At 41.5% G+C, this 288358-nt stretch overlaps 1 protein-coding gene across 1 annotated transcript; it reads right to left on the reverse strand.

The window, feature by feature from the left end:
• Window positions 1-55358: 55358 nt before the first annotated feature.
• On the reverse strand, window positions 55359-212597 carry LOC139329156 (cadherin-22). Its single transcript, XM_070959325.1, has 14 exons — window positions 212352-212597; window positions 168977-169100; window positions 129279-130399; window positions 119530-119824; window positions 104559-104678; window positions 101008-101175; window positions 98931-99112; window positions 97619-97875; window positions 92514-92650; window positions 82182-82303; window positions 67386-67503; window positions 62943-63092; window positions 62502-62603; window positions 55359-57152 (listed from the first exon to the last, which is right to left on the reverse strand). The coding sequence occupies exons 3-14, from the start codon at window positions 129507-129509 to the stop codon at window positions 56623-56625; spliced, it is 2412 nt and encodes an 803-aa protein (XP_070815426.1). The 5' UTR covers window positions 129510-130399; window positions 168977-169100; window positions 212352-212597; the 3' UTR covers window positions 55359-56622.
• Between the last annotated feature and the right edge of the window lie 75761 nt (window positions 212598-288358).

Below are 288358 nucleotides of genomic sequence, written 5' to 3' on the forward strand. Positions count from 1 at the left end.
CAGCCTTTGTGCCAGACAAAATCTCATTATTCTACGAGTTAAAAAAAAATCTTTGGAAAGTTGTTATTCGGTGTTGGCTGCATTCCTCTGTATTTGCCTTTTCTTGAATAATATAACTTATCATGGGAATGCAGATCTGGACCAATTTTTCAGCCCAAGCAGCCTGTAATTTTGCTAAACTCTGTGCTGTGAACCCGCTCTTCATATAAAGAGAGCCCCATATAAAAACTGTCATCAGTTTTATGGTCGTAACTGTCCCACAATAGCTATGCAATGTGTGCACTTTTCTGTAGAAGTCATTTCACTGGAGGAGCATGGCTGGAAATTTTACACGACAAAATGAACAAACTGGAAAACGCCGCAGCTTTCAGAGAACACAATATAATTAGATGTCAATGATGTCACCTTCAGAAGGCAGGAACGAACGGGAAGCAGCTGCTTTCGCTCCCACCTGGTTTTTACTCGCCCCCAAACACATACTGCACTTCCTCGTGTGGTTGTGAAATTCAGATTGATGCTCTTTTTGTGTTATTGAAATATAATGTCGGCCTCAGCAGCATGAGGACCCATAAGGGAAGCAGAATGGAAGACATTTACCCTCAACTCACTCAAGACCTCAGTTTTTAGCATACACACTGAATGTCTTTATATTACACACGCCTCTGAATGATGATCAGAAAAGTATAGTAGATATTGATTTTTTTCCTTTTATCCTCTCTTCACTGGCTACCAGACAGTTTTAGAATTGATTTTAAGATTTTCCTGATCACCTTTAAAGCACTTTGTGGTTTAGCTTCCAGCTACGTTTCTGAGTTGCTGCTCCTCTGTGAGTCAGGTCGCAGCCTCAGATCCTTTGCCAGACCTCTGCTGGCTGTTCCAGAGTCACCGGGGGTGACCGGGCTTTTGCAGTCAAGGCAACTCAGATCTGGAAAGCCCTGCTCGAGGATCTGAGGCTACAAAATGAATCGCTTCCCGAATCTCTTCAGATACCCTTATTAATTCCAGCACACCGTCTTATCTTGAAAGAAAGAAAGAAAGAAAGAAAGAAAGAAAGAAAGAAAGAGGGGAAATGGCACACGCCATGCGTATGTGAAATATTTTCTCTGCCTTTAACCCATCCTGGTAAGTCCTTCCTCCGCGGCAGACCAGGAGCGGTGGGCTGCCAGCCGACTGACGCTTTTGTCGTCACCATTGGTCAGGTGGTGATCTTCTTGCATGTTTTTAGGGGGGTATTTTATGGAGGATACCCCAGGTGAACACGGAGAGAACATGCAATCTCCACACAGAAAGGCCCTTTTTCCTCGAGCAGCAGGCACTGAAGGCATGGTGGAGGACACGCCACCAGTGCCCACAGCGGGATTCGAACCGGAACCTTCTAGCTGTGAGGCGACAGTGTTACCACCTGTTCCACTGTGCCGCCCTGTTTTATTGTATTGTATTGTATCTGTTTTATTATTAGTATTTATCTGTATGGCTGTTTATTTGCCTTAGTTGTGATATGTCTCAATTCAATTTTGTAAAGCACTTTGTAACTCTATTTTTAAAATATTCAAAAAAAAAATTATCATTATCATTATTGAAGAATTCAAGGGAAATTTGAAAGGTAATTTCTTATTCTCATTTTATTCATTCTTCTTTTATTGTTCTCAGTTATGTCAATCCCAAAAAAAGATTCATGGAGTTGTGAATTAGGAGGAGCCGTTTCAAACACCCCTGGCTCCGGATGTAATAGTCTTAGTAATTTTTCCCATAGACAACGTTTCCTGACTTACAGTTGGAGTTCTTCTACAGCTTGGATCGGTATGAGACTCTCACCGTTAAACCATCACCCCAAAAGATTAACAACTGTGCAAAATATCTGCCTCTCTGATTAAAAAGTCTATGTTCAAAACCCGTGCACATAAAACATTCGAGGGAGAAGTTAACTACAACTCCCAAGGTGCATTATGACAAGAAATATCAAATCACAGAGCTTGAAATTACGCACACACTTCTAACTGTGGGTAGAAGCTGAAGATGAAGCTGTTGAGAAAACAGAAGACGTGAAATTCACTTGAATTCTGGCTGAGTTTTGGATCATTTTAGCGACTGACAGTGTTTTGTTCACAAATTCAACAATGAAGCAGTTGGACCACTGCACCTCTCACTGGCCATTGTCTTCTCCATAGCAACTGTGGCTGAGGCTTATGGGTACTGTATTATTTAGAGCCGTCTGCCACAGCAAACTGGCAGAGAAAGCCTGATTTCTCATGAATGAGGTGAAGGTCACACTGTATATTAAGATCTACATATTCACCATTAACTAGTCACTTATTAGCATACATGGGAGTAACATATTGGCAGCTTATTAGTCATTATAAATAGTATTAAGGCCTTATAGAATATGGTCTTGCAGAATAAGACATTAAGTGTTTTATAATGACTAATCAAGAGCCAATACATTACTAACATGCATGCTAATGAGCAAATAGTTAATACTGAATATGTGTACCTTAATTTAAAGTGTTGGCAAAGTTAAAATAATGCTGTTATCAGGAATTTGACCAACACTTCCCACCAGTGAGGGTTTCTGGGCCCCCGCAGCTGACATGAAGGAGACAGTTACCAGATAACTGCGAAAGTGAAAAAGGTGAGCAATTCTCAATGTTAAAGGACAGATCTAATCTACAGGCAGAGTTTATAACCTCTGCTTTAATGATCCTGTCAAGGTCATTCAAATTAGAGACCCGCAGGAAAGTAAATGAGAATGAATCGAGATATAATCCAAAAACACTGCAGACTTCATCAGCAGGACGCCAGCGATATATCTCTTTTAAAGGTTCTTTATGTGGGAAGGAGGAAGGTCTCCAATGACAAACCTATTATCTGTCACTATTCAAGGTTAAAGCCAGCAGATCCATAGAAATCAGAATTGGAAAAGAGGGCATTTCTACATGAGCTTGGGTTTTTATCATATCTGAAACCGTTATAGATGATCAGTGTCATTATGAATGATGAGGTCCCACTCTCGTTATTCAAAAGGCTAGTAAGAGGTGAGAATGACTTTCATTTCTTCTCCAGATAACATCTTTTCAGTAGCTTGCACATGTAGATGAGTTGGACAGAGACTCTAAAATAATAGGTGATCTGCAGCCAAGTTCAACATTTTCAGCTGCACTGTTTGAAATAAAGGCTAAAATAACCCACACAGTGGCTGGACAGTTTTGGTGCTTGGCATCAAAGACTCACTATTGTTATGCCTCTGATGACCCAGTATTTGCAGTACAGTGCTTTTATTACACTTGTATCAGGCTAAACATCTCCTTCAAAATTTAAACAAATCTCTCAGATGAGCTAATGTGTCATACATCGAGTTTTAGAGCGTCAGATGATTGTATTTTCTTACGACTCAAGGGGAAGAGGAAGCAACATCAAGCCAGATGGATTTGGCAAAATAAAGTTATTTATTTTCAAGGAAATTAGATAACTGACATGCAAAAAAGGCAAACAAAGGAAGAAAATCCTGTGGGTGCTGTTCGAATGAATATAACAAAAAGAGGACTCTTAGAGTAAGAGCTACAAGTAACATTACCTAAAAAAAACAAAATAAAAACACACCTGCTGAAAAATCAAGAAAAGTAAAAACAGCACTCCTGCTCCTGGTGTTTCTAAACGAGGCAATTCTGAGCTATGTGCAGTCAGTAATCAAAACTATACCTGGCACAGTCTCCAGGTTAACGAGTGCCTCGGTTTTCTAATTTACTAAACCCTGAAGAAGGTTTAACATCTATCAGGCTGAAACACAAGAGACACAGCAGCAAGCTCTTCACTTGATATCCCAGCTGCCGACTGACAAGCTGGCCACGGATTTTACAGGCGTCCCCAGAATTGCGTTTCCAATCGGGGAGCCAGCGCCGATCCATTCAGGATCTTCAGCTCACCAGGCAGGAAGTGGGATGTGCAGCGCCTCAGCAGCAGGAACCAATCTCATACAGGGGACCGCACACCCTACTTTGCATACATATCAGAACACACAGGCAGGGCGCTGCTGCACCTGTAGCACTATACTCATGACTGGCTCGGGGTTATATTTGATGTAATATGATCATTGTGCAGCCGAAACAAGAAGTCATTCAAAATAGACTCTAAATTATTTCCTCATATTTTTATTAGGGCAGCTGTGGCACAGGAGGTAGAGCGGGTTATCCACTCGTCAGAAGGTTGAGGGTTTGATCCCTGTCTCCTCCGGTCTGCATGTCGAAGCGTCCTTACTGACCCCCAAATTGTTCCCAATACTGTGTCATTGGTGTGTGACTGAGTGTGTGTGAATAGGTGAGTGTGGCTTGTGTTGTAAAGTGCCTGGAGTGGTCAAAGTAGAATAGAAAAGCACTATATGTGCTATATAGAAGAAGACCAGCCAGCCGACAGCGGCGCCCAGGGACCCAGCTCCTTCCCGTCACCATTGGTCAGGTGGTGATCTTCTTCCTTGTTTTTGGTGGAGGTTTTTTATGGAGGATACCCCAGGTGAATACGGGGAGAGAGGCCCCTTTTCCTCGAGCAGCAGGCACTGAAGGCATGGTGGGGGGCACGCCCCGGCGCCCACAGCGGGAATCGAACCCGGGACCTTCTAGCTGTGAGGCAACAGTGTTACCACCTGTCCCACCGTGCCACCAAATACTATACTATACTATACTATACTATACTATACTATACTATACTATACTATACTATACTATACTATACTATACCATTTTGCAACGAGCAATGAGAAAAATATTGTGTCTCAAAAAGCATCTGAAATAATCTGTAATACTGTCTACAAAAAGTCTACATATTGTACGAGCATTCAGAATATTCTCATCATCATCCTATGTCTTCACAGTTACAAATTTACATCATTGAAAAATGGTGTGATTTTACCCTTTTAATTTTAATTATCGTATAAAAAGTAAGCAAATAGAGTAATGCTGGCAAATACAAAACAATCATGAACACTGGAGGGATAAACCTGTCATTAAAAAAATTACTTCATTTGGCTGCTTCGTGTTGTCAGAAGCTGACATACAGATGTTCTAACAGCTTTCAGGAGTGTTGAAGTGATTGGTAATTATGTCTCACTGGCAGTCATCTGGACGATGTTGTTGAAGTAAGAAGACATGCTTGTAAAAATGTTAAATTGGCTGAGCGATCTGCATGTCCATAGCACTGTTAACATGGTTGTTCTGAGAAATGAGCATGTGATTTTACTTTTGGTCTATACGCTGGTATGGCAGAATGCATATTAATCGAGTTTCTAACTTACTTTGATTGCAAGGTTTAAACTGATACAGTGTATTTCAAAATATTTCCCCACTCAGTGCTTTCTGCACTCAGCTGTGATTTTCCCAAATTTATTTTCAGCTGTGGCTGACTAAGCAATGCAGCAGAAGCACAGTTTTACTAATAGATTCTGTCAACAGAGAACAGTTAGTTCTATTTAATATGCTATACCATAGATTAGTCTTTTATTTAGCATGCAAATCTACAAGTGTAGTTTATGATACTTGAATCCTACAGACATTGCACTTATTAGTCCCTGCCCCAGTCCAAAATCACAATATTCACTTGTATTTCAAGAGGAGATTTTCTCTGCAGTGAGTTTGCAGCAGGCATACTGTATACCATATGGACAATGTGGCATACACATTGGGTATGCAGATTGTAAATACTGTACCAGATAAATGTTAAGGGATCAGCAAAACCATATATGAGGGAAATGGTGTGTATTGCTCGATGCATGACGAGGACCCCTAACTTGAACCAATTAGATTACAGACCCCATTTGATGAGATTTGACCCCGGATTCACAGTCTGATAGATTTTGATCTTAAATGATTTATTGCAGAAAGTGAATGACACTCGTGACAATAGTAATCATAGTCATAGTCACTTAATCCTCTTACTGGGGTCCCCTGGAACCTCCTTTAGGACTGCTAGGGGTCCCCAGACCCTACATAGAGAATCACAGGGCAACATTGCCCTGTTTTCAGTGTATAGCTTTATGCCAGCAATGGCTAATGGTCTACCTAATGACTTTGACCTTAGCCATAGAATACATGAATGACATGCATAGAGATTAGGTTTGGGGTAAACGTTTACATTTCATAAACGCCAAAACCACTGACCACTAGTTGTGGGCAATTGCTGACTGTTAAAGTCTTAGAGATCTTTGAGCTTTGTGATTACAGTGGCATCACGTAGGAGGTATGAACAGAGGATGAACAACGGACCCTTTGTTGAAGGGAAGCTGTGGATAGACCTTGCATGGCAGCAGAGGTTACAGCACCTATTCTAAATGAACAACCTGAGTAATGTTTTGGGGAAACGAATCTCAGAAGAGTCTTCTCTAAACGATATCTAAACAAAAATTTGGCCAAAGGATTAATATTTGTGGTAAGAAAGAGTGAGGCACCAGGGTCAGAGAGGCAGAATTGAGAAACAACACAAGCAATTATTATCGTGAAGTACCTCCAGCTTCAGAGTGTTTAAGGAAAAGACTAAAGAACCTTGGGTGAAAAGTGAAATCTGCAAAGGTAACATCATTAGCTGGATCAAATACATTTGAAAAAGTGGTCATTTCACCACTCCTTAAAAACCCACAAAAAGCTAATAGAAAAGAACAATCCTGGAAAGAGTCAACACAGGGAGAAAAAACAACCAATTCTCAAGACTAATAGCATTTTATGCAAGATAGAAAGAGTAATAGGGAGACTATTATCAATGTTAGAGTGGGAAACTTTTGAAATACCTTTAAATAACAGTTTAATGGACTAAATAAATAGGCTGGGGAAAGGTGGATCAAAACATCTAGCACTGAACTGAATACCAGCAACCAGACCTTTTATATAGCTTAGCTTGAAGCGATGAACATCAATTCATGACAAATAAATGGCCAAATACTGATTGAATGCCTCAGAACTCCAGGGTAGTCGCTAGTCCAATAGTTTATTCGTCAGAGAGAGAACACCCTAATGATCGAACAGGTGTTTCAATTTGGACGAGACGAACCACATTTGTCATGCGGGGGTCAATCAGCAGTCAAAAGGTGAATAAGAGAAGGAACAGTGTTTCACTGTTTAAAAAAATCCAGCAAAGGGAAATTGATTTAATTTAGAAGAACTGCTTTTACCGCCAAACATAAGGCACACTGCAAAATTCAGTTTGTTTTTCATTTGAGAACTAAAAAGATGCCACTGCAAAGAATGCATTGGGCTTACTTTGAAAGCATATGGGCTTTGTAAAAGCCATATGACCTGATCAGCAAGCTTAATGAGCTTGATGGTGTTCTCAGCGGTGGAATAATGAAGAGAAAAAGCTTTGGTGGAATAAGATCGTTAACATGAGGGTTTGACCCAGAGTGATGACCAGAAATATAAGTCTTTTCTTTTGGAATATTTTCTTGTTGCTCCTATAGAACCAGTGCGAAACATAGGGAATTGCAAAGACTTGAAAGGGCCAATTAAATAACCTTTATCAAGCTCCTTTTTAAGTAGCTGCAATGCTATGCCTGGCTCAGTGATGAGACTACAGCGACCCAAAACCCTCGGGAGAGCCCAGTGTGCAAATGCTCAACGAATACAGAATCAGGATGAGAGGACAGCTCTGATGTTCAGGTGTGTTTATTGGAATAGACGGGTGGGTTTTCAATAAGTCTTTGCACCAGAACAATTTTGCTGAGGGTGAAACCCGTGTGGGCACGTTGACCTCAGGTGAGCGTCTTTGCAGTTGCTGCAGATGTGAAGGAAAATGCAGTTGGGGTAAGTGCACACGTTTTCATTGAAATTATCATACATGGGCCGACTTTTGCGGCACGGTGCCGTGCACGTGCCTCACAGCAAGAAGGTCGGTGGTTCGATCCCCGGGCGGGGCCTTTCTGTGTGAAGTTTGCATGTTCTTCCCGTGCATGCGTGGGTTCTCTCCGGGCACTCCGGCTTCCTCCCACAGACCAAAAACATGCTCATTAGGTTAATTGGTGACTCTAAATTGCCCCTAGGTGTGAGTGTGAATGGTTGTTTGTCTTGTGTGTTGCCCTGCGATCGACTGGCGACCGGTCCAGGGTGTACCCCACCTCTCGCCCGTTGACAGCTGGGATAGGCCCCAGCCCCCCCGCAACCCCGAAAGGGATAGACGGTATAGGAAATGGATGGATGGATGGGCCAACTGTTGAAGATATGCACCTTGCACATGTGAGTTTTCTCTCTCACAGAAGGAGATGGATTATTTATGAATTTAGGAAGGGCCCCGTCCTCATGGGGAAAAATTCGTAACATATGGCACAAAGATGCTGAATGACCCATGTTTCCACAAGTAGTACATGAGGCAGCTCCCGAACCTTCTACCAGCATGACCAACAGTTCGGTGTCCAAGTGTCCGGCTCAGTTCAAGCAGATGTTAGACTGAGAGAGACAAAGGGTTGCTTTGCATCTTTCAAGAGAAATGAGTGTGGTAAATGAGACAGCAGTAGACAGAGCATATAAGCAACTACAAATTCACCAAATGACATATCGCTTGGCAATCTGGTGTCAGCAGATTTGATAGTGGTTGTGAAATTTCCCCCGGTGGCAACTTTGTTTTCACACTTTGGAGAAGAGAGAATCAGATTGATAAGGTTAATGTCTTTACAAAGCAAAAAATCTTACCTCAAGCAAGCTGTGAGGCTCGTTGTGAGGGTGTTGTTTGATGGATAAAGGGCAGCATTTGGTTGGTCATGATGGGCGCTGCTGGCAGAGGCATTCTTACGCTTGGAAATGTTTTGCACAACCAGAAAATGGAGGTGCTCATCCTGGACTGGTGTTCAGCAAACCACCTCGTTAGCCAAGGCCTGAAGCAATGAGAGCTCCACACCTGGAGCAAGAGTAACGCCCTGAGCATTTAACATGTCCAGAATCTCTGAACCAGCTTCTTCTGGATGAGCAGCAATCCAAGAACTGCACTGAGCAGCCGGTGGGGTAAAAGTCGGGTTTGACATCACGAGATGTTAGCTTGAGAATTAGCAGCAAAACAAAATGTAAACTCTCCATAAACAGCCTACACATAACAGCAGCATGAACGAACTAAGGCAAAGAGAGAGGATCGCGTTTAAAAAGATAGCAGCAACATGATAGGCGAACAATTAATGTGGCTGTTATGCTATTGGATGGTTGTGACCAGCTGATAAGAACAGCTGTTATCTCAACTGACAGTCCAAGATAATGGCAAGAAATCTGTGTGAGCATGCATGTGGAGTGATTGCAGGGTGGTCTGAGAAACAAACTACCATGCAAAAGGCTAGTCTTCCTGACTGAACTTTCACTGGAGCTTCATTAATTCCTAGAATTTCACTCAAGACTCAGAATTTCTAGCTTTAAAATTATGCTTCCTAACAATTAGCCTATGTTTTTCCAGTCAACCTGTTTTCTTATCACTAACAGTCTACTCCAGTTCAGAGAGTAGGAAGCATGGCTGTCACCTAATTGGATGCCTTCTGTGAGTGGGCACAGAGAGAGAAAATTAAATCAAGACTAATGAGCACTGAACAACAACAAAAAAAGGGAAGATAAATGGTTTGATGGCAGCAAGACAGGCAAGGTTGAGGAACTCAAATAACTTTCTGCCTTCCTTATTTTCCCTATTCAGCCAAGCACCCACACATAGAGGGGGGAGCAGATTTGAACGTCATCTCTTTTTTTCCCTTTATTCTGCTTTAGAGATATAATAGCACCTCATGAGATCAGGGAAAATGAAAGAGAGACATTGTGAGACTTCAGTTTGATGGACATTTTTCAAATGTGTGTCAATCATCATTGTGACATTTAAGAAGGCTTTCATGTTTGTTGATTACTAGTAATTATTCAAACAAACGATTTTTTTGTGAAATGCAGAATCTAATTGTGAAGTAATGATTAATGCAATCTAACTTTTATGAATGAAAGATGTTGAGCAATCGGGCCTTCAATCCTACATGACATGATGACTTTCTTCATACAGTGACCAACACTAACACAATATAACATAATATTTAATATAATGCATTCTAGGTATTCTAGGTCTCTGTGTGATATATTTCCTCACAAGATCATCAAATTACATCTTTAGCTTTCTTGGGGGGAAGACGGTTTTAAAATAATGTGACATGTGTCATTACATTGCTCAAGGTAAGATTGCTTAAACATATTCATGCAGCAACTTTCATAGACGTTCTACCGTAATACTAACTACAACAAACACATTCAGGATATAGACTTTCTTAGTGACTGAGGACAGATCAGATGGGTGTTTGTCACTGTTGTGTTTCACAGTGTCTTGTTTGTTCTGACAGCAAATGAATCATACACTAAAACAATAGGCTGTGTTACATGTCGGTGAATGGTAATTGTCAATTATGCCAATCAAAATCCAATTGTCCGAGTGCAAATCTTGCATTATTGAATTTACATCTAATGTTCTCACCCAAGCTTGCAGGCCTATTATCAGATCACATTATCCTCTGTCGCTACACTTCTTAACCCCTGTGAAAGCGGGAAATGACAATTACATAATTAAGCCGGTTTGAATAATTAGATGAAAGGAAAAAGCTGATTGAGAGTTAACAGTCTTAGATGTGACACAGGTGATCTTGTCCGATCAGCCAGCGTTTTCACAGAGGTCAGCCCGAGCGGCTCAGTAAACAGTTTTTAGGGATGCATGGCCATGCTTGTGTGCATTCTGTCCCAATGAAAACATTTTTTTTTCCAGTTGGTACAGGCTCGCCAAAAGGAATGACTTTGGTGTCAGCGGCAATGTCAAAAGCTGGGATGAAATGATACCCACAAACATCTCTATTTATAAACAAGACATTCAGCACTCAGAAGCTGACAAGACACTGGGGCCAGCAGGCTGTGGCCTAATCAGCCAAGCAGAAAAGTCATTCTTCTCCATTGCCTGGAGATTAAGCTTCCACCCAGGAGTCATGTTTAAAGATTTATCCAACTGCATGGAAAGTGCCACTAGGTTTATAACTATAGACTTCACATCATAACCCTGGCTCTACCACCATACGTGAAGCCCTCCAGTGGGCTCTATAGGCTGCCATCACTACTCTACAGTAGCATAATGCTATTTACAAATGTACTTGTCAGCTATTTGGAATGTGCTACCAACATTCAAGACTATTAGGCCATCAAAACTCACCAGTGCATCCATCAATCTTCACTGACACTATATTGTCCAATTGACGGCCCTGCAAGAAAAATGACAGCTTCAGTCATTTCAGCAAGTGCACCAACATGACACATGTTTAGATGACTGCAAAGATTTTCAGACATCCAGGTCGTGGTTATCCAAGGAGGGTTGAACCAAAGGCAGCTGGACTTGGTTGTGGAAAATGTTTCACCTCTCATCCAAGGGGCTTCTTTAGTTCTACCTGACTGGTGAGGAGTCACATTTTTTTTAAGCTCTGAGAGTTCATTATCAAGGTCATGTGGGAATAGAATCGCTAGCTATCATTTTAGGTCTATGTAAGATGTTAAACAGATGTGAAGGAAAATCACAAGATGGGGGAGCCTATATGTCCTTCAGGTGTATGTCCCTGTGTGGAGGAATATGAGACAGTGGGATCACTGCATGTTCAGGACATGACTTTGTGGCAAATGGCCAGATTTTGAAGTGCAGTTATTAATTAGTCAATAAAGGTAAGGTCAGTGCATGTGCACCTCATGGCTTCGTTGCAATCGGTCAAATGCTGGGTAACTTTGAAATGTTCGCAAATCAGGATGTTCTTTGTCTAGAAGAAGACTGCAAAATTGTATTTTGTGGGAAACATTTTGAGAGCTGCCTGTGACTGACTTTTCCTGACCTTAGTTTTCATTAAGGTGCGTCTCCTTATTGTTGCTACAATAATAATATCTTTTTAACTTTATTTAAAATAATGTGCCAATAATGTGGAAACACATTATTTAATGTGTTTCCACAACAGGCACTGATGCCACTTGAGTTGTAGGGGCTTCTGGCTGTGTAACCGCAGTCATTACAGTCAGTGGAGTCATGTTACTGTCCAGCAATACCTTAGAAAAGCAATCTAGAGTATGCAGTCCAGCGCAGTGAGGAATGCACAGCGCTGGACTGAGAAAATAAACAACCATTAAACAAACACATGGTTCAACACAGAAGGGCCAACTCCTCAGGTCAAGAGTCAGCAGTTTACCTACTCCTGTAAGACAAGGAACACTCATTTGAGGACCACAGCATACATATATTGCACAGGGAAGACAGATTGTTAGAAAAAGCAGAGAAAGGGGCTATTTATGTAAAAAGAAAGAGACCATCTCTCAACAGAGGAGGAGGTCTATGACACCGTTTATCCCCCACCTACAGTGTTGTCCTTTTATCCCTTCCCAGGAGATTTAACAACTATTCACAGTTGGCCTCAGGTGGCAACTCCAACAACTGTCATTTACACTTGGCCTCAAGTGACTCCAACGACTCTAACGACTGCCATTACAGAGCCAAGTGGCATCAATGACCTTAATAATGAACCCACAGAGGTTAAAAACCAGGGATTGCCCAAGTCCAGTCGCCCTTGATTCAACCCTCCGCTGAACTGTACCTTTAAAGCCCCCTAGTGGTCATAGGAGTAATGACCCATGTCCATTGGGAGCAAAGGAGGAAATCATGTGATGTTGTTGTAGATCCACAGTCTGCAGAGGGTGGATGATAAGGTGGCTGGATGGTTCAACAAATGTCTCACTTGGCTTACTCTTCATCAGTGTTGTGCTAATTACTGAAAAAAAGTTATTGGTTACAGTTACTAGTTAGCTCATTAAACACAACAAAATTATTTTACTCTAATACATTGCTGTATTAAGTAACCTTTCTACTATGAAATGCTGCCATTGGTAATACAGCTGTGTGTTATTGGATATAGGATAAATAGAGGACACTTTTCAGCTATAGCTGCAAACAGTCTGGGGTTTGTTTTGAGCACTCATCTCTATTTTTGAGGCTCTCATCCATAGACTCTCTGCACTGTTTGATTCTTGCGTAGGTGTAAAAGAGGCTAGTGGTGTGTCAGCCTGTTGTGGGGAACATAAGTTTAAAAGAATGGTTTTCTGGTCGGTGTCTGACACTTCATACCTAAACCACCATGTGACAAAAGCTGCCCCTCTTTTGAGAACAAGTTCCTTGTTTTTTTTTTCTGGCTGGTAAGAGTCCCTCTGTAGGAAATCAGCCTGTTCTGTATCACATTCACCCTCCTCCATGTTTGTATCTTTCTTGCTTGCTTTCATGCTGTGTGGAAGAACGCAAAGCATCATTCAAATGCAAAACATTCCCATCACGCATGTTGAGTGCTGGACTGATGTTACAGATGTTACTTTTTCTTAGCGTTTGTGAGTAATGCTTAACTCTCAACACTGCCGTTTCATACCGACAATCACTGCTGGGTTTTTACCATTGCTACAATTGTTCTGTAATCTTAACTAAGTAGTTATTTAAACCCAAATGACAATCTTTCCCAATCCTAATCATTTTTGTGCTTCAACCTTGCCAAACCTTTAAAATACTGGTGTCGGGTCAGAGAGCAGTTTCATTTTTGCAACGCTCATTTGTAAATGTTTTTCAAAAGCACTGGCAAATTGTTCCATCCCATCACATGCTTGCATGTTTTGTTGGGGGGAAGTTACAGATGATGTATTTTGCTGTTAATTTGGAGGATTTGTTGTATTGGCAGGATAGTGTGCTTACAAAACTGCACTACTGTGTATTGAACTAGAGTTACAATCCATATTCTTTACTTCATTTCACACAGGCTGCCCCCTCTAACAGGTTCTATAGGTGGTTGGTGGTACAGCAGGTGTTGCTGTACCTGCTGCTGTGACACTGAGAAACTGTCAATTTGCTTACAATGAGAACTACATTCTGCAATTAAAACAAGATGTTCTGTCAATTTTTCATGGGCAAATTTAAGCTCTTTGAGGATCATTCTTTACTTTCTAAAGGGAATGGAAAAGATCTGAACCAGCTGCTTGCACGGATGTAAACCACTGACAGTCACAACAGCGCCTTAACCACCTCAAAGGCATACTACACAGAAAGCTCCTGTGTTGTTTGAATTTCTGATGTGGCCATTTCCTCTCTGCCTATGGTTTCCAACAGCTCCGGCACCCCTGAAGGTCTGAATCATTAAATGACTACTGTCTTAGACTTACTTCAAAGATACCCTCCATTATCGCAGCTAGACTTCTACTTTCGACTATCAATTCAAGATCAGCTCATCAGGGAATAAACACTGCCAGTCTCATTTATATTCCCTTGTGACTCTCAGCATTTAAAACAGATTAACAACCTAACGGAGCTCATTATGGCACCTTTAAATGTAATGTCTTTGTCAAGCAAATTGTTTCTTCCAAATGATAATGTTTCAGATTGAAGAACAAAAAGCAGAGCCATGTGTTTTTAATTGAGACATGGCCAGGCAGTATTTAAAAATGCTTCACCACTTCATTTTAACTTTTCACTCTCATGCAGAGAGGACATGGATCTGCAACATTACAAAGCACAAAGCATTACAATTGCTGGCTTTCTTTTTAGGTTTGGTCACAAATGACAAAACAAACTCCACTTATTGCTACTCCTTTGTCTATCGCAGCCTTCTCTTGTCATGCCAGTGCACTGCCTTTTGCAGATGTTTTCAGAGACATGACAACTAACATCAAGTTGAGAGATAGATCTTCAGTTTCTTGTCTGATGAGCTACAGCACACTATGATTGCTTCAGTGAAGACTCTTTTCCCTCAGCTTTGTCTTGACCCCTTAAAAACATGGCAGTAACATAAGTTACTCCTCTTGTCAGTACAAGGGCAAAAGAAATGCCAATCAGGATTGCTCCAGCACTGGTGCTCCACAGTGGCGAAAGTGATAAAACTGCATGAGCTGTGAGACACGCTTACTAACGAGGAGGATAGCCAAACAGCAGTAACACAATAGTGATAGTGCGACACATATTCCAGCTGGCCAAGAGGAGAGTGAAGGACTGAATGAAATCGACACTCACCAGCAAGACAGGAACAAAGAGGAAAGATGCTGTGGTTGGAACACATGCTTCAGCTAATCATCCTTAGCCACCTGCACACATCGGCATGTGAAAAATCTAGGGCATAGAGTGTAAGGAGGTGAGGATATAGTGGATCTGTGGTCGTCAGCTGTCCTCGTATGTGGAAAAACTCTGCAGTTTTCTGATAAAGGGGTCAGACTTGTTGAGCAGTGATAACGACTTAATAGCATCGATATTCCCACAAAGACCAGAGCAAAGTGTCTCAGATAGCCTGCCACTCCGGCTATTCTCAGAAACCAAAATTGGGGTGTACTTCAAGGGCTCTAACAACTCTTCTAACAAGTCTCATCAATACTGCTAGTCTGTAACATACAGTAGTGGGTTAAGGAGTAGGTAGAGAGCCAGGCTGGCCAATATGGCACTGTCAGACCAAGGGCCAGTCTTTCCACAGAGAGGCTGGATGAGTAAGATTGGAGTGTTGCACTCTTCTCATCTCTATGTTTATGTTGTTATGTGAAGGCTGGAGAAGCTACAGGAGAGGATCCCACCCCCAGTGATGAGATGGAGTGTACTAGATCACACAAGGCCAGCATTGGTGAGACAGTGGAGCTGGTTTAAAGTACTTTCATATAGCCAGTACTACTAGGATTTGGTGGGTCCAACATGATTAATTGTATCCTGGATCAGACTTCTGAGCTAATTTCCATTTTCTTCAGTGATCAAACATCTGGAGTTGTGCCCATTGACAGCTACATATTTCTCTGAAAACATTAACCATTGTTAGCATCTGCTAATGCAGGTCAGTGGAAACTAAAAATGGCATTGACGGATATGTCACTTGCTCCTGATTGGTTAGGACAAACCGCTACACACAGATTTCAATGCATTGCTGCACAGCTCAGTGAGCAAGACTATAGGGTCTGTGTCAGAGAAGCCTGTGTGACGAAGGAGCCTCACAGTGAAATAAGTAAACACTTAAAAAAGCCGATCTGTTCTTAGCTGTATACCCGTACAGTTCAACACACATAACCCCCTCTCTGATTACCTCCCCTCAGTTTCCAGTTGGTTATTCCTGGCGTGTCAATATAAGGTAATTGGATAAAGTGGACTGACATTAATTCACTTCAAAACAACAATCTGAAGGCATGCAGGTGCCTTCCTTCAGGATTAATAGTGTTATTACAGTTAAGACACCACACAATCAACACCTACAAAATAACTCACCTTTTCACTCAGCTCGCAATATCACAGCTGATATTTCCAAAGCATCACACTTTAGTGGAAACATACAAGTAAATGTATTTCCCCCTTTGTTTACTTCATGTGTTGGGAGCTGTTATGCACAGCTGTGGACAGATGAAGTTGTTTTGAATTTTGAATTGAGGCATTTTTATCTTGAGAGGATTGACGCTCTTGTGTTGGTGTGGAACATGCTGGAGGGAAACCTTCACTGTGACATAACAGAAGACTCTTCAAGACAGTTTTCTACCATTTGTTTTCACTTTTATGATGCTGATATTTTTGAATCTAAAGGCAAATTTCTAACTGTTGACACTGGCTTCTGTTCTGGTCTATTCCAGATACATGCTCACCAAAAACTACAGTAACGTTTTAAGTGCTCTCTGCGAATGATGTGGGGGTTATTGCGTAACAGGTGATAAATGACACACACTGGGATTTGGTTACAGTAGCTTTGGCCCCCACAGATCATTCATCTTTCAGACTCTAAACAAACTTTTAGTACATCCCAAATTGTCTTTCACTTTAAAAATGCTGAGAACACCATGTACCATGTATGATATTCCATGTTGGAGGGGTAAAAGAATGATTGTATGCAGGCCACTATGGATAAAAAGCAGCAGCACAGCTCACCTTGCTGTCGCTGTGGCCAGGCATCATCACCACCAGCTGGTATCATGAAGACTGGGATGCTGAGAGCCAGTGGCAACGTTTGTGCTCCAGTTTCCCACCTGCACCCATTTCACTGACAACTTGGTTTTTGTTGCATTTTCCAAGTGCCAGCACAGAGGGAGTATGTGACAAGCCAGTAATCATCTTCAAAAATAAACAAAACAGTGCCTTTCCACCACGACAGGAGCTCGCACTGTGATCAGGTTTTGTTTGTGTATCATCACGTAATCAGTAATATATAATTTGCTGTAGATAATTAACTGGATATGTGACCATTTTAACCACCAAAAGTAGTCTGTGATTTGATTGCAGCAACCTACATGATACTATAGGCCACTTGTTCCTGACAGACTACAATCCTTCTTTTCATGGTCGCTAGAGGTTGGAAAAATGTAGGTCGCTTTAAATGTTTGAACAAACAATCAGTGCTGTCATTTTCTGTGAAGACGGGCTTTTAGAAAAGACACTACGGGAGCTTAAACTTACATGCGCCATCCCTAAGCTGAACTGATGTTGTGGCTTCACTGTTTATACCCTCAAATGCACTCTCTGTAAATATGAATGTTGGTTACAGCTGACAGTATCCACATAATCAGCTGTGAATTTGCCTTAAATGTCTGCCTGTTTAATTGGGTCTTGAAACCATGTGATGTACATACAGCAGCAACAAATCATTTATACATCTTGCTTTGGCTTGAAAATGTTTGATACTGTAAGATGCTCCAGTAAAGTATGTGGCAGCGTAGTGTTTCAGGCAGATGCACTTTGTATCTCCAGTCTGTGAACATCTTGAGCTAACATCCAACTGCAGCCATTGCATCCACCACAGCTGGAGAGGAGGAGTACATTATAATTTGCCATTTAAATACAGTGGGGAGAGGGAGGAAGTCCTAATTGCTTTGTGAGATTACCCCTCTGAAGCACATAGGGAGAAGACAGATCACTGGGCTGATAGGGACCAAAGGTGTAATGACAGGTGCTGTTGACTGAGCTAGGCAAGTCCCCCATCCCGTTCACATTATCAGCCTATCAAGATAGGAAAGCAATTTCCCAGCCCTTCATTTCATAAGCTATGCATATCAATGCTCCATTAATCAAATGATAAAGTTCCCCAAAACCTTCCCTGAAACACATCCTTCTGCTGCCCTTTCAGGTACTCTGTACTATCAGGGTTATCTTAAGGAACTCACCATGACTGGGCTAAACCAATGATGCATATGTAACATAAGTTACCTTAACTGATACAGCCAGATAGAGAGCTTCCCCTTTTTTCTGAATCTATACAAAATGAGTACATGACGGTGTGATGAGAGGAACTCTTGACATCTTTCATTGAGTGCAAACTTAGTTGAATCTGCATATGTTTTTAGCTGAAGGAGATTATTCAGTAATTTTCAATTCACAGTGAATGATCAATTGAGGGTGAACAGTGAAAAAGCACAAGATGAAGATTGACAGATTATAAAATCACCACATTATGAAAAATCCTCACATTTTCTCTTCTTCACTGACTGTAAAAAATGGTTGAGGCAGGGGAAAAATGCTTTGGTTTGAAAGAAAAGATGGAATAGTGTCCCCTCATCTATTTCACGGCTGGATAGAGTGACAGGTAGCTAGTGAATGGTATGATTGATTGCCACTTTGTTAAACAAAGCAATTAAGTGGGAGAGTAGAGAAGTTGTTGCTGTGGAACGCAGAATGGTTTAAATAACAGCAACCACTGGAAAGACCTGAAACAGGCACTAATTAAAATAGATGATAGAAGAATGTGTCGCAAAGATTTTGACATTGTATAGTACGCGTATGCAAATCACACGAAAAAAAAAAAAAAGAATGATAAAATCATGCAGTGTTTGTGGTCATGTGTGTGCTTTAGCATTTGTACCTCACTGAAATCTGTTTTAAGCATCTAAATTGTAATGTAGCAGAAACATAACCTAAAGAATACAAGAATCTAAGTTTAGCTTTGAGTCTCAGTGCGTCCTAAGCTTCACAACAGTCCATTAAATCTTTTCTCACAAGTGTTTTTGATTGAGTTTTGTAATTTTCTCTCCTTCCACGCTAAACTGTAAGGAAGTGGAATGAAATCATGTACGAGGGCCAGACAGAAAAGAAATCAAGAGGTTATACCAGATCCTCTCTGAAGTCGACAAACACCCCTTTTCCACTCTTATCAACAATGACATGAACACAACCTACGGCAATTACAGAACACACGCAATCACCAAACCCTTCAATCAGGACATGCTAACCATGCTTACAAGCGTTCGATTCGTCAGCAAACTGGCTCGCACACTGATAGAATCACCAAGGTCAGTCACTGAATCAAGACCTCTGATGTGAGTCTGTCAGCGTGATGACAAAGGACAATTTGACCTGATGGAAACGTGCCTCCTGTTTACCTTGTGCTGGGTTTATTCTTGTCTTCATAGACAAAGACGATATAAAGCCTGTTTACTCGAAAGCACCAAAATCTACTGTAAAGTGTCAAATTACAAACAAGTGTGCTCCACTGAGACTGTCTTTGGGAGTTCGTTTTTTTCACGTTGCATAGTGCAAAGAAAGATCTTGCAATAAAGGTACGGACACGCTGGATCTGTAGGCGGAAGTCGACGGATCTTATTGATTTTCTACGGAGAGCAGGAGGTCCGTCTGCGTGGTGCATGATGGTTAAGGCTGACGGGTCAATCGGCATATCGGAATTTGCATAATATCAAGATTCGGGATCGCTAAAATCCAACCAAACTGATTAAATATAAATCAAAATTCAGTTACTGCACTGCCCTTTTCTCACTAAATGTCTTCAAAAACATATATAAGAAAGTTTATAACTCGGCCACCATGTTGAAAAGGGACTAGCCAAAGCCAAATCCACCTCCAGCAAGAGCTTTCAGGGGTCCGGTGCGTTCAAATGCCTCGCCGGACTCTCTACCTTCAGTACCATGTGATGTTTATTGTGTCTATTTAACACAGTTTCTTCAATACCTGAAGCCGCTGAATCAGCTCTTATCTCTTTACTTAATGTAGGATCCTTCACTAATAAGCGTTTCATCTGCCAGGATTTTATCAAGACCAACAATATTGACTTTTTGATAGTCACCGAGTCTTGGACTAATCCTGATGAATGTGGCCCTCTCACTGACTCATCACCCCCAGATTATTTAATTTCCCACTGACAGGCCGAGGGCGTGGCCTTGCAGTAATACACAGAAATAATGTCAGCTGTTCTTCAGTCTCTCTTGTCTGTTTTTTCCCACCGTTGAGATTCATAGTTTTATTTTAAAGAACAAATTGCTCATTTTATGTGTCTTACTCAACAGACTTTCTGTTTTTATTCAGGAATTTTCAGACTTTTTACCAGTCATTATGTTACTGTCTGACATATTTCTTATTCTTGGTGACTTATTATCCAGGTTTGCTGCCCTTCTTCCTCCTCATTCGCTTCTGATTTCATCAAACACTTATTCTTTTGATCTAACATGTTAAGCATCCCGGCCTTTACAAAGTATATACATTTGACCTGCCGTTTTCTATATGTCAGTGTCGTGAATTTGATTGATTTTGCCATCTTTGATCATGAGGCAGCGCTTTCTCCTCTCTTGACCCCGAGCCCACCACACTGATTGACTCCTGCCCTCTAAATCTGTTGTCTGTTTCTTGTTTCTCTCAAGCTTTTAGTGCCTCAAACACATTTTTTTATCAATACAAATGAAGACCAAGGCCTCAGGGTTGATAGTTCCTGCACAAATATTTTACTCTTTGTTGCTCCAGTGAGATATAAAAAGCCGAAATGTTCTTCTCTACCATGGTTGAATGAAGAAATCAGGAATTTAAAAAGACAATCCAGAAAGGCAGAGCGGAAATGAAAGAAGGATGAGCACAGCTTCTCTCAAAGACCTGATGTCCTCTTACCAGTCTGCAATCAAAGAAGCAAAGGAGTTGTATTTATATAGAGCAGACCACTGAACAGGGTCCCAACCCCAGAATCCTTTTTAAAACCATAAACTCTGATTGGTCCCCCGTCTAGCCAGCCAGCCAAATCCCCATCAGAGAGACATGAAGAATTTTTTAATTACTTGGATAATAAAATAGTGTTGATTCGAGTGCTCTGTTGCACTTTCAAAACCATCCACCTGCCTTTCAGACTGCATTCATGCTCCAGATTTTTTAACCATCATTAATTTCTCTCTGTAACTTGAATTTTCCTCCCAGTTTTAAACCCACCGCTGTTTCCCTCCTCTTGAGGAAGCCCCTCTGGATCTCTCCGTTTTAAGTAACTATAGACCGATCTCTAAACTGCCATTTTATCAAAGATTTTAGAAAAAGGGTTGGCCGCTCAAATGATTTCTTTCATGAAGAACCATCATATTTCTGAAAGTCTCAGCTGTCTGAAAAACTGTGCTGGCATTCGTGATGTGGCACTAGAATGGTTCATTTCCTGTCTGTCCTTCTCTGTTATGCTTGGAGAGGCCTCATCCTCTCATGCTCCTCTTTTTTATGGGTCCCCCCCAAGAATTTATTCTGTGTCCCCTCTTATTTACCATGTACATGCTACCCCTGGTGAAAATCATGTGTATCACCACAATATTGACTTTCACTGCTACACTGATGACACACTGCGGTATGTCCCCTTAAAGCCTTTCCCGTATTTTCCCGTATTATGTCCTGCCTTGCTGAGATCAAGGAGTGGATGTCCAAAGATTTCCTGTAGTTGAATGACTTGTCAAATAATGTTAAAAAGAGGCTTATAACCCAGGAGTTGTCATTGGATGCACCGGTGACCAAAGCGATGCAGTCCTGCTTTGGCCATCTGAGACATTTAACCCAGATTAGGCCATTCCTTTCAGGTGTAGACGTAGATAAGGTCAACCATGCTTTTATCTGTCCAGACTTGACTACTGCAGCGCACTTAATTCAGATTTTAGCAGGCGAAACACGCAAAGATGGCAAATTATATAAAACAGCGCTACCGGGCTTTTAACACGTTCTTAAAGAAGCGAGCGCATCACACCAATCCTGGCTGCTCTTCACTGGTTACCTGCAAGTTTTAGAATTGATTTTAAGGTTACTGCTTGTTTTTAAAGCCTGTATGGTGACACTCCCGTCTGTGTTTCTGATCTGCAAACTCCCCATGAGCCTGATCACAGCTTGAGATCCTCTGGCAGGGCCCAACTAATGGTTCCACAATCCCGACTTGTCACTTCAGGCGACCGGGGTTTTGCTGTCCGGGTCCCTCAGCTGTGGAAGTCCCTGCTTGGGGATCTCAGGCTGGAAAACTCCAGTGTCCTCTCTTCAACTTCAACTTCAACTTTATTTATATAGCACTTTAACAGCCACAGTTGAAACAAAGTGCTGTACATACAGTATATAGACAAAACAATATAAAACGAATAAAATAAAATAAAATAAAATAAAATAAAAGAGGAATAAACACTAAAATAATAGTTTTATTGTTTTTAAAAACAATTAAAAACAATAAAACAACAAGTAAAAGCAAACCATAAGACACTAAAACAAGAGCGGAGTCTCATGTGGGGTTGAAAGCCAAGGAATGAAAGTGGGTTTTAACAGTTTAAAGTTTTAAAAATGGACAATTGACAATTTTAAACTGCCTCTGATATGGCTTTTTCTGAACTGATAGTATCTGTTGCAAGTATTTAAATTATTAAATTATTATGTCATTTTCTAACTTGTGTTTCTGATCTTTTATTATTTGTTTTTATTATAACTTTGTTTTGAAAAGTCTAATAATAGTAATAATAATAATTTAAACACTGAATTTAGAACCTTTGTAACAGAACAAGTGAATGTGAGTTGTGAGTTTAGGTGGCACGGTGGAAACACTGTTGCCTCACAACTAGAAGGTCCCGGTTCGATTCCCGCTGTGGGCGCTGGGGGAGTGTCCACGCCTTCGGTGCCCGCTGCTTGAGGAAAAGGGGCCTTTCTGTGTGGAGTTTGCATGTTGTCCCTGTGTTCACCTGGGGTTTCCTCCTTAAAATATCCCCCCACTAAAAACATGCAAGAAGATCACCACCTGACCAATGGTGACGACAAAGGAACTGGTCCCCGGGCGCCACTGTCAGCTGGCAGCCCACCTCTCCTGGTCTGCCGCGGAGGAAGGACGGACAATGGATGGGTCAAAGGCGGAGAAATAATTTCATGAAGCATGTCTGTGCATGTAATGTGTGTGATTAATAAAGTACGTTTCTTTCTTTCTGAAAGTCTAATATTAGTAATAATAATAATTTTAACACTAAATTTAGAACCCTTTCAACAGAACAAGTGAATGTGAGTTGCAAGGAAGTTGCCTAGGCTGCATTGGTGGCCTCTTTTTCTTCAGAAAGTTCAGATCAAGTCACCACCTCACACTCCAGCACACACACACACGTGTGAAGAGGTGGGGTTGGAGGTGTGGGCGTGGATACTGCTTCACTAGACATATGATAAGCTAACTGTGAGAATCGGCACATTTGTCTCCTGACATTACTTAGAAGCAGAGCACAACACTAGATAGACCTTGTTAGCTCTTGCCTGAAGGTATTGATTTGGTTTTACCTCTGGGGGTCCTCCCCTCCTCTGCACACAGCTCATGTATAGAGCAACCAGCTAGCCAAGTGCTGAAGGAGCTCTTGTAGTAAGTGATGTAGAAATTGCATAATGGAGGGAGTTTAATGAAGGCGCCCAGTTGGGTTTTGAGGCTAACATTACTTAATTAAACAGACAGGATAGAGTGCCCACAGAGACAAAGGAAATACAGGCTGATAAATGACAAACTGTAAGAGGATCATGGGGAGATGGTCAGATCTTACTGCAACAGGTTCAGGAAAGATGAGTATTAATGCTGCTATTATGACTACGTATTTGAAGATAAGAATGTGCCAAAGTGCCTGCTATACTGGTGAGTGAACACACAACATGAACAAAGCATAACTTGTGATCTTAATGCCTCCACACAGTGCGGAAATATTTGGACATCTTAGTTGACAGATTTGTGAACATTCTTGGAAATCCATTTCCTTCCCATTCACACTTACCTGTTTTTTATTTATAGTATCTACAAGACAGGAAATGTGCAGTATTTATACTGGTAATTGGTCTTTCATATTGACTTTTGTCAAGTTGTGGGAGGCAGAGATTACAGGCTTAGCAAGGTCTCAAACCTTTCCAGGAGCAGGGATTATGAAGCAAAGATTCCGTCTTGTCTGAAATAAAAAATCACCTCCCTATTTCTTCCTATTTTTACATCTGCAGGGTAAAATTGGCTGACTTTTCAGTACAGCTTTGCTGGGTTTAATGAATGACATGCACCACAGAGTGGATGAAATGTGAAAATGCCTCTTGCAAACCTCAACCAAGTGTTGAAATAATTTTGCCTCAGGAGTATGCCTGTATCAGCTCAAGCCAAACTGCTGATAAACTGTCAAATAGTTCAAGTCAATGGCTAATTTTTGTCTTCTGTTTCCTGTGATATTATGCTTTTCCAGTCTCAAGTCACTGCATTTGAGAAACCAATGGATATTGTATAGAGAGAGCCCTCAATTTAATAAAATATGCTCCTGTTTTACAAAGAACATGTCCTCCAGCAATGTGGGGACAAGAAAAATACACCAAGGATCCCTGGGAATAAAAAGTTAGGTTTGACCCTGATGAAAACACTTGCTATAGATTTTAAGGCATTCAGTTCAATGTAATGTAAAACAGTACTTGCTTCAGGTCAGCATTCATTAAATGGCTCAGATTTTATCAGGAATAAGTGTTAATGTAACTGTGCTGCATTTTCAACACCGAATGAATATGATAGTAGTGATACAGCTAATTTGTACAATGTTTCTCAGTTACACCCAAATTATGTGTTTGAAACTTTTTTGCTTACTTTGAAACTTGAAATAAAATGTAAGGAAGGTTTTGCTTGATTGGAGAGATGATTGAACGTTCCTCTGAACCTCAACACAGTGTGAATCTGGAATTAAGAGTTGGCAAAAAATAGCGTTTTGTCCCAGTAACATCTAAAACCCTTTCAAATGAAATTATATTCATTACACAGCCAATAAACAAACCTACAAACACACATGAAAGTGTCATTCTGTGGACTTTGACCAAACTTATTCTCATGTAAGGTTTTTTTTTTTTTTTTTTTAGCCAAATCATTAAATTTGAATTGAGTGCACAAGATGATGCACTGTGCCGACACACAGGACCATAAAGCTGCAGAAAGCAGGTCATGTACTGCTGTAGAACATGAGCAGGATGAGTAGAAGTGTTGTGCTCTTCAGGCAGCTCGGTTTGATCACTTGAAATCAGAGAGCAGTGTAGAGGTGCTGCCTTCAGTTTCACTTCAGGGGCAAACAAAGCACCAGCCCTGTTAGGTATTGATATAGTTTACAGTGTTTTAAAGCCATTTTTCAGGAAAATGGGGTGTCATGGGATTAATAAATGGAGTCTTAATCTATTTAATTATACCACCTCTGTGCCTCTACAGAGGTCAAACATTCATGCCTCAGTGACTGCATCTGAGGAACACAACTCTGCACAACGATCAGTGTTGCACGGTTCAGCGGACAAACTGATCAGTACACAAACCACCCCAAACAATACTCATCAGAAAATTACTGCTCCAAGAAATTCAGTCATTTTAAATGAAAAGCTCATTAAATATGGTTCTTGATGTATTTGCGGTGCCGCGTGAGGGGCACAAACGTCATGAAGGGACTCATGTGAAGAGGAATCTTTTTTGTATTGTAAAGCCTCCGACATGGTAACCTTCTGCAGCTCACCACCCACAGCCTGAAGCCCAAAGCCAGTGATTCAGACTTGGCTGTTTCATCAGTCACCATGTCCAAAAGCTACATTGTAAGGGGGCTCACACTGTCACAGGAAATATTGTGTGAAAGGAGAAGAGAGGGAGAGGGCAGGAATACCATTGTGCCCTTAATGCGTTTCTTTGATAAGACAAGGAAAAAAAAAAGAGATAAAGGGAAGAAGAAAAACTCCACAAAAGCATCCACGTCCCCGTAGGAACTGCTTAAAATACAAAACAAGAGGAGGAAAATAAGTTGAAAAGGGGTGACGAGGAAGAAAATGCATTACCCAGGGTCAGAGGCAGAAGACAGAGGTTTGTCCTCAAAGTCATTAATTGCCTGTGTGGATTGCTGCTGCCTTCAAACACACACCTCCCCTTCTCGTCCCTCTCGTCCCTCTCGTCCCTCTCGTTCTCACCCCTCCTTCTCTGAACGCAGTTAGCCAAAGGTTTAGCTGGAATCTAAAACTATTACAGCTGCGCAACCTCAGCGAGTAGCCAGACTAAAGAGAAGTGACAACACTGTCTCGGGGGAAGGTTGACAACAGAGGACAAAGGGAGTTAGAGAGAGAGGGTAATAGAGAAGGAGAGAGAGAGGAGAGCAAGAAAGCAGATGGAATATGGCAAAAGGACGAGGGGATAAAAGTAACATGAGATAAGAAGATTGTAGGAGATGAGTACAGCCAAAAAACATGGATGCAAGGGAGGGAGAATCGGCAAGACACAGACCTTGAGCTGATGAGGACAATGCCAAAGGGACGATCTCTTTCTTGTATTCCTGCCCTGTGGTTGTACAAGATATTTAGGATACTTAACCACTTCCCGGGCAGTGTTTCAGGCAAGCAGTTTATGACCCACACTACTTACTGAGGTTAATAACCTAAACCCAAATGCCACAATGACGGTGAGCCCTGCCTCAGGCACATCATCGTTAAGACTGATCATACTTAAAGTTCTCCTTATTAAAGACAAAATGCGTCATTTGTCCATGCCCTCTAGAACAGCACATGTGAGAGTCTTCTAATCTGATGCCCTTATTGGCATTAAGACAACCGTACCTTTCAAAACAGCTAAAAATCACTATTGAAAAATGTTATTTAGCTGTGTTTAAGATTTAGCCAAAAAAAACAAGTTAATGAGAAATTGTAGAGGTACGCTTTGTTAAAATCAGGGACGCATCGTGTACCGTCGAGGTCAGGGGAACTGCTTTTTTCATTTTTATTGCAAGACAAAAAACAAAACACTGACAAAATAAGAAGACAGTGAATACAAGCCTGTAACAGAATTTCACAAGGAATAGCAGAGCAGGGTTATGTTGTTGTGGTTTGATGTTGATGTGTGTGTGTGTGTGTGTGTGTGTGTGTGTGTGTGTGTGTGTGTGTGTGTGTGTGTGTGTGTGTGTGTGTGTGTGTGTGTGTGTGTGTGTGTGTGTGTGTGTGTGTGTGTGTGTGTGTGTCAGTGTGCAGGGTGGATGGATGAAAGAAGGAAAAATAAGGTTTATAAAGGAAGACAAAAAGATATTAACTTGAAAAATAATAAAAATAAAAAATGTACACTAATACTGATACAAATCATACTTTTGTTCTGCCACCAATACTACTACTACTACTACTACTACTACTACTACTACTACTACTACTACCAGTAATAATAACAATAATAAGCAATTTGCATAAGGATACAGGAGGAAAAATAAGGAAATTGACCCAGCTCGGTGGCAGTTGCCAGCTGGGTGGAAGAAAAGGAGGCACCACCTGTCTTTTGACCATGATGTGATGATGATGAAGCAAAACTCAGATGAAGAGGCAGCTCCTAGCGACAGTCCTTGGCCACATCTGTCCACACTTTTTATACAAAAATCTATAAAAAGACAGCAGTTATGTGGGAGTAATGAAGAGCTTGGTGTGCTTCCTGAAAGAGATCTCCACTTTTAAAACCTCCTCCTCTCACCTCCACCACCACACTGACGTTAGCCGCACACGCTGTAGGTGAGAGTGTACTTGCGAACACTAGCCGTGCTGATTTTCATGTGTGGCGTTAATCTTTGATGTTCGTGACATTAGCTTATCTTGTAGGAAGAGGTCTAATGGGAGTTAAAATTAGTTTGCTTTAGAAAGCAGTAAAAATAATGCAACTTTACTGATAACATTACTTTCATAAGTTTCAGGAGTTTTAGTGCTGTTTCTTCATTTTTTAAAAAATCAACTTTTACTGATTTATAATAATAATATGTACTAATGGGTATTGATATACATATTAACAGAGCACTGTGAATAAGTGTCATGTAGTCATTACAATTATTGCTATTGATTTTCTGGTAATTGGTCGTCAGTCGTACAGTACTGAAAATGTTGTTAGGGTGATGGTTTTAAAGAGGAAAACCTTGTTGTCTGTTGGAAATGAGCAGCGGTCTCCTGCGTTAAGGCACAGTGTTTTGTTGATGCATCCACCCACCCCGCTCTCCTCCATGTGCAGACTTTATCTCTATTATAACTTCTCTTGTTTTCCTTGTTTGTTCCAATTATAATTGCTGCAGCTGCCACAGGGCTTTGTCACTTGAACAAATGTCAGCAGGGGCACTTGCTGAAATGACCATTGCTGACCTTCTTCTTGGGAGGACAGTCTCAGTTGAGAAAGAACTCGGTTGTTCACTGGTCATATTCAGAATTCCCTGATCTGTCTCAGACTTGCAGTTTGTGTGTGTACAGTACAGTACTGTATTTAACACACTGGTAAACTTAAGCAGATCTACTCCTCCAAATTCTGCTTCATTGTGCTTCTATCTCACTGCTGACTTCACCAGCAAAACATTTCATTTCAAAGGATGAAACTGAATGAACAATTTGACATTTCCCCCGTCTCACGTATTATAATAAAAGGTTTTCTTTGAGCTGAGGTTCCTCTATACTTTGCAACTGATAATTGGTTTTGAGAGATGTACAGTATAACATTGTCTGTGTCTAAAATCTCTCCCTATTCGGCAGAGTCTCCAAATTCTCAATGGGAAATTTACATACTTATGGTGCCTTTAAAAATTCCCGCTGTGCTTCTGATAGATGTCTGAAATCTCAATGTACTGCTCATCACACAGTATACTATTGAGTGTTTATTATGTAGGGAATATTGAACGAGTGAATGCAGGAGAGGTCTTGGAGATGTGCTCAAAAATAGCCCGTAAGAAACAAGCAGCACCAACAGAGCTGAAAGACGTAACCATTGATGGGTTTTTGTGCAGTGACACTACATACAATGTTCATTTTTCTAACACAATGAGGAGCATCAGAATACAGCTATTACAATACAACTGAATAGGAATGATTGAAACACACTTGTGTGTAAGCACAGCACATACAAATTTATTGTTCTACACCACTCTAATAATGCATATTAAACTATTATACTGAGTACCTGTGTGCATTTCAGCAACACTCGCGCCACACATACACTCTCTCACAATTAACTAGCCCTGCACAGTAGCAGAGGGCTGATTATCACTGTCACAGGACTGCAGACTCAACACTTTGTCACTTCCACCGTTAGTGCAGCTCTGTTGGGCATTATAGATAGTGTTCATACTGAACTCTTCCTGCCTGCCATAATTATAGAAACCAAGACCGGATGTCATACTGAAAGGAACTAAAAACTATGTTCAGCCACGTCACATAATTGTTTTCCCGAGGCATGCGCATTTAGACAAATGCATGCATGTGCAGATACATTCATGCACACACAGGACAAAACACACCAGCACCACATACACCTGCACCTGTTAACAGACTAACACTAGAACAATTATTTAGACTATGACTTAATGGAGTTTTGACATGATGTAGTTTGAGTGTTTACACGCATGTCTGATTACATTTACATGACCTTGCCGCGTATGTTTGCAGCAAAGATTAATGTAACCCACAAAAGACATACATAGTCCCAGGATGGATGGCTTGAGTCCTATCAATCACTCTTGAAAGCTGTGTGAAGGAGGAAGGGGTGTGAGATTGGCAGACAGTTAACCATGAAATTCACTTTCACTCACGTTTAGAGGGTTGCAATTTTCCAGAGGGATTGAGTTGAAACCTTTATACTCTCATGTCACACACAGTATGCATGTGCAGAGAGGGATGATAGGGCACGGCCAGCGTTTTCTTCTGGAATCCCAGTTTATACGTATTAATCTGGCATAACGTCAGCTTGGCCCGGTGAACAAATTTTAACAAAACACATTTTCCCGCCATACATATTCGACTGTCTAGTAGATGAACACATAACACGTGCTGTTTCATATTTACAGTTGACCAGTTTAGTGGTTTGTGAAGCGGAAAAAAATGCAGATTCTTCCTAAAGCATATTATACCTCTGCACTGTTTGACTTGGCAAATAGAAACATACTGTACTACTTAAACCACTAATGAGTAAAATTGCCCCTATGGCTCATGGCAAAGTTCAAGGCAGTAGATACACATTACACTGTGGCGATAATAAGCCTTACAAAAGTCCATATCAGTATTCCTTTTTTCTTTTATTCCCAATTAGGATATGTTTCCCATTGCTTGTTAATGGCTTTTGACAACCGCTGCTTGAATCTGGAGGCCGTTCTCCTCTGTCAAGATGCTGGGCCATTTGCTGGTGCAGTGTATGGACATGCTCAGGAAATTATATAGATTTTCGTGGATGTTGACTGTGAGGGCTCAAGGGGGGTTCTGGTTCATCAGGCTGGGCAGTGGTCAGGGAGAGAGGGGGAGTGGGTCGGGTCAGTGGCAGCTAGCAAGTAAACAGGGAATGTGTCAGACAGGGAGAATGAACACAAACTAGCATGATAGGAGTGCATGCAGTCAGTTACGGGGTTGGAGAGAGATGAGGAGTTGAAGAAAGAGAGCGACTGGGAGAGAGATGATGGTAATACTACTGCTCTCTCACCCAATTCTGGATTCCCTGCAGCATGAATTAACATTTTATATTCAGAGCAGAATGTGAGTCTCTCCGGCTCTGCTGAGAGCTCAGTGAACTCTCATAAACTTGGCAAGCTCTGTAGGCCTCTACGCTGGCATTTATAATTAGCCATCCACATCTACATACTGCCTGCGGGAGACAGACTATGTATTTTATTATTATTAATATTATTATTACCAAGACAATAGAATCTATCACTGTCCGAACATTGTGCAATTTGTATGTTTCAAAGGAGGAAATGGCTGTGATGTCGGTACGTGTATATGAAAAAGGGACGTCAATCAGGAATGGTGCGGTAGCCTGTGCTCTGTCAAACCACGCAAGGTAATTGTTCATAAAGCTTTCACAGTACCACTCAAATTACCATGAACTTCTTCTGTGCTCACAGCCAAACAACTCAGTAACGAGCCACATCATATCAGACTTCATCACCTGAAATTACTGTGCAAGGGGTGAATATATTTATAGAACCATTTAGCCCTGATTTTGCTTTAATGGAATATACCTTCCATTTCCCACACAGCTCTTTGCAAATGTATGTGGAAAACAACGCATTCATTTCACATCTTTATTTATTTAATTCCTCATTTGGTAGGCAATCAGATTCATATAGAAACCGCCCTTCAAACCCCGTCCTGATGCATCTGTAGAATATCACGTCTGAGTCTTCGTTCTCTGACTGTGAGTTAATTGGCACAGGATGTACTTGATAGCAGCATGCATGTGGACATGTGTGTAGGCATGCTTATATGTGAGTGTGTGTAGGACACGCAGGCTCCTCCGCTTGTTGAAGTGACTAAGTATGCGCTTGCAGCGGCTTTGTTCTGCTGAACCCTCTGTATAGAGCAGGAGGGTACAGAAGTGATGAAAGGGCGATAACCCCGATAGCATCCTTGCAGGGAAGGACTTAATGACATGCTCAATATCACAAACAATGTCACTCAGGACAAACAAGTCCTGCCTCCTCCATCACTGATGGGGAAGATAATTGATGCTCAATTTGCATAAGAAATGTTGTCCAACCGATTGGGGTCTTGAGCAAATAAGCATGTACATAATACCACTGATGCGTAATTAAAGGTGAAGAGTTGCTGATAATTAACCAATGACCTTCGTAAATGTCGATCAAAATGTTATCTTCTGATCAGAGGGCAAAGGTAACGGAAGCGAGTGGAGCAGCAATGAGAGAAACAGCAGACAAGATGCTTTGACTGTACTTTGTTTGACAGTTCTATATTTAATGCTTCATAATATCATGAGAAAGTGAATATATCGGGGTCTCCTCTGGGTTCAACGACTTTCACTAACGGGCTGGAAATTCATAAGGAGCCGGAATAGTAACCTCTGGAATGCATATTTTTGTGTCACCACAAAGTAATGCAATTGCAATCCATTATTGCCCATTAGGTCTTGGGGTCTGAGGGTGAACACAGGTTTGATCAAATTACCTGTAAAAAAAAGACAACCCCCCCAGGTTTTAACTCTGTTCAATTTCATGAACTCACCTTAATTGATTCAGGACTGCCTCTCTTCAGCTGGCGTCAATCCATCACCAGTGCTGCCCGTGTGGAATGTAATACAGCCACCAGTTAGGCAGGCTGCATACCTGCTTCTGCTTGCTCTCCTCCGCCCCCCTCCCCATGTCATTCCCTGTTTGAAAGACAGATTATATTGGCCTCCTCTCAACACACGAAACCCACACCGCTCAGCCGTATCATAACAAGCTGTAAATGAACTCAAATGCTGCCGTCAACTGAAGAGCAAACTGGCAATGGACATGAGCGTGTTTCCTTTCTCTTCTCTCTTTTTTTATCCTTCCTATTTTTCAACCATGGGCGAGTCGTTGGATTTACTGTTTTAATAAAACTACCATATTTCTTCGTCCTCTATATCCACCAACCACATATTTATGGTACCATGAATTATTCCACCAAATGGTGAGGCCAGAGTTATGGGAACATCATCGCCCATCATCACAGATGTATCAGCGTGATGAAAAATGACCACAGACGTTGCTGTACAGCTCTGCCACTTGGATAAACTGTCAAAGGGCTTACAGTACAGAGCAGAGAGAGCAGGGAGCTTTATTTTTTTGCTTATTGCTGCACATACTACAGTAGACTCACATCAGTCGTTGACGCTGTATTTCCCTCTGTAGCCTCCCAGAGACGACAACAGGTTCTCAGTCACGATAAATGCCTTTAGCAGGTGACTCATTTCAAAAGTCAGCTATTTTCCCCTTTTTACCTACCCAAACAAACCCTTTAAATCAAAGTCAAGCAGAATAGCATTGTTTCTGATTAAGTTACTGTCAAAAACCTAGACATTAGGACTCCAAAGTTAGTCTTTTATAGAGGAATTTCAAAGCAGCGTGTGTTACAGTGAAATCCCAGAGGCTGGAAGCTCTCCATAGATCCTCTCTGATGTCAGCGTTTTTGACATGCAGAATACCGTAAAAATGAGAGCTATCTGTTTAAATTGCATCTCACAGCAAAGCCTGCCCCGATGCCTCCAGAAAACTGTTTAACTAATACGTTTTTCTGACAGCGAATCAGCTGCTGTAGCCTTTCTAACGAGTATTGTCAATAATGTATAGAAGGAAGATAATTTCATTTGTTGAAACTACCGATGAGGGACGCCCACAGCCGTTTTAGAGCCTGCAGCAGAATTTGATTTTCCTCACCCGTTTTGAAATGAAGAACTGAATAGCTGCCATACGGTGCGCTTGAAAACAAGTGATTCCTCTTTCATGCAGGAGACAGGTATGTAACAAGAAATGTCAGCATGACATAAATACTTTGTCTAAAGTGGGACCAACAGAAGCACGTACTGCAGTGTCTGTTCTGCAAAATTTCAACCTTTTAGTTTTACTTAAATTTCCAGCATTTTTTTTTCCTGGGTCCTGGAGACCCCTTTTCCCGTTTCCTCTCATTCATCTTTTTCTTGCTCGTTTTTCTACTCAGGTAGTTGGGTCAATGATGTCTTAATAGCAATGACAAATAGCAAAATTCCCATTCTTTACAGAAAGATACTGTGATGCTTCCTTTTAAATTAACTCATTTTTAAATCAGACTTGGGGATTTTTAAGTGAGTGTGGAGCTGGATTCACTTCATTTTTGCACTGTATTTTCAGTAAAACAGACTCAAGCTTTATGAATCACAAGGATTCTTTAACTCTTTTGTGCCTCACAAATAAAGCTTATTGAGTGACATATTAATCTAGTTTTTTGAAGAGAGAAATTCTTCTCATATTGTAGCTACATGGCCGACAGAATGACCAGACAGCTGAAGAATAACTGTTCCCCCTGTGAACCATTTCCGCCTCATCTTTCCTGGCTGTGGCATTTCTCCCAGCTTTTGCTCCTAACTCACTCCATCATAATGTTAGACATGTCAATCAGAGCTCTGAGACAGAACACTCATCTCCCAAGGAGATTATATGTCATCAGGGGATGGAGGAACTTGTAAATCCCCCTTTCCTTTCACTGCCCCTGTTGAGAACTCGAGGAGTAGCCTGTCTCCTCCTCGGTGATTAAAATGGGAGATTGAGTGTGTTTGCGCAGCACACAGAGAGGCTCATTACAATGCACTAGCATGTTGTTGGATACAGCCCTGGCCAGGAGCTGTAATCCAGAATGTGCTTAATGAGAGGCCACCCAGCCTCTTCATGGGCCCAAGGAGTCAGTCAGACCTGGAGGGGAGAAAAAGAGGAGGGAGAGAGAGAGAAAAACAGCTTTCTCCAGCAACAGATCAATCTTCACAGTGATTGAAAAATTATAATGATAGAGCTCACCGCTGATATTTTGGCCTCTCTGTCCTGCACTGCCTTGGCTTTAATGAGATTCATGTCAGATGGCTGTTCAAGGGAGAAAATCAGAAAGTATGGGGAGTGTTACAGCGTGTGCCAGCAACTTCTAAACAAAGATGATGCAGGAGGAGGCCAGATGAGATGTTATGGTGATTAAGTGAATATTGAAGAGGCGATTGGAATAATTAGGTCCGTGTCAAGCACTACAGACGGGGCGACTTGTTTATCCGAGCTACAAGCACTGAAAAACATGTCTATAAAAGTCCACTTTTCTTTCAGGATAATAATAAAAAATGATTATAAAAGGTGATGCTCTTTTGCAACGCTAGAATCCACTGCCATGCACTCATGGCTGCAAACCAAACTCTATCTATCCATCAACACAGTGGCAGTAAAAGTAATGCAAAACTTCCAAACAAATAACAGCTGATAAGGATTGACGTCTACAGTTTTACCTGCGAGGTTCAAGAAAAATTCATGATCTCAATTGGAGGAAGCAGCCATCGTAAAGCACTAGACTTCTTTTAGTACATTACATGTCTATTTACCTTGAGGCAGAAAGTGTTTTCAGTCCGACTGTCTTTACCTTGAATTAGTCCATTTTTAACACGCTCCCTTCATACTGCAGCTAACATAATCGCCTCTATTTTTGTGATTATTTTTGAATTTCACTTTCACCTTTACAGCAGCTGTTTCCTTTTTCTACGGCAGCTGAACTTCTAAATGGCAGGTACAATCTAAGTCACTGAACTGGCCCACTGGACATTCGCCCAGAGTCAATGCTCAGCATACTACAAATCATTCTCTTAATTATTGATAAGCCAATCCAAAGTAAATTGGGAACTGAGGCATGCAGAGAGACAGAGCCTGACACAACAAATACATCTTTCTCTCATTTCTCTGTCATATATGAAGTGGCCGTCTTTTATAGCTTAACACTGTTTGAAATAATGGAAATGGTAAATATAATGGACAAGTGTGTTGTGCATTTGTTTTACCTGTATGCAGCGTTACAGGTTGCTGAGTGTGCAAAACCGGTAGCATAATTTGATTTTTTTGTTGTTTTTCCCAGTCAAAATCAATAGAATCCAGTCAAGTGGAATGACATATTTCACATCACATAACAACTTGTATGCAACGTTATATTGTGTTATAGTTTTTGTTGCAGTATAGCTGTAAAAGATAAGCAGAATAATATTGTCAGGAATAAAAAAAAGCTTAATTTGAAGAGATTCCACGTACCAGTGAGTCCCAAGCGTTCAATGGTCTATGAAACTGTGCATGGAACAATAGCCTGATTCATAATTGAGAGAAAATTAGTTTCTCTCCCTTGTTTTCTTGATGCATCTCCCCACAGGGGGGTCTGCATACATATCTCCCAATCCCTTGTTTTTTGAGGGGTCTTTTCAATTAATTTACTCAATATGTTTTCATCCCCTGGCTTCTATCAAGTCAAACAGGATCTGCCTCCTTGTTGCTGGGAGACCAGTTGTATTATCACAGTCATTCATCCTTGCTGCGCTCTCTTGGGTCAGTATGTGACTGGAGTACTGTGCACGTAGCTTGTTGTGTAGTGACATACAGCTTGTCTTTTCAAGTCCCAAATTAGCCAAACAATTACTCACACAACAATTAGGGTTTGGAACTAAACAGAAAAAAGTCAGGGTGTGAAGACTGTTGCAGCTTCGTTCTGAAAAACTGATTTTATATACCAAAGGTGCCGCGTGCTCTTTTGACATCAGTAAGTCATCATCACAGTAATTTTCAAAACAATCTAGTACCATAAAGAACGAACATCAATTTTGTTGGATTTTGGTCCGAGTCCTTTTTTTCTGCCATAAAAGATGGTGAGGAGCGTTGCCTGCATCTCCTCTTCTTCCTGTTCTTTCAGAGCTTTCACATTTTCTTTCAATGGCAGATGGCGTAATCAGTAAAAAGCCTTTGAGAAAATCACTTCCAACGTGTGTAATCCTCCCTGTTAAACAAGGGAGAAAACTGTCGCACCTACAGCCATATGTGGGAGGAAGTGATCATAAGGGCTGGAAAACACCTTCCCCATCTACGCGCACACGCATTTGCATTTGACATTATACTTGAATGTAAAGCTCTTCACTTTTCCTTTGAACAATGCTGATGAAATGCTGGTAGTAACAGAAAATAGAGAGTGGGTGTGTTTATTGAAAGTCATTAAATTTATATCTACATACGTACATTCGGTAAAATAGTGTCACATGGGAATTTGTAGTATGCTGAAAGCCCCAACCAACCAATTATGTTTGATACAGATAATAAACATTGTGAAATCCTTTGCATTCCTGTTGGTTTTCCAGTGGTATTCTCCATGGCTGCTGTGGCTTGTAGGAGCATGCATTGGGTTCAGCCCAAATCAGTCGGCACATCCTCAAACAGCAATGTTTCAGATTTTGAGAGACGCTCACCCAGCCTGCACACATGGTGTAATTACGCCACTACGAAAGTGTGAGATGCCGTATCTCGTGCCAACAGCTGCGAGAGGCATGTAGGGGCCTTAAGCCACACGGCTTTTCGGACATATGGTCTTATTTTTGACACAGACTCCGGCATAAGGTGCAATTTTTGTGTTCTGTTTACACCAGCAATGGGCTGCAAAGGTATCACAAGGAATTTCAAAGTCCTGCTTTTTGAAAATGCTCTTCAGATCGCTGGCTTGGGGTCCTTGGGGACTTGTGACTCTTTTCACATATCCTGACTCCAGTAAAAATCATGATTAATGTGATAATATGTGGGATAGGTGAGTTTCCTCTATATGTGTTCCTGTATTTTTTTATTTGTAATTTTTCACATTACAAATGACATCTTGTCAATTGATTGGTGGTGAGAGGACTTAGCAAAGCAATTTTCCAGTTTTAATGTAAAGACGAGTCACCAAACTGGGCAGCATCTTTTCTGAAGCTGTTTACACCAAAATGTTCGCAAATCTGTCGATAACTGTGATTGACCCAAAGTCAGAAATATTTTCTTTCTTCTTTCTACCTGTTTTTATATGAGACACACCTGTGCAATGTCATGCAATCCCATACAACACAGTAATGCAAAGCTTCATTCATGTTACGGTAGCTCTGTTCATTTTCTAGCTGTGGTCAGTTGAAAAGTTGTACTTGACTGCCTAATATTCAAAGTTTCATATTTTTTCCACTTCATTTACATACATGTGACAGAATATTTGCAACAAAGCTCCTTATGATTACAAAACACTGTATGTGTGTAGATTTCTCTTTATTCCAAGCATGCTGAATGGTTAACACTGTTTTATACTGGTGCGAGTTTGTAGCGCCCCCTAGTGACGGCGGTCCACCGTGTATTGTTTCAGTTGGTGGTTACAGTAGTATTATAACTTGTTGTGCCACGTTTTGACCGGTGAAGCCGAGCTGGTGAGTTCATATGTATAATAATGTTTGTGTATCATGATTACCTAATGGGTAATGTATCTGTGGCATTAATGTAGCGATTTTGTTTACATTTGCGTTTTTTTGATTACCTGCTTCTGTAGCCTACTACTGCTACCGACGGCACGTTCAATGTTTATAGTAGTTCATAGCATGTGTGGAGTTGCTAATGAAGAAAATAAACACCTGGAAAAGGACAGAGATTGTGTCGGAGCTGAGTATGACACTGTTTCACCAGTCAAGATACACCCCGTGCGGTGGGAGTTATTAGATTAACCAAGTTAGTTTAATAAAACCGTACAGTATGACTGTATATTAGAAGATGATTTTACTTGATATTATCTCTTACTTGATAATTTATTTATAAATTACTGTACTGGTGCTTGTGGGAAGCAGCAGAATGTGACATCTTCTTCTTTGACTTCTACGAATTCAAAGGTTAGAATATTTGTTGCCAAACAGTAAATCTCAAAAAATGCTGCAACATAGAATAACATCCCATCAACCAAAAAACTTCCTCCCTTATGACCTCTTTGGAGACCCATTTCACAGTATAAACACAGAGTGCTTTTCAGAAATTGACTGAAATTAGCTCTGCGCCACAGAACCATAAAAACAGCAAGGAGGGAGGGAGGCAGCCAGAGATGGAGTGGCTGGTGGCTGGAAGCCAGGTGAGGCTCTCCTGAGAGGACCATGGGCACAGTGGCAGAGAGATCCAGCCAAAGTAGCTTTGTTGTGATAAATCAGATTCACAACCCTATTTTTACTCATCTATAAATCTCACTGGAAAAAAGAAAAAGCCACGGAGGCTGCGCATAAGCAGGAAATGAGGAAATGAGCACGTTACTTCCCGGTGCTGCGTTGGTTGAACACGCTCTAATGGCCATTATTTATTTCTGCTGTCGTCCTGGTCCCAGATCCTAATCTGCTACAGATCTGTCTACCAAAATGAGAGGATCATTAGGGAAGGGAGAGCGAGAGAGGAAGAAAAACAGAGAGAGAGGGAGAGAGTGAAGAGGGCAATTACCATGCTTTGTTAATTGCACTTATTTGCACTTATCATGGCAAGTGCAGGCCCAGCAGAGGCCAAATACAGCAATGATCATACTGATGCTGGAGGTAAATTTCTGGGCTGCGCTCGTGGTAAAAGATGGATTTGGCAGTATTTCATATACCAGCAGTTGTAATGCAATTATTCAAAGGACTAATCCTGGCCATACCTTGGATGTCATACTGGAATGAATTCCTGCTCTGCAGCAGATGATCCATCAGCACATCATAAAGAAACCCATTTACATTATAAAGCAACAGCTTCTCTCACAGTTTATGAGAACAGTAGTAAACCACTGATGTATTGTCATTGTATATGCGGTCGTTCACCTACACACACTATAATTAGAAGCAATATTTGCAGAACTCAAAGCTTTGACTGGAAATCAGAGACCACAGCTAGCAGAGTTTATAATATTCAGACAGTTGATTATGGTGGTACATCTCTCAGGCAAGATGTATGAGCCTCACCAGGCTAGATACATGCATTAATAGGGATCTTTTAAGCTAATGAAACGATGTGGAGGATACCGGCTAATGAACCACACAGTTTATGGTAATGATTGGTGCTCGTCCATAATTTAACCAACCCTTCCGCTTTGACACGCATATCATTGATTGGCTGTGCTGAATCTAAGAGGTCCACTCTGTCTGAGTCAGGGTCTGTTTCCTGACATCATGTCTCAAACCACAGTTATTCAGAGGACATCTTTACATCACAGAATATTGATCAGAGTTCATTATCTCATTCTTACCTTTTTGCAAGCATCTACTTTTGTTCCGCTCAGGACGTGGATAAGCCTAATGATCTGTTTATCTGTTTTATTAGCGCGTGCTCACACTTGCAGCTGGCTTTAATAAAAATTAATGATGTACAAACACTGATAATTAATTGCGTGGCATATCTGCTTTCCCGCACTACCGGCTTACTCAGCAAAGGGCAAATACGGTTGTGCTGGTCGTGTGTGTAATGAAAATGCCTTGTTGAATTTACACTGGATTGAAGAGTTGAAGTTCCATCAGCGAGGGTGATTTTGATCCAGCACAAAGACAGAGAAGGTTACCAAAGTGGTTTAACTTATTATAAACTGAAATCCCTTCCTAATGACTCACACACTCACACAAACTTTGAATTTTATGATGGGATAGTTCGTACATTTTCTTAGTTGTGTCCACCGGAGAGGAAAGATTCCACCTCAATTCAGCAAGTTAAGCAATATTATGATTTTTTCTTTTTACTTTAAATGCATACATACATACATACATACATACATACATACATACATACATACATACATACATAAAAACAAACAAAACAGAAACGACTCTATTGTTGTATAAGGTAAATGAAGCTTAAGGAATCAACTTTCCTTCAGTGTCTACATGACAAATAAGTCAAGATCTTCGTCTTTCTATGTCAGTGTCTTTCTAGAAACACTGGAATAACTGGAACTCTGTATCTCTGAAGCTTCTTACATCTGTGGTGCAAAAGTCATCACAGTGAGTCACAGCAGCTACAGGATACCATTCAGTATGGATTGAATATCAATACACGCGATGGCGCCTGCCTTTGACGCTCGAAGACTGAGTGACACTGCTTGGTTGAGTTGAGAAGTTTAAACTTAGTGCAAATGCCCTCCGACATTGATGTTAATGATGTTCATTTTGATTGCCATTGGACACGAAAGCAGAGCTTTAAAGCAACAGTTCAGCATTTTGGGAAATTCACTAGATGTGAGTTTTCTGTCTAAGGCCACAGCCAGCAGCAGGCTAGCTTAGCACACAGACTGCAAACAGCTAGCCTGGGTTTCTGCAAAAATAACACAGTCCACCTACCAGCACCTCCCAGACCTCACTAATTAACATGTTATATCATGTTTGTTCTGTACAAAAATGTGTCTGTATCAGACTGCTTCTTGGCTGAGAGCAGTTGCCGGGCAACCGGCACATACTCCAGGAAGTTACTGTCACTGGTCAAGAAAGAGTCTGGCACATAAACTCCTACGAAACAGTGAATTTGGATCATTTATTTAGAAATAAGGTACAAAAAAAAAAAAAAAAAAAAAGCCCAATCAAAGCTGACCTTGTCGATTAAACGTTCAGTGCTAAACATGGCAGAAAGCAGCTTTGGTGCTGTCATTACCCCAACTCAGACATGCAGACCAGACACCAATCAGACGTTGTCGCATCGTGAGGCATGACAGATAAAAAAACACAATCCCTCGCATACATACCCTCCTCGCACCACAGAACATTATGAGTTGTTGGTTAAATGCATCTCTCAAGTGCTGAACGCAGGGAGCTCTACAGGCTCCATCACTGCTGCTGTCTGGCCGAGGAGGAGGGCAAAGCATCATTTTGTTCAAGAGCTGTGGGGGGGAAACACCGCTGCCATTTCCAGACAGCCAACATCCGATTGGGCATTTACCCTTTCACTGAAATACCATTTTCATGGTGCTGCCAGTCCTGTCATCTCCATGAACGGCGGGCAGCGTCACTCAGGGCTCTTCAGGCACATCCAGGCTTGAGTCCTGAGTGCAGACTGCTGTCCTGGAAATGCTGGAAAAAGGACAAGTCTCACTGGTGGCAACATTTTTTTAATCGGCCTCGTGAAGCTCTGCTATCAGTGTCTTTTTTTTTTTTTTAAAAGATGTCATGTCTATTCAGAGCTGTTGTCCACTGATCAGATGATCAGTGGTTTGATCCTGGACCCTTGCGGTCTACACGTAGAAGTGTGCTTGAGCAAGATATCGAACCCCAAATCAGTCCCAACGCTGCGCTATCAGTGTGTGAGTGTGTGTGATTGGTTATGGCTCCTGATGAGCAGGTGGCACCTCGTATCATAGTCTCTGTCACCAGTTTACAAACTAGAAAAGTGCTTTAGAAATGCAGTCCGTTTACCATAAACTGATGATCACAGCGACGCTAATGGTCTCATCTGGACTTTATTTTCTATGCTGGAGCTGATTCAAAAAGCAGATTTTGCATCAGCAGTCGGAGGTTAAAATCCTGTCAGCATCTTTGGGACATTTATCAGGACATATTTAAAATGATGAGATTTGATTTTGCTTTGATATTTTTTTCCTCTCCAAAAATGAGCAAATTGGAATAGCAGCCACCATCCCCCTTTCTCAATTCACTGCTCATATCAGAATTTCATGATAAGTGGCACTGGGGGTTATATATAGTATGTGGAGTGTGGTCTGAATATTAATCGAATTCCATTAACTGCTCTTGTGAAGGCTGTAATTGTAGTAGCAGTGAGCAGTTATAAGCAAAGTTGAAATGAATATTTCCGCCCTCGGCTCCACCTGTTGGATCGGCCGCAGCCAGCTGGAGGAGGGGAAGTAGGCTGTTGGAGCTGTCCTCGTTTTCACCTGAGTCTGCATCGTTTTGCTGACATCAGCATCGCGTTGAGGCATTGTGCAGATGTTCGCGAGGACTGGCGGTATAAAGCAGAGGCGGTAACATCATTCTCCACTGAAGAATCCTGAGTGGGCAACTTAGTTTGCCTTGATACAACGAGCCATTTGTTCATGATTAACTTAAAATAAAAAGCCCGCTGTCAATCTGGAGCTGCGATTTAAGAAAACATTATGTGAGAATTAAAATCTGATGAGTCGATTCAGTTGTCAATTTGTGTTAATTCAGAGGCGAAGGAGTCGAATTTAAGCGTTTTCCCTTGAGAGCTGTTGAGATAAACTTTTATAAAGAAATGAAAATTAATGCTGGGTTGCTATGGATGATGTCACGTTTCATGAACGTGCTTACTCAATATGTCCACAGTGATTGGTTAACTGGCACCAAACTGTGGGGGAATGTGAAATGGAGTTATCAGACATCAACAGATTGACACCTATGAGCAGACTTCTGGTTGACGAGCACATCTTTAATGGAAGTGGATGCTTTGATAGAAATGATACTGACACTTCATTGTGCATCAATAGATCCCACTACACAGACTAAATGAACATCAAACCAATCAATTATCTAAACATAATCAATAGCCAAACGATGTGTGCTCTGACAACACGTCCTCACACCTACATGACTGAATAGATCGATTGCCAATGACCACGAAATGACCATTGAAGAGTACCAGCAGTAAGCTTACTGTACATTTTAATCCCATGTACTTTCAAACCACTTATAAATTAAGAAATGCCATCATGTATTAAAGACATAATGTCATTGTGAATTAGTAAGATTTTTCTAAAAATGGAGTGTGTGTTTCTTTTGAATTATTATACATCTGATATATAATCCATAATAATTAACCACTGAACATGTCTGTAGGAAAGAGTAAAGCTTCTGTTCCTCTTAAGCAGCATTAATGCTTGTTAGCAGCGCTGCCACTGAGCAGGTGGCAGGTGTTTTTAATCTTTTTACAGTCTCCTGATAGAGACAAATGAGTAATTAAATATAGGCACAGCTAATACCTTATCTCAAGAGACTCCGAAAATGTACAATATTTGTTTAGAAGCGTTTTACAGACGACTTTAAAACGGGATCTCGGGTGGAATAAGTTTGCACAGATTTCTTTTTCAGCCCCCTGTACGACTGAGTAAGTGCTGCTTTCTCCTGTTTTTATCTTAGACTGCAGCTGACCTTGAAGCTCTGTCACCATAACGTCGAAACAAGATTTACAATACGCATTTGATCCATAGAATCCCTCACCTCTATCAGGAAGCACAACACTGTGCTTCTGAAAACATGACTTAAAATCCCTGAGCGGAGAGGCTTGTCAAGTGAAAGCCAAGAAACAGGGGTTGGCAGCGTTTGTTCTTGGCCACAAATGCCATAAACACACTTCATGTACAGTATGTCCCGGCGACAGACCGCTTGGCATTTTATAGGTCAAAATGGCATTTTTAATCAGCTTCAGGTGACTTTGGAAAGAATTAAATAGGTCAAAAGATACAGGGAGCAAACCTCAGACAATTTAACTTCATGCAGTCTTGTACAAACCTGATTCTAAAACATCTGAGACGCTGTGTACGACAAAAAGAAGACACAATGCGATTGGCTAATCTTTTTTGACAATTGAAAACGGTACAAAGAAAAATGATTGCTTTCTCGTGTACATTGTACACGGCGTCCCAACTTTTTTGAAGTCTAGTTGCACGGTGGCAGAAAAGGCAAAGACACTGAAAAAGTCCAAATCATTTCCGTTTGGAGGAACGCGCTTCAGCCTCAGCAATGATGCCAATTCAAAAACACATACATAAATGCAAAACGAACACAACAGAAATGTGCTGCAAATGAAAAAACGCGCTGCAGAAAGCCTAAATAAATACATTAAAATCAACCACGCTGCAAATACAGAAATGATGCAAAGTCTAAAACACGCAAACTCGGAGAGCAAATGCATGCTGGATTTCCAGACACGGCAGAAGTGCTCCAGGCCTCTAGAGGGAGCACGAAGTGGATCAGCTTGATTTTTCGACCCGGGAGAGACCAGACGAGAGTGTTTGTTTTTGATATGGGAAGAAAAGTGGAGACTAAGGTCAAATGTAAAATCGAATGTCTCGTCACGTCTTTACTCCACTTTTCTTCCCACATCAAAGACAGGCCTGGAGCGCTTCTGTCGTGTTGTCTGGAAATGCAGCGTATACATTTGCATGTGTGTGCTGTGTTTTTGAATTGGCATCAGCTCTGAAGCTACTGTACAGCACGTTTCTCCTAATGGAATATTTTGGACTTTTGCACCGTATTTGCCTTTATCAGCCACTGTACAGTTGCCTTTGCAAAGCACTTAGGAACTTTGTTAATCTCATTCCAACAAAATGTAATTTGTGCGGGCTGAATCAGTTCAGTCGTGATTTTGGGGCTGTTGTTGTGTTTGACAGGGGTGCCTGAGATGCAGACAAGTGAATGGGTGTGCGCTAAATGTCAGATTTAAGTGTGCACTTACCTTGTTTATGCACTAAAACACAAATCCTACCACACTCATGAAGATGACGTTTGACCTCTTTGATGTATCCGCAATGACGTCCTCATTATTTTTCATACAAACAGAGAACAGATCAAAAACCGGAGAAGAAAGGGGGGCCGTAAAAACACATGAGAGCGAGTAATAACCTTGCCAGTGGCATTCAGTTTGTGTGTGAGTCGGGGGAGGGGGGGGCAGCTGCTCGGTGGGTGTGGGCAGCGACTGGCCAGCTGAGACAGCTTGTACACACCCCAGCATCTGTCTGGCCCCATACAGACACACCTAAACACACACACACACATGCATCAAAGCATCCCACACTCATGGGATGCTTCCATGCGAAGAGGAGCAGTAACCTTCTCACTATGGGGTCTGGCCTGTTGCCTTCACATCTCTTGGCAAACTGCTTGATTGTGAACCGGTAATAGTAATTAATTTTGTCAAGGGTGTGGGAGGAAAACAGCAGCGATTTAGGGGAAATCCAGCGGCAAACATGCCAAACCGTGTGAGCGCGAGCGGCCGGCATAGAGTGAACATCAAAGCAAATTCAAAAAAATCTTCGATAAAAGATCCTCAATGTGCGAAATAAACTCACTTAAAATAAATCGTTGAATAAAAAAGCCCTGCTTCATTCTCGTGCTGCTGCATTAGCCTTTCCTGTCACGCAGCGGGCTCATTTGATACAGACCAATATTGAAAATGTAAGATAATAATTTGATTATTTCCACATCACAATTTCATAGACTCGGAGTAAGTAGAACTCACTGTATCGCTGTAAATATTACATGAGCCAGGTCATTGAGAAAGTAATTGGCTTTTAGCGTTGGCTGATACTGGTCCACTGTCTCCGCTGAGATTTATAATGTTGACTTACTGTACGAGACAGAGAGGGTAATCACTGAGACAGTTTTTCCTGAAGCTCCATCTGTCTCTCACCCTCCGACACTGGGCGAGGAGTGCAGTTGTTTTAGGGCAAAACAGGTGTCAGCCTAAATCAACGTGGAATGCCTCATGGATAAAAAGGCCGAACGAGGGGGAAAAATGGGAGGTTCAATCTATTGAAATTAGATCCAGGGAGAATCTAATGCTTCATTCCACATGCATTTTGTTGTATTTCCTTTTCATCTTTTTCTAATTCATCTTCGTCTCTCGCCAAGTCTCCCTCACTTGCTCTCTCCAGGTTTTAGCTGAAATTAAATTGATTTGCATAATGAAAGGAGATCAAATTTACTGTACAGAAGTAAAATAGAAATAAAAAGGACTTTCCTCGGAGGGCGGAAGGGGTATGAGCCACAGGAGGATGGGAGAGGTGAAAGAAAGAAACAATAAAATGCAATTATACAGCTTCAATAAACCCATAATTCCAGCACGTACAAAAATACCCAGATAGGCGCTTCACATTATTTCTTTCGACAAAGCTATAAAGACTCATTCAAAGCTGCAGCGAGCCTTGCAACACCACAAATTGGTTAATCGCTGGTGTTTAAAAAAAAAGGAAATTAGAATGTCGCTAACCCTGGTGACAGCCTCCACTTTCTAGGTGTTATTACTAATTACATTTGTATTATCATGGTAATGCTCGGCAACCTTCGACAAAGAATCTCATCCAATTATTCTGTAATTTCTTATATCTCTGTTCGGGGCACCATTCTGGGGCGTGGGATCGCTTTCGCTTCTGAGACATCTGGGATCTCCCAAATGTTGACATGAATGTGACAGGGGCGGGGGAAATGGGACGTGAATAAGTGCTCCTTTGTAAATTCAGCTAAATTAGTTTTGGTGTAAACTACATTTTTTAGGATTTGAGCAAATGCATTTTTGGATAATTACATATTTTGTTTGTGGAAGGTAGAAGCCACAAACAGATGTTCTATACTGGATGCTGTTTGCAGATGTGTTCTTTGGACATTTGATGGACTTGGCTCATGGATCACACACCACATGAACACATCAGACTTCCAGCCACTCCAAATCTGCTCAATGAGAAAAGACATGAAAGTGTCTCAGAGGAATGATATCTAGAGATTGCTGCAGTCTCCACTGCCATGCAGTTAATAATGTATGAAGGCTAAGTCTTCATGTCTGCTTCCTCTCTTCATTGCTGAAATGTCAGAGGTGAGTAGAAAGGAGGTCTGAAGAAAGAAAAATTCTTCACTGAATACCGCAGCAATTAAAGCAGCAACACACGCATTATTTCCATTATTTGTCAGGCACATTTCCTTGAAAACTTGCTCTTAAATATTTATGTTTCCAAGGAAATATTCATGAGCAAGAATCAAAGTTCAACAAATGATTAAGAGTTTGACACTCAGAAACTCAAATTAAGATGTCATCACCTTTTAATTGAAATGTTGCTGAATTCTGATTGGTCCACTGAAGTATGAGACTTCATCTTATTCCAACTGTGTCCCGCCCACCTCAAACAGTGAGAAGAGCATAAAGAGACAAAGAAATACAAAAACCTGATTTAAACTGACCAAAATGGCTCAAACTTTGCAGGAAAACACGTGTAGAGTTGTAGCTGATTTTCAAGGCCTTTAAAGTAAATAATGTCCACTGTGTTTGCATTTTTTCCTGAAGTGTGCAGGGTTTTCTTTATTAGGGTGACACTGACGTCATGTGCTCTGTATTTTCTGCTAATTTTAGCATTTTGATGAGAGTTTACGTTGCATGAGGTGGTGATTTTATAGAAAAAAGAGATTTAATGAAGTGAATTAGGTATTCAGTATTTCCCTTGAGAATTAAAGAGCGAGCAGCAAGGAGAAGGTGTTGAGACAGCATAATTGAACAATTAGCTGAACAAATAAAATGTGACACATCTGAACAATTTACACCTGAAGTTTGACATTTTGGGAGATTGACTTACCTGCTTTTTGGCTGAGCGATAGATGAGAAGATTGGTATTAAGATCACTCTCTGTAGATAAATATAGAGCCACAGTCAGAAGGCGGTTAGCTGGCACCAGTCCCTGAAATGTCACTTAAGCCACCATAAATCCACAACTAGTCATTTTCAGACTCTTTGTTTTTGTATGGGTTAAACAAATGAGATAAACATTGTTAATTTTTGAGCTTTAGAAGTGATGGAAGGTGAATTTTGTATTTGGACAAAGCCAGATTAGCTATTTCAGCCTTTTTCCAGTCAGTTACGCTAACTGGCTGTGGCTTCATATTTACCACATAGAGAGAGTGATGTTAATCTCATCTAACTCTTAGCAAATACAGTGAGCATGTTTCCCAAAATGCGAAGCCTTTAAACCTTTCAGAGACTTTATTCTGAGGGGTTGGGGGCTGCGTGTTTGGAGGACATGGACTCGCGACCCCAGCCATAAATTTCTGTACTCTGAATTCCTCTAAACCTCGCACTGAGCAGTGTAGACAGGTCACCAGCAAATCACAGTGCCAACACATTAAGAGTAGACAGACAACCACTTTCACACTCGCTCTCACGCCCACAGCCAGCACCGAGTTTCCAATTTACCAAACCTGCATGTCTTTGGACAGTGTGATGAAACCCACACTGACCGCGGAGAAAATGTAAATTCCACACAGAAATGCCCCCGCTGCTCAGCCGTGAGGCGACATTTCCGGCCACTGAGCCGCCTTTAGCACAATGCTATTTATTTCATTAAAAGGGATCTCTTCCTTTTCTAATTAAGAAGATCTTGGTCATTGTTCAGCCACTGGAAAGACCATACCTGCAATCGGGGTTTCTCTTATTAATGCAGGCGCATGTGATTTCTAATCAAAGAGTGGGGCTAAGGCGGGCCGCAGTCCATTGTTGAAGTAGCCTCTTCAGCGGCTCAATCCCCCTTTTTTTTTTTTTTTTTTTTGAGATGACCTTATAACATCTCCTGCTCATGAATAGCAATGAATTATAACAGCATTGATGAAGTTTCTATTTACAAAGCTGCAGCAAATTTTTGACAACACAGTGCTCGTTCATGTGAGACACAAAAGTGAGTCGCTTTCCCTGTGCATTACTTTTCCTTTATCTCCACAGCATCTGTTGTGCCAAATGCTGTTTTATGGCCAATTTTAGCACAAGTGCGAAAACAAAGTGCTGGCGAGCATATCAGTCTGGCAGTACAAGCCTGTTTATCACTTTTCATTTACCTTTTACTGGAGTTTATCTAGCATTGTTATTGTATACTGAATGTCTGCTCAAGTGATTGGCCATTGTTGTTTGGTGGCTCATGTCTGTAGGGCCACTATAAACATTTGAATAGTCAATCAAGAGGGAGAGAGAGCGTCAAAAAAAACCCATTTTGTACATAATTTAGAACGTAATTTTAGGCACTTGAAAATAAATCAAGCCCCAGAAATTGAGTCAAAAACAAGATGATTTAAAGAGCGGCTTCACAACAGGCACAGGCATCGAAGACAAATTTTAAGAAACACAATAAGACAGCTCTGCCCTTGCCCTTGTCAAGTTCGGTGCTTTGTCAACCCCGAGCTGAGTTACGTTCTCCATTTTAGAGGACGATTGATCCAACCGGGGGTAGAAATTGTGGAGGATAGAGGGAGAACACCTCTGCATGAGGTGATATATGCTCTGTCGGTGTCTTCCTGCTATTACATAGAGGCTACTACAGTCTGGCTTGAGGCATGAGAGACTCAGTCTGCCTCCCTGAGGGAAAAGAGGCCTCTGCTTGAAATCTCTCCCAGTAGAGATATCAGCTTCCCGGACACCCATTAATTCATCTATAAATCTTAAATGTGAACAGCGCTGATGAAGTGCTGCATGTTCAGTAAGACAACTTTTGACATGTAGGTATGGGCCTATATGTCTTCTTGGATAAGCCTTTGCGAGCTGCTGGTTAAATGTCTGGATTAAATCAGATTAGTATGCATCCTGTGTTGCAGGCACTGGATCAGAGTCTGCAGACTCGTTCCTGGAGCACGGGGCTTGAAGGGCAAACAGAAGTAGCCTTTTGTTGGGGGGCTTATGATGGCATCAAACATGATTGTCCTCAACTTTTTTAATGTGGCTTTTCATTTCATTTTATTTTTCAAAGGTTGATGCCCCCAAGGGGTCTCCTGTTAAGTGACGAGAGATTTTTTTGTGAAAACATTCGGTATAGACGCGATGAGGGTTGATGTTTTTAGTGAGGGAGACATCATCTCCTAGTTCTAACAGCTTTAGAGAGCGCAAGGCCACAGAAATGGGGTCTCAAGGGCATCTACAAAGAGATATGAGAGTGGATCAAGCCACCTCTCAACTGTGTAAACTCGGCTGTTAGATTGGCGGGTTTTCTCCTCACAAAGCGGAGGATTTCACTGGTTCACCAGAAATAAGACAGAAAAGGGTTTGAAGAAAGACAACGGTTTGTTGCATGCTAAAATTTCAATATTAATAGGGAGGATTTATTATTCTGTGACCAGGACATCCATTTTAAGATCTACCGTCAAAGTCAATGATATTCAGCATGCAATATAATACATTCTTGTTAGCGCCTCATCACTGTGTGGAATCTGAAAAAAGGAAGAAAATTCTCCCATTTAATTCCCTGCAAGCCAATATTATATTATCAGTTTTATACCACCATACATAAACAATGACACACAACACTTAACGCGTATTTTCAAATTATTTATTTTTTTCGATGATGCAGGTTGTTTGTGTCTACCTGTGTTGGTGCTGCACATGGAAAGCAGCTTGTAACCAAATATAGCACAAAACATTTCTTCTTCCTTGAGGCTACCCTTATCTTTTATTCATAGTCCCCATTAATAGGAAAGTAAAAATAATACAAATAGCAGAAAATGTGGCTTAAAGGTAAGAGTAGTGTTCATAAATGTTGTCCATTTTTATAATAGTTTGTTTCCTCATCATACTGCCAGGAGGAGCACTGGGAGCGACACTGCAGTCGTCCTCTGCCTCATATTTTTTGCTGTTAGCAATATGTAAAAATCATTAAAAACCATCTTTTCCCTCGCGCAGCTGAAGCTGTGAAATAACGCTCTGCACACTGTACAGCGCAGTGGGGCCTCAGTGAGATGCTCAACTTTATTTAAAGTGACAGAGATGCTGTCGCAGACTCAAATGTAGCAACACAGAGACAGCGTCAATTCAGTTGTCTCCTACTCTGCCACGTAACTCAGAGGAGTCACCACTGACCTCTAAATCTGCTCGACACATTTTCATTTCACTGGTAAGAGAAGGTCGAGCTTTTAGCACGATGTTCGTCTTTGGTTATTAAAATGATTTCAGGGAGGAATGTTTGTTGTTTATGCGACGGTCTAAAAGCTGGAGAGCCGCAGATATGACCCCTGTAACACCAAAAGTGAGGTGTTTCATTTAAAAACCATCTTTTTATTTTTTTCTCAAAGCTTTGTTAGGAATAGATTTTGAAATCCTTTGATTAGGTTAATGGCCCAACGGATCTGTGAGGCTCAGAGCACCAACAATAAGACCAGCCATCCAGAAACTTGGTACAGAGCTCTGGTTTCTCTCTCCGCTGTGTGACTGTTTGAATAAAGAAAGCTGAATGATAGAGAGAGGTTCCCTGAGGCAACAGACGAAAACCTCGATGAAGGAAAGAGCAGCTTTAAATGCTCCATGGCCAAATCCACGTAGACATCAGCAAGAGTCAGACAAAACGAACAACTCAAGCAGCTGACAACATGCAATTTGGCATTTACGTTTTCACCGCACAATTACTCTGCAACATTTCATTCAGATGCTAGAGCGCTTCATAAGCACCTGTAAATAAGAGGCCACGTCCAACCAGGAAAACAAAGAAATGAACAAAAGTGCGTCAAGAATTTAAGCTACGTACCTTTAACACGAGCAAAAGTCAGATGAGGTGAAGTGAGTGGAGTGATTGCGGCTCCCTCACACTCTCCTTCCTCAATTTTTGATTAAACAGCAACAACAAATAAACTTTTAGTGACCTAGGAGAGTGGCTGCGGGGAAAGAGGGTTACAGAGGCTTTGCATGATCGTAAACCTGTGTAATCGCCTTTCATTTCAGCGACACGTAGAAATGAAACTTGCTACAGCTCCCTAAATATCAACTATTCAAAGAGGCTAAATGTACCATACACACATACTCGCACCAGTCCACCTCACTGACTTGCAAAGCAATTTTCATCGACAGCGGCCTTGCTCTAAGTGCTGTAGATAATACATGTCCAGTGACGGGTCTGTTGACAGCGGCAAGAAGCTCTCTTGAACCGGACATCAAGGACGGTTACGAAACAGGAAGGTTGGACATTTGTGCACAAAGTCCTCATATTATTCATCAATGTGGTGCTGTTACATAGTGATGGTTGTAGATGTAGGTCTTTGGGCACACTTGTCAGTCAAACTGTGCTGCTTCATCACTTTATCATAGAAAGAAGCGTGCATTTATCATAATTCAGAATCCAACTTTTTCAAGATCTGTGACCATGAGGAGGAAAAAGCAGCAAGTTGTCAAGACCATATCATCTTTTTGAGTTTTGCTTAGAAAGTTTGCAACAGTTGCTACACAGGTACCAGACTTACACGTCCAGAAGAGACAGGTATATTCCACTGGAGTCCAGACTCGAGGAAAATATCTGGCTTTCTTTGACTTTCTACTTCACCTGGTCGTTGCTTACCTTGGCGCGCTGCCATTTTTGAGACGTTTTGTACTGAAAGTGACTGAAGGGTGCAGCTTTGTGTGGGGGAGTTGTGATAGCCAGAGGGACTCATCGCCACAGACCAAGAAACCAAAAGAAGAAAATAGAAAGCAGATGAAACCTGCATGAAGCCGTTGATTCCCTGTGGGACGAGCAGCACTTGCAGCGTTTGCATGGTGGAGTTTGAAGACATTTTTATCCTTGTTTAAACAAACTTTATATAAATGGAAAGTATCCTCAGTGTCACCAGCCTGCAAAAAAACAGCCGCTCTAATGTAAAGTTACCTGATCACCTTTAAAGTGGTGGCTCCTGGCTACGCTGCACACATTTCATCCCTCTATGAGCCAGTGCACAGCCCCTCTGGCTGGTTCAACATTTAGAATTAAAAGGAGGGCTAACCAGGCTTTTTCCAGGGCCTCTGTTATTTGGAACAGCCTGCCTGAGGAGCAGTAACACAATCAATATCATTTTAATGGCTTAAAACCTACTTTTGTGGATGTTTTTTATTTGATGGGGGCACCGGTGCCTTGAAGCGAAAAGCACTTTCCTCTGCGGAGTTTGCATGTTGTCTATGTTCAGTCCAGCCGAGCCGATTAGGTGAAGAGGTAATTCTAAATTTCCTGTGGGTCTGTCTGCATGCGTTACCTGTCCAGAGTGCAGCCCGATGCTGGACAGCAGCCCTAAACGAGCTAAGTGGTTCTGAAAAGGGATGCATGTTGTTATTTGATGCCCTTTATTCATTTTTTTCTACCTTCATCTTGTCTTACTTTGTCTCCTACTTTGTTTTTTTGTTGTTTTATCTCACAAGGTTGTTTAATCTGATTTTCAAGCACTTCAAGTCCTGATAAATGGTACTATTGTGTTTGATTTGGTAAAATAAAATGAATCATCTTAACAGGCCTGAGTAATGTACCGCCACAACACAACAACTGCAAGAAAGTCATCGTCATTATCCGAGCTTTGAATTAAGTGCTTGTCTGGACGTGGTAAAGCTGTCATTTTGAACATAAAACACACGCTCCTTTAATTCTCTACCTGAGTGCAGTTTCTGGAGAGTCAGTGGCATCTAACTACTGTGTAATAGTCAGTTTATTAACTCAGCTTGTCAGGGCTGCATTTGCATCTGTTGCGCTAGAGTCATGTTTGCTTGTGCAGGGTATTCTCACTAAATGTATTTGTTGTTAGCACGGTGAAAGTGAAAGCTTTGTTTTGAGTGTGTCTGAAAAGTAAATAACTAATACTATTCAGCTATTAGGCGATATGTGATTGATGTTTTCTGCAGTGCACATTCATATCTACTTCCAATGTTCAATCAATTGTCATTACGCAGCCAAGAACTGAGAGAAGAGAGGAGGATATATTATGTGCACACAGCTGTCCCCGCAGAGAACTGTCAATCACCAAACATCTATCTGCATAACTAATGACGGGCCTCATATTGCCCTTGGAGTTGGGGGGAAATGATCTGATTTATGTTACCGCATTCTTACATTCACACGTGCAGGCCATCACCGAGGAATGACATTTTCTCTGACAATGATTGAAGATGAATGAGGAGCTCGTTTGCAGGGAAAATAGGATAGAAGTGACCGGGGAAGCCGCCGTCGTCTAGCATTTACAGCATTAGTCACATGACCGATGGCTATCCAAATGGCGGCTGTACAGAGTTTCTTTAAAGGCTCACATGTATTCACCGTCCCATGTGTTACTGTGCAGCTCGTGCTGACCTACATTTGTGTATATCCATCCAGACCATGACATTTGCTTGTCAGTTAACAAATGCTGTTGGGCTAAAGGCTATGATTAATAATAGATGGCTAAATCGCTCCCTGGCAAAGATACACAAATAAATATGTACACTGCAGCAGTATAGGTCAATACAGTATAATAGAGCATGCTGCATATTGATAAACCCAGTGGTGTAAAATGTGATACAAACTGTGAAATCAATCTAAGTTTGAAATTAAACCCAACTTAATTACTTCACACCTTTATCCAGACTATTTATCCATGTCCTTGGTGAATTATGCACTTAAGTTGGTCATTCAGATGATCGATAATTATTAGTAAAACCACAAAATGCCAATTTGTTATCACACTGTGCTGTCAACACTGTTGTAAAATGAGCAAAACTTGAATTTGTGTACTGAGGCAGAGCTTCTACACTTGTACAGACAAAAAGGAGTGTGACAGTTGCAAATACTTTTCCCTTTTTCTAAGTTGCTGCCACTTTTGCTCCATTACAGAGCGCTGGAAGTCTGGAGAAAGCTTCTCCTTGTTGTAGAGTGATGGATAATTTATGTTTGAAACACAGTCCAATGTCATCTCTCAGCAATCAGTGGATACAGCGGACCTACTAATGACCGGGAAAAAAAGCTGACAATTTCTTTGAAACACAGTTATGAAAGCAACTGAAAGTGAATCTCTGCCACTGTCTGACTGGCCATTTGAGCAGCAGATCATAGAGATGAAACCAACTTCTTGCGCCTCAGCATCCTCTGGTGACTATGACAATTACAGTAGTTTGGCAGAAGGCAGCCAGGAGGGAGCCACGCTGAGAGGAGAGTCTTTGTTTGGCTGTGGCCTGTCATATGGTCTGTTTGTTTCCATCTAGGACTATTCTCTGAGCGCACCCCTGGTGTAAACACAAGCTAGCTCCACAATTATTCATAATTCATGAAACATCTTCAGCAAACAAGTGGCAAACAATAATTAGTAGCAGGATGCTCTATTTACTTTATCGCTGTGATCTCACTTACTGAGGAATTTAGTTTATTGCACACAGCCAGATGTAGATTTTTACCAAAAAAATTAAATATTTATTTGTTTTCATCTTTTTTTTTTTTTTAATTTTCCATACATTTGCAAGTTAAGGTCAACATTGAATAGGTTGTGGATATCAAGTGGATGTGACCAGTCCATTCATCATGTGTTACCCTTGACCTCGTCCCTCTTAATTAGACAAAACCGTCCTGTAGTCACCCCCCCCCCCCACCCTCTCCCTCCCCTGAAAGGAAATAAAATATCAAAGGCAAAATCAAATGTCTCAGGATATAAAATGAATTGAACATATTGTACACATTCACACACAAATCCGGAATGAAAATTGTCTCCCTGTGGGACGAAGCTGGCCGCCAGCCAATTCCACAAAACTGTCATTTTGTTTCGTCTTAAATCAGTGTTGTGGTTTGTGCCTTATTGCCTTACAATTGGCTGTGGAGAGGATAAGAAAAGAAATTGTTAACACACAGTTGTCCTCAGCTTGTGACCTCCAAAACCCTTTTTATAAATCACTAAAATACAGCAAAAGTATGTCAGTCTCAACTGCTCGGACCGACCTGGCAGCTCTGTCGTTCTGCAGTTCTTTCACTCCTCTTTCTATTTGCTTTGCTTTTCACCTTTCCTTCTTAACGTTGGTTATTTTACAAAAGCGGTCATAGAAAATAAATACAAATATTTTCCAGAATGTACTTTTATATGACCCAGATGTCACCTCTGCGTCAGTATTCTGTAGAGTCCTCTGCCGCTGCAGTCCTTTCTTTCCGTCTCTCTTCCACATTGTCTCTCGTTCCTTTCGTAATGTCCCCCTCCTCCTCCCTTACTTTTGCTTTCACACTTCAGCAGAGTTCACTGTTGCCATAGGGATCATGGTGTAAATAAATAAATAAATACATAAAAACCAATAAATACATAAATATTTCCTCCTTAAATAAATACCTTGGCATGGTCAAACCCTACCTATGCAATGCTGATACTCTGAAAACAGTCTCATAGCTTAAAATAAAGGTTTCATTTATGATTTGAGACAGAGAAAATCCTCCCCTCAGAAAAAAATGGCCATTTTAGTGACTGGATATCTCTACACTCTTTCTCAAATCCCAAGAGCCCCATGCTGACGTCCGAAAACTCTCACAAAGACCAAAGAGTGTAAAAAAACTTGAGTTCAAAGATCGACACTATGATTTTTCTTTCAAAGAGGTGGTGCTCTGTCTTTAAGCAGTACACAGTGCTGGCTCTGATGATCTCAGTAGAGTGCCACGGGGCGAGAAGAGGAGGCAGAGAAGAAGGAGGAGGAAGAAGTGGGAGTTTAAACGTCTCTCTGCAGTGGAGAAGCTGTGCTAGGACCCTTCCTCCTCAGGGTTTCCTGGAGCGTAGTAGCCCGCCAGTTGCCTGAAACGTGGTCCCCAGTCGCTGAGGTAGGAGAAATCCTGCTCTGAGGTGGTGGACAGCGTGTGGATGGAGCTGAGTGAGAGCGCTGGTGAACTGGTGCCCTCAAAGGCGTACGTCTGGAAGGAGTCATACGGCGGCACCGACAGGTCAGCATCAGCCTGCTCCACCTTTTTTCGGATGTAGCCTTTGAAGAGGGAGAAGTCTGCCGCCGCGGCTGCCGGTCCCTCCGCGCCACCACCCACCCGGTTAGCCTGTATCCACTGCGGCAGCGAGCGGATGTCCGGGCCAGAGTCGCAGCTCTTGGCCTCTGGGAAGTCGTAGAGGTTCCTCAGGGCGCTCATGTCGTACGCTTGAGTGTCCTGCTCCCCTCCGCCCTCGTCATTGTACTTGATGACGTTATCCCTCATGTCCTCCTCATCCTCCGCCATCCTCTGGCCCTTCCTGTGACGTTTCAGTGTCAGGATCAGCAAGACGAGGACTGATGGAGAAGAGGACAGAACAGGAGACAGAGAAAGAGAGAAAGATGATCGTAATCCCACACTAATGGTCAAATAAATGAGCTTACCTTGAAATTCTTCAGCGTTTGGCACATGTCGTACCCTCATGTTTTAGCACGACAGAAAGGTTGAATATAAATTTGTCAGATCAGCCTGAACAGCAGGGCGAGATAAAAGCCAGGAGAAGGACGTGTTCCTATTTAAGGGATTTTATAAACTGTCATTACTGCAAGTGTTTTGAAATCTGTGGCTTTAAATCTCCTGCTGCACAGCAGACATGGATTATGAGTTGTCAGGCAGACTTTAAAGAGCTCGAATACAAGAAATGGAATTCTTCCTCATCTTGCTGAGAATAATGACATACAAACCCAGATTCAGGACATCCACTTCTAAAGAAAACAAGCGTACTAAAGAAAATAATTGCACTAAATGTGTACATATGGTGTAGTGCTGCACATTAAACATGCACTTTTCCATGAGGGATTTGCAAGTACTTTCCATGGGAAAGTTTCAAACTACTTCCATTGCAACTTTAATTTCACCTCTCAGGACAAAGGCGCAGCAGGGGAACATAATATATTATCAAGTTTTACATTTCAAATGCATGAGCATTGATTTTTCACGATCCGGATTGCCTTGCCCAGAAATATGATTCAAAAAAACTTAATGGAGACCAATCTGTATATCAATACTCATCCAAGTTGAGTGAAACCAAGACTTTGTGATTCCATCACTACTCAAAACCAGAGGCAACCACCTTCAAAGAGAGAGAAATGCCTCGGAAAATTAAGTCTGGATTAAAAAGGGGAAAAGAATTGAGATGAATCACGTTAACTAATGAAACGAGAGGAAAACAAAGGCTGTATGCACAGATTAATCAATGGGGCTTTAATTTCTGCTTAGTTATTTTAATTACTGCCTACATTTGTGATTAGACAAGTCTCACTTAGCTCAGACACCCACCCCCTGACTCCATCATCCCGTCTCGGGGCTGCACCCTTCCCTCTGAAACCTCCACCATTGTCTCAGACTTGCAGCAACATCAAATGTGATTTTCGGTGATGATAAAAACATATTAGAGGCAGTTATGAATGAATTATGCACGGTGGGGAATATGAGAAAGATAATGAACGACTCCATTTACAAAAGCCTCAACAGCAATCGAGGCTCTTTTTGATCAGCAAATTCATAAGTAAAGAAGAACGTGGACAGGGATTAACGTACAGCACGCGGTAAATACTTTCACATGCAAACATCAAACAAAAATGAAAAACCGCTGACCTAATCATAATATCTGTGTCAGTACAATTACGCATAAATCAATTTATTAAATCAAAAAGACAACAAGGGGGGTTCAGGCAATGTAAATACTGCAGACAGCTCTACCTGAAGGTGAGCCTGCACAGCTGCAGTGCAGAAGCATGATATTAAATTTACTCTGAATGCCTTCATTCTTCTCTACTGCATGAATTCACAGTAGCCAGTAGAGGATCAGCTCATTTGTTTCCTCCTCTATAATGGATGACTGATCAAAATAAATGTGATTCTTTCCAAAAGATGTTTATTCCTGCTCTCCCACTTCACAATATCATCTAAATTAGTAACGAGCTAGTTGGCATCCGTTATGAGTGGTCTTTTTGTAATTGTCATACGTGTTGAGAAATAATTAATACTGGTGATAAAATTCAGGCATGAATATCTGTGACACAAAAGTAGATGGCAGAGGATGAGGAGATGAAATTGGTTGTCATTAGCTGAGTTTTGATTGTCGGGATGCGTTTCCTGTGGCCCGTCAGCTTTGGACTGTGTTACTGTGGACCAGTGGAAACCCTTTTTCTTCCTCTTAGCATGCAGGGACAATGAGCGACTACTCTAAAGGGATGCCGGTGAAGGGACATTTAGATAGATCGTTAACCAGTAGGTACCATGCATCTTCTGAAACAGATAGCCTGTTGCCTAAAACAAATGCCTACAAGCTCGCGGAGATAAAAAGACGATCTGTTATAATGGGGCCTGTGCTGTCTGGGACGACACAGATTGTTTGATGCTCTGAATCCAGCAGAACACCCATCCATACATTGTGAAAATGAGAAATGGCCGCATTGTTTCACGGTCAAACTAGATCAATGTCAAGACATTATGTGCTGTGTACAGGAAATGCACACATGCTCAAGCACATATATTGGTGTGCATGCGAAACGCCCGTGGAGAATTAGACTCTTTCAAATAACCTTGCAGTCAGGGAACACCATGTTTCATCTTTGCTTTCATCTCCCTCTGCTACTCTTTTCTTTCTCGGTTTCAAACACTGGCTTCAAGTATATAATCTTCACAAATTACTTGTTGCTGCTGCTGGTGATTGTCTTCATTTGGTGTAAATGGCCTAAAAAAGAACTTGCGGGGTGAAAACGCCCCATGTGTTCGCTGCCTAAAGAGCTGTGCCAGCCTAAGAGCCTTGCTGATCTTGAATGGGGATTTTATGCAGTATCTTTGACTGATAATGTACATTAGTTCTCCTCTTACATTGTTTCTGGGCTCCATTGGGAAACCGGTGCCTGTATCCATTGTGTTTATTCTTCTCCTCCATGAATGGGGTGAATTAATTGCCACAGGGTTGAGGAAACAGTCATGGTTTGTGGTAAATTGCGGCTCACGCTGCCATGCATACTAAACAAGAGCGGAGACAATTATTCTAAATTCCCACTAATGAGGAGAGTAATAGGAGGTAGGAAACTTAGTGTTACGAACTCCCTCATATATGCAGATCAGCTGGTTCTCCTGTAAATGGTACTGAAGGAGTATGTGGTAGCTCGGTCCAAAGCAGAGACGATCAGATAACCTCACTTCAGACAAGCCCTCACTGATAACATGTGAGCATCACTCTGCATTAGGAACACTGATGGTTGAACTGCAAGCTGTTGAAAACCTATTTAACTTCACACCTCAGGCAATTTTAATACACCATGTACAGAAATTACCTCCGCTGGAAGCATATGTACCTGTGTACAGCTGCGTCTTATACATACAAAGCTGGTCCCGGCGTGTGCAGATGTTGCGATAAGCCTTCCTGACGGTGCATTTACCCTTGGGCTGCACTGGTTACCCCCACCCAGGAGTTCATCACGAGCAGATGGGAGGTAATTGGAATGGATGCATGCAGATGCTGTGATGTAGTGGAATGGATTCATCACATCAGGCCTATAAACGAACTGATGGAGGGACTGTTTGTTTGTAAGGTAATTATGCAGAAATTTGTTTTCATTTTGCTCATCATCCAATAATTGATGTAATAGAGGTGGTTCAGCCTCTGGAGAGAGGGAGTGCTGGCTGAATAGGTAGACACTGTGTGTGTGTGTGCGTGTCTGTGTGTGGTCCTGGCTTTGCATACTTTCTGGGAGACATTTGAGACCAAAGACAAGCTAATTGGGGACAAAATCCATGTAACCAATAAGGGAAAAGCTGATTTTTGAGGTTATAGTTAAGATTAGGGTAAGTCTCCAGAAACGTAATGTAAGTCTATGTAATGTTCCCAAAAGTGATCTTTGTCTATGTGTGTGTGTGTGTATTACTGCACTGCAGTTAGGAGGTGAGGAGTGACTTGACTAAGCCCCTGGATGCCAACCACACACACTAAATCTGTGTGTGTGAGGTAAGTAAAGCAGGAACAGCGTTGGGGAATGTGCAGTCGATAAGATTGCTGCCACATGCCTTGCTCCTGCCTGCTATTCATGCCACACAACAGTTGTGAAAACACTGCTCATCCCCCTGATCCGAGACCCTGCAGAGATTTCAGCGGGCACATGAAGACTGGCAGAAGGCAGGCGCTCAGACTAAGGCTGTCCTTCAGTGCTTTGTTGATGCCTGTCCAGTCCTTTTTTCTACCAATCAGTGTCAGTCACTCAAGTGGCGTGGACTTAAAGATTAGAGTCACTGACACTATTCAAATCAACACTGCATCATTTCATGACTGGAATTCCAATGGCTCAAAATAATACAGAAATAGTAAAAGCATCAAAGTCTTGCATATGCATTTTAGTCTGCATTTTCTTCAAAATCACGAAGTAAAATCTCTGTGCAAAGTAACTATTTTTCTGCGTGGTGTCTAGCTTTCCACAAGTTTAAAGGCCAGAGAGATGCTTGCAGCACAGGCCTTTGAGGGGATGTCATCTAGCCCAGAACACCAAAACCACGATCAACAAGCACACGCAGTTTTTTTTATAGGCTGCAGAGGTTGCCTCAGATTTGTACATAACATTTTTGTTGAGGCTTTTAAAACCGTGATGAATAAATGATGCCCTGCTTTTGAAGTACACTCCACTAGATGGTTTGGTTAATGGAGGCAGAGTTTTAACAACTCTCATTAGAAAAGCTCTTAAAAGAAATAGATAGCAATGTTAGTTAGAGTTAGAGCTGCCTGGTGTCATGATCATCCATCATTCGCTGCCTGCACGATGTAAACGTGTATAGGCGTGAGCGGGGGAGACAAAACACTGTGACAGCACTGTCGTTCCTTTCTGTCACTGAGAAGTGGAATGCTAAGACGAACAGTGGGGGGAGAGCGAGAAGCTAACTCATAAAATTTTCAGATATGACAATACTAACCCTCTTCAGTTGCTGAGAGGCTGAGCGTGTGCATGCATGTGTATGTTGGCGTGTGCATGTGCATACGCGTATAAAAATCAGAGAAAGTCTGGAAAGCCTTGTCTATTTAAAGCCTGCTGTTCCACAGGCATACAAGTGCTGAGGCAGCTCTTTTCCCTGTTTGCTCCCTCTAACCCCCCTCCACTTCACTCCCATTCATTTCTATCCCCGTCTCTTTTTCCAAGGATCAAAGTGGCTTGATATCATTCATAAACCCAGGCATCATCTGTGCTCCTGTTTAAACAAAAGCTTTCTGCTCATAAAAGCAGCAACAAAATGTCCAACAGGACAGAAAAGCTGCTGAATGAAAGAAAGATGAAAAATTGATCTCATTTTTCATGCCGCCCGTCGTAGTTTTTTTTTTGCCGCTGCATGTGCAAGTTCTTTCGTGAAATATACATAACCTCTAAAAGTGGTCAATCCATTAAAAGACACATGCTTGGTTGCATGATTTCATGAGCAGAGGACATGGAGTCGTGTCTTGAGGTGCAGCCCCCAGCCTTCCCTTTTGACTAGTACGCTCCTGGTGGTCCTGCCAGAGGAGCTGAACTTAGCACTGACCCCAGAAAAGTAACAATAATGAATTGTGCTTATCCATCCGTCGAGCAATCCATCATCCATCCATCCATTTATCTCCTCATACATGCATACATATATACATACATACATGAGTGCATCCATCTGCTTACCTATGAGGATGAGCATGCAGACCAGTAGTGCTATAAGTGCCCCAGGACTGAGAGCAGCACTCATGACATAGGCTGTGGCATTGCAGGACTGGATGGCTCCCTCTGTGTTGCAAAAGAAACATTAACATTTACTGTACAGATTCAACACCAGTTATGCGTCAGTTCAGCGGACAAGGATTAAGCACTGTCTCATCAAAAGAAAAAAAAAAAGTGCTTTTATCATGCATATGTTACATTTGCACCCAGCTGAAATCACTGTCGAGGGTCATTTGTCAGCAGATTTCTGGCCTTGTGTTATTTTGTTTTCCACAAATATAAGCCGATAAGAACGGTTTGCTCACCAAAACAACGGCGTGTAGATGACCCCTGTAGCGCTGCTGATGCAGAAGGTGACAGTGATGATAATGTTAGTAATGGTGCAGCTCCTGCAATAGCTCTCACCTGTGTCACAGCCGCAGACATGAATGGTCAGGGTGCCTGTGGAGCTGAGGGAGGGCGGTCCGCTGTCAACCACCATGATGGGCAGGAAGTACACATTCTGCTCATGGCGGTTAAAGCCTGACCGCTGGGTCCGGATGCCAGCTGTCTTGTCTGGGTGGGCGGGGTGAGTTTGTGGTGGGGGTGGGGGTCAGAGAAACAAGGTAAGGCAGAGAATCACACATGAGCGCTTAATATCTGAGGGTTTTTTTTTTAGCAGTATATTGAAGAAACTTCATCCATTGTGCACTTTTATTGGCATTCTTGTTTTTCCTCCTTTTCACCGAAGACTGCACTAATGGAAGAAGCACAAAAAGTGGTAGCGTTGATCATGCAGGTCTATTTGACATTCCTAAAATGTCAAGACAAATCATAGCCTTCGTGACTTAACAATGTAAGGTGCCATCTGATTCAAAAAAGAACAATGAAAACTTCTTCAGGAAATGGTCAAGTGCTGAACTGAGAAAGACAAAGACAGAAAAGTGCCATCCTTGTTATGCACAGTCTGAATAAATCATTTGGCATGCAATAATGCACGGTTCAAGGACCCCAGTTGAAGGGTGCCAAGATTGTCACGCTTAACTTCGGGTTGAATGATTCCTCCGGGGAAGTGAGCTGCTTTTGTGCTGTTAACATTTATCATGTGTTTTTTTTTTTTAAAGGCAAACAAAAACGGGAGAAAATGTGCGAGAGAGCCACTGTTTGAAATTAAACTTCACCGCTGTATATATATGAGCGCTCTCCTGGAGACATAGATAAATGTAACACAGAATACAGAAGGAGGCTTTGACAAATAGAGTCAGAGGAGCTTTGTGGGTAGACTTGTGCAGAGGATACCAAGCAATCCATCTCCCGGAACATATATCACCCTTATCCATGTCGCCCTAGAGCTTCTCTGGCACATGTAGAACAATCTTCATATTACTGTTTATGTACGGGAACGTTACGCCCCTGAGTTCGTCCTTTTGACTTTTACACAGCATTTCCTTCCACCGCTGTCTGCTGCAGAACATGACTCCCTCCAACACATGTGAAAGCAGACAGACAGGCATCTTTATCAAAATCAATACAATTAAAAAGCTGGCAGTGCAGAACAACCTTCCTCAAACACCTTTATCTCAAGTCCCAAGTCCTCCAAACTACACACATACTTTTTTTCATCCAGAAAGACACATGGGACCACATCTGATGACCCTTTTGGGAGTCTGGTGTGGTTTGACATGATCAAAGCTAAAACAAGGCCGAGGGGCGAAGTCACAAAGATGGATTGCAGCCACTTGCGACCGCTATCTGCCCCGTGTCAAGGTCCCATTCAAGAAAGATACTGTGCTAATGATGCTGCACTGCGAACGCTCACTTCAAGTTTTGCATCTGATTGCAATTATCCATGTGGCAAAGTATAACACACGCTGAAATGACAGCTGACAGCAACAGAGAGGAGAGCGGCGAAGATAAGACTGGCTGACAGAGATTGTGACAGAAGAGTAAAAGCCCCAAATCAGTTGATACGAGGAAGCGGGAGAAGAGAGGGAGAGGAATGAGAGTGAAGGAGTAGCGTGAGGATAGTCTCCTGATTGAACTTACGATAAGCTTCACTTCAATCGAGAGAGACTTCATAAGCCTGTACCATTATTTTATTGATGTGCACAATAAGGATGATAAATGTGAAAAGTCATTGGCGATTAAACCCAATCGTGACACCCTCTTACAAATGTGCTTCAGCTACCACCAACTCTCTGAGGAGGCTAATAATTTTCGCTCTAACTGCCAGTGGCTATTCATGCTGGTGTTTGTGAACTGAACTTTTTAGCCTAGAAAGGTGCTAACTATGCCAAATGTATGCATATTACCTAACTTAAGTAAGTGCAAATAGCACCGGAGATGTTTGCTTGGCAACACAGTTAGGAGAACATTTGACCCTTTGAGAATCACAGTTTCTTTTTGCCTTATTCTTTCAGGGTTAACAGCAAAAGCAACACAACCCTTTTGTGAATTTGACCCTGAGAGCCTACACTCTACAGGCTGATGGTCAAGTCATTAGTTTTCTTTTGGTATTTGGTCATAAACCAATTTATTGGATCATGTGAAATTTTGAGCTGCTGGTGACAATACATGAAAAGTCAGGGGATCACCAAAGCAATCAGCATCCATCCTCAGTGGACCATAGATGTACAAAATGTCATGACAATCCATCCAATAACTTCTGGGGTATTTCAGTCTCAACCAAAAGGGTGGGCTGACCAACAGTGTGAGGCTGCCATCTCCAGAGCCGCACGCTGGCATGACTACTAAGAACTACTTGTTCAAGGTTAGAGAAAGATCCCGGTCATGGTTAAGAGAAAGCGATGTTGACTGCAGGGAGGAACATAGGTCATTTAAGCCATTTGAAAAACAAATGTTCTTGTTTTTCTTTTGTGGACATTCTTGACCTCCTAAATAAGTGATTTTATTCCTTCTATTAATTCACAGGCCCAAAGGCATAGAGCACAAATCGCCAAAGAAAAAACTGTGGTACACTCGCCTTGAGACTTATACAGTATGATTCCTCCTGGATGTTGTATCACGTTGGCTTTACCATTCATGCTTTATAAACGATTCCTGCGGTGACACATGTGCACTGAGGTTTTTGAAGCGTTTGTCACTGACTGAACAGACCACAGAAAAATAAGAAACACAACTTTCACGGATGTGTTGAATGAAATAAGCAAAAATAATTCACTAAAATGTGAATTTCTGTTTTCTTTTTCTTCACCTCCGTATCACATGAAATTTCTTGATGATGTGGGACATTTTCTAGGCAAAAATGATGCCAGTTTGTCATGTAACAATAAAGTTTATGTGGTAAATATGAGGTTTTGCTCTACAGACTGCCAGCAACAACTTAAAAGAGTTTAGCACCATGGGGGAAAAAAAGCCTTTTCATCATTGTGTGTCAAGGCTTGGAGACACAACACAATGTGAGGCCATGATGGGGAAAAGGAGAAGTGACAAATTGAAAGTGACAGGTTGACAAATGTGTCCATGAGAAGAGACACCAGAGTGGGAAAAAAAAGGGGTGGGAGGATAAAAAGTCTGTGTGGGGTTTTGTTTGGCTTTCACCAAACTATATACAGGGTCTGCAGAAGCGTTTGTGTTTGTGAATACATGAAATGTACCGGGGTGGGTGGTGTAACGTTTCCATCTGTGCACAAAGGTGCTTATTAATCATTCTCCCTATTCAAGAGTGTACACACCACTTTAATATTTCACCTACATGCACATCTGCACGCACAGTAGCAAAGGTTATGTGTGCATCCATTGCTACATGTGAGCGTGTGAACGGGACGGCAGCAGACCTCGCTGCCTTCACACGGTGACATTTCCCTAGCTCCGGCTGCTCCCCTGACATTTTCCCTGGTGTCAGATCAATCTTGATTTAGCCAGATGTCACATTCACTTAGGTACACATCTCTAAACGAGGGATCTGCAAGCGCGCTTGCAAAAACACAGACATGCATGAAAAAACTTATCTTCCCGACAAAGCGAAGCCATCACTGGGGGGGCACAGTCAATTTTAATTTCCTCATGCAGAGTCACACAAATGCTGTGTTTTCACGATGACACTTGGGAAAATTAGGTAAACTGGTGACGTTCTATTTAAGAAGAATCAAAACAAGATTCTGTGTTAAACAGCGTTCAGAAGTCATATGTTTCATATAAAATGCCATCACTGTGGAAAACAACGCTCAGCTTCATCGTTTAAACAGTCGAGCAAACTTCTTCAGACAAACTGGAAAAATGGATTTTGTCCAGTTTGCACAGCGTGTCAGACATGCAGTGGTATGTAATACCTTCTAATAATATTACTCTGCTCAGAGGACTAGAACAGATGGTGTTTATCAAAAAATAATAATAAAAAAAAATCTACCTGATTATAGAGTGAATGCTAAATCACAGAAAAAACAGACTATTTTGAAAGAGTCTTCTGCAATTGTTAAAATCTTCTGGTAGTGTCATCCATAACAATGACAACCATCTGGCGCCTCAATGAGGTAACTAAGACACTGAAATTACTGGCAACTACTGTATTTTGACAAAGTTTTTTGAGTTGCACTATTTTAAACTAACTCAATGTTGCCTTAACGCCCTCAGCATTTCACCAAACTCTTCCATTGCCAATCACCCTGATCCATCTTTGCGGGCTTCATCGCAATGTTGAACGTTTGTCAGTCGAGCACAGTTTTGCTGCACCTGTGCACATTCACAATGCGCACACCCACTCAAAATACAACAGCCAGCCTTAAAGACTCCTGCTTGTTCCATTACATTATACGCTGAAAATCAAATTATGCTGCTAACGCCATCAGCACAGCCACTCAAATGTGCATCTTCACCCATAACCCCAATACAGAACCTTTGCCCTCTCACCTTTGACATCCCACAGGGTGAAGTGTCGATTGCTGGAGGCTTCTGGGGCCAGGGTGAAGTAAAAGCGATGTCCGGTTTGTGGCTCGTCTCTGTCCACCACACTGATGGTGTGAATTAGCTGAGGAAAGAGAAGCAAAGAAAGAAAAGCACAAAACGGAAAAGAAACAGGTTAGATTTTCTACTCAGATCCACTCAATAGGAACAAGAAAATGAATATGAAAAGCACTTTACACTTAACATTTCAAATGCTTCTTTCATGAGGGAGGGGGAGGGGTGGAGCGAGTATACTGGGATGCTACAGATGCAGAAGGCTTCCTATGAAAGTGCAGTTCAAAGGGGCGACAGTCACAAAGAGATAAAAAAAAAAAAAACTTCAGAAAGTTGACACAGCAATCTAAAAAAAAAAGTCTTAATGTTAGAAATGCAAAACTATTATAAAGTGCCTCACTAAAGAGCTTTTTTATGAACAGAAGAGAGATATTCTGCGCGGCTGCCATATTTGCTCTTGGATGGAGCAAAGTCAAAATGCAAATTTGCAGAGAAGCAGAAAGGAAGACACAGAGACTCGGCGAGGGTGTAGTCCTCCTATATAATGCAATAATAGTGATCCGCACTGAAAGATAAAACTCAACTGTGATCCAATTTTGAGAACTCTGTGTGGACACAATAAGGTGAGATAGGATTCACTGTGAGCTGAACAGACATCAAACAGCCCCTGGAGATCCTTTCACCTTAACGCAGGCCTCTCGGTGACAATTCGTCCTCCTCTCATCCCGTTAATCTGCAGCCAGCGCCAAACTGCAAGCTGATAAATTATATTTTCACATCACATCCGTCCGCTCTGTTTCCTCCTCCGTCGGCACACTACGTACAAATCCACATATTTCTTATTATTCTGATTTCCTTCACCTTTGTCTTCTGCACTTCTCGGAAAAACAGAAATCTACTCCTCAGTGCAGCTGAACAAAACAAAGCATTGAAGTTGCGGATAATACACAGTGCAGCACTAGAACAGAGATGGTTATTACGTGTTTTTAAAGTATTTTAAATGTCAAAATTCTCCACATGAATGGTGGGAAGGCAGAAGGCCAGCAGCAGAGAAGCAAGAGGAGCCAAGCTCTTTTGCCTAAAAAGTGTAAGCCTTCAGGCAGAATTGAAAACTTGAATCGCTTTATATTATATTATATTATATTATATTATATTATATTATATTATATTATATTATATTATATTATATTATATTATTATGGTATTATACTAGATTCTCAGTGCCTCTAAGTTCAATAACATGTTTCACTAGTAAGTCATATTCCTGAAAATGTGTTGTCTGATACTGCTTTGAATGATGCATGCTTGCCTTGAGCTAACAAGAGCTATTATACTTCTATTCTGCGTGTGAGCAAAGCATATTTACATTGTGCCTGAGAATATTTTACCAGAAGCTAAAAATGTTGCCTAAAAGATTTTTCCAGTTTAAATAATGAAGCTATCCTTTTACAGTCGGGAAATGATGTGATTATCCTGATTTTTTCCTGCGACTGCTGTTGCACGAGCTGATGCCGCACACCTAAAGCACCATGGTAACACTGTTTGTACTTGCGCGAGGAGCGTTTGTCGGTGTGAAATACGGGGCGTCGACGCTACAAAGGAAGTAAGTTGGTTTTCATCTTCCGGCTGACGCTCTTTATTTGTAAAATAAGTGGGTAAGGACAATTTTTTGGCAAGTACATGACACAGAGACGCAGAGAGAACGCTGACGAGCTGGTCTGTACTGTTTATTTTATGATTAATATCATTTTTAATTCTGTTTATTTTGTTAAAATTTACTGTCACGCAGATTGGGATCAAAGGTGGATTGCTATGTCTATGTTCCTGACATTGTTTTCCTGTTGTCTTTTTGATAAGAACAATATTCAAAAAAGAGAATAATTTAACCTAATCTCTGTAATAACTTCCTCAAAAACCTCTAAAACTCATTAATTAGCACGTTATAGTTGTTTGATTCATGTAAAAGCCAAAAATTGCTCTTGCACCTGAAGAGGCAGGCCAGGCAACCAGTGGCAATAAGCTTTTTTTTTTTTTTTTTTTTTTTAAACAAACTCAATGCTAACGCTTTAATTGGTAAGCTTTAGACGTTCTCGGAGGCTAGATCTGCAAGCTAGCTGTTTCCAGACTTACACTTATATGGATCCTCTCCTCTAACTCTTCACCAGAAAGCAAGAGAACAGATTTCCTGCCAAAGTCGAACTGTCCACTTAAAGTCAACTTTGAACTATGAAGAAAAGCTTTACGATGTAATGAATGTAATGGTGGCACGGTGGTTACACTGTCGCCTCACAACTAGGAGGTCCCGGGTTCGAATCTTGCTGTGGGCGCTGAGGGGCGTGTCCTCCACCATGCTCCGGTGCCTGCTACTCGAGGAGAGGGGTCTTTCACCACCTGACCAGTGGTGACGAACAGGAATTGGCAGCCCTCCTGGTCTGCCGCGGAGGAAGGACGACCAGGATGGGATAAATGCGGAGGACAAGCTTCACCAACTTGCATGTCGTGTGTGTGCATGTGCATGAAATTGTGTGACAAATAAAGGGGATTGTCCCTCTGATTCTTCTTCTTCACGAACGAACAGTAGCACGCAGGGTTAAAAGACATTTTAGAAATAAAAACACAGCAGACGTGAAGCACATATAGGGAACGTCATGTTGTCCGTAACACAATAATTGTGCTTGTCCTGGTTTACAGAACAAGTTGAAAGCTGCCACTGACTTTGTGGAAGCTCACATTTGTTTATCTGCTGTCTGTCTCAGCCACCGATAGCTTAAGCATTCATTTAGCAGCAGCTGATCCCACTCCTCAGCTGTTCTCACTTGCCTATTCGACACAAAGTGCTTTCTTGGCAAAACGTCTCAAATGCTAACAATGCTAAATTCCTTCATAATCAACTTAAATGGTCAACACTCTTCAGTCATCTGCATGAGGAAGAAGCAGAAGATTGGTTTAACCATCACACAATCTGCACATAATTACACTCAATATATGCAGTCGTGAATAGTTGGAAAAAGAGACTAAGAACCTTTTAAGCTTCCATGAAGACCCCCAAATTGATTTTGACAGAATATACCAATAAATGTTTTGAGTTTTTATGTAAGGAAGACATGCTTTATCTTGCAGTACGCCCCAGCCTCCACCTCTGCTTCACACTCAGGTGAATGCTCTGACAGCACTCTTAGAAATCAGCAGAGACACAAATGACAAACAACCCCCTGAGCTACTATTAGGTGAGGCATTTCTCAGGATGATTAAAGCAGGATGCTCGATGGCTGTAATTCCTTTGTCTGGTCTCACAAAAGCTTACCATATCAGATAAGATCGATGGAAATACATCAAACCATTACTCAGCTGTAACAGTAGCAGCCTCCTCTTTAAAGGGCCGGATACTTAGAAAATGTTGAACACGGCTTTGTTTACCCACTGAACTCTGTCCTTTCTCCTCCATTTCTCAGCCTGCTCTTTCTTTTTATCTCTCTGATTTCCCTTTCCTCAGATTCCTTGTCTGTCATTGATCATCCACCTGAGTATTGATTATCCAAACAATAATACTGCAGATACACTCAACACCTTTATCGCCCATAAAGACGTCCGCTTTAGTGTGATTTTTCAGCTCGTGTTGCCTGTCTGTGCAAGACACCCTCATTCATTTAGTGCTGCACATAAGTCTGAATTATGAGCCTGAGCGGCGGCTATGCATTACTGTGACTAAGCTACTGCCGAGCACACTTCCGGGCCACAATTGTACCTTCACAATAAACAGCTCCTCTGCATTGACGTTGCATCACAGACACAGAACAGGCTTAGTCATACCCACAGCTCAGGGAGGCTGCTTGGGATAATATGGCTTACTTTGTAATTACAAAATGCTACGCCATGATTTCAGGGTAAATCACACGCTCCTTCCTTAGCACGCTGCAGAATCTGCACTCGAGAAACACATTACCACTACACCTACAAAGGTGATTAAAAGAGAAAAACTATCATTACACGCCACCTCAAATCTTACCTATGGGCCTGATCACTGGTAGGGCTGATATCTGGCATTCTGAGATAATCTGCATGGGTTTGATGCCCGAGCTCTCAGGACCAATTAAACAAAAGTTCAGGTTTTTTTTTTTTCTTTTCAATAAGTTAAAACAAGTGCGCCTCAGACAGTGCAGATCTACTTAAGGAAACACAGAAAAAATGCAGACAATAACATTAGTGTTCAGCAATTATCATGATTGAGTTTTTGTCAGATGCTATGTGTGTGTGTGGTCCCATGGCCGCCCTGCTCTTCAAGCATCGGCATCTGTATCAGCCATTGAAAAACCCGTATCTGTCAACCACTTGTCTCGATTGTTGTACTTTCATAAGCTGTGATGGCTTTTATTGCTTTTGAGAGTGAGGCTCCGAGTCTTGGGAACTGGAATAGGATAGTTTAAAGATGTTGTGCCAAGATACAACCTTATGAATTATATTAGGTTGCAGCAGCAAAATAAGTCTTCTCAAATGTGTAATGTTGTCCAGATTTCATTTCTCTTCAACATATCAGACCTAATGTTCGCACTGTACATGCAAACGGCTGACTGTTAATATATTCCATTTGGATAATTTACAACATTCATGCTTGGAAACTAAAATATGATTTAGCTGCCATAAATCCAAACCACTTTGCTTTGGGTTGAGAGCAATGTGCACTGGCTGTGTATGATATGCACCAAAGCCCCGATGTGTTTTGGTTTCCCATCAGTTACTGGCACATCTGTATGGTGTGCCGGTGGGCTTTGGGTGTCAGAGGGCACAACCAGTGTGTTTTCTCCATCATGGTTAGGATTATATAAATGTCAAATGGCTTCTTGTTTTGGCCTTAAACATGATCAAAAAGCACAAGTTGCCAGTGCGCAGTAGCTGCATATGAATGACATCTGTAGGAGGCAGGAGAGTAAAATCTGCCACACTACTGCATGACAAACCCACATGACCTTCTGTTCCATGCAGTTTTAAGCTAAGTTTCCTTATTTATTTTCAATGCATGCACACTCCTTGTGGGTGTTTAAAACGTAATCTGACTTCTTTACATGTGTGTTTGTTCTCACACATAAACACAGAAACACTGAGCTGAAACGAAGGCCAGTCAATCCACAGTAATCTATGGAAAATACAACTGAGCCAGCCAAAACAGACCTGACCTTATCTTCTCATCATTCTTTGAAGCTCTTTCGGGTTGATTTCAGTCTGAAGGTAAACTAATAACAAGCAAAGAGGAGAAACTTAAAGCTTTATTATCAACCCAACGATGATTCTGCTGGTTTCTTTGAAGAAACGCGAACAGCAGTAAGGATGCACTAAGTGTATCCTGTCACTGTGCCCTCAGCAGGGGGACTCTCAGGCGGCATCTCGGGGTGAGTGCAAACTGCTGCGGGAGAGAGAGAGTGAAGCGAGAGAGGGAAATGAGAGAGGAGGAGAGTGAGTGTGTGGGAGTTTATTGAGCAGCTAGTGAAGCTCCCTCAAGCACAATCACCTAATTAGATTTCTATCTAGCAGTCCCCTTTCCTGACCCCCTTAAATCTCTTGTATCTCTGGAAAGCAAGAAGGGGAGACTTTCCCAAAAGTACATCCCATCTACACCAGGGGTGTCTGAGAGGTCAAGGTTGTGAGAGGGAGGCAGCTTGCTCATTCACAGCAGAAATCAACCACAATGGCAGTGGAGAGGAAGTGAATAAATAAATAAATAAAAACACATCTACTTAAAATAGGTTGACAGAGGTTCATCTCTGAAGCCTGGGATGCAGTATAGGCGGCAGAGCACACACATCCATTAGTTTCGGTGGTAAAAAGCATCCTCACAGCGTCTAGTGGGGCATTAACATGTCTCGATGCACTGAACTTGAATCAATATCAGGAAGGCAAAATGGCCATGTTTGCATTTTTGGGGCCCACAGTGTCAAAAGAGAAGAGCTAAAATAAGAGCAAAAAGCTACGATTTTCCAAGAAAGCACTATATTTTTGTATTCATGATAATCTAAATGGCTTTTATTATGGCAGCTACAATGCATACTTTGATGGATTTGTAATTAGCAATTGTATTAAACACGTCATGATTTCCATCATTAACATCTAGATAGACTCTCATGTTGCAGCTGGAATGGAGGTACTGTATATGCACCATGTTAAAGATTTACATTACAATATACTGCCTCAGTGTCTTCACCAGGAAAAAGGACTTTTTTTGGTTGTTTGCCAAAAACAACAACTCACGATAACATGTCCTGATCCTCACCTGGTCATATGATTAAATTCTGTGTCCCCCAGAAAAATGAGAGAATAAATATTTACAGTGAGTAACAAAGGCAGGAGGAGGATGGTGTTGCCACAGAAAGTAAGAAAATCTAAAAGTAAGACAGATCATTCCCTCACTTTTTGGATTGCACTGACAAACATCACTCGGGCTTGAGGAAACTCCACCTGCTGAGAGTCACCGAAACAGCAAATGGGCTGCAACAACATGTCACTACACCACATGTCAAAAGCTCCATCTAATGCACCTGCACTTTTTATGCTGCCAACTGACATGAACAGGGTAAATGCAAAAAATAAAAATAAAAAAAAAACGCTGGAAACAGTGAATATTCAGATCTCTCTCGTCTGCTGGTTTGTCTGATTCAACATTAACACTGGAGAGACAAAAGGAAGAGGCATTTGGCGAGTGGAAACAGATGACTCACTCTCCTCCTCTCCTACTCATGAAACACTGTCTGGCAAAGCTGTGAGTATGTCTGGGTTTTTCCCTCGTCCGTGTTGCTTTGTTTCTTCTTTTACTCACTTCTGTCGTATGTCTAATGCGCGCCCGTGTGTGTTTGTTTGAGTATCCTCTCTGTATGTGCATGAGGTGAGTAAGCGTTGCACTCACGTGGATCTGATGTGATGTGTTTTTCAGACAGGCTTAACATTTAGCTGTTTCAAACCGAATCTCTCAGGGGTTGGAGGTTGGCGGTGCCGCGGCCAAACTGAGGTGATCTGTCGCAGTGACCCACTCAGCCAGCTGTGAGACGACACGGCAGAGCTGACAGGCCTCCGTTTCCCCGGGCCATACTTAGTATTTGGCTTTCCACCCAGCCTTTTTTCTGCACACATGGCACTATATGATATCTGTCCCTCTGCATTCAGTCAGATAAATACCACGAGGTGGGCGAGGAATGGGCTGAGAGGCGAAGATTGTGTTCACGTGTCAGTCAGAGAGGTGCAGCAGATTGGGAAAACGGGCAAATCAGGGCAGGGATCCAGAACGGTAGAAATCAAGAAGGGATTTAAATCTTGTGAACTATAATTGCAATAGCATCACTAAAGTAAGATTTGTATTTTCCCACTTTATCCCATGTATTATTGTAGATTTGTATCATATTATTACCTGTTGCAATACATGGCTAAACAGTCACACTGTAGCTAAACTGCTTCTTCAAAACCTTTAAGGACCATTTAGAAACTTCTTTTTTTTTTTTAGCACAGAGATCTGTAGGACACTAAATTGCTCCACTGCTGGCTTTGTTATGCAGAGTAACTTGCAATAACTGAAACAGCAGGATATGATAACATTTCTCCTTTGAGATTGATGTAAGCTTTGACTCAAAGTGTATGACAGTTAAACAGAAAGGAAGGAACTATTGATTTGTTAGGGCTTATGTCCTCATCAAGGCGAGCAAATCTCACGTCACGAGTTTTTTAACTTGCAAGAATGTGCATTATGAATCATTACACTTCTTTTTATCTTCTTTAGTGTGAAGTCAGGACACACTTAGAAAATAACATGGTTGGTCTTCACTTTCTAAAAGGGCTGTTGCAGGATCAAGGCTTGGCCCTGGGGCCTGGGGTAGAATTATTTATCATAGCATGGTAAGGTGAGGGTAAGTTTTGGGTTCGTCGCGAGGGTTAAGGTTATACTGCATCAGGGAGGGTCCTCAAAAGCATAGGAGGTCAAGCATGTATGTATGTGTCTGTGTGTGTGCGTGTGCATGTGTGTGCATTTGTGGTGCAAACAGGGGCATTTTGAAAGAGCTTGAGGCCCAAGGCAAAAGCCAGTAGGATGCTTTCTTTGCCTTGCTCTTCGCAGACATTGCTAATGAGACATGAGCTTCCAGTCGAATCCTAAGTACATTCCAAAGACATGAAAAAATCTAAAAAGAGGTGGATGGAAATATATTTACTGTGTAGACGAACCTATAACTGATACTCTGGAAATGGATTACATGGATTATGCATTTATTTCTGGCGTGGCTGTGCATGTGTTCTACATGATAGTCGATAGAAGCGCAAATCAATCTGCATTTACTGTGTGGCTTCTCGCTCTCATTCTGTCTTGCTGCAGTAACTTACTCTACTTTTCTTTCCATCTTTGAACATCGCCCTGCTGAGACCCCTAGAAGGCCCCGCAAATAAAAGGTGAGATGCTATTTAACACCTTGTGTCACGGCCCTGTCTTGAACTGTGTCTCAAAGCAAAAGCTGCTTAGCCTGTGTCACCCATTTTTTTTTATTTACTTCTCAGCCAACCCTCCCCTCTCCCTCCACATGCATTCTCACAAACAAAATAGATTGTGTTGCCAACTCTCAAATGGGATCAAACCCAACCGCAGTTAAAAGGCTTAGGTTAATCTGATTTTCTCTGTGGTTCCACCGAAAGCTAGACCTGAGCCAGGGAGCTGACACTCCATGAACGAGACTGGGTGATAACACAGCACACAACAGGAGACAATGGAACGCTCCTCATTAGCTTAGTAAACCGGGGGTTGATCTGGCATATTAAAAGTGCGACAGTGGAAGCTGTTTGTATACAGCATATGTGTGGGTGTGTGCATGCATGTCTTTATTTCATTTTAGCATCTGTGCAGGGACAGGCATGTATGATTGTGTTTATCATATCATTTAGCGGTAAACGGAAAGAGCAAGCGGATTCAGCTGAGACAGACGGACAGATGATAGACATGGGTGAGATAGATGCATTAATGGTTATGTGGGGAGAAGTTATTTGTCTCTACATGGGGAAAGAAGTCCCCGCTTCACTGCAAAAATGTCATTTTGGTGCCAAACACCATCATACAGTATGGCACATGCCTTGTTGTTCCACTGACAGCTTGATTGAATTATTTAGGTATAAAACAAATGACTGTTTACTTATAATTAGTCATCAAGTCCTGCTATCGATCAAGCGATACTCATAATGCCTCTCGAGTGGATTTTAGCTGATTTGCAATGGTGACATGGAACGAAAAGACCACTGTTCACTGGAGGTTCTGACACTTGAGCCAAGCGATTGGACAGTTGATTCAACTGAAAAAATAACAGATGTCGTGTTGCTCTAATTAATTCTGCCAGTGCAGCAGACCAATGAAGAGGGTGAAACGGGCCTGACACTGAACAATAACCCTTTTCAACTTTGTATTTCAGATGAGGTGAGCAAAGTGCAAGCTCTCTGGGTCCGGAGGCATATGCATAAAGGAAAGGAGGGCAGCTCACTAGTGTTTGACATCTATTCCAGGTGAAAGAAAAATGGACTTAATTATTCCCATTTCCACGAGCTGTTCCCCTTTCCAAGTTTCAAAATTGATTAACAACATTCCGGGGAGCTGAGACAAAATTGAAGCTCATGTTACACACAAACATCTGTCGGCTGATGTTTATATCTCTGGGCTCCTCTGCTGGCAGCTTATTTTACTGAATAAATAAGTGCATCCTGGGAAGCTGTAGACATCAAAGTGCTCCAGTATATCAGACAACAGTTCTCTGCTTCAATAGGACCCTCCAATGTTGACGTCTGAATTGATATTGTGAGGTAAGAGAACACTAAAGAAAATCTTTCAACTGTGCAGAACCTTGTCCTAATGATGACTTTACACGCTATGGCAAGCTTCAACAGTATGTTTATTATTATGCCTGACTGTAAAGTTGTCAGTTCCAAGCAGAAACAGATCCAAAATCACACAATATTCACTTGTGGTCTTGTAGTATCATTAGTTTTATTCCAAGCAGACACCTGGTGAACATGGTTCTAGACAAGGCTGAAAACACTGACAATAAGCGGTTGGATCAATATTTGTGAAATGTTCGTTGCAATGTGCTTATCCTCTGTTTTACTTTGATCTGAGTTTGAACTGCACACTTTATTCTGTTTTACATGAGGCCTTTTTTTTAAGTCTCACGATTGCACACCTGTTTATGTGGGCTACTCCAACATGTTGTTGGTTATACTTAAAAACGTTGAGTTAAGAATGTGTCACTCTGTTGTATGAATTATTAAAGAGCACGCGTTACAACAGATATGAATTGGGCTACGTCAGCTCAGCTTTTACACATGTCGCCTCATGACAACTAAAAAACATGCAGCGATCTACCGAATCACTTCTACTGTATGTATCATGATTATTTGCATCATATTAATGTGATATTCATGAATGCGTATACGTGTGTGTATGTGCTTGCAGGTGCGTGTGAATTTGTGACAGAGAGCTACTTGGTGCTGCAGAAGCCGAACGCAGAGAGGATCAATGGCAGAAGTTCAGAAAAGGCTGTCGACATCGTGTTGTTTGCTCCAAATCCCAGGACCTACAGAGCATGTGTACGGCCTCCAACTCAAGCGCTCAAGTGCTAGCTTGAATAATGGATGTGGCCAAATTGTTCTGATCGGACAGTTGCCAAACAACTCAATTACCTCTCGAGAGACCAAGGGGTTTTAAACGAGGGCAGAGTGCCAGCACCTCTGATTTTTTTTTAGTATTGTGAATCAAAGTTTCACTTACTGATGGGGAGAAATTCAGCAGCATTAAACTTCTAGTTGCAAAGCTATTTTTTGGTTCAGCCTTGTTTATTCTGTCACTACCTAAACTTTTATTGGTCTCCCTTCAATGGAGAAGCGCAGTATATGTATGATATATGAGTAATTCATTAGTCAATTGATTTACTCATTCACTTCTCTCCAAGTTGGAGGGCCAACAATGGAAAGGCTCTGTCCTTGCCATTAATCAGAGAAGAAGAGGAAAAAAAAAGCTAGAAACACTAGCTTTCAGCACCAGCGTAGACACAGTAAATCCACAAGCCCAACACATTTTCTCCATACTAGTTACTTCATTTTTCAAAGGCAAAGACGCCTGACAATAACTACTGAAAACCTGTTTTTATATTATTCTGAAAATAACATAGAGGAGAAAATTGTTTCCCCCATGCCCCCCAGTGGTTACCCCTGAGGCTGAAAATGAGCGTTAGAAAGCCTTTGACCCAAGGCTAACACATTTTCATTCAATCTCGTCTGGCGATGCTGGGAGAGCTCCCCACAACAACATACGAAAAGACACTCTGTAGAGAGCTGACAATAACTGAGATAAAAAAAAATTTGAGAAGAAAGAAATGGAAATGAACAGATATTCCCAGACACTCCCGTCATTTGTCCGGCCTTTGTCGACAAACAGTCATATATACAGGAAAAAGATGGAGAGACAGCCTTATAGCTAGACAGATAGATGGAACGAATCCCTATTCTTTGGTGCGTAATTACGGAGTGAAATATTTCACTGCATTTCTCCCTAATTAGAGCAATAAAAAACTTTTCTTTCACAATGCTGGGAGCCAGCAATGATCTTTTTGCTGGAAGACTAATCATCTCTGTGTGATTAGGCGCTGAAGGTTAATGTGGGCTCACGCAGATGGGAGAGGGAGCGAGGTGGGAGTGAGGGAGATCAGACCAGACAATGTTCTAGAAAGGCGCAGGCGGGTGGCGTTGCAGAGGCACAGGGGGGCTATAAGTGGTTAAGAGTCTGTGGATCAAGGGGAGGAGAGGCCTGAGCCTCATTACACATGTAAATGCAGCTTCCAGCATGGAGGCCCCACTTTAAAGCCTTGGTTTTTTAATTATTCCTTTGCTCTGCACATGATAATTGGGTCTAACTCAGCCCAGGGCCTGTTGACTGTGTAACAAGAATAAAACACCCTAATGACTTTTGCCCATTTTTAATGGCGATCGGGGGAGAACCTGCCCTCCTGTCGGATTGGAAATAACTATAGTATTGCCTTTTGTCTTGGTTTTTCAAACAGAGTCCCACTGTTTGATTGGTGCTGGGTAATGAAGCACCCAAAAATCATTGTAGGGTTTAATTTTGTCACCTGTTTACTTGTTTGAAGTTTATGTTAATGTACACTAAACGCTGTATCATTTTTCTTGTAACATGTTTAAACAAAGCACAGGAGGAACTTCATTTCTCTCGCTGTAACTCTTGTAACGACTGCTGATGATTGATGTCCTTCATACAGAGCTTGTCAAATAGAGGAGCGTGTCTAGCATGTTCCCAGGGTCTCATATTCCCCAGATCCCCCATCAAACGGCATGCAGGAAGCATTTTGGCAGCCAGAACTGTGTATCCCTTCAAATGTGAATGCCCCAAATCTTTTCTATTTAGTTTAAACAACCACATTGCTGACATAGACAGAAATCCAATATCGAAATCTGTGAAATATTAATCCCACTGACTTTTAATGTGCATCCAGCATGAAAAAACAGAGAACATAAATACATTCTTTGGAAAACAGTTTGTTTCTGGCTCTCTTTCTGACAATCTTAGGAAAATTGTGTCATTGCCAAAAAGCTGAGTTCTAATTTTCCTTTCAGATGAGGTGTCAGATAAGTGTGCAATTGAAAATTATCCAAATCAGAATTATAGAAATAAAAAAGCCAGTTATAGGAAGGCTGGTGAGTATCGGTGGTACAAAAAAAAAAAAAGATACAGATGTGAATATTATGATAATATTGTTAGAAAATATTCCAATACCACTGTCAGTTTGCTTACTGGCTTTTTCTGGGACTTTTGACCATATCCTCGGGCAGGGGTGGGATTCACATATAGCAAAATTCTTTAACTGTCACGTCATTGTGACAGCTGCAATGACATGCATCATGAGGACTATTGAGAAAAGAAGATGCAGAGTAAATTTTCCAAGAGAAATGGATAAACCACTACTTTTTTTGGAAGGAACAGGCAAGCCAGCATGTGTCTTGTTTGCTTGTGGGGACGAGCTCGCCGTGAAGTCCAATCTGTGAGCGTCATTACATCTGGAGACATGCTGAAGTGGAGGAGTTGCAAAGACAAATGTACTTGAATAAAATTAACGCTCTTCGGCAGAGTCTGGGTGCTTCACAAGCAGCTCTGACGAGACCGCATTCTGACAGAGGCAAGATTTGTGCTGAGCGAGCAAATCACTAAGAAGCTGAAACCTCATTCAGAAGGAGACTTTGTGAAGAAGTGCCTCGTTGTTGCTGCAGAGCTGCTAGTAAAACTATTCCAAATTGTCACTCTATTTTGAAGAATTCATGAAGATGGAGGGAAAACGTGTGACTCCGTGATTTGGCCTTCATGATAGACATAACCAAGTACCTCTCAGAGCTGAACCTCAAGCACCAAGGTCCCAGCCAGCTTTTCAGCTCTCGGCTTTCAAATGTGAAATCATTTGAAGCAAAGCTGAAAACTGTGGCAGGGGCAGCTGGAAAGGGGTAACACGGTGCATTTCAGACTCTGCAAGAACAAAAGCCCGCTATGACATCTGAACACTCCTTCAGGCATTTGGCGAGAGGTTTCAGGACATGAAACGTAAACAAAAGGATCTGAACATATTTGCCACGCTGTTTAATGTGGAACCAGCTGACGTCTTCACATGCTATGTGTTGTTGTAGACGAGTCTCTAGCAGTATATCACATATCACAGAATGGCTGCATTGCTTTCGTTGCCCGTCATGATGCACATAACCCCTCAGAAACTTCATGCTGACATCTAAATTAAGAGAAATGCGGATGGAAGGAAGCCACACATTCTGCTTCATTCACTTTTTATAGTGCAGGCTATGTGTGAAAGAGAAAAAGCTAATTTAAAGACAAACCAGAGACCACGCTGCTATCCGTGACTCTCAAATTTAGCCTAAATCAAACGAGCTCACAGAACAAAGGATGCTGATTCTCAGTATCAGACACCTTCGCTGACGTTGATCCACACAGTTCTTCCGTCTAACAATATTTTCATAATCGAGGACTTTGTTTTTGCTTCTGTTTTTGCCTGCCTGAGTGAAGATAAACCAGCTTTAACAGCATGGCTTTTTGGTATCGAGACCACTAAAAATCCAAAGTTATTATGACAGTTTTTACAACTTTATTTATTCATTAATTTTTCTGTGTGTTTTTACTTTAATTATATCAAATTTAATTAGTTAATTGATTTGAATGCTTTGTTCTGAATGCTTTTGTGTTAATTGTTTAATGTCTAGATGTCGCTTGTTTCAATATATCTACTTCTTCCTGCAGTATTATTGTGATTAATGTCTACAATGCAAGAAAAAAAAAATCATTGATGTTCCAAAACACTTCCCACAGCTGAGTACACTTCAGTTCACTTCATATCAATAATTAGCTTTGAGTTTTGTACACTAATAAATGTGTTGTGCTCAGTGTTGTGTGGGCTGTGCACTGTTTTTGGTGCCCTTTTCAACTGAATTACCCACAGGTAATATGTTTCTTTGTGGCATTGTAACAAATCTTTTTTTCTGATGCTAATGTAGTGTGTTAGTGTGTCTGCACACTGTTTTCAAGTGCCCCAACGTCTGCCTTTATAGCATCAGCACTAATGAAACAGAGCATCAGGCTCCAGCAACTTGATCAACATCTTTAACTTGTTCCTCAGCGAACAGAAATCTATTGCTGGCCTCATTTTGACTTTACAAACGTACAGATTCAAAACTCACCTTGCCTGCTTCGGCATTTTCACATATAGAGGCTTCGTACGGTGTGGCCAGCTCAGGAGGATTGTCATTTACATCCAGAATGCGAATACTCACTGCTGAGTGGGACGCCATGGTGTGGTTATCTGCGGGAGAGACGGAAAGAAAAAATATGAACGACATCCGTCTCGACGCATAATTAGAAGTGTGAAGAGCTGTGGCAGATATGTGTCTGAACGACTTTTTAGCTGCATTTGCAATAAGACAATGCTGAGCGACTGACGGCGTGAAATAGATCACAATAAGGAAAGTGGCTGCATAAAGTCGGGGTAGGATCATCGTGCATATCACCAGTGCCTGGCAACAGCACGAATGAGGCTCTGATCCTGGTTGGAGTGTTTATCAAGTAACAGGCTGTCTGCACTGGAGGCATTTCACTCATACTTTTCAGTTGTCCATCTTGTGTGCATCCGACTACCCAGATATGTGTTTACTTATAATCAATAATGCTGTCTACACAGACTGCAAAACGACCTGCTTTTCACTTGAGCTTTCCTGCGACCCAAAGCATATTTTTGCATTTCAATTTTCTTCACTCGTGTGCATAACTGCAGGGACTGTGTATCGGGCTGTGCGCACTGACAAAATGCAACAAACCACGCAAAAGTCCTTTGGCTGAACATGTTCAGGGAAGAGACTGAGGCCTGCAGATGCTGCTGACATGCTCCTTTTGCCATGGCTGGTGTAGACAGTCACTACGTTTACATGCAGTCAATATTTGGGTTATGGTCAATATTTCGGTTTCTGAAACATTCGGAATAACCTGTTTACATGCGTGAGCAAACAGGGGTAATCATTTGGGATACCTCGTTCAAAACAGCAACGCACGGACAACGTGTCGACGCACGGAGAACATCATGACGCAATACACGTCATTTCAGCTTCTTCTTCCTGTATCCAAAAACAACAACAACTGCGGTGGCAGTCGCCTTCATTTGCACTTTGGTGCGTGTGCCGACCCACCACCACTATTCTGTCTCACTTTCTTCATTAATGGAAGGCGAGAACGTGAAGAAATGAAGCCGGAGCTGTGCCATCCATATCCATGCTACCTGCACTCAAAAGACCAAGATTCCTTGCGAAGAGAACATGCGCAGAACGCAAATTAATGTTCTGTTCGATGGGGATATTCCGATAGGCCAAATATAAACATGACCAAATATTCGGGTTAGAAAAGGAGAAACCCAGGGGTCATATTCCGGTTTTTTAAAGGGTTATTGGTGTTTACATGGCCGTGTGCAACCGGGTTATTGCTGATATTCCGGTTATGAAAGGGTTACTTGACTGCATGTAAACACAGTGATTGAGTCCATATGTAAGATTCTTAATGCTCTTCTTGTCTGTCTTCAGCATGAGTGAGACAAGACCCAGATGGACGCAGTTTTCGACAAAGAAGCAGACAGTTGGTTTGGCATTGTGGCTAAGTGCTGAAGGGTTTTAATCTAATGTCTCTGCAAATTGCACCCATTACCTGAATAACACTTTCTGGCACCAGTGACTGACATGAAAATGGTACCAAAGATTCCATTCTTGTCTCTAGGTCCTCACTATCTGATAATGACACCACAGTATTTAGCTGTTTAATAGTCTGAGTGCAAGAGCTACACCTTAGCACAATGGTAATGACAAATAAATGCTTTTGACAAAATTGCGAACACAGTGCTGTAATTTTATTTCTCATGCCATTTTCAAGTAGATAAAACACGAGGAATAACAGCACAATGCACTCTCAAGACATTTTTCTTAATGGGCCAGAATGCAAACGTGGGAGTGGAGAAGATTATGTAATTAGTACAATCAAAACCCACTTCAAATTAGCTTGACTTCTCCTTGAATCTTAATTCCCATTCTCAATCATAATATGATAATTTCTGATGGAGTTTCCATTTTACTCATAAAACACGATGCACAGCACAGAAGGGAGCCAGAGGCCCCTAATGCGTGCGTGTGTGTGTGTGTGTGTGTGTGTGTGTGTGTGTGTGTGTGTGTGTGTGACAGATGAGTGAGGGAAATAGAAAGAGAGCTGGAGAGAACATTATCTCTGAGAAATGAGTGATCTGGTTGTTTCAAGTGTTGGTCTGGATATCCTGGTTAATTAGAGTACATTGCTTATGAATAAATCAGTATACACAGCTGTCACCACCCAGTTCATGCACCCTACAGAAAATGTAACAACATTCAGCTACTGACAATAACCCAGTGGTGGAAAAACACAGAAATCCTTGCAGTGAAAAGAGCTCCAGTATATGAATTTAAATTGCTGTAATTATGTAAATATAGCAGAGAATTAAGCGCAATTAAGTAAACTCTCACACATTTTGAAATTACCGATGCATTTAAATGTAAAATCTAAATGAAGTGATCTTGGGTAGCGTTTGCAATTTTAATGGATAGTTTGTTATTAGCAGTAGTTATTAGTTGTAGTGATCTCTCGAAGCTGAGCTAAATGCCCAAACAGCTGGTTCATACAAGTCTTAATAGAAAAAAATGGCTGAGCAGTTTTTGATCTGCTGTTCAGGAAAATCCTTTAGTCAAAGTTATGGTTAATGAAAGATCACTGACTCTTGGTAGATCTCACAATACTTCTTTTTTTGGGGACTGTTAGAAAAAAAAAAAAGATAGTTTTAGCAATGATCAATGCTTTTGTTTCTGATGAAGGCCACTTGGACATCTAATGGCGCCAGAGACTGGACTGAGGTCCTGAGAAGAAGGACCCTCAACGTCTCTCAAAGTCAATGTCCTATTCACAAAGACTTGAGGTCTCAGTAGTCACCTCTCCTCTAAGCTGTGTCCTCACAGCCATTTTTGAAATTACTGTTCCATAAAGAAGACATTAAGGGTTACAGAGTGACATATTTGGAGGCGTGTTGCCTTTAAATGATGAATCCCAACTCAGCCGTGGTAATTGCTGCTTTCTTGCCTGACCTCAGCTCCACCCAGTTTCCTCTTTGTTGCCCATATTTGGACTTTCTGGCTGCAGCTCCTTGTCACTTGATGATGCAAAGGGTAAACTCCAGGCTCATGTGCAAAAAGAAAAACAAAAACCGATGATGGGTGAACTCAGAGGCGTTGCACCTCATACAAGCACTGAAGTATTTTCCATAAAAAGAGATGAAAGAAAGGTGAACCATAGGCCAGATAGAAGAAAAAGACAAACCAATAATCAACAGAGACTTGCAGGCAAATTCTCAAGCTCTCTATCTCACCACACAGTTCTGCCCAACAGTGGCACAGCTGCTAATGAGAATGCTGGTCTCAACTAATAGCATAATCCTCACATCAATGCAGGGTTTTAATTGACTGCTTTTTGCCAGAGCGGCAAGAACATAAATGCACAGAGAGCTCCACCAGCGCTAGATATCTCCTCTCTTCTTCTTCTTCGTCTAATTTCGTCTTCACATTATGCTGCCGTCCCCGCTGTGCCAAAATGAAAACCAGCAATCATCAGATGTTACACATTTTACATTTCAATTCCCAGAATTGAAAACAGATGAAACAATGTGAGAATTCCCCGCCTCTACCCACCCTGAACTCCCTCCATTGGGAAAAAGAGTTATTCAGTGAGACAGGTTCATTCATCTGGACCAAGTGGCGCTGTTCTAAATCTGTCTGCAGATAGGGAAGAAGAATAAAAGGATTTCAACAGATTATTGGCATGCTCTGCATCTGTGCGGCGCTCACCAGCTGTTGCGAATCTTTCAGAGCGACTGTATAGCTGATCTCTCAGGCACTGAATTACACTGACATAACTTCAGGGAAGACAGACAGAGGATGTGAGAGCCTGTGTGTGCGCAGGTCTTCACATACATGTGAGCGCCTGCATGCAGGTGCGTGTGTCACAAGGGTCGTGCCTCTTACGACCAAATGGTTCTTCTTCTTTGCTGGAGGAAGCAGCGTGGTTTAAAATGTCGCTTTTGTCAGGATTAAGAACTCAACAGTCTCTCTTAACTGAGCCAGAGGCCCGGCCATGAAGGCACAGACGCTGCGGAGAATTACGGCCATTTTTCTTCAGTTGCACTGTTCAAATATTACACAGTCACACCAGTGTTCAACCAAAATCTCCTTATTACAGCTCGAGTTATTATGTTTTTAAGAACAAACAGCTGTAAATGCCCCCCATGCAAACAGAACATTTCAAGGCCCTCCAAACAGCCTAAATCATTGAAAATATTCACTAAGACTGTTAAATTATACGCCACACGCCTGAAGGCTAAATAAATATTCCACAATTACCCCGAATCAAATACAAATGTTTTCACAAAAGCATACCTGTCCACATGGGGATTTGAAACTAAGGGAAATTTTCCATTGCCCCCGCTGTGGGCTGTCCCACCACCCTATCCACTATCCACAGATCCACATGTACACAAAGGTACACACTTGTAGTACAGCCACTTGCTTTAAAATATCACAGCAACAAGGACCGGGTTGAGGATTTCCCACATTAAGTAAGTTACCACAATCAGGTCGCCAGAATCAGAGTCCTGTTTGAAAGTGAAATGCTGTGAATTTTATTAAATGAAAACACAAAAGAGTATATCAATTCAGCACTTAGTTTACATATGTACTACTTGAAGGACACCGACACTTACACATTATGCTTCAGTGCTGATTTTGAGAGACACGACTGGCAAGTGAGATATTTGGTAGCAGAGGGTGATTATGAAAATGGATGGCAGAGATAGTATAAATACAGTCATTGATGGAGCATGTTTCGGCGCCTCTTGGGAGCACTTATGCTTGACAGATTTGTTGCTTTTCCCTCTGTGTGATACACTAAAATCCTTGCAGCATATTTTAGCATGACTTTGACCGACGTTGTACGGCTAAACCTCCTCCCATTTGGTGAGAGGCTTACACAAACTTTTAGCCTTTTTGGCAGCTACTCCACCCCCTCCACGTTCATCTATCTTCTTCTTTTGCTTCTTGTTTTATTGGTGGGTGCCGTAATGGATGTTACAGTTAATGTCCTGCATACTGCCACCTGCTGGTTATGCCTCCTGTCAACTTTTTGTGTTTTTTAGAGAGATTTACGAGAACACATTTAAACAGGAGGACAACAAAAGAAAAGGGTAAAATACAGGAGAATTATGGGAAAAGCTGGAAGGTTGATGGATCAGCAAAAGCTAACAGATTGAGGTGCTGATTCCCAAACTGCATATGCAGCAACTCACTCATTTCCATTACAATATTCAGCCAACAAATAAGGAAAATAATTTTCACCAATATCAGTATTGCAGGTTTAGCAACTGGGAACGCACACACCTGATACACCAAGGAGAATCAAAACATGCTTCGAAATGCATAGGTTTTCTGCACCGTGGTGGCTGCTTTTCATTCATTTGCATGACAAAAAAAACACCTTCTATGATAAAATGAATGCAAACAACAATCTCACTAAACCTATAGAAACAAACGAATGCACAGAGACTTTCCATCTAAACACGAACCGAGCACAAACTGCTTGGTTTCAATCGTACCCATGTTAACATCGAGAGACAGCTTGTGGCATAAGACGCTGATCAACCAAGCAACCAATGAGAGCAACGCACAGACACGCTCAGTGTAAACGCTGACATTAGTTCTTTATGAGGAAAACATCTGTTTCTTTCAAACATTGTTAGCAGATATCAAGACTCAAGTCACGATGTAATACAAGATTTGTCAATATCATTCTTACAGAATGGGGCAATATGCCTCTGCTGGTGACTGAAAACTGTGAATGGGCTCCATCATTTAATAAATGCACTTTTCCAGCGTTAGTAATGAGGTACAACCTGCATTTAGAAAACCCTTCAGTAGGCTTTCCTGTCGAGATATTTCACATCATCATGAAAAATTTCGTTCATTCTTCGACATTGCTGCTTTTTATCAGGTTACTAGGATGTTTGAATATAATTTGAATGAGGAATCTGTCCAATTTTAATGAAACCAGCTGAATATTTGTCCTGACTTTGGCATGCTAGCTAGATGCCAACAACTGCAAACTAGTCCAGCAACAGAATACACACACGACAGGTCAAATGCATTCCTTTATATTATCTACATTAATATACAAACCAAACTGATGTTTCTATGTCACTTCATTGGCCTCGTTAGCATCTTTATGATGGACAAAATCTTACATACAATTGTAAGACATTTTATTGTAACACCATGTTCTTGGTGTACATGAGTAAGTCAACGTGTCTCTTGACCAATCAATCAAAGTCTTCTACTGCGACACATTGGACAGATGTGCAATTTCCCCAAGTTTCATTAATGGTCAAATGATAAACGGTAATTACAGCAATAATGTGATTATAAACCAGCTGCTCTCCAAAGGTGGATGCATCAAGCCTCTGTGTTTCATCAACATTCACTGAGTGGGGTTTGAATCATCAAGGGACAGATGATGAGGCAGACAAACAAAAGGTCCACTTCATATTCATCCAAGTGAAGACTACTCATGTATAAAGCACATAAATACACCACAAACAACAGGCCTGATGACAGCGGTGCATCTGTAGCCATTCATCTTCAAAACATTCTGAGACTAAAACAATGCAATGAGAAACTCAGTGGCCTTGAGTACCAGACGTTTCCCAGAAGTACTCAACATACTATGCAGGACCACAGTTTGACAAAGTAATTACATCAACTTACTAAAAGCAGGTAAGCAAAAGATACTGTTTGAGTATTCAGGATCTGCCTCTTCCTCTGCAGCTACACTGGCAGTAAGAACATGTGAGTGATTTTATAACACAACAGCCCAGGAGTACACATTGGCCGGGTCACGACCTCTGGTCCCTGATTACACCTCATCTTTCATTTTGACTCCCTGCTTAATGCGAACCATGTATTGTACTCTGTAAGTAGGGCTGGCCTTTCTTTTCCTTTTCTGTTCTTTTCTTTTTTGGTTTGCTCCCCTTAGGTCCATTTTTCTTTTGCATTTCCCAACTTTGATTGAAAAGAGACACTTATCTCGCTTCACAATGTTGCAACAAGTGTGTGATTCATTTGGAGTCGGAGAGACTAATGTTCTGATGCTATTAAAATCAAACAGTGTGCATTTGTTTGCCAGACAGCAAGTGAGAAAAGTTATGCTGCAGAAATTGTCTCTTCACTGCAACAGTGCAAGAGATAAAGACTTTCCAGCTACTTTGCTATCTTTTTACCCTCAGGGTGATGCTCTTTTTTTCCACCTACCTGTCTGGGTAAAAAAGCAGTTCTGCAAGGTGATATCATACTTGCTATCAGTTCTCGAAAATTATATGTCACTCTAACTTACCCCGATATGTTTCTATGGAGAAGACTGTCAGGCAGTACGAGTACCCCAGCTAGTGACAGTGCAGTTAAATGCTCCTCTTGTACTCAGGGGGTTCTGTGTTCTCTGGAAGGGAGACAAGTACTATACAGATGAGAGGTTGTTTCCTCTTTCACAGTGACGATGTCTGCAGGAAGAGATGCCGGCGGTTGCTACTTTTAATTGGATAAATTTGAAGACATGTGGTGTGTGCATGTGTATGTGTTTGTGTTTTGTGGGGTGTCATCACAGTGCAGTCTACCCACAGCTGCCCTTGAACCGAAACATCTTTAGTTTACTCCACAGGCACATGTGTGGTAATTGACATTTAGTGTGTCTCTTGCAGTTTTGAAGCTGGGGTTAATCCTGGGGCACAGACTCTGAGCATGTCAGAAAGCTGTTGTCACTTGTCCAATACTGATATAGTGGCAATACAATAGTTCAAAGGTCAGTAATGGGCTAGGGGAATAATTAAAGGTTGTGCGGCAAAACAATGTCTTCAGACGGGTTGACCTTGTGGCTCGCCAGCCTTAATGAGCAGAGGGACCCAACCAAAAAAGAAGAAAATCAGTATGGAGAAAATGCAGCCCTTTAAAATACTCTAGCTGCTTCACAAGTCCCCTCAGCACCCCGTTCCCATCTCTCTTGTGGTGCTTTTACTTTCAGTGCCTCTCCTTTTTTTCTATGTCTCCTGTCTGCTCGTCTACAGCTCTCAGAACTCCCTGAGCTAACATGTGATAAAGAAACATTCTGGATGGGAATTCTGATGGCGCTGACCACTGACTCTGTCTGTCCGGATGTTTCCTTGGAAGGCAATGTGAGAGGCTTTATCTATCAAGTGCAGGCATGTGTTTATGTCTGATATTGGAGGGGTTAGGGCCGCTTTAAATGTTCAATTAACATTAAAATGTGCCTATGACATAATGCCAAGCACAAAGAGGCAGAGCACAAAAGCGCCCAAATTGCTCTGGGAATTACAGCTTGAAAAAAAAATAAATAAAAAATACTCCAGTCTAATTTTGTCTTAATGTTTGTGTTGGGTGAGACTGCTTACTATTCAGTTTAGGCTGTATTGATTATTGGAGTAATCACAGTCTGAGGCTATATGAGAGAGGAACAAATATTAAAATTAGCTTTGTTTATGTGCATTGTTTCCTTCTGCCTACTTGTGTGCAATGGTGGATACCAGTTAGATGCAGAATGCAATCTCCTCTGCTTTCACTGCAATCCCAAAATCACTTCATCTGTATGAGATTGAAAAAGTGGGGAAGGCCTCCTCCTTTCTCAAGTTTACTTCTAATGTTATCGTAATAACTTCCCAGTTCCCTCAAGTTATTACATTCTTCATTTTCTTTGCAATGACAAAAGAACCCAATGAGATGAAAAAAGTGGGAGCTCTTCCTTCATTTTCAGTGACGTGTTTGTCAGACGGGCAATAAAATGATGGCTGTGTCTTCATCCTGATGTCAGGAAGATGACAGTGCACTGATGGATACCACAGAGGACTATGATGTCCCTGATGGGTTGGCAGGACATATGAAAACCAGCTCAGTGCGGGTTTCCAGCTGACCAGCTGTTTTTCCACTGAAGCCGAACAGTATAAACTCAAGGTATTTGTGATTGGGCGCAGCAGGTAGTGCCTCAAAGCAAAAAGGTCGCGGGTTCGATCCCTGGGTCAGGCAGGGCCTTTCTGTGTGAAGTTTGCATGTTCTTTCCGTGCATGCGTGGGTTCTCTCTGGGCACTCCAGCTTCGTCCCACAGACCAAAAACATGCTCATTGGGTTAATTGGTGACTCTAAATTGTCCTTAGGTGTGAGTGTGAGACTGAATGGCTGTTTGTCTGTATATGTTGCCCTGCAATCGGCTGGCGACCGGTTCAGGGTGTACCCCGCCTCTCGCCCGTTGACAGCTGGGATAGGCTCTAGCCCCCCCGGCAACCCCGAAAAGGGATAGTCGGAAAATGAGAAAATGGATGGATGGATGGTATTTGTGATTCAGCTGTAAAGAAAACATTTGCATAACCCCCAAACTGACTGAGAGGTTTAACAAGTGCTGGGACAATAATTACATCTAAACTAGAAAACTTATTTTATGTATGTTTCATGATGATGTAAAAGTTTCTGACCAGTTAAGACAAGCATAAAATACTTATTTTTATCCACAAGTCAAACAGGAACCAGTGCACTACCTTTCATTTAACGCAGAATATTTTATCTAATTAGAGTAGTATTTTGACCTCAGATGATAAATTTTGTTTACAACAAACTCTTAGGTCCATTTAAGTGCTGTTCCACTACAGTGTATTATTTCCTTGTCTTTCTCCATGCTAAAAGCCACAACACTGTGCTGCTGAAAATGTGCCAAAAGCTTTGGTAGCTAATGAAGCACAGCGATGTGAGGTTGTCTGTCACTCCATATCACCCCTGGTGGGAGTCGGCAAATGTTGGACAGCTAATTCAACTTGTACAGTCTCCATCTCTGGCAGGCACTGGGTGTAGACAAAGCTTGCCAGTCATCAGAGCAATTTGAAATGTACTGTTTTAAAACTGGGCTGTAAATTGTTTCCAATAAATGCAAAAGTTCTCCTTCTGAGCAGTTTTAGTGGCCCCACAGCAACATTTTGTGATTGTTTGCTTAATTTTTCCAGCGATGTGAGAAGGAGAAATACGCGGCTGTGACATTAACTGTAATCATGAAAGATTACAGAGATTCATTTGAATAATTTGTTCATTTCATTTCTGTTCTGTGTTGGTGTGATCCTGACGTTTCTTCAAGGCTTTGTTTTGACATGTTAAGGTCCATGAGCGTCGCACGGAGTGGAAACGAGCTTTTAAAGCAATTCCCTTTGGTAATATACATACTTGCTGAAACGGATTTCACAGTCGTTTCAGCAACTTTCAGAAATTTTGGCAAGGTGAAAAAAGTCAACTGATAAAAAATAGTATCACTCTCTTCCAGAAGTATGAAATCCCACGAGCGATTCGCTCAATTTGAAGTGGAAAACAATGTACCTGCTTCCACAGCCTTCACGGTGATATTGTGCCAGCCTGCGGTCTCTCGGTCTAAAATCTTGCCCAGTGTGATGGCACCCGAATCGGGATCAATATGGAAGATCATCTCCTGGTCTGTGGTCCGATCGATAGAAAACCTGTAACAACAGACACAAAGAAATAGGATGTGAAGTAATTTAATTAAGGCATTTTTTTTTTTTTAATAACTTAACAAGGACATGGAGAGCTGACTTTTGGCAACACTGAATAATAACAAGGAATACAGCAGGGACCAGGGTTAAAGTAATTATATTTTAAAGGAATTTACTGGAGGCTTGTCACAGGTCCGGTGACCCTAATAGTGCTGTGTCCCTTTACTGCAAGCGGCAATATAGTCACTCTTTCTTTGCCTATTCAGAGTAAGAAAATAAACATTAAATTTTCATTGTGCACTCTAGAAAAACCACAAATGCATCTTTCCTTCTTTGGGATACTTGGTGCTCTGAAAGGATTGGTGAGTCAACAAAAATCTGCTGAAAGGTTTCTTTGTTCTTAGTCCCCCCCCCCCGCGCCTTCCAACACACACGCAAACACACAAACAGCTGGCTGGCTTACTCATGCCCACATAAACCATAATAAAGTACCGAGGGCATTACACAGTAAGCTCTTAAGGCCTCTCTGACAAACATACAAGCCAGCGTTCTCCCAGGTCTCATGATAATGATGCTCACATGTTGTAGATATAAAACATCATGTCAACAGACCCATATGCTACACTGATGCAGTACAGAGAGCAGCACATTGGAAACAGGTTTCTGATCACGCATTGATTTATTAAACAGTGTGGGCGTAGAAAGCATTCCTATTTAATTCATGTCACTGCAACTGATTCTGATAATTACCTCGAGGAGGACAAATATTTCTGCTGCTCCTTGTTAGTCGTGATGGAACTAGATTTAGATAGAATGACCTCAAGATAACCTTTGTTTGAAATGAGATTTTGCTGCCTCTTTCAAATCAAGTCTTGCATCTAAAATGACACCATGGCAGTGAAATGATCAGTGTTTAAGATACCGAACTGAGGTTGCACACTTCCACAGAGACACAGCCTACATGTGTGTGCAGTAGCTGTGCATGAGGGGCTGTGGCTCAGGAGGTAGATCGGATTGTCCATTTAGGCCTCGATCTCCGGCTCCTCCTGTCCATTCAACACAGGCTCCTTAAGCAAGAACCCCGAGCTGCTGCCTATGGGCGGGTCTTGCACATTGCAAGGCAGGTGTGGGAGTGGTTGAATGAGAGGCAATATTGTAAAGCACTTCTTTACAATACAACACAACTGTCTGTTGAGGTAGAAAAACGCTATATAAATGTAGTCTATTTGCCATGTGTATGTGCATTCATGTATCTGTCAGTGTTACATCTAACATTAACATGCCTCCCATTCAGAATGGTGATTAGATTTGGCTGGGTTACATTTGCACCTGCCGCTGACATTTGTCCCCACTCTAAAAATGAAAATTATAGATCTCTCTCCTGCACAATATCTCATTTTATTTTCCTTTTTTTCCCCAGAAATTTGGTTCAGATGACAGCTTTGACAGCATGAGAGTCCAAAAAAAAAGAAGAAATGAATAAATAAATGTCTTGTCTTGGTTCATACTTGCCTTCCCACACACCTACCATGATTATTCTTCAAAAGAAAACAAAACTGAACCTTTTGGTTTCCAGCGCATGTCAGTTTTTGTGAGATGCTAGTACATTCCCACCATGTTTTTAGCGTCACAACTGCAGAATTAAAAACATTTTCTTTCCAACAAAACACAAACTTGGCTCCTGCACACATGGTTCTCTACAACCCTGTGATATAGGCAAAGCAGTATTATGTCCTTTAAACTCCTCTCATGCTCGACTTTGTTTTAGTTGTTACACGAGCAGTGGTCTTACTGATCAAATCAACAGTGAATACATATTTTGCACTTATACATTACGTTACGGGATCAGGGGGGTCGCATTGAACTGGGTCAGAAGTTATTTGAAAAACAGGCAACGATTTGTGAAGATGGGAGAACATAAATCTGAATGTTTGGACATCGTGTGTGGAGTCCCGCAGGGGTCAGTGTTGGGACCAAAATTATTTATCATCTACATTAATGATATTTGTAATGTATCAAAATTATTAAGATTTGTTCTGTTTGCTGATGACACAAACATTTTGGGTTCTGGTGAGAATTTGCAGCAACTTTTGGACGTTATCAGTTCCGAATTCAGTAAAATCAAAGAATGGTTTGATAAAAACAAGTTATCATTAAATCTGAGCAAAACGAAATTCATGTTATTCGGAAACTGTAGGACAAATACTCAAGTGCAGATACAGATAGATGGTGTCAACACAGAAAGAGTGAATGAAATTAAATTTCTTGGTGTGATAATCGATAACACAATTTGCTGGAAATCTTACATAAAACACGAACCAACCAAACTGTCTACAAGCATTTCAGTCCTCGCTAAAGCAAAACACATTCTGGATCACAGTTCACTCCACATTCTCTACTGTAAACTGGGTTTACCATATTTAAATTACTGTTAAGAGGTTTGGGGAAACACTTACAAAAGCCCAATACTGCCATTAGTAATACTTCAGAAAATAGCCATGAGAATAATTCACAATGTTGGTTTTCGAGAACACACAAATTCATTATTCCTACAGTCGAAAACTTTCAAATTCTGTGACCTAGTAGAATTAAAACTGCTCAAATTTTATACAAAACAAGAAATAATCTATTAGCAGAGAATAACCAAAACTTGTTTTTTGATAGAGAGGGGGGTTATCATCCATCCATCCATCCATTATCTATACCGCCTATCCCTTTCGGGGTTGCGGGGGGCTGGAGCCTATCCCGGCTACAATGGGCGAGAGGCGGGGTACACCCTGAACTGGTCGCCAGCCGATTGCAGGGCGGGGGTTATCATTTGAGGGGAAATTTAAATTTAAAGATTTTAAGTGTCCGAACAATACTGAAAAGTTTTTGTATTTCAATCTGTGGAGTGAAACTGTGGAACAGAAACAATGTGCAAACATAATTTAGTCTAAAAACAGGTATAACGAAATGATCTTCACAAGGTACAGGAATGTAGAGGGACTTTGTTAATCACCAGGGGCTTTGTTTTGTTTTGTTTGTTTTGACACTAATTACAATTAAATTATTTGTGATTATGTAGATTTGGTTGTGTGATGATATATGGGTAATTAATTGTCTATTAGTGTATTTAAAGAAGACAAAATAGGTAGTGTATAAAGGGGTAGGATTAAATAAGTTTACACTTCTTCCTACTCCTTTTCCCGCATGTAAATTGAGAGGTTTAAGTGTTTGTCAGTGGAATTTCATTGTCTATTTTGCTGTTGTAATTAATCATGTTTTTTTTTTCTTTTTTTTAAACTACCTTCTGTTTCATGTTACATGTTCGAAATAAAGACATCAATAATAATAATAATAATAATACATCATCACTGCAGAGTTCAAAGAACGTGTGTTGCCTCACACTAGAGGCTGTTAGCTCACTGTTAGCCCTGTAGATGTTCCTGGCCATCCTCTCTCCATCCATTTGACTCGCTCACCCATTCATTTACTCAAACGCACAGCCACACCTACTCATATATGCTTGCACACGTATCACACACTTTCAGCTCCAGGATGCCAAGACACTGGTGAATGACAGTGCTGCCATTGTGTTGCACTTTATTACACCTGGAACTCTGAACCTCATGCATTTTTAATCGAGGTAATTTGCACAGGCACTGCGTGTGTCGGTGTATACTCTGTCAGTGAGACTGTCTTAGCCCTTATCTACATTCCCCTCTCACAAAGAGCAATTGCTCTTCTCAGGACATAAGCCCCAGACCTTAGTACAGAAGATTATCAGATGATATTGTTTTTATCACACACACCGATCGGAGAGACAAAAGACACATACAGGACGGCGTCATCCATTGTGCAAGTCTCGCTGTTCACTGTTTGCTTGGGCTTTTGCTCTGTCTTCAAAAAGAATTGTTAAAAAAAGACTTTTCTCTTAAGCTACCTATGGATCTACTTGCGGCTAGTGAGTTATAGTTCTTACAGCTTCATTTTTCATAGGAGAAATTCTGTTCTGATAAAAATACATACAGCAGAAGCATGATAGTGGGCTTTTGGACTGGCTGCCCATGTTGCAGTGCTGCAGTGTCCCGTCCAAGCCACATAAAAATGAAGTACTCATTGACATGCAAAACTTTGCTTTATAATGCTATTATTCATACTTAGCAGTAACCTTTCACAACCAATATTTCATTGCCTTTTCACAGGAATATTTTATTGCCAGTGTTTTGGTTGATATATTTCAGCAGTCTGTTGCAGAAAGCAGTTGTGTATCTGCAGTAACTAAAGTAGTGTTTTAATCTTATCTCTACATTTTCAACACAGCTGTAAGATTTTCATTTACACGAGATTTAACATCATCCATCCATCCATTTTCTATGCCGCTTATCCCTTTCGGGGTCACGGGGGGGCCTATCTCGGCTGTCAACGGGCAAGAGGCGGGGTACACCCTGGGCCGGTCGCCAGCTGATCGCAGGGCACATACACACACCATTCACGCTCACACTCACACCTAGGGGCAATTTAGAGTCACCAATCAACCTAATGAGCATGTTTTTGGTCTGTGGGAGGAAGCCGGAGTACCCGGAGAGAACCCACGCATGCACGGTAAGAACATGCAAACTTCACACAGAAAGGCCCGACCCGGGAATCGAACCTGCGACCTTCTTGCTGTGAGGCACGTGCACTACCTGCTGCGCCACCGTGCAGCGATTTAACATCATTAAAAATCAAATTACACATGCACACAAGTACAACCTCGGTACTGGTGGTTCAGAAACAATTATCTCCTTTAAAGCTCCAATCTGCTCCATAATTATATTTTAAGTAATAATACTTGTGGACTATGATTGTGTTAACACATGGTCACATTGCAGATGGTTTACACCAATCAGGGTTTAGGATTTGAAAAACCATTAGAGACCAAAGTAAACTTCATCACTGTGTGTAACTCATGGAAGTACGTGACGAGTAGCATTTGATCCCTTGCCGTACCTGACAGGTTTATTCTTCACATCTGGATCCCTGGCAGTGACGATGCCAACCAGCTCTCCTACTTTGGCATCCTCCTGCACTTCCATGATGGCGCCCTCAGCTGGTTGAAAAATGGGCGGCTCGTCTATGTTGGACACGCTGACACGGACAATGGTCTGGTCTCGGAAGGAACCCAGGTCCACGAAGCGAGGGTCAACATGCTTGTTTACTGCCTCCACCACGACATTGTGTGTGCGCTTGCTCTCAAAGTCCAGCGGCTGAAAGTAAAAAAAAAAAAAGGTTTTGTCTCATTGCACATGGAGCTATTCAAAGTGACACCATGCTCGGTGCTGACACTAAGGCTATATTGTAGCGATACTAATGAATTAGGATAGCCTGTTGCAGTCCAGCCATCATGGCAGCACAAATCCATTCTTTCTCGAGTTCATGGTTTCAAGTTATTGCTATCATCACCAGTGCCATTGTTGGCTGTAAAGTGAACCAAAATACCGCTGCTGGCTGAATGTCACATGTTCATTCGGCCATCAGGGCCCATTCACAACAGCAATGTGCCACTTAGGAGAAACACTTGAATGAATAGTCCTGCGATCAGTCTGCATTTGTTTTCCTCTTCTTTTGCCAAGCTGAAAATAAGTTGAAAAAAGTTCAACTTTTGAAGAGACACTGCACTGACAGCAGCTGTCAAACCCCTGGAGGGCCACTAATGATCATCAATCATCAAAGACCAATCATCTCTGTTTCTCCCGTGTCTTCAGCACACCTCGAATTCCTCTGAACATGGCCTAAGAGATGTTCAGCTTACTGACAAGAAAGACTTTGCTGCAAGGTGCCAACAGAACCAAAATAACTCTAAGTTGAATGCTAACAAGTAAAAGGCCTTGCCGCTTGATTGTTGATTTCTAACCAAAAGAATCCAAATTACGTTTCCTTGGATTCTGTCGGAGATGGCCAGGGACTGCTGCTGCTGCTGCTGTGTGACAGGGAAGCAGTATATGTGGCCACCAGACCTGTTAATGGTCACTGATTTTTTAGTCACACCATCCTTACATCTCTTGAATATTGTTTTTTATAAGGATGCATAAATATTGTGTTACAGAAGTAGGAAATAACTCATTCAGCTTGTTGATATCATGCTGTGGAGGAACAAAACAATGAATCACCAAACATTGTGTTTGCACTAAAAAATGGGGAATTTAAGACTTTCTTGATTAGAAGTTGGTGTGTTTGTGTGCATATCTGCCTCTATATTAGAAAAACTAAATATTGTCTGAGACAACAACAGCAGCGCAGCATTCTTTGAAGTTAATTGTACCTTCTTGACAGAGACAACAGCTTCTTGAGTCTCAACGTCAGTAGTGACCTTGAAGAGCTCTCCTCCCTCTTTGATCAGATAGCTCATATCTGTGTTCTCTCCCATGTCTGCATCCGTGGCAATGACCCGTCCAACTGGCGTCCCTACAGCCGCCCCCTCTGACACCGAAAACTGGTACATCTCTGGAATATGGAGTAGGTGGAAATCATACGGAGGGATAAAGCAAGGAGAGTTAGGTTAAACAAAGCAACAGAGGGCGGAAGTGACAAAAAAACAGTGTAGGTACAGAAAAGACCACAAAAGAAAGATGACGGAAGAGGAGGAAAGACAGATGGAAGGCCATAGGTGGAAAAAGAAGGGTGGGAAGTGAAGTGGGAAGAGATGGATAGGGAGCAGAGAGAGAAAAGTGGGAGGAGGAAGGGATGAGAGAGTAACAAAGATAAAGAGGGTAAAGAGTGAAAGAGATGCGTAATGGAAAAATGGAGTTGGGATGAGATTATAATGAAAGAACAGCAACAAACAGACTTCAGGCGGTTAATGTCAGTGTAAACATTGCATTCACATAGAATGGAGTGTATGAAATAATTTATCTTCTGTCCATACACAACAATTTCCCCCTTCTGAACAAATGATAATGCTCTGCACTACATTAACAGCTGACACTAGCTCTACTTTTATTTGACTACCTAGAAGAAATGCATTATAATTCAACAAATATTAATAAATGAACATGAAATTGTAACTGTGTTGAAATTGTAGTCATAAAAAATAATAATAAAACATCTATTACATCAAATAAGTGGTGTGCATGATCAAGTGTATGATAAGTTATGTTGAGACTAAGTTATCAATCTTAAATCTGAAGTCTTATTTCAGAAGACAGAACACACTGAAGAAAAAAGACCTGCCAGAGTTCATTAGAAGCAAGATGAAAAGAAAAAAGGAGATAAAACGTAATTGATCCCAAGAAGGAAATCATGTGAAAACATCAAAGCGCCGACATATACAGTAAGTCATCTTCCTTTGCATCTTATTTATGAAGCTGCTTTCCAAACTCTATTTATTCCCCATACCATGGAGAGGAGACACTGCAATCCTGCAGGGTTTATCCCTCTGACTGGGTAAATATGATTTGCTGAGATGAAAAAAGGATTTATACAGAAGTAAGAAAAGGTGTGTGGAGACATATCAAATACAATCAACCAGGCTGTCAGATGGTGTTCCTCCAGCTGTAACAAAAGTAATAGTGTTATGGTTTATCTCCAAAAAAAAGAGGATGAAATGAAAATCTGAAATGAAAGCAAGAGGGGGAAGTACTGTTGTATTCACAAAAATAATTACTATTCAGTACGGAGTAGCACGTTAGCATGCTAATATGTCTGTAAATGGGAAGAATGCGTTAAGTTCTATTGTGCAACATGTACTTCTGTTGATGCAGTGTGTCAAAAAATAAACCAGACTTTAGCAGTTTGCTTCAAAGAAAGCTACTGTATCTTTCAGCTGAAGAAGTGTGCATGTGGTGAGGTGAGACAGATTGCGTTTTTAGCTGAATGTTTTAACTCTACCTGTTGCTCACGTGTGCACTGAAAACCATTTAGCCCAAAAACCACCTCACCATCATAAATCCATAACATTACACTGAGGGAACAATCAGCCGCATCGATTCAGTCCTCTCTTGAGCCTCGCTTAAAAAGAATGATCAAACCTGCAGTGGAACGCATCAATTCTCCATATTTGATAGACTACTTTGTTATGGGCTGAAGGTTTGATAGGCCAATAAATTGAATTTAGGTGATTTTCTCAGACTACATGCAGGCCGTTCAGTATGGTTGCTGATGCTGCTATTGCTTATTGGTGTCAGCGGCCTGCAGGTTGCAAACTATGTTGTGTCTTTCATCATTGTCTCAGTGTTTCTGTGTCTTGGCTTTCGCTCTCCTCATTATTTCTCCTCCCTCTCTTAATTCTCACACTCTTGTTCATTTCTGTCTCCTCTCTCTCTGCCATGTCCTCCCTCTCCTCCCTCGTCTCACCATCTCTTTCTCTGTCTAGGGTAAGCCAATGCACGGGAGACGCTCACTCTGTGGGAAGCGTGGTGGGTTGTCATTAACGTCTGTGATCACTATGGTCACCGTGGTGGAGCCGGAGAGACCGCCCATTTGTCCTGCCATGTCTGTTGCCTTGACGACCAGCTCATAACGATCCTGTGTCTCACGGTCCAAATCTGCCACTGCTGTCATGATGATCCCTAATGATTGAGGGATGAGGGAGAGATTGAAGGAGAAGGACAGAGGGATGGAGAAAGAGACAGCGAGACAGTGAGAGGGGAAGAGTAAGAGTAATAAGTGAGGCCAACAGAAAGGTTACATTAGTGGCTAGCACTGATGCAATAACCAACTATATTTCCCTCTCAGTTTGAATATCAACTTCTGCTAAGCACTGTATCATGGAGACACAAGTGCAGCACATTACATTTCACCTCAGACTGGCTGGATGGAAGAGATTGTGTCATATGTGTGCCTCTGCGCACACACCATTTTATGGCTCAGCTGTATTAAAATGAATAATATATAGGGGTAGAATGAAGGCATGCCTCAGCCACCCTGAACAGTATTACAACTCCTCCATGGTGGGTAGGACTGCAATCAGACCTGAGAAGTGGATTTCCAAAGAGCAAGCGAGGGACATAGAGAAAGTGATATAATGCAGGGAGTGAGTTAGAAGCCACACAGAGAGCTTCAATGGCTTCATTTACTCCAAAGTGCACATTTTGTTGCATTTCAACAGAGTCAGCGGTCAGTTCACATACAGGCCGCTGAATGAGTTAAGCCAAGACTTCCAATTTGAAGAATTTTTAGTGCAACTCCCTAATTTCAACCGAAATTCTGCAGAAGAACAAAAAACTGACAAACCATCATTGTAACCACGACATTTGTGGAAACACACTTTGCTTACTATGGCCAGACCAGTTCTTGTTGAAAGTTATGTTCAATGTGATATCTGGACCATACTTTTTTGTAGGGTGAGAATATTTTTGTGAAGTTTACATGAGCCAATGCATGTGGTCCTTCATGGTTTGCACATCTCTTCCTTGTTGGCCCAGCAGCAGCAGCAGCATCAATAGCCGGCTGGTTTACTGTGCAGTAGTAATATAATTCCACTTTACCCCTTGGGATTTTCCACATCAGAATCTATTGATGCATTTCCTGGGCTTGGTGTGCTGTCTCACTCCCAAAGGTTTGCATTGTGTTGGGTACACAACTCACTGATTCCAGTCACATTTAGCCCTGGGCCATGTTCTGTGAGTAGCCAAAATACAGTACATGCAGCACTGGAGTTAAGGAGGGAGGCAGATGACATGCTCCTCTTTCATCCACCAAAGGCCAGAGGGGATGCATCTAAATCAGGGCTGTCAAAAGTAAAGCCCCAATCCACATCTCGTACACAGCACCACTGCTCCAAAATCACAGCACAGAGTATATGTAGATGACTCTGCATGGTCTGTTTTCATGACTGCAGTCCATCTATGTGGTCCATATTGCAATGCATATCACGTAGTTTTAACATTAACCAATTTAACCGAGTAATAGAGCCGTGTACACCAACTGTGAAATAGTGCCTCAGCATGGTAATACATTAATATAAAATAAATGATGCTGTTCCAATCTTCTTTTTTTTCACTCACATCAATTGCATTTCTGTTTTCATCTCACTAGGCAATGGAAATGTAATTCTACTGTGCGCGCTAGTGACGGAAACAGCTATCCTGCCATTTCGGCCTTCATAACTACCACGATAGCTGAGAAGAAGTAGTTCAGAAAGGCTCAGGTGTCAGCTTGCCTTTTGTGTCAGAGTGTCATTTTCTCAGCCACTGTGTGAGCACTGTCAGAAACTGAAGGTCTGCACCTATTGCTGCACTTGGGTTTTCCTGGGAGGTGCCATTGCAGGGTGCCTTCTGGACACATAGAACAGCTAGTGGTCACATGGACTAAAACAGGAAAAGTTACACACGTCTTCATCTACAAGTTCAACAAAGAAATCCACGGATGGAACAAGTGGCTTTTTTCACTTGCATCTTTGTTCTTCTTGCCTTGAAATACAGAAGCTTTCATCATTGCCAGCGTGCTTTTGAAGGAGGCAGATGAGGAAGTAATTCGCTCAGCGTTAGCACAGACCAAAGAGCCAATCATCGGCTAGGAACAATGTGCAGTCCACACAACCGCTGAGCAGAGCATTTTTCCATTTCGAGAATCACACAGCAGCCTCTTGTGGAAGCTGCAATAATATAATTGCGGAGTTCTGAGGAGTCGCATGCAAGAACACACACACCAGCACAAAAGGCATAAGGCAGACACAGCGGTACCCCTTGACACGAGACCCTACACTGCCTATTGTGAGCCACGGATGCCATTATCATCTCCACTGATTACCCTGAATTGCATTTCTTTCAGGTGATGATAGGCGCCACATAGCTCAGAGTTTTTATCTTAAGACAACACGCACCAAGTAGGATTTATTATGCAAACTTGTTTTAGTGGATATTGCTTTTGGAAATTATTATGTTTGTATTTCTATGCAACAGTGATGTGACGATGTACTTCAAAATGAAAAAAAAAAAGCAAATGTCCTTATGTACAGTGTATGGTTCAGCCCTTGTAAAATCCTCTCTTTGACTCAGATACTAAAAAACACCTACAGACAATTCCAGCATGGCCAAAGCGACAGAAAAAACACAGCGACTGGCTGTTCAGTTTGTTGTCAGAGTGAGTGAGAGTGATATTAATGAGGGAGATTTCACAGCTGTTCTATCTCCTCTTCATTTTGACCTTCTTGACTCGCACCTATTAGGCAGGCCCGTCTGCCTACAAAATGGGGAAAGGGGGTGGGTGGAATGGGCTTCGTGAGGCAGAAGCTGGAATGAACCATCCAGTCTCCCGGCTGGTCCTACCAAGGCAGAGCCATTTATCATCCACGCTCCCAGGCTGACCAAATCAAAGTGGTGGAGACCAAAAAAGAATCATTAAAACTTTAGTGCTTTTCCCTGGAGGGGCATTCAAAGGCAACACCAATGCTAAGCTGCTCCTGAAAGACTGTGGGTCAGGCAATATCACTCCTACAAGCTCCAGACCAGTCGGGGAATAGGGGACTTTCCATTATATAGCTCAGGGAGATTCTTCAGAGGGTACATCTGGATCTGGTGGAAATATATAAGCCAGGATTGGGATGTAATGTTGGGTGATTACCACAACAAATTTGCTGTTCTTTGACCCTTAGCACTAGCAGGACAAATACTTTTACTTTGCTATCTCTAATATGTTCTATATTTATGATGTCCTTTACTTATTACACAAATTAAGTTCTTCAAAGAAAGGCCTGAAGGTGCAACACTGTGTTGAGCAATTTATGCCACAGTACTGGCTAAAACAAACTGCTGTCAAACTTTATAAAACTGTGTGTTTTTGGCCAATTGATTTTATGTTTCTGGCCATAAATTTTGATTGATCTGGGAATAATGGTCTCTGATCTTTAAATTGCCAAAGGTACAGCAGAAAAAAAGCACATGACAATCTTATGAGAAGAAAAAATAGCAGGCGTCGGGAATGCTGAATGTGTGGTCTTGATCGGTCTTACCTGTGTGTCTGTCGACAGTGAAAAACTTTTCCCCATCCAGGACGCTGTACACGACTCTGGCACTGCTGCCGTATGTAGGGTCGTCAGCATCTGATGCAGTAACCTTCATGACAGACGTTCCTGTGGAGAATAGACAGCATCATGTCAAAAAACAGAGAATAGAAACTTCTGAGGCGGCAGGCCACTGGGAAAACTTTAGACAAGTGCTGGAATTTAGTTAAGTTACTGTATACTGTATGTGTGTGAGTCACACTGCGGGTGCAACACAAAAGACATCTCCATAATGTAAATCATTCAATTTCAGGGTGAGGACTAGGTTTAGTTTTAAAGTTTTAAAGTAGCGGCTATGTTAGGGAAAGTGTCCCAAAAAGTGTTGGAAATAGGACCGTGTGTGTGTGTGTGTGTGTGTGTGTGTGTGTGTGTGTGTGTGTGTGTGTGTGTGTGTGTGTGTGTGTGCGCGCGCGCTTCTATCTTTGTGAGAACCAATCTGTGTTTCAGACTTGTAGGACATAATGGCCTGTCCTCACTCACTGTTTTAGTTAGGGTTAGGTTAAAAGAGAGGCAGTGTACCTCCCGAGGATGTAGCTCACGGTACATGGGCACAGAGAAAATAGTATAAAAACCCCTATACAAAATGACTAAGCCTAAAATAAGATATATATATAAAAAAAGCTGGTTTGTCTTTAGGCGAATGAAGCAGTGATCTCAGTTTCTTTTCTTCAGTGTGTTACTTTGTATGGTCTCCCCTCCAGAGAAGGTTCACCCCTGCTTACATTTTTTAACAGCTGTACTGAACTAATGGTCCTACATAATGGGAAATCAGGTTTGGAATAGGCAGGGGGATCAGGCTGAGGTTGGGGTTTGGGTGGTGACTTTAGACTAGTTAGGAGTCTAAACATCAAGGGAAGCCCCTCAGGTCACCAGGTGCAGGTGTGCATCCCACTGGGTGAACATTCTTTACGTAAAAATACAATAATAAAAAAAACAAATAACAGGAAAACAATGAAGACAGAACAGAATTTTTCCATTAGGGTTCAGCACATAGTTGTGGTAGTTAAGATGAATGCTATGATAGATGATACATTACGTCAATACAGGGGACTCAAAAGTATAGTAAGAGTAATGCATTTGTGAGGTTGTGCACACACCTATGTGTGTTCATGCGTTCTTGTCTGTGATTATACTTGGGAGAGGGAGGTTAATGCGTTTGGATTCAACTGCACCAGGTAGCTATTTCATCTCTATGCACATAATTTTCCAAACAAATTTTTTGATGTTTCAAATTATCTTTTCACTACGCCAGTGCTCAGAGCTGTTTTGGCTCATCGGCGCAGAAGTTGTGCTCAGAGATGAAAAGAAGCATAGAGTCATAAAGTCAACATTATAGCTTCAAAGACTGTTAGAAGCTCAAGGAATCTAAAACAAACAATTACTCGTGATTACTGGCACTTATGCAGAGAATACAGTCATTTCCACTTGAAGACTACAAATTTGTATTTGTGGAGCAACAGTGTTTAAGTCATTATTTCCCACTCAGCGCAGTACATTTGTCAACAGTGTGCATACGCTAGCCTCTGGCAGCAAATACACCAGCGCATCTCTTCATTTAGTCACACATTTTACTTAAAGCTCAGCCTAAAGCCTACAAAACTTTAAGGCTCTTCATTTTCAGGTTAAAACACAAACATATACTAGCATTTTAGCTTGTGAGCACCTTTTCATCCCTTTCTATAAATAAATTTCACTTAGAGGAAAAGGAAAATAAAAAAGGGAGATGTTCCTGGCTGCCATAGGTCCTCAAGGACAAGGAGTCAGTCTTTGTCTCCAGCCCTCTGGCCAATGCTATGGGTAATTACTGACAGCTGGTGTTGTCCACCAAAGGTCATCGCTGTAGCCTTTCTCAGAGCCCTGTCATGCTACTGTCCAGCCACATAATGGCCGTATGCTAATGATGCTAATTAGGGAGAAGTGTCACAGCAGTGTTTGTTTCCTGTCATCCAAAGAAGCTCTTAAGGGAGAAAGAGGGAGGGAGAGGCTAGTGGATCATCATTAAAACCACCCGGTCATTAAATCCGACAGTTTAGATCACTATCCTGTTACTGTCACCTATAGCACTCCTTTGTCCTCCATGTATGCAAAGAGGAGCCACATGGTTTGCATGCTAACCTATAGCTAGCATATGATGCGGCACTCCTACACCTAGCTTAGGATACCGGTGAAACAAATGAGGGTTTGCTATGTTGCAGCTATTCTGAACAATGCGCCAAATTAGCTCAAAGGTAAAATATCCTCACACAGAACTGGTGTAAAAAGGGAGTGATGACACCCAAAAATGGATGGACTGATCAGCTCAGCGTTTCTCCACTATATGCAACACCAAAGGATTATGAATTCTGGTGCTATCAACAACCTTGTGGTTTGTCATATCTGGATATATTGCACCTCCCATTGGATTCAAAGCAGTGCATATCAACTAGGATGGAATAAGCTTTTAATTCATATTCTGAGCTGTATCATGCAGTCATTACCTCATCCAAATATGCAAAAGTACATACCAGCCTGATCCTTAGAAGATCATGATATGCTGCGTCCCAGTTGGAGGATGAGTGAGATATCATTATTATCATATTGAAAACATAAGGCTATATAGAGGTGAGGCATTTTCATTATTGGCAACAGGCAGGGGTCTGTTAATTCTGCCTACCTGGTTGGCCTTACTGCTGTTGGTCCAACAAAGTCATTTTCATCCATGGGATTACTCCGTTATCTTAATTTTCCCCAGGTAACAATCAGTTTGAAGCTCAGCTGTTTCTGGGTACTAGCTGGCAGCAACGTCAGATGGCTTGGAAGAACTATATAAATGCAAATGCTTCTTTATTGTGTTTATATTAAAAAGAGAAGTGAAGCAGTGAGTTTGGCACTTGGGTTCTTATTAAAGCTCTGGCGTGCATCTGTGTTTTCAGTGGGAGAAGTCATTACTTACAGTATCTGTTGGCATGGTTGGTGTCTCACTTAAGCAGATTCTACTGTTGATGGACTTGTGGGAATTCAATAAAAATTATTGACTGTCTCAGATTCGAATGTAATGCATATTGCAGAAATAGAAGAAGTATGTCTAATGGAGAGAAGCTCCAGATATTCATTAGCCAAAGAGTTGTTTTTCTCTCACCAACTTAAACCTCAATCACAAATTGCTCTCAGATGACACAGCATGCACTGTAGCAATAATAATTTTAATTACAAAAATATACAGGATTGTCTCTCTTTATTCCCCCACATGGGCACATTTGTTTGGGCTGAATTTGTTTGGTTTGGTTATACAACAAAACTTTCTCCATCATATTCCTCATGCATCCTTGCAACAACACCACTGATAAAACTAGATGGATACCTTGTGTTATTACTTGATTTTAATTTTATTTTTTCCATTAAACAACTTCGTAACACTTAAAAAGATATTATCATTGCCAACACCCAATGGTTGATGTTATTACCCTGTGAATTAGTGCAGAAGGGTACAGTCAGTAGTACAGCCTGGCATTACTGTTAGGTGTCCAGTAAAGCTGACACATTTCTGACCAAATCCAACCAGGTGAGGTCACTGAATCAAATCTTTAAACATACATGACCTCCTCAATTCTATCTGAAGTCTGAGCCATACTATGACACAATAAATATATAGTCACCTCACATACATGCCTTCAGTGCCTCTGTTTGCATTGTTGATCTCACCATCAAAACAATATCAAAAGAAAGGCACCATTGTGCTAATTACTGAATGCAACAACTGATTTTTTTCTGCAATAATGAGATGATGTGAAGGCAATCATTTCGCTGTTTGCCTGGCATTCACTGAAGCATTCATGAGAGCAACACTGTTTAGCAATGTTTCTCGCCGTGACTTGCCTTAGCATGGAGGACTACACATGGTTACAATATCTAATTGCCATGCAACTATAATGAGGAGAAGGCTTTGTTATTAATTTAATCCCCTAGGAGAGCAAAAAGCCTCGGACGTAATTAGGGTTGAATGGCAGCTATTTATTCGACATTATTTAGCACTACCTCTATTTACTATTTCTTTAATTCCATTACTATTTAATAGTTGATATATCTATAAATCTATTATTACAATATGATAAGGCACTAATAATTCCATCAGGTAGCTGAGCTTAACAGCTAATTAAGAGAAGTGAATTACCTCTAGTTACACTAATTATTGTTAACTTAGAAGTTGTTATGTTATACTTATGAGTCTATTTCTTACTGGTACATGCGATACCTCCGACAATGCCGTCATGATGGGAAGAAAATGAAGGAAGCAGCAGTCCAAAACAACAACATGGTGATAGAGTCTGTGTTGCAAATGATATTTAAGCAGTGCACAATACGCCTCGAGGGAGAATGTAAATAATATTCAGATGAAACCTAACCCTGGGACCATCTGTGGTGAAATGGAGTAAGGCGTAGGGTTGTTTTTGGGGCGTGGGGGATTCGGCGCAGGGTGGGTGACGATGGCTATATAGTTAGATTTATGCATGAGTTTGGTTTAATGGCATCAACACAGGCTGTCGGAATGGCTTCCCACACCATTTCAGCACTCTGGGAGAGACGGTTCAATTACTGTGAGGGGAGCTGGAGGAGTGCGCCACGTGTGAGACACTAGACTGACAGCTATTTAAGAGGCAGCCTCGTAAAAGAGATTTGTGCCCATCTCAGCTGGTGCCGTACGGGTGCGAGCTCCAGTGGAGGGGTCTAACGGCTGCAGCACTGAGCCTCTTTCTCGATCCGACCCGCCTTAATCTGCAGGACTGAGTGCTCCCCGCCCGCATTATGGATCATTTAGTAAAGCCATAAAAGCTGAGGTGTTTTCACATGAAAAGTTATTTCTTCACTACTTCTACTGTGATTCATTCCTCTCTCATCCACGTAAATGCCCCAGGAGAGAGAGGTGGGGAGAGAGAGAGGGACTGAATGGATGGCGAGAGAGAATGAAGTATAAAGAGAAGAAAAATCCGCCTTGTCATAAAAGCCAATGGCCTGCTTACATTGATCCTCTTTGAGATCTCTACAAGGATTTAGGAATATTTTTCATTTCTCCTGACAGAGAGTGTAAATCTAATCTTTGTTAGTCTTTGAACTTGTGTCTTTAAATAAATCGGATCATTATTTGTTTTGTAGATAATATTGTGGTCAACTTTAAATCTTAACCTCTCATCATTTTTAAGCCTTTGTCTCTCGACAAACAATAACAAGAAGTTGCTAACTCTTTTCTGTTCAGAAACCTCTCAACACTCGCAAAAAACAAATCAAATATACAGTAATACTTTACATTAAAGGACACATTTTCACCAATAACTACATGCTTATTTACATGCATATTAGCCACATATTGGCTCCTTATTAATCATTATAAAGCACATAGTACTGCCCACATTTTACCATTGAGTTTTCCCTCAATAATCTCCTCGTTGCTGCTTACTGAGAGTACAGAAAGCAGATGTTGTACATGAATTGCAATCTTAATAACCTAACCCTAACGCTTCATAACCCCAACCTGCAGAATAATGAATTAATGTGTGCTTTATTATGACTAATTAAGATCCAATATGCGTCTAATAAGCACGCTAATTACTGTATATATATTATTGGATTTGATAATCTCCTGTCTCTGTGTCAGGAATGCACAGAGTATTATTTGCACAACGTCAAAATATACAACGTGCAAGAAACTCAAGACAGTGCCCACGCTGCTCTGCTTGTTTGCATCTCTTCAATGATGAAAAAGTCAGAGCATTAATCAATTTCACAATTGTAAATCTATCATGCTGCTATTGTCAACCACATCTTTGATGCCTCCTCACACACTGAATCACACACTCTCTCTCTCCGTCCCCCGTCCCCCAACATACACACTGATTCATACACATGACCACGCACACACAGATCAGCCAAAATCAATTATGTCAAGCACTGCGGTTGAGCACATAATGTTGGATGTTACTGGTCATCTACATAAAGGTGGTTGGCAGAGATTATTGATTGCAAGTTGCTCCTGCCTTGTCGCATTGCTCTCTCCTGTGATCCTGCTGCTCCAAATGTCTCATCTTCTGTTAGCATGACAGGCCCCGGCTGTCCTAATGGTGACTGCAGCAATTTGCAGCCTCCTGGGCAACCTCTCTGGACCACAGCAAGAGGAAGGGTGATTATTACTTTAATCCCCTTGTGGAGTTCTCACATTACATACAAAAGGAGTGGGGAATTTATCCCTTATGCTGACTATGCTGAGGGTGAGAGCGAGAGGAGAGAGAGAGAGATAAAGGTCAAATGAAAGAAAATGGAAGGAAGTAAGACAAGTTGCTTGTTTTGACAGACTTGGCCACAAAGGATCCCTAAATGGCTTATTTTGTTGCATTATATCTTAATTAAACAAAAGATACACATAATTTTTGTTTAAGTCTGAATGTGATAGATAGATGACCTTCATGAAGACACCGAAAAGGTACATTTAACAAAGCTTCTCCTATGCTGCTCTGTGGGCTCTGTGTGTCGATCTCTGCACTTCACTTCAGGTATTTTATGAAGCACCTGTCTACTGTCTTTTGCAGTAGCAAATCTGATACTGGAGATACTGCGCTAGAGTCATGATATCCTCAAACAGATTCTGCTTGATACTTGAAATCAATACACTTTCGATCAAAATAAACATTTGGTCCAAAGACGAACTGCTACAACATTCTTAAATTTCAATGATCCCTAGAACTGCACAGGGTGTGGTGGCATTTACAGAGATAAGAGGCCTTGAGGTATGGAGAAATCCTCTGATGCTGACATTTGTTTAGTAGATAAACGTGCAGGATATTGTGTTAAAACGCATCTCGGCTGTTTAACGGCCTTTGTGGTTTGTAAATTTCTCCAACCTGGCTTTATATATTAAACTGTGTCTTTGATAGAGAACGGGATAAATGCCACTTCAAGGCTACCATGGTGCTGCTTTGAACTGTGCCTTGTTGTCGCTGTGTTTAGCAATTCTACACAGCATCAGCTTGTGTCATTAGTAGATAATATCTGACGGTAGTGGTCAGCTCAGTGTCAGTTACCAGACTGCTACTTGCCTGCCTGTTGTTCTTTGGACACTGTGCAATGACTTGTCAGTCAGCGTTACGTGAGGTTAGAGGCTACAGCACAGACGTCGTGCCATGCCACATCTCTGCCACTCAGAGGTCCTGAGGTCCTCTCTAATGGAACCGCATCAATCACAGGATTAGCTCCGTGGAAACTTTTCACCCTGTTGTGATTTCACCATCAAGCGCTGCCTTTCCCAGCCACATTTCCAACCGACTCCCTCCTTGTCATGCGGCCTTTGAGTGGTAGGGAAGGATGTCTGCTTCAGTGACTAAATGGTTTCAAACCAAACGCACTGTGCTACTTAGTCACTCAGCTGGCATACAGACTGGGAAAAAAAAAAAAAAACACAGATTGGTGGACGTCTTAGTATGCATGTTGTAACACGGTGTAATACTGATTTCAAATTGGAAAAGGCCTGTCTTTATTACTTCAATATTAGCTGGGCGTGTGGAGCATAAGCATTAGCTTGGGGTGCCACTGTGTCAGTTCCAATAAAGTCTCCGTAGTATGTGTGGTAGATATTGCGTCTAAAAGCTCAATCTATCCAGTTCTTTACTGCTGAAGATGCTGAACTAGACGACTATGTAGTCTTTTCGAGCAGCATAACAGTTTGACATCACTTTAGCCTCTGGGTTTTTAAAACTTTTGAGGCCTTGCTCAAAGCTACATAAATATTTAAACACTTACTATGGCTGGGGAAACCAAAGAGAGAAGAGATAGACTCAATTCAAATATTAATGGTAAGGCTTTAGAAAACATTACCCAGCATGACATCCTATAGACACCTGCTATTAACATATAAGCACCATAGGAAAGCTGTTGATCATATAGAAAGGTAAATTCAGAGCCCAAAATGTTTTGATCACATCTGTTAGTGCTATGAGATGCACACACTGATGTTTGGTGCCTCAGGCAACATAAAAATCTGAGAGAAATATTTTCCCGCTGCTGTTTAATTCTACAGTCACACTTATTTATCGCAGCCGCTCAATAAGGAAGTCGGTTACATTCCTTAATCTAAATATACGCACAACGTTCCTATCCATCTGTCTCGAATGTAACAAGACATTTCTAATACATATCATTATCATTATACAAACATTTTCTTATTTTCAGCGTAGTTTGTTTTGCAGTCTTAAAGACAAATCCCTCCTGTCGAGATCACCTCTTGAGCATCCGTAAGCATCGCTGCAAGCAAAAATTCAAGCCCAATATTACTTTGGGAAAAGCTACAAAGAGGAAAAATAATCCCATACTTGATAAACAAAGAGACACAAGGAATGGAAAGCTAATTTGGAATAGAAAACTAAATAATTAGAAAACATGAATGGAAGTAATGCAACAGAGAAAACCAAGAATGAACACGGAAACAAACAAACTTCAGACAAATTATATCATAGAAACGAAAACTCAATTCCTAACAGACCCAGAACTGATCATTTCAAGCAGTAACAAATCTGAAAAATATATAGAGAATCTAATTAAACGAGACAAGAAAAATATCAGTTATTACAGCAGGAGGAAGTAAAAAAACAGCAGAGAAGCCGCAGTCTCTTTAGGAGAACGCAACGATTTTCAAAGGTTCTAATCTACAAAGGTTCTCATCTACAGAAACACAGCTCAAATTAAGAAGGCACCAGCTCTAGTTATTTTCCGAATCTCACCAAAGAACAAATGAAAGGTTAATTTGCAAAAACACACACACATCCATTTTCATTTTGTTTCCTTGAACTCAAGGGAATATGAAACTGTTGTTTACGTATTCATTTTGATTGGCATTTCTGTTTTAGCAAATTAGCTCTTCAAATCAACAAATCACGAATACCGCCCCATTGATTGACATAAGATCATAAAACCTGGACCTTGTGGCTTCCGGCTTACCTCCACAAACATCTCTTGACTACTGTAGCTTTGGCTTTTGATAGATTAACTTTCAAAGTAACACAGAACCACGTACATTCCCTGACAATGTAAAAATAGCCACAATCATCTTCTCTTGAAGGAAGACACTGCCTTGTCATCTATTTATCATTCACACAGACACAGACACTGAAGTTGTCCACACCACCTAGCATGTAAAATCAGCCTTTATGCAGATGAAACATTGCTTTTTCCATAAAACCCATCCTTGTAATTAAAAGAAACCACCGGGCTGAGATCCATCAGGCCATACTTCACTTATCAAATGAACCATTCTCCACCTATACACAGGAAATGACTCATATACAATAAACCAACATGCCTACAGTACCCACAGTAACACTAACACATGCAAAATGAAACATACACACCCTCATTTATTATTTGGGGAGACTGAGAAGGAATGATCAATGCGACTCTCTGCAGGGAAAACAGTTAGGCTCTGTCCTCAGTTAAAAATGCATCCATCAGCACCTTTTAAAGCTCACTAATTAACACATTACATTTTGTTTATTTAGTCCATAAAAACCCGCAATGTGAAAATAATGATGTGGCTTCAAGGAAAGCTAAGTGCTGGAACTATTTATTAGTCAGCTCAGTGGTTTTCTGAAGCCTTCACAGGTTGCTTAGAAAGCTCACAGTGATGGGAAAGCCTCCAGGAAGTCACTGCAGAGGTTAAGAAATGGTTCAAGGCTAAGCTCTCTGTAAAACACACTGTTTTACTATCTATATACAGCTTAAAGAAACAGGATATAATGTGATATTTAGTGAGCTTTGAGATGCTAGTAGACAGATTTTATTTTAATCTTGGGACAGAACCAGGCTAACAGTCTCCCCCTTTTCCAGTCTTTACGCTAAACTTAGCTACTCGGCTGCTGTCTCTAAGCTTCATATTGTTCTAGCTCTATGGTGCGTGTGTGTATTGAACTACTATGCAAGATAGTAAATCTACAGGCTCCTAAAATGTCCCAAAAAACTATTCCCTTAACAGCATGTATGACTGTAACTGTCCATACACTCTTGTGTGCCTACTTCTATGTTGTCTTTTGTTATTTTATTGCAAAACATCAGCCAGAATCGAAGGTTATCGAACCCTTTGTATGTTAATACATTATGTCACTTTAAGTGGGCTCAGTTAATATTACTGAGACTTTTTGGATGACACAGGGCTTTTTGCTTAAGATAAATTTGAGGTCTTTTATAATGGGAGGATGGGAGTTTTTAATGGAGAGACCTGTACCCCTGACATTACTTTGCAAATGGACATGAGGCAACATTAGCTTTTAACATCACAGGTGATTAACATTAATGATGGGTCCATTTTTCATTCAGAAAATACAGGGGATGATGAGCCATAAAGATAAAGATGACCTGCTGGATTGTAAGTAAGCATCCATTAATCAAACAGACCTATAATACATGGTTTTTGATTTCAGAATACATATTTATCTCCTTTAAGCCTGAAAAGCATGTAACGAATTAAAACTACTAATGCAAAGCAGATAAAACAGCATTATTCTTAAATCAGACAAAACTTTTCTTCCCTTTTTTAGCGCATTAAAGGGTTTTACACTATGAGGAGTTTTCCTTGTATGAATCTACAGTCTGGGTGTTGTATGCTGTCCAGATTCTAAAACCCCTTAAGGTAAGTTGTAATGTTCAGTTCTATATAAATAAAACTGACTCCTGTTTTCTTTCCACATACAGTGGAAATGCGTACAACTCTTACAGTGCAGCTCACCTCGAGAATAGTTTGAAACAAAAGTTGGAGTCAGCTCAAGGGCATGCAGCCATACCAAAGCTCGCTGAATTTGAAAAGGTGAGATACTGAGCCATCTCAGAATGTCTGATCTGCTGCAGTGAAAAACATAATTATTTTCTTTAAATATACACAACAAAGGATATTATGCTCAAGGTGTGACGCTGTGGAGCATGCCTCCAGAATGAGGTTCAAAAGTCTGTGAAGGATAAGTTTACACTCGTGTCCCAGGCTAACAGTGGTGAGCATCTAGTGCTGTTTGACTTTGGTTTTAAAAGAGAACAGTTCAAGACTGCTGACCCCTGTGCATTCATCATGAAGAGATACAGGAGAAAACACGTAGAAACAATGAATTATCAATCACCAAAGGGTGGAAAGCAAACAAAAGGCAGATGGAGGATTTATTGCTCCAATATATTAGAGAATGTATGCAATGTATCTTCTCACATAGACACACTTGCTTCTTTGACCAGATAACAGCCACATCCATCCTTTTCCTCGACCTGCTGATCTTGTGTGCACTGGGAGTGAGGCAGGGGAAACACCACGAGCAGGTGGCCAGTCGATCACATATTTGCCAAAGGCCCCAGTTAGCCTTGCTCAATGAAATTTGAACCCAGAACCTTCTTGCTGTGGTGCCGTCCTGCTGGTTAGTGTACTCCTATCACTGAACACTGGACCAAGTAGCTTTGGTATGTACACAGCAAAACAACAGCTCTGATATCAAATAAATTAAATCATTGATCCAATTGTTCTTTAATTTACTCAGCAATAGGAGCTAAAAATAATGCCTCCTGTTAGTGGTGAAAAGTGAGACAGCATTTGTCAGTGGAGCTATCTACCTCTAGGCAACAGTTTGCTTCCACTAAACTATGTCTTACAGAGTTTGAACCTGCATAATATAGAAATTGAACAACTATTTATTTCAGGCTGTAATTAATACAAGTAATCCCTGAGCAACCTTGTCTAGTGAGTGTCTTTTTGGTTGTGTTCAGTCCAGGATGTCCTCTACCAAGACACTGCATTAAATCAATTTTTCACAGTCTTTATCATCACGAGTCAGAGAACACAGCTAGAGTTCTGCATAGCGACTCCATGTTCCCTCATCTGTCCCAACATAAAGACATGCACGGTTCTCAAAGCAACATTCAATCACCCATGCACTGCAAATTTGATTTAAGACTTCAATTTCATTAGCCGTGCATTTTCCAAAGGACAACACAGAGCACAGACCCTCACACTTCATCAGCATCTCTGCAGCTCCTCTTTTATTTGCCCTCTCTTCTGCTTTTTAGGGTTAACCAACCCTGAAAAACAAACAGGCTGTGTACACAAGTATTATTTTTGGTGGCAGATGCTGAGCAGGCAGACAGTCAGACAGACAGTCAGACAGACAGACAGACAGACAGACAGACAGACAGACAGACAGACAGACAGACAGACAGACAGACAGACAGACAGGAAGCCTCTGCAAAAATAGGGAGGGGTGGAGGCGGTAAAGCTGTGACAAAGACGTGCACTGGGAGACATGACAGGAGTGATAAGTAAAAATGAATATGCCTCAGGCAGCTGACGACTGATTACTTTCTTACTATTATGGCCTCACGTTTTCCAAGGCACTTTGGTGTGCGGTGCCGTAAAACAGCACAGCGAGCATATCACTGGTGTGGCTAATGCTTGCAACGTACTTCTATCACCACATAAGCACAACCCTGCTTCAGATGACAGAGAATACGGATTCTAACAAGGTTTTCAGTATACTGCGTATTCACACACAAGTGTACACTATGAAAGATGGCAGTATGCTTGTAAAATCTGCTTCATTTTAACGGATACGCACATCCAACAATGCAGTGCACAAAAGAAATAGAGTAGTCACTCACAGCTGGAACAAGCTCAAACAAACTGTGTAAGGCTTTGAGACATCTCACAGGACATATCGAAAAAGCAAACAGACAAAGCAACGATATAGGAAATCTTTGGAAAAACATTTTGTTTTAAACGACGAGGCTAGTGTTACTTCTATAGCTTCCTTAATAAATGCAATGAAAAAAAAAAAAACTAACAACAATTAGTTAGCATTTAGTCTGCCTCTCCTCCGATTTATCTTCTCTGTCTACAGCACTCAGCCTCAAGCCCAATCTGTAATGATGCAAATCTTTCAAAACAGGTTACAAAATTATGGCTAGATTTTCAAAGACAGCTGAGTAACAGCTGGGCACTGCAGTCTTTAACAAACAGGAATAAATAATATGTTTGTTGGGGATTACTTTTAGCTGTGGATTAATGCACCTTTGGCGCCGGAGTGTTTTAATAGATGCAGAGCAGAGAACGTGTAAGTAACCCAAAATAAACCACAATGCCCATAATCATCATGTTAAGGAAAATGTCACCCACTGTATGGACATGGCTCTTTCACATGTTTCTATTCATTTGTGGACAACATTAGAGGTTTACCGCAAAGAGGAAAAAGCTCAGTTCTTGTTGGTTTGGGATTTGTTGGTAATAAAAAAAAAACAATATGGCAAGCCGTGTCCTCAGATAATGAATGAATCTTGAACAGAAGTGAAAGCGGTATGCCACAAAAGTGACACGTGGCAGTCACGCTGGTCTGTCCGGCACCTTCTGTTTTTTTTTCCTTCTTTTGCCTCCCCTCTGTTGTTGTCATTGTGCTTGTGACCTTATTACTGACATGCCAAGAAAAACTACTTCGGGCCTTCGCTGATGTTCAACAGGAGCGCAGTGCAGAGAAAAGAAACAGGGATCGGGCGAGAGAATGCTTGACTAAGCAGTAGCTGTTACCTCATTAGGGCTAGTGCTCCACAATGATGTTTAAAACATGACCTGCTCACTCACTTAGCGCATAATTTGACTGAGGTGCGACAGGGTCAAACAAGGGAGAGCAGCCAAAGTGGAAAGGTCGTGAGCATTAAGATAACATTAAGCAACATTAACTAAGCACTGTCTCTCTCCAGGGCTCTCTTTCCTGAGTAGAGTGTGGCTCTCTGGCTTCCCAAGGTTCTGCATCTTTATCTCAAAATGCATTATTTCAATTCTCTTCATCTCTCTCTTGTGTTTTGCTCCCATTCAGTTCCCCTGTCCCTCACTCTCTCTCTCTCTCTTTCTCGCTCGCTCACTCACTCACACACACCATTCAGGTTTTAGAGTGCAGTGTAGGCTGACATGCCTATGGTTTGCATCATGCTGAGGAAGCAGGAATTAATTCCAATCAGGCTTGAGCAGGGAAGAGCCATTCCATTTTGCACCACTCCTGTAGTCACTGAAACAAGAAGCACCCCCAACCTCTACTGCATATGCATGAAAACACACACACACACACACAGTGTCACACACAACATTCTGCGTACATGTGCTATTGTGGTGTCGCTTGGCAGCCAAACAGAATTTTGTTTATTACACATCAGCTGTGTCGCTGACATTAATACCATGCTAATGAAGCCCCTGACGCCCTCGTTCACCTGTCTTTTCCATTTCGCTGAGAATTTCAAGCAGCCATGAGGTGCCGCTGCTATCGTTCGTCACAATAAAAACATGTTTGTCAAGATTAAAAGCATCGTGGTTTCAGTGTCAAAGGCTTCAATGAGAATATGCTGTACCCTAACCATTATCAGCTCTTCTGAAGCACCTCTCCTCGTTCCCCCGTAGACCCCCTTTCATCGTTTGCTTCATAGCAGTCTGTCTGAACACAGCCACAAAGCTCATCTGGGTGTAATGCAATTCATCTCCCCTTTCTTTATACGCCTGCACCGTCTGCTTCATTTTCCATCTCCTGCCTAACTGCAGGTCATAGCTCTGACACAGTCTGTGCAGGGATCCTCCTCACATGTCCATGTCACCATTCTACCTCTTTCTCATCCACAATGAATTCACTGACTCCACATCTATTTTCATCTAATCTCCTGTCTGCTTCTTCCTATTTCCATCTCCACAATGGGGGAGAATTTTAGCATATTGCTCCTCTTGGCACTTTCTAGCTCCCCCTGAGCCAGGACAAAGCATTATGTTACAGACCCTACTTATGCGTCATGAAAATAGCTGTAATATAACTGGTAATTCAGTACAGTATGTGCACCTTTGGGCCATCCTGAGCTCAAAGCTTGAAAAAGATATCCAGATGGTCTGTCTAACCGTTTCCCGCCTTACCAATGGGTGACAGCTCTGCCACGCTGCCGATGTAGGGCCCCTCCAAGAACTTTGGCTCACTGTCGTTGATGTCCTGGACCTTAATGACAAACTCTGACTCTGGTTCCAGAGGGTCGTTGGAGAGACGGTCCCGGGCCTGAGCCCGAAGCGTGTAAAAGGCCTTCTCCTCTCGGTCCAGTCTCTCTGTGGCATGGATGTCTCCTGTTAGCTCATCGATGATGAAGATGGTGCCCGCCCCTTCTCCAGAGATGGTGTACTTGATGTTGCCCTCACCCTCGTCAGAGTCTGTATGGATCTGTTGACACAAATAAACACAAAGACAGTGAGTTCATAGAAGGAGGCACCCATATATATAGTCAATCATGGCCCTGTGGCAACCCTCACTCCCCTTCATATGATGCTAATATGCAACAGCAAAGAGAATTTGTTAGAAATGTACACTGACAGAGCCTAGATTATATTGTTTATCAACATAACGAGGAAACATGTTGACAGACAAATGTGGAAACATGGAAAATGTTGATACTGTCAACTTTCCCTATAATATTCACTTTTCCACTACAACATCCGCTCATACTGACATAAGCATTGATTTTAATTTAGATGTTATGTTTAGGCTCTCACTGCAGTGAGGGAAAGTTTCAGTCTTAACCCTAAAATATGACCACTTGTTTTCACACGACTGACATTCCACCGCCATCACGTGCTGGCGCTTGAGCTCCGTTTGCTGATGACGGCTGTGACATGCAGTGGAAAGTTCAGAAAAACGAGCCGGTGGACCTCTGAGTTGAGATTATTATGTCACACATTTCGCAGGGAATTTTCTATTTAGTGTCAACCGCTGTGAATGCTGAGGGTTTGTGTAATTGATAGTTGTCAGAAAATGACATTTGGTCATCAGCCGTGACCAAAAGAAATTAGCACATTTCTTCCACCCATTCCCTTATCGTATTCCCCAATAGCAATTGCAGCTTAAGGCTTTCTCCGAGCTCCCTGTAGCCCAGCCATCATCGTTGTCGGGGGGGGGGGGGGGGGGCACCACAGTTCTCGTGATGATTTACACCTTTCTTGCACATTGTGCCCTTCACAGGATGTGACGCCTAAACTAGGAGATCAAAGTCATTTCAAAGATTGTTAAAGGTAGAGACATGGAGGTGCCGGGGCTGAAAAGTGAACTTAAAAGAGCCCTTATAAATCAGAGCTATAGTTCCCCCCTAATGTGATTAGAAGACATTCCAGAGGCAGCAATAGGAGCAGCATCGGTCCCCCATCCCAACCTCCCCTTTGGCTCTTTAGTGAGACCCGCTCTCTCTCTCTCCCCTTCCCTCCCTCTCTCTCTCTCTCTCACCCACTCGCTTCAATCTGAAATTATAATTCAGAGCTGTCCATGCAGTGTAACTGTGGTTCAATCTACCGAGGAGACCAGGGGAGAGGGGAAATCGCCCTGGTCTCCCTGGTTAATATTTTATAAAGGCTTAATTAAATACAGGCTTCTATCACCCTCGCGGGGGTTTTCATTAAGTATTTGTCGTAAAACTGCGGAATAATGCAAGCCTGCGCCTTGATATTGCTTCCCTCACCCATTTTCCCCTCCCTTTTTATCTATCTGTTTTTGCCTTTTCTCACCGTTCTGAATCATCCTGAAGACAAATACAAGAACACTCAGAGAAAATATACTGCCAGATACTTTGGTGGCATCAATATTTCAGTTATAATAAAAGAAGTTCCATTGGTCCAAACTGTGAGAGTTAACCAATAAAAATGTGCATAGTCATGCGCCACTGGATCTGTTTCCCCCAGACTCTCTCCCTCTTACCCTCTCTCTGTATTTCTAAATTAGATTCTGCAGACAAGAATGAGTGTGAAATGTTGTCATCATGTGTTAATTCAATTGCACAAATGCCGGCACCATGCATGCAAGTTCCTACCTACTGTACATGTGCGCACCCGGCCACACACACCTACCTACTGTGCGTGCTTGCACACATTCACACACACACACAGGCACACACGAACATGCAACGTGGGTTCATCATTCGGCTGGGATGATGCTATTTCTCCCCCCTCAGGCTCGATATACCCATCCGTCTGTCAGTCTATCCTCACTGGAGTGATTCAAGTTGGCAGCTTGAAAAACACACACACTACGCTTAGCTAAGTTGTTCTCTGCAAACTAAAGGTCAGAGCCAGAAAGTCACTCGCTTAGCTTGCTTAAAAATAACCAGGAGTGCAAATGTGCCGTTAACAAAATTACATGAGAAGAAGACGGAGAAGAAACAAATTCTCCGTTACCGCTGGGCAGGAATCGTAGCTGCTTCATTGGACAAATCTTTGATGCATCTTCCCGAGCTCTTTTTGTTTCAGATCATGCAGCTGTGTCATCAGATGAATACAATAATATGACAGTGGTAGTATAGTATCCTCTCTTTTTGCTTGACCAGGGGTGGTGTTTGGGCGTGGAGTGTGAGATCTTCATCGGCCAGGTCAGGAGCCACTGAGACAACGGTTTGAACACTAAAAATATACACATGCTGACCCACAAAAACATCATAAAGGTTAAATCGATACTCCACACAAAATCTACCATTTGTTGATCACACACTCGCCCTGCAGCCTAGACAGCAGGTCATAAAAAGTTTGTGGTTTCCTCATTGACAGTGAATAGCAGCCTCAGTCCAATCACTAACAACAGTTTCCAGTCTTGATTATGGTGCTTTCATCCCCACAGTGAAAACGCGTGACCATTAGATTGTATTGTTACAGGCTGAATTCAAGCTGATCACGGCCACTGATCCCTGAGGACACTACAAACACTCTGTAACCACCTTTCAAAGCTGCAGCGGAGAGCTTCTATTATTTAGTTTGCGTTTGACATTATTTTTTTGGGTCAAGTGTGATTATTAAACATAATGTATTTGCATTTAAACGCAGGGGCAGACACTTTCTCACATATGCAAAGGAATATGCATTCAGAAGTGGTCAGTCCAGCGTGGATTTTTCCACATTTTGTGAAACACATGAAACACTGGTGGCACGGTGGAACGGTGGTAACGCTGTCACCTCACAGCTAGAAGGTCCCGGGTTCGAATCTTGCTGTGGGCGCCGGGGGCGTGTCTTCCACCATGCCTTCAGTGCCTTTCTGTGTGGTGTCGAGTTTGCATGTTCTCCCCGTGTTCACCTGAGGTATCCTCCTTAAAATACCCCCACTAAAAACATGACCACCTGACCAGTGGTGACGAAAGAGATTGGGTTCCTGGGCGCCGGTCGGATGGCAGCCCACCGCTCCTGGTCTGCCGTGGAGGAAGGTGACCAGGATGGGATAAAGGCGACATGTGGGACATGTCCCTCCGATTCTTCTTCTCTGCGGCAGCATTTTCATTGCTCATAACAGTTACTTACATTCTATGAGTGATTCACGCCACTAACCGACACACTTTGAGAAGGACTTTTTTGGGTCTGGAGGGAGAAAGCAAAATCCTGCAGGACAGTTCATTAAGCAGTTGTCTTGAAAACCCCCGATAATCCAATTTTTTCACTGTTTTGTTAAACAATACGCAGGATTGAATTAGCTTGGATGAAGTTTAGTGCACATGAATACACATAACAAAAGTTTTATGCCAATGTGCACATTAAAGAAGTTACTGGTTACAGTAACCTTAATTTGGCAGGTGACTGTACAGCCGGAGTTTGGAAAGTATTTTTGCACAGAACGAGTAAAGAGACTACTTCACTGTCAGTATGGTAAGAATGATTACAGTGAAGAGCATCTCTCTCAGTCTACATATGGAAAAAAAAATATAGTAATAATGTAGATAAGATTGATTTTTAAAAAATGAACTTATTCTTTAAACTTACTAAAAATGTGTATTTGTCACTGTAGCTTCGCAGCAATTATGATTCAACGTCTGATTTTAAGTTAAACTTCATGCAAGTATTAGTTAGCAATGCCTTGAGGTTTACAGTGGAAGGCTGAGGGTTGACTCAGGGGAGAGTGAGGTTGTTGATGCCCTGTCAGGCTCACCTTTAGGTCATAACAAAGTGTCCAGCTGTCACTGTGGGCCAACATGCTGAAGGGGATGACATATGAGTCACATGCAGTGACGCAAACTTCTCATGTGGCAGTCAGCTCTTTTGTACATTAAAAGTGTGTTAAACCACAAACTCGGACTAAATAAAAGTATGACAGAGTGATAATTTGGTTTTGGAAAGACATTACTTCGAGAAACTTAAAGTCAGAGTGACGAGAGTGTGAATTGGAATTTCAAACATTTTCAGGCTTCTGAGCGCAAGTAAATGTTTTATATGATGATCAGCATCACATGACAGAAGCAAAAAACAGAATAGAGTAGAACAGAATAGAATAGCGAGGCATTTGGGGAGTATGATTTCACATTTCCAGTGGAGATACCGGAGCGTGGGCTGCACTGAATCCTTGGTTTATTGAGGGTTTCAAAGCGGGAGCAAATTGGCTGTCTTATATTTAAGTCTGTGTAATCAGGAGTAGGCCTGCCACATTTCACTGCAGCTTGTCAGGCTCTCTGATCTTAACAGCTTCAAAGTGTTAACAAGGTGACTGTATCAGAGACAGCCTAGGTGGAGACAGCTATGGGGAAGGAAGGGTACAGACCATGGGAGACAGAGCCAGGGAAGAGAGGGCAGCGTAAACGGCAACATAGCGGAGGGATAAAAGAAAGAGAAGACAGTCAGTGGGTGAAAAGAAATCAAAATGAAGGGGTGATGGCACTGGGATGGGGTGGGATGAGATGGGATAAGCTTAAACAGAAGATAGAGGATGGAAATTCAGGGAGAGCAGAGGAAAAAAACAACATGACACTGTAATAATGTTATTTGAAAACAATTTCAAAAGATAAGAATGCAGAGTAAACAAAAGGCTTGCTCCTTCTCCAAAACGGGGAAATCTGCTTCCCTAAAATGGCAACAACACCACAGTGTTTTTTTTTAATTCCACATCTTAAGCTGTTTGGTTCCTCTTTGATGAGAGCCTTGTGATGTTGTTACAACTGGACCTAGATTTGACTAACAATGGCTTGGATCATTACGACGAGGAGAATTGCTTTAACAGGCATACTATGTGCAATTTTTCAGTTCTGTTCTGTTTCTCATTTCATTCATAAACGCGAGCACGGCATTCGAATCACGCCACCCAAGACTACTCGGGTGTCACATGACATGGAAGAAACTCTTGTATGCGTATGTGTGCTTAAGGACTTGGCCAGACTTGATCCAAAGCCACGCCAAAACCTGCTGTAGCCCACACCAGAACCACAGAATAAAATACGCCATAAATCAAACTGATATTCCTTAGAAGGATCGAGACGTTTTGGTGAACAAAAGCAATGAGGCCATCTGCTTCATTTGGCTTGAATACCGAGAGTTAAAAAAAAAAAAAACAAGGACAAAGAGGCACATTGGATGTGGACTGTACAAGCTACTATTCTCACCGCTCATGCTGAGAAACAGGAAGGAAATCCATGCCAAATACATCCATAAAGATCAGAGAGTTGGAAGGGCACAAAAAACACTGCGAAACTGTACGTGAAACCTTTCTTGTTGCTGAAATACAAACTTGTGAGCACATGCCACACAAACTCTCACTCACACACACACACACACACACACACACACACACACACACACACACACACACACACACACACACACACACACACACACACACACACACACACACACACACACACACACACACACAATGGATTTATTTCTGACAGCTTTTGTCAAAATAGAGGAGAAAGCAACATGACCGGGGAGAAGAAGAAGAAGAATGTGTCATTTTGCCTCCTTTACTTCCTTTAACAACAGCCATTTAGGATTATCTGGGCTCAACAGCAACTCTTGTCTCTTATGAAAGTCCCCTTCCCGTGTGGTGCCAGTCCCCTTCCTTTAATTACAGCATATTTTTGACAAGTAGTTGGCAAGAGAAAATATGGTTGTATCATTTAAGTTCGCAAGGACTTATTATCTAAATGTACTGACCAAACGCAGCCATCTTAATACCATGTGAGTGACTATTTTACTGGCAAATCTGATTTCATTAGTGGAGTAGTGGCAACCACGGCATGAGACAGAGCAAGCTTGGGCCAGTTTGTTAAGTTGGGGTAAAGTAATATGAAAAAAAAAGAAAAAAAAAGTTTGTTGTAATTATCCAGCATGGAGACACACTGCTTAGCTTTAATCCGCTACTGCTCAAATTAAAGTGTTGATACAAAAAAAAAAAAAAAAATCCAGCAAGGTCCATCTGTGTGTGAGTGTGTAAGAGAGAGTTACAGACTAAAAGTCACACCCACCCACACACACACACACACACACACACACACACACACACACCATTAATAGCACTGATAGCACTGGACGGTGCCCTACTCATATGAAGTGCAATAACTCCAGATAATTTTATTAATAAAATCATCTTTCTTTCGCCTCCTGCTGTGTCAGTCCCTCGAGCTCCCTTGAGCCCTTTTATATCAGTTCGCTGCCTTCCCTGGCACCCTGTCCAGTAATGAATCACAAGTCAGTCTATGAAGTCTCTTCTTTCCCTGTCTCCCTTTGCAGCCTCCCCCCGTTCCCTCTCGGTTCCTCTCCTCATGTAGTTTTTCTCTCGGCCTATCCCTCTGTCCCCCAGAAGACAGACGGGACTGCCTGTTGGCCTTGTTGTTGGTCTTACCAGCAGGGGTGCAGCGCAATCTCAACGGCAGACAAATAATAGCAAAGGATAATTATTCTGTAACAACAGGCCCGGCTGCAGAGAATATCTCCGCTCATTTGTAGGAATTGAGAGATCAATACATGCATATGCAATATGCCGGTCAATTGTCATGTCTAAACTATTTGAAACAAGGGGATCACATGATTGATGTGTGTGACTCATCACTGGGTCCCATGCTGTCTGCATTAATATTCCGTCTTTTCATATCACATCCTATGTAAGGCAATCGAATCATACATGCTGTCCACTCTCATCAACTCACCGAGGTTCATTTGAGAAACAGCGGATGAATGGGATGTGAGTGAGCAGAGGGGGAAAAAAGAAGGCAGAAATATTCCCAAATGTTCGCGTGGCACTGAGATGATAGCAAGCATGATTTTATTTGACGTATACTCATTACCTATGATTACGTTCGAAAAATAACATTCAATAATCGCATTTGTGGTGTCAAGACATTGTCCTGAACATAAAAGAGAAGGGCATCGCTGAGGCTGTCATCACTGAGTAATACCGCTGTTAGAACCAAATAGTTTCTGTGAATAAACAAGGAACTAGTCTTTTTTTTACACATTTTGCTTCTACAGTATCTGAAGAACTGTGAAGATTCGACATATTAGTTCAATCATGGTTGAGAAAATGACAGTTACTATATGTTTGAGAGGCACTTTTCAACAACCCCAACTGGATAGAACGGCTGCATGAAAAAAAGCATGCAGAGGTGTCCAAAAAGGAGTCTGAGTGCCTTCCTCCAAAGTACGTATGGCATGCTGAGTGTTTATCATGGTGCAAATCTACACAGTATGTAGAGTGCGCATTATAGAGCAGTTCAGACTGTCTGGGCAAAATCTCATTTGAAAGTATATATCATGAAGTCAAATTCAGCACAGGTGCTTCACAACAAACTGTTTCAGTGGTTCACCCTTGGAAAACTTTCATATGAAGCATCAGCAGGAGCTACTCAGTTTGCATTAAAAACAGCCAGTGGACTTTTACAGGTTTCAGAGACTCTACAGCATCACAAAGCAGAGCGGATCAGAGAACAACGAAGGCTCCCATCGTTAGATAAAAACGAGAACAAGAACGTAGGAGTGGAACGAAACCTAAAACCACAACTCCTGCATTGCACAGGAGCTACAAAACTACAGACAGCTGAAGCTAGACGCTCTTTTAAAAAAAACCTCTGCCTCTCTTTGCTGCACGAGGTCACAGTTGTGATATGGCTATGCTTGCCCAAACAAAATATGGCGACAGTGGAAAAAGTAGCTGTGTTATTGAGGAAAATACTGTATATATATTTGGACTATGTAATGGAGACACAACAGTGTGTTCAGAGCTTTAAATTTTTAATGGCCGATGTCTTTGCAGTGGCAAAGAGTTTTACTGCTTGTTTACTGGTGATGGAGCACCTTTCAGAGGTAGCTCTGCATAAAACCACAGGGGCTCCATCTTTATCTCTCCTTGTTCTTAAAACCACAATGTCATGATTTTGACCTCGAGGGCTACGTATTCTCATGCAGGTGCAAACCTGGCATTGATGTAAAATTAGCTACAGTTGTTGAATACCGTTGAATATCACGCGCCTTCTTCCCTCCCTAAAGGCCAAAACTCACCCTCAGCCAGGCTGTGGCATGTTTAGCTCCCCTCTAGCCAAGATGGCCTCTGGTCAACAACAAACCAATTCAGCTGTTAGACAGGAACATATCACATGGCGGACGGGCGTTTCGAGAATATGCACAATCACTAAATTTATGTTGGGAGAGCAGAAACACTGTTAGAGTCCCAAAACCTTGTACAGATAAGATAGAAGAGAGCCTAAGCATAGAACAGCATGCAGACCATGTACTGGCTCTCTACAGTGATGACTGTGTGTGTGTGCAATGCGCTCAGAGCTGATGGTGTGTCACTGGTCGTCAAGCAAGTTCAATACTGAGTGAGTTACAGAAAACTTCTATTGATGTATCACAGTGATAAAACCAAATTAAAGCACACGGTGAAGCTCACGATGACTGCCGTATATATTACTTTTTCTGTTTTTGTTTTGTTTTTCAGTTGAATTATATTTAAAGTTCAAGGGAATCCAGTTAAGCAGAGATTTTTTTTGAAAAGTTCAATAAATGCAGGATGCTCCCAAAGTCAGCGCAACTGTTCAATAATCTCAATACTGACCAAAATGATGGTGATTATGACTTTTGACACAATAGAGCAATTCTAATTACACCTTTATCAAAAAAATGTCTTTTGCGTAAAATGGATTATTACTGGGTTTTTCATGGTGTCTGTAAGTTCATACAGTCACATGAATGAGCATTCTGGCTTTACATTACATATAATAATGACAGTCTCATTCACTTCATGATACAATCAAATATGACTAATTGAACTCAAAGTAACCTTTTGAATCACTTTAGTTGATAAAAATCTAATCTAAGACAGTAATAATGGAAACCCATGTCAGCGTAGTGCAAACTGCATCAATTGCACCTTAACTGCAGAGATTACATTATCTTCTAAACTTACTCGTGTGTGTCACTATGTATAAAAAGTGTCTCCTACAATAGTGAATGAATCTATAAACAGATTTCTGCCCTTCGAAGCCTGTTTGGTTTGTTGCAAATCTGTATTTGGTTGGTGCATATTTACATCTCGGGACTCCTCAAGGACAAGAACAGCTTTGCCTTTGGAGGAACTGATCTGGACATTAATTCTGCTCATTAGAAAAATGTCTGCTACATGGAGCCGATGCGACTGAGTGAGTCTCTTACATGTATTCATCCTGACAACAGAAGCTTGCAGACATCTGCACTAATTTTACACTACAACTTGAAAAATTGTCATCCGAAATGTCTTTTAATGTCGTCCAGCGAGGGCAGCGGTGGTCTCGTGTTTTTCTTGAGAGAATCTTAACTACATCTAGAGGCAGACTTGCTTTTCAAAAGCTCAAGAACCAGTGTGTGTTTGCGAAGTTCTTCTTAAGACGTTTACATCATAAAATGAGATGTCTTACCTTTCCTACATATAGCGGCTCTGTGCCTGTGTACTCCTCCACCACAAAAAACTGGTTCCACACCCATCCTCTCTTAACTCGTTCAAGTGACGAAGGTCCTTGCTCCTGTCTGCTCCCTCCTGAGGCTGAACTGCTAGTCCTTGACGCCTCACACCAGCCAAAACTACAGCAGCTAAGAAGACCCAACGCTGACAGCACTGTCCAAGCTCCCGCTGTCCAAAAACTAGGCATCTTGATAAAAGAAAAAACAAACAAAAAAAAATAGGAAAAGAAAAAAAAGGAAGCAATCCGGCCCGGGTCTACATGTAATATGCGAGATTCATGCAGACTGGAAGAGTTTTTCGGCTGTAGCTTTAAATCAAATAAAATTCCAACGGGGCAATCTTAGAAGGTCTTTGTGCGAGCGCTTGAGAGTAAATCCATGGGATCACAAATAAATCTGAAGTTATCTGCCAAATACAGAGCAGGTCATGGAGCATATTGGATTCCTACCACCTGCAGAGTACCTGTTTGTACTGTAACATGGTCGGTCATTCTGATTCTTTCATAGCGTCTGCCCCACTTCACAGAGTTTCTGATAGTTTTTAAAGTATGACCAAAAGCAGTGAAACAAACAGATTGTGGATAATGTCTTTCACGCTGAAATTTTGAAGGCAACAAAAACAAGAGGTTTTACTAGATTGGTTTACTGATCAGTGGGGAAACAGGGATACGATGGCACTGAGGAACACGGCCCTGAAGAGTGATGTTTTCCCTCCATTCTTCACATTGTCGTATTTACTGCTTCTGATTTCCCTTCCAGCCATGTTACTTCCAATGGTTTTTCGGGTGGTTTAATACTAAGCTGCCCAAAAAATTGCTCTACTGAACTTTTCTGCAAAGAAAACTCTTCTGTAGTTCAGTTCCTTGAAAAGTCATGACTAGTTCTGCTTCCAGACGCAGTATCCTTGAACTGAGAAAAGGTCAGCTTATTTTACTGTTGGTGATTTTGTTTGATCTTCGATGGCTTTCCCCTCGAGAACAATCCAGCGGTTTGGAAAGTTCATTCTTCAAAGGTCCTATGGTATTTCTTTGACCATCATAACTCCATCGGTGATTCAGAGGCAGGGATGAGGACAAACCTGTAAGACAGAGAAAAAAAGTGCTGTTATCATAATTACTGCAATTTGAGCTGGGAATGGAAGTGATATCTACTGTTAAAGGTCCCCCTTAGCATCAGTGTCAATCTGGGTTTAGAATGACTGGACCTTTTCTTAAAACTTTTTTTTTTTTTTTAAGTGTACAGCACATATACTGTATGTTGTGTCACTGCACATTCATTTCCAATGTCATGAACAATGCTGAATGTCTTGCAATTTATAAACAATAATAAAAAATAAAATCCTCTGACAAGCCCTGCTCATCTGGCCTTTCCTTTACCTCTGTATGTTCTGAACTACAAAACCCTTGGTTTTGTTAGGATTATCTGGAGGAAACCGTTTTCCACAAGCGATTCTTGTGTTCAGCAAGAATTCTAACAATGTGCTGTGAGCTGGAGAGCGATGGCAGAACAGTGAAAAGAGGACAGGAAAGCAGGTGTGTGGAAAATAGGAAGCAGAGAGAGCGAGAGCGAGGGAGAGAGAGAGGGGGGAGCGAGAGAGAGAGGTCATTGTTCATCACACACCAAACCCAAAGCATCTGTCTGCCTTTCGTCCGACTGATGGAGCGGCCCTAACACCAGCCAGCTGATTAATTGCATGAGGGAGCACTAATTGGATAAAAGTATTAATCAATTAATTCTATCCAATGAGGCAACAACCCCTTAATACTTCAGACAAACATTGGAAAGTAACAGGGTGTGGGTGGGGTAGCGGGTGGGGGGGGGGGCAGATACGGTCCTTGGCTGTTGTGAAACATGCACAGAGGTTAGGCAGAAAGACAGAGCTGATGAAGCAGACAGAGAGGAGGGGGTTGGGGGTTGGGGGTTTTGGGGTAAATGGGAAGCAGCGCAACAAAAAGAGAATGAAATAATGAGTGAAAGACTAAACGAGCGAATGAGACAGACTTTGGTGTGTTGTGTGCGGCTGCAGGTGCGATTAATGGTCTCTTTGAAACATTCAGAACAAAAGGCGGATGACACAAAAGGAGAAACAATAACATTTAGTATGTTTCTGGCCTTACGACCTCAAGAAAGGAAGATTGCAACACCAGTCGAAGAACAGCTCCTCAGGCCAGCAGGTGGTTTAACCTATTGTATTTCTGCCGGCTGGGAGAGGACTTATAATCTCACTCTCCTCCTGCCCGGTAGCGTGCTTGGAGCTTCCGGAAATAATTCCTTCTCAGACTGTTGGTCAAGGCAATGACCGTGGTATTGGAAACCAACTGCTCTGGGGGTGTCCAATCTCCAGAGCAAACAGTTCAGGAACAACTTCAACAGCTTAGACCTCTTCGTTGACTTGGTACAGTTGGTGTTGCTACTGGAGGAACTACATGGGGATTTGCGCATATAATATATTGGTGATGTTATCGTACATACATGTGTATTCAGTCATGTGATGCAGGGGTTGATGTCTTAACAGAAGTTGTCTCAGGACACTTTCCATATAGAGCTGGTACAGACCAAGCTCTTTTATCTACAAAGAAACCAACAATTCAATGACAATGTTCAATGACTAATATTGATCTTGAACGGTGCTCCGGTATTGCACAAGTTGGGGCTTTGAGGTTGCACTTAGACACAGCAGCACTTTGAACTAAATACTAATCTCAGCACGCTAACACGCTCTCTGTGACAATGCAATCTTGATGATTTTAAGCGGGTATAATGTTTGCCATGTTCACCATCCTAGTTTAGTGTGTTGGCATGTTAACAGTAGCACAAAAATCAAGGCACAACTGAGGCTGATAAGAACGTCAGTAGTTCAGCAGATAAAGTCATAAATCAAAGTAATGGACAAATTGAAATTTTGACCTGGTCACGGCGCTAGATGAAAAGCCAGAGGGTGTCATGAATGTGTATACCAAATTTCATGGCAATCCATCCAGCAGCCACACATACTCATTCAATACTCCTTTTCACCATTTGTACCAACTATGCACTATATTGTACTGTTTACAACCTAGAATACTTCACTTGTATACAGACTTTTATTATGTTGTTGGTCATTGGTGATACACATGCACCAATCCTCTTCACATACCAGAGTATATGACAGTCCTGACTCTTATTCTGTACTGTTCTTTACATCCATTTGCTCAGTGTTTGTCGTCCTTGCTCTTAGCTGTATGTCTATTATTGTGTTCATACACTGACAGCAAAGAAAAACTGGAGATTCATGTGTGTGTACACAATATACATATTTTGCCAATAAAGCAGATTCAATAGTTGTTGAGATATCTCACTTTAACAGAAGTAGTCTCTGTCCATCTTTTGATTCCACAGTTGTCAATCTGACTGACTTCACAATTGAAGGGCGTACTGCTGAGGCAATGGACACAGCACTGCCCATACTCAAGTGCAAAACTCATTTGCTGAGCACCAACTTGATTGCTTAATGACGAGGGTAGTATTTTAAGTCGAGAAGACTTTACACCAAAATGAAATTTTCAAGTGTCTGTACTGCGAATTTATCTCACATGCAATTCAAACGGATTCTTTCAGAACACAGCTTTTGCCATTCAAATGTCCATCTGTAGCCTCATGCACATTATACACATTATACATTATACACAAAATTTTAAACTGCATCACTGAACCTAAGATAGACCCCAAGTCCTGCAGAAGATCATTCTCAGTCTGGTTGGACAGAAGTTGTCCAGAAAGGCACAATTCCCGAAGGACAAGCTGCTGGAGTGAGGGATCATTAAAAGACTAAAAGATTCATATGTGCTCAGAAACTACTTGAATATCTGCTTTTTGATCTTTGTCTTGTTCGCTTTGAGATCTGAAAGTACTTTACAGGCTCCATTGTTTGACTTTGAATGCTTAAAGCCTTGAAGAGGCTGTATTGTCCACTTTGAATTGAAGAATTTGAAATCTGCCTCTTAAAAATTTGTGTGCATTCTTAAAAAATAAGCTGCTTTAATAAGCCTACCTTGAATATTAACCTTTACGAAAGTCATTCAGCACTCAAATGAGCTGATCCTCTTTTCTGAACTTGCCCAACACACATGTGCTATACACATGCTCAACTTGATCTATAAATATGCGGTTTGCATTGCATGAATGATTATCTTTATCAAAAGTTTAAAACAACAAATTTGCACATTTACCTGTCATTTACCTGTTTTACAGCCATGTTCAGTTGATTAACTGACACTTGTACGCGACTTAAGTTGCATTTGACTTGTCATTGAACTTAAAGATTTATCATCAGTGCCTTTGTGCTCTAATCACCAGTGTCTGACTGTTGACTTAAATTGACGTAATATTGACTTGAACAAGGCCTATGTCATGTGTCATTGTACTTCTAATGTTAAAATCTCTGAAGAGCAGTGTGATGCACTGCTTGACACTTGAGATGATCAACAAGTCATGCTCAGGAAAAACTCATTTTGAGGATTGTATTGTAGGCTGACATTTTAAAAAGGTGCATTGGCCATCCTTAATGGTTTGTTATTGGCGATGTTAATAAAAAATGAGCTGTGCAGCTAAATTATTGAAGTTGTTGAACTGAGCTGTTTGAACAAGAAGCGATATATGAGGTTGATATTAGTAAAACCAAATAGTTAAAACAAGGGTGATATTGACAGAAATAAACAGAAATTTACTACTTTGTTCAACAAGTTTAAGTTTTGTTGTATGAAACCATTAAACTCTGGTTCATGCAATTTTAATGGACTTAATAGTGCTAATGACAGGAAAACATTTTAAATCCACAAAAGCCAATTTAATAGTATTTTCAAGTTTACATCTTGCAAAATCAACAAATGTGTTTCTAGTTTAAGTAACACAATCAGTACAGACTAACTGAAGTCAGTTGGATTAGATGGAAATTTGTGGCATCATTCAATCATGTTTATCCAATGAATTCTTTTTTGAGTGTTGTGTAACAGTAAACCAAGTAGTTATATAAAAATATGACCACCTGAATCAGGACATGTGGTGTGCAGAATAACATTAGATCATATAAAGAAGAAAAAAACTCACTTTATATACAAATGAATAATATAGGTGATGACATCAACAGCAAACCAACAGTGAAGATCAGTGGTTTGGCTCACGTCTGCTCTGCCTTTCAAAGCTGCCTGGTGCTCAGTTCAATGACTCAATTAGATAAAAGATTGGAAATGAAGTTTTGTGTTGACTTGGTCTTTGAGAGGCTCTGTGCTGCCCTTTGCTTTATCCCCTGGAGGGCTGCAAATGACGATTTGAGACGGCTTTGTGAAACAGTGGAGACTCTTTTTAAAACACTGGCAGTGGTAATAATGAAGCAGGCAGCCAAGGACAGGCAAACCCGCACAGAGTATAAGCGCCACCTCCTTGACAGACTGCAAGCAAATTAAGTTTTCTGTTCGCTGGTTCGCCCAACAAACTGGAGATGCTTGATGAAAATGAAGCTGAAGGTATTTTCACTAAAAAACTAAAACGCCAACTTATGAAAAGTAAAAGGATCACTGATGTCAGTAGACCCCATCTTACTGGTAGGGTTTCAATAAATGTCATGATAACCCATTCAACAGTTTTATATTATATATAGATATTTCTGTCCAGACCAAAATAATAAATAAAGAAGTGGCTGAGATATCTTGACTTTTGAACCCCAATATAGATCAAACTCCACAAACACTGGCTCCTACAGTCCCATGATAAGATTTGATATCTGTCATCGAAGCCCCCCTTTTACTTAGACCGCCAATGTCTTTCAAATGTCATCTCCTAGCACATGAGATCCTATGACATAACTAGCAAATGTGGAGTTGTTGTCATTAGCTGAATGCCCCAAAGATGTACACTAGCAGGAACCTACAGCCACCTTATGATCACACCTGACCAAGGAACCATTACCGGAAAGTTGCGCATTTATTGTCAGCCAATTGACGACAAGCCTGCCAACAGCCCTTGGAGGCAGAAAAGAGCTGCTCCGACCTCATTTCCCATACACTTTCCTTTAGGAACAGACATAACAAGGCTAAACTCCAGTAAGACAATTCAGCAGTCAAGGGTAACTTTGTCTGTCGACACAGACTCTCACCTTTGTGCCCTGAACTGATTGGCATGGTGCACTGTGTGCCTCGGCACTGAACACGCCGCTGCCTGCGTCCGCTAACAGTAGGAGTGTGCTTTCTGGCAGTGATAGGCTTATTTTCCAGCATTCTCCTCAGATGGCGCTTTTCTCTGACAGCAGTGAGACAGAATGTGACTGGGCTCTTCTGACTCTGCCCCGCTCTAAGATCCACCACTTGCCCCTGCAGAGGATGATGGCCAATCCATGCTGCCTGGCAGTGGAAATGACACACTGTTATCATTCTCTGCTGAGGCAGAACTGTGTCCCTCTGCAGCCAGTCCTCCCCTATTGTGATGTTAAAATGCAAGTTCTAACATTTCTGTGTCTGCAGCAGTCGCTGTGAGCCAAGGTTGTGGCTGACTGTCTGTAAAAGTCACAAACAGAAAATCCTACCATCATATCACCACTTATCAGTCTGCTGCATTACTAACCCCGCGGTTAGTAATCTCTTGCAGATATGAACAATGTCCTGCTCCTCCACCATCTGCTCAGGTACAAGGTGTGACTAGGCCGGAGCGTGTGACTCTTCCTGTGACCGCCCTACAGCGGAGGAGGGCTACATACTCTTTAGTGGAATGGCTACTGATGGAAGCATTGAGGAATTCCAGTACGCTCTTGAACTGCAATCCAAGCTGAGAGAGTTAGAAGACCTTTCCACAATGCAGCATCATCAGGCAACACACTGCACCGGCCAATCAAATACGTACAGATTCCAGGCAGATTACCTTGTCTGTGGTATTGTGCAACCATCACCATGGATTAGCAACTATTGCTGCTGTGATAACTGTCTACAGGTGTAAAATCTTGCCTCACAGGGATTGAAACTGTTAAAGAGTTTGGGTTTCTGAAAGGCCACCAAACTGAACTTGCTGGATCTTATTTCATTTTCCCACCACCACCTGTCGCAACATGCCCAAACCAATTCCGCCCCTCATGGACTTGTAACACAAAGGTATTTCAGGCCTGCACTTGACTGCATCACTTCATGCAAGCCATGCTTTACTACACAATAGATCAGAATAGATAGCACTGACAGACTGTAACTTAAGCAAAATGCTTCACAGCATCTCGTAGGAGTCAAGTAAAACACAAGTTCCAATTAAAAGATTACATTTTCCTATGGAAAATGAACCACATATACCTTTCTTGGGTGAGTCTCTTGTTGCATTTTGAATGACAGCTGATCAAAAAAAGATGACAGAAAACTCATCTTAAAGTCCCCGCTTGACTTAAATTGATCAAAAATATTTCTTTTCAAGTTTCCAATTAGATATGTTTAAGCTGTGCAGTGGTAACTTCAAAGAAATAAAAAACATACAGTTTATTCCTCTGTGCCTCCAAGGCAAACAGCATTGGGAGGATTGAATTAATTCATTTTTGCCTATCTACACTTTCCCTGTTCCCTTACAGTTGATGACTTAACAGTGCGGCAGGCAGTTTGAATATGTTTAATTAGAGAGCATTTGTATCAAATATTCTTCTGCATGCACCAACAGCCAAGTTGCTCTGCAAACGGAAACATTTGCTGAGCACCAACTGCTTGGTATCTAAAAAACAAAATCCACACTCCTTCAATGAATCTCCTTCTGTTCTGCCTTGCCACTTAAGGGAATTTCATTAAGTGTGTACACATTTACTCATAATTAGGTCTAAAAGTAGGGAACTCTAATGAGTTAGAGGGGGAGACAGAGTAAAGGAGATTTACTATATTAGTGTATTCTGGTTTCACTCAAACTTGGTCATCACTACAGCAGAGTCAGGAGCTTTAACTAGCACAGGCAAATTTGTGGCAAGTCAATTACCACCCTTTCTTTTCTAGCGGTGGCGAGCGTAAGTTGTTGTTGATGATGAAAATATGGCTGACATATCTGTCTTTCCCTGTGTATCTCTCTTTCCTCAATATCTTTCCACTCCCTCCTCCACTCACTCTCCAATCCAAAGCTATTGGCAAGCACTGTGCAGCCATACGTGACCTATTAGAGTGCTGGATTGATTCTAGAGCATGGCTGCAGCCTCTCATCAGTGGGCATGCCCAGAGCAGGCCCTTTGACAGCTGGCAGTGGACAGACGACAGCCAGGCAAGACTGATCACTGCGAACTGATAGGCATGGGGCCAATGGCTGGCAGACAGCCCTCTCTGTCTCTCCGACACACACAACATTCAGAAGCATGCTAGCACGCTATGTAGCCGTGTGTGTGTGTGTGTGTGTTACAGTTCACTTGACCAGGGACATAGTGGCTCAAATTAGCCACTTTTTGCCCTCTATGGTGCTCTGAAGAAAAAACATTAATTAAATTATTTTTGTTTTATTTTATTCATTTATTTGGTTATTGTTTAATAATGAAATAAATGAATATATGCATATAAAGCAAAAATCTGAAAAATGATAAGCTGCTGTGGTCAAACTGCCTAAAGAAGTAGTTAAATAATCAAAATTGAAAAAAAAAACAAAAACATAATTATAATCACTAGTATAATGATATTTGGCTATCATTATTATAGTGAAAGAGTCTGCCAAGCTCCTGTTGACCATGCAATAATCTATGTCATTGTAAAAGTGTATTATGATGGAAGGTAAGTTGTCTTTCATCATTATGTTGGTGATTTACTCAGCAATTATGTTTGGCTTACATGTTTGCCCGTTGTGCTCTTAATTGGCCCGCGTTAATAACTTAATTAGCGCGATGAGTGCATCAGATGGTGGTCATATTTGTGTGATCGCTAGTCGTCGTAAGAGCCATCCTTTATTGCATACAAATGAAATGAAATTGTCATTGTTTACATGCTCTTGATTATTGGTTTCATCACACTTCGCTGCATATCTTGGAGCTTGGACTTGCTTAACACCGTAATGGTCTAACTGTTGATTGTGTTTAGCTGTAATAGGCTAATTGCTGAGTATGGTTGAGTAAGGTTAATGTAGCTTTACAAATGAAGCTTTATAATGGTTGTTGCGCATTGTTTGTAGTGATAGCACTCTTGAAAGAGGGAAGACAGGGGCCGCATAAAGACAGAGCTGAGCGAGGCAGCTACAGCAAGATGCTCTTTGCAAATCTCGTTTCAAGGCAGCAGTAGGCCACGGTGGATGATGACTGAGGTACCTGGCTGCCATTTTTAACTAGTTTATCTCAAACATATATTTTTATTGTAAGTGGACTGTGGTATTTTAAGTGGTGATGAAGTAAATATTTTCTTCTGTGCTGAAAACATAGCTGCAACAATCAGTCGATTAAATTGATTAATGAATTAATAATTTCAGTCATTGTTCAAGCAAAAATGTCAAATGTTTTCTAGTTCCAGCTCATAACATTTAAGGATTTTGCTTTTTTTTTTTGCTTTTCTTTGTCATTTAAGACAGTCTTTGGGTTTTGGACTGTTGGTTGGAGTGATTTGAAGACATCTTTTGGCTCTAAGAAGCTGTGATGGGCATTTTCACAACTTTTTTATTGACTTTTTATAGAATGAATGATAGTTAAAACATTCAAAAGCTTCTATTTAAAACACAAATTGAATAATGTCTTCAATAAATAAATAAAGAAAATTGCAGGATACGCACAACTGAAAAGATCTGAACAACTGAAAGAGAAACAACTGAAATCTCAGGCAAATTTTAGCCCTTGCTGTTATTTCCTGCTGCCATTACAGAGTTCAATATTAAGGATTATTTGTGGCAATGTGGCAGAATGGGCCTGACGTGCCAGCTGATTGGTCCATCATTTATATGAGTCTGTCTCCAAAACAAGTTTTTCCTCACTTTTTCACACTGTGATAAGCTTGTTATCTCTGCCTCTCTGCTCTGCCATTAGTCCACTCTCTTCTCTATTGTGCCTTCCCTGACCAATCAGATTAGACGCCACTTCAGAGAGCTGTGTGGAGTGTATACTGTATGAGTACACTGATTTACTGATGGAAGAACATATGGCTGCTTCTTTTTCACAGAAACACCTTTTAACTAGGGTTGAAAATGATGAATCAGTCTCTGCTATGATTTGTAACATTTGTCAGTGGTGGCAGAGTAAAACAGATCAAGCTGTCTTACTGTATTTCTAAGGCACTGACAATTATTGCAAACACAGACTCCATGGCTGCCACAAGAGCTGGCAAAGCAGGTTGATGACAACACCTCATCAGATCCCATAATGCACTTGCACGACATGAATAGAGAGCACTACCAGCATTGTGAAATTCATTTTTTTGTTCTCCCCATGTTACTGAGCTATTGGTGGAAGAAACTTTAATCAGCGCATTGCAGGGTTTATTTGGAAAAAGCAACAAAACTCGACTGAAGTATCTTAGCAATTACTGGTTGGCTAGCCATGAAATTTGGCAGATATTCAAGGACCCAAGAGAACAGTTCCTGATGACTTTCATTTAGCGCCCCCAGCAGGTTAACATTTGATTGTTCTGTGTGAAATATGTGTTGGATAAATTACCATTATTTTTGGTTCAACCACTTATGTTACCCCGAGGAGGGACTCATTAGGTCAAAATGTCAATTTGTCCAACACTTTTCTTTGTGCCATCACAGTTGGCTATACTGTACTTTCTAATGCTTTGCTAATTAGCAAACATTACCATGATAACACACAATACTGAGATACAGTAATGGTTAACATTATACTTCATTCTAAGCATGTTACCATGCTGACATGCAGCATTTAGCTAACAGCTGCCATGGCTGCACTCTTTGCCCTGTAACAGCAAATTCTATCATAGCAACAGACATTTCCTTGCAAATGTAATACAATATGGACATTTTCTCATTCATCCTGATATCCATTGATTTCGTAACTACAACAGTAACGGAAAACAGCTTTCAAATGGAATCCAAAGACCACAACATACACTTCACACAAGTGAGAAATGAAGGTGAATGTGTCCTATGATTGCTAAGGAAAACATGTACATGGATACAGTGTGCTTCAAGGTCTCCAGCCTGTAAAGGTGTGGACAGTGATGTCGCACTGCCACGCATCTCATCACCTTTAACAATTCATCAATCAGAGAATTGGTAAGTACTGCACTACTGGCGTAATGAAAAGTCTACAGCCAACTGTGCCCATCAGAAGAAGGTCTAGGTCTGAGTTCTAACATGACAGTCACTAACAGCTTAGTCGGATTGGTCGGAGAGTGCAGTGCAGCGCAGCTGTGAGTTATAGCCTCCAACCAAATTTTGAACCATGCAATGTTTTGAGGCAGGGAAATATAAAATCCCTTATAGGATTGAATTTGCACATTAGCGGAAACTGTCATGCTTTAATTCATAATTCATGTTTTCACAGACATTAGTGTGTGTTGGCGCTGGTCAAAAATGCAATGTTCTCCTACTGGGCTGCAAGTTTTCGTTCCTGGGAGGCTGGTATAATGAAAAAGAAAAAATGCATGCAAAGACACACACACACACACACACACACACACACACACACTGTCACTGACTTACTTACAGACACAAACATGCACACACACAAAACACATTTTCCACATAAGCATATACAATATGACATTTGATTTTGTCAATGTATGCAGGCATGCACATGGCATTCACAAAGGTACCGTCTCTGTCTCTGTCTCTGTCCCTCCATCATCTGTCCTAACATCACATCACATCCTCACTCTTCACTTCCCACCTTCCCTCACAATCTTATTCTATATTCCATGCAGCTCTTTGCCTTCTCTGTCTTTGTCTCTCTCTGTCTAACTCACTCTCAACAAGTTCTAAAACCCATTGCTTTTCAGCCCTCCGCCCTCTCCTCTTTCTCTGTCACTTTGTTTTGCTGTCTTTTCTTTCTACTTTTCCTCCATCACCCTGCCGTTACACCTTTTCCATCATCCCCGCTGTATGCCCATCCACATCATCTTTCTCAAACATTTCTCCTTTGCACTCCACTGTCACTTTTATTTATTCTTTTATTGCCTTTTTTGTCTGCTTAACAGTCTCGGCATCGCTCCCTTTGCAGGGTTATCTGTTTGTCCTGTTTTTCTAACTGTTTTTATCTCTCTCTCCTTTCACTCCTTAATCTTTTTCAGTTCCATCCTGTTTTACTAAGCACTGGTCTCAGGTCAGTGTTGTATGCTGCTTTCAGTTTCAAATGGATTGCTGTATGATGCAGAGTGATGTTTTTTTTCTGCACACTCACATACCCAAACATACAACGTGACATCTCAGCTGAGGCCGGCATCATTAAGGAATATCTCTCTCTAATAACAACTTCTCATTTCAGGGGTGACAAAGAACAGGCACAAGTGATAACTATCTGAGGGAAGGAGTTTATATTTGGAAGTTAATAGCCTGAGGTTAACACATGGCCACGTTTACTCCCCCCCAGCCCACTCGCTCACCACAGTATATCTCTGCCTTGGATTGATGTGTGCACTGATTTTGCATTTACTCAAAACCATCCCTGTGCACACTCGCAAGCATACACAGCTTAACACACACATACGCACAAACACACACACACACACACACACACCCACACACTGTAGATAGCGAGACAGACCCGGCTCCATCTTCCATTGCCAGAATCTCCCCATCAGATGGATGAAAGCTGCCATCAAAGCCGGGCCCAGGAGGAGTTCAGACAGTCTGCTTATTCGAGTGAACCCGACACCAGAGTCCAATCCCCTCCGCCATGCTTATTAAATAGCCTATTTTGTCATTTCCAATCCCAATTTGTCACAGTCACTTGGCTCAGCGGCCCCGTGCCATGTCACAGAGGGGTGAAAAAAAAAAACCAGAGGCACAACAGAAAACATGCCTGCTTCGGTAAAGTGTTTATGTAGCAATGGTAAAGTTTTAATGGGTCGTTTGCTGCGAGCGTGACAAAATAGAGAGAGACGAAAAACAAGATTTTGCTTCGGAGTACAGTAGGGTTGCCATGAAAACAAGTGTACTGGCTCATGTCAGTTGTGTAAATATTCAGAAAAGGGCAGAAATGATGAGGCTGCTATAGGGAAACATCCAATAGTGACAAAGCTATTTGCATTCTGCACGCAGTCTATTCATAGGATGAGCCGGGATGGTGGTTTCTCTTATTAAACACAACTTAAGAGTTAGCTGTTAAATTGTATATGCACATAACATCAGTATTTGTTTTGAAAAAGATATTACATTCAAAGCGAAATCATACATAAACAGGAGTCGATAGCATTGAAATGTTGGTTGTCACAACTTCAAAGCACAACAGAGTTCTCGTGCCATAATTGTCCAGACATCGATTCAAACTGACCACAACGGATAATACTGCGTTCAAACCATCTAAGCACGAACATCCAACACACGTCGTCCATCTGAATTCATCAGTCCAACCATAGTTGAGCAAGGATCCAGACAGCTTTCTGTTCGGCTGCCAAACATCCCGCACTCCGGCAGCATGCTAGTTGGACCTTGCTGTTGTTTGGGTCTTTCTCTCCCCAACTGGACTCTATATTCTGAATCCAAAACCCCGTGTTGTATTGGCAAGTCAATGATATGCAGCCAAGCGTGACTGGGGAGAACAAAATCTGCATTGACACGGGGAACTGTGTTGAGAATGGGTGCTGCCTTGCATTAGGCTGCTGTGTTTGCTTATGGGTTATAATGAGAGGTGACATATTGTCAGTGCCTTGCTAAAGCTGGTCTCCTAATTACACTAATTGCTGCTTTTCCACCCCCGTTCCTCCCTCCCTTCCTCCCTTTCTCTTCAAATCTCAGCCCGGCCCCCGCCCTCCTCCTCCTCCTCCCTTGTTCCCTCTCTCCCATGCCAATACTGCTGCTACTCTTCAAAAGTGAAAAGCTTCCACCCACATACCAAGATGAGCCTGCACCCACTCTCTTTTCTCTTACATTCATTAATTTTTCTTAAATTTCTTTTTCACGCACCGTCCCTGTTCCATTCCTTTCTCCCAGTCTCTGTCTGTCTGTCTTTGTCTTTTTGTCTCTCTCTTCTCTCCCCATTGGACTAGCTTTTGTGCCCACACATGCCAGTGTCCACTACAACTGCTGCACAGGCCCCCATGCCTGGACTGCCAGCTGCACAATTACTAAATCGCTCATCTCACGGGTGGCTGGTGCTCTGTATCCCCAGCTTTGGCTGAGAGAGAGAGAGGAGGAAGAGAGAGAGGGAGAGGTAGCATATAAATGAAACAAACAAAAAGAAAAGGGCAGTGCAGTTGGATCTGGAGGCGTAGACCGGACTCAGAGCTCGAGCCAAGAGATTGTTCCTCTGTGGCTCCGTGTGTGTGTTTTCGACTTACACATGTATGCTTGTGCGCACGCGTGTGTGCAAAGAAAATATTATGCGTGCCAGTGTGTGTGTTCACGCATACATGTAGGTGCATGTGTGCGTCTCCGCGAAAGACAGCTGATGGCCGGGGTAGATGACAGCTGTCAGCGCACCTGGGCCCAGAATGGTAGAAGAGCGCTGGTGTCTGTCAACACGCCGCCCTGACTCTGCCCTTAACTTCAGACCGACTATACTTAGGATCCTCTCAGGACAATCAGAGACCACTGGTGCCTTTCAGAGACGCTTCCAGCCGGTGCACATGCAAAAACTTAGCGAAGTGGATGGACTGCCATGATGTCAACAACTTGAGTATCTTGCAGAACATGGATGACAGCTTTCTTTGCTCCTTCTGTAGAAGGACGCTTGATGTATCATGGATCAGGAGACTGGTCTGGGGCAGAGGGATTTGCATCACATGTTGAGCATTTTAGAGCTGTGGAATCACAGCACCACTGCACTCCAGCCTCTAGGTTCACTTGGCATGGAGTCCTGATAACATCTGCCTGCAAACGGGTACACTGTGCCATGTGGCCTGTGCAAGCTGTTCTGGTGTGTAAAGCAGTTACACAGGAAAGATTCAGACAGGCAATGTTCTCAGCAAGTGTTTTTAACTATATTTGTTCCTTGATAAAAACGTAAAAATAAACACGAACATCTAAGAGGGCAAATTCATCATTGCACACTATGTCATCCAATTTGCTCTGTTTCCCAATTTGCCATCCCTCATCCTTTAAGCAAAATCAAGAATTCATAAAGATAAAGCATTCACCAGTGCTTTTGGAGTATTCACAGCACACTGAAGAGCCGAAGGGGGAAACTGGAGGAAAGGGGAGGGCTTTGAGTTTGTTGTTACTTATTTGACATCAGCTCTCACAGGTAAGTGAGGAAGCGAAAGCACAGAGCTACTAGGCGATCTGGACGCAGAGGTACATCCATGCCAGCAGACGATCCCAGTTCAGCTCTCACTTTTAGGTGCATAAACAAGTCGCTCAAGACGACAACAGCTCTCTATTGTTCTGGTGATTGCTGGAAATTATTTAGGTGAAAAAACACTGAGCAGAACATGAATTTTGGGGCCTGGCATACAACCAAGCAGAACTGACTCTACCCACTCAGAGGAAATTATAACACTTTAAACTCGAATGCCTGATTGTGCCTTTTGTTAAAAAGAAAGTGGATGGACCTTACTTTAACTACAGGATTATGCATTTCATTTAACTGATACAGAAGCAAGCAAGCAATAAGTGGTGAAAATCGAGTGAGTAAATGTAGATCAATCAGAAAAATGACTAATCACATGCAAATTAGAGATCAAAGTTAATTGGCCTATTTCAGTGTATCTGTTTGAACTCTTCACTTAAAGGCAATTACATTTCCAGAGCTAACTACAACAGCATATATACAGCACAACAATAGTTCACTCACGATGAATAACTAATTAAAAAGCAATAAATAAAATCAGATTTTTGTATCCTCAAGCTTTTACTATCACACCTCCCAAAGGCTGTGGAACAGAGCTGAAAGAAGACAAGTAACAACAGAGAGGTATTTCTCTCGAACGCTGAACAAAGGTCGTCGGTGTGTTCATCTGACCGTCTCATCTCAGCTATTGTCACTACATTGTCTTGGCATTTGCACCTCATCTTATCTAAACGGCTAGTTTTACGCACTAGCGATAAATAAAAAAATAGATTCACGTGGTGAAGAAAAACAACTTAATTACAGCTCGCCAAGCGTATTGTGTTTTGACACATGAATGAACGCACTGTGTGCTAAACCTGCAAGAGTGAGAGTGTATCAGTAAATATCCAACAGATGTTTATAAGGGAAAACTCTCCTGACATAAAATCATGTAGAAAACCTCCAAAGTGCAAACGTGTTTTTCCACATTCCACTCCCATTCCAAAGCACTGTATGTCGCTAATGTTTTGTTTTAATTAATGAAAAAATCTGGCAGTGGAGTAATCTCTTAATCCGTCTCATAATTTCTGTTTATCCCTCACCTTTTACGTCTCCTGTGTACGTGTCTGTAAGTGTGTATTTACTCTCTCCCTCACTTTGATCGCACTTCAGCTGCTTTGTTCATAATCATGTTACATACAACCTCTAATCCTTTAATATATTCAGAGGAAGGAACATTTCGAGAGGACTTCAGAGGCACTTATATGTTTATTTTACTTTCCTCTTCATCACTGTGTGAGTCCGGAGAAGCAATACGTTGTGACAACAGTCAATCCAGTGACCTCGAAGGAGGGAGCAAATATGTACAAGGTAAAAACAAACACAGCTTTTGCATCTATTTGGCACTGAGGCCGAAAGTATGTGTGCAAAAGTCAGTCTATTGAATAATGATTGACAACATTAAAAACGTGGGTGAAAAGACAATCTGAGACCCAAACTCTTGCCTCATAAAGAGAAAGGAAACGCACTGTTGACCTCTTTATCGTCAACTTGATGGTGTTTCTTTTTCACCCCACATCTCTCTGCTCTCCCTCCAGCCCCCCATGATATGGCCTTATACTTTCCCTCTGAGCGTAGTTCATTGCTCCTGCTGGAATGCTTTCACTGGGCGGCCATACATCCTGACTGTGCATGTGCCGTGTGGTGCACTCAGCCATAAGATTCCCATTAGGGCAGATGGTGGTCAGAAAGGAGCAAACCTGACTGTGTGTTTCTTTTCACTCTCCACAACTCTGTGATGGTTGTGTGTGTGGGGGGGGTTGTTAAATTGTGTGTGAAGTAACCCCTCCGCCCCACCCAAATGCCTCTCTTTCTAAGATCGGGTGCAGCATTGCCAGCGAAGGCTTGGTGACTGTTCGAGCCAAAACAAAAGCAAAAAGAGCAGAGAAGAAACTGTGAATACGACAAAGTTATTGCTGGTGTTGTCGCCAGTTTGAGCTACAAACACTCACAATCTCTCACAAGTTCACAGTGCATGAAGTTCATTCGAGATGACATCGGCATTGTTGCTTTCGGAGCACACAATGCGAAATGACATCCTCGTCTTCACATTAAGGGAAATGAACATGTTATTTGCGGAAAGGTCAAGCCTCCAAGCCTCGGGACAGGTTGTATAACTGCAGTAATTATTATGTAGCTGCTCAGAAATTAGAGGGAACTTCATGTCAAATGTCAACAGCCAGGACACAGGCTGTTTGGATCCTCGTCTGCAGCTTGGTAAATGTCAATGCCGAGGAAGTTACTTGAAAAAAGAAATGAATTAAATACCATTAGTGAAAGATATCCCAGTTTTTACCTGCCCTTTGTATCATTCCGAATTTGTCTGAAAGGACGGATTGAGCAGCATCTCCTCCACCTCACAGTCTGACAAAACAGATTTCAGTCTGTTCAGCAGGGGGTTGAGTCACTTTCACCAATATCTGTTATTTTGTGGTTTTGTTGCTGTGGACATGTTTCTGACCTGAACACTGCTTAAATCATTTTAATTTTAATATTTCATAACTTCCTGTATCCTTGCTCATTAATTTGCATGCTTCTTCGTGAGCATTCAAGGAAGCAGTGAGGGCATTTCTCCCATTGTGCATGACTGTTGCCCTGTGGCCTGTAAATCATTTATGGATGTGCACACATCCCTTGAACAAAATAACTTAACAGACTTTGACACAGGTTTGACTCCAGTGTGTTGTATCATAATTCTGTTTACTGTTTTTGTAATGCACTGACACTACAAGGCCGGGCCACGGTACCTGTAATGCGATTCCAAAAAAAACATAATGCATTAGACTACTGTGACTACTGTAATGGTATTATGTGGCATTATTTAATTAACTTAGCTTGTGTTTAAAATTCTGGATCATATATCCTAAATCATATTCAGAGAAAGAAAAAAATGTCCTCCCACTCTGTTTTCAAAGTGGCTCATAGTGAAAATCTCCTGCACCTGCTCAACATTAACACCTCACAGTCTCTTTAAAGAACTTAAGAATATATCACAAATATCACAAACAATTAATACAATTAGGCTTAGAGCTGGAGCAGACACGGTGGATGCACCTGCACACCATGTTTAGCCACTGTTGTGTTCTTTAAAGGAAGGAAACAGAACACAATTGGGCACAGCCGAAGGAGATGCAGCCTAAGCTATTTTGGAGAACTGGAAGCAATGAATATAGAGCACACAGAATCAGCCAACGGCAACTGATTTCACATAATAGGCACTTCACAGGACACACCTCCTCATCATCTCAGCGAGAGCCTTTTCCAAAATCAATAGCTGGCTGAACATTCACTTCTTCATAGTTTCACACACATGAACACAAATGCCTATCGTCTCTTCCTTTGTCTCCCTGCAGCATGCACGGACACAAACACACACACGCCTCAGGTGTGCAGGTGTGTATCTGGAAAACACACATAAACTGTCCTGAATTTAAAACAGCTTCTCTGAAGCCATATAAATATTTTAAGTTGTTCCCCACGATTTCTAACAACCCTCTGAGGAAATGATGAGATCCATGAAAAGATAAGGAGCAGCACTGAGGCACACAGGGAGAAACTCGCTAGTTATCTGCTGAGTCGTAGATAAACAGAGCAAATGTTCTTGGATAAATACATAGATCACATCCCAAAACTGAACTCTGGTGGAGAGGGTCATTACGGCGCCCATTTGTTTTCTGTGGCAAACCTCTTCTGGGTTAGAGGAACCAGAGTTGACAGTTTATGGGGCGAGAAGTCAAATAAAACAAATTGCCTCAGCTTCAGATACAAGCGAATTCGCTCCTCATGCCCAGCAGCAAAACAAATGGGCTGGCATGGAGAAGGTTTCTCTCCTTTTAGCTTCATAATGCACTTGTTCACACTGGAAATGACTGGGCCCCGTGGATGGCATTTATATCAGTCATGCGTGTGCGCTGCATGCATGGCTCCTCCAAAAAGGGAGGTGCACGATGGAGAAAAAACACATGTGAAACCTCGGACATAGTTCACACAGCCAATAAAAAACAGGAGAGGAGGGAACATACAGGGCGACATGTAATGCAAATTATACTTTTCTTTCCTGTCAGTTTATTGCCAGTAAATAAGGATGCAACTGTTCACTCCTGTCAGTGGGAGGCCTTTGTTTTTCATGAGAGGATTAAAGAGCTCTTAATTTCAGTGGTAACAAACTCAACAGCCTCATGCTTTGATGTGCACTTTGGGTATTTAGGTAGGCATCGACATTATTTATATATTTCTTATTAACTTTGGATGAATACAAATCCTCATTGTGTTCATAATGAACAAATAAATAATAGAATAACTTAATAAACCCTCAAGTGGAATCCGTGGCTCTGTTCTTCTGCAGTGGGTTTGTCTGTCTGTTGTCTAAAAACGAAAAATCTTTTGCCCAAAGAGTTTCTGTGTCAGCTGTCTTCTTTGACTCAGCCCAAAATCTTTTCATTTTGACCCCCACGCCTATCTACTACCAAAGTAATTCTGCAGCCTGGACGTATTTTCTCTGTGAGGCACTGCCCACTGCATGAGTGACAGGCTCATTACCCTATCCCCATTACGATATTGCCTAATCAATCTATTCATTGTGTTCTCCTCGAGGCAGAAAAGGCAATCTTTTGCATGAAAATGACCAGGCCACTGCAGGGAGGCTTCCAAGGAGAGATGAGAGGAGTGGATGAGTGTTAGGGTTCAATTTGCGGCCGAGCAAAATAGCGCCGTTTACTGGCTAACTGATCAATATTAATGTGCAGATGAGCTCCGTGTAACTTTCCTTCTTGGTCTAATCCAAACTGGCACTACAGTGCATGATCAAGATCGCTGTAATGGCAATCTTACGAAACGGACTATCACTGAGATGCAGGAGGTGCGGGTATGAGCTCCTCTGAGAGAATTAAAAAAAAATCACTGAAGACCTTTTAGAGCCTTTCTCTCAGTCTTGGAGTATCTGTGCTAATACTGATCTACAGGATCAAAACGGAGAAGTTCAAGAAGAAAATGACAGCCACCCACATGTGCTGCAGTACCCTGCCCGCCACTGTGAGGTAAATCACACCTTTGAAGTCAGCTCACTCACTCCCCGCTGAGGTTGCCATACGGCTATCAAGACACTATTGGGAGAGTGAGTTCCCAGCATTGTGATCACTATCATTAGGACAGCATTGAAGTTATTATTACCATCATACAAAGAATAATGTCCATCAGAAGTCAATCAGAATCACGGCATGTGGCCAGAAGTGGACCCGCAGGAGGAGGGCGGCGGTGTAAGTTGGGGGGGGGGGGGGGGGGGGCGGTTAAATTCAGCAAAGTTAGCTTGACTTCTTGGACATCAGCAAGTAAAACTACCTCATTTCACTGGTGTTTACAATATGATGCAAACGGAACATTGCCCTGTAGATTGCCGACAGGGCAATTCTGTTTTTCCTCCTGTTTTGGAGCTACTGTCGCTGTAGAATAATAATTTCTGGAAATCTTCACACATTACTCTGCAGCAATAACTGCACTACGAGTCATATAGAAAGATATTAGAGTATATTTGTTTAGGATTTTTGTGAAAGAGCAAGCTCGAGTAAAACTTATAATATGAGCAGATGAAGAACGGATGCAGGACAAGCGACAAGCGAATGAACATTATTCACGGGTGGAGAATTAAAGAGGAGAACTCCTTCAGTTACAGAGCATTATACTGTATTTGTGTGTTAAACAATGAGCTTGCAAATAGAAAAGAAATCAAATACTATTTGCACACAAATACCCTTAAATGAGTGAAATGCATCAAAATGAAGATGTGAGAATACTGCTAATCAATGAAAAAACTAAAGGTCAGATTCTACTCGTGGCACTGGATTACTCATCCATTTAAAATCTCTTTAAAACTATTCCCGCTGGGATACAGTCATGTGCTTCGGTTTTTACTTAACAATTAATTGCTTTGATTCCCCAATCACCAAAGGTAGCCATTTCTCTGTACCACCCCCTCCAAACCCTCTGAAAAAAAAAAAAAAATCCACTTCTTTATAAAAAAAACGCAGAGTAGATAAACAAAGAATAACCAATGTAATACCTTTAATGTTAGCTGCACGTATGACCAACAAACATCCATGAAGGCCTATAGGTTGATCCTTCAGCTCATCATGCTTGATATACTATACATTAAAAAAATCCTATAATACATATCAGGACAACTTAATAAATGTTAAGATGTCTGTTCTCTGTTGATGGCTCAGTTACAACTCTGCTGACCCTGCTGTTTGCACACAGAGGTAATGAGGAGTGCTCTAAGGAACCCCCCCCCCTTTTCTGATGAAGGTCAGGTAAGCTGAAGAAATCCCTTCCTCTTTAAGGCCCTGCTTTACTCCTAATTGATAGCTTCTGATTAAGAGGAAAAAATTCAGACCGATTTTCCCGCAGTTTAAACGGGCACAGTGCCAGGCGGTTTAGAACAATTCCTTCAGCATTTACGCTAAATTGCAGCTTCTTTCAAAGCAGATTTATACGTATGTGTGACTATCTGAAATATATAATGGGCACCCAGCATTGTCAGGAAACAGTGTGAGAAATTAGTACCTGGGGCTGACTTAGTAATGGTACATTTCTGTACAGTTTTTCAAGACTTCCAGCTGTGTTCTCCACAAGAGTGAAATTTCCTATGCTGTGCACAAGTAGCTGAGCACACCTCCGAACGCTCGCATACAGCGCTGGATATATTCAGCGGCATATTACTGATAATTTGAGGTCACTGTGTTTGACTTTTATAGTGGATTTCCCAGAACTGATTTAAAGAGACGACTTCATATGAAAGCTTTGAACTCTGCAGCCCTTTTAATATATTTTTAAGGATTTATAGAAACACCTGGAACACAGTGGCCGATCTTTAAAAAAGAATACAGGTGTTATGCTTTTGTCTTCATGAAAGAAAGCGATGAGAACTTCAGTGACTGTCTGAGATGAACACGCTCTGCAGGAAAAGTCTGTTGCATTAGCTGCATTTCTTTCGCCTCAGTGTCTCAATTTGTTGACAAATGTTATAAATGAAAGCCAACTTGACCGGGGGAGGCGGACAGACAGAGAGACAGAGGGAGAAATAAAGTGAGACAGAACTTGTGAGACAGACAGAGATCTTAGGGCTGCAAAGAGTGAGAAGCTAATGAGACTTGAATTAAGAAGAGTGCACTGGAAAAGTATAGCCTACGCCATACTCCCACGTCAAGGAGAGGACAATTATAGTGTGCATCCGTGTCAGCTTTCAAACTCCACTTCCTTTCATTTTTCTTAATTACCGGGCAAATATTCTCTCCTCTTCTGCTTCATTAGCTACTTTGTTGAGCGTTGAGTGATGTCAAAGAGATGATGGAGGGACAGAGCAGTGAAGCGAGAGGGGGAAAATGATATCACCAAGAGCCCTTGTCTTTAGTCTGAGATTAGGTCCCTTAAGAAGGCCTTCCGAGTGCCGCCTGCCTATAACTCAACCAACAACTCTGACAACCAAATGACTATAGATTATGGTTTTGATGGGTGACCCACTCCTGTCTGGCAAGTTGAAGGGATGCTTGGGCATTATGAATTTCAGTGGGTTATCTCTCCTCTACAGGCACCTCTCCCATTGTGGGGAAAAATGTCCTTATATTGGTACTTAGCCATTGTTTCGGATGAGGAATGTAAACAGTGCAAACAAAGCTAGATATGAGACAAATGCGGAAACGCTCCACACCAAACTCGCACACACACACACACAGTGAACACGGCCGTGGTGTATTAATATTCAGATGTCGGCTGTGTCACATTAGGAAACAAAAGATATGGTCAGCAATCAACCGGACTTGTATCGAAACAAACGCACGAGGAAGGAAAATCACTGTTTTAGTTCATCAGTGGTACTAAAAATACAAAGCTTTATCTTTTTGGAAAACCCGCAGGGATTCTGAGCATTTTCTCCAATTTAGAAAAATCTTGTTAAGTTGGCCGTCCCTGGAATCTATTCACTTATGTCTGCCTCTTTTTCCCCCTCTGCTCCTCATCGTCTTTAAGACTTTCTTTGTCTTTTGTCTCCGCTCTCTCTTTCCGCCCTCTGTGTCGTTCTCTCTCTCCAGTGCCTTCCCAAACGGTGCAGCGAAATTGTTATTCCCAAGTCATTATCTTATTTGTGCGTCTCCACTCAGCTGTAAATCCTCTAGGTATTCCTCTCTGTTCTCTATTAACTCTACTGCAGTCAAGCTTCAGCTGCCAATCACAAAACATTGCTGAGGGAGAAAAGAGGAATAGAGACAAAGACAAGGAGGGAGGAAAAGAGGGAGGACGAGACAGGGATGCAAGGACACAGAAGTGTGGTCAAAATAGCAGAGAAACAGTGAGACAAAGAGGATAACTCACTGCAGTTACAGGCAGAAACAGAGATGGAATTAGACGAAAAGGAAGGAGAATAAGAGATACACAGAAAAGAAAGAGTCTTGTAGGGCTAATAGGGGCTACGGGGCCGAGCGAGACTCCAAATGAGGGGTCAGGAGCTCAAGTTTGCTGGCTGCTATAGAAGCAACTGGAAACGGAGATAACTCCATTCCTTTTCATTTCCATATTTCTGTGGTCGAGATAAAACTCGGCATGCTGGAAATACAAAAAATATTTTGTATTAATTGGAGGCTGGGTAAACACTGGCATTAGCGTGTCAGAGAGAAGGATGAGACTAAGACCAAGCAGCTGTGGGTTGATTGCACCAGAGAAACGATACTGCCTGGTCCTGGGAGTCGACATTACACCATCATTACGCATGGCTAGTTATGTTTAGTGGCCATGGAAGCCGCTATGTTAAACGTATTGTAAAAATGTTGTTCAATTATGGCTCAATGAGTGCAAAACAAGAAAAATAATCTCCCAACTCTTTCAGCTATTTCTACATTTGAAGATGTTGGAACTAGCTTAACCACTCACACAACATTTCTGCAGGCTCCTCAGAAATGTTGCAGAAGCCAAACTCAGAGAATCTCTGCCCTCTCTGCCAACAGGATTACTAAATTTAGGCAACCGATTAGCACCGTTGAGAGTGGAGGATTTTGAGAACTAATGACCTACATAGAGGCAGAGTATATGGTCCTGTTTTGGAAAAGCGTCACCTTGCCAAATAATGCACTGTACTTGTTTTAGTTTGGGATTCTTTAGAATAAATAAGAGACCTCACTTACTGTAGAATCACACATTTCATGTCACATTCGTCTTAGGATGAAAACATGTGGCTTTAAAAAGCATGTTGTGATTTCCGCTGCATTTAAATTCTGCACAGTGCCACATGCAGGCTAATGCTCCTGTAGGATGTAAACGATGGAGACTGCTGAACATCCCTTCGCCTGCTTTGGCATGTCAGAACATAAATGGAGGATGGCTATATTAACTGTTTAACTGTAATGTTGCCCTCCCTGATTTTCACCTGCTGCTAGTATATCTTTGAACAGCTTCAAACTCAACAAGCAATGATCTCTCACCTTCAACCACATTACCGGCTATTTTTTGATGACCGCCGTCCTGTCTGCCTGCCTGTAATGCGTTTAAGTGGTTTTCCCGTACTTGCTCCATCCCACACCCCATTTTTATGTTGCAGGTGTAAGAGTAATATTTAAAGCTATGTGTGTTTGCAGTTGTGTGACTTTGCAGCCTGCATGCAGGCTTCTATTTGATTTCTATAAACATGTTGATGATTGTCCCTTTTAAAATCTGGTTTATATGTATTAATGGTTGCAAGTTTTTGTCACTTTTCCTGCATGCGATCACACCGATTAAGAATCACATGGCAGCGCCTGTTTTTGAGCACTTCTTCCTCTCCTGGCAGTAACTGTTTGGTGGCTTCTACGACTGCACGATCGAGTCAAACTGACTGGCACATGTGATGGCTGCCTGAGAGGGAAAATGCTGCAGGGAGGCTCCAGAACGTAGCAGGTGAGGACGGTTGAATAAGGAGGACACAGATGATCAGGATGTGCGCTGTGCACTGAAAAAAGGCACTTCACAATTCATTGTTTTTCAATCATATTTCAGTTTTGCAGTATTCATTTAAGGGACCGTTGTGTGGGATTTAGCGCCATCTAGCAGTGAGGCTGCAGATTGCAACTATGGCGGAGCAATAAAGTGGCCACAGTGGAAGACGACCTGCTTCTTATGCAGATATGAGCTAATGAAAACAATTCTTAGTTTCAGGTGATTATACTCCAACGACAACATGATTATGACTATTCTATTTCTGCCAATAGATCTCCCTAAATACTGAACAATGGTCTTTTAATGTTGAGAGATGTAAAGTCCAAATTATGTTTTGCTAAAAAAGGAGCCTCCTGAGAACAGCCTTAGCAGCAGCCAAGCACTAACATTTTCTCTCTCATCTCAGAACTTTCTGCCGCCTCATTTTCTATCAAATGAGGATTTGTCATGAACCTTTCTACACAGTGAAGGTAATTAAAACTTCTGAAATCAGTCAAAGTTAGAGACAGTCTCTTAAGATACCTTATTTTTCCTGAGCTGCCAGTAAGGAGCTTGAGCGTGTTAATGTTAATTCAAATGTTAGCTTCCATTCAGGTGCCATGCTAGCCCTTAAAAGTTTAAAACCCTCATCTGTTCATGTTGATGTTTTACAAAATGTGTGCCAAAACATGTGGCGTTGATTTAAGTCTCACACAATATTTTTGTCACCAAAAGGGATTCACTTTGTTTCCCGTGTGTGAGTTTTTAAATGTAGAGGTAACACAGTCATTATCGGCTGGAGATGTGTGAGGACGAATGAGTGTTTCATTTCAGGTGTCAGGAGAGCGGCAGTTCAAATTATACACCTTTTTCTAATTTTACCTTTTGATTGTTTTGTTTTTTTCTAAATAGATATCTGGTGCTCCTCCAGCCAAGGGCACTGATTGACCTCCTGTATGAACTGACTGATGCTCCAAAGTCTTCATGGTAGTCACACTCCATTTGAGATGTGTGAGGAAAAATTAGCATTTCATTCAAAGTTGTTTATTACCACCATCCCCTGCAGTTCCCTTCTGCAACCTGACAAGCTGCTAAAGAGATATTTTGAACTGCACTGTTATTGCAGTGAATTCAGGCTCTGGAAGAAGGTGTACTGTTGTCTTTGTTTTTTTTGGTTAGTGCCACATTCAAAAGTGGACAGTAATAGAATCAGAATCAGAATCAGAAGATTCTGATTCTGATTCTGATTTTTTTTGGCTACTGCCACATTCAAAAGTGGACAGTAATAATTGTTGCGCTTAAAATATTTGAGTAGGTAAGTGTATTAAAACAACAAAAAAAAAAACATGTCACAGCTTCTTAACTCAAAAGTTCGAGACCTACTTGACCAGATCAGGTTAATTTAACATGAAACTTTTGAACATGCAAAACATAAAGAAGTCATGTGACTTTAATAGTAAATAGTGAACATGACAAAAGATCTTTAAGTTGACGTGAACGTTGTGTTAGTTTAACAAAAGAGAATCAAGTACAGTGAACTTGAACAAATCTATAATATATCATATTAATTATCTATAATAATTTCAATGAACATGATTTTAAGGTGAACAACTGAAGTGCTTTTTTCATGTTAATCCAATAGATTTTTAAATGTCTGTATTTTCTTCAGTGGACTGTAGGAGCAACAAAAGTGGGTGAGTGGGTTCAAATGTTGGACAAACTGTTGTTGGTGCCTCTGTTGTTGTTTTTTCTTTGATGCTTTTCATGTGTAACTAGCTCTGCTGTGAAAGAGGACATCGAAACTGCTCTCTGAACCTTCATGGAAAAGCACAGGTGAGTGAGAGGTAAAGGTGAGGAACCTGTTCACTGCGTTACAGCACTGCGGAGTGGAAACAAAGTTTGGGGATAAGAATATATTCCATTTTCTCAATTAATGCCAATCAACAAAATTTCTTATTGCATTTATGTTGTTACTGAAAACAGTCCCAGAAGTGCATCGAGCAAATCAATGACGGGAGCTGCCAAAATGCCCTTTGCTTTATTAAGGATGAAACTGAAATTATTTTGGTGCCAAAGATGAAAAAGTGAAAGTCGATGATCATCTAAACTCCCAGCGCTGAGTGAAAACCCGAACGAGGAGCCTGTGCAGTGATGGGTTCAGAATAGACACATCACAACGAGAAGAAAAACAGATGCAGCAAGAATTTCAGAATTCACGTCCAAACAACATTTAGAAAAACTAACCCATGCCTTTATCTTTGATAGCTTAGACTACTGAAATGGGATTTTCACAGGTCTCTATGAAAGCCCTCAGACAGCTGATTCAGAGCGCCGCTGCTCCAGTATTAAAAAGACAGCTGAACACATCACTCCTGTGCTCAAATCTCTGCACCGGCAACAAAACACACATGCAATACACAATACATCTTCTCCATTATCAGCCTGCTTCACCTCTCAGGTCAAGCTTGTTTCCAGAGTTAATTCTAGTCGTGGTGAAGCTGCTTTCAGTTAAACAAGATCTACAATCTAACTTTTCAACCAAGGTCAAAATCTTGGTTGTTAATCACTGTTTTAAATTAAACTTTGAGCTGCTTTGAGATGTGAATTGACCTGTTACTAAACAATTTTTTATTTTCTCGACCAGTTATTTTTCTCTTTTCCTGCCACTTTGTTCTGTTCTGCTTTGGCCTGAATACCTTATTTAAAGCACACTAATTTACCATGCATGTGATTGTGTTACACAAATAGCAGCAAAAGCCATTTGCAAAGCCTAATCTACGTACATTTTATGTTGGTAGCTCTATCTATAGATTTTTCTCCCCTTGCTTCCACTGAATATGCTATGACAGACACTGCCTTTTGCTGAAGCCTAAGTTTGGCTGTATTTGATTACTCCTTTCTGAGGCTTTTTCAATGTTTAAAGTTTGTTTTATTGGACGTATACATGGCCCACTCTGCGTCTGATGGCAGATCATTATGTACACCAGTGCTGCTTTCAAATCTTGTTGGATTTATTATTTTTCTGAAAGAACAAACACACAACATGGATAATTCCTCGGGTGAACGCAGTCAACGTTTGCTTTCTGTTTAATGGTGAGAAGGATCGGACGAACCTGAGACGAATGCACAAATAATACTTTTTGTATTCTACCCTGGCGCACACAGTGGGTACTAAACGACCCGTGTAAGCCATAAGGATGACTGCTCACATGGCCCCCACTTTGAGCCACTTTGGCCCCATTAGCAAACCACACTGGCAGACATACATGGAAACATGGAGTCCAAAGGGGTTGCCAAACGAAGCCCAAATGCCTGCCCCTCACCAACATAAGTGTGGCCAGCATAGGCATGTTGGCTGGGGTGTAAGTGACTCTTTGGTCTTTCCGTTTCAACATTTGTAAATACAGGTAATGAATATTCAAACGCACACTGGTGTGGGCATGCTGGCCTTACAAACACTGAGTACACACACAAGCACACACTCACAGTCACATCCCCCCTCTCCGGCAGTCTAATGTGACACAGTGAGTCCAGTCCGAACTGCTCTCCCTGAGTGAGGAGCTGGTACTTGTTGTTTGTTCTCCTCTTCTATCTCAGATTGGTAAACACAACTGGTGCCTGTGCTCTGCATCGGAATCAGCTGAGGCGCCTGTTCAGCCCTGTCTGCTTGGATTAATCCTTAACAGGTCAAGGTCAGACACATTACAACAATGCCAGCCCGGTAATAAGCATGTCTGAAGATTTCGCAAGCTCTAATTTAATTCCTAGAGCGTTATGTGAAGCGGTTGAGGGACAGAAAAAGGGAGAGAGAGGGTGAGAGGAAGAGAGCGAGAGGGAAAGACAAGAGGTGAAACGATGCAGTAGCTGAATTAATGGCAGCCTGCCGCAGGACCTCGTCACTGCACCGCTAACAGTTTTCCTCTCTAACCCCCTCCGCACATCTGAATGTGGCAATCAGCTTCATTGGAGAATTAACAAGACCATTAGAGTGGAGGACACAAGCAATCAGTGTCCTCTAAGTTTGCCGTGCCGGCGTGCCAAAATAAAGCATTAGGGCTCGTCTGATCCTACTTCAGAGAAAACACATTTCACAGACAGCAAAGATACAAACAGTGGGAGCAAAGCTTCCTGAAAAATTATTTTTAAACAGAGCATAATGTTGATTTAACACAAGGAGACAAGACCATGCATTTGCTGTTAGTCTTATGGGACATCCGCTCTGCCCTGTTTCTTGCTGTTCCTATGAATGGTAATGGCCTTATATATCCTGGTAGGCCAGGGTTGTTAGCAGACATTGCTGCTGGAAATTGAAAATCTCTTGTCAGGTTTCAAGTGTTTTTTTGGGTGGGAGAGAGGGAATAACTGCAGTGATAAGTGAAGGCAGATTGGTTTTGCATCAAAGATAAATTAGTCCTGTACCCTTGTTAAAATGAGAAAACATCTATTTAGAAAGATGCATCACACACAGCCCTCAACACACACTGCAAAACCCATACGCTTAAATGAAATGCTTAGAATGAAACAACACATCCACGCGAGCCTCAAATATAAAGAGGAAAAAACTACTGCACATTCTGAATGCTTTCTGGAAGAATTGACGGAGACACCTGCAGTCTTGAGAGAAATAAAATGATTGATCGCTTCCAAACAGTGTTGAGCTGGAGATGGCACGGCCCTGAAGGTGTTCAGTCAAAATGTTAGTAGTGTGTGGGTTGACAATTCCATCCAACGCCGTGAGTAGCTCGCTGCGTCAGACCTCACACTGAGCACAAATCCACAGGCCTCACTCGACCGACTGATGAGTGACAGACAGACAGAGCTCAGCCGAGGAGGACGTCATTGATGTTTACATCGACGTACGCCTCCTTCCACTGATCTGCCATGCCTCCGGTCAAGGTATCATCAAGTTCAGGCAAATAAAACTTCAACGTCACATTTAAATTAGATCAATGTGATCAGTTTGTTGGAGATGCTGTCTCCTGCTGCTGTCACAGTCAGGCACTTTATATGCCCATTAATTCACCTTAATGTGGTTCCCAAGATGTTTTCAGGGGGAGGTCATGCTAGTACCACCATTGCTGCTGAGTGTATTTAATTTGAAAAACCGTTAAAGCGGATTTCTTTTGTGAAGAGAATTTTTCAAATCTACAATGGGTTAGAAAATCTGAAGTTTTTGTGGTGAGGTTGGTCTCAAATGACAGTGCCTCAAATTGCACTTCATATGGGAAAAAAATTCAGCATGCATGTGTGTGTTTAATTATGTTAAAGTCCGACTAATTTATAAGAAAAATCAACACACAGAACGGGAAAAAACCCCACAAACAATCGATAAATCCATACCAGTAATGATGTGTCTGAAAACAGTCCCGGAGGGGCCAGCCGACCGTTTCATTTTAAGGCCACACATGCACCGCAGTACCACAAATTTATCATGGAGCAGTGGGAGGTTATGGACCCGGGGAGAAAAGAGCATTGTAGATTACACACAAACAGGCACACGCAGGCACACTTGATACATGCTACACAGGCGGATGCGTAATAAACACACACGCACACGCACGCACACATATTTACAGCATGGCTTGCACACACAAAAGCATGTACAGTACACAGTCCTCTTCATGCTCATGCACAGACGCAAACACAGCTGTGAGGCTGTGAGTTAACATAGGAAAAAACAAATATCCACAGCTGCTAGCCGTATAATGACACCCTGTTGGGTTACTATGACAGTAATAGCCCTCTAAGCAGCAGTGGAATATTATGGCTAGTCACACAATACTATCAGCAGAGGAATTCTCTACAACCAGACGCTGACACTGGGTTAACATTCGGAGGGCTTTTTTGCACGATTAAAGACGCGCGGCTCAACGAAGGCTAATAAATGGATTTACTTTTTCATATGCTAAATTTACATCGAACACCCCGAGCCAAAGGAGTTGCTTTGTGTTTCATCACACAGGAGCAACGCTCACATTTAGCAAGCATTCCACTATCTCTCCTATAGGGATTGCACTGAAATTTAAACTAGCACTAAAAATACTCCCATATGCGTGAGTTATTGATGAAGCCTCCTAGAATCACTCAGTAGTAATTATATTGAATTGGGGTTTTGCTGGACTAAGCTGATGCAAGCCAAAGCATCTGTTGTCTGCTCATGTATTTTTTAGACACCTGTGTATTATTTATCACGACTTAACCGGAACTTGAATATTGACATGCACAGCGACTGTTAACTGTGGCAGCTTCCATGTGATGTGAGCGCGGCATCAGAGATGTAAATTTAAATGAATGACGGGATTTCAGAGTGTTCATCCCGCCGCTGATCACACTACAGTGTTTTATATGCTGCAGCTTGGATTTTTTAATTAATTATGACACGTATTTGCATATTGGGTTAGGGTTCATTTTCATTATTGGGTTCATTTTTGAACTTGGAGGATTGATTGATGGTTAAAATGAGGATTAAAATTAGTAATGAGTAACAGAATTAGATTTTTTTTTCTTTCTTGTATGTGACTGATTGCTGGTATCACTGAAGGCAAACACTTACTTGATGTTTATTATAACAGTTTCTAAACCTAGTGCAAAGCACAGCTGCAGTTAAAGAACCCAAACACAAGAGGTTTCAACAACTTACAACTACAAGCTACTATTCCCTTTTCTCCAGACAGACGAAGATGGCAAAGCTATATTTTTAACTTCTAAAATGGATGTTTTTTTCCCCCTATGCACAGAAACTGATCCCTTTACATAAATCCATTTTGAGAGCGCATTCAGCACTTACACCTTGTGAAAAGTGCCGGCAGCTTGAGTAATAGCTTGGCACATCTTTCTTATGACACAGAACAGGCGTTATAAAAGCTACTTGATAGGTATGGTAATTGCTGCCAGCCCAAAGACTTGAAGACGCCAGCCTTGATTCTTTAGGAGGTGTAGAGATAAATAAGCCTCTTTTAATGAGAATCTAACTCACGCTGAGCTTATACACTCATGCTCGAGCAACACAACTCATCCCCTGTAGGGATTACACCTTGTGTAGTTCTTCAGTTAAACGCCGCCATTCATCTCCAGCCGTATGCTGTGTAAGTGACAGAGGTTATGTTGTTGTTTACGGTGTATACATCGCACTGATTATCTATCTATCCATCTACACATTTCACCATTACACTGCTACTTATCTGGCTACCACAGATGTCAGCTGCTGTATTCTATTTGTATATTTCAGCAGCTGCACTATTTCATCTTTTTAACTCTAATTAGATTTTTCTCCACTTCCACGATTTTTCGACATGTCTTCATTTTTCATCCGCTTCACTGTAACTTTTTTTTTTTTAAGTGTTTGTCTTCATTTTTAAAAGGATATCATTTGATAATTCCACGCATATACTGTGTTGTGTTGTCATATTTCTCTCATATCCGGTCACAAATGAGTGGAACCTTTGTAATGACCATCACCTGGTATTAAAGTGCGATCTGTATCCAGACATGTTATCCTGCCAAGGAAAAATGCCTTATAAGGCACTGTGATTGGATCTACTTGACCACAGATCTTAGGCAGGTGTAAACCTAATCCATACAACGTGGTGACATTCAGAGGCTACACAACATACAGACATTTGTTTTTAGCTAACATAAAATACAGCTTGTTGTTCAAATTTAGAGAGTGAGCGACCGAGGAGGCTGAAAGATACAACACCTCTGATTACAGATTATGTGTCTGTTCTGCGTAATTCAACAGAACTGTGTGAACAATTAAGCAGTATAGGTGGAAAATGAATGACATGTGGTGTGTGCGACAGTGTGCGTTTCTGATCTGCTGTTAATAAGGCATATAGCTCATCTGGTCATTGAGTAACCTACATGCCAGCACTGTAACACACCAGGACAAACAGACGCGGTATTTTTTTAAACAAAGACAGGAATAACTGTATTTACAAGAGTGGACAAATAATTAGTTTCATAAAGCACTGATTTTGTTAAAGGAGTCCAGGGCTGATTCACGGCCACCTCAAACTACTCACACACAGGTTTTGTTCTGGAAGACAGAGATCCGCTCTCAGCGTCACATTAAAAATACCATGTGTAAGATTGGCTCGCTTTTAACGCATCTGGATATGGATTGCACTCTAGTTTCCCAAGGTTCTCAGAGACAATAAACCAGTCAGCAGAGATGGAGACTTGTGCTTGCATTCAGTAAGACTCACTGAGCAGAGCCATAAGGCAGTTGGCTGCCTGATGATGGCTGACAATTACAAATCAAATAGATACACTGGATTGCACAAACCATGGAAATATGGTGCCATAATACATAAACACATTCACACACAGCATATTGAGTCAAAATGCTCCTCTTCCAGAGTCTCTGTTGCTTTACACTTCCTCACTGTTGCCACTTAAACAAGTCAGAGAGCCAAACACTGGCGAGGCAGACTGAGCTGAACAGATGACAGAAGCTGACAGAGTTGAGGACAATGAAGAGATGGAGGGCATTTCCTCCAATTTTGGAAACAAAGGGAGAGTGGAATAACACAGCAAGTGTCCCTGACTGAAAGGGAAAGAAAGCGAGAGGCAGAAAAGAACAAAGACACGAGTGCAGGAGGGAGAAAGGAAGATCCAGAGGTATTGGCTGAGTGACCGTTGTGGCTCATCCTTCACCCCGATGGCACAGGACTCAATCAAACACTCCTCATTCTTGACCATGCATTCCCTTAGCAAGCAGGGACCTTGTTTCACTCCCTCAATTAAATGCCCACCCCGCACATAATTAACGACTGTTTTGTCCACAGATCAATACGGGGCCTGTTCATTAAAAGTCCCTTTGCTTCCTCCAAAGATCCCCTTGCTTAGTTCACTATTGCATCTGAGGAGGTGGCAGCGCCTGGCAGAATTTCCATTTCGGTTTCATGTCTGTGGGTTTTCTTTTATTTTCAACTGTGAGAGAAGGAAGTCAAAGAAGGACTGAAAGCATGCAGAATGTGAGGGAAGCTTTTGAAACAGAGAGAAAGGACTTATGGGAACTTATTAGTTTGCATGTATGAATCACCCTAGCTGGGCTGTTTATCTCGTAGACGGATGCAATTGCAATACAGTAATATAGAGGGAACAACATGTGCTGTAAAACAAACTCAGAAGAATGGCTGCTTCATTTATACCATGGTAGCCTTTGCTGCAGGAAAAACAGTCTGGATCCATCCAGCATTTGTCCCAAAAAGACTTCCAACTCTCTAGTGTTTAAGGTTAAAGAAGAAAGCCAGTAGAAGTGCAGGAAGCAGCCGAGCAAGCAGCTCCTTCACATCTGTATGCACCAACCACACATACGCCGTCCTGCCATCAGTCACAATCACTGTCTGCATCAACTCCACAGCCTACAACCACCATCAGTGTTTACAGATGCAAAAACAAAAGACCTGTCTCTTATTTCATAAAAGATAAAAGATCAATAAACGCAACAGGAGCTGGATTTAACATGGAGCACGCCTGACTGCCAGCCGCCTGCCATAGCTAACACACTGAATGATCAGATCAGCGGTTGCTTCAGTCTCGACGATACACGCGAACACACAGTTTGCCCAGCGTAATGATCAGTGTGCACTGCGCTGCTGCCTCTCACCTTTCCCATCTGCCGTGGAATCGCAGCATCTCTGGAGATGGATAACAGGATTTGAGCAAACAGCAGTCTCACACTGGGTTGTGTTTTCATTGTGTTTATAGGATTACCAATCTGAAACAGCATCTTTAAATCACAGTGTGGATTCTGATTTTTTTATTTTTTTTTTTTTGGACCATTGTAGAAAAAACTTTGAGCACTAATATCTTTGGTGGTAACCATGTTACCTCTACAGTTTCGCTTTGTGGGTATATATATTTTTTTTATTTCAGCCTCGCTATGACTTTCTTCCCCGGGGATACACTGACAGCATATGGAATAGCCAGGTAGCTTTTATAAAAGACAGATGACATAAGGTATTTACCAGTACATGCTTCAGGCTGCTTAGGCCAGCCCGCCGTCTCCTTATGTGACCTTTGAATTCTCCATTTTCTTGTGCTTTATGTGGTATTTGTGAAATGTTTGTCCATCTTTAACCACCCTTTGCTTCCTACCTCAAAAAACACAATATGGCAAACTGTGTGTGATGACTGTCACAGTTGTTTCAAGCCTTTACAGAGTATAATTCTTTTATTCACATTCGGTTTTAAACAGTTTAAGAGCAGCAGTTGGTGATAAAGATATGTCAGTGAGCATGTAGTGTGATGAGCTAATTCTGTTTGGTGCGTAAAGATGTAAAATAATAGCAATGTGTACCGTATGTGGCTGCATATTGAGCATTTTTCACATCATATGACATTGTTTTAAGGGTGGCAGAATGTCTCTGCTGATTCAACAGTACTCTGCAATTATGCTGCAAAACTAGAGCACACAGAGATCACATACTGTACCTCTGCCAAGTCTCCACAATCCTCTTTTGGTGTTGTTATTGTAAAAATAAGAATATCCTAAGGATGCTGATATGCACTACATTTGAACATGTATCTAAAAAGCGATGCGAAAAGCAGACAAGCTATTTCTTTTTGTGCAGCCGTTGATAGAAAAATAGCAACAAAAAAAAAAAGTCCCAAAATGCTGTAACGTAACGTAGAGAAATCCTTTCAAATCTGCGTTGGGATCCACACCAAAACCAAATCACTCCTTGGCCCATGGGCTGGACTTCCCACTGAATGTGATTGAAATCTGTTGTCTGGTTTTTGAAATATCGCACGAACTAACGACAGGCAGACAAACAGAGCTGATAACATAACCTCCTTGGCAGAGGTAATGAAAAAGACACTAAATTAAACTGGCAACCGTTTTTCATAAAACACCCTGTTCCCTAAATATTCCCTTCATCTGTTTTTATACGAGGACCCAATTTTTCAGAGCCAATTTAGAATCATTCCACCCTTGGTCAGTCTTGCTGTAGATGGATTCCCTTGTGTAACATCTGGCGGTCTCTAGGCAGTGTGCATCCCTCTATTCACTCCTTTGCTCATAAGCTGGTGTAAAATTGCCCCTTTGAATCTCCTCCACAGCGGATTCCTCATTCAGTGAGGCAGCTGTTCCCCGCGCACAGTCGAAATCTTTCTTTATTTTGTGTAATATGCTAAACACAGCCACATAAGTTCTCTCTGTCTGTTCCTTTAGACTGATGAATGTGGCAGAACGGCTCTGAATTCCCCAGCTCCCAATGCTATGATGTGTGCCAGTCTCCTGGATTATGAGACATATGGAGGCATGTGAATACACAAGCATGAGCAAATGAACTCAGAAAGCCTAACACACTCGCATACACACAGTTACAGATACACCTCGGGTATATATAAACACGCTGATGAGAGAAACCAAAATGGATGGACACACACAGGCGGAGTGCAAATATTTGCACATGTTTTTAAAGCTTGCACATTACAGATTTTACTCAACTAAACTGTGAGAATTTGAGATTTGGAAAAGCCTCTAAAACCCTCTGACTCAGACTTGCAGACTTAACAGTCATATTTTCATTTGAAGAGGTTAATCCAAATCTTTAGTTGTTAAATCTCTGGGGCTGGAGCAATATACTCTAAAAAGCATTTCCCATCTCCCACCATTTCAATGCCCCAAAGCAAAACTGCTCCTCAGGCTAAATATGTATATGAAATTATTGTTCAATGGCAGCACGATTGATTAAAACAGAGATGTAAAATGTAATTTCATAGTAGTCTGAGGGCTAAATCAGTGTAAGAGCACTGCAGCTACGGCACAACAACCACATCTGTAGGCCAGTATGGTTGCAACAAAATAACAATGTTTTGCCCTTTTTTGATGATGCATTATTGATAATACCGCAGTTGTTAAAAAATGGACAAAAATAAATACAGAGTAAGACAGCGTGTTAAAAGCAAGGGACTACAGCAAAACAGCGTCCCCGGCCTCATGCTATGATCTGCTGCTGACTGTCATCTGGCCTGTGAACAGGACCAAAAAGGTCACAGTCGCTGGCGTTACTGTTGGAGCTATTGTCTTCAAAGCATGTGTTTGTGCGTGTGTGCTTGTGTGTGTGAAGGGCTGCTGTGTGTTGCTGGATGTACCAGCTTCTGTGTGCGCAGGAAGTCTGGTTTTGATCAGTGCTGAAGGATTTAAAGCTAGTAATACCTTATCCTGGCTTGGTACCAGTGACATACTTTTCACTAGTCTACCTCTTTGAACTACAGATCCTCTGTGGGGTGGGAAAAAAACAAATCACATGTAACATCCTCTTTTTGTATTTCTCTGGATGCGGCTTTGAAGCTTACTGTAGCTGTTGTTTTTATGATGGTAAATGCTGTTGCTGAACCTTGTATTGACACATGAAATGTATTTTCCCCTTGTTACATTTCACATCACTGAGGGGATATTCATGGTTCAGAGAGTTTTGGTAGGATGTGCATGCACAACAGCGGGGTAATAGATGGTAAGTTATACTTAACTAAAAAAAACTTTCTGGTATCTTTAAAGAGCACTCATTAACTCATTCGATCACATTTGTTTTATCAATACAAAAACTGTACTGTAAAAACAAGCTGCTGCACTGGCTGTCTGCTATTTACTCTGTGACAGCAAGACAACATAATTTCATTTTTAAACTTTCATAAAGTTTTCGAGGTGCCGATAGGTGGATTCTTTAACCGTTGGCCAGTGCCAGGCTAGCTGCTTCCCTCTGCTTCCAGTCTTGGTGAGGTAACTATCACCTGGCTATAGATGTTGATGCTATGTTATATTTAACGCACAGATGAGATGAGTGTTTTTTATCTGTATTCACTATCTTTGGGCAAATAAATGTATTTACTTGAAGGAAATATGATTAGTTGATGCTACTGTCTAATGGTACAGCAGCCAGTTAGAGGCACCTGTTTGCAATATGGACTATTTAATCACCTCAAGTGCTGATGTGCCCCCGGCAGCGGTCTTGTGCCCTGTCGAAGTGTCCTTGAGCCCGACACTGAACCCCTGTACCTGCTCACTCATCTCTGCATGGCAGTATCAGACTGAAATGTAAATGTGTACGTCAAGTATCAAATGCAAAGAGGTACGCAGAATTATGAGGGGCTCTGAGAAAGCAACAATTTTGTGACTGCTGTCACTTGTGTTGGACACAACAATGGATACAATGAGAAAGTACTTTGATCAGGATGTTTAGCATCCTTCAACGCCTCAATCAAATGCAGAGGATATCACCTTAATGGGTTAAGACTGGCAGAGAGAACGTGATTCATGATAAGGCTGGGGCTAATTCCTGAAGGACATCTACAGGCTGTTTTGGATCTCTACAGGGCATCTATGGGCTATGGAACACTGGACACACACACACACACACACACACACACACACACACACACACACACACACACACACACACACAAAATGACAGCGGTAGCAAAATCAAACCTCTGGATGTATCAGATTATACCGTGCAGTACATTCAATTACATCTGATGGCAGATGCTGTAAACAAAATCAAACACACATAATCTCGAAGATTGGAGCCTTCAGTTAGATATTAACCCTGATAACCAAAGACCTGACACAGGACTAGACATATTAAGACAAGGAGCGGTCTGTGAGGGCTCTAAGCTGTCTGACTCAGCAGTTTATGGATGTGGATTTATCCAGCGCATTGGGAATACACACACTTTAGAGAAACACAAATGAGGACAGAATATTGAGTGAATCACACATGGATTGGAAACACTGCCTTGCTCCCTATTTCTCTCTCTCTATTTAATCGACTCTGCTTTAACTAATTGACTTATTTTATTATGGTAATCAAGTGTTGATTACCCCCAATGTAATGCAGCTGTTGTGTTGTGCATATAAATATGTTGTGAACGTAATAGATTGATTAGTAATAATGGATCACATTAATGTATTTATTCAACCAGAGATTTTGTTGAGATTATTTGCTCTTCACACTTACCTACGGCGTTAATACTGACTCTTCTGTGCTTTACAGAGGAATTATTTCAATTATTAGACCTAAACTTCTCAATCCAGACCTGTAATTTTGTCAAGCGATTACTGTATGTAATAATAGAATGAAAGTTTTCAGCCTGTTATCAACATTTCTAGACATTGTATTTTTCTCATTTTACTCAAAAGATGTGTAGGATTATCTTATCGAGGCCAATGCGTGCGTGAAAGTAGATAATAGCAGGGCAAATCAAATAACTGATGGTCAGTTTACTAATGCTTGTCTTAATTTTTAAAATGATTAAAATGGAAAGTCAAGCAGGCCTTTTTACCTCATAGCCCCCGGCATATGCAAATAACAGACTCACCGTCCCTTAGCCAGATGACCTTGCTGCCACTCTGCACGAATGATGGCTCCCAGGTCCTTCAGGTTGTCTTTACCATGCCATCCAACATTAGTCTCTCTCGCACTCTGCGGCTCCTCTCCGACTTCTGAAATATAAAACAGACCCTGGAGTGAACTTTATTGTTTATCCCAATTTAAATGAATAAACTCCCAGGTTAGATTTCTAATGGGAAGGTTAGGGGGCATGTGGGGAGGTGGAAACCAGGAGGTAAAGAGGGGGAGGCAATTTGCTAATGGAACATGGAGGAAAAAATGGTGTGGACGCAGTGTGAAAATGGTGATCTCAGTGAAGGATGAAAGAAGAGGCGAAAAATAACCTCGGTCTGTCTGGGGAGAGCTAGAGTGAGCTATAGGGCAGGAGCTAAAGTGGTTTAAAAAAAAACATCATTAACTGTCATCTTCATCTCAGGTGCAAGGCTCGAGAGCGAGGGGGTGGAAGAGGGAAGGAGGGCAGGGAGGAAGAGGAGGGGGTACTATATTTGCCCAGGAGATAATTCAATAGCCTACAAACTTCATTTAATTACCTGCTTTACATCTCCAAACCACCTCCTCCTCCCTTACCTTGCGTTTAACATGCAGGCGTCCCTGGAGATTGCCTTGCAGCTAATTAACTATGTTAATTAGAGTCTAACTTGAGTCTCATCACACAAACTTTGTCCAGATGATGGCATTACAAAAAAGTTATCGCCTGAAACCGGGTTGCTGTGCAACTGTGTGTCCAGATTAGAAGCCACAGACTCTGTCAGCAAGATGAAGCTCCAGGATTTAGGCCTCTTAATTCACTGGAACATTATTTACAATCTCTCTTGACTGGCTGGAATGGAGGTCATTTGAACTCCGTACATGTTTGGCTGAAACGCATGCACAAACATAATTTTCAGAACTCTACAGGCACGAGCGCCCGTTCTTTGGGTCTGTGCCATCTATGCTGCAGATGTGACGCTTTCAGGAGCATATGGAGGAGACTTCAAGAAATTGTAGAGAGGAGATGATAAGCGTTCATGGTAAACTGATTTTCAGATACATTCATTTCCAGTGTATTTTCTGTTCAAGTTTAAGAGAGCTGTGAGGTTTTTGAAATGCCATGTTTTAGGAACGTAACAGAACCTAAATCTCTTTTAATCACTTTAAATGGCAATGCAATCATCAGCGCACCGTTGCCTCAGTATGATGTGCACCAGCAGAATCTGCAGGCAATTTCCAGATATGCTGATTCTACAGTACTCTTAGATGTACATTTTTAAAGCTGCAGCTAGTGTTGTTTAATTAGATTATATTCTATTGTAAGGAGCACCTTATATCATATCTTAAGACAGCACACTCTGCAGAGACTCAGCACCACAGAGCAGTGACCCAGCACTGCTGTTTACACCATCATTAAAGACAACTGTAGGCGATATCACACGCCTGGTTAACCACGTCCCTCTAATAGCCTGTCATGTTATCTGAAAATACAGGTGATTTCTATCAAGTGGATAAGTGGCCCTGGTCGATAAGATATAACTGACAGTCTAAGAGGCACCAACAGACCATATTTAACTTAATCAAGTGAGCGCGAGTGGAAACAATCATAAAAACACTAATAAATGACGGAGCATATTTTTCCTAAAGGAGCTCTGTGTCTATGTATTGTGACAACACTGTGTGGTGCTGAACGGTAGGAACCTGGCACAGTTAACATCTGTTAGGAAGTCAATATACGAATTAAGGCAACATGTGAAAAATCAATTACATAGACCTGAGCTACTTGGATCTGCTAAAAGTATCCTTTTCCTGTCTTCCCTTGCTCTCCTGGGCTCACATTCGCAACAAAAACACTCGCGTGACACCAAGCAAACGTTCAATACACCAAATGTGAGCCGTGTGTGCCAGGGAAGTGGACTTGTAGCAGTTAGGCATGATGAAAAGCCGACCTGCCAGCAGTGGAAAACAAAAGGAAGCTTCTGTAGATTATTGCTGAACGGTTGCACGGGGCCTTGAGGAGGTGCTGAGCCGCTAAGCATATCTTGATTAAACACTGAAATAGTGCGGATTCCTCTCTGGGACTGGAAAAGTTTTATTGTTTTTTTTTTTATATTTTTGTCCTTTCCCTTTCTTTCTCTCATCGCTTCTGCTTATTGCTGTGATTCTGAAGAGTCTTTCATCACTTCAGAGCATTTTAAGATATCATTACCTGTTCCCACAATGGCAATTTGCTATAGCTTCGTCTCAGACTTCAAAGAAAAAGCAAAGCAGTCATTAAGCCAATGTGATATCTTCATACTGGAGGTGATATTTGTCTTTTATCACAGGTTTTATTGTTATTCACTTGTTTGTCATGTACTTTTTAATCACCTCTCATTTTTTTAGGACAATTTGGGATCCATCAGCATGTACTAATCCACTACTTTTTGTGACTTGAGAGGACATTGGATTTAATGACTTACAGTAGATTTATTTCATAGAGGTTCACACTTACTTTAAGCATAACCACAATATGAGTCACCCTAAACCATAGTCATGATTCTATTCTTAACCAAAACCAACTGTAAAGCTAGATGACAGCCCCTCAGCTTCACTCTAGTCAAATCATCATCAGCTGGATCCAATAAATACCAACAGGAACAGTGCTTACCGAAGAGTTAAGTGGGACAACACTGAGGCTTAGTGTGCAAAGTTGTGAAAAAGTGTGTCTCTGTCTAGTCTGAGAAAAGGTTTTGTTGCAGTCGCTCCTCAAACAGATTTGGAAAACAATAACTTGCTCCATGTTCTGAGGGTGTTTGTGTGTTAAAAACAAATATGGGGCAGCAGACGAAAACATGCTGGCTAGCACAAATTAATTTTTAAGAAATGGTCCCGTGCAGTTTTACGCAGCCTTATACAAATTCTACAGCTTTCCGGATGGGGCTTTTCTATTTGTGTTGTCCAGTTAATAAAGAGCATTTTGACATACTTACGTCACATGGACACACTTTTAAAAATATTGCGATTTAACCATGAAATATATATAAAATAGGAGGGCGAAGCACAAAGAAACTGATCTTTCACATCTTACGTCTTTATCCCACCCTGAGGCCTTATACTTTCATTGAATTAATCATATAGCCCCCACCCCCCCGGGAGCATGGGACATGTTCTTCTGTGAAGCAGCCTGCACAAATCCCATGCAGCCTCTCCACCTCCCAGTGTGTATAGCTTTTGCTGTATATGTGGCTCTGAGGCAGTTTTACATCATTTCCCAGGAGGCAGAAGTCTATTTATACAGGATCCTAAAACAGGGTAGTCTTAACACGCCGCCCCCCCCCCCACCACCACCACCACCTTCCATGGCAGCAGCTTTAGGTGACAATGCTGACACACAGCCACATGATAGTCCAATCTAATCTTTTAATCGCTCTGGTAACTTCATGTCTCTGGGTGAGTTGGGGCAAGCTAGCGGTGGGGATGGGATATATTGTCTGCAGAGATATGATATGATCCTTGAACACATCAGAAAAAAAACACACACACAAACTCCCATGCAGACATATACACACTGTCCCGCTCCACCCCACCCCCAGAGTACTATGGTGAAGCCTCGTGTATCTGTGGGTATTAACAGATCAGCGCAGAGCAGCAGCCACCCTGCTTTAAAGTCTTTTCCTGAGGTAGTGCTTCAGAAGCCTGCTGCAGAGGAGGATAAACGCGAAGCAATCCCCCAGGCCCAGCGCCTCCTCAGCTCCACTCAGCTCTCTTTGCTGCCCCCTCCTTCTCCTCGATTCCGCGCTTATCCCCACTTTCCTTCCATCCCTCATTATTTCTATCCCCCTTCTTTTCCTCAGCATCTCATGCCTTCTGTCCTACTATCTGTCCCCTCCTTCCCTCTGGCCCTTCATATAATTCTCCTTTCCGTGCCTCCTTATCCTGCTCCCCTCCCCTTCTGTGTCCATCCCTTTCTCCATCATTGGCCCTCATCTTGCTGTTTTTCTCTAGAGTTCAGAAATGCACAAAGCTTGCGGCCCCTTTTTGCCAGCTAGAGACTGAGGAGCTGATGGTTACGCATTGTAACCATAGTTCAATGAACACAAGCTGAGCTCTGTAATGGGACTCTTTAAGCCTTGGCCACTCATCTTAGTGTCTTCATGCCCTGGAAGTCCATGCTCTCCTGATTCCTCATCCACCAAGTCTTTAGTGACTAGTTGATCAGCAGGGAAACTGGCTTATGGGCAATGAGCTCACGATGCACACTCCCTCACAGACCCAACTGGTTTTGTGCCTCCATGTTTAGTAAAAAATATTATTTACAAAACATATACCTCACAAACACATTAGTTCAGCAATGCAATTGTTAATAAATTGCTAATAAATGGTAGTTGGTTGTTTGTTTGTGGACAATGGATTTGAGCATATGTTGTCCCACATGTGCAACTATTAACTGAATAACAGTGTGAAGTCTGGCTGTAAATCATTTACAGCAAATTCAGCTTAAAGTTTCTATGCTGCTTTGAAAATGTAAGTTGACTGAACTTAGGTAGAAAACTTGGTTCAAAGTTGTCCTTCAGGTTTTGAAAATGCAAACACAATTGAGTTAACTCCACTTGCGTAAACTCTGGCAAAGGCCAACTCGCAGTATGTCACCCATCAGCCGGAGCTTTCAGTGGTTCACTCAGATCCATCGTTGTCAGATTCTGACTCATTTGGAGGCACATTGTACGATAGTGTGACGTGTACAAAGTGCTGAATTCAACACTATCCGAAACCATAGCTAGCATTGCTTTCATTATCGTGAAAAGAAACAACTATGATGCAATTTTTCATGTATTAAAGACGCAGAAAGTTTCCATCTTGTATGTTTTCTGCAAAACTACAAAACAGAGGCACCTGGAGTGGGTTTTTAGTCTCGAACAGTGCATGCTGGGAGGTCTGTTAATATGCAGATCATTTTTCTAGAAACTTAATGAGTTGAGTGAACTCACTGCAGCATATTCATTCAACTCATTTCAAAGAAAAACTTCAAGTCTGAACAACTCGAATTTATAAGGTCTGAAGTGGTCTGAAAGATAAAAAACAGAAATTCCAAGTTAACGAAAACATTTACAGCACGTTTACGTGAAGTTAATGAGAAAAATTTGTTGATTCAGCTAAATTCCTGTGTCGGCAATGACTGAAGAGTGAACTATAACAAGAATGCCTTTTACTGAGCTAAATTATTGCTGTAAGAATATATTGCAGAGATAACATCCTGTATTGTGAGACTGTCAGAGGAGGGTGTGATTTGACAAATGCATGAGACTTCTCTGTTTGTAGAAATGTCTTTTTAGAGACTTTTTGGATCCAGGAAATTGACAGTTTCCATATTCTCTCTGTTATTTTATTGTCAGTCGGTCCCCGGGGGCATCCTAAAGATTCTGCAATCCAAAGACACTGAGAGACGACTGCAGTCAATATATTGCATTGACACCCTGCCAAGACATGCAGACAGAATGAGTTCATTACATGTAGTTCTAAAAAAAGAAGAAGGAAAAAAACTATAATCTACCTGAAGCAAGTGTACTTCGTTTTGAAGCAAACAAAAGCCGTAATATATTCATCTTCTCATTGTAAGGGTAAAAGATTTCCATGTTATTTATGAGACAACAAAACAACTGTGCACTGAAATGACTGAGAGGGGAGGGAAAAGCTAAAAATGGGTGAAGGTGCAACTTGCCGGTGGTAATCCCTGTTAAAGACTAGACACAGAGTGAGATGATTAAATAAAGTGACACGCAGACATACGGGCAAACATCTTTCCATTCAAGCAGACAGAGTGACAGATGAACACACAGACAGACTGACACTAGACCAGGGAGGGGTAAGTAGGCTGAATCCAAATTAAGCTGATCAGAGCTCACTGTGAGTTAATCTAGTTATGTGGATAAAGGACTTCCCTATGGCTAAAAACACAGCAAGTTATGACTCAGTGTGTGTGTGTGTGTGTGTGTGTGTGTGTGTGTGTGTGTGTGTGTGTGTTTGTCTGAGTGTGTGCACACATAGGAGAGAAAGAGAGCATGAGCGACTGTCTGTTACCCAGCATGCACTGTTTGTATCTGTTTATCCGTATTTAAATATACCCGCAGACTCATGAGCCTCGAAAGCTTTCTTAACAACTAACAGTTGCAATCTGTGTTTTGTGCTCTTCTTACTCACGCTTTCAAATGGAAGCTGACTTCAACAAGTGCTTCAAAAGGCCAGAGATGTATTGATTTGTGAGGCAAAACTATGCTAATGACAGACAGGCTGTCAACTCTGACGAGCCTGACAGAGCCTTCACTGATGAATTCTGTTTGCCTGTTTAAGTCTGAACAGTGTGTTGAGTGTGAGTATTGTGTATCTGGGACTTTTTTTTTTTTGCATGTTTATATGAGAAAATGTGAGACTGGCTGTCTGCTGCCAACATGAAGCTGCTATGTGTGTCTGTGGGAGGAATATAAGGGGAAGGGAGACTGCAAAAGTGAGCGTGGTTGGGCAAGGAGATTTTTTTGAAGAGCATATCACGCTAAATGAATCTACACTGGAAGCTTTAGAGACTCAGGAGGGTTCATAAGCATCTCCCTCTCATGTGTATAACACTTCAAACAGCAGTTTGAAAGCAAAACAAATATCCAAGTCAATCAGCCACCTTTTCTTCGTCTCTCTCACCCAGCAATCTTCACCAAAAGACATCAAGGGTAAATGATTGCAGGGGTGGTTATCAACCACCAGAAATTCGGTAATACCGATGCATTTCATGAAATTAGGTCTCACAGAAGAAAAAGACTGAGAAAAAAATTAATACAAATTCAATCAGCTCTGTGTACACCCCCTGAATATCAAAGGGAACGAGGGAAGGGGAGGGGCTGAACTAGAAGGCCAAGAGATTTAAGTTTGAAATAAGCTTCAACTTCAAACAACTCCTGATTTTCATAAAATGCTTTCAACACACTGTTGAGCTTGAGTATGCGTGCAATGAAAAAGCATTATTTACTACTGAGAAAATGAATAGGAGAGCTCTATAGTGAGTCAAAAAGAGAGAGAATGAAGGGGCAATTTCCCTTGCCTTTCTACACTGGCACAAGGCTCCCCTGTGCCGAGCAGAGAAATAAAACATGGTCTGAGAAACATGACGGTGGAAGTGAGAGAATATGCCTTTAAGATAACACGATCAAGGAAGGGAAAAGGTTCTCTTAGCGGCTCTGGGTTATTCTTATCTGTGTATGGAGCCAGACTGAAGTGAAGGCCTGTTAAATTGGTCTATCCAATACAGTGAGGCTGAAGACTGAAAATGCTCAGTGTTGATATTTAAGTCTCACCGATGAGACGAGTCTCACAAAATAGGCGAGGGAGATGCAGCTGTATAGAACAACAACAAAGCCATGCTATATTGTCCCGTATTTCAATGCCAAAGCTTTCAGTCAAAGATCATTACTGTCTGGCAAATTCTAAAAAGTATGGACTTCAAACTTTAAGGACTCTTTTAGTTACTGATCATTGACTGGATGTTTTAGTGTGAGGCATGAATTTCTGGTTTGGAAGCCTTCGTGTACGTTGCAGCTGAGGTTTCATTATTGCACTTTACAAATAAAGCAGGTTTTCTGATTTGACCAACAATGAACTCCAGATGCTTCTTTTAATAAAAGAGTTCAGGCAAATGAACCTAGTAGAAAGGTGATACGGTTTTTATTTCAAATACTCTCACACACAGTCTCAATCTTGCGTGCCTGACCTCATCTTTTCTCTTTTTTTAGCACTCACCTCCACCAGGCATCTACTCCAAAACACCTCTGCTGTTCTTATTTTTCAAAAACACACACCTCAAGTCTTTGTGTGCAAGCATTACCCTGTTGCTCCCAGAGAAGACTTCATTTAGATGTCTCAGGCGGAAGATGCTCAAACGAGATGAACCACCTCTGAAACAGATACACCTGCATCTTCCCCTGTCAGAGTTACTTTTTATGCATGCATATTAGTAGCACACTGGCTCTTTAATAGTCATTATAAAGCACTTATTAATGCCATTAAGTAATTCCCTCAACAATCTCCTAATTACTGCTTACTGATAGAAAGTAAGGATGTTGATGTACATGAATTACGACCTTAATGACCAAACTCTAACCCTTAATAACTCCCAGAATAAGGTATTAATTATTATTATTATTATAATGCAAATATTTTTTAGTGATTTTTTACCTCACTCATACTCTCACAGTAGTACACAATACCCCAAACAAGAGGGAAAATAAATAAATAAATAAATAAATAAATAAATTCATACATACATACAGTAATGAAAAATAAATAAATCAAAAATCAGGAGAATAAATAGGAAAAAATACTCAGTATACACAAAGTAGCTGTACATACACACATACACATATATGCATATACACACATAACTGCATATACAGAGTTACATATAAACATGGGGGGGGGGACGACTTGGGCTACACTATATTAAGGGAAGGGAGTTCATCCTCAAAATACAATAGAAATGGTTGCCAAACTTTACAATATCTATGGGTAGGGCCTGAGCAGTGTATTTAGAATAAGGTATTAATAATTCTTTTTTTAATTACTAATAAAGAGCGTTTACGCTACTAATATGCACGCCAATAAGCAACTAGTTAATGCTGACGACGTGCACGTCAATGTGAGGTGCTGAATGACCTGCATCTGATGCATGTGCATGTCAGCCGTGTGCACAACGTGACAGCAACAATCTGAGCTCAGATGTGATTCAGATGCAAAAGAAAATAGATTTGGGTGTCACTTTCCATAATTGCATCTGCATTGTAATTGAAAAGGGATACATCCATTTGATAGATAGATCTTGTCTGTGTGTGTGCGTGTATGTGTGTGCGTGTGTGTGTGTGTGTGTGTGTGTGTGTGTGTGTGTGTGTCTTTTTCATTGTCTCGCTGTCTTTTGTACACATTTTTTCTCTCTCTAAAGCTCTCTGGTTAGACAGTTGTCAACAGGCAATTGTCTTGAAAAATGTGACACTTAGCATGGACACAAACAATCTTACTGCGCCATTGGTTAACTTGTCTGGCGAGATTTCAGAGCACAGTACTGTAGGTCTTGAAACTGCGAAGCTTCAAAGCAGAGGCACATTGTGCATGCACATCTCTGTATGTTTCTCTTTTCTCATGCATTCATTGTACATGCACATTGAGGTGGTATTCTGTTCAATATCGTACTGATTCATCCTTTTGAAACAGTACAACAGTAAATTCTAGATCAGAAGAATTTATTGTTATTTTGTTTTTCTTCCCATCTATTGACGCAAGTGCTACACTTATGTTTATGATGATATTACACACTGTTAGAGAGCTGAGATTCTCGTGAATCAGTTGACGCAAACCTTTTCATGACACAATCACAACACAGGGCACAATAAACGCCAACAGCAGACAAACAACTGTTCATAAAACTGAGGCAACTCATCGATTACATCTCTAATGCCGTGATCAGACTATTTTGATCAGACGACTTTGTTGTGGCCGTCCAATTACCAGCATCATGGCCAATCGTGAACAACAATCAGGCGTCTGTACCCGAGTAATATAACACCCCAAACAACCTGTCGTGCAGTGCCTGGGAAGCCTCACGACACCAAACAACAGACAGGAAGTCTAGCATGTCAAAATTTTTTTGTCTTGACTCGTCTAGTGTGACATCTCCCACGACATGTTCCTGAGAGTTCACCAATCAGGTGCTCTCCCCTGAGCACAGTCAGGTAACCACGGCGAGGAGGAGGAGGGATGCTGAGGTTGCTGCTGTCAGGCGTGACAACAAAAGAGAGGAAAAGTTTGCTGAGCTGTGGCAACAGTACTCCTGCCTATTTGACGTTTCCTCGAGGGAGTACCACAACCGAGTCAAAGAAGACAAATGTTGGCGAGAAATAGCGGAAGCACTTCATCAGCTGGACGAGTAGCTGGCTATGCTGTCATAACAGCATCCCCGGTCCTAACTCCGGGAATACGCCTTTCATTACTAACTCCAGATCAAGCATTACAGTAGCCTGATGATGTGGCAACACAGACACACCAACACAGAATGAAACTCGTACCAAAAAATCTGGGAACATCGACAGAGGTCCAGACAATCCAGTGCAGTAAAAACATTAAATATGGTAATAATCAACAGAGAGATGTCTTCTTTCAAGTTAGTTCAGTTAGCAGCCGATGTGCACGTCTTCCCCTTGTCTTTTGTGTGTTCCCCATTCAGACTCCAGAAACCCGTCTCCGGTGACAATGAGGAATCTCAGGTGTCCAGTGACGCCTCACTTGACCAATCACGATCTGCCACATGCAACCAAAGAAGCCAATAACGGTCTGAATTGGACAGAAGGGCATCTTCCTCTTCTTCCGCTTTTGCAGATGACTGACTCTTCGAATAGCCAATGAAATTCCACCGATATGCCACCTCAGTGGGTTATTTATAATTCCAGTCAATCAAGGATTTCAATGCTCATCAGGATTTTACACACAATTTGAAGTGCTTAATATACTAAATGGCCAATAAAAAGACACATAGCCAAAACATAGGTATAGACACCTTAAATATGAATATAGAAGGCCAACATTTACATCCCATGAGTATAAATACAGATATTTATGCAGATAAATGTAGATATATTTTTGGAGGATGCCTTGTTGCACCACTCTGTGTTATTGCTATCAGTTTTTATTAAACTTGGACGAGGGTAAGGCTGCATGCTGTGGTCCTGTTATGTTTTCCAGCTAATAAGTCCCTGATACAGTCATCTGCAGGAATGCAGATGCACAACATTGCTCAATGCCAGTAGTACTTACGGTGATTCTGACTGCTGGGGATAAAAGTTCAGAGTGTTACCTTCCAAATATCCATGCATGTACTTCAAATGGTTCAAGAACATGAGCTTGTTTGGGTGTATGTTGGACAGGCGTTTTAGGCTATTTTTTACTGGACTGCCACTGAAAATTGAAAGTTAGGATACAATTCCTTGTAATTTATACTAAGTAATTTATAGCAGCTGCACAGAACAAATCTTCCTCCGGGGAACTGCTTAAGTTGTACAGCAAGTCAGTAGTACAAAGCACATTTCCACAATCACTGCTTCTGTTAAGACAATGTGACTTGTGAATCGCGAGGGAATAATACGAGAACAAGGTGTAACTGTATGTCTCACTCACTCTCCATTAATCCTCGCTTTGGTCTGTTTGCTCTTTCGCTTGTCATCTACAGTCTTTCATCACAACCAATCTCTTCGCTACCCTTGGACATTACTGTACCCATGTATCTGCAGCGAGGAAACTTTTTAAAGTCTGCCAACACTGGATGATAAAAGCACTTCTGCCTCATGCAGAATGAAATCTCTCATTCAGTGAACAACTACACATATGGAGAACAAAAGGGACAGAAATGTTGAGCCACCATGGTGACGATGACCTTTTGGAAGACTAACTGTGCATTCATTAAGAGAAATTATTAGTGGCAAAGAACCCATTTTCTCCAGGACCAATAATTAACCACGCTTTCACCCGTAATATCAATCCACATTTTTATGACGGGGAACTGGGATTGCCGAATTAAATTTTCTAAGTTAAACATTTGTGCAAAACCAAACCGAGCACAGCAGCATGCACAGAGCAGGGCTGCAGTGTGGAAATGAGCGACGACATTGAGACTTTGATTAACATTTAGATTAACCTCTCTGTATGAGAAGAACTTGCTCTAAAGAGATGTCACTACAAAACGGGATGATCTATGTGATGCTTTTAGACACATGCAAGGCCAAATGACACCTCAAAGGGACGCTTTTATGAGAGCAGTGGCATTTGGGGAAATGACCATCAGTGTAACAGCACTACGGCCTCCTGACGTCAACTATTCTTTCAGCTCTGAAATGATTTGACTGACTGAAGGCAAAACATTCTGGACACTTTCATTGAATACAGGAAAATGAATGAAAATTGTTTGAACAATACCAAGGATAATGCTGTTTTTATTTATTTATTTATTTACTTTCAAATGCATTATTTTTACACTTTAGGCCTGGGCCCCTTTCTTCCCACATCACTGAGTTTCATTGTGGAGGATTTAACACAGATCTGGATGTTGCAGCTCTTCAAAGCTGAATAAAAATGCATCTGTAGCTGCTGTCAGAGAAGCAACTGCTTAAGACTAAAAATGCAAACGTGCGTGTTTATGAACAGCTAGCTGGATTGAGGCTGATGTTTTATGGTGAACATCGTACGTGAAGTCATTTTCAGAAACGAATGACTCCTTTTCTAAGTGGGATGATGGTTTTAGATAAGAAAATGTAGGATTTAACCCTACATTTTCTGTGATACACTTAAATACCCAACACAAAACTACACAACTAAAATAGGCACCCTGTGTAAAATATCCAACTAAAAAAAGAAAGATGTGAACTCAGTTAAAAAAACATGACGTTATTAGAAAACAAACATTATGACTGGGTTTTGTAATCTGAACTGTAAACTTATAATCTGTGCATGCATTTTAAGTAAGCTGGAACAAATTCACCAACCACAGATACATCAGTTTGTGTGCCAAACACTTTCTGCTGAAATAGTTTGCAATTAAATCTGCTTAATCATGAACACATCACACACAGTCTCTAATCACACTCGCTCACATTAACTAATTATGAAACAACTATTGAAGTGTAAAAATATTGTGGAGCACAGTCTACTGCAAAATAACACCTGGAACAATTATGAAGGAACATAAAATGAGACTCATGTCCATGAATCCATGGCCCCAGTGCATGCTGGGATGCTTGCCAACACACCTCATGTAACTGCAATCCCATGATCAGCACATATGGTTTCAACCCTCTACTCATTTTGCCTTCATTTCAAAAGAAGAGCTGGCTGTTATCCAACATGCTGTAACTTCATCCAGGATCAGCAAATCAATCCTATAACTGCATTCAAAGAACCGGATTAGCTGCGTCAGAATAAACAGGATTATTTTAGCCCGATAACAGCATAGCCTGAATTAGTTAAGCCTCATTGAATGAGCAGGGCCCTGGTCTGTATTACTAAGCTCCCACAGTCGGAAAGATAGTAGGAGGTTGCCCTGCACCCCTTATCTCTGATTTCACACCAGTGTATAGCTCCAATCCAGATAGAGTGATGATTGTTTAGATATCAAGGCACAGTTTCTGGTCTGAGACTAACAGTGCCATCACAAAACACACAGTCATTCAGTTATTTGCTGCAACTGGTGCAGATTACGCATTAGAAAACATACAGCACAGAGCTATTGAAGGCATGCTACTTAGCTACTACTGAGGGAATATAAGACAAGAGCCTTGATGGGAAAAGAAGTTCACTTTTTACAGCGTAATATCAGAAGACCTGCTCATGAAGGCCGACCTCCTTGGTGAAGGGCAAGTTGTGCAGAGTGTTCAGTACTGATGAGAAAACAACTATGGTTCAATTCAGGAGCTGATGGTCTGGAAAAAAGTCACATCTTGAAAGCCTCTGTGAATGGCTGTCGAACTGCAGACATGTGTCAGAAATGTGCTTCCAGTTTGATTGTTTGAGGGCTCCCTCGTTGTGCCTCTCTCCTTCTGCCTTTGTCTCTCTGTCTCTGTAGCTGTCTGTCTCCCTCAGCCTTGTGAAAATTGAAGACTGTGGAAAGAATGGCCCACAAACTGCTTTACAAAATGGTGGAATGACAATGGGGCTGTTAAAACATCTTCGCCATCCTAATGCTCATCCTATCGACGTTATTGATTTCCCATTCTGCTAGCAAACCTCGTAGCCCGGTGGAAGGAAGAGGATCCGCCTCGGCCCTTAGCGATGGTCAGCCGAGTCAGTTTAAATAGATACGTGGACCGGCACACATGCTGCCACGTTCACACACACACACACACACACACACACACCCCATCTGGGCCTGAAATAGCTCCATGTTCAAAAGCAGCGGTTACCAAAGTCCAAACTTCAAACTCCTCTCACATCAAGTCCTGCCAGTGAGAAAGCAGAGAAGCCTTCAGACAGCACAGCAAGTATCTTGTCTTTTAGCCTGTCTGCTCGGCCTCTTTTCTACTTCACTTATTCTCCCGTGGCAGCCGGAGGCTCTGACCTTGTGTAATGTCCTCCATCTAACTGGCCACTCAGACAAATCTTGCCACTAATGAGAGAATGTCACTTGTTAGCCAGCCCCATTAGCTCTAGCCCCTTTCTCTAAATCTACCTGAGAGAGCATGTTGCCCCCTAATGCATACACTGTTACGCTGACAGCTGAGAGACAAAGACAGCTCACAAATATACGCTGCATGTTAACAGTCACACAAACGTATTCCTAAGGGTTCACAGATTCCACAGAACTGTAGTGAAAGATGCTGTGAAATGCACTGAGATTCAACACATTGATGTCTGTTTTCCAGCGTAAAACCTACTGTAGGGATGTGATTGGGAGGGAAACAAAAGCCATATGGGCAAGATTGAAGAGTGAGTGAAGATGAGGGATACGATAAGGGATACGTGGGGACTAAAAAGGAAGCTAAAAACAGCAGGGTTGATGAGATAAACATATCAACCAGGCTGCGAAAAAATAACAGTGGCAAGAGCTTTTTGAAGTTTTGACACAACGTGCAAGAGTGAGTACAAAAAGGCGAACAAGAGAACACCAAGAAGAAAATTTGACAAAAAAAGGAAAGCACTTGAGCATTGTTGCCATGTATCATGTGGATTTGGATTGAAATTCAATACAAGACATTTTTTATTGAGTTAGCGCAGAGCTCAAGCTCTTGTTTTTCTTGGGTTTTCCTTCAGACCGCCCTCACCAGAAACAGCCACAGAGGTCGTGCAAGCAGCTGATAGGGACCCACATTTATGTTTACTGTTAGTGGCAATTGGGACAGGAACAAAAGAGGAGGTCAGGTGACACAACAAACAGTCCACGAAGGGAGGACGTTGGAGCAGATGGAACAGAAGACTTTCAACCAGGACACTGCTGTTTGTGTCCCATGTAAGTCAACTTACGAACATGTAACTAGTGTACTCATCTTAACCCTAACCAAGTAGTCTTGTTGCCTAAACCTAACCAAATTCCAACTGTCTCACATTATGTATATGTTGGGATTCTGTGTCAGGCAACTTATTCTGTAGTCCGCGTGTGGGAACGTGTTGGGTTTTTTCTCCTTTCATCAGATTTGTTTGCTGCATCAAGGTTAAAAATAATACAGCAGACCATGCCTAATGTTAGATATTATGCTTTATCGGTACTGTAATGAGATTTATTGACTGCTCAGGCCCAGTTTAATGCAAAGTGTACTGCAAAGAAAATCTGGAATATTGCTGCAAATAACTTAGAAAACCATTTGAAAAACTGAAGTCGTCAACAGAAAGAGGACAGATTAGTATTCGGGGTGTTAGTGTTAACGCCTTGTTGCAACTACTGGTCTAACAGCTTTAATTAGATTATGGTAAAGTGAGGAAATACACATAAAAAACCTAGAAATTGATTTTAGAAAAAAACATTTCTGCTTTGGAATGACATTATTCCCTAAAATGACAAAGTCAACTGGAAGTGCCTCTGCTTACTGCTATCACTGCGCTCCATTACCACATTATATCTGTCAGAATTGGCACATGGAAAAATTAATATGAGAGTAAGCACAACATGAGCGCAGGCCTGACTAATCACAGCCTGCCAACATCTGAAAGTTTCTGTGCCTGTCCAAGCAGTCAGACTTCATCACACTGGCAGCAAAGCAGCAGAAAGCAGACACAGACGCTGCTTCAGCGTCAAAGTGTCGACTCCAGGAAAAGCATCTCACCTTAGTCATGAGGCTTTTATCTTTGCAATGTGATGAAGACAGACCGGGCAGTCTTTTTTTTGTATTTCTTATAATCTGAACCTCAAATTCTGCAGCGTTACAGCAGAAAAAAAGCAGTGCTCTGAACGACCCCGCCTGAACAACCCTTCATCGACCCGTCCAAATGGAACCATTGTTTGGCTGGAAAACTCCACAAGCGGCTGCGGCTCCTGTGGCCGCCACATTATGAAGAAGATGATAGATGTATTGTGAGAGGTCTTTCAGACCTTCGACCATGTTCTAACTGAATGGTTCCCATTAATGCACACGCTCTTGACTGGAGAATCTATAAAACAAGGAAGTCAAACACGTTCGATGAGCAGCCATTGCAAATGCAAACCATTGTTAACAGTGTGTTGAGAGTGCACTCGCGCACAGCAGGCGCACTGCAAGCCCTCTGACTCCGAGTTTCTGATGTTAGGACGCACTTTGTGAGAAAAGACAAACGTCCCCTTCTTGCACCAAAACAAACATTTGACACAGGATAAGTGTTTGGGAGGTTTAGGAAATGATCAATGACATTTTGACCTCAGTCAGTCTTTTAATTTATGAAAATATATTTGCACAGCATGAATAACTCATCTAACAACAGCACAGTCACGCAGTTCAACCTTACAATTTGATTAAATTAACTGATAACAGATGATATTTTATGTTCATTTCCACCACCAGATTTACACAACAAAGCCAGATTTAGATTATCAACTTAAAACACATACATATATTTCTTGCCTCGTCGACACTGTTAGGCCACGATGTTCCACTACAGTGAACTCGGTTGAATTTTCAGAACATGCAGGTTTCAACCTTCCTCCTGCAGGTGATTCATCACTACAGACTCTTACTGCTCGGTATGAGGTGGTTTGGTCTAACAATTCCTAAAGCACACACACTATACATTTTTCCTCTCGCACCCTCTCTCACATACACACACGCTAAAGAGAAAGGTCAAGGTCAAGATGTGTCTTACTCATACTGCACCGAGCTCTGCAAACTCGTAGAAATGCTCAGAAATAAAGCGTTTGCCTGGACAAAGCGTAAAAAAGGAAAGGTCATACAACTTACTACTGTTATATAATACACTAAATTATTCACTGCCATTTTTCTTACGGCTGCCAGAGACTTTGGAAGAGGAGAATTGGACTTAATGAAAAAGCCACTTGCGAGATAATAAAGACAGAGGTGAAAGGAGGACAAACTGTCAACCAAACGATCACCAGGTCGTCCCCGTTCATTGTGCTGCATTGTTTTTTTTTTCCTCTCTAGTGCAACACGCTGAAAAATTGTCCCAGGAGAGGTGACCTGCTTATGTACTGTGCTTCCCCTTTAACCTAGCTGTAAGCCATTCTCACCTGTCAGATCACTGCCTGGATGTGAGCTTATGTGTGTGTGTTTGCACAGGTTCACACGCTTGTGTGTACTGATGTGTGAGTGCGCACCTGCGTGTGTGTTTGTGTGCACAAGTGGGATTTTTTTTTTTTTTCATACAAGAGGAAAAGCATTTTTCTCAATCCTTGTCAACAGCCCAAAGCCATTCAAATGAAGCTTCAAATTTTTATCTTCCTATGCTTCACTGTCTCTCTCTCACACTCACACACACACACACACACACACACACACACACACACACACACACACACACACAGAGCGCCATGTTTCCATCACTTCAGAGGACATTACATTGACTTACAGTCATTTCCTGAGGACTAACCATAACCACTACTTGCCTAACCCTAACCTTTGCCGAACCTTAAGCCAAGTCTACATCCTGAAATCAAATGATTTACATTCGAGGCTTGTGTTTTGTCCCCATAAGGATGGCAAATCCCCATAATGTGACCCTGTAAACAGATTTATGTCCCCACAACGTAACACACACACACACTACTTCAGCATTTTGAGAATGCAATTATGTCTACAGTTACCGCAGTAATGAATAAGGCAAGTGTTCTCAGATATGTTCGTCAGTACTCTGAGGTGTGCAGCATATGTGTGACAATGTGCTCGATATATTTGCTTGAGCATGGATGTGTGTGTGTGTGTATGTGTGTGTTCATACAGGCAGCCCAATGTTATTTACACAGTCTAGCTCTCAAACATTCAATCAGGGGCAGAAAATTGAATGTTCTTTATCTTCCACAGTCTAGCTCAGGTGCAGTTTATATTCGGAAACACCACTAACTCCATCTCCTCTCTATTCATCTTCCGTTACCCTTCTGTTCTGCTGGTTTAGCCCAGTGTAATCAAAACTGTAATTGGTATTTACAGTAGTGCGACTTGTAGATTTGAGGTTATGTTAGGACAAGTATTTACGAGAATGGTTCATGCATAATAAAATGGTGTTTAGTACGCGGGTATGCAGGACAATACTGGAGGTCAAGCAAATTGGCATTATGCAATGAGCTTTGAATAACATGTCCTAGATCTTTGTTTACTGAAATCTAAAATGAAAACATCCTCAGATGCAGGAGAAATTCTGCTAAAGCATTTTCAGGTGAGGTGTCAGCTGATGGTGGTATGGAGCTCTGCAGCATTTCGTTTTCTTACATTAGGCAGCTGCAGCTGGGACTCAGTGTGTTCTTTAAGGGCTTTTATTGAAAATCTAATGTCATTTTTGCACACTGCAAGTCTGACTCTGAGTTTCTGATGTTAGGACGCACTTTCTGAGAAAAGACAAACGTCCCCTTCTTGCACCAAAACAAACATTTGACACAGGATAAGTGTTTGGGAGGTTTAGGAAATGATCAATGACATTTTGACCTCAGTCAGTCTTTTAATTTATGAAAATATATTTGCACAGCATGAATAACTCATCTAACAACAGCACAGTCACGCAGTTCAACCTTACAATTTGATTAAATTGACTGATAACAGATGTTTTTTTTATGTTCATTTCCACCACCAGATTTACACAACAAAGCCAGATTTAGATTATCAACTTAAAACACATACATATATTTCTTGCCTCGTCGACACTGTTCGGCCACGATGTTCCACTACAGTGAACTCGGTTGAATTTTCAGAACATGCAGGTTTCAACCTTCCTCCTGCAGGTGATTCATCACTACAGACTCTTACTGCTCGGTATGAGGTGGTTTGGTCTAACAATTCCTAAAGCACACACACTATACATTTTTCCTCTCACACCCTCCCTCACACAGAAAGGTCAAGGTCAAGATGTGTCTCACTCATACTGCACCAACCTCTGCAAACTCGTAGAAATGCTCAGAAATAAAGCAATTGTCATTTAAAAATGTCACTTTGTAGGTAGACTTTGCATGCACAAAGAATGAAATCAAGTTTTCATGTCTCTATGAATGTGCCATAGATTATTTGTTCAGGTCCAGATTTAGAAGGACGGTTTTATACGTCCCTTTATATACAACAAAACCATTTTTCAGCAAAAAAAGTAACAACTTCACACCAATCCTTCAACAAAATCGCAAAATGCTCAATGCCAATATTCCACATAATCTACAATGCCTGTGCATGGCAACCACAGGCTGCACAAGGACTGGTTTAATTCAGTGGAAGGCTTTGTTAAAGTGAGCGAAAGAACGTGGTTACGGTTTAAAAGAAGCCATCATTAAGTATTGGTCTGAGAGGGGATGTCATCTCTCATCTCCAGCATGACACTCTGACACGCTGAAGGCTCATTCACTACGCCGACCTTCACACCCTCACTTTACACTTGGCTTGCATAAAGGGCACACTACTTCCTGTATTGGCAGGGAACATTGGCATTGCTCATAAATTGTGTGCTGCAGAATCTAAATGGACTGCTTGATTCCTGTTCAGTTTGTAATGAGAAATGTAACTATTTTTGTGTCGTTCATTATCTATTTATCCATCATTTCAACTTATTTGAGGTGCAAGCACTTACATAAGGTAGAATTAGGTGGATTTTTTTTTTTTCTTTTGGTCATGGGTGATTGTTTTAAATACTGACAACATCACCCACACAGCTTCCTGTATTGACAATGCATTTATTATTTGTGATGACTAATGAGGAGGAACAAATAGCATTTCAGTTGGGATTGTGCCACTAAGTCCTATGGAAACAAAGTGAGTAAATATCTGATAATTGCATGTGTGAGCAAACCTCTGCTGCCAAGATTTGCTCGAAGAAAAACCAAAGCTGTACCGACAATATTCACCAGATATGTACATGAGCTTTCAGAAAATCTGAAAATTTGCATCAATGCAAAGGCCATTGTATATTTTTCATTAAATAAAAATGCAATAATCATGAAAAATTAGAAACTCACGAGCTTGTTTCAAAATTACAGGGGGTATAAAAAGGGACAATGTTTTGTTTTGCCAAGTTCTTATTCTGAAAGCCAATTAGCTAAATGTATTCACACCATTCCCCTGAATGTGTCATGCATTTGGAAATAGTTTTTGTTTTTTTTTTTAAATCATTTTGATCATTATTTTTGCTCAAAGGCTGGAACTAAATGTGTGTTCTCTCCACCTCGAGTCCTTAGTGTCTATGCCGCTTGAAAACACCAGAGGACAACGCACTGAAGGTCATACAGTTGTCAAAACACACTATGTATTTAGACACCAGTAAACACTGCAGTCTTTTTGTGGTCATTTGTCAAGAGCAATTGTGGAGAATAACATCAAACAGCAAAAACACTCTCAAGTTTATACAAATTAACCACATGAGAATTAGGCAAGTGTTTATATTTTGAACCCAGGCAGATGCATAAAGAAATTAACACAAGCATGAACACACACGTATACATGTTTATATGTGCGTACACACACAAGCATGTGTGGATGCGCATTGTTTGAGACAGCACAGCACAGCTTCACTGTGAGTCTGCGACTATAAGCTGGATCATCATGTCATTTGGTGATTAGGCCTTTGTGGACTATAGGGGTCTATAACCATGCATCCGGGAAACAGACCCCCCCTTTGCTTTGCCTTGTCCTCCAAGTTGAAGACTCTCCCGCCTCTTTCTTTTCAGGCTTGGCCAAGAGAGTGTTCAGAAAACAGTGTGGAGAAGTGTTCTGTTAGCCCATACAGCCTTGCGGGTTTGAAGATGCGTAATTTTCTCACAACAAGGGTTCCCATGATAGCTCTCTGCTTTGAGTAGCTATTAATGCCCTTTCTTGCTCAGTGGTTTGTCAAATGCATTAATCTGAGGCTTGGCAATGGATGGAAAGAGGCAGAGGAGGGAAGATGTAGAAAACAACAAGAGGAGCGGAGGGGAAAAAATAAAATAAACAAAAACAAAAAACTACATGCAAATCCACATTTGTTTATGTTTGTATCACTCATAATCCTTAGCCACAGCAGAGATTTGAGCACCTGGCCACCCCCACTGCAATCTTTTATGCCTTGTTCTGTCTGTCTGAACGCTAACCTCTAGTCAGCGAAGGCAAAATTGCTTGAAAATTACCTTGCCAGGTTCTGTGTAAGATAATTTCTCCCTCATCATGGCAGTTTGTTGTGTAGAATTGTGAACCTACCAGATCAATAGGTATAATTACTCTCTTCAACTCGTAAACCTACCAGATCAAACATTATCTGAATTTGCTTGAAAAGGAGCCACACGCCTTTCACCTATGACTGATACACTGATTGCTTTTCCCTTAATTTTCTTTTTTTCCTCAGCCTTTTGTGTTGCACTCGCGGCTGCGTATCTGCATAGAGTACGAGAGCCTTTCAACACTTGGAGGAAAGTTTAAATGAAAGGAACTTTTCTTGGCTGTGTCTTATAGAAACTCCGCAAACTGCTGCATGTTCAATACAGCATATTTATTAGGAGCAACACAGCTAATGCAGTGACAAGCTCAATGAAGTGGCACTGCAGATTTGATGAAACCTTGAGTGCCCCTTGGCTGTCTTCCCGAAAAATGCTCCAGAAAATGCATGCTAAAAAATGTCCACGTTTGGCAAGACGGAAAAGACAAAGGACAAGTTCCTCTGCTGAACCAAGTTCTTAGTTTCTACGTCATAAAAATAAACCATAAACAAACTGCTGCAAACTTTCTAAAAGAAAACATTAGATCTTAAATAAAGTATTCACATGTGCTATATTGCAAAGTACCAAATAATTATAAATATCACAGATTACATAGCAAGCATGCAGACACACCACATCTACAGCACACTTGTTTTCTGTTTGTGCACTTCAACTATTGATTGCGATGTCAAGTTGCAAACTAATGATTATCTAATTAGCAAATTCAAGAAATCTGAGTCAGATTAACAATGTTGCGAGATCAAAGAAAATGCTGCACGTTACTGAGGAGTTTGCAGCGAGAACAGGAAGGGGCTTCCCATGGGACGTGTCGAGTTGAAGGCGATAAACACGCAACCCACGAACTCAGCATCTCTTTGGGTAATTACAAGGGACTTCAGGGGCTCTTTGTCTGAGGGAAATGAGCTGTGCATCGTGTACGAACACGGTAAAACAGTCTCTGGATTCATTAGATTCCATATCTAAACAGAGAATAAATAAAACAATATTAAGTTGTGCCATGGCTATGCTTCCCACTGATTTTGTACAATTACTCAAGGAAAACCAGACATGCACAAACAAGGCGGTAATGACCTGTTACATTGGGAAAATTTATCTAAAGGGCGTTTGCTGGTAAGGATTTTTTTTTTCCTGCTCAGTTACAACAAGGGCAGGGAATTAATTCAAAGAAAGATGGCCCAACTTATGATTTACACTTTGTTCTTATTTCATGAAGCCACTGAACTCTTTTACTGTACATGACGACTGAGGATGATGCAGATATTTCTGCCATTGTGCACGAGCATGTTTAATGAGATGTAGGTTCAAAGAATATTTGTGCAGGCAAGACTTCCTCTGTTCTCACTGTGACAGCAGTGAAGGTTTTCTCAGGCTTTCTCTGATTTTAACTCATCCTAATCCCGGTCTGTGCAAGGCAATCAGTCCCTTGTTGGGTATTTAGCGCTTGGCTTCAAAACAGTGTCACCTTCTGGCTCGGGGGCTGAATGGAGTCTTACTTCTAACTCTCCTGCATAGCAATGACACAGAGAGGACACCAGTGAGGTCTCGCTGATTTCCCTTACATCATTTTAACATCTTCTCTGAAGGCTTACTGATCCCTCCGTGTAGTGATGGCAAACTCTTCCCTAAACTATGATACTGCAACATCTTAGCATCCCCACATCTCATTTCCTGCGTATAGTATTATAATGCAGTTTTTTTCAGGTCTGACTGAGGTCAAGATGCTTGATTCAGACAAACAGAGGCTTCATTTAAATCCACTTCTTTAGATGTGCCTATACTTTGTCTGCACAGAGCACATCAAACATTTCATAGTTTCGCAAAGCACAAACAGAACATCAAAACATTCACCTGATGGGGTTTTCCCATTACAAAACCTTTTATTGCTCAATTAAAATTCAATGCGAAAGTTGTAAAGTTTATCTGTGCTGGACAGAAGTTGTAGCTGTGAAGGTGATCCGCTAAGTAAAGCCTACGCATTCTATTATGGAAATGCAGCATTAGCTTTTATGATTAGAGAGTTAGATCAGAATGTGAAAGCGACAACAGCTATGTTGACGAAAGAAAGAAAGAAAGAAAGAAAGAAAGAAAGAAAGAAAGAAAGAAAGAAAGAAAGAAAGAAAGAAAGAAAGAGGGACATCAGCTCCAGCTGACAGCTTTCAAGCAAGAGTCAGTGGAGTAAGAAGAGGGGCCGTTCCCTCTCTTCCTTTTCACACCTCTCTCCTGCCTTTTCTGATCTGACCCTCACCATCATCTCCAGTACTCCCCCCTTTATCCTCCTCACCCCCACCTTTACCTGAGCCTTGCATTTCCCAGGGGGCATTAAACTCACTGGCCCTGTTTGATTTAGGCAGGTCGAGTGTCAGTGTTCGCTACAAGCCCATGGTGAACCATGAATAATGGATCTGCCACGGGTCTGAGTCCCCCTGGGACTCCCAGCTGCCCCCTCCCCTCACTCCCGCTGTGACTGGAATAGTCAATGTCCCATTAACAACCAATGATTCATAAAGGTTCTCACTGCCAGCGCACAAGAAACAGGAAACGTGAAAGAGAGATTGTTAATTGGAGACAGATAATGGAGCCCAATGTATGTGTTTTACTAATATGTTTGTAGTCATCAAGAAAATGTCCATATGAAGACCATTAAACATATGGCTTTTGAATGAATAAATGAATGAATAACCAACTGAACTACCAACTGTTGGTATGCTAATTTCCAAAGCACATTTTTAAGCTTTCTGATGCAGACTTCTTACGATGTCCTAGAAGTAATGAAACAAGCAGTTGCATGAAGGCTTCCAAGACTTCCAGCTTCATTCTTATCCAGGTCATAAAACTCAAAGTCCCACCCCGAGCTTCAAAAGTCCCTGTGGCTTGTTTACATAATCTTTTGTTGATCCTTTTCCTCAAAGTTATGCAGTTTCCTGAGCAAATCTGTGAGGGCGCTGCATTTACAGCGCACTGTTTGACTTTTATGATTCATGTTGACGGACAGTTTCATCTGCACAAACGTAAGGTTGATACCTTTGCACAAAAGAAAGCTGCTTCCTGACTTTTTGTTCACAAAATGCTTGTTTACACTCCCCCCCCCCTTCCCCCCTGAGGTGCCATCCCAACCAAAAAAAAAAAAAAACCTACAGTAGATCCTCCTTGATACAACATTTATTTGAAGAGCGAGTAAGAGATCTCCAAAGACTTCTCGCTTTACTTTGCTTTGCTTTTTGGTGTGCACATTATTGCACTTTTGCATCTAACAGAAAATCTTAGTCATTTACAGTGTTAGCCCATTCTATAGAGTACATCTCATATGTCCTTTTCAATAAAATGAAAGAAAAAAAAACATATTTCTGTGCTACTTGTGTCAAAGCAACAGCCATCTGGAGGAAGTGCATGATACAACCCAAGAGGATAAACTTTGATGAGGGTGAATGTTTTTGAAGGGAATAAGATAAAGTTAAATATATTATAAGGAACTATTAATATATTATTATAATATACTATTATTAGACATACGAAAGACTTAATGCAGCTTGTGTCACTCTCTGTGAGGTTAACAATCATCTAGAAAGAGTGCTTTGGTATGAACTCAGAGGTCATGGGGATGATGTTGGGTGCATCAGGTTATCAACTACTTGTAATATGTAATAAAGCAATACTTTTAGTGAGTACAATCTCCAGTGTGAGGCTCCTGAGTAGATCCCAGCATTCTTGGCACACAGTCATGTAAATGGGCCACTTACAATAGAATGACATCATACTGCACAAACACTTTCCGCTGGACCCAAAATTTCACAACAGATTACGCTCTGAATCAATATGATTAATCTCATCATGGACAGTGATGTTTACTACGGTGGTTCAAAACAGTCCTGCACTAATCCACAGCAGCTATACCAGCCCGCAGATAACACTTCCTGTACACTCCACTCACCTTCAACTCTCTCACTCTCTTATTCATCAGTCCTCCTTTCTCTCCACCTGCCACCTCCACCCCTTATATGTTGAAACATGACTAGAACGTACCAGGGGACAGTTTCTCCATCACACTGCTGATAACTTCCTTTTCCCCATAGCTCCAAAACTGCAAAATCTATATTTCTAATTTCCAGATAGGTGAGATGAATTTCACCACCTGTTGTGGCAAGCAGTTGGAGGCTGTGTCAATATCTGTTACATATTTGCCTCTTTAGTATGCACCTGGCTTCAATACAATCAACTCTGTGCAGCCCACAGCGTTAGGATGCTGGGCAGAAAGGCTGGCAAAATGTGCTCCCAAGGGTGCACGGTCATTCGCACACAAACACACACTCACAAAGGAGCAGGTTACAAAGTCTTCCAGAACTGTCATCAGTGCATTATTACCACTACAAACAAAAACGACTCCGAGTTACTCTGGGGTTCTATCTTGCTCGCGAAGGCGAGCATATCCGAAGGACTATGACAGGTGCATGGACAGTTGTCAGTCAGACTGACAAACCGGTCACTGTGGACACCGAAAAACCTTTCAGGCATCACAAAGAACCAGGTGCATGCACACACACACACACAAACACAAATACAGAGGGTTTCATTGTTTTTGCATGAAAAACTCGCAAAAGCACACCCAGACAAACAAACACACAGACACACACATACACATACAGAGTTGAGAATCCATTACTTCAAATAAAGCCTGCAATGCCACATAATCCCCCATAAGTATGCAGGTAGGAGGGCAAAGACTCATACAGCTGGAGCCTGTCTGTCAAATCACATCCCCACCAGTAACAGTGCGATGGAAGCGTATGGGGGATAATAAGCAAAAATTATGCTGCTTCACTTGAGAGTTTTGAGCTTGGGAGCCATTCAGACAAATATCCTCTTTGAAGTCTATGTAAGCCAGAGTAGGTGGCCAATACAATTCTGAATTCAGTCGATTCAAGAGGGGAGTATCATTTCTAATTCAAATGAGTGTTGAAACAAAAAGCATGGGTTTTTATGTTAGGCCAAAGGCCTGGTGGACAACATTTCACTGAAAGGCATCTCATATTTCCTGACCATAATTACCATTTTAAAACTGGTACAGTGCACACGGTTGAAGAGGAACCAACAACACGAGATAAGCGTAAAACTACACAGACGCGGTGAAAACATGCTGGAACAACACGGAGGGAGCGGGGAGTCAAAACTGTTTCCTCTTATACAAGCTACAAAAGAATATGTGTTGGCTGCTTCCAATTACTGTACTTACAGATGGGAAACAGCATAGTTTGACAGTCAAGCGCTTTGTCCAATCATAATGAGCAAGAGACGGAGGAGATTCAGCAGAGGACATGCGTTAGCTCTGCTTTGATAAACACCAAACAACTGAAGACAGATTAGATAGTTGCAACAGCCATTCACCCATTCAGTGTGTTTTGTTAATAAATGCCTCATAGATATTATAGCAGCTCCAACATCAAAACTGCATGTAAACTTAGAAGACAGGCGGAAAATGTCAGCTGTCAGCTCTACTGTTTGTCATCACTCAGTTATTGTTGAATGCTATGCTAAAACACGTGACGTGCAGTTTGCCTGGACTGGAAAAAGGAAGCAAAATGAATTCCTCACAGATCTGTACACTGACTCTGTTGACTGTGAGATGTCAGCAGTGGCCAATGAGCCACCAGTGGACACTGGATAGAGGTACAGCGTCATATAGGTGGATGAGGAAAAGGCTGTATGGCTGAATTGGATAAAAAAAATGATACACACAGATAAAAAATAGCAGATTGACAATGACCAGATTGAAGAGCTTGCTTTTAATCTCACTTTTCCTTTCCTGCATCCTCAATGTACTAATTACAAAGTCACTTGCAAGGTGTAATATCAGCTGCTGTAAGAGCACGGGGTATACTAAACTATAACCTGTCACCAGAAATGAAGGCCAGACAGTTTATGTTTTAGTGCCAAATGCCCTTATCAATACAAGCTAAAGGAGCTCCGAGCATAATTGTTCTGTTTATCAGTTCTATTACAGGCCTTCTAGAGGCATCAAGTGAGGGCCATAAATACACAGGTACTGTAGAGTTACAGTGCAATACCCCATCTTACTTGATAGATATCTAATAAACAGTGCATCCCTCACAAAAAAGAATTATGCTATCTATTCCAGTGTCTTCTAGAGTGCAACGTCTCCCATACCAAAGCAATCACCAGGAGAACCTGATATACGCTGCTGTCAGAATCATCATTTATGCCTGTAGTCATCTGAGGTGAGCGCCACTGTTATATTTAACATTTATTTGTTATAAATGATGAGCCTTTAGCTATACTTGCAAGAGATGCAACTGCATGAATAATTAAAGGAAAAGTGATTCTGATGGCAAGAGAGCAATGTGCACTAAAATGCTTGTTAAGTGATTTTCTTTACTGAAAGCTGGATGTGTTGTAATTGCACAGCGGAAAGCCAACACTGTTTAATTCAAATAAAATGTTTTAGCAAATAATAAATAATACAAAGACAGCAAAGGATTCTGATTCAATATTTTCCTCAGCCTGTCTTTTGCTTCATGTTCATCACAGCGTCGAGTGAGACACTGACATCTGGGGCTGCAACAAATACAGCACAATCCCTTTCAGATTGCATCAATCATACGTCCCATAAGTAGGCAACTGTTTAAGGTACGACTGTTTATGAAAATGTTTCTGCCAATAAACTAAATATGGTTGCACCACAGGCCAGAAAAAGGATAAAAAGGCTTCAAAAAAGAAAGGCATACCTAATGACAAACTGTCAGTTCAAAACTGCAGGCAAAATGATTTATCTACTTACCCACTTGCTTTTTCTTTTTCCCCCTCACTGAATAACAGTATAAATGTATTGTGCTACCCAACTGTTAAACAGCACTCTAAAATTTGCAAAGCAACTTCATCAGTTGGAAATGAAATAGCCAATTAAAGGCCCACTTTGCCAATTTTAAACCTAGACTGCTTCATTTTAATGTGGAAACAACGTGTGAAAAAAGAGCATAAAATGTCCTACTTTGTCTGTGTCTCCAGAGCTTCATAACACCCCCACTTTCTGCCGTGTAGTGGATGAGATATTACTCAAAATTCAGCTCACAACAAATATCTGGCTTTTAATATGTTTTCAAGCCCTAACATGACCTCAAAAGAGAGATCTTTACATCATTCAGCCATCTTGTTAGCTCGCTAGTGGTGAATGCTAACATAGCTTATAGACAGCAGCTGAAAATACTGTATGGACAACAACTATGATAAAACTTGGGAATATCTTAGTTTACAACGGATAAACAATAGGTCTACCTGATTTTGACATTTTTGAAATACTGTTCAGAAAAACAAACATCCTCCAAATTACCCCTGCTATTACTATTAGCAGCTAATGTCAAGGGAGCTACTTTGATCAACTGTACAAACATGGAAAACACTTATTTTTCCCTACTCCTAAATAAACACAGAATTAGGTTGGAGGAGAACTTACTCAGGAGAAAACTGCTGTCGTATTCCTGTTGGCACTGGATGCTTTCTTTGATTTATCTTTGACTCAGCAGCTCTAACAGCTGGTTGATGGCTGCGGCCAACTGCTGTCTAGCTACTGGCCGACTGCTCACAAGAGTCGGCTGGCTGGCTGACATGAAAGCTCAGCAGTGAAGTTGTGTGAAGACGTGGGGCTTCAAATTTCATGTTGAGAGCTTGCGACTGTCTGTACTCTGCGTCTCTCTCACTAAAATTAAAGTATTTCTCTGTGGTGAACGTTTTTCATAAGATAGCTAGCCTCATATTAGCTGCTAATTGCTATTGCTAGTTGGCAGGGCTTAGTTTGGCTTTTTCTGTACTAACTGCACAAAGTTAGTAACAGTCTTAACTTTTTATTCAATAATACACTGGGCTAGGACGATATGTTTGTACATTTCCTACAAGCATAAATGCTGGCTGAAGTCTGCACATTTTTGATAAAAAATAGCCACGTAAAGCCATGGTTGTTGTGGTAGGTGGGCGCCTGCAGTTGGGTTGAAGTGGTTGAAAAGAGACATGACTTAAAGCTGGAAAATGGTCGGCTATTTCTCTGTCAATACTGATATTTTTTGCCACTGATTAGTAGCCTCCATAAAGACTGATATAACTACAATAATGATGCTGAGATGGAAAACTGTTTTATTTTCATTTTACAAAAGAAAAAAAAAAAAAGCTAGGAGCTGATGAATGGTTTCACAAGAGCAAACTGGCTACTGCTGGGTATACGACCGAATCACGCCAAGGTCTGTCTTTTCTGTTTCAAAAGAAAACCATTGCAGGGAATGAACCTATTTTGATGCTGAGTGTCATTGTCGGAGTGAATTAGAAGGTACAGAGAAGATAGCTTAGAAACTGAGGGCAAAGTGATTGAAAAGAGAGGAGATGATAAAGTGAAGAGGACCACAGCAGCGATTAATATCATTTGCCGGTAAATCCAGGTTTCGGTGGTTTTCCAATCACAGCTGAAGCTTGGAGCCAAAGCAGTGCTGTGAACTGGGGCGGCTTCACAATCCCCTAGCACAGAAGTATTGTTATGTCTCTTGGGTATTATCTTACAAAGCCCATTATGCCGCAGAAACAAAGAGGAGCCACAGGCCCACAACTGTAGTAACTCCAGTGTGCACGCAAACAGACACACACAACACAAACTGACACTTGCACGCATAGTGGTTTAATCTTTGCAAAGATATGTATTATCAGTGCAAATCCCAGCGTGTCCCCGGATTACTGATATGTGTGCATGCAGCTGTGCACCATTAAAAACAGATGTGACATCTTTATATCATAAATTCTCTGAGACAGATAATGTGACTACAGCAAATTCAGCAACGTGTAAACAATACATAAAAACGCCCAAACACTTACACCACATAACCCACTGAAGCTTGTAATTTCTTGTGGATGTTCAGTGAATTAAGCCGGTACAGTCATAATCACTGGTGCTGTCAGAGGCATATGCACTTGCTCATTCAGATGTGAGCCTAGTCTCCCACAATTTTGTTAAATGAGCACTCGTGTTGCAATATGAATGCATGCACTGTGCACAAAATGGCAGATTGCACTTGTGTTCTGCAATTAAAATTTAACTGCCATTGTATGGTCACAGGCACCACTGTGGTGAGATTGTGTCAGTCACTCACTTGTGCGTTTTCCAGCCAACCACCATCCAGTTCAAGAGGACACATGCCTTTAATGCATCAACTCAAGAGCACTTCAGACAACCGCTGTTTTCAAGTCACCTTAGGCCAATATAAATACAGCAGAAGCACCATGTGATGTATTTGGGGTACTAAAGACTACCGAGGATGTGTTGTTCCCAGTAAGGGAGCACATTCCTGCTCAAAGTGACACAACCATGGGAACTGTTCAAAGAAATTTCAAATCAGACTGCCATGAATCTCCATCTAAAAGCTCAACTTATCTATGTTTTAGAGTCTAGTCAACACTACTCTGTGAAAAGAGCCTCGGCTCACTGGAGAGGGAACTTTTCAAACCGTCTTGGCAGATCGGCTTTGTAACCTTACTAAGTTTGTTGGATGAGCCTCTGAGAGATTTAAGGTTTTTGTATCCTTGCAAATCTGAGAAGGAACAGACTCTGGAGGATGTCATGCAGTACATGATCCAACCTGATACTTATAATGTTGTCTATGTCTTTCCTCCTCTCTGATGTGTTTTCAGAGCTTTTAAGAGGCGAGCTACTGATGGACAGATTGAGCGACTGTGACCTTGAGGCTCGCAATGTCTTTTTCATCAGGTTTATAGTTGCAGTCACAGTTGGTTAGTCAGCCTGCGAAAACAGCAACCCTTATTATCCACAATCAACCCTCATTTGTTTATTATGACTACAGAAACACACAATATAGTCTTCACCACTTTAAAAACAGCATGGATCCTTTTTCTTATTTGCACATTTGTAAAAATGAGACCATTTTTAGATGAGGTAAGGTAAGACAAAGTACAAGAGAGTGAAAAAGCAATTGCTCCTGTGCACAGCTCTCCAGAACAGCCAGTGTTGCTGTTTGAACTTCTCGCATTATATCTACATTAAAATTTGAAATGTTCTTTCAATTGAAAATTGGCTTCTTAGCATCCTTTTTCTAACACTGCGGAAAGTCCCAAAGCAAGCACTAATGGAGAGATTAGGAATACATTAAACAGTCTAACAAACCCACACAGAAAACACACATTCTTTCTCTTCGTTTCTCTTAAATTACCCGCTTCTTCTCCTTCATCGCCTCTCTTCCTTCTTTATTTCTCTATGAAGAATCCAGTTGCTTAAATTAGTTTACTGGTTTATTGTCAGCCCATTTTCATATTTCATCCTTTCTTATACTTCATCTACATAATGCCCCATTTCCCTCTTCCCTCTGTCTGGTAAAAACATTCCTGGTCAACTTATTTATTTATTGACCTGTGCTCTCTGAATAGTCAACAGAAGATATCTTTCATGTGCAGTCATCATTGATGAACTGCACATAATACATTTCCGTACAATAGGATGCATGAGTCTTAGAAACAGGGATGCTGAATGGGGCAGGATAATGTCACTTTATGGTGCAGTATCTAAATGACTCCAGTGACATTGACAGCTGAAAAAAGCAGCACTGTTTGTTTAAATGGACTTTTCATTTATTGCGATTCAGATTTCTCTAAACCTTACTGCAGATCACTTAAATGTACACTTGTAAAATTACTTGTAGAGATAAGTATCATTACCAGCTCCATGCTAAATCCAGCCCATGCCATTTTAAGAACATGAATATCCCACTGCCTTTCGTTAAGTGCTAATCCCTCAATGTTTTGCACTTTCCTCTGGGATGAGGCTGTACATTATAAAGACAATAGGTGTGTATTCTTTTAGCACTCGACTTTGGAAGATGATAAAGAAATACGACATTTGGCAGCATGATCGATGACGGGGATAACTTACAACGTATGGCCCCATTTGATCAAATGGCAACAATAAAACAGCTTGATTCACATCTAGAGGCCAGCTTGTCATCATTCTCATTGTTAATACTCAGCTGTCACATTTGTGTGAGCCTTTCCGACATGAACTACAGACGGATCAAAGCCTTTGCATATTGTTCACAGATGTTTTTAACTGTATATATTTGGAAAATATCAACCGACGCCACTGTATGTGTGATGTGTAAAAGGAGTAATACTGTCATATATTTTGATGATTTTGTCAACCGTAAGAAATTTAACAACAAGACAGTGTAACTAGTTCACATGGTTACAATGTGATTCCCTAACTGTAGGTTTTTTGAAATAAACTAATAAGTTATTGTGGTATCAAACCTGCCTCAGTCTTAGCTTTGGTTAGGTTTCCAGAGAGGGATGGGACTATTACAGTTTCTGAGAGTATATGTAATCCTCAGTGCCTTGCCATGTCTTGCTACTGTCAGTGGTGAGAATGTGTGTGTGTGTGTGTGTGTGTGTGTGTGTGTGTGTGTGTGTGTGTGTGTGTGTGTGTGTGTGTGTGTGTGTGTGTGTGTGTGTGTGTATGGAGGATGGGAGGGACAGGTTTTCTCTGTTTTTCCTTTACACTGTTTTTAACTGTTGGAAAGCACTTTGACATTTTATTTGAATGAAAAGTGCTATATAAATAAAGTCTGATTTGATTTGATTTGAACTCAGAAACTAGGAAAGCTAGTTACGCTCAACAGCTCCAGACTCTTGACGATGTCAAAATGCTGATACTCTGATTGAAATTTCTTGGTTACACTTTATTTATTCAATTCATTCATTCGTTTTTTCAGAGGGCATGGCTTCAAGTACGCACACAAAGATGGTAAGTCCTTTACATTTTTAGATGGCTATGTTAGAAGGAGGATGGGAAACCTGCAGCAGTTAAATGGAAGAAGAAATTATGGGCCATGCTCTTTCACCAGGGTTTAAATTGGACAGTGGAATAAACCTTAATATGTCATCACTATGACTCAACATGGCACCTCAGTGGTCATTAAGCAGACAAATGATGGTCTGGGCTCAGCAGAGCTGAGACTGTTGCAGATTGTTGCAAGAGACCCAAAAAAACCCCCAAGAAAGCGAAGCAGAAACAACCGACATCCATCCATACCGTAAACAAGTTATAATGTTTAGGATTTGTGGGATTGGAGCCTATCCCAGCATGCACTGGACAGAAAACATGTGTATACCTACAGGGAATGTGACAATTTCCTCCATCTAACCTGTATGTGAACTGTGGGAAGAAATTGGAGCACCAGTGGGAAACCTATGCACACATGGAGAAAACATCTAAACTGCACACAGAAATAAGTATAATCAAATGTGTATTGATGTAAGGCCACAATTGTCACACACCACTGTGAACCACAGATACAGACAGAATGAAAAGAGGGAGAACTGAGGAGGATTTATGAAGCAAGTCATAGTGGCGAGAGAGGGAGACTGAGTGCACAAGAAAGAGAGACCAAGAATACAGGAACAGACAGAGAGATGACAAAGAAAAGACCATCTTACACAGTAATGTGTGCCATGTTATCGCACAACTATGGACACAAATTCCAAATATAGGAGCTGAGCATTTTATCTTAAAACCCTTGACTAGTGTTGGGAAGTGTGATGGTACATACTGTGTGGTATGGTATAAACACGTCCACCAGCAGAGATCTGGTGATACCGTTTCCACCGTGGGAGCTATCCCTTAAGCCGTACGCACGCACCGTCATTCACAGCGTCTCCACTGCTACCCTGCTACACAGCGAGCGAGAGGCCGTGTTGCTGATGGTGCACAGAGCGAAGCTGCTGCATACTCTTCTCTGCTTTCCTGTATACTGCTTTCCACTTGACATTGTGGATGCGTCCAAATACAAAAACAGTCATCAGATGACTCCTCCTCCGGCGCTTTCTACCCAGCCGCCACCTCGCAGCCGAACCGAATGGAGTATTTCCTGTTAGTGAGAATGCAAGTGACATGGACAAATGTGCTACATGTGTGAAAGGACAACTCTGGACAATGTCCAGACCTGAATGTGCAGACATCATATGAGAAAACAGCTTTAGTGTCTTTGCTATATATCCGGGCGAGCAGTGTGATATCTAGCACTTCACATGGTTTGGGCAGCGTTACCGTGACCACATCCTCATGTGACCTGAGAGCGACAGTTGGTGGCGTGGAGGCACCTCTGTAGCATCTCTGTTGTTCTCATTTGGACCTTATGCTTCCATTTTGAAAGAAAGTTAGTATTAGTGTTTTGAACTCTGAAAGTGTTGCTGTTGTTCGTATGGAAGTTCCAAATAAAAGAGGAAAATAATCAAATATGATGAAGTATGGGATGGTATGGTTATTTTAAAGCATTTTTTACTTGAATGTACAAAACAATTACTATATACTGTTACCATGAAATAGAATTACACATCCTGTGATAGGAGATTTTGGCCATGTTGTCCACCTCTACCCTTGACTGAAGAAAAAGGCGAGACGAGCAGATTCAACATGTCCATTCAAACAGTGTCAAAATATTCCACATTAAACATCAGTTTCCATTCATTCAATTTAATATTAGTAACACTGCAACCAGCTCCTGTAGCATTGATTTCTTCACTGTCACTTGAGAAGCCAAACACTCACAGCTCAATTAGTGCCTTGAGATAGCACTGAATAAGTGGTGTTTGAGTTTTATGCAAGTTCTTCATTGCCTACTTCCAAGGGAGCCATGAGGATTATGTCAAAGTTTCATGACTTCTTAACAATACAGCTTTTTTTCAGAGCCTCTTGGGTCCATGTCTGGGGGATATTATTGAATTCTGTTCCATTACAGGGCATTGTGAAGATTATGTTTTTCCTATTGAACGGAAAAATGAGCCATAACTCAGCATTATCAGGTATTTGTCTGAGCTGAAGGCTTTGTTGTTCGGCACAGGCAGCTCAATTGATGGACTCCTGACCATAATCTGTGATGCAGGGTGATTACTCAAGCAGACTGACCTCAGTGCATGTTGGTACCATCACACAGGAAAGCCTGAAGGGCAGCCGCAGACTAAAGGGGCTTATAAATGATGGCTAATTTTTTCAAATTACTAGTCACATTGATAACCATGGAGGTGTTAATTGCATATTTATGCCTACTAAAGGCAGTAAGTAGTATTTTTTTGGGGAGAATGTCAGTTCAGAGTTCAAACCGCTGCATGCTAAAGTTCACAAATTTATACCTAAGCAGGAAATGTTCCCACAAGAGAAGAAACTTTTGAACCTTTCAGCACTGAAGCACACTGTGTTACACTACACTAAATGTGCATGATGTATCTGTACATGCATGCTCATGCACTTCTCTGTGTGTATATTGGTGTGTGTGTGTCTATTTTTTGCATGAGTGTGTGTAAGCACGCTTTACCCAGCAAAAGCTAATACCATTAGTAAGACTGTACAGCAATCCCCAAGAGTGTGTTCTTAATGCATAATTCAGCAAACACATGAAAACTTTCAAAATGTATCCTTTTTGGTGTTTGTGTGTATGTGCTACTGGGTGGCAGTCAGAAGAAAAACCTTCAAGGAGCATTTTATGAACCCATACCCTGCACTCATACCTCAACTGTTCAATCATCCACCCCGTTTCCACAGAGGAAAATTACACTGCACAATCAAACTTGTAATTTTTGCCTCATATTGTACTTTATAAGGGGCTCGTTTTGTCAATGCCTGACAGAGATCTGCTCCAACGGCTCTGCATCACTTTAACCACAATTATTTAAGGATGTCTTTTCTATTATTCCTCTGCAAGGTGCAAACTGCATCACATTGGAAAACAACTTAGTTCCACTCCTGAGGAGTCACTAAAAGGGCTGTAATAAGAGTTATTACTTTGTCCGGAGGAAGTGATATCCGAGCCGACACATTTCTTAAAGCTGCCACTTACCACACACCTGCTGTTCTGTCAGTGCAGATGTGATGCTACTGTCATAGATTACAACAGTGCCAGAGTTAGTACAATATTGTAACTGTATGAGTTCTACATTATGCAAATACTTATTATAATGTTAGCAATACTATTCATCATCTCCCAAGCCGCACAGCCGAAAGTGTAAATGAGCTACTACTGCAGTCTATAAAGCTACTGATATGTTTACTACATTATGACAGCTATATAAATCCACCACTGCTTTAACAACTAGCGTATGTGACACTACAATAATACCGATTTCACTCCACATCAACATTATTGTATGTTTACGTATTCATTTTTTATTGTCACTTATTAGATACTGTAGACAAAGAAAATAGAACTGTTTTCGCAATCAGTTCCATGTAGCACAGCAAACTTCATTATGCTCGAACTATTCATCAGCCCCAAGATTAAAATGTCAGAGAGAGGCAAGAAAGAGAGAAAGAGATGGAGAAGACAAAGAAAAGTCACCAAAGCCGGTGTGAGCCACTCACAGGAGCCAACTGTCTGTTGCTAGGCTGAATTACCAGACACTGAATGAACAGCTTCCACACAAATACACAAATTCTGTATTGATGTTTGCTCATTCATCATCCATTGTCTTATCCGCTTATTCCTACTCAGGGTCACAAGGTGCTGGAGCCGGTCCCAGCATAGATTGTACAGAAGGCTGGAAAATACCCTTGACAAGTTGCCAGTTCACAGATGGACTGACACAGACAGACACTCGCTTACACTCACATTCACATCTATGCACAACCTGTGGTCTCCGATCAAATTAGCATGCATGAATTTGAACTATGGCAGGTAAATGGGGCAGCTGGAGGAAACCCAGGAGTGTGGATTCGTCTTTCTCTGAGCAGCAGTTCTAACTACTGAGCCACAAAGCTACGCTTTCGTGTTTACTAGATGAATATAAAACAGCTGCTCAAATGGGAACAATTCGGATAAAAACACGGAAATACTCAGCCATCCTCACTATTCATAAAATATTCAGTCGCAAAGGTAAAAGATCTGGAACTCATGTTTGTCGCTTTATCTTTCCAAGACAATTGAGCTTTCATCTTACTGAATCAAGTTAACTCATTTAATAGGCTTTTTTCAAATAATGAAGTGTTTCATGGTCTAGTTTGCAGGCCAAGTAAAACGCAGTCTTTTCTGTTAAGGCCCTACCTGAGTCACTCTGTAAGTCTTTGAAACTGACAGCCCATCACAAATCTCATTTCAGGGACACTCGTTGTCAATGAGCATCCTCAGTCTGCAAAAATGTCACCTTATACTGCCAGTAGATAATCGTAGATGAGACAAGAGCTGAAAAAAGATGAGCCTCTCCTGTCAAACAGAATGAAACTCATATTTACTGACATTACAGTCACTTGTCGATTGAGTGTAGAGTGTTAACTTATTAAAATGACCCCAAAGTCTCCTCTCATACTGGGCTGCATGCATAAATCTGAGAAGAGCAAACAAAACAATATGATAATGACTTATTCTTCTTCACACAGCCTCTAATCCTTTGTTCATTTTAATCAATTGCACACAAAAAATCCCCTTATATCTGTGCACAAACGTGCATGTGTGCGGTGAATCACTGCGTTTGTGTGTCTCAATACACATCAAATATTGCAGCCTCAAAAACATGGATGGCTTTCCCTACCTTGGCAGCCTTCATCCCTCCAAAGCCGACACTGACGCAGAAATACACCACCGCATAAGCTCTGCCAGTGGGGTTATGCCAGACTCCGTGGAGGAGTCTTTGTGAACCGTGACATCCAGGTGAAGAACTGCCTGTTTACAAAGCACTTGTTCTTCCCACTCCAGTGCAAGAGGCACACACCTAGGCCTGCAGATTGACTACCTGGATCCCATCACCGCAGATGGAATCCTGCCTCCAGGAAATCATGCACGTTAGGAAGAAAGACGGAGGAGCAAACAACAGCACAATCGCAGAGCTGAACAAGAAATACCTTTCTTCAAGCAGCAGCAGCAGCAGCTGTGGCATACTGTACATCAAGAGCAATATGTTCATCATCACATCCACAATGGCTTACTGTATCACTGTGTCCCAGAGGAGAGCTTGATACGTTCAGCGATTTACTTACAGTGACTTCAATCGCATGTTCAACAATGCTCAGAACAAACATAACTAAAATCATGATGCGTTTGATGCTGGCAGGAGGCTGAATGTCAAGACCCACAGAACAATGTCTCTGTTGTATCCAAATATACTCTCTCAGAGTTATGGTACAAGAACTGTTTCCATCGCTCAGCAATCGCATCAGTTTGCCTAAATGTAACAATGTTCATTTACTGTACATCCCAAAGTTCACATTTAGTTCAATTTTCCATTCAATAGTGCCTCTTCGGCTTGAAGTGGCTGAAGAGATCCCCCATCAACAGATTTTACTGCATCATAAGGACAGATGGACTCAACAGCTGTCTGAATCTTGTTAGCGTCCATTTTCCTCTTCTTGTCGCTTCGCTCTTTGCGGTTTTGATCAGGAATTACAGACTTATGCTTGTAACCTTTAAAAGTCGAACCAGTGAAATGTCCCAGTTTTTCGGTTTGAAAAGGAAAACCTCTGAGCTGCTTTCAGATGTAAATATAAAATGATCAAAGCCCCCATCTGATACACCACATGAACATAACAAATATGGTGGGCATTTGGTGTCGCCATGGTTATGTTTGGACTGGAAAATCACAGAATTTGTCAGTGACTTCCTGCTGACATGCTGTATTAAACAAACACCAAACTGTTGTTTGAATATTTAAAAGATTTCAAATGATAACTTTCATTTAGAGAATTAGAGAGTAACGTCATGATGCTTCATTGCTGAGAGTTAGATGAGAATATTGATACCACCCTCATGTGTGTACTCCATATATGAAGCTAGAGCCAGCAGGCGATTAGCTTAGCTTAATAAAAAGACTGGAAGCATTGGGGAAACAGCTTGCCTTTCCCCAAACCAGCATTAAAAAAGAAAGAAGAAAAATCTGCTGCATACCTCTAAATTTTACTAATTAACATGTTCCAGCATGCATTCCCTGCAAAAGCACAATCTTTTTTTTAAGTCTGTTTGTGTACGGATTAAACAAATGATATATAATGTGATAATTAAAAAGTAATGTTTAGAAGTGCAGTTATGAAGACAGAGCCAGGCAAGCTGTTTTCCCCCGCTTCCAGTCTTTAAGCTAGGCTAAGCTAAGCTTCTCGCCTGCTGGCTCTGGCTTCATCGTATATTTACCGTATACACTTGAGAATAATATCAATCTTCTCTCGACAAGAAAGCAAACTTAGACTCTAAAATGTCTTCCTGTTCTTTTCCACTTGAATGACTGGTGATAAACCATGATGATAATAAGCTGAGCAGCATGTGGACTCCAGGAAGAGTTCTCTGCTGCTTGCTTCAACACAGTCTCACAACAGTTTAACCTCTAACACTGCTGCAACAATGACAAAAAAACTGTATTAGTAACCTGTTTCACCACAAGCAAAAGCATTAAAAAACTAGCCGAGTTTCCTCAGCAAAGCCACAGAACTCTAAAATTGTTGGATCAAAGTGTTGCCTGTAACCCTCTCCTTGAAATCAGGTGCAAACAGGGCTGGAAAATCAAGCGTGGAGCCTGTCCACAGCCCTCAGCTCTCTACCTCCTCCTACCTAGCGATTCCATCACAGAGCTCAAGAGTTAATATGGCTGATGCAGTCCCTGCCCGGAGGGGGTAATGAAGTGACTAAGGGCTGACCGTCCCTGACCGGCGACAAGACAGCAGGTGTGAGTGCTGAGGGGTGTGACTGTGGAAATGTGTGTGTGTGTGTGTGTGTGTGTGTGTGTGTGTGTGTGTGTGTGTGTGTGTGTGTGTGTGTGTGTGTGTGTGTGTGTGTGGAAGTCTGCGTGGTTGAGAGAGAGGGAGAGAAGCAGATAGAGTATACTGCTGAGAATGAACCAGGCACCTAACCACAGGTCCAGATCAATTAGTTGGCCTAATCTGTCCCCCCTCTGTTAGCCATAAAGATCTCCTGGTTTACCCCTGTATCTGTCATCTTTACTGCCACAGAACCTCCATCTATCAGCCCCCCCCACCCCCCACCCCCGCCGCCGCCGCCGCCGCCCCCTTCTTCTTCTACGTCTATCCAGACCATCTCTCCTTTGCACACAACAGTTATGCTCCAGCTTGGTAAACGGTAATCAATGTCTCACGACGGTGGACTGCTTCATCTTAACGATTTTTCAGGAGGGCTGTGTGTGTGTGTGTGTGTGTGTGTGTGTGTGTGTGTGTGTGTGTGTGTGTGTGTGTGTGTGTGTGTGTGTGTGTGTGCGTGTGTGTGTGTGTGTGTGTGATAGACAAAGAGAGAGAGAGAGAGGGAGGTAAAACAGCGCGAGAGACAGAACTTTAACTGTATGCGCACAAGACTATTAGCAAAGTTTTGTATGTAAGCTTCTATTTTTGTGCATCTCTGATTTGTGTGCTTCCGTGTGTGCGTGCATCTGTGTGCGCGTGTTGAAAAATGTGTGAATACGCCTGCCTGGAATTGGCACTGACTCCACAAGCTCACAGTAATGCATTCACTTTTGGTACATAAATCACAATCAGCCCATTCTGCCATCTGGGTTACTGCTACATGGCCCTTGTAATGTACACGCTGGTTAGACCACCGGCTGAATAAATGAGGAGTCCAGGATACAAAGCAGATACGCGTCTGTAATGAACAGCAGGGTGGTGAATTTATTCCTTTTCCTTTTTTTTTCCCTTGCAGAGAAAAAAGGTTTTGTATTCCGTATCACCTCCCAGTGAAGACATTTGTGCTGTGTGTGTGCACATATGTGTCAATTTGACAAGATTTGGACATTTCATTCCAGCATGGCAGAGAACTTGACAGCAGCCTGATCAGTTTTTAAACTCTTGACTGTCAGCGGTTCACGAGGGTTTTGCACACCATGCCTTTAGATATTTCCAGCTCAGAAAGAGCGATATATACTACACGAACACCATCCTAAGGTATCATTTCATTGCACTGTTTGCATTGTTTATAACAATAAGAATATGAATAAAGATAAAAACAACATACTTAGGCAGATTAATAGTTAACAGTGACCCTTACAGCATGAATTCTTCCTTAAATCCGCCTTAAGTTTTGCTGATCTCTACACTAACCAATTTTCATCCTTGATTGTAACCTGCAAAAATCAATTTTCCAAACTCAGGGTCAATAAAGGTCACGGTCCTCACACAGAGGTTCTGCCTCTTTGACAGATTCCTGTACAGACCCGAATCTAATTGGAAAATTAAAGTCATTGATTGGCTATTGGAACGAGAGGCATTTCTCTCACTTTCCCAAACACCAATTAGCTCAGGATAAATGATAAACTGAGGCATGCTGGCGCTCTCCCTGCGTAAACACACACATACACAAGCCAGCACATACTGTACATGTGCATGTGCACACGGTCCAGAACGCAGACACCCTAAAGGAGTAAACTTGAGCATTTCTAGCCTCAGCCAAGGTCACTCAGTAATATCCAAGTTTAACCCCACGGTCACAAATTATATTCTGCAATATGAAGCAAACACACAAGTGCGACTGCTGGGAATAGGTTGTATTTCATCCAGATACCACAGAGATGAAGGGTCTGCCTCCCTGCAAAGCAAATATTAAGTTGGGATGGAAGGTATTTGATCAGTGTTGTTGTTTTGATGAATGTATGGCAGTACACTGAGATAAATCACAGCACAATGAATCTTTTCCTCGAATGAGAGCCGGAGCGTTTGTCTGTCTCACCTGTGACTATTTATGAGTTACACAAATGTCACCTGAAGTAAATCTAAATGTCACGTCTGCACATAATTTGGGTAGCTGGGTAGTATTAATCAGAATAAAAGAAATTATTGGCACCACATCACAAACAATTGAAAGGGAAAGAACCTGAATTCAAAGGCAGTAACTGCTGGAAAAACGCATGTTGCTCACAATTTGGATCATTTCTGGAAAAATGTGGTGCGCAATTAGATCTGTGGTGTCCATTACAGTAGATCCACGTGAGGATTAAAAATGATTCAAATATTAAATAGAAATGACTGAACCTAAAGTAGGTCTAATTGATGTTGCTGTGCAGTGATGAATATAATTAAAAATACACGAAGGAGTGACCGTTATGTGCAACCCTTCTTCTCTGTAACAAGACTTAAACGCTTTCATCTGCCCAAACTGCATCTGAGAGGGAGAAGCACAAAGCCGGATAAACGCCAATTCAATGTACTGTTTCCTGATATAACTGTACGCTTGGAAGTCTGCATCCAGTCATTCAACAACGTGGCTTTAGTGCACAGTGGCACACATCCAACTTCCCTAAATGCATCCTGCTGGCGCATCAAGTGGCTGCAGTCCTCGGAAACGCATCCCACTGTGCAGGAGGTGCGTGCAGTCATCTAGCCCTGTAATTTCATTTATGAAAGTCGGCAGTGTCGTTGCTTCAATTAGGCTGGCCTGAATATTTACTCATATTGATGCTCTCGATTACAAGCAGCTGCAAATTCCTAACACTGCCGAATTTACATTTCCACTGCTGTGCCACACGGAATGCATGCGCCGCGTACTACTGCTGCCTAATCTCAGACTTCACTGAGATTTTGATACAACACATTTACGCGACGCAATTGTCGGTGTACAGTCGTATGACAGCTGACCGGTCGGACACCATTTCTCACTTCACACTAACCTAAAAGCCGTTCCAGTTGGCGAGCTTATTGTCCAAATCATTCAGCAGGAATTTCGGAACCACCTCTGCTCTCCTGCGCATTGCTAATTACCCACTGCACTGTGTTAATTTATGTTACAAGTGGCAACAAGTTAGGTGGTGACGTTCAGCCTTGAAGTGCAGCTGGAAAAGCCACCATTCATTCTGCCCCTTCATGCACATACATGCACGCACGCACGCAAACACAAGCACACAAAAATCACTGTGTATGCACTTATGCAATCCCGCTCTATTGCAGAAAACTCCTACAGTGCAATGTCGAAAGGCATCATGCAAGTCCTGCGGAGTTGCATGTAAGCAGACCAAGCCACGGCGCAGCGAACTTTCCCATTAAATTAAAACACCCCCAAAGTCCTACCTTTGTCACCGGGTGGCGGAAACAAACGCCGTTGCCTTCACAAGTTGCAGAGGGACGTGATGTCGGGTATTCAACTTGCCGCTGCTCCCGAAATGAAAGCTATACGATCCACTGTGTGGCTCAAAAAAATCAGAGGGACAGACGCTCTGTGCGCCCCGTCTGCCACCGCGCTGCGCGTCTGGAGTCTCCGTATCGAGAAGCGAGGGACGGCCAAGCCGCTCTCGGCACGGCGCGGTGTGGAAAGCCCCTGGTGGCGACGGAGGGAACCTACAAGTGAAGAGGTGGAGAGAGAGAGAGAGAGAGAGAGAGAGAGAGAGAGAGAGAGAGAGAGAGAGAGAGAGAGAGAGAGAGAGAGAGAGAGTAGTACTATGGCGATCATCGGAGCCACCAATGGAAGCATTTTGTTTTGACCTGGCTCCTTTGATAAACCACATCCTCTCTGACACTTCTAAGTATCTACTGCTGGATGACATCAAAATGTGTGTCAATCAGCCTGAAAGGGAGTGCAATCTCTAAAAAAAAAAAGGTCCAGATAAATACTGCGGATTGCTGGCTTCTCCTTAAATTACGCCCTCATAATTTTGGCTGGACTAACGCATTTGTGCAGATTAAACAGCAATGCATGCATTTGTTTGTGTGTTCTGAAAGAGAACAAACACAGAGCTCAAACACAAACTGAATCCATAACTTTCAGAGCTAAAGGCATTTATGGCTTGGGCAAACAGAGGTTTCTGCAGTCCCCTGTCCGCCCTGCTTCAAATTTCAATATTCGCTTGCATTCCTCAACACAGTATACAACATTACTCCTCAGCGGCGAGTCTCTAGCACATTGTGTGGATTGTGATTTTCAGCGCAGTGTTGTATGTACGTTGTTGAATCATTGATTTTCATCGGCACAAAGAATGAGAGGGGCCACCGTGGTTTTGCAGTAGGGGAATGCTGTACCACTTTTTATTCCCTGCATGAGTGATAGAAAACAACAGTCAGAGGAAATTAATAAATGCTTGAGCGAAATGAGCTGTGATGAAGTCCGAAGCTGGTATTCACATGAATTTTCTTGGAGAAGGCGAAAATGTCAAGTGTGACTGCTTCCTTGAAGTGGCTCACCTGTTAATCAGCCTGTGCATGTATGTGTATTTGTGTGTGTGTGTGAGAGAGAAAGAGTGTCTTAGAAATTTGCATTAAGTGACAAGAATGTGACAATGTGTGAGGGAGAGAGACTTAGACAAAGAGAGAGGGAGAGGTTTCTGCTGCAGATTACCCACCATCACAACCAGCTGGAGTCTCTCAGAGGCTCAGTCAGCAGGGTTAGGAGGGTTAGGACGCTGATGTACCAAAAAGCCGTTGTGCGGAGGCTGTTCAGAGAGAGGTGCAGAACAGAAGAATAGAGACGAAGCAGAGGAAGAGAGACTCAGAGAGAGAAGCAGGAGAAGAGGGGGGACTCAGAGAGGGGCAGAGGGTGAGAAAGAGTGAGAGTAAGAAGCAGGTTATATTTGTTCTCATGTTAATCCCAAGTAAGGACTTCATGACTGGCTGGTTAGAAATCAATAATTCAACTTGTGGACCGACAAACAGAATAGAAGAGAATAGAAACTGTATGGAGCAGGCATAGAAATCAAAAGCATTTATATAATCATTGTTTTTTTTTTAATGAAGTTATCACATTGCCAGTTAGCAGTATTAGGGAACGCTTATTAGATGGTAAGCTTTATCTTATCTCTTCTTTAGGGACTGTTTCTTGTGATATTATCAGTTGTTTTGTCAGTTTGTTGACTGATGCTCCTGGAATTCAGGCAGAGGTGATTTGCCAACACAGAATTTGGATCTCTGTTCATTACCTGAGGATTTATTTGTCTATCTGCTTTCTAACCTCTGAAGAGTTTTGTCAAAATTAGGATTTTTTTTAGCCATAGCTAAATGTATGAAAATCAACTGTCTCTCAAACTAAAATCCTCTGAAAGGAGAGGATTTAATTACTTTGGTGTAAACAGTTAAGCAAAGGCTTTGCCCTGTAATCACTGTCGTCCTTGTAGCTTATGCTCCAGTATACTTGCTGTCCCTGGTCATTTTACCTAGCCAGCTCTTGGGATGGAAGTGCTGACTAAGGACACGTCTCTTGAATATTACATTTTTCCTCAGCACTGAAGTGTTGAAACACTGCCCATGCCTATCGCTCAGGCTCATAATGGGAACCGGAGACCAGCAGCTACAAACATAAATATCTGTGGATATACAGTAGTACTGTAAGACATGACCAGCAGCAGCAGCAGATCGATACGGGGCAGAGAGAGAGAGAGAGAGAGAGAGAGAGAGAGAGAGAGAGAGAGAGAGAGATATTCAAGGCCTGCTTTACAAAAAGGATACTCTTTATACATACATATATGTATATATACACTATATACTATATCTCCCATGTGGAAATGATTATAAAAATACTAGTCAAAGGTTACTAAAGCAATCTATTTTCTCCCAAAAAGATGTCCCCTTTCCACACTTGCTACTGTGTATCATAGACATCTCTTCTCCTGATTCTATCCATGCTCACACTTCCAGTATTGCTTTTGCACAGTCTAAAAGCAATCGCCTACTAAGTTGCAGCCACTTGAATGAGAGCCAGTTCCTTCCTATTTTCTGTATTTGGGGAAAACCAGCTGGTTTAAAACACCCCTTGTTTACAGCCATGCGATATAAAGCAGCTTGGCATGATTACATGTACAGCACAGAGCAGATACTTGCAACGTTAGAACAGTCAGACTGTGTTGTAACCATGCTCAGTAAGTTAAAAATGTTGTTAGCTGCTGTTTACGTGCTTCTGCCCAAATCAGCACCCTGGACAGCTCCACATTTCCAAACAGTGGGCTGTATGAGAGGCCTGCTTCAACACTGATTCCACATTAGCACCATGGACAGCTCTGCCGCTTCAATGCTGATTCCACATTAGCACCATGGACAGCTCCTCAATTCAAAGCAGTAAATTGAAAGAGAGGGCTGCTACAAAGCTGATTCCAAATCAGCACTATGGACAACTGCTCATTTTCAAATGGAAGACTGTGGGAGAGAGCTGCCTATAAAGCTGATCCCATACAAGCACTACAGACAGCATAAGTTATTCAAAAAGAATTTCTTTTCAGATGGCATAGGAAGCCAGCCAGAGAGTTGCAATAGACAATGGTGAGTTCACTCCCTATCGATGGTCACAGTTCAAGAGCAGGATGTTCAGAAGCATTGTTTTAAAATTCACATCATATATCTCAACTTTCAGGACATATTTTTTTCAAAAAAAGAAATCATACTATATTATATAGAACTCTTGTACAAAACACAGTGCACAGATAAGGTCACGCAAGTGAAGAAGAAGCCAGTGACAGATATGAAGATGTACAGTTGAGGATACGTTGCAGGTACTGGTTAAAGGGTAAGTTCTTCCAAGAAACTGATATAGATATAATGGAAAACAGAGAAACATAAAAAATAAGATGCACAAATGCAATAAGAGCATCAGTATAGAAAAAAGGACCATTAGACTAATTAGGACTATTTACAACAAACCCTGAAAGAAAGCTTGCCAAGATTCAGAATTTAGCAATATCGTTTCCTTACTGCACAACACTGTATACCAAATCCATCCCCATTTTAAAAAGAAATTTAATAACGATTTGTCTGTGCTGTGTGTCAAATTAGGAGGGGTGGTGGGGCTTTGACTCACTGAAAGTTCACTCTAGCTATTGCGGGGCCATTTCAATTTAATTTAATTCAATCCAATAAACTTTATTAATCCCTGCAGGCAAGTTTTCATGGTGGATAAAAAAAACACTAAATCAACACACATACTGTATATAAAGGCCTGCCAATTCACAAATCACTCACCTCAACAGAAACATAACTCGATCCAAACACTTATCTATTTATGTAAGCCAAAATAAAATTTAGATTTAATTATGTTCAATCAAGTCTTAAAAGTGGACAAGCACAATTAGCAGTGCATTTCCAAGATCCTGATGTCAATACGATAAGGGGGGTTTCAGTCAAATAACAAAGGCAATTTAGTCTTCGAGGACAAATAAAAACAGGGCTGCTATTATTAAGCACCAGTAAATCCCGCTGATATCATGAAGACACTGAAGCTCATGCAAAGAGGAGCAAGAGCAAGCTGCAGCGTCAGTGCAGCTCTGCTATACTCTTCATCAGATTCTATCACATCTATCCATAGTTGTACCGGAGTATTTTCTCAGCTATGTCAAAGTGAGCTGCAGGCCCTAGGTTGAAATCAACACACCTGCCAGACATACCCCTCTCAGTTTTGAGAGATCAAAGAAGAGCAACCGGAGGCCCAAATCAATAGTGTATCAACAGTGTTTTAGTATGTGGATTTCAAGCCACTGCCTTCTACTTTCTGCAATGCATTCAAATATGGTGGTTCAATGTATGGCGGCCCTGGGCTAAGAGGGGCTGTCACTGTGTTTTCCTATTGGTATCTATAAAGTTGTAGAAAAGACCTGCACCATTTTTAAATGTACATTCATGGCAGCTAAAAAGCCCTCCCCATCCCCATTTTGGCCAACCCGACAATACCTCCCAGCTTGTCCTCCCTGCTCACTCCCAGCTGATAAACGCCGTCCGACCATCAGAAAAAAACAGCAGCTGGACAGATGAAGCTACAGTGGCTCCACAGGTCTGTTTTGATGAGATGCCACCACCCAGCGTGACCATGTCAGTCTTGAAGATTATGCGTCAACAGTGACATCATAGATCAGCAAATGTATTTATGATGAGGTGATCACAATGACAGGAAATCATTCTCAAACCAGAGCGCCTGGGTGACTGGAGGGGCGAGGGTCCTATCCAGAGTCATAAAAGCTGCGTTTCAGTCAAGTGACAAGGAAGCGTAAAACGGCGCCAGCGCAAAAGTAAAATCTTGCATCAAGGATGCAAAGCAGAGACTTCAGGAGAGACTGGAGAGAGACCTCGACGCCATCAACGGCAAAGATATGCAGCAAGTGATCCAGACCATCACAGGCTACCAAAGCAGGAGCTACATGTGTGAGGCCATGTTGCCAGATAAGCTCAACTCATTTTATGCTAGCTTTGATTTTCCCAACAAAGAGTTAGCTGTCAAGTCTATTCTGCCTCCAGAAGACCTGCCACTGTCAGAATCCACAGCGTATGTGAGAAGAGTCCTGCTGAGAGTGAATATGAGTAAAGCTGCTGGGCCTGATAACATCCCTGGCTGTGTACTGAGAAGATTTGCCAATCAGCTAGTTGATGACATTACTGATATTTTTAACATATCGCCGTCACAGGAGAGTTTTCCCACCGGCTACGAGACCACAACCATCTTCCCTGTGCCAGAAAAGTCTGCAGTGTCTAATCTCATTTTCTACTGCCCTGCAGCAATCACCCCATTCTGATGAAGTGCTTTGAGAAACTGGTTCTCCAGCCTATCACAGAAAAGAGTGTGCTCCCTACAGTAATACCACATGAGAATTTTACCAGTACCTCAGGTTGTCTTTCTCTATGTTTCACCTTATGGCCAAAGTATACCCAGCGATATATTTAATTTCCACTGATACGCCGATGACACTCAGCTGTACGTGCCTATGAAGGTAGATGGACATTCCCAAATAGTTAAATCAAGCTTGCTTTCTACTGTGAAAAACTGGATGCCATGTTATTTCCTGCTCCTGCTGATCATTGGCCCTAATCAACACAGACACCAGATCAATCAAATAACTAACATAACAACTGTGTGATTTCTCAAAGCCTGACAGTCTTAGGTCTGATCCTTTTGATAAGCGCATTAAAGATATCACTTTAATTTTCTCACCTGCCCAACATAAGTAGCTAAAATCCAGTGTTTTTATCCCTGGCTGATGCAGAGACTCTAATTCACACCTTTGTTTCACCCAGACTTGATTCTTCTACTTTTTGTCATCGGGCCCGCCTCATGCTGTTACTAAAAGTCTTCAAAAGCGTGCTGCAGCTTGAGTTGAACTAAATGTACCGAAGTGCACCAGTTTTAGCTTCCCATCATGAACTCCATATTCATGTTGGATCAGACTTGTAAGTGCGTCTAATGACTTACATGCTCCTTCATATCTGTCCAGTCTGCATAAACCTTATACCCCATCCCACGCTCACCGCTCATGTTTGTTCTGAGAGTTTCAAAAAAGTTGGCTGGCCACAGGGCCTTTTCCTGTCCTACCCTCCTCACTGTGGAATAACCTTCCTGCTGGCATCAGACAGTCTGACAAGTTACTTATTCTGTGATTACTTCAGGCTTTGTAACTGTTACCATTATACCTCCGGCAGGTCGGTCTCAGTCTCAATAAATCCATTAAGCCCAGCACATATCGCATATATAATCCATGTTTGTCCTGCCGACGAGAAAACTTTCTGAAAACCACTGCATCTCTCTAACCCTCTCTTTGTCTGTCTCCCCCAAGCACAAGCTCAGTCCAGATGCTTTGGATCTGGATCTTCAGGAAATTCCGTCTCTCCTCTTGTCTCGCTCTGCCTTATAGGCACGTTGTCCTTGTCTGTCTCTCCCTCTGTGTATGTGCTTCTTTTCTGCTATTTGTGTGAATTGTGTGATTGAGCTTGAGCTTTGTTTTTGTTTGTTGGTTGGGGGGGGGGGGTCCCTATCCACATTGAGGGTCAAAGTATAGAGGGTAAACAAATACAAACAAGTAAAAGTAAGTACAGCAGAGTGGTCACAGTTACACTTCACAATCACTGAAGTGCTTTTAAACATCATAAACAGAGGCTCTGTATTTTTACTGCCCAGACTGCGCAGCACCATCGTACATCAGGGATTAAAAAGCAGACATCAACAGTATTTAACGGTAAAAAGCAAAGGTCATGATTTAAAAAGGAGAAAATAAAATGTATATCTAAATGCACACAGCAGTGGTAATTCCATGCATGAGTATGCACTGGTGTGAAGATTTCTTGATTAGTCCGGCTTTTGAATGAGTTTTTCCACATAGTAGGACATCACTGTCCACATATCAATAAAGTATTGTTGTCCACAAATCAATACAACAGTTCACATTCTGCAACACTGTACCAGCACTTTGGTCGGGCTCCAGGCAAGCCCAGTTATCTCGACCATTTGACAGACATCTGAGGCATATCAGCTCCTATCTCTCAGTTCATATTCTGCAGCATGTGGGTAGAAAAGACTTTCAGATATCGCTGAGACTCCCGTAGCCCACAGCCAGATCACAGTCCCCCAGCAGGGGTTGTAAAGTACCACGACTTGATAATCTGTGTTGATTTGATCCTATCTTCTTGCAGGCAATGGGATCTCCTTCAAAGAGACCCTGCCAGTTGAAACTATCTGCAGTCTATACCACTGCGGCTCTTTCACATCCATTCATTCACCGAAACAAGACTGAAGCACAACAGTTTGAAGTGACGCATCAAAGCCCAGTGAGAGGAAATGAGAGAGAAATGAGACAATCGAAAAGTTGCAAAGTCAATGGGAGTCTGAGAAGTATGATTGTCCTCATCAGATTTCATGTTTGTTTGCAATGCATTGTGGAGAAGCAACCCAACTGACTCAACGCTAAGCAGTCCAGGAGGCCTAAAAATAGTCTTTCATATTTGCCACATTAATCTTTCTCTGTGCCCCTTGGAGACATTATATTGGGGGGTAAAATCCTGTTATTTTCCAAAGAGAGTTTCTTTAGTCATATAATATTACCAAGGCGTTGCATTACATTGTGTGTGTGTGTGTGTGTGTGTGTGTGTGTGTGTGTGTGTGTGTGTGTGTGTGTGTGTGTGTGTGTGTGTGTGTGAGGGGAAGGGCTTGTTCGTAACGTTGAGGCAATTTATTGCATGCCAGCCTATTTCACTGAGATCTTAAGAATGTGCACGGAGGAAATATCAGCATTTTGTGCTCATAACACAATTCTAGAGCCCCAGCTCGCAAATGGAGAAAGTGCAATATCCCACCATACTCTCATATTAAGCTTGTGCAGACTGTTAGGTATTTATATATCAGGGAGACATATGCCATCAGTTGATCCATACGGAAGTTAGGCTGCTTCTGGTTTTTAAACTGTTGTGTACTTTGTGTGAATACTGTTGTTGCTGAGCAAGTTGCAAGGTTCTTCACATCAAACGCAGTATTCAATAGCAATAACTCAAGGCTGTAAGCCCGAATTTGAAAAAAAGAATCACATATAATAACTGCACTGCTGAATATACTGAGAGGGGCACAAGTCAAGGCCTGTCGAGCACATCAACTTAACCTGAGAGGTCATGAAGAGAGTTTCGTTTTTTTCTTTCAGAAAAGAAGAAATAATTATAGCCACCAATCAAGGCCTTTGCAATAAAAGCACTGCAGTGATAACCACTGTGGCTCTTCCATTGAAACTGAATCACTATTTGGAGTGTGAGAATTTCACACCAGCCAAAATACTTTTCAGAGCTCTGTAACTGTGTTTCCTGTACTTCTTTTTTTTATTCAGCTGCACGGACTTGCTGCTCTTGATACGAAATGCTCTTAAATCAAGACACATTATTGTTCCAGTGTGTGAACGTAATGGACTTCATCTTCTTTTTTTCAGGCAACATTTCTCAACTAATTGTAAACAAACTTTGATCAATAAACTCAACTACTTTTCTTTTCTTTGTTTGTTTGTTTGTTTGTTTTTTTCTACAAAAAAATCAGTTCCAAGACTTCTTACTCAACTGAATGTCAAACATTGTGTATCACTCTGATATTGTCTGGTAACTGCCATGGCATGTGAACATGTGTGGGTGTGTGTGTGTGTGTGTGTGGGCTGTAACGCGAACGTGCTGGACAGAGGCTGTCACATTGTCTCATATGGCTTGTGTCTGATGATGCGAGCACGTGAAGGGAAGCGAAGGGAGCAGTTGACCTTAAACTTTCACTACGTTGGCTTCTTAAATCTAATCCCAAACAAAGTGCATCGGTCTGGATGCTGCTCTGTGCTGTGGGCTACAGGGTGTCGTGGTGGGAGGGAGGGGTCGGGCCTCAGGTTGAGAAAGGGCCCCGACTGTGCCTGAATTCTACTCTTGTGCTGCCCAAGTGTATATTTCTACACATTGTAAGCAGTAATACATGAAAAGGAATGCAATACACAGCATATCCCACACAGTATTTGACCGCATAATTGCTTAAATTCCACATTTAATGCAATATTGGAAAGGGCAGATTTGTCGAGTTTATTTGGAAAAATGCATTTTTGTTCTCCACTAAGAAAAAAAGGCTTCCTTGTTTGCTTCTTCCACAGCAGCCAGTGTTTGGTCTGACAGTTAATTCTGGCCTATTGTCAAAATTTACCTGAAAGCACTCAAGATGGTCCAGCTCCAACCCTGGTACCACTGACTGTGCAGGAACATTAATGTAAGATGTAGTTCTGAAAAGCCCACACTCTCCTTCTGCTCACCCAGAGGCTCACCCTCTTTTTTCTTTAAATGTCACATCCAAAGTCTTGTTCTCCACAGTGGGCAATGTTAAATGAGTTGTCTTGGTAGCAGCTGATTAGCAAGCACAAGTGTAAAAAAGTTAGTCAAAGCAAAGTGATGATGCCCTGTAGTCACACTGTATCACTACATATACTGTAGTAGTTATACTGCATACTATACTCTCAAAATTCATGGTTCACACACATAGATAATAGACTTGGCTAGGTCAAGGTGTGAACAGCTAAATGTATGGTTATGACAGGATCAGGGTCGTACCCTCAAGCCATAATGTCAAATTTGCACTGACTATTAAATAAAGGGGTATAAGTGTGCCTGATTTGTGGATGTATAGCTTCATGTGTTTAGATTATGTAAAATAAGAAAATAGACCTCTTACCGCTGACTTTAGTCATCTGCTCCAAGCTGACCGCTGTGGTGAAAGGGCCTCCGCCGCGTGTCCCCTGTGTTACAGCAGTGGAGATGTTTGATGTGACACAAGGTCACGGGGAGCTCTGATTGACGTGCGCGACTACTGCCTCCGCCACGGAGGGGTCTGTCTTGGCAGCACCTCCCTCTCGACGCAGCTCAGACGGCGATCAGTCATTCACGAGTTCGCTGCCACGCGACAGCCTGACATGAGCGGGCAAACTGATAGATTGACTGCAGGAGAGACGGAGAGATTTTTTAAAATGAGCGCCAACAAACAGCCACGCTGCACAAGACGTTCCCAGGAGAGAGGGACATAAAAAACACACGGAAGAGCCAGAAATTACGAGCATGACGAAATGTTTTTGCAGAGGTTGTCATTCGTTTTTAACTTTAATCGAGAGCATTCAAAATTTATTGGGTTTTTTTTGTCTTTTTAAAATACAACAGGACAAACTGACCCTGAGCGCTGTGAGAGGGTCAGATCATTTCATTCGCAAAACGAAATCATATTTTTCCATTTACTCCCAACGGAAGCTAGCAAAGTCATTTTGTTTGGCAAAGTTTTTGAGCCTCGATTGCTGACACTTCTGCCCCCACTTCAACACAGAGGATGGTGCTCAAAAGTACAGAAAAATGTCAGGTTCTCTGCCTTTTGTTTCATCTTTCCAGAAGCAGACCTCAAGGTTATCTGCAGACCTCGCCTTGAACAGCCTCCCTCAACTATACAGTATTCTGCGACGGTGATGAATTGACTAAGTAGTTTGTGGATTAGACATTGCTGGTGAGTTTTTTGAATGCAGTTGTCACCCCCCCCCCCCTTATTTTGTAATGTGCTTAAGGCACACACAGGCTTGAGACATACTACAGCAATTCATTTCTACAGTAAAGAACAACACATTCAGCTGCTCTTTCCCTCCAACATAAACACTATATGTGCAGCACATCAGCATCACATATTTTGCATATTGTACATGTATATGAGAAGTCCTTCCTCTCAGTCTTCATGCGGTCTTCAGGCCCTTAAGGCACTGGCCACCTCCTATCGCTAATAGTGAAATGTGGCATAAAAAGTCATTATAAAAACTATGCTTTTTTTTCCGAGGGTTTAGAACATTTGCATGAAATCACATATAGGGGAGAAAATGATGGCAAGGCAGTTTTTACATTTCACTTCCAACGAGTCATGCTGCAGTATTATATGGCAATTACAGACATGGTTCACCTCTATTGGCTTAGCCATAAACTCTAATTCTCACATAGTAGTGATTAATTTGATTTTCTGAGCTTTAAGGGGAGCTTGGATCCATAGCATATTTAAATTTTTATGGGGTAAGAAAAGAAAATCAAGTTGAAAAGTGGCAAAAAAATATATATATATCATACTGACTGATACCAGTGGACGTTTTCTTTTCCATTGTCAGCATGCAGTTTGTATACTGGGTCCAGTACAACAAGCTTAACTGAAGAAATAAAAATCTTGATACCACGATATAAGCTTCACATATAAAGCCGTGTGAGCTGATGATGCAGATTGTCTTGTACGCAGAACAGCTAAAAGCTAAAGGTGCTATTAAAGTTGTTTGTGGTGCCATTAAAGGCCTGTCTCTAAAACTGGCATGTTATGACATTAATGTCGATGGTGGTGATTCAGAATCTGCTGACTGGATAGAATCTGAGGTGGATCAATACAGCCTGCATGTATGTAAATGCAGTCATTAAATCTTTCTCAAGTTAGGTGTCTGGGTTCAGGAAATCCACAATAGTTACAGTGAAAGACACAAGAGACAAAAGATGCCCACGAGTGAGGAGGGAAGAAAGTGTCTGTTTTGGTTTCGGGGGACAGTAGGTGTCATTCTTTGATCTAGACGTAAGGAATATTTTTGCATGACTCTGCAGAGATGATTAAGTGGAGTTAAACATATGACAGCATCTGCTGCTGTTGAATGCAAATTTGCTGTTGTTCCACTCACACTATCCACAGTATCAGCAGGAGCATGGTGTCGCATTCTTATTAACTCTGTCCTCATCTGTATGATGGAAATAGGGACAGAAGGCATGAGCACATTTAATCAGAAAGCCCTCTAGTATCCCCGAAGCCTAAACATTAGTTACCTATGCACCTTGCATAGTAATGTTCCCGTTCTGTTAATGTTTTTGACCTCAGGTACAATACTTTCTTCTCTGTCTTTCATAGCCTGATAGTCCGTGTTTGAAGTTAGAAAAAGCGAGGCCACTTGCAGAAGTGGAACTGTTGACAGCACACATCTGACCTCAATTACTTTCCCCATAGTTAAGATAAGACCCATTAGATTATTCAACTTGCACTGAACACAGTGCAGAATTACGGGCGGAACTCTTTTAGTCTCTATTTCTCTGCATGTTTTTGCATATTTTTGGTAAATGTGTCTGGAAGGGGCGGCATGGTAGGGCAGCAGGTAGTGCGTGTGCCTCACAGCAAGAAGGTCGCCGGTTCAATCCCCGGGTCGGGCCTTTCTGTGTGAAGTTTGCATGTTCTTCCTGTGCATGCGTGGCCTCTCTCCAGCTTCCTCCCACAGACCAAAAACATGCTCATTAGGTTAATTGGTGACTCTAAATTGTCCTTAGGTGTGCATGTGAGCTTGAATGGTTGTTTGTCTGTATATGCTGCCCTGCAATCGACTGTCAACGGTCCAGGGTGTACCCTGCCTCTCGCCCGTTGACCGCTGAGATAGGCTCCAGCCCCCCCGAAACCCCCGAAAGGGATAGTCAGTATAGAAAATGGATGGATGGATGGATGGATGGATGGATGGATGGATGGATGGATGGATGGATGGATGGATGGATGGATGGATGTGTCTGGAGCCATATACGTGCATACGTGCAGCAAACATACATGTAACACTCATGTCTTATGCATATGTGCATCAATCTAGATTAGATGAACAGAACAAAGCTTGTGATATTCTTTATAATACTTCTGTTGCACAAGGTGACATGTGCCTTCATTAGATTAATCCGCAGCTGAAAATAGTCCCCAGCAAATCTCTGTGAGTAGCGTTTTGTAAAAACTGCAATGCCCAGCCACTCTAGGAGATTACTTCTTCTTTTTTTTTTTTTAGCTCTACATTAATGACCAGTTTTTCCAGAATCAGCTTTTCATAAGACAATTGTTGGCTTTGGTCTATGCAAGCCTCATCTCGATTGATCATATCACAAAAACAGCCACTGAATACTGATACTGATACTGTGAAAGGAGAGTTTCTGAATATCGACTGTGTCGATCAGGGTCTGTTGTAGACCAGGTGTATTAGGTGTGATTTGTTTTAGGATTAAAATAGCCGAGGGGTTGTATCATAGTAACCTGAAGTGCCAGATGGTTTGTTATCCAGAACCATCTGGGAAATCATGCATGGAAACTGTTCAAGGCCGGGCGCTTTCAAAAAATACTTGACAGGTGACTGGATGGATCTGTCTATCACCGTCTATCACGGGCTAACTTCAACCCATCTGATCAATGAACCATATGATGTTGCACAACTCTTGCTGTAGCCAGCGTGGAGAGGAGAGAAAACACCTTTTCTATGGAGAAAAGCCTTCAGTGCTCTTCTTTAACTGAAGAAACACTGTCCAGCCCTGAAATAACTGATGCCATAGCTGCATCTACGTTCGCTTCCTTTGCTGTCGACACACCTAAACCACACCCGCCTGTAGCTGCCAGAGGTTCCTCATAGGACGCTGACTGGCCCACAGTGGGTTGGCCACAAATGCAGATTCTTGGCTCGCATTATCTCTTGATTCAGCTGCCTCGCAAGGTAAATAACAAGTGTGCGGAAATGAAGCAAATAAAACAGGGCTGAATATTTACAGTACTTACTGTCACCTGACAGTTGACAAAACCAACACTGAACTTCCCACAGAGTCAGCCTCGACATTCAGTGCTCGTCAGCTGAATAAACACGTAGTATAAGATTCAGAATTAGACCCCAGCAGACGCTGCCACTGGGCAATTTTGAAAATAGAGGAAGGCTTCTGTGCGTGTGTGAATGGCTGAAATGTTTTCCTCACCAGACACTCTGTGCTCTGCCTGAGCCATTCCAGTTACTTTAAACCCCCAGCTCTCCAGTCTGTCTGAGCGCCACTGCGCCCTGAAGAGCATACAAGCTTTTCATGTCTCTACACATCACAACTCCATGCTTGATCACCCCTTGTCTTTGTAGATGGAAGATAGATAAAGACATTGATCTTGATCAAGCGCATAAATGGTTTACAGTACGCATGCAGACTCAATAGAGAATTCCCCACACGCAACGGCACAAAGCAGATCTCTGAAGTTAAATGACAATGAACGAGGGAATTGTCTTTCATGAATGGTGAATATCCAATATACAAGTTTCCGCTTAAATATTTTGATGTTTTTTCCTCTGCTACATTGCGTGCTTGTCAGACATCCAAGAGAATTCATGTTAGAAGCCCCCCTCCTCATTGTAATGCCCACTGAACACAACATTTCACATGATAAACAACAGCCAGTCTTCATCAAAGCAGACAGATTTCTGCTCACATGCACAAGTGGCTGGGGAAAAGTGATGAAAATTCACCATCTACATGCCCCACATTGGTTATTAATTCCCTTTAGCCAGACTCATATTTTTCAAGAAAATTAATTCTGCTGACTGATTTGCTTTTGTAATAACCTAATAGTATGCCACTACCATGCTCACTCGCCTGGAACTGATAGGAAGGAGAAAATATCGATTGAGAGGTCCTCACCGCGTGGCTGCAGATTTAATGGAGAGATTTAAATTTGTTCTCTTTTTTTATTCATACAAACTTCTTATAATTACAAATATAATGACAGAATTCTTTTAAATTAAAGAATAAACAACATCAGATGGATGTTTGGAACCCAGGCAATGAAGAAAGCATCAAAACAAATCTAAATAACACGCCGCTGAATGCAAGGTTAAGGAGGAACACAGCGTAATATTGTCAAAATGGCTTTTTGGTTGAAATAATGACATTCTCATGAGGGTGTGATGGGAAGAAAAGTGCGATGAAACAGCGTTGGCCTTTTCAGGTGACCTATGTGCATGACATTTCTCTCATATGCTCTCTGTATCCGGCTCAAAATGTGACGTCCATGTGTTTTCAGCAGAGCTGGCATTGCACTACATTTTACTCAGTCTGGGAGACGGAGAGGACATTTTGAAAACAAGCACTTTCTGGTTTGTCATTCACACACGCCCACACACTCCGTGTGTTGCTCCACTCTCAACTCCGTCTGACAATGTTACATCTATTGTTCGTCTTCTGAATAAACTAAAGCCCCGTGCATTAACGGCCGTCTCTGGGAATTTAATTAATTCATTTAAAGACATTTATTTGTTTTTTTCAATAGCACATAATATGTCCCTGTCAGAATTTGTTTTGTTTCTTAGGCCAAAAAAAGAAGAGGGGTCAGGAGACTGCTGGAGAGGTGGAGGAGGAAGAGATGCATGAGCCTGGAATGCACCAGGATTTATTCTCATGCAGAGCTATGGTTTGTGGTGTGTGTCATGCTGTCGTGTTGCATGTCATATTCTATGTACATTCAATACAGACAGAGCACACTGAGCCAAAGCTACTTTGTCAGCATTCTGCAACCTGACAACAGATGCAGCCATTACAGCCTGTAGCTCTGTAAAGAGGTGTTTTGAAGCCTCTATGTGGGTTCGTTAGAAGTGTGAGGCTCGGTTGTATGAAAAAGCGCCACTGGTAGGCTGATGGCTGAGACTTCTGTCAATCAAACACGCTCCCTTCTGCAAAGATACACCAATATTTTCATATTAACAATGGATCAACTGAGCATGTGTAATGCGAGCGGGGTCGCTCATAGTGATGAATCCACCGGGCTTTATCGGCCAGCGACTGTTATGGTTCGCTCTCACAGCTCGCATCAAAGTCATTTCCAGCAGCAGCGGCAGGAAGCTGCTTTCAGTGAGAAAGCTCTGATAAACTCAGTGTACGCTACCTGCCCGGCACTAGACAGCAGATCGACTCTCCAGCCCTCACCAGACAAGGACATCAATATTTTAGGACTCCACAAAACCCCACTATTAATGCCGCTGTTTTTTCCTCAAATATCTGTGCATGGCAACGATGCTATGACTGAATTTAAAGGTACGATCGGGCCACCCGTCAAAGGTCGCTTCAAACAAACAGGATGCTCTTTGCTGTATCTTTGGGTGTAGCTACTAGCTGTGGTTGGCTAGCTAAGTTCAGTTAGCCGTGCAACCAGTGGCCCTATTAACTGACTGAGTCTACCCAGACAGGGAGCTAAGACCACTGGGGGATTGTTGTTGTTTACACCAGAGGCAACAGAACCGGGCTCAGCAGACATCCAGTGAACACCACTGGACCAGGACTGAACACAGCGTCCAAGACCGACAGAGGCCAGTTTGACAACAGGGATTACAGTAAAGAAGTGACCAGGACTTGAGGACACGGCAGGCAGGGACGGGATGAAGTGTGAGAGGAGTGAGAGGAAGATCTGGTGTCAGCATGTCAAGTCAGAATATCCACATCTAAGTAAGCGAAGAAGGACTTATTTTGACCAAGAAAGAACTTGTGATTGTTGGAACAGCGGAAAGACACAGCGAGTCGGTTTTGGTGAGTGTTTCTGTGGAGTTCATAGGAAATGTGTGCTATGATGAGCTGACTGCAATTAAACTCATCTCAGTTTGGTAAGAGAGAAAAACTTGAATTCAGAAGGTGCAGAGGTGTTATTACGAGACAGGTAAATAACGTGGTATTACGAGACAGGACGGAACGAGGCTAACTGATTAGCATGCTACCTTCAGTTGATATCAATGCAACACAATACACAGATATCACTACATCCAAAATTTTACTTTCTTCACTTTCTGGAGATCATGTTAGTTTTAAACTTCTTAAACTTAAATTCTGGTCATGTCTGACACATTGCAGCTCTGGAAAGATTGTGGTGTAGCAAAGAAAAATTGGTTAAGGTTTGGTTAAGGTCAGACACTCTACACTAAATGTTAAAGAAAGATTGTGATAAGAGTTCATGAAAACATGAACGTCAGTTGCAGGTCTGTGGGAACACTGCATCGAATCCAGTTTCCTGTCACCAGTTAATCAGATGGTCCAGGTTTCTCTATGGAGGAACTGACTGTGTTGAATGGCAAAACATATCCTTTGACTTTAAAACACCAGACTTTTCAGCCTCCTGTCAGTCATCCAACAGGTTCCAACCAATATATCCAAATAATTTTCTCCATCATTTTATTGTCTTTTCACTTCTCCTCCCTTGCTGACTTACTGAAGAAAATGACTCCCCAGACTGCGACTACGTCTGTGAAACCGTGGCTCCCACATGCAAAACAGAACCACCAGAGAGCCACTTCTGATTAAAAAAGAAAAACACTACAGGGTAGCTCAGCTCAGCAGACTTTGCTCCCCCACCAGAATGTCAACAGGACATGTGCATACCTTCAATTGTCTTTATTGCACTCCAGCTGCCTAACATGTTTTTACCCTTCACAGATCTCAGACTCTGAACAGGAGAGCCTTTTAAGTGCTTCCCCTTCAAGTCTAATGCCTATGCTGTGTTTACACCTAAAATACTCCCCTTCACCCCACAATCAGAGATGGTTTCCCAGAGCACATCACCAAAAAGCTTCCCCAGAAAAGCACAGCACAAAGTTTTATATCAGAGGTTACATAAGGTGAGTGTTGAGTGTTTGTTCTTAATAAAAGACAAATAGATTGTTCACGCTCAAACAACAGAGAAAGCACGAGAGCTGGTTAACAATCAGATTTGGTTTGTCTTGTTTTTATTTTTTGGATTGGAAAACACCCAACGCTGCAGATTCATGCTCATGAACACGATCAACAAAAATAGTTTTGGTGCTGCTGGAGCTGCGCAGTTGATGTTTTTTAGAGTTCAGCACTTAGTGAGTATCTAGAGGGTAGATTTACAACTCTTTCCTTTGATTTAGTGTTTGAGTTATTTCTAAGTCCTCAGTCCTGTGCATGCACGACACACACACCCACATACACACCCCTGACATTATCAGGCCTACAAAGAGATGTGTTTACTCCCAAACCTCCACTTGCTCCCTCAGCTCAAATATTTAGACTGAGAGTCTCAAACTCTTTCCTTTGAATTGAAGTAATTGGTTGGTGTTTGAATTGGAATTTCACAGGCAAAAGATTGCTGCGCAGTCTAGTGAAGCCCAAAGAAGTACGGCACAGGCTTACAAATATGTAGTGTGTGTGCACATACGTACGTGTGTCCAGCTTTATTAGTATTCTGTCAGTAAAGCCATATGAAAGTGTCATCTCCCTCTTTTAAAGTCACCCCACCCTCTCTTCTCTGCGGCTCACTTGCTCTCTCCCTTTCTATGCAAAGGTCCTGAGTGTGCCCTGTGGGCAGCTATTAATGAGGAACTATGGGGTGAGTCTTATTAAACCTTAATGACAGGCAGGCACCTGCCTGGATGTCAGTACGAGTTCAGCTCAGCCAATCATCAACACAGAGAATCTCTAATCCAGCATGTGGAAAAAAGGTCCCCTGCAAGGATGGATCCCTCTGTGATCTTCCATCTGAGGTTTGCAATGAAACGGGCAATTCTGAAGTCATGGAAAATGTTTGGGTGAGCAGACACACGCTGTTGTGAAGTTTATCTTCTCATGTTTGTATTGTCTGATGCACAGACGGAGCATGGGGACAGATTCCCTATGTCGCACAGATCACACAGAAGAATACAGGGAATAAATTTAACGGAAGCTTGGGTTTGATGAAGCCGAGAGCCGAGACATGGACGGCACTTTGAACAAAGCCAGAGGCAGATGAAGGTGAAAAGTACTCAGACTGCCCCCCCCCCCCCCCCCCAAAAAAATGGCTGTATAAGTTATCTGTGCGAGCAGCTTATTACAAGCCATATTTACTTTTCTTGTTAGTCTGAGGTCTCTACTCACTGTAGTATTCATAAGGGGAGCAAAGAAGGAAGTCAGGTGATGTAGTATGAAGACAGCAGGGAGGAGGTCGGGGTGGATGGATGGGTCAAACAAAGGACTTTGAGCCAGGAGACCACTGTTCGTATCTCATGTGAAACCAAAAGTAAATGCCCCCTTTTAACTTAGGTACATAACTTAAGAAGTTAATGTGCCTACTTTGACTCAAACCATGGCGTTTTCCTAAACTCAACCGAGTAGTTTTGGCGCCTAAACCCAAGCAAACTGCGACCACGTCACATTGCTGTCGCTGGTTCTCTCCAGCAGACGCAAATGCCATTTTGGGAGTCATTAACAGAAGATGTATTCTGTCGTTTAGGTATGAGGACGTGTTGGAAATATTGCAGAGCACCAACCTACCCAGAGTTTGTTTCAGGAAGAGTCTGACCATGTGCCAGTCATGTTTAAGCTCTTCCTGAAGCCAACCCTGGTATGTTTGGTACCTCTACTCTAAAACATTTCTCACCTCCTGTGGCCTGGCGGAGGATCCTGTAGAGGATAGCAGTGTGGACCTCAGCTGCCAAAGACTTGATCCACATCTGTCCAGTTTGTTTTCCAACCCTTGGCAGGGCAGCTTCTCAAACAGAACAGAGGTATGTCAGCTCTTCTTCAACTTTCTCCAGTTTGCTGCTGAATATGGCTGCTCTCACCAGACTCTTACTGTGCCATCACACCTTTTCTTCCATTTTTCCCTGGTCCTTGTGTCTGTCCGATGATGTATGCCCAACGTCAGGTTGTAAACTATGACCTATTAGTGGTGATGAATGGTCACAAGGCTCTCTGTCTCCCCGTTTGCTGCGGCTGAGGTTCAGTTATTTCAGTTTGTGTGCGCTGTCCTGGAAATGTGTATCTCAGGCAGCCATATAAACACAGAGAGGTGGTCTACCTAAGCATGCAGTTCATGCCTTTTTACAGTGAGAGCACACAGCAGTAAGTCCGCTGGTCAGAAGTTTGAAACCACTTTAGTCTAGTTGGGTATTTTATTTTAGGAGTTTATCATGTTTTAGCATTCCAGAGTAGCGGTTGTCCTGTCAGGTATAGGATACTAGGAAAAGCGAGAGCTAGTGAGTGTTTACCTCATTTGAGTTCTTGAATTTGACGATCAAGCAAGTTTATTTGTTTAGCACCTTACAAATAAAGCAATTTAAAGTACTTTCCATCAGATGTACACACACATAAAAAAGTACAACAGAGCAGGAAACAAGGGCCCACATGAAATAAAACGTGCTTAGAAAAGTTATTTGTCTTAATTTGCGAGATTTTGATCAGATCTCGTTTGTTCTGACATGAGGTGCAGAGACACTTTAAGATGCTTCGCCAGGCAAAAGCCGAAGACGAGTCAAACTAGTCCCAGTCGGCCTGAGCAGTCCAGGAAATTTGATACATGTGACGGATTTCTAGATATTTTAGCTTTAAACTGGTCATTAGAACGGTAATAGCACTTTAAAACCATACGTAGCCGGTGTATTGTTCTGAGAGCTCCTGATTGCTTTCTTAGTCTAAGAAATCCAACAGAAAGCTTTTCTGTGTCTGACTGTGACAGAAATCATGTAATTACTTTACTTAAGTTGACAGCAGCCTGATTGTGTAATTGTCTTGACGTGGCTGACAGGGCGACCTTGTGAGACCTTTGTTTAAGTAACTGCAGTAGCCACAGCACCATATCTTCTGCGACGATGCTCATTCTGACACTGCTCTCTGATCTATCTGAACGTTTTTCATGTTTTTTTTTTTACAGAGAAGAAATAAATTCCTGATAAGACACTATAGATGGTCTGAGTTCCTCCAATGGGGCATGGGCTGTACATTAAAGGTGTATCTTTTGTGTTGGTTTACCTGCAGAGCTGAACCAACCGCTAAGTATCTAATGTGCTGTATAATACTTCTAAAAGCACCAGCCATGCAAGGAATGATTCTAGCTGCAAGGTTTCAGCAAGCCATTCAGATATGTTTTTATGTCTTTGTCAGACACAGTTGGACTTCTTGGGGCTTTCTGATCAAAAAGAGCTTTTCTATATGAGGAAAGACTCTTTTTCAGGCTCAACAGAGGAGCAGACTCTGCTTCAAATGCCAGATGGTCAAGAGAATCGCACCTGTCAAGGGTCCCTGCCTATGGGAGACACACGCCTGGTCTCTACACCCCAGCAAGACCTGGCATTTCCTCCAGAGGTTGTTTTTCAGGTGGCCAGGGGTATTTCCAAGAGCCTGAGGATGTGTAGGCTTACCCAGGCATAAGTCCGGTATAAGTCTCAGATTAGCAGCTGGAGAGGAGCAGAGCAGAGCAGAAGCTGAGCAGACCAAAGGAGTCGTGGGGGTGTGTCTCAAAAGATCTGTAGAGGCTTTGGAGAATTTCAGCAGGGGATCCTCCTTTGCTACCCACGATTGTGTGTGTGTGTGTGTGTGTGTGTGTGTGTGTGTGTGTGTGTGTGTGTGTGTGTGTGTGTCTGTCTGTCTGTCTGTCTGTCTGTCTGTCTGTCTGTCTGTCTGTCTGTCTGTCTGTCTGTCTGTGTGAGAGTGTGTATTTGCAAGTAACACCATTTAAAAAATGCATTAACTTAATTAACTAGCAGGGTTAATTGTGCTGAGGACCCGTCTGTGTTGTACACCTCCACTGACATCAGAACAAATAAGTTTCATTTGGTGATTTTTTTTTTTTTTTTATTGTATTATTGTTCAAAATGGAACAAACCTGTTAAAACTTTGAAGCAAGTGCTTATTGTGCTAAAATGATTATATCTTGTGTATCAATTCTGACTGGCCATTTAAACATTTCAAAATGACATAGGAAAGTGTGTAATACAGTGAGTAGTGTTCATTGAATGCATCAGAATGTGAAAATAAGCTAAAACAATCTTGAATAGCTAGCACTTTCAATATTGTATACCTTACATTTATAGACAGCACAGATTACATTTTGGAGGATGCAATCTGTCTACACAACAGATCGAAAGTCAACTGCTCCCACAACCCTGTGCGAACATGTCTGCTAGAACGTCTGTTTTATATTCCGGAGATAAAACAGCAAATATGTTGGAAACACAATGGAGAAATGTTGAGAACAGAAATTCCCCAGCTGAAGTCGTCATTACTCCTTTTCATCTTAAATTCTGTCTTCATTGTGGGAATGAATGAGATGACCTAAGGTCATCTTAATGTGACCTGACCCAACATCTGGCCCCAAACCCAGTTGACCTTCCATTACAGTCAGCCCCCGACCAAGCTTAACCTCTGCCTGTGGTGAGGGCAAGCATGATCGATACGTGCCATACAATGCTGGTGATGCTCATATGTGTGGGCTACAACGCTATGCTGCAGCATCATTTTTCAGAGTGGAATAAGAGCAGGACTGGGGATACTAGTGTGCATCCGGTGTCATGACAACCTTAGAGGGCATTTTGACAGGGGCACTGACGATGATACATCTGTGACCTTTCCGTTTCGCAGATAAAAATGAATGAATGCCGCGTCCTACACAGACATGATAAAAAGAAAGAGCGCTAGGCAAAACACTTGACTCATTTATAAAACTTTATTTGGTTATGTAAGATTTCTAATCTGGGAACAAAGCACAGGCGTGGTCACAAGATGAAACTTGCCAAGATTGTTTTGTCGAGTTTTCCTTCTAAATATCTTATGGATCAATTTTACCAAATTGAACTTACAGCTCAATATGAAAACAAAAACACATTAGCTCTAATGTTATTAATTCATTTTGAAGACAGCACTGCAGGGATCAAACTCATTTGCCCTATTTGAGCACAAATACTGTATATTGTGTGCAAGTACAAAAAAACCACAGACATACAAAAAAATGGTACGACTGGTTAATAAAATATCCTATACACAATAAATGTGATATATGGCCAAGACTGGTGAAACAATTGTCCGTTGCATGCACCCTGCATGTGTCTGCTTATGGCAATTTACCACCTCTGCTTTTCTGCCTTTATGGCTTAGATAAGTGATTCTGCTCTTTATCTCTGGAGCCACTTGGCATGCATCAGGTCAGAAATATGAAGTGGTTGCATGTGGAATGAAGTTGAAAATGGCCCTTCTCAGTATCTCCCACTTCAAACTGCAGAATCCGCCTAAGTAAGAGTTTTCAACCGCAACACACTTATGGCCATTAACCGCTTTTGCTTGGTTTAACTACATTTGAATTAATTGGGTTGCTTCAAATATGACACATTTATGACGAGATATATTGTTTTCTCTTTCGATAAATTGTAACTGTGATGAGATGCACTATACTGTTATATTGTAGAAATGTTGCAATTTTCCTTCATCGGCTTTCTCAATTAGCCTGCGTTCCACACCTTATCTCTTTCCTTGCAATGCACACAATAAACCCCAGCCCCTCCCCCAGGCTACGTGACTTATATTATATTATGTTATACTCTATGTGGCTTATACAGCAATGAATTCTATAACTCAATGTGTCAGAGAGCTACAATAGCTTCTGGCTGGATTCCATTCCCTCACCAACAACCACAGAAGACCAGGTAGCCAAGGAGTATTGTGTGTGAATGTTTCCTCCTCTGTCCTCTGTATAAATCAGTCAGCACCAGTGAATAAGCTACTGCCAGCAGATGAAGGGACACATGAATCTCTGGCTGCATGGAAATATGAAGCCATGGAAATGTGGCCATAGATAAGCTGGAGAGATGTTTTGGGTTTTTTGTTCCTGTTGTAGTTTTTGTATGTTATGCTTTGCAATAAGAAGTGTGGCAGTTTGTCCATTTTTTTCTGGGATTGTGAACACAGCGTACATAGATAGCATGACAGCTAGACAGTGTCTGTCTTCCGTGGGACCTAACCCTGGTAAACAGTACTGTAGAACGCTATAAAGTAGTAGCTCTTCCCCTCCTCTATAATGGAGCCTATTAAACTTGGACCTCTATTAAATTATTCATAGGTCCTGTGAGAAGCCATAGGCTACTTCATCAGTCAACAGTCCCATACTAGATTAGACTGTTGAATTTAAATACATCAGACTGTTGTGTGACCTCTCATCAGTCAAATGTGTGATATTGGCAATGTTTGATTACAGCAGTGGCAAGTCACCACACACACACACACACACACACACACACAAAACCACAGAGCACCATCAGGATGCGTGTGCAACACACTGGCACATGACATTCCAGGCTGTACCACAAATGAATGGAAATTGCCAGTAAATGTAGAATTTTGGATGAGCTTGGGGGAATACACACATATGCACACACAGCAGCTACAGACATACATTAATTGAGAGGTGTCAGAGTGATGGGGCTGTACGGCACCCTGAGCAGTTAGTGTGGTGCCTTGCTCAAGGGCAGCTCTGATCTGGCACCTTTCAGCTACAGGGCAACACTGTGGAGAGCATGGCTAGCTGTTTCCCACCATTTCAAGTGATTGTGCTAAGCTAAACTTAATGGCTGCTGGTTTTCTGTTTACTGTACAGACACAAGAGTGGCATTGATCTTCTCATCTGATCAAAAAATGCTTGTTCTGAATTTTATTACAGCAATGCATTTCAAACAAGTTGGGACAGGAGCAACTGAAGACTGGGAAAGATGTGGAAAGCTCCAAAAACACCAGTTTGGAACATTCCACAGGTAAACACATTGATTGGTAACAGGTGATAGTATCATGATTGGGCATGAAAGGGGCATCCTGGGAAGGCTCAGTCGTTCACAAGTAAGGATGCAGCGAGGTTCACCACTTTGTGAACACATGATTGTATGAAGGATATCACTACATGGCCTCAGGAACACTTCGGAAAACTGTTGGCTGCAAACACAGTTCATATATATATATATATATATATATATATATATATATATATATATATATATATATATTTATGCATATAAATTAAGCGCTTCTTGGGACATTGTCATAGTTTTGGCCTCTAAGCAGCAAAACAAGTATCGACAGAGAAAAAAACCTGTCACTTAGCGAGCTCACTGGACCAAATCACAATTGTAGGCAATTATTTTAATGTTGTAATAGTGCAGAGGGGCAGCCTTTTGACGGCTTCCCTTTGAGCAGCCTGCGTAGGTGGTTTGTATTGTTCAATGCTCAGTTTCCCCAGTGCTTTGATTAACCACAGTATAACTGCAGCATACAAGTCTTTGTTCAACATCTTTCACTTCAAAATGTCAAGCTGTCATTTTGAACATTACCAATGTACAGTGGCCCTCTTAAATCATTCAATCATACGCGGCATAAAGTAAACGTAACATAATACAAGCCAACCTGATATGTTGCTTTCTGTTTCCAAGCTGTATGGCCTGATGTTTGAACCACAGCACGTCAAAATCTGGAGCAGAGAGCAGCTTTGCAAATTTTTTTAAAAACATTTGAGGTCGACTTCTGAGGGTGAAATGTACTGCAGAAAATTATGAATTTCAAAAAGTTAAAAGCAATTGAAATCATACATTTGAGACTTGTTGTTTTCACCAAAATACCAATTACAGAAAGAATCTAAAATAAAAATAAGCTCCAAAAACTATAACTGCACACCGGCAAGTCAGCTCTAACATGGCAGCCAATACCAGCAGGCAGCATGTAACGCATGTACTGCATCTAATGTGCTGTAATGACAGCAAGCTGACCATTACAATGATGCATGTGGGCAAAAATAGTAAACATGCCATCATGCATTACCACAGGTTACTTATTTTATTATAAAATATTGCTATATACAGCAGAAAATATTAAAACATGGCAAAAAAAAAAAAAAATCTTCACGTATGGTGAGACATCATGCTTTCACTGGAATAGATTGATGGAATGGAATTAAATGTTAAACTAAACATCTATGAGCATATAAGACACATAATTAATAAAAAATGTAGCATTATATCACATGTGAGTGTAACAACACTTGAGCTGACTACCTTAACTGGCTTCACAGGACTTGCTCTTAAATATCAATGTGTACACAGACTGGCTAACAGTCTTTGAATAAGATGAGTCGGATCAGTTATGATTAGCTTAGAAGTCTTAGTATTGATCTCTGTGTTGAACTTCAGAAAGTCAACATACAGCAAACACAAAGCTGTCCGTCCAATCAAAAACACAGGATATTCAATAGGTGACACTGAAGGCACCCGCAGAATGATCATTATCTCTACCATATACAACCACACATGAATAAACTAAAATATGTAGTGGCCAGTGGCCCTTAAAAAATATGACGCACATAATAAAAGCCACTCAAAGTGTTTTTACTGCCACAGGTGATAACTTTTTCTAACAAAAAATAGTTTCTTACTGGATGTTGTGAATCCAATCTAGGAGCCCATTCATCCGGCATCTTGTCTGATTTAGGGATGCTGGTGGATTTCAAGATGCAACAGGTGTGTCTATGATATGGGCCAGATGTATCAGTGAAAATGTAATGTGTCTACTGGTTGTCAGATTTACCAGGAGTAGGAAAGATGTAGACATGGCAGTATGAAATAGAGCATCATTTTGTCTTGTTGCAATGAGATACAAGATATAATGAATCACTGCTCCCAGTGAAGTAGCTTATTACTTCTGATGTGAATATAGTATCATAGAGGAACATCTTAGGCTAATATTTTGCAGAAAGTACAACTTCAAAAATAATATACGCAAGGGTTTTATAGGGTCTCTGATGCAGGAGGTTTTTATAAAATATTTAAGCACAGGAACCAGTTGATTTGCTGGTGTTAGATCAGCCAACTTGTAAGACATTGGTGTCAGTGCTAAAAGCCTGATCAGAGTACCTTAAGTACTTACATAATGCTGCATATAGATGTATTCTGAAATATCAACTGTGCAAGAAAATGCCGCAAGGACTGGTACAACATTTACAAATCTGAAGACAGTCCAGGGTAGTTCATGCAGACAGTGCTGGCAGGCACCCCGCCAGCTGGGACATCTGGGCATAAATCATTGCACAATCTGAATATGTGAGCCTGAATGTGCTCCGCAGCTGCATCACAGCACCGGGTGGGATGTATTATCGCAAATGGGGTTCAGTTTCATCCTCGTGCTCATTTCCAATACTGTGTTAAAGCTCAGCCCCACAGCAGAGCCTGCTGGTTTTTTTACCAGTTTCCTTTTTTTTTTGCATCCCACCTGCTTGCACCACTTTGGCATCAGCTCCCCAGCACGCCGGTCCATAGCTACTGAGCTGACCACTGCTGATCCACGCAACATGTGTCACAGATATCTCTTTGAACTGATAGCTCTCTGTCCCACTGTAGCCATAACAATTATTCCATACAAAAATCAATTCATTGTACGAAGCGACTTACGATAAAAGGTTCACCAAAGCAGACAGAGCCAAGTGTCAGTTGTATTTTACGATAAATTACTTATCGGAATTATCGGAATTACTTATTCCCTGTGAATGACTCCCACGTTAAACAACACCATGCAAATGACAACATGCATTAAACTCTGAACCACTGCAGCACACATCTCTTTCTAAATGCTTCTACTTGAACGTTGCATAATATGGACGCTACAGGTGGGAAGGACAATCCCCAATGTCATAAGACTGGTAGCGTAATCTGACTCAGACTACTTAGATTATTATTTTAACAAGACAACCACAAACAAAATGAATCAAAGTGCTCAAATTGTCCGCGCCAGCTCACAAACCTGTGCAGTCTCGATGGGGTGGGCATAAGGTCCCCCTCAGGGTGGTCAGGCTGGCTGGGAGGTGGAGAGGAGCACAGGTGATAAGAGTGGGTGCCTGCTGCCAACAGAGGAGCACACTTGGGGGTGGCCATCTATCCCTGCTGCAGCAGGCCCCATGGGGTTGGAGCCGCTCCAACTAGGGATGACTAAATAAACAGAGGAATGACATATATGTGACCCGACCAGGGGGACATAATGACCCACTCCCTCAGATCCTAACCCTAACAGTCCCTCAACCAATTACATTCTCGGGCTGCATTTTCACACATGCATACAACAAATGTGGTTTTGCAGTCACTTTAGGTCTGCAGCCGCTTCATTCTTTCCCTTTTAAAGCTCCATCCAAACACGTTCCTGGTGGATTCACCTGTGATGAGACACAGACGGCCTGCTCCCCTGGCACAACCTTTATCTGCACCCGCAGCTCTTCCCTTAAGCTCAGGATGATCAGGTCAGTCTTTTACAACACAATATACAATTAATGAGGCAGAAATTCTTCTAAGGTTCAGTGAGTCCTCTTTCAATTTATTTATTCATCTCCAGTCAATAAAAATCTCCCATCTGCGACATGCAGTCTGTTGCATTTGCTGAAAACCTGTGCCTCTTCAACAAGAATAGCCTATTGTGACATGTCTACACCCTGCCCCCTCTCTCTGTCTCTCTAGTGTCTGTGTTTTCACACCAATCTGCTGCAGTGTTGATGTGCCGTTCCAAGATGCTTGCAGGACTGGTCCACTCTTCCTTCTTGGCTGCATTCTTTCATCTGACAACAGGGGAGTCATCCAAGGGCTGGCAGGCAGCATGACCCAGAGTTGAATGTAAGGTGAGACAAACAATAAGGAGAACAAGAAAGGCAACACTATTCTTTCTGAAGCCACTCTGCAGTGTCCCACAGATGGAAAAATGTGGACAATCTATGCGGCGACTTGAAATCCGGGAAACCGTAACACTGTGAGATACCTGCCTCTTTTTTAGCCAGAGCTCTTCACAATGCCATGGTTTCCTGGATGGTAGAGAAAAGAGAAAACCCATGACTGCCTGGGCTTTTGTGGTCTATTCAGTGTGTCAAGACCAGTGACCTTTAAAGGTAAGTGCCCATCACACTCAAGCCAGAGCCAATTATCATGCACTCTTGTCATATACCGTTCAATACAATTAAGGCTCATCATCATTGGGGTTTTAGCCATTCTCTTCAAAATACACCCACATTTTCTGTTCCCCCTCATAGTTTTATTTCCTGTTGCAGGAGCTCAGTTTGAAATAAACTGTTGTGATTATGCTTCCAGCAATACCAAGTGAAGAGAAAAATGGGAAGAAAATGCAAAAACGGATGATCGTGTTTCACAATCTCAAATCTCAAAGCAATAAAAAAAAAAAAAAAAACAGTTAAACTTACGTGGGTAGCAAATGGTATTTTCAAAGTTCAATTTTCACCGGAGGTTTTTGTATTATTAATCTAATTTAACATTTCTTTGCACCGACACAGTTTCTTTTTTAAAAACAGAAAAACCAACATAATGAGCTCAAACTATGGTGAACACATGCGCCAACACACCACTTGGATGATCTTGAAAGCAATGGGGAAATCAAAGAACACGAGTCTCAACATGGTTCAATGTGCTCCTGTTCCAGATTTACATCTTTACATGTTGGATTAGATCTTGTGGACCAGGTACATGGAGCCATAATCAAAGGCTTGCGTGGACAGGGTGTTCACCTTGGGGGTTGAAAGGACCAACATTTCTAATCACTTTACTATGTGAGATGTCGATGCACTGACCTGCCAGTTGGCAGAATGCAGGGGTAAACAGGAGCTGAGAAATAAGCCCTTCTATCACTGGGCGGAAGAGGTGGGCAGCATGAACGTGTATGGTGGCTTGAAGATAGCATCTACGGGCCAGCGATTGCAAGTTTGTAGGGCCATATCTCCACCCTTAGTAGAAACAGATGAGGTTGCTCTGCTTTAACCTAGACATTACCTCAGTTTGTCTTTCACAGCACTGTCCTATCAGTAACTTTAAACACACCTAGCCAAATGGTGGGGAGGCTATTAACAGGAGAAACACCCACACCTAATTATTTATGAAAACAATTATCCCCTAAAAGCAGTTTGTGTATCAGACAACAGGTCAGACAGAGACTGAGAGGGAAAACGCAGAGCGTACAAAAGGTGTAGAAACAGCTTTTAAGTGAGAGTGAGAGCCAATGAGGCCACGCTGTTGTCTAATGCAAAACCATTGGTCTTTTATCTGGGTCTCAATTATTCAACACGAAAGCAGCCTCCCCCTCTGAGGAGGGGGTAGATATTGGACTCTATATTACCTTTCGACAGGGGAATAGTAGGTCTGCAGTACATTCCACCTGAGAGGCTGTTCTGGGACCAGGCACCGGCTGTGCCCCTAATGACATCATCCATTTCTTGGGGCCTCCTGGAACATGATTATGGTGATTTACAATTTATTCACATCTGTTGTTGTGTTGACTTCCTTTGTACTCAATTCAGCTGTTCAGAGCTCTGTGATCTACTTCTCCAGGCCAGTGGCACTGCAAATAGCCAGCAGTGGCACAATAAAGACAATATTAAAACATTGTTTGGTGCAGTTCAACGTTCATCTGTGTCGACCCCCCATCTGTACTGTACACATGCGTAAGTACTCTGTATTGGATAATTATCATGATTATATTATTGAAGCACACATCACATCTGTCACTGTAAATGAGCTGCATTACAGTAGAGCAGTTATTGCGAACTACAGAAATTTAATTAAATATATTGAGTCACACAGATGTCGCATGTGTCATCCTCCCATGAACCAGCAGCCCACACTCTACAATATGATGAAAGTGGACAATTCTGAGTGTAAAATAATCATACTGGCACCAAAATCGTATTTTGAACGTCATGTGATTGTGATTTGTGATTTATTATTGTATGTAGGTATCAATTATGGTACCACCGATGGTGCATGGGCTCACTCTGACAGGCTTGGCCAATAATAAACCATTGAATCGATGTGAACAAACTAGTGCGATTGCCTGATTAGTTCAGTTCATTGGAGCTGGTGTGAAGCTGTCAGTCAAACTCTAGTGCAGACTAAACAACCGGGCCAGGACCGCCTGAAAAGGTGGGTCTTGGTCCTCTTCCGAGTGGACTCCAGAGGGGCTTGTTTGTTATGTGAGAGCAAATGAACCAACCAAAGGGTTTTTGTCATCGTAATTATGTGATTTTAGCACCATTTTTGGCCATGAACTGTCAAGGAAGCAATGGTATGAGTAATCTGTATATGATATATGTAGTTATGCAAATAGTAACTATTGCAACATAAATGCATGTCAACATGTGAGTGCAAAGGGTTCAAACAGAGTTGTATTGTGCCAAACTTATTCCTTCATGAGTTCTTTGTGGTATAGAGAACATGAACAAACACATAAGGTGCAGTAAAGGTGGTGTCATGTTGGATGGAAATTTCTCCACATTGGAACAGTCACCAAAACTGCCCGATCAATGAGTGACCTGTCAGTCCACATGACCTCATGCTTGCAGCTCTTGGTTTGTTTGCAAAAGGCCAGTGTGAAACTGGAACAGGACCAGTCCTGGGTCTTGGGTCTGGACAAAATGGAGTGAACGACAGATGTGAAAGCAACCTCATACACCTAGGATCAGTTATTTTGAGATTTAGATTTTTCTTGTCCAAGTAAGTCCACAAACATCACTGAGAGGGACTGAGCTGGCAGGCATGAGGAGTCACAGGTGGATTTTCAAAAAGAGGGCATTATGAACACAGCAACAAAAGTTATGGGCCCATAACAGAAGTCAACTAAACAGAAATAAACTCAGAATGACCCAACAAAGACAAAACTGACCTGAAACTGAACACAAAGAGGAGCATACTGTATTTAATGGCTGACCACAAGTGAGACAAAGCAGGACAGTTAGTCAGTTTAAACATTTAAACTATGAACCGAAGCAAAAATATCCCAAAACTAATACACTCTAAAGAGCAAAATGAGTGGGATGCTTGAAGGTCAAAAAGTTCAACATAAACTGAATGAGGAGAAAATGACTGTAAACTATTAAAAAAAAAAAAAAAAACTGAGGTGCTTGAGTGTTACACACATTTAAATCAGTTGTGTGGCTGCAGGTGCGACCATCACGGTGACCTATCCTGTCATCGACTGGAGTTTGCATACAATTACACTAGCACAGCACAGCACAGCACAGCAGTCAGTTAGACTTGTGTGTGTATCAAAACACGAAGACATTAAAATGAACACACAAAAACACCTGATGGACTATAACAAAATATTAACCCACAGTCAAATTGACAGCAGATGGCCAATTTACTCTCCTGGAGGTAATTTCAATATACTGGATCACGCATCATATTATGTTAGCTCTGGCTGAAGTAAAGATTATTTATATCATGTAGTTGCCAGCTGTTAAATTCACCTTGGATGACCTTTGCTGTACAGATGACACAACTCATGTGCATGCTTAATAAATGAAACATGCCTATATTCTCATCCCTCACACACAGTCCATGCAGTCACACATATCAGTGAGGCTGCCAACATAATCTACTCCATCGCCGCTATCTGTAATATATTACGCTGGTGTGAGTGATGAGCACAAGGACAGAATGACTACGACTGGTGCAGAACCAATTTAAATTTTCAGATTGTCGGGAAGGGCTACGTAAAGGGAGGCAGGCGCGGCGAGGCTACGAGCTACAAGGGAGGTTTATCAATGAAGACGGGATTCGTTTGAGGATGAACCTCATTTGTGGACTTGAGTTCCCCTCCCTTATCACCCAGCCTGGAACTGATTGGTTAAACAGGCATGATGACTATGCATTTGATGACTACAGAACAGCGTTGTTCACAGCAGGCACTGATGGAGGGGGGAGAAAGAGTGGAGGGATAGAGGGCTCGTTCCATTTTCTCCAAAGACATGAGACACATATGTCACACAAAAATGCAATGCATGCTCCTGAATAGCAAACAAGCAAGCCAAACTTCATTTATGTAGCACTTTTCCTTCCATGTGGAAGCACAATGTGTTGCACAGAGCATGAGCTACCACCAAATATACCGAATATGTTAACTTCTTGTACACTATGTTACTACACTTGCATGAAATCACTTTTCATTTCAGGCCAGACACGAGCCTTAGCTTCCTTGATGAAAGAAAAACATCAAGTGCTGACAAGTAATGGACATGAACAATTTTGAACATAATTAAGCCTAATGAATGGCCCAGGTGATCAGGGGTGTAATTATATGCTGAGAGAACTAACAGATATCGTCATGAAACGTGCCCATGTGATTATGCTGGAGTTAAATTTGCAATGTAACGTAAATAACGTATTATCTACTTAAATAATGAAACATTTCCATACATTTCCAGAACAGAAATCTGGAATATAAGACAGCACATGTGTTAAACTTTGATCACTCCGTGAATGAAAAAAAAATGTTCACCTTGTTTTATGAATAAAATGCTCCAAAAAACAGGCTATGAATGATATGTGAACAAACACATCTGTGTAGAAACCTTCAGAATACAGAGATGAATAAAACAGTTTGGTATGTATAGGCGCTACTGAAGTGAAGGCTTCTGTCACAGAGTACAAGAAAAATACTCATTTGGAGAAAACAGCCTTTACAGACATGTATTGTAAAAATCCATCTGTATATTTTTAGACAAAAAATAGGACATGAGGTGACACACAGGTGAATAGAGAAAAAAGATATATATCTATTTATTTAGATACTAGTGCTGTCAATCAATTGAAATATTTAATCGCGATTAATCTCATGAATGTCATAGTTAACTCGTGATTAATCACAAATTAATTGCACATTTTTATCTATTCTAAATGCCCCTTGAATTATCATTTTAATACTGTTATCAACATGGAAAAGTGGATAGGCTTGCTTTGTGCAAATGTTTTTTATTTGAAAACAACAACGTGTAGTGTTATATTTCTCACTAACATTCTCACTTTGAGCAGTCATTTACATTTGAATGAATAAAATCTCACACAATTTAACACTGTCAATAAACAGATGACAAAAAAATAAATACTTGGTTACACAAAAGCCCCTTCAACAACCCTTTCTAAGGGATCAAAACAGGGTGATCCAAAATAAAGTTACAAAGTGCACATCATTGTAAACTAGGACTTAGCCTATAGTGCAGTTACACCATGGCTTAAGCTTTCCTTTCTTAAGTTTCCTTTGAACATAACAGCATCCATGTGCCTCTGTTGAAAGCCATCCATGGGGAGCGGAGGCAGCGGAGAATTCGCATTAGCCGTGTGTTTGGCCATCAAGTGGTATTTCAGACTGGATGTGCTACGTTGATAATTCAGTTCACACCAACAATACACACGGATAACTTTGGTCTTGTCAGTCGACCCATCTGGCAACTTTTTGAAACTAAACTTTCCATTCAGAATTTTGTTTGCATCCATTTCGGTGTTTTGCGCTTGACATCCACATAAACCGGTAGCCTACTCTTTTACAGCTAGCGAGCAGACAAGACGAAACGTGCGTGGGGCGTGCCTATTGTTTTGTTTCTAGTTTACAACCGGATCCTGTAGTTTTTCTTACGTTACTAGCAGTGGCCACAACTTATAAAAAACTACAAGTTTGAAGAGCGTTAATCTCGCGATAAAAAAATGACGCTGTTAAAATTGATTTGCGTTAACGCCTTAATAACGCAATATTTTTGACAGCACTAGTAGATACAGATATTTTTACATGACAAGTTTAATGTTTGAATATGCAAATGACGCATTACTTCTTAAACATTTGCTAAGTTGCGTAAATGTCCAGAAACAAACACCTAAATGTGTATTTTGGACATTTTCTTTCCACTAGTCTAAAAGAAGACATGTTATGGAAGCAAAATAACTTGAAAAGTGACCAGTGCATGAAAATACAATGTTTTCACCTATAGTGCTGCCTCTTCATAAGACAGGAGTTATGCTTTGCAGTGTCAGTGCAAGATACTTGAAAGAAGTGTACTCACCAAAAGTGAGTTACCTGCATAAAAATACCAGAGTGCTGCTACACCTCCACCTCTCCAGTCAGACCTAACAACATTTAAAAGTTAAAATTCCACAGTGACGCTTCTCTTAGTGTAGAAGTACCAGCCAAGTTTCAGTTAAAAATAGTATGTCCAGCTCATGATCTGTAATTAGGTCACTAACCAGCACTGCCTTTCCAGTCCCAGATCTCACATTTAATAAAGCAAGTTTTATTCAGTCTCATTCAGCCCAGCATCTGAGACTGCCATCTGCGTGAAAGAGGTGTTAATCTCGGTCAGATTTTGACAGCTGGTCGACCGGTGTGCACTTTCCAGTGGAATTGTCTACCTTCAACAACCTAAATAGGCATGATGGGATGGGGGATAGGGATACAGTCTGCGTGTTATTGGAGTGGGAGATATTACTGGTGTAACCAATCCTCCCTGCATGTCATGGGGAGCACAAGAGGATGTTTTTGGTGAGCAGTCTGATGCCTCTATGTTTTAATGAAGGTTTTCTCTCGTTTATTTTGTCTACAAAATTTCAGAAAGTAATGAAAAATGGCTGTTATAATTTACAAAGTTAGACCCTCTAAAGTCAAAGGCGATGTTTGTATTGCTCATTTTATCAGACCAAAAGTCCAAAACCTCAAAGATCCACTGTACATCTAAACAGGTATTATCAGATGTGCAGTGGAGGCGTCGCACTGACAAACCTGCCCTTGCTGCTTATTGTATCAGCATTCATGAGGAATATTGCATGTAAGGAAATGAGAGCCATGTAATATGTAAGAAATGAAATTAGGGTATTTTGTCTTTCCACAAAAGGCACCTAATGAATTGGTGGGACCCATTTCAATCATACTAGCTGTGTTTAGACAAGAATCACTGGTGGGAAATCACTGAGATACAAAATTTTGTAAGAGTTCACGTTCTTCATCAGCAGTTGCCTGGATGTAATCTGACCAATATTTAACCAAAAATAGAGTAATTTCAGGCAACAAATCAGCAGCAGCCATCACATGGGGTTCATGGTGGTATCTCGAGAGGTGTGTCTGAATGTGCTCATGCTGCTTGTAGTTAATACTAAACTTAAACACATATGAACTCTACGTGTGTGTGTGCACATGTGTGTGTGCGTGATACATGAGTCCTTGCATGTTTCCGTGTCACGTGTCAACACAGAATTGAGTTTGCGTGAACATCCCGGCTGCGTATACTTCAAAGAGCAGCAGTGTGGAGCCTCAGCGGGGAAATGACTCTCCCAAAGAGACCATGGGAAGAAATCAAACAGGCTGCCTTTTTTTTTTTTTTCTTTTTTTTTTTGTGGCCAGCCGGCTCGACAGAGGTTGCGCCTCCCATCCTCCCTCTCTTTCATTCCTTCTTACTCCTTCCTCGATCCTTCCTCCAAGCTATATCGTCAGCCCCAAACTGAAGATGGTAGATTATCTTTGGAACTTGCCCTGCAGCTTGAACAAGTCGCAGGCAATAAAACTTTAAACCATGAGGATAAGGATAGTCTTGGCTGAAATCATAAAAATGATGTCCAGTATTAATTCCAATGTGTGTGTCTGGCACCTCAGGTAAAGCATGTACTACCAGACACAGCTTGGTGCTGATAGGAGGATTTTGTTAACTTCGGACAAAACCAGGCTGGCTGTTTCCACCTGTTGGCAGCCCTTTGCGGAATACTACGCTAACTGACTGCTGGCGGTACCTTCACATTTACTGCTCTATGAGAGTGGTATAGAAAAAAAATCAATATCTCAATCAGCTTCTAACTACGAGTGATGGAGTCCTACAAGAACACATTTTCAGCCAAAGTTAGAACAGTTTCGGTTATTTCTGTTGACAGATTTGAGTCTGTGCTGTTTTCTCTGAGCTCTTTTGACTGGTTTGAAGTGGGCAGGGCTTAGTTGGAAAAAGGTGATTCTGATGTGCAATGTTTTTATTAAATGGCCTTTTGCTTATGTTGCCTTGGTCAATCAAACCTGGTCACACACCCACACAGTCTTGATGAAGTTTGTCAGTGTTGAACTCCAAGTTAGGATCATTGTTGCATATCTAGTTCTAAAGGTTTTCAGAGTAGTTACAAAAAACGAGACATTAGACATTTGTGCTATTTGCTCGGCGGATCTGTGCATGCTTATACACACTGCAAGTGCCTGCTAAAAATACCATAACAAGGCTCGGGAAATACTTTAGCCTCTTTTCCTGAATGGAGATGTTTTGTTTGCCAGTAGCGAGTCTGATAAATAAGTACAGCATCATGGGGAAGAGAGGTCACAACTTTGAAGATCATCTAATCTCCATTTCCTGTACAAATTTGCATTTTAGCTGATAGAGTGACTTCTGTTGAGTGAGCAGTTGAGAAATAAATTTCCTGCTAAAGGACACGTTGCTGCCAATCGACAGCAGTCATTGTCAGGGTCGAACTAGTGAAAGGATCGTCTCTTTAACTGCCAGATAACCACCACATGTGGCATTTTGGAGAAAAGAGGTCAGTAGCCACCAAAACAATGCACTTCCTGTCACCCCTGGAGGGGTACATCTCTCTAACCAACACCAAATGTGAAGCGATAAACCTTGCCACACTTGTCACAATGACTGCTGCTTTCATGTCATCAGAAATATTAGTTTAGAAATATTACTCCATCAAAATGTGAAATCTGGCTGCAATGCTTTTCTCGGTGATGTTTGGGAGAATGTACAGGACTGATTATTGTACAGTATTTCATGTTTGGCAGCAGTCACTATTTCTGCTTTCTTAATGTGTGAAATCAAAGCACCACCAAACCAATTATTGTGTTACTGAATTTCATTTGATCTGGAAATCTAATTGAATGCACTCATCAAAAACGAGAGCCAATCTGATTGGCAAACTATTAACAGAATCCCATGCCCTCAATATTTCTCGACATGCGATTGTTGGATTCTCCAGAAAGTCATTGAAATGCACGGGCAGGCTCTCCGGGAGGTATTTCATTTGCAGAGGTAAATCATCTCTTCCCTTTAATGTCTGTGGAACAGACTGAGTGGTGCCTTTGATCATTGCCACTGTGAACATGGCAAAATAGCTTGAGCTGAATGAACTGAAATGAATTTCTGAAAACACGACATTTACTTATTAAAATACCCAGCACTTTATCTTGCTTTATTGACAATGGCTATCGTTATTGCTAATGACAAAATGAATCCTTCAGTCCATTGCGTAACCTTAAAATTAGAAAAATGCTCTCAAACTTGACAGAACGTCTTGGTAGTTGTGAATTTATTTTCTAAAAAAGAAAAGAAGATATGGATATATTCACATGCTTGTACATTGAGTATGGAAAGCTTCATTTTTACACAAAAAACAATCCATATACCATCTCATGAAAAAATATCTTTGTCTGTTCATGTTGTCTTTCCTTTTTGGTCTCCTCTCACAAAAGCAGGCAACAGTCAAATTATGAGGCAGGGAGAAACTATCTCTGTCAAGCAGATACAATTAGTATTGATAAGATATTGGGCTATCTACCTGCAACAATGGAGCTGCCATTACAAATAATGCTCTCTGCCTGTCTTTGGCCTGGCAGAGGCAAGCAGGAGGGAGTGGAACAGTGTGACCTGGTGAATAACAGATAAAAGCCTGGGCAATCATGGCAGACCCACAACATTAAAACCTTTTATAGATTTCTGCATGCTGCCATTTTCTGATGAGAGGGACATTTTCAATGGGTTGTGATTGCTGCTGTCAGAGGATCATGGCTCGCGAGATTGAGGGTTTGTGGGTCAGATGGAAGGAAAAGACTCAGTTTTGATCATCACCTTATTTCTACTTGATATTCATTGTGCCTCCTTCAGTTGTATTTTTGTGTCTGTGTGTGCAACTTGTGGAGGATAAATGAGGTGTGGCGCTCAAACCTGTTAACACTCAGAGTGCAGGTCAAAACAATAATTTCAGAAATGCCAGACCAGAGTGTTGATGTTCTGTATCAAACATCAACCCTGAGGTCCACCCATTATTGATTATTTAAGGATCTTCGTATCGAGATAAGAAGAGGTCTTTGTGTATATTCACCACAGGCATCACTGATATTGCAGACATTATGACACACTTGTTCTGGATGAATTTGGATGAGTTTATCAATTTGCACTTCATTCAAATATTGAGTAGTTGTGTCTGTGTGTTATCAGACTTGGTCAAATTGTGTTTTGTAAAATCCTACTGAAGCTTAAAATACATTCAACTCAATACATTTTTTTGAAAAGCTAAAAGTTCACTTGAAGAATTATAATCATGATGTAGTGTCAAGCCAAAGTTATTTATTGTTATTTATGGTGCTGCACATTGACGCGATATTACAGACTGGAGGTCAGAACAATGTAGTTGTTTTTTTTTTGTTGTTGCTGTTGTTATTTTTCTGCAATGAATATTTGTTCATGCCAAATATAAACCAGCTCTCGACCGAAGCACAAGATGCTTCTTGGGAGTGTGGCGCAGGGCAGGGCCAACATCGACGCATTACGACACTGCCAGTGGGAAGGAGAGGCGGAAGCTGGTGCAGGAAGAGGTGTACACTTCAGTAGAGGAAGAGGAAGCAAGCAGAGCAGTGGCCATGTGACGACAGGGCGCCTGCATGAAGTGGGAACCAGCGATGGAGAGGAACGTCACCTGGCAGGACATGTGGAAGTGGAACCTCTAGAGGATCAGGTTCTTGCCTGACGGAGTTTGCAATGTCCTCCCCAGCCCCTTTAATCTGTTGACATGGGGCAAAGCAGAAAAGCCTGCATGCTGTGTGCCTTCTGAGACAGTGACCTTTGAACATACCCTGAGCAGCTGCTCCAAGGCACTGGCCGAAGGGTGCTAATTGCTGAGGACATGGCCAGGTCCTCAAGTCCATTGACGAGGCAATCAGCCAGGGGTTCAGCGACAGCACACACATACACACCCATGTTACAGAAGACAGTTATCTATGTCAAGGAAGGAGAACGGCCTAAGACCCTAGCTCTGCTGCTATTCTTTTAATGGCACGAGACTGGGTGATCATTGACCTGGAGAGGCATCTGAAAATTCCACCACATATCATCCATTCCTCATTGAGACTAGACATTATCTTGGCCTCTGAGGCCACAAGACACCTGATCTAGCTGGGGTTACCCGCACCCATGGAGAAGAGAATGGAGAAGGCCCATGAGAGGTACAGGGTGAAGTACCAGGAGCTGGTAGAGGAGCATTAAAGGACAAAGTAGTAGAGCCATCAACAACAACAATGTAGAGGCGGAAAAGAAAGCATCTTGATGGCTCTAGTTGAAAGGGGGCGACCACTGGGGTTAGTAGAATGCTGCCTGGACACAGGACGAGGCCTGATCAACCTTGGTCGCTTGAATGGACAAAGGTTGTCTGTTGTGAGACCCAAAAACACCCAATGACTCCAGGATACAAGACTGATGATGAGTCCATGTATGTGCATCAGAATACATAAAAACTGAAAAGTGAATCATATATTTTACAAAGTAATTGATCTGTAAAGCGTGACTGATTATACAGACTTTCTTTGGGGGTTTACTTCTGTGTACAGATATACAGTCGAATGCAATCCAATGCAACAGACTGGCTCAAAACTCTTCCACTGTGAATTTTTTGTTTTGTTTAGCTTTTGTTGAGAGTGTATCAAAGAGGTGTTGACTCCACTCTCCTGTGAGTTGTTTGTGGTGTTGTTGCACTGAATTGCTTTATATTGAAATATGTTTGGGGGGGGTTTTTTACCTCCATCCATATATCTAGCACCACAATGTACGGTGTGATTAAGTCGTTCATCAGAGAAATTTTTGCCACACAGCATAAAAGAAAATACTAACTTCACCTACGTCAGGGTTGCCATGTACACTCCAGTGGGTCTGACATTCCCTTTAAAGGCTTGGTTTGCAAGATCAAAGGTCTTGCTCTCAGCTGCACTTGGCATTCATAGTCACACTGTGCGAGCAGCACCGACAGCTAAGACACGACACTGGCAACATGAACCAGATTCCTATCTTTAGTCCTGTCTCCATCTATTATCCCAGAAGAAAAAAAAAATCTCTATCGTGTTTGAGTCCACAGAGTATGCATGCTATCTGCATATTACCACTGTGCATATTTCAGTATTATTGCAGACAAAAGATGAATCTTGATTAAGTTGGATGTGAATTTTTGATAGAAAAACAGACTGACTGTGGAGCTCTGACAGTCCTGACAACAAGCAGAATATGAAATAGAGCTCCATCTTTAATCAAATATATGCCAACTTTTATTTAAAAATGCAATATCCATATCGGGGAAAAAGAATTATACCTGAACGTCATCATTTAATATTTCAAAAGAAGAAATAATTGCATCCTCAAAACCTTAATTACTTGAAAACCAAAGCTCTTGGAATGACTCATTGTTTTAATCGTTATTTATAATGCTCTCCATTTTCATGTCCAAAACTAATTTGTAACAGTCAGGGTGATTTTTTTCTTATGTACTCGACATCTCATTTGGTATCTTCACACAGCCGTGTCGTGTGTGTCAAGCAATTTATCCGATGTCACGAATCAAATTGCTTGCATGTCTCTACATAATACAGTGCTGTGCTGTGTTTGGTTATCCTAATTCAGTATTTGGATTCTAACTGTCAAAGTGGAGCTGTCGAGCAAAGGAGAAAAAATATATTCAAATATGTGCCAGTACTCTGAAACTTGTGTTTTGTTTCATAACAGACACAGAAAACAGTCACTTCCACATCATGTGGCTAACCACTTCCACGTCCATTATCCCCTTGAGCCTTGAACCCACAGGTTATGCCGGAACTGAAGACTGTAAAAGCTGAAGAAGGTGGCATGCATGAAAAAAGCCACCATACAGTAAACCTCCTCTCTCTCTTGCTCTCTACCAGCAGTTAGTTTCATCCTCATCCTCTCTCTCAACCACCCAGCCATCTTTGCTTAGCATTACGCCAAAACCACTGAGCCCATGCAGGCCTGTAATTCCATATGATTTCCCAGTATGCATAATCCTCTTCTTCCCAGGCGACATTCCGTAGCACCATCCCAAGAGCGCTATAAGGAAAAGAGGCTCTAATCCAACACAGGTTCATGAAATCCTTTGATCTGAGACTTTATAATCACAAGGGGGTCTTGTTATCTTGGCAACAAAGTGCCATAATAGCAGCCAATGCCTGTGTAACTTTCCTTCCTGATGCAAAGTGGGCTCTTATCAGAGCCCATGGGGGCTGGAGAAGTTGAGGGTGCTCACCCTGAGATCCACTGGAAAGGTGGAAAGGTTGCAGGATCCCACTGGCCAATTCCTCTTATCACACTCTGCCTAGAGAGAGAAAATTACACTGTGGAACACCAAGATGTAAAGCATTCCAGGCTGCTACAAGGAGGAAGTGGTCTGTGAGAATCCTGACCATGTTTAAGCCAAGCATGTTTCGTATGATCACAGCAAGGTCATTTATACCAGTTCATTTTAAACATTGTGGAAACACAGTGACACAAAGTGGGTATGGATGGATTTAGTATGGCTTTGATTTGCATGAACTAAAAAACAATCCCTACATTGTGCCATGTACCCTGCTTAGATAAACTGTGTTTGTTTCTTTGTTTGCTTTTTTCTCAAATAAAAGTTCACAGCCTACGACAAGAATAAGTACAAGAGCGCAACAGTCACAAAAGCCCCTTTCATAATCCTCCCTGGTTACACTGGGGACTCTATTGGAGCTGTGTCTTGCAACATCTGGCCACAGCTTAACCTTCCCCCTTCAGCACCCATAAGCCCAGGGGCACACAGCACACCAAACACACACACACACACACATATACACATGCCTCTAGGGTGTGAGGCACGCTGACTACAAAGTGATTTTACACTGTGACCGTGTGCCGTGCCATATAGTGTGTGCGCCTGTAAGTCTGCTGATGGTACTCGGTCTGTGTAGTGATGCCAGTTGTCACACACCAGGCCGTCAAAGGCAGTGCTGTGTGCCGCCTGATAGTCCAGCAGCCTCACATCCCCAACCTTCCTCCTGTTCACCCCAGTCCAGGAAGCACAACATAGCCTCTGCTGCACCAGTGCCCACTGGCAGCGACTCCTGAGAGATCACATAGCCAGGAGTTCAAGGGTGAAAAAAATGAGTGCTGCCAGCGGTTTGAACAGGTAGCCTCGACATTTATTTTATACCTGCTTTTCCCTTTAGCTCGGTGGCTGTTTTGGGTTGTCGCTGCGTACAGACTGAGACAGGAAGTTTATATTTTTGCCTGCTTGTTTGTTGTGTTTCAAAGTTTCACGCTTTACTTTTTCATCCAGGTTGTGGCATCACCATCAAAAAGGGTTTTTCGGCACCTTAATGTTTGTCGGTGACAGCTGTGTGGGAGAAGTCTTACACTGAAAATGGAAAAGGTCTCCCGCCCATAAATATGCCTTAGGGAGGGGGAAAAAAATCCTTGCATCCCTTCTGTTCATTGACCTTCTATTCATTTTCAGAAGCAGCAAAAATCGTGGACAATAACTAAAAGAGAAGGGTTACTTTTGAACAAAATATACCAGAATACACATTCATAATCCATCCAGGCTCTTGTTGCTTTTTGCGTAATGTTTTAAAAAGCCATAATTCCAGTTCACAGTCCAGAGCAGCAAGCGAGGGTGAAGAATGATATAATTGGTTGTTTTATGCAGCTCGGCCTCTGCTCCGTCTCACTGCTGGCACATCTATTTCATCCAGCAGTGCTTTTAAATAATCAATCCACCTCATGGTCTGATGCATTCAATGCACATTGAAGAGTAAATGACACACAGGGCTTGTTCTGAGAGCTTGGAGACAGAGGAACAGAGCAGTGGATACATTAGCTAGCATTGAGATAGCCAGGGAGGCAGCAGGTCAGTGAGGCTGTGGACTGAGAGCAAATGAAATAAGATTTAGTTTAGAAAATGACGTGCACTAAAGAGCTAAGCCCAAAATTCTGAGATGCTAATAAAAGCATAATAGAGCCATAATCAGCAAGTGGAGCGCGGCTACAGCCTCAGTGCACTTCGGAGATTTCTGTTATTTCCATCGTCATTGGGATTCAGAATGCACATTGAAGCTATAAACAGGTGGGCCTCTGCCTAAGGCTGCTGCTTACATATCTTGTGAAGTAATCATCAGGTCTCAGCAGGATATTTTCCTCCCCTTGACCCCTCACACATCACACACAATGCTGGCAGCTGATTTATGTTCCGTGCGAGAGAAATGGTACAACTGCTTAAGAAAAGCCCTCCAGAGCTTTTTTTCCTCTGAGGGCTTCAGTTACCTAACATATTGGGGTGTGGAGTTTAAATGACGCCAATGGATGAAAAAGATAGAGCTGACTCTGGCTGTCTCTGAATGTGAGACGAGAAGGAATACGTTTTTATCACTTTCAAATCTGCTTTATCTGCACCAAAGGCCACAAATGCTTAATCTCAAACTACTTTTGTAATTTGAGCCAAAAAAAAAAAATAACAAAACAGACTTTTTTATCAGTTTCTTTTCTATTCACTGAGAATACTGTGAAAGCTGAAGACCTTGATTAAGAGCAAAGATGTCATGTTTATGAATTTCTTAAGTTGATCTTGGCATCTTCCACTTTCACATATCTTTTCTTTGCTAGAAAAGAGAGAAAAAGTCTGTGTTATATCATTAATGGCGCATTTTCAATTTCCTTTAAAAGCCAGGGCCTCTGGAGTTTTTTCCCATGGGGCAATTGTTTCAATACTTCATACTGACTGGTAGTGGTAGAATATAATGTGTCCTACATTGAGAAATGTCGAACCAAAACTACAAGCAAACACTTCTGCACCCAGTCATTTTTCATAGCGTGGCTTAAAAAGGTTTCATCTGCTCCTGGACAGCCTGATGTCGGCCGGAGTTTAATCGTCCCAAAGCGAGCACAGCAGGACAGAACCAAGAGAGAGAAACGTCTAAGTTTAGCATGATCAGATCTGAAGCGTTTCCTATTTGTATGGGTCTTCTGTGCCCCGTCTCTCTCGCTCCCTCTCTAACTCCAGCTTTCTCGGCTTGGCGCTGCATTATTTAGTGTATCAACTGAAGATTTATATGAAGTAAACATCGGATATTAGCCTTTGGCTTGAGAAGACCAGATGGCTGATCAATATCTCTCAAACCATTCACTGTGAGTGAAGGAGGGATCTATTATTTAAAAATGAGGTGGCGATTGAGTGAAATATGGCACACATGAGCACACACACATTACTTGTTAACATTGCTGCTTTCTTTATTCCAGCATTTCTCTCCCTTTCCTGTACCTCTCAGCGTAGATGACTAACAGGGTACTAGTTCTCCCTTTAGCTGCTTTTTTCTGTCTGTTTTTTTCCCTGCAATCAACAAATTTTGTCTCTCAAACAGACTGACCCATGAAAGAACCCCCAAATATATCCTGACCTTGTGATTCAATCAAACAAAAAAGCAAACTGAGGCTGGCAAAATGCTGAGCAGCAGCCTGCCAACTGGCTGCTGGAGAGTGGATGGATTGGTGGTGGTGGTGGTGGTGGTGGTGGTGAGTGTGGAAGGGGGGGCATTTTGGGGATTCCCTTGCCTCAGTCAGAGTGGTGCAAAGCCATCTATCAAGTCTATTTTTATGGGACTAAAGAGCTAAACCACAAGCCTGAGGGGAGGATATTAAGGGCCTGACAATGGGAGCTGAGGCAATTGATCTATTTAAAACAGCCCTTGCAAAGCGCCGGTGCGTTGCAAGATTTGTGGCGTTTTCATTTACTTCTGCGTTTTTCACCTCTTGATTAGATCTGGATCGCCTGTGGGTAAACATTGTCAATAGATCCTATTTACTCCCTCTAAGGACCAAAATGTGAGGGAGTACAAGGATGTCTGTCTCTAATGGCTGCCCAACTGGCAACCTTGTTTGTCTGCCTTTTTCTGCTTTTACAGACCTTATTAGCGCAAAGTTAGTCTCCCCAAAGATGTGAATACTTAAATGCAACATCAACCACATTAATTCACTGTTTACTTTTACTTTTATTCCCAATGTTTTTATCTGGGCATTGATTCAGTCAGGCTCTATCATTAAGCTTGTATTACTTTAAATACCATCTTGTTTTTTTCAGTATAATTCCAAAATTGTTGTTATTAATATTTATTTATGTCTATTTTGTTTTAATGACCCCCCTGAAAATATCGTACCTAGCCTGAAGGGGTTTATCCTTGAAAGTAGATAAGCTAATGTTTATGCACCGTTTAAATGCTAACAGGGCATTCTTGCTGTTTTCGCCCTGTGACGAGCACGGATGTGTAGTTGTGTACTGCTGATGTCAGTGATTGATTCATTGTGAGTGCAAAGGCATAAACATGGTCTTAAATACATCCAAAGCACTTAATGAGCAGCTTGAGTCTCATATTTATTATTTAATGTTGCAGTACGTTGTAGCTTTTGATGTTAACTCATTCATCACGAGCGCAAAACTGTTTCCAGTTATGGTGCAGTTACACGCATGCAATTTTGTCATGTGTCCTTGACATGTACCAGCATGCTTGCGCGGTGTCAGTATGTTAACGCATCAAGCGCTTGCAAACGCTTACATGCAAAAAATAAAAAACAAGATGGGTGTAGCAGACCCACACTGTGTAATAACGAGAGATATAAAGAGGTAGGCTGAGACGAGAAGACAGTCCCGCAGTGACGTCTGAGTGAATCCATTCAGTTCGAAAATTCAGCACTTTGTTAGTGAACAAATGTTAAAAATGTGTACTCACTGGCTGACCTCTCAGTGAATGTTAGGTGGGAGTAGCATAAAAATACTAACCCTGATGGGTGATTTCCTTTAAATCAATACAACCCACATCAATTCCATCTAGGAGCACATCATTTCATGACTATGTGCTGTTTAGGACAGTGCTCTGTCCTGCCATTGATGGCCGGAAGCAATATTGCAATAGCGAACAGCGGTGGGTTCAAACTGTCTCGGAGGCAGAGGTGAAAAAAATAAAAAGGAACACACGCTGCAAGCAGTGGGGCACCAGCGTGCAGAGAGTCATGACGCATTTAACTGTGATGAAACAGTTCCGAACCTTTTTCTCACATGTAGGACAGCCTGTATGGCACTGCATCACGTTTTCTTGACTGAAAGGGCAAGCTAGAGAGCGCTGCATCACATTTTGTCCACTGAATGGACAACTTAGAAGACACTGCGTCATGTTTTCTTGCATATTGGGCCACAACTGAGGACACTTTGACATGTTTTATCTACAAGAGGGGCATTCAAGAGGGCACTTTTACAGCAATCACCCACCCTGGCTATGTGAAAGACAGTGCAGAACCATTTATTGTCAGTCACCTGGTTGTGTTCAGTTGATGACAGTTTCCCCTCAGGGTGGGCTGTCTCACTGAGCAATAGGCCCTTTTTTTTTTTATTTTTTTTTTATAATTTTTACATTTAATTTGTTTCTTTTAATTCCTTTAATTAAATCATTTCTTTATACATAAATCAAAATGCAATTTATTTGAACCATCCTCATAAATGTTTTTCTCTTTACATCTCAGATTATTATCACTCATTTTGTAAATTGATTGTTGATAACTTCACAGCTGGCACATAAAATGGCAAAAGAAAAATTGTCTTGTTTTTAGGAAAGCCTGTAAGATACAAATTAAATGTTTATCACGCAAATTATTAAATTATGAAGGAAATAATGCTATTACATACCATTTGTCAGAGACCAAACTATTTGCCAAAAGGGAAAATTATCAGCCCATGATTGTCTGAAAGGATAGATTGGACTCATTCCCCGAGCATCAAATACCAACGGTTTGTCACACCCCTCAATATCTCATACAGACGCAAAGTACCCATTAGCATCTGTGTGAGACACGCCACACTTTCAACCCTCCTGTAACTCACTGGTGGAAATATTAAATGCTCAGAGCAAGGGGATGTAGAATAAAGAGCAACAAAGTTCACAAATGGAGGAAGATGGGTTGGGTGGATGGGTCAAACAAACACCCAAGAGACCAGGGTTTGTGTAGATTGAGGAACCAAAAGCGAACAATAGCGCAATATGGTGCCTAAACCTGACCAAACTGAGACTGTTTCAACATTAACCACGTGTTAGAAAGATTTCCTGGCAGGAAGACTTTGTGCATCACTGGGATGAGAACGTGTTGGATGGTTGAAGATGGGTTTACAGTGGAGTTAATTGATAGCAAACTCTCAAGGATATCTTGTGCGACTGTGTGAGATTCCAGGGGACATGACAATCATCACTATTTGACGTGGGAATGAGAATGATTGGAAAGGAGGAATGACGTGAAATAAATATCTATACAGACTTAACGCCAGAATCTTGTGCTCTGTGTTATTCCTGGTAGGTCACTGCATGGCATTATACTCAATAACAATTGTTGCTGAGGACAAGCTGGACATGGATACTGACTGCTTCTCATGTCCCACCATAGCCTTATTCAGGTCTCAAAACTGCCATGTGGTACAACAAGACCAGTGCGAAGCATGTGATTCTGACATGCTGACTAAATCTGTGGCCATATGAATTTTCAAGTCATGAATAAATGTTTGTTTTGTTCTGGATTTTGTTGAATAATACAATATGATGATATGAGTGGCTGCTGTTACACCACCACCCCACCCCCCCACAGAAAGCACTCCTAGCAGGGCCTCATCCACAGAAAACATCAGAGGGGAGAATTCTTCCTTGACATCTGGAAATGACCTGTTGTACATGTACAATTTGCTTCTATATGATTTTTAATTTACTTTCTTTTCTTTCATCTTACCTTTCCTCTCTTCCTCTCCTGAGATATGAAAGAAATAAATGGAATTTGATGATGACCCACAATTATTATGTCCCACTTAATCTAATTCAACAGAGAGACAGAATCTCTCGAGACCTTGTAGCAGAGAAGCTATTAAAATATATATATGTATGTGTGTGTTATTTTATTTTATTTTTTTTTAAGTCTCTTCATGAAAGGACACAGGAACATGTATTTCAGTGTCTGTATTCCGGAGGAGACATGAATCGCGCACTATATAATATCTATCTATCAATGGGGCTCATTCATGAGCCACATTAAGCTGTTTGTAAAATTAATTAAGGTAATTAATTTGGCATTTTACAACACACAGTTGCACGATGAGTCCCTGTGTAGTAGTGTAGTTGGTATGCACACAGAATATAATGTATATATAAAGACAAACACAAGAGAACGTTTGAATGTTACCAATTTTTGGAAACCATGGGATGTTTTGACAAAATTTTAATCCGTTTCAGCTAGTTCATTTTGACTGGATGGCTGGCTCCATAATTGATCCTTCGTTATGCCTACTTTGCAGTGGCTGGAAACACCAAAAAAATTAACTCACCCAATCATGAAGTTACAGATTTCAGCTCTGGTTGATTTGGAGAAACCTCTGGTCACTGGTGGTAATAAGGATGTCCCCTTAATACAAGTATCAGAGCTCTGTTCAAAATGGTACATTCATTGATGACTGGGCACTGTAAAACTTAGCAGCTACTCTGTCAAAACTACAACAGAAGAGGCTGAGCAGCTTGTGACTCTGTATGCATAGCCAATACAAACATCTTTCCCTCTTGCACATTGTGTCATTACATAAACTTCAGTAAATAGCTTTTAAATGAGAATGTCCTGCCACTGCTCTTATGTGCTGCACTAGAATGTAAAGCTCCACAGATACAGCAAAAGTAACTACGGGGGTCAGGGCTTAGTGACAGATCACTTATTATACGTATATATTTTCATAGCTGAAATGTTGCAGAGTTTCAGTCGGGAACCAGAAGTGAGGTGTTGTGGAAGAATGTTTGCCTACTGGTCAACCTGCATTCAGATAATACTGGTGTCAGCCAGTGAATGGTTTATATTACAAGCCTCATCTCACTGTCCCAATCTGCAACGCTGCCAGAGGCCAACACTTCCCAACTGATGGCACCAACATGCTAATCTGTTTGGAAAAGAGCAGCAGCAAATGATTCCTGGCATGCTCCTGTGGATTTCATGTTCCTTCACAGCAGCAATGTGCTTTTTAGTGCTAACTTTTAAATCAAACCATTTTTCCTTGAACATTTTAGCATCTCTCTGGAAGGAGGCGTACAGTGCTCTGAATCCACACTGCTATGTTATATACTCTGTCATCAAAGGTGAATTTGTGAGGCCAGATCCAAACACACAGACCCATCTTTGCTTGTGGACGAGAGAACAGCTTCAAAGAAGTCCTGAGTGTCACTTCAAAGATCTCTTCATCTACTTGGTTTCCTCTCTTCCACTCCTGCTTTGCTGTTCCATGTTGAAAGTGTGGGTTTTAATCTGCTGCCTTGTAGTCCTCTAACCAGCCCTCTATCACCCCTTCACAACCATGGCTCACTCCGGTTAATGAAGGACTTTTTTGTTGTTCACTCAGAAGATGACACAAAATCAAAGATTCATCAAAGCAGCGGTATGTTTCTTTGGCACAACCTTTGCTCACAGGAGCAGAATCGGGATTGGCTGGAAGTTACAGGTGGCCACAATCAGAATTTTACACTCACTGTTGCCATATAATAAAATTGTTAGCAGCTTCAAAGAAGTATGGTTTTTGAATAACGAGCAACAAATCTCTCCGCAAGACACCATCTACCTGGTGTTTCATGAGGTGATTTATGCAGGTTCATCAAAAGTAATTTAACACATTTTTTTTCCAACCCTGATGATTGCCATTCATAAGACCATTAAGATTTTTTATTTGAAATGAGTCGAGAAGGCGAGCAGACAGTGAAATCTGCTTCACTACATTTCTTATTCACAAAGGAGGTGTTAAAAGACTCAAATACATGGCCCTGAGCTGACACTGACATTCTCAGACACAAATGTGGCCAGATGTAGGAGAAAAAGACTTATTACTATGCCATACTTTATACCTCACAGCCCTGAAAGTGGTGCTTCTTCTCATGCAGCAAGGTTTTCAAGAACTTAGCCCATGGCACCGGTTTATCAGGCAAAAAAGGCATGCGGGCTGGAAAGTTCTCCTTTATTTCTAAGTTTGAAAGCAACATGAAATATGTCAGCTCAAATAAACACACAGCCTTAATCTTCAGAAGTGAAATGCAGAATATTTTTTTGATAGAATGTTTTTATATTTCAGGGTTGCCAGATAAAAATCAATCCTAAAGACAAAAACTATTTAATGGCACATCTTAGAGAAATATTCAGTTGTAATATTCTTGCATGTTTTGCTGCTGCACTTGTTTGTGTTTCTTAGTGAGCGTAGCATCCAGCAACAAAGCTGGGAACACCTGGTCTTGGTCTTTCAGATAGATATATGAGACATTTTACTTTCAAACCATTTCCCTCACTCACAGTGTGAGAGCAGCTGGCTGATTGCCTTTTTTTCACTGATAACTGGTGCAGCATCTCTGGGGGGACTTAAATTTTCATTCACCAACATCACAACTGTTCAATGAAAAGCACTTTCTGAACTACGTCAGCCATTCTACTCATTGACAAGCCAGGCAATCTAACTGAGTGTTATGGCTTTGTTAAAGCCTATAAATGTACTTGTGAGATTATGGCGCTGCCACTGTAAAGATGTAAAAAATGAGCATCTTCTCCCACAGAGGCTTTGTGAACTCTCCAGAGACTAAATGAGTATTGTTTTCAATCTTCAAACGACTTCAACTTGAAAAGGTGTTCTTCTTTTATTGCAGTCCCGTGGTTTTTATGTTACAGTACCATAGGTATATCCTGGACATTGGCAATGGGTAAAATAGAGAAAACTGTTGCCAAGATAGGGATCCACATAGGGTCTACCTCTCACTGCTCCCCAGGCTGTCATTGAGAAGTGTAAAATTCTCCATAATTTACATTTTAACACTTCCTGAAAGACACAGACCCATTAAGAGGCCCTCAGGAGGAGTTCCTGTGGTTTATACTTTTATGAATCTTCCAGAAGGGTTTTTACAGGCTCTGCCTGGCTGCATGTGCCAGATAGCCCCCACAGCTACAGCACAGCATATAAAAAAGGAATGGTAATTAACGGAATAAACAACATTTTACTAAGGGATGCAGTGATAAAAATTATCTGTAGGAGAGCAGACTATTTTTCAGGAAATATTGTAGGACGACAGGCAGGAAAATTTGGGTCACAATTAGTGTTAATGCATGGCACTTCTGATGTTTTATTTGGTAATTCATTTTTCACATTTGCAGCCATCATATTTTTGTCACATTGATGGTCAATTACCAACGCAAAAGATAGCATGAGTAATTCAATATCATTACAGTGTGTTATATTATTGAATTCAAATAGGGCTCAACCAATCAGCTGAGTATCAATTATCCGATCAATAACAAGCCTGCTTACGTGATTAATCGTTTAATCGTCTTTCCAACAAAAACAGCCAATATGTAATAATTTCAACTCCCAGAATAGAAGAAATGAAGCTCAGTGCATGTTCCTTCAGAATATCATCACGCCTCATTCATTCACATCTCTCCCTCTCTCTTCCTGTTTCTCTTCATCAGCGGACTATGGGCATTTAATCCTTCAGTTAAACCAACCCTATTTTGGCACAGTCTCCATCAGCCAATCATATTGCTGCTGTAAAACTTTGAATACGTTCTCCTCTCTGCTTGCTGTCAGCTGTCATTTCAGGCAGAATCACTGAGACGCTCCTCCACCCCACTCACCTCTGGTGTGGGGTTAAGCTCATAAGAAGTCCACTCAGAAGGCCATCCTTCCACCACCACCACCCGTGTCTTAACTCCATAAGGGGGGTGTCCTAGACCACTGTCGGCTTCACTACCCCCTTACACAATAGTAACATCACAATGGGGTCTAAGTGCCAAGACTTGTCACAATTCTCATCTATAATGCATGCCAATAAAATATTTGTTCATTCATGAAGTCTGTCCTGATTTAATCTGCTTTCTATGAAAGCATTTCTTCAAGCTGAGTTCAAAGTTGTTAAGAATACAGCTCACACAATCAAGACATAATCCACATAATACAAACCTAACAGTGACTGAGGAGCAGAAAAACCTTACACACGTTTGCTTAAGCACTAAATATGTGATACATCAAGAGTCAGGAGGTTCTAAGTGATGTCTTTGGTCTTTGTGAACTCGCTGACATGAAATGTCAACAATGTCAACACTTACCCCTCCACCCTGACTCCATTTCTCACCTCATTATTCAGTATTGCAACTCAGTGCAGAGTCCAAAGTCATTACAGCTTAGATCATCCAGGAGGAAGTGCAGACAGCGCTCGTGACACAAGCCCGTGCTGTTAGACATCCCCGCACTCCTTCCTTCAAGCAGTGTGCTTCTGATTAAACAGCATCTCTCAAAAACGCTTGTCTCTTTCTTTTACTCTGCATGCCTCTCAGAAGGTGTGAAGGTTTTGAGTCCTTTTTTACAAGTATCTGGAAAAAGACACCCAGGAATTAGTTTCAAAAAAACATTACTGCCGAGATGAAAATACAAAGTAAGTATTTTCTTTGGGGGAAAAGTACTTTGTTCTTGCATCACACTTGGTCCTCCTTTCCTGAAACAACACTGGCAGTTTGTGAGCTCACTGTTGGGTAACTGTACATGCAGGTGAGTGAATGGCAGGCAGAGCTAGGATTTCCAGTACAGCTGGCAGAAAATAGAAAATAACTTTCACATCTTGGAATTTCTCATTTTTGAATGTTAAAGTCTGTAGTTCAGTGTAATTAAACACAAATTTAATGGCTATGGTTTAATATTATCAGTGCAAAGTATTCTAATACACACACGATCAACTCTGTAATCATACAACCATCCTGATGACATGAACCCTTGAAAGTAATCAACATTGAAATCTTCCTCATTTCTGCCATCCATCCCATTTGACATGGCATAAGCTCACTGACGAGAAACAGCTGACCAATCAGAGCTTTGCAGGCATCGCTAACACTGACAATTACTACAGTGGCTACTGATTGGTTACGGCAAAACTACACAATATATCCCCCATGTATGACCCCCGCACCACTGTGGGGAACAATGACTGGGTTAGCATGAACACAGTGCCAGGCTGAAGTGAAACAAAACGGCAGTAATGTCTGATTATGAGGCTAGTTAATGTGTTTTTGAAATTCTGAAATATATAGCAGAGCCAGACTCTGAAATAGCTTGGCCATGGTAGCGCAATGGACAGTTCCTCGCTCATGTGCCAATACTCCTCCCAAACTGCTCGGGAAGACAGTATAAACAAAGAACTCCTGGAGGCTCCTCTGAAGGGTCTTAACCATTCATCTGCTAGGGCAGCGGTGTGATGCATACAGTCTGTTGGCATTGCCTTGCTGGCACATAGTTCACATTAACCAGACGCTGGAATGCCAGATTCAATCACGCTGACCACTGGCAGCAATGCTTACACAAATCTGGCCACTCCTGCTGCTTCAGCAGGAGGATGGCCATGACACAACTTCACAAATCATATGAATGTAAAGGTGAGTCCTACTTGTACAAATGACAATGCATCAGAAAACATGAGTGATGTTGCATGTTAGTATAAGTGTATGTCATTCACATAGTCACATATCCGGTCCTACTGTAAATCTTACTTTTCTTCTTCTGGTCATGAAAATGTGCGACAGCTGATACACATTTTTTGCAATTATTTAGATTTTTGCATTTCTGCATTTATCTGAAATAAATCTGGTATAGACAGTTTTCTTCTCAAAATCTACAGGCAATAGTACTAGTTAAGAACAAATGCTTATACTTTCCCCACAGTGTAACACGTGAAAATGTAATACTGTTGAGGCAAAATGACATTTTATGCTCAAGTTTAGCTCAAGGCAAAGCTACTGTATGCTGTTTTCATTAAGGTGTGCTACCTTCAGGTAAACTCAGCTCTCCACTACAAACATGTAATTTAGTCTTACAAAGGCAGATGCTCAAAACAAATATTCAGTAAACAAAGATCTTCAAAAGCAGCAAAATTTTATAGTTTTTTTCCCCCCACTTGAAATTTCTCTGACAGCTACTTACCCTTCGTTTCCTAAAGGCAGCCTAATGCTAAGATGATCATAGACCTATTGAAAGAATATGGATTTGGATAAGCTTAGCCTTAAGATGCTTTTGGAAAATGGGCCCAGGACAGTGAGTATCTCCTTCTAGAAGAAACATAAAATATCATAATAGAAGGATGCGCTAATTAAAAGTGTGGATGTGTTTGTGTCAGTTCAAAATAAATAGCATTTTTCCAATGTGAAAAATGCATGTTTAGCAGCTCACTGAACACATCCAAACACGGAGTAAGAGGCTTAAAGCCATTCCCATCATTGCAAATGTCAACCCTGTCTCTTTGACATTATGTGGCATATAAATATAACTACAACTATATACAACCAACTTGGTTTGCTAGTGCTCCTCGCTGTGTAACAGTGCCACTACAGAAGCCAGGAGCGCTAAGCACCCAAGCGGTCTCAATAACCTTGATAATGACCTCACAGGCATTAAATACCTGGGACTCCCCACCTGTCAGTCAGAACTGAAGCAGCCCCTTGGATGAGAGGTGAAACATTTTCAGGTTTCTTTAACCAAGTCCAGCTACCCTTGATTCGACCCTCCTTGAATAAGCATGACCTGGATGACACTGACACTGAACCAATCTGTAAAGTGTTCACTGACAACATCTTTCATCTGTTTTCTGAAATATCAGATCTAGCAAACCATCATCTGCAGGTAGTGACTACACAGCATTATCACACATGGTATGTTTAGGCATCAAAAGCACTTTAGTTAAGGTTAGGGAGAGACCATGGCCTCGGTCTGACACAGGGAAAATCCAGAAAACATTGACCGTTTCCCAATACCAAGTACACCAATTTCGTAAGTACGAACTTGGCAGTTCGGACTTAGCAAGTTCAACCTGAGAGTACAGTCTCTCCAGGACGGAAGGACGCAGGACAATCATTCTGCAATTGGGATGGCAGCGTACTTGATGACGTTAGCAGGACGACACATCTCTGAAAACTTTGGAGCAAATTTTAAACTTCATGCTATTGCGATGTATCGACCACAGATTTTAAGTTTTAACATCGACTTTCTCTCATAAAATAATCTTAAAACCACATTCCGTACTACTAAAACAGTAGTATTTCGAAACTTGTAACTTATAGTTGTGAGTCCTCTCCTCCGCCATCGTTGCTACGAAATGCATTCTGGGATACGTGGCTGCCCCAAGTCCACACAAGTCACCATCTGATGCATCCTCGGTAAAATGGGAGGTGCGAGAACACATCCAGGTATTTAACTGTACTTGGCAAGATGTGGATGTTTAAATTGGAACAGTAGTTGGACTGAGACTGATGACGTTTCTCAAGTACACAAGAACACAAGTACAGAGAAGAGCGCATATTGAGAAAGGCCTTTTGACTCTGAATCCAAGTAGCAATTTCATTTGTCACCATAGAATAATTTGGAAACCAGTTCAGCAATGTAAAAACATAATTTGTAGAAGACAGGTTTGGTCCGAAGACACAGACACAAAGCTTGTCTCCTAGAAATGATGCTTATGTGCAACTAATTAACAACAGTTAATACATTTTAGAGAAAATATGCCCCCCACTATTGAGTTTTTTTAATCAATGTAATGAGCAAATTATAGTATTATCAAATTGAAGTTAAAATACAGCATAAACCCATAACCATTAATACTAGGGACCAGAAATTAAGATAGTAGGTTTGTTAGTCAGCTGTATTTGGAAAGCTAGCTGCTCACCAGCTTTGTGTTTTAGTAAGGAAAGTGGACGTTTTTGCTATTAGTTTGTTTGTTTAGCGTATGATCAATGAATCATGTGTAATGTATGAGAGTGGTGGAAAAAAAAGTGTATAATAAATTGGGAATTTTGAATGAGCCTTCAGCATTGGATTGTCTGTAGTGCCCCAATACTGTATCTAAAAATGCATCATGGTCTTCGGAGAAAAAGGCAGAATATAGGGAGTAATCCTTCACCCTACTTTAACGAGTAACAAGCACATGGGTGGTGTATGTCAAGGAATGTTTACAGGTCCCGCTCGCAGTTTCCCCTGGCACAGTCTGTAACTCTGCGAGAGTCTGGGGTGCAATTTCCTCCTTGTCTACAAATCTTAGAGAGGAATGAAAATAGCAATAAACAGGCAAGAAAAACATGTGACGTTGAAGATGGTTTTGTACATGCCAATAAAAAAAAAATTGTGTTTTTTCTTTGTTTAAATTCACTTCAAAAGATGACTGCTGGCTGTTACCACCTAAAGCAGAAAACTGACCTCTCTGGGCTGAAGCCACTGACGATAACAGATTATTTCACAGAGGATGCTTTGACTTGTCATAGCAGGAGGGACACAGGTTTAACTAATAACAGTAATTAATGACAGCTCTGCTCCATATGAGTGTCAAAGTCAAGAAAGACAGCGTGCGTGGACGGCTGGCACATTTACATTACATGCAGCCATTACTAATGCGATTCGATACACCTTGTTTTAAAAGTCATGGTCAGTCATTTATGAGTTGAAGAAAAGTAATTACACTCACATCACGTAGGCACAAGGCTATAAGACATCGGTGTCAAACAAAAAGAGGTAACACCTCTTTAGAGTTTAGCCTTCTGTTGAATGTCAAGACCGATTCAGACTGAGGAAACAAAGTGGACTTGGAGGAAAAAGAGCATTTCTTTGTATGAAAAGAACTCGCCTTACTCCTTCACATTGCGTGCATGCTGTAATAGGAATTTCTGCTTACAAATTAGCAAGCTCACAAAAACTTTCTGGTGAGAGTGGCTTTATGAGCACAAACATGATATGAAATGAACCATAAAGTATACTTAAGCTAACAGACTTCTTCTCAGTTGAGTAGCTATGGAAGACTCTGAGTGGCTGAGTGTAATGCCTTAGATAGTTTACTCCATTATCATCAAAATGGCATACAGTCGGTGTAAAAACACTAAGCTTAACCGCTCAATGCCAATGATCAGACTGTGAAAGTAATATCTTAAAAGCTGCAGAAGTCACTTATTAAAAATCAATACATAACACTTCCATCAAATGTCCCATCTTCATGATTTTTTTGCAGAGCATTTGCAGTATAGCATCAGGAGATGGTGTACGAGATGGAGCTGTAGGCAAAAGTACTGCGTTTGCAAGAATCTGGAGGTAGAAGCTTCTTTGTAATCTTGCTACCTTTTGGAGAATCTTTGGTATTTTGATGACATATTTGGGCATATGTGCTGACCTCGATCGCTTGTCTGCCTTTTGAGACATTAATCGTCAACTATGTTGATCATAAAAACAACAATCATTCACTTATTCACCTAAGGCTGATACATGAAAAATGGAAAAGTCTTTGCATTGTGATGCATTGGAGAGGTTTATTGGTAGCTTTCAGAGGCCTAAGAGGAGCAGACCTAAAAACAGTGTGTGCAACAAGTATCTGCAGTCCTTTGTGTCAAATTTAACAAATCCCAAGTTTTTACTCCCTGTCCTTGCATATTTTTCCGTTATCTCTTGGTATGTGTCATCATATGCATTATAGAGCATAATATACAGAAAAGGTTGTCTGTTATTTAACTGTTATTTTTACCTTCAGTGTTTAAGAGCTACATGTCCTCCAAAGGAAAACAAATGAGAGGCATTGTCAATTTTACTGATTTGTTCATTAACAACATTTCCTTATTATGTTAATCACAGCAGAACAAAAGGCACCTGCACACTGTGCTCTACACTTGAAATCAGACAAATGTATTAGTAAGCACGTTTTGGTACACAGACCATCAGCAGGCTACCTGATGAAGCTTTGTGTGCCTAACCAAGTGTGCAGGGCAGTGTGCAGGAGTCTTTTGTTCTGTCGTGTCGACCCACAGTCTTCTTGTACAATCCTGTCCATCCATAGGTGTGCAAAAGTTTTGCTTCTTTCTAATGTTGATAAAAACTTAATTCAGGCAGCATTAGACTTCCTTCGAAATGCATTAGCTGCCACAAATTAGTTCTATACAAATGTCATTTCTAGGAGACGAGGTTGATGTAAAAGTGACTGAAAGCCACTTGGAGCTTCATAGATAGGTGATAATTGGCAGTATTAACAAAGCTTCTACATTACAGACAGTCTGTGGATTCAGAGGTTTTATAAACCAACACATTATTTTCTCTTCGAAGTTACTTGAGATCCAGCAAATCTCTTAGTCTCTGCAAAAACACCGTCCATGAAACTTCGTCTACAAACGGATCTTTGAAAAGGAAAAAGAGCACCCTCTGATTCTGAAAAGCATCTCTGGGACCATTAGTATTACTCAGCTTGCTTTCACCAATAGAACATCACCAAAATAAAAGGTAGAAAAGACAGAAAAATCTCCCTCTCCAGTCAACAGAGAGTTAGCAGAGTAGTATGGATGGCCGTGTCAATACAACTGGCTCTGTGTTTTATGGCCATAACAGCTCACCATCCATCCTTGGTTTACAGGTTATTGATTACAGCAGACTCAACATCATGTGAATTCTATTTGAGCCCTTGGCCATGATGCAGAGTAAAAGCATAACTGCCCATTAAATCTTTTCTCAGAGCTCAAGAAGATCCTTGTTGGCCTTTATAGAAGCAAATCCTCAGACCATTAAAGTCTCTTATCGAACATACCACCTTCATTTGGGGACACAAACTGCTGGACTGCACAGGTGTGCAATCAGAGGTGATGAGATGTTGAATGCTGAATACTGGTGCTTACGAAAAATAAAAATAGTGTGTGGCAGTGAAAGTGTAGTGTGACAACTCAATTGTAGCTGCTATAAATGACTCATAATTTAATTCGTGGAATGGAGTCACCTTTCTTCAATATGTTCACGGAAATACTGTGAGTACTGTAGGTCTCTATTTTATCTAATGACAGATTTTTGTTAAAAGCATTTTCTTTTTATGCATCCATCGAATGTATTTACAAAGGATGACCAGTTTGTTGCTGCACACTAATGTTACTAATGTACGCCCCCCCAGACTTATTGATAATTTATTGGTTTACGACACTGAAACACAGTGAATGTAACATTTTTTTTGTTTTTTTTTTTTTTTTTACATAAACAGATGTCTGAAATTTGATGTGAACATCATACATTTTTTCTGATAGAAATGTATTAATGCAAATGATATTTTAATGGCCATATTTATATAGAGAGAGTATCACAGGTGTTTTACTGAAGTGTACACCCCTTTGGCTATTTGGTAATTCAACTAAACTTATGAATTATTTATTTAGGAATATGAAACATGTAATTACAGTATCAGCTACAACAATGAAGGACCCCTTTTCGAGCACTCAAGGTAAGGTATTAAAGTAGGACCCACGACTATATTATGTTAGTTGATAGTGTAGTTAGTTGAAGTGTTTTCATTTTCATGCATATTCCTCTGTTTACAAAGCTCTATTCAAATATTTATATCACTTTGTAAGTGTCCACTGTCATCATGTATTTCTTTGATACTTGAAATATGATGTGCATTTCTTCCTAGTCTGTATTCAATCTTTAATGTCTTTGATGTCCTATGTAAAGCACTGTAAAGCATGAGGTGTTCTACACAGCCTGTACAAACAGCTGCATAATGTCTACAGTGGCTCTGGAAAAGCTTTTGGTCTGTCTGAGAAAGTCTGAGAAAAAATAACTCCATTGATGTCATCAGTTATGTCAGCATGAGACCGCAATTTTCTTTTTAACAGAAAGACGTTACAAACTGAGGGCGTGGGGTTTGAAAGACATGGGTGTTTACCCGGCGTGGAGGGTCTCCTGAAAGGCACTAAAGAGTTTTGTAGTGGAAAGGACACATTGTTTCTGAGGCTTAACCTAGACAAAGAAATCACCTTTAACCATTACTCTTTTTATCCGTCTCTCACAAAGCCATCAGCTTTATGGAAGTGTTGTACTAGCTGAGCTAAACAGCACGCATACTTAAATTGTAATTACAGTAAAAAACAAAAAAAAAAACCAACATTGTTTTTTGAGTACCAGAGGGGATGCATAAACCAAGGTCAGGGTCAGGCAACAATGTCGGCATACTCCCTCTCTCTCCTTCGCTCTGTCTCTCTAGTAAACACACCCAGCCCCAAAAGGCCATAAATAATGGCTGCATCATTTTTTAACGTAAAGAAACACTCTCTCATTCTCTGATTTCCTATTCCTCTCATTCCTCTCCTCTGTCCCTGTTGCTAACAGGGAACAACATGTTTTTATGAAGATCAGTTGCTGGCACTGTAGCACAGTTGCAGATTCAGCAACAACACACAGCCGTTCACCAATAAATCATTACACACACACACACACACACACACACACACACACACACACACACACACACACACACACACACACACACACACACATCACAGTGTTGGCTGAGACCTTCACCTGATGAAAAATATACTACGGAGATGCGAGAATATTATACATACTGCTCTGTATGTGCATACATGCATACCATTAACATCTGCCAGTCTGCCATCCTTATAAACCAAACAACCTGCATTCGAGGCAAACAGATTTCCCCTACATCTGCACGCATCATCGTAATGCCACGCAATGCCGGGCAGCCAGATGGCAGAGAGAGGCAGCTCAACAGAACAGATCAGGTTTTGAACTGTAGTTCCTTCCCGTCTTTCTCAGAATGGTAACGCAGAGGCTCATGGGAGATCGTGCAGGCAGCCGGGCCAGGCGGGCTCCTCGTGAGGTGAGGGACAGACCACCTGTGTCAGAGGGGTGAACCAAGGCAGCAGGAGAGTGTGTGTGTATGTGGGTGGGTGCCTTTGAGTGTGTGTGTTCATTATGTAAGAGAGAGAACAAGGTGATGAATGAGGAGATCTTACAGCACGCAGGAATACAGCCAACAAAATAGGAAATTGCATTTTTCCTCTTATTTATGCAGAGGACAGCAACAAAGTAATAGGGAATTTAAATGAATTTTTACACTTTGGATGTGCAGCATGTTTTTGGGCATACTATATCTCACGAGGTAAACACACACGGGATATCTTCTACATTAAGAAGTTCTGAATAAATTCCTTGAACAGGAAACTATTTGATGTCGAGTCCAAGGGGGGCTCATGGTTCAGAGACCATGGAGGTTTAGAATGTAGTCAAGACTGGTGTGCAGGAGGTGCGCCTCCCTTCATTTTTCGAGTATCCATGGAAGTAAAAAGTGATATGGCGCCACACGTTCACATGCATGCGCACACAGACACACACGCTCACATGCACGCAGTGAATGCTTCATTAAACTGCATCTATCCTCCCAAATGTGCCTCCATAAGCCCAGAAGGGAGGAATACAGACAGAGATGAAGACCAATACATTTCTGTGGCAGTTCAGCTTATCTCAGAGATAAGATGGAGACCCTTCAGGGAGATGAGAACAGAGAGTGAACGATGGAGGGAGAGGGATGGAGAGAAGAGAGTGGTTTCAACAGAGAGTGATGGGACAGATGTTGAAAGAAGAAGAGAGACAGACAAGCAGTCAAAGACAGGACTAAAGACAGACAGTCAAAAGATAAGAGGGAGAGAGACAGACGGATAAACACAACATTGGACTTCATTGGCTTCAGGTCAGTCTCTCTGTCTCTGTTCCTTTATTTGGTGGTTATAAATGGGCAGATTAGGACTGTGCTCTGCAAATGTAAATCAGCTGGTGGGGAGATCAAACCGTTTTAGCTGATTTTGCCCTTCAGTCCACACACTTACTTCCTATCTGAATAGAAATTGTTACAGCTCTTCCTCACTAAACCCTGGGAGAATAAGAAGTAGAGTTCTGCGAGCTCAGGAGCTCACAGGGCATCTGCAGAACTTTCTCCCTCTCATCCACAGCTAAAGCATGACCTCACATTTAAAAGAACATAGCTGGAATTTATGGAATAAAAATGTTACACAGCACTTGTCTACACTTAATATCTGACTTTCATTCTCTTTCCAGCACAGTGTAGACAGTGGGGTTTGGAACTGAATATCTAGCAGGAAGACTCAATTGTATTTAGGCTTTAATTGAAAGGCACTTCAAGGAGAATTGTGTGTGATTTGCCATTCAAAATGACGTATTTCTTGTTAGTTTTCATCCACTTGAATTTAAGTGTACTGCCATTCATTGATAACCTCTTAAAATGAACAAGTAGCTGAAGAGTTGATGCAGTTGCCTTGGATGGGATTTAACTCAAGCAGAATACAGCAGGATGACCTTCACTCAAACATGGGAGACATGTGAAGACCACTAAACAGAAAAGGTCACCGCCAGCTGTCAACAACAGCAGCACAGAAACACTAAAATAAGACTCTACAGCCACGCTAGCAGCTCTGTGAGGTTGTTCTTAGTCACAGCAGTGCTTTGAGTTATGCTAATGTAAGCGTGTCCACAATAGAAATGCGAATATGCTGTAATGGTGTAATGTTACCTTGATCATTGTTAGTGTGTTATCATACCAACATTGGCTAAAAAGTAAACAAGAAGTAATGTTGGCACGAGACAATAAGTCGGGGAACCCTAAAGTCAGTGGGATTCATCCTCTGAGTGAGGGGATCACGGCAATTCATCCAAAGATTGAGGTATTTCAGCCGAGACCAAATTGGTCAACAGATTGGGTGACAGTCAGACATCAACATCCCAAGAGCTAAGCCACTAGTACTGATAAAAGCAATAGCATTCATTGATATTCTTCATCAAAATGAGTTCTTTCTATCACATAGCTTGTTGTTTTTCTACTTAAGTTGTATTTGCATTTGTAGACAGACTAAACATTCATTTAATGTTGATTAAAGTGGTGGAAATTAGCTTATTTCCAGTGATAAAACCTTTCCGAAGAAGATGATGACACAAAACTGTCTCTGTATTATTTTATAATGAATAAGGAGAGGTTTACAGAGCAATCAGGTTTACAGAGCAAGTTTCAGCTGAAAAGACAGAGCTCATACACCAGAGTTCGATATTAAAGGCCTGACCCTGAACAGGACCCGAGACTGATTTTATCCTGTCGTGTGTGAATGCTACTTTCGGTTTGTCATGACACCAAGCAGTATGGAGCAAACTTCATCCAAGGTTGAGTGATATGAAGGCACAAGGAGGTTGCCTCCACCAATATGAAACACTCGGTCAAATTAAACAGGAATGCACAATAGATAACACAAAGTCCATCTGTCACTGCAGGTCAAACAGAGCGTAAATGTGGTTATATGATAAATTAACATTACAATTAACATCACCATTTGGTAATTAATCATTTTTATGGGTGATGCTGGAGACTATGGAGGATGAGACTATGGATGTATTTGATTTTTCAAGTTTCCTACAGCTTTTGGGCAGTCTGGTCCAATGTATGTCTACACTATCTCACTGAATAAAGCATGCCAGTACCACTGCCAAGGTTAGCAGCAGTCTGAGCCCTAATGGGCGCAATTCATATTGAAAAATGCATGTTGTGGGGCATTTTGAATTACAGCATGCATTGCATGGCAGATGTTGTGTTACATCTCGTTCACATCTTCATGCTCTGCTGGTTTGACAGAGACCTGAAGCTGTTCATTTCGGTAGAGGCTATTTGGTTGAGCACTAAAGGCTGAATGCCTCAAGTGGACAACTGGTCAGTGATTTACTGTGGAAATTGCAGATCAACTGATTATGGAGGCTGTGGATCTTTCTAAATTCTGTTAGCGTGCAAGGTGTTGAAACAGCTGGGAGGGACAAAAAGACAACAGATGGTCAATGGTCTGACAAACTGTAACTAAATATATGAGTACCATCACTCTCGACTGTCACAGACCGGATATGTGAATATATCCAAATCCATTCCACTGATCTGATATAAAAAAGAAAGCCAACCTTTTGTTCCTTTAAATAACCAGAGGTTATGGATATAAACTCATGTGTATATGGAATAGCTAGAGGCCTTTTTATATTAATAAACTGGTTATTTATTTAAAATCTACCACTTCAGCTACATTTTCTGTGACTTGGAACAGTGAATAAAGAGGGTGAGGTCTAACAGCCAGCACACAGAAGTGAGAGACAAATGATTTTTTTCAGATTGGTTGAAATGCTGCACCATTAATAACACAGAAGGCTCATGAGGGACATGTGTTACTTATGTTGTTGGGGCATACTGTACATCTGTTTCCACAGTCATATTGCAGGGACTTGCCTTCCTTAGTCGCCATTAATGCAAATCATTAAACTTTAGGCTGAAGAATAAGGTTAAGGTTACGGTTAAGATTGGGTAAGTCACCAGGAAAATGAATGTAAGACACTGTGTCTGAAGTGATGGAAACATTACTCTGTGTATGCGTGCGTGCGTGCATGCGTGCGTGCGTGCGTGCGCAGAGCAGTGTTTCCTGAGTGACTTGGTTCAGATTTACTCTGTAATGCTCCAGAGTGCAACCATCTGAGACCCATCATCTCAAGACACTGCAGCCATGACATTTTAAGGAGTTTTAATTCAGAAACACCTTAAAGGGAACAGACTCCAGAGGGAAAAGATGATGCAAATCACACTGGTGAGCTCTCCGAGGTAACAGACTTTGTATGTATAAAGAGGGCCTGAAAGTCTGAGATACACTGGGGGTGCCTGACAACGCAATAAGCAGGCAGAAAACATGACATCGCTGTTGCATCCAATGAGTTATATTTTCACCAAATTACAGGGATGCTCCAACAGGCACCTCAGGCCTGTGTGTCTATACTGCCATTGTAATGAATAAAAGATGTTTCACTGACGATTAAGTCGCAGTGGCAGCAATTTAACTAGACAGCCACATTTGTTTTCAGGGAGAATCAGCTAAACGCTTGCACAGAGTATGATGGGTTAACTGAACCGCAGTGAAAAATTAACAGTATAATTTCCATATTGATATTATTCTATGTGTTGAAATGATACAAGGAACCCCAAAATAAAAACCTAATGACAAATATGCACAAGTTTCCTTAAGTAAGATTTTAAATCCTACCAATCTACCATATCTGGGAAAAGTTTTGTACACCACCTCAGGCATAAATCAACAACAGAGCTGCTTTATAAAAGACAAGTCCTGATTCTACATTCTACAGTGACTATGTTCGGTTTAATTGCTGAGTCTGATACATGATACCATCATTCCACAGTGGGCTGGAATTCAATACAGGTAGACAGCAAAGCAGATGTTGAAAATGCAGAGAAAATCAAATGCTCTTTAATTGGGCTCATTATGCATCTGTTCTATGTGACTGCTCTGTTCACTGTTGTTTAGCTCAGCTGAGCGGTTTGATCCAGTCAGCTGGTGTTTCAGGCCAGCTCTGGTTCAATATTCAACGTAGCCCCAAAGAAGAATATTCGTTCATTTGCTCTTATCTGGAGTACTGCTGATTTTTATATGTTTGCCTGCAAGCTAATGCTCTTTTGAAGAGCACGGTGATACATCTGCCATTTTCACGAGCAAAGTGCAGCGATTATCCATTCCCTGCTTCGGACAGGTGATTTCGTATTATACAGTGTGTATCGGTTTCTCATTATCTGTCGGATGGAACAAAAAGCAACCAAACAAAACATCTTGTCCTTGACCTTTCCTTTTCTCCAGCACCTTTGATAAATGTGGACCCCTTTGAAATAACCAAGGATAGTTGAGAGACACACGAGACTGATCAGAAGAAACTCATTCCTTATTTATTGTGTACTGTACGCCGTACATTATTCATAGCGTTCAGGTATTGCAAGCTTATTTCAGATATATGATGCACTTTTGTCTTACAGTACATGGGCCATAGCTGTGCTGATTTCCAACACCAGATCGTTGATCACACAGCAGACTGTTTGTCCACCGGTCACAGTGCAGTGGTGCACTGCACGGACTATCAATGTTTACGTCATCTAGATTATGTTTGACTGCAGGTGTGTTTTTGTTTTAAAAAGGAAGATCTGGTGCTAAGCTCTGCGCAAAATGGTGATAAATCAGAATGAAATGGCATCTGCACTGGAGATTTATTCTGTATTTCTCCCCAGTGCTGCATTTATTTAGATGATAATTATGCAGTCCGCATTAAAAAAGAGGCCAGACAGGTAGCCATTCCAATCACAGTCCTCATTTATTTAGTTTGCCCAACTTGAACTGTCAAATATTGTTGTCTCAACCAAATAGTTTCAATCATTCAGACTGTCTTTTTTTTTCATTTTTCTCCCCTCACACATGTTCATATTTGATCACCATAATTTCCCAGCACAGAGCCCAAAATGATGTCTTCATATTCCACGGTGGGATTTTCTGTCTGGCGGGCTTGAGACAGCCACATTAACTCAAACGTCTTCACTGCAGATTCACTGCATTCAGAAAAAAAAAAAATGCTTAAGAGAATCTCCATCTCACCCCACCCCTTTGGACATTTCAATAATAAATGATCCCTCCTTCCTGAACTTCTCCCTTGGGTCAAGGGCTGATGTATGGGAGCCCAGAGGGGACATACAGGACACATTAGCTGGGCTTGAATCTGCACAAATGGGAAGTGAGTGATGGTGAAGAATGTTGACATCCTTTGACATCTCAGACAGAGAGAAAACAAGGCACTGGCATTTCAGCCATCGTTAACTGCAGAGAGTCAATTGAGACTGAAACAAAAGTGTCTACAGAATTAGAACAAAGATGAGGACACCGACCATGAGATCATTTCTTGCTAAACTTTGGGCAGGCAGTAAAATGCTTTTTGTAATCACTCATCAGTCCTGCTTGGTATTGAATTCCTGTTACACTGTGCCTGCTTTGCATAGTGAGGCCAATTAATCCAACTTGGCTGCTTCTCCTTTGAGTGCTAATACAATTAATGGGATTGTGGCTAAAGCTAGTTGGGTGTGGGTGACCATACTCTTGCTAGGGGATAAAGGCAGTGACAGAAAGACACATGTTTACATGTTAAAAAGACTTAAAGAGGTGTCTAAATCACTTACAGAAATGTATGGAAATGCACTGTTTGCACAATCCACCATTACACCAGAGAGCAAGTAATTCAGTGAGACTCAGTAGATTAAACCCACTGATTTAATTTTAATTCTAGAAACTGTGTTGAGTAGCTATGAAGTTAGTCACTGATTGAGTGCTTGCTTTCTCCACCACAAAATGTATTGTTTTCCACATTACACATTATTTCGATGCATGCTATCAGAAAATGTTAATTAATTGTACCCAGACTAAAATTTATAACATAACACAACCATAGTTCAACTTTTGCAACTAGCAGATAAACTGGAGCGGGACCATATTCTGATCATGTGTGGCCAGCACGGCTACAAAACATGGTCCTCAGTAAACTCCATCCCACAGAGGCCACTGCCCTCAGAACTGCAAAGCGGCTCAAAGTGTTTCACAAATCCAGAGACAAAAGGCAAGCAAGAGTGAGCAATTTAGTGCTAGCTGCTTTGTGAAGGGCCTCGCAGCCCACACAGCACCATTCAGGGGACTAAAACACAGGCCAGGATTACGCTTATCAAGCATCAACTGTTTGGTCACACAGACAAAGGCTTATTGCTGTGGGACAACTTTAATGGCCTGTGGCTGAGTGCAAAGAGCGCCTCTTATAACAGAGAAAGAGGGTGAGTTGAGGGCAGAAAAGGGAGGGGGGCCTCAGCAGTACAATCACTACTTTGGGTAATGATGACAGCAAATGAAGGGATGGGTGGTTAGGGTTTGTTGAGTGGCATTATCTCTTCGGGCCATAATGAAAAGGAAGCAGCACATGAACCACAGAGCGAGAGAGGGAACAATGGCAATCCCTCATCGTCCAGAGGTCCATGTGAGTTTCAGATGCTAATAATAGCCGGACGGATGAAAAGTCCGCTGAAGGCTTTGGTACAAAGTACTCAGGAAATGTAATGAAATTCAAATCTGTCAATAACACACTGCCAAGAAGGCAGAAGGAGCCGTTACAGCTGGTTTGGCAAAGCTCCAAAAGATAAGGCGTAAACTTCCATGACCTTTGAAAACAGGTGTGACCGCGCAGCCTCGCTGTCACCTGCTGAGCGCCTCAATGTGACAGCTTACCAAATTAACACACAATGTAAAATCGCTTTATCATTTGTGCTTTTGTTCTTGGCTCGGTATTTTACCCAGTTTGACATTTTAGTTTTCGAAAGGATAATTACTACTCCAGTCCCATTTACATGCTTCCTTTGTGTAATAATAACAGTACTCAGAGATCTGAGAATGTAGCAACATTGCTAAAAATAAGTCACATGGAGCAAAATATAAGAGGTCAGACCATCAAACAGGTTGTAACCAATTCCCTGGGTTTGGCCAAATGTACTCAAAAGAGCAAACAAATGTAAATGGAAAAACTATTACCCAAATTACCCATCACACTTACAAAACTAATTCTGATTCAACTTTGACCTATGAAACTTGCTGTAACTGCCAACCCAGACTCCTAGAAATTACCTTTATAAACAATTAATTTGTATTCATAATTAGGTGGTGTTGACAATGTAATCGCTGCCTGAATTATGTTGAGAGACGAAGTTTCTTTGAGTGAATGAAACACTGCATTTATGTACGGTGCTGTAGTCACAGGGAGGAGGTCGGGGTGGATGGCGGGCATACAAAGTGCAGGACAGTGACATCAGAATCCAGGGTTAGTGTGCAGACTCCTATTTGAGGTTAGGATTAGGACTTTGCTTAAAGTTAGGAAAAGATTATGATTTGGTTTAAATGTTTATCCAAAATCTTCTGTCTCATGTCCCTGCTGACATTTCGTTATTAAAATCAGACCATAGTCTTTCCCCAACCTTAACCAACGCTATCAGCCCTTAAACATAACCATAATAAAGTTGCATAACGCTGTAGTCACCACAAATTGCATCGCAAGATTGCCTATTTTGTCTTATGTTGTCAAAAAACATACGTTCAATATCAACATTTTTGTGGCTTGCCAGGTCCGTTAATCAACAGCATTTCCTCATTTTGTTACCAAACATCATTCGGTCGGCTTTACATTTCCCTCAAAATGTATTTGCTGTTGCTAATTAGTTGCATATAAACATCATATCTGGGAGACAGGGCTGGTACCTGCACACACAGACACACACTTTCTATCTAACAAGGGATTATTGCTTGCTCTTTTGCTGAGTCAGATATGAACATTGATAGCACTCTCATATGTGTACTGTAAATATAAAGCCAACCAAGCAGATAGTTTACATTGCTTAGCACAGTGACTGGAAACAGGAGGAAACTGCTTGCCTGCCTCTGTTCAACAAACAAAATCCACATATGAAAACACAACAATTCCTTGCTCTATGGATGCACCAGGACACTACTTTATGGTTGGCACCAGTAACCTCCTGGAGTCTCTGCAGAGTATTTCCCTTTTCTTTAACTTCCACATGTTAGATGATAAAGACTGAATTATCAAGATAGACTGTTTGATTTGCTAATCTGGCTGAACTACTGGCGTATTTACAACCTGTGTGATCATCCAACACGTTCTCATTCCCAGAGCGTCAAATATCAATCATGCCTGTGTGAGACGCACCTGGCTCTCAACTAAATCCACTGTAAACCCATCCACCGCAAGATTAGAGGCCCAGAGCAACTGCTACACCCATCCAACAGGTTCTCACCCCAGCAACGTACAAAGCCTTCCTGCCAGAGAGCCTCTCTAACACACAGTTTGGTTCAGTTTAGGAAAATAGGGGTTTAAAGAGGAGTTAGCTGAAAGCTCAGTGTCTCATACAGATGCTAAAGGGTACCTTGTATGAGACGCTGAAAGGCGCGACAAAGCGGCGGTATTTGATGCTCTGGCAATGACACCTGGCTCGATCATCTGTCTGCTTTTATGCCCCATCAGACGTCTTGTAGCACCATGTCACCATGTTCTCAGATGTAAGGCATTATTTTGGTATAATGTTATCTTTATCTGATAACATATCTACAATTAACTAATAGAAATGATGGCCATAGACATGACATGGCCAACATTAGACCCAAGCTGTAAACCAGAATTATGCTCTTAAGAAGGTAAGACATTGGTCGGGTCATGCACTCATATCTGTCTTTTTTTTTTTTTGCCTACCCTGCTTTATTTAAAATCCCTTCCAGGCATCATGTGTCTACTACCTCTTCTTGGCTCTAACTTTTGCAGCGAGAGAGGAAACATATTTCTAGTTCCACCACTTCCAAATGACACCACTCCATCTGCACTTCTCTGCCTACAGTACTTTAGCTCATTTCATGTAATACTTTTATCCCGGCGTCAACATTACACAGAGCTCACCTACATATTCCCAGAACCACTGATACACTTTCCCAAATCCATCAGATACAGCCTCTTTCCCCGTAAATCCATTCAAGAACTACGCTCTGTAAATCCTGTTCTTGTTTTTTTCCTTTCCTGTTATTCTTATGTCTGTAATCCTCAGGTCTCTATCTCTGCTTCTCCTTCTGTCTTCTCCCATGCCACTTTCTTGCCTCCTTTTTCCACACTCTCCCTCGTCTCCTCATTAGTGATACAGTGCTGAGCACTGAACACAGCAGGGGCGAAGCCCCTGCTGTGTTCAGTGCGAAGCACTGAACACTATTGTTCTTCTGTGCGCTTCTTCTTCTTCTTCAACTTATTTTTATTTTTCATCTTCCGTACTTTTTTCGGTTCGCTACTAGTCAAAAACGATAGCGAGCACCCAGGCGAATTATATATCAAAACGTGCGGCTCGATCGGACTCGGTCTGCTATTATTTTTCTCTACAGAATACGCGTTTTTCGCGTCGTAAGACGCGAAAAACGCACGAAAAAATCCCATTCAAAGTAAATGGGAGAAGGCGAAAAACGCGAAAAAATCTCCCCCTTTTTCAAAGGGCTACTGCTCCGGCATACGTTCGCCTAGAGACGCCATTCCAACTGTAAAACGTAGACATAAGTCTCGTCTATTGGTGTATTAAGTCTCGTTTTGATAGGTCGTATAGTTTTTGAGCAGTCGTCGCTCAATGACCATGAGCGTTTTGGGAGAAATTGTGAGTTTATAATGGGTGTGTATTGCACGGAATGTTCGCGCTAGAGTGGAGGGGATTAACTGCCAGAGTGGAGAGAAGCTCTGAAAATTGTATGAAACTTTCATCTTTCCACGCTCCTCCAAAGCACAAATTACGCTGTATGTGCGCAAAACTTTCCAAGGTTGTAGTGCCGCTTGCGCTGATTCTCACAATGTGCCCGGCTAAGCGATAGGACTTACGGTTTTTGAGTTCTCAGCCTCTGAGCGAGGAGAGCGCCTCTGACCTTGCCCATAAGGTCCAATACAAACCAAAAACAGGAGAGACAGAAACCAGCCGTTTTTTAACTCGCTCTAAAATCCGCATTTTTCAGCCCAGCGAAAAAAGAAAGTGATCAGAGTGTACAGCAAAGCCTTGTGGCTCTCACGGTGAAGAAATTTCGGCAATAGGAGTTTCGGTGTCGGCGTGAGAAGCGTTTGTTCGGAGGGTGCGCAGAGGCAAAATTCAGACGTTTCTCAGAGTCTCGCAGACCCGCAGGTGGCCTGATCTCAAGTTGCCATGGCAACCTCTGAGCCTAATTGCCTCTCCCACACACACACATATGTAGCATGAGCTGCAGCTGTGCAGCTCAGTCAAATGATCAGTTCTCCATTAAGCTCTATAGTGACATGCTAACCAGCCACAGCCAAGCTACCTACTGGTGAGTTGTATGTGTTAGTGATGTAATGAGTGATGTTGGCCTGTTAGCGTTAGCCACAATGCTAACATGCTAATGCTAACATGAGGTCCTATGAACTTGTTGGTGCCTGGAGGTATACCTGTTGATGTCGGTTTGGTGTGCTAACATGCTAATGTTAGCATGCTAATGCTAATATGCTAACTTAGGCTAAAATGAATCTTGAAGGCGTTCTAATAATGGTTCAGAGGTTTTTAATGTGTTATTTGACATGCTAATTTAGCATGCTAATGCTAACATGCTAACATATGTTAAAATGATTGGTAAAGGCATTCTAAGGGCGTTTGAGACCTTCTCAATGTGTTTTCTGACATGCTAATGTCAGCTAAGCATTGTCGCCGATGCTGAAATTGGGTCCCATGAACGGGTTTGACTTTGATATCGGGCTGCCGTGCTAATAGCCACACGCACGGGCCGGCGTTTGGCACACGGCCCGGCGTTTGCGCACTGTATCACTCTCCAAATTTCCCGCCGAGGGGAATTTGTCTAGTTTATCCTTCTTATTCTAAAATGCCTGCCCTCAGACCTACATCTGCTCAAGGACAATATGTAAACAAGTATTAGTGATTTGGCAGCTCTCTGAAATATGTTCCCATCTCTCCTCCTCTCTCGCTTTAATGCTGCTTGTCTAATTAAAAGGCATACAAAACATTACATTATGACTCTGGGACTTCAAGCTCGTCTCCTCGCAGATCTACAGTAAAAGGGTCAATTATATGATGCGAAGTGCTGAGAAAAATTAAACCCACCATTAGCTGCTTCACACCATCTGCGTTATTGCAGGGTGCACACACACAGAGCAACGTCATAAATTTCAGCATGATTTTTCAGGAGGGCATGCATTGCTGAGTTTGCTCCTCCTAGTAAAGCATAATTATTGTCAAGGAGGTGTGTCACATTTAATCTAATTCACTGACATGATGACGGACTAACTACCTACTTGGGGACACTGTCTAATCACAGGATAGCTGTCAGGGCAATAAGATGTGTGTTTGCGTTTTGTTTAGTTTTTTCCCAGCATTTGAAATAACACGCAACGGACCAAAGCCTTCTCTGCCATCTCAAAAACCAGGCCATTACTCTGCCTATTGATATTCCATAAGAGTTCACATTCTAAGGCTTCTCCTCTGTTGCATCCCTGCTCTTTGCACTGATGTGACAATCTTTACTCGCACAACAACAACAAAAAAAAGCAACACAACTCAGCACAGCACAAGAGATCCACAAAGAAGCAGTCAAAGGGAAGGAGGTCGATCAGCCATTCTGCATTTGTGTTTGTTCTCAACGTGGCAGACTTTCCTGTTGAGTCTGTGGCGGCTGAATACTAAAAAGAGAGCAAGGCTGTGATGTGGAGAAAGCACACAGGTCTCAATCACCTCCCCAGAGACACCAGGTACCTCAGCGAACAAGAGAAGAAACTGAGACTTGTACTTTATTCATTGATACCACCCACCGAGGTAAAGAGTTTCAAATGGGTGGAATTACAGGATCAATAGTGTGATTAGCAGAGGCCTTGTAGCTATAGCGTGTTGTTGGCAATTCATTGCATCAAGCTAAACCCAGGGGACAGGGGGGCCGATGCGCCTTCCAAGCATGGAGGCCTAAGGAGGAGGAGCAGTGCGTGAGACAAAGGCTGGAACAAGTCTAACCAGAGCCAGATGTAGAAAGCCTCCAAAATAAATAGGAGGCTTGACAGTGTTACATCAAAAATAATTTTCTCCACATGCGGTCTCTGCTCATCTCTGTGAGTGTTTGCAAACGCTTGAAAATAGTGTATTGTTTGGTACACTAATAAATCACGGTGAATGTTAATACACCTTTTTTTCCCCTATTATGGGTAAACAACAGTAGTGGAAAAGAAATAAAACAAGCGAGAGAAAGGCAAAAGAAGGCAGGCAGAAGAATTGAAAACTGTGAGCTTGAATAGTGAGTTTGTACAGTATTTGTTCTCTCAGGGATTTGTCAGGTTTGTTCTACTTTTCAGTCTGAAAAGCAAATGCAAAAAGCAATTCTCCAAATAAAATGAACCACACTGCAATTCCTCTCTCATATAGTATTAGGCGTATCAAGAGCTTGTAGAGCATCACTGTTGATTCAAGCATCGCTTACATACCAGAACTGCACCGTCACACGGCCAAGACTGACAATGTTAGTCAGAGTTCTGCGCATGTTTTCCTGAGAAAACTGTCCATTAGCGAATATCATGTCAACTATGTCATTCAACAAAATAACTACAACTGAAAAAGCAACATGCTTCAAGGCTGATACTATGAATTGTGTCCTCTATCCGTCTGTTTACATTTATCATTGCTCAAGATGTTCTCTGTACCCAGCTATTGAGCAAAGCAGCATGTTATGTTTCACCTGCATTGGTTGACAGTGCCAGGAGAGCCCTTCAAAATGGAGCCAAGACCCTGGCAGCAATGCACTTCAAGTCATTTCAGTGTTTCCACGAGTGGACGAAATGGTTGATCCAAGCATGGTGGCCCACTCACTTCACTGAAAGTTACTCACCAGTGAATACAATATAAAACCTTCACTAGCCTCCTACTTGGATGCCAATAATGCAAGCTTATGCGTTTTTTTTCTGGCAGAGTCTGTATGTTTGTGTAACTGGCACTGAAATAATATCTCAATATGGCTCTTGGTTGGTTAAAGTCCAACTGAAATTAAATTGCATGTTTGTTTGTTTTCCAGCTACTGCATTCATATCTGCTCTGTTATTTTTTTGATTATGTTATATATCTTTGCATAATAATAATAAAATTTATCTATAGAGCACCTTTCATACAGGAATTGCAGCTTTACGAGAAAGGAATCACGTGCACCAAGTGAGTGCTTTACATACAGATACATACATTTCAGTTGATAGTGTATTTGCATAAAGCAGTAAAGTTGCTGTTCTATCATATGCAGCCTGCAAACCCTAACATACATTAACATTCAAGCTAATGACTCCCTCTAACTTACAAACAAGGACAGATGTATTTTCCTGCAGGTAGGCTTGCTGAATCCACCACTAATGTCAGTTTGCAGGCTCTACAGCTACAGTAATTAGTTACTCAGCTATTGCACATTAAACAGCTTAATATCTTAGCTGCAAATGTCTTATTTATCAGGTTAGCTACTGGGTGGTCCTAAATCAAAGTGTCAGCAGGCTTCATCAGAGCTGACTGTGGCTTATCCTACAGCTTCAGAGGCAAAGCAGTGAGTCAGGTGATGGTATTATAGAGCAGTCTGAGAAGAGAGGATGAATGGGTCCACAAAAAATATACGGGACTGTGACAAGCGTGTGGGAAGCAGGTTTAAGTGGGGGGGGGGGCTCATACACGTGGCAATGTCACCCATGATACTAACAATAACAATGGCAACAACACATGCAACTTCTCACTATGCTAGCAGCCTTGCACCACACACACAACCACACACTCACGCACACACACAACACAAGGATCCTGTTACCTGTCCGCCATAGTTCAACTTCTGCTGGCATTACACAGAAAATGTAAACAACTGACAAATTATTGCCTGTTCAGCCACTGGATGAGAGCTATATTCAATGAAACACGCATACCGGTGATCCACTTAAGTTAGCCTGCCAGCTTTAATTAGCGTTAGCTTTAAAGCTCGAGCCCCTTCCCATTCCAACGGTCCACCCTGGGAATTTATTAGCATTTTTCCCCGTCTATTGACACAAACCCTACACTCACGTTTATAGGCACACAACCTTGGGAAACTAAGATTTATG

This window comes from Chaetodon trifascialis, chromosome 3, assembly GCF_039877785.1.
Source record: "Chaetodon trifascialis isolate fChaTrf1 chromosome 3, fChaTrf1.hap1, whole genome shotgun sequence".
Taxonomy (NCBI): domain Eukaryota; kingdom Metazoa; phylum Chordata; class Actinopteri; order Chaetodontiformes; family Chaetodontidae; genus Chaetodon; species Chaetodon trifascialis.

What these genes read in the sequence shown, in the direction of transcription:
- LOC139329156 (XM_070959325.1), bottom strand. Translation starts at nt 129,509, where the DNA reads ATGCCTAGTTTTTGGACAGCGGGAGCTTGGACAGTGCTGTCAGCGTTG. An exon ending in CCCACCACGCTTCCCACAGA is followed by an intron (nt 99,113 to 101,007) that starts GTGAGCGTCTCC and finishes TCCATATTCCAG; the next exon opens with AGATGTACCAGTTTTCGGTG. An exon ending in AAAATGCCGAAGCAGGCAAG is followed by an intron (nt 67,504 to 82,181) that starts GTGAGTTTTGAA and finishes CTCTTTCCTCAG; the next exon opens with CTAATTCACACCATCAGTGT.